The sequence below is a fragment of the Ochotona princeps genome, chromosome 16 (assembly GCF_030435755.1).
Source record: "Ochotona princeps isolate mOchPri1 chromosome 16, mOchPri1.hap1, whole genome shotgun sequence".
NCBI classification, from domain to species: Eukaryota; Metazoa; Chordata; class Mammalia; order Lagomorpha; family Ochotonidae; genus Ochotona; species Ochotona princeps.
The window spans coordinates 2,507,175-2,748,362 of record NC_080847.1 but is presented as its reverse complement, the minus strand read 5'-3'; the positions used below and the strand labels follow the sequence as shown (position 1 = coordinate 2,748,362).

Sequence of the window (241,188 nt, the reverse complement as noted above, 5' to 3'; positions counted from 1 at the left end):
ATGGACACTTCTCAGGAAGTGACTCAGAGAACCCTGGGGGCACTGAGGAACCAGGCTCAGGAGTCCCTTAAGGCCATGATAAACACCTGCAGTCGCAGACCACAATTTCCAGGTCCTTGGTGGCCGGCCTCCTCCTTCAGGCTGTAAACTGCCCGAGCAGTGTGAGAAGGTCTTCGGGAACTTCATGGAAAATACCTGTTATGATCATAGGGTTCATGAAGTCCAAAATTGTTTATACCAAAATTCATCCTGTAATTCCATGTTCCCATTAGGTTTTTGACGTGCCCTCCAACCAGTGGTTAGGACACATTCTACTGAGAGAATGGGTGCAGGCATGAATGCGAGCCAGGGAAACAGGGACAGGCTGGAAAACAAGCGCCCAAGGCTGTCCGCTCAGGCAGTAAGCAGGCGACCAGGACTCCCGGAGTGCCCGTACCAGGCGTGATCCCAGGACACGCCGCCCGGGCAGGGTCAGGCAAGAGGAGGAAGCTCAGAGGGGAGGCACCTGCACAGCGGAGGCCCGCGGATCCGGGCTTGCAGAGGCGCGTGTGCCGGCGGAGAAGACCAGAGGGAGTGGGAAGGTGACTTCAGACGGAGCCAGCTGTCAGGGAGCCAGGCGGCCACCGCCACCTGCCGCGACCTTCGGCCACAGCGGGCCCCTCGCCGCGCGCGGGCGCCGCCCCGTCGCTCCGCGCTCCCATTGGCCTCGGCGCTCCCTGTGCGCCCGCCCAGCCTGTGGTGCCCGCGCGCGCCGGAAGCCGGAAGCGGACGGCGGCGGCGCTGGCGACTTAGCCCCCGGGCAGCTGTCGCCGTTCGCCATGCGAGGCCTGGGCCCCGGCTTGACGGCCCGGCGGCTCCTCCCGCTGCTGCTCCCCCAGCGGCCGCCGCGGCCGCACGGGGCCCAGTTGTCCAGCGGGCCGGCGGCCGGCGCCCTCGAGCGGGCCATGGACGAATTGCTGCGCCGCGCCGTGCCGCCGATGCCGGCCTACGAGCTGCGCGAGAAGACGCCGGCGCCCGCCGAGGGCCAGTGCGCCGACTTCGTGAGCTTCTACGGCGGCCTGGCCGAGGTGGCGCAGCGCGCCGAGCTGCTGGGCCGCCTGGCGCAGGGCTTCGGCGTGGACCACGGCCAGGTGGCCGAGCAGAGCGCCGGCGTGCTGCAGCTGCGCCAGCAGCCCCGGGAGGCGGCCGTGCTGCTGCAGGCCGAGGACCGGCTCCGCTACGCGCTGGTGCCCCGCTACCGCGGCCTCTTCCACCACATCAGCAAGCTGGACGGCGGCGTGCGCTTCCTGGTGCAGCTGCGCGCGGACCTGCTGGAGGCGCAGGCCCTCAAGCTGGTGGAGGGGCCACACGTCCGGGTAAGGCCCCGCCCGGGCCGCCCCGACATCCCCCACTCAGGGCGCCCTGCCCGGAGCTGCGGCCCCCACACTCTGCCCCGGTCCAGGCGCACCTTGCAGCCCTTTCGTGGGTGCTGCCTCCTGAGTACCCCCCGCCTTCAAGGGGACTGTCCGGCCGCGTCCCTGATGGCTGCTCAGGGGAGCAGAAATGTTTGTTGTGGAACTGAGCGAACGCCTGGACCAAGTTCGCAGAACTTGACTGGGCGCCCCCGAGGGTCAGACGCTGTGGTAGACAGAGCCTGGGAAGCGCGCCCCCACGGGTGGATCTCAAGGTCGCCAGCGTCCACTGGCCTCTGCGGCACGCCTTGGGCCGGGCCCTGACCTCCCCTAGTGCAGCCCTGAAATGTGGCAATCCCGGCACTCGACGTAAGGCGGTGGTTGCCCGTCAGCTCTTTCGTCCTGCTGGTTTTGAGGACAGGGACCCGCCGTGGTGTGTGCAGCGGTGTAACAGGAAGACCTGGCGTCTGTGGGGGTTAGCATTTTCAGAAATCTGAGCAGCCCAGTGATTATCCTGACTCCCCGCTGGGGTCACATACCCCTCCATTCTCAGCCCCCACTGGGTGGCAGCCACGTGTGTTCCCTGCAAGTAACAGGCTGTGTGTTCACCCACCCAAGCCCAGGGTTCTGTCCCCTTCGTGCGGTTTGAGTTCAGCATGTATCAGAAGGTTTCATCTTGGCCCTGGGATACATCAAACTGGGGCGTAGTTCAAGACAGAACCAGTCAGGGACCCTGGGCATTCTTCTGACTTGTTGTCAGTGACCTCGTGTGTTACCCACACCCCTTTCTCAGTGCGATTCCTACACGGAGCCCTCGCAGTGGTTAGCCATGCACAGCATGGTCAGGCCTGCGTCTCCGTGCGTTAAGCTGAGCACATGGTCAGTGTGGGTTGGCGTGGAGTGGCCACCCCTTGGAGTTCCACTTGCCCCAGGTTTCTGAGGGTTATCTCCCCAGCTAGCTGGTTTCCTTGAGCACCAGAAACTTCCCAAAGTGATGGACTTCCGAGTGTCCCTGCTTGAGACCAGCCCTGGCACACTCCTCATTCCGTCTCCACTTGCTGGCCGCTGAGTCAGGCAGGAAGCCGAGCAGGTCATGCTGTCGGCTGCAGGGCCGCTCTCTCAGGGCCCTCCAGTTCTGAGTTCCCACTCTGTGAGATGACCCTAGCTGCGTGCTGTCAGTGGTCGTGTTGCTCTGAGTATAGAGGCTGCCGTGGCATCCCGGCCCTCGCTCCGGGGCGTGGGAGCCTTGGCAGCCAATCAGGCCGTTCGTACCTCTCTGTTGCTGCCCATGGCTATGTGGAAAACGTTTAATCCTCTATCACTTAGGTTACCTGAGATGGCTTGTTTCTCTGTCCAAGGAAATTGTCACCTTGAATCCAGTATTGTGTCCTGTCACACAACTGCTTAGTGCCCACAGTCCATTTTCTTAAATAGTTTATCTTTTAGAGCAGTGTCAAATTCACAGCAAAACCAAGTAGACGGTACAGATTGACCTGAAAGCCCCACCCTTGGCTCTGCGATAGCTCCCGCAGCAGCAGCGGGGCAGGGCCTTGGTCAGACAGAGGAACCCACAGAAATGAGCCGCTGCACGCGGCGTGCACGGCCCACGTTAGCTCACTCAGTGCTGGACGTCGCCTGGGTGCCCTGTGCGGTCCCCTGTCACTCGGATTCTTGGACTTCGTTCAGGATTTTGACAGCCGTGTTAAGGAGGCAGCAGGGCTCGAACTCTGTGCCTTAGCAAGTCTGTTAGACAGCACCTGGAGCATTAGCCTGGTATCCCCAGACCCCCAGGGGTTCGCCTTGATGCAGTGTGCTCAGAGGAATGGCCTCCACACACTCCTGCCATGTACCCTGCACCGCTTACACAGGTGCACTGCTTGCCCGGCCCCTGCTGGCTGGAGTGGCCACGCACTGTGAGCGGGGAGTGGCTGGGGGCTTGGTTTGCCCGCATGCACTCGGAAGAGGCTCGGCTGATGGTCGGCAAGCTCACAGAGAGTGCGCGGAGGGGAGGTTCAGAGCCTTGCTAAAACCTTGGTGCCTGGAGAGGGTGCCGTGTGCCGAGCCCCGGGTCTGACGCACAGTGTGGTGATTGCAGATGCAAGTCTCAAGTACAGTCCTCTGTGTTTGTGTGGCCGTGTGAAGGCTGCCCGTGGGGGTGGCCTCCCGACACTAGGGTGTCCCCAGAGGCGCTGTTGAAGTGCTGCCTCCCATAGCGATGGTCAGCCCGGGCAGCAGGGCCTGGCTGACCTGTGTTCCAGGAGCAGCGACGTAATGGCCATCCAGACACGGGAGCCAGGAAGTGAGAGGTGGTGTGTGGACTTCCTGGCAGCATGGGGACAGGGCTGGGAGAAGCTCTGTCACCCACAGGGGACACCACCACCCATGCGAGACCGTTTGTGCAGGCCCTTTGTGGAGCAGGGGCTTCTGATAACTTCGATGCTAGTTTTGCTGAACAAGAACCTGGGAAAGAATGCCCCCGACCCAGGCCTGGGCACCGCAGGGAGCGTGGGAGGACTAGTCCGCCCGTTTCTTTGCACTGTATCTGTGGTGTCCCCCTCACCCTGGCTCCAGCTCTCCTCCCCAGCCCGCGACTTCTGAACCTGTAAACCCCGCCCTGGAGGTCGGCAGGCCAGGCACAGTGCATCTGAACACGGGGCCGGAGGCAACTTTCTGCTGGCATGAACGCCTGGGGGTCTTCTCTCTGATGTTGCCCAAGATAAGTAGAATTAGCCATCAGGAAAACGTGAGGGCTGGCGCAGACCTTGGCGAGCTTGGCAGGGCCCGCACAGGCCACGTTGCCACAGGGGGACTGCGCGGGAAGGGGGTATTAATGCAATAGTGTGTGCTGCTCAGTGGCCTGGCTGCCCACATGCTCTGAGCCAGCCCCGACAGCTGCGGGCAGCATCAGCACCCAGCTGGTTGTCACCTTTCCCCTGGATTCCCACTTCTCTGCACCAGCGTCACACTTTGTAGCCGTCAACAGCCCAGAATAGAAGTGGGCGGCTGGAGAGGCGAGCTGTCACAGGACAAACCTTCCTGAATCTGGGTGTTGCCAGCGTCTCAGGCCTTGGCCGCTGGATGCTAACCTCCTGAGGAGCCGCAGGACACGGCGGCAGCCCACCTCGCCGCCCCCAGGAGCGCACCTGCGTGCCAGCCCCTCACCCGCAGCCTGTCCTCGTGACAGTTCTGAGTCCTGGCACATTTCACCCAGATTGAAACTGTGACACTGTTCTGTATCGGGAAAGTGGTCTGCGTGGGAGTTATCTCTCACGTTCTTGGTGAGAGTCAGCTCTGTGCCAGGCCGACGGGGGCTCACCCCCCTGAATGATTGCTGTCCAGGAGCTGCGACAGAGGCCCCGAGTCACAGTGGCTTGGGGGATGTTCACCCCGTGGAAGGGCTGGAACACCCTGCCTCTCCTGAGGCTCTCGGGCTGCGCCCTGGGAACCTGCCCTTCCACAGTCACCCCACACGCACGCTCCAGGCTGCAGCAGAAAGGACAAAGGGCGTGCCCTGCCATCCTAAAGGCTCCCAGGACTGCTGCAGGATACCCCTGCTCACACACACCTCCATGGCCAGGCCTTGGTCAGGTCACTGCCCGAAGCCACGGTGACGGCTGGATTCTGGCAGTGCTGGCCCCGGCTAGGAAACGAGGTGTCTGTTCATGTGGGAGAGAGGGGGACGAGTCAGGTCAGCCACTCTCAGGGTGCTCTCTGCTCTGGCAGCGGGCAGTGTGTCGCTGCCTGTGGGGGCTGTGACTGGTTGAGACTGTACCACGGTGAGCTGTGCTGCTGCAAGGCTTTGGACAAATGCATCATTTGGTTTTTGTTGTTTTAATTGGAAAGGCAGATATACAGAGAGAAAGATCTTCCATCTACTGCTTCACTCCCCAATTGGCTGCAATGACCAGAGCTAAGCCAATCCAAAGCCAAGGGCCAAAAGCTTCTTCCTGGCCTCCCAGGCAGGTGCAGGGTCCCAAGGCTTTGGGCCGTCCTCGATTGCTTTCCCAGGCCACAAGCAGGGAGCTGGATGGGAAGTGGAGCAGCTTGGACACAAACCAGTGCCCATATGCCTTAGGGGATCCCAGCATGTGCAAAGCTAGGATTTAGCCATCACACCAGGCCCACAAATGCATGATGGTAAAGTTGAGTCAAGTGATTCCTGAAAGCAGATAAGGCAGAAACTTTTGTTGCTGGAGTGATTCCACACCTCTACAGTGCTGGGTCGCCTGATACACCACAGTGTGTGTCCCGCGAGGTAGAGCATGCTGCCGGCTGAGCCGTACTTGTTGGAAGGGTGCGTGCTGGCTTCAGAGACAGCCGACTGTGAGCTGTGCATCTTCCAGTTGGTGAGGCAGGCACCTGGAGCAGGTGTAGGCTTTCTAAGGAAACAGGACTGCTGCTTTGGCGTGTCACAGGTGGTTTCCAAGAGATTGGGACCCGAGTGCTGTGCTGTCCCTGTCGCGTCTGTCACAGTTACACGGGCGTGGTGTTGAGTTAGTTTCCCAGGGTGGAACACATCTGATTTGGGCCACTAAGTTCAAGTGGCGTATGCCCATTGCTGTGTCCAGTGGACCGCAGGCGCTCAGCATGCACAGAGTGGCACTGCCGCCTGGTGTGTGCCCCATGTCCCCTTAGCGGAAGCTGTTGAGGGGATGGCCTCACAGGTCTCCGGCCGAGCAGGGGACATGCCCCTGTGAAACTGACGCTCCGTCTCCTCCCCAGGAGATGAACGGGGTCCTCAAAGGAATGCTCTCAGAGTGGTTTTCATCAGGGTTCCTGAACCTGGAGCGGGTCACCTGGCATTCGTCGTGTGACGTGCTTCAGAGAATCAGCGAGTAAGTCAGTCCCCGCTGCCACAGCCAAGCTGGCTTCCACGTGACCCCCAGGGAGAGCGCTGGGGGAGTGAGCCACTCTGTCCTTCCGAGGCCCTCAGCCAGTGCAGCCCCAGCTCAGGACCGCCGACTGGGATCCTAATCCAAGCCGCTCCATCTCATCTGGCTGGAATTTCTCCCTTCGCTGAAATCTCTGCATGAGCAATATTGTGTGTGATTGTGTGTCCCAGACACCGTGAAACACAGGCCTGCATGTGGTGCCATGGGTCTTCCCCAGCCCCTGCTGTCCCGCCAGCTTCCAGGACTGGGACTTTCACGGGTGTCGGGCGTCAGTGTTTCTTGAGCGCCCCCTAGCTACTCTTGACAGTGGAGCTGACATGAGATGTGGCTCCTCAGTCAGTGCTGGCCCACCTTAAAATTATTCTCTGAGTTTTCAGATGATCCCATTAGAGCTGTATATATATTTTTTTAAAAGATCTACTTTTGTTGTAAAGTCAGATTATTCACAGAGACAAGGAGATTTAAAGATCTTCCATCCACTGGTTCACTCCCCAAATGGTCACAGTGGCCAGGGCTGAACCAGTCCGAAGCCAGGAGCCTCTTCCGGGTCTCCCAGGCAGGTGCAGGGTCCCAAGGCTTTGGGTCGTCCTCCACTGCTTTCCCAGGCCACAGGCAGGGAGCTGGATGGGAAGTGGAGCAGCCAGGATGTGAACTGGTGCCCATGTGGGATGCCAACACTTGCAGGCTGAGGACTAGCCAGGTGAGCCATCGCGCGGCCTGTAGCACTGTGGTCTAAGGGCTGTGTGCAGTGAGTAGATGAGTGGGGGGCCGCAGCAGTGACTTCCCTACCCCTGGCTCTGCCGTCAGATCTGAGGCTGTGCACCCCGTGAAGAACTGGATGGACATGAAGCGACGCGTCGGGCCCTACAGGAGGTGTTTCTTCTTCTCTCACTGCTCCACGCCTGGGGAGCCGCTGGTCGTCCTGCACGTGGCGCTGACCAGTGACATCTCCAGCAACATCCAGGTACTGCGACCGCACGAGACAGACAGCCCAGAGACCCGTCTGCTTTTCCCTTTTATTTGGCTTTATCCTGTGAAAAATAATAAGTCTCTTTGAACTTGAGGACAGTTTAGCTGGCGAGCCAGACTCCCCAGATGCGCAGCCAGGCATGCAGGCATGGGCTGGTGGACAGCTGGGGCAGGGCAGCAGGGCTGACAGCTGAGACTGGCCCTGGAGGGCTGGGAGGAGACGTGTAGCTGTGCCCACCCAGGGGGTCTGTGGGCATCAGCCTGATGGCTCGGCTCCAGCAGGAGTTAGGCACGAATTTAGGAACCCGCAGGCAGACGCACTGGAGCAGTTCAGGGACCCGGAGTAGGAGAGGGGCTCTTGGGGGACAGACGTGGGGACGGATAGGGGAGGAGTTGAGCCTGGGGACTCGGGGTGGGTAGTGCAGGGACCCAGAGGAGGAGAGGGGCTCTCGAGGGACATGGGATGGGTGCAGGAGCAGCTGGGCTTGGGGACTCAGGGGTGCCATGACCTGCCAGGGAGCTGAGCGGGTGAGTCCACATCCCATATGAGTGTCCCTCGTGGAGACACTGGGGAAGCTGAGTAGGGCCTAAGGGGCAGGCGTTCCTGCTCCCAGCTGCTGGGTTGGCGGAGTTGGAGCTCTTACCCAGGGTGGGACTAAAGTCGCTGTGACCTGTCTCGGGCAGCTGGGGGCTGGTTGGAGAGAGGAGGTGTGCCTTGCTATGGGCTGAACAATGCTCAGAGGTGTGTACAGGCAGCTCCTCGGCGGTGGTGCAGGGCTCGGAGGCCCAGCGGTCTCCAGCCTCCCTCGGCCTGTGTGTGGTCCAGCCTGTCGTCCTGTGGCTGTGGTTGGAGAGCAGCGAGCCCGTTCGCAGCGCCGCTGTTTTCCAGGCCATAGTGAAGGAGCAGCCTCCGTCCGAGGCCGAGGACAAGGACAGGATTGCCTCTGCCATCTTCTACTCCATCAGCCTGACGCAGCAGGGGCTCCAGGGGGTGGAGCTGGGAACGTTCCTCATAAAGCGGGTCGTCAAAGAGCTGCAGGTAAGCCTGGTGCTCCAGCCTGGAGGTCCGCTGTGGCTCGGGAGCCGCTGCTGCTGCTGCTGGGTGACGGTGGGCGCCCCGGGAAGGGGAAGAAGCAGAGGGCCAGCCAGGCAGCCCCAAGCTGCAGCCGAGAAAGGTCAGGCCTTCAGACGCTGTCCCCTGGGGCCCCCGCCGTGCCGCAGTCACAGGTGTAGTGAGAGTTTGGCCGGCCGTTGGCTCTGCTCTGGTCTCCTCCCGCTCTGGCTGCCCCGCTTGTGGCTGCCACAGAAGCTCTGTTAAATGTCGAAAACAGAAATGGGTACTTCAAAACTTTGCTGGAAAAAGAAATTAGAAGAGGGGTTTATTTTGGTGCAAAACAAAAAAAAGCCAATCGTTAAATCCCCATGTACAAGGGGTCTTGAAAATAATCAGAGAAAATGTGTATTATGAGAAACTTGTACATGGATTTCAAAATCCAAAAGAAGTCACCTTTTTAATTCCATTTTCCAAGACCTTGTGGAGTACCCTCCCGTGACTCTGTCACCAGCACTCCGGCTTTAAGTCCCTGCGTGGAAATGCTCGCGCTGCCGGCTCAGGCCATGGGGAAGGTGGTTGGGCGGCAGCTGGCCCGTGGCCTCACTGCGACAGAGCTGTGTCGTCCAGCTGGACACCAGGCCCTCCACTTCATCGCGTTCTGTCACACGAGGCTGTGCGGGTGTCAGGCAGACACATCCGCTTCTGCACACACTCCCCTGCCCACGCTGTCCCCCACAGGCCCAGCTGGGAAGGCAGTGTCCTCTCGCCTGGCTTGGTAGTTCTGTGCTAAGCGTCAGCGTAGGCCCTGGGGCCACAGAGGCGCTGCAGGCAGAGCGGGTGTGGAGATGGGCCGGGGTCAGGCTCGGTGGGTGAGCCCCCTCTAGCATGGTTACTTGGAGTTTCAGCGGCACCTGTCACTGTCACCACCTCGCACCTCGCGGAGTGGTCCCTAGGGAGGTGGGCGGCGCTGCCTCCCCTGCTGAGTGTGTGTTTTCTCCGTCTCCCTGCAGAAAGAGTTTCCTCACCTGGGGGCCTTCTCGAGTCTGTCACCCATCCCTGGTTTCACCAAGTGGCTGCTGGGGCTCCTGAGCTCGCAGGCGAAGGAGCGAGGCCGGAGCGAGCTGTTCTCGGACTCTGAGTGCAGGGAGCTCGCTGAGCTCACCGGGGACCCTGTGCACGAGACCCTCAGGGGTCTCCTCAGCAGCAGCGAGTGGGCCAAGTCGGAGAAGCTGGTCCGGGCGCTGCAGGCACCCCTGATGAGGCTGTGCGCCTGGTACCTGTATGGAGAGAAGCACCGTGGCTATGCCCTCAACCCCGTGGCCAACTTCCACCTGCAGAACGGGGCCGTGCTGTGGCGGATCAACTGGATGGCCGACAGCAGCCTGCGCGGCCTCACGGGCTCCTGCGGCCTCATGGTCAACTACCGCTACTTCCTGGAGGAGACGGCGCCCAACAGCACCGCCTACCTCAGCTGTAAGACCATCAAGGCCTCCGAGCAGGTCCTTAGCCTGGTGGCCCAGTTCCAGAAGAACAGTAAACTCTGAGCCCTGGCCCGGCCAGGGAGAGGCTCCTGTCCCGGATACCGTGGCACAGGCGGCCAAAGGAGCTTCCAGGTCACGCCCTGACCGCCCCGTGCCAGGAAAGCCACACACCTGAACTGAGACAGTGCCCGGGGCTGCAGCTCCTCCAGGGCCTGCTTCCTGCCCAAGACCAGGGCCGTGGCTCCTCTGTCTTCACGAAGCGCTGCAGCCTTAGCCAGTTGTGGGCCCAGGGTGGCTCACTCAGCCCCCAAGGACGGGGGTTTTCTGTTGTGCTCGTGGGACAGCCTTTGGTGCTGGCTGCATCAGCCGTTTCTCCCCATGTCCCTCGAGGGGCCACAAGCAGGGCTGCTGGAGTTTCACCGGTTCCCCATAAAGGTTAGGACTGCACCAAGTAGAGTACTTTATATCCTCCTTCACCAGCATGTCGCTGCTTGAGGCGCTCGTGGGCTGCAGGCCTTAGACGGCCAGGGACCCGGGGTCCTAGTGGACATAACGGCAAGGGGCAAGCTGCCTGGGGCATTAAGCCTGCTGCCTTGGTATTTCCTGGTGGCTGTCTTCAGGTAAGGCCGGCGCTACTCTGAACCGTAAGCTGTGCCACTGGCCCCCAGCTAGCCCACTGGGCTGCTCAAGGCTCCTGAAGTGTGCAGTGAGAACAGGGAGGCTGTGATGCGCGTGTGCGCGTGTGCAGTGAGAACGGGAAACTGTGATGGGGGTGTGCGCGTGTGCAGTGAGAACGGGAAGCTGTGATGGGATGTGCGCGTGTGCAGGTCTCTGATCTCGCCGCTCGTGGTGGGCAGACATCATGCCTGCCGTGCTGTCCCTCCTGCAGCAGTGGAGTGTGGTCACTGGGATTGGAGCTTGAGCCTCCTGCCCCTGCGTGGTTGGTGCTGTGTCCAAGGCCCCGGAGCGCTGGCACTGCTCTCAGGCTGACCGTCTCCAACCCCTCTGGGGGCAGGATTCCCTGTGGCCGGCGCTGCAGACCCCCCCTCCCGCGGGGCCTTCCTCCTCTTCCTTAGTTTCTGGCTTGGATCCCCAAGGCCACCACCAGTCTTCTGGGTTGTGTGCCCCGCCCCTAGAATGCCATGAAAAAGTGACACTTCCGGAACTGCTCGGGACAGGGTCTCGAGGCCCGCAGGCCCACCCCAGCTGCCCTGCCACCCTGTGGGAGGGCACATGGCTTCCGTGGGCATTTGGAGGCTGGGTGAATGCTGTGACCATGGAGAGCCTTGACACGCCACCTCAGGGTGTCTTCAGACTATGCCCAGAGCAGCTTTGAGACAATTCAGGCCCCTTTGGCCCCTGCCTCCTGGTCATTTGCCAACAAGGCAGTTTTTCCTCACCCTGCTGAGTTGTTGATTGCTGAAATTCCTGTGGGAGCAGTGGGCCACACCCCAGGAACACCTTGGGGAATCCCCATCTGTGCCGTTTAAGGGGAGAGTGGACCTCAGCTGGCCTGACCTGCCGAAATGCCTTGGGAACCACGTCTCCTCCCCCAGCTGTCCTGGAGCCCTCAGAAGGACAGGTGGCCGCTGGCTCCCTTCCGAGGAGCAGCCGGCTGCCTGGGTTTGCCCGTTTTATGTTGCACAGCATAAGCAGGAATGATAAGTGGGCAGTGGCCGGGCGCAGGGGCCACGGGGGCTGCTGGCTGAATCCTGGTGCTGTGAAGTTGTCCCCTGTGAGGGGACACAGTGGCCAGAGGCTCCTGGGCCTGGCACTGGCCTGTGGCACAGACTGCCAGGACCCAGACTTGAGGCGTGCTGGTGGACTCAGGGAAGGGGCTACCTGCTCCCACCTGCTTCTAAAGGACCTGCCTTGTCTGGGCCTGCGTTTCCTCGTCGCTGAGGAAGAGGCCCAGGAGATGACGCGCACGTCCGTGCCGTTCATGCGGCCCTGGGATCTGCTGTCGCCCTGTTGGCGTGTTAGGGTGCTGTAGGGGGTTTCTGGCTGCAAGATGGCTTTGTGAACTCTGGTTCCCTGTCTCTGCACACTGCACCCATGGGTGCTTGTCAGAGCCTCGTGACCCTGGGCTAGCCACTGCCTTGTCCCTGTCGGGGCCCGAGGTGGTGCTGCAGCAGCGCCCCCGCCAGCCTGCTGTGCCCTCTGCGGGCGTGCCAAGACGCACCTGCTGGCCCTGACCGCGCCCTCTCGCCCCATAGTGGCTCCTGGCCAGGGCCACATGGCAGTCCCTGGACGACCCCCCGCCGTGGCTTCTTCGTGTGTCGCTGCCAGTTTGTCTTCTGGCATGAGAAGTTACCAGAGAACAAAGATACCCTAAAAACTAAGCTATGTGGGTTTTATTGAATTGGTTTCTCTTTTCCTTAAAGTGTGGGGGAGAGAAGGAGAGAGAGAGAGTGTGGCCAGGGAAGTGCTGGGAGATGCTGCTTTGTCCCCAGATGGCCCTGCGCCTCACGTGAGGGCCTGAGACCCTGGCCCTGCCAAGCTCCCAGAAGCCCCCACTGCCCCTGTCTCCAGGCCTTGCTTGCCAGCACGGCACCCTGCTCCAAAGGCCACCCAAGTTCCTGAGACATTGTCCAATCCTACTCTCTGGGGACAGGCGTCCAGACCCCTCCTGGAGGATAAGGCCCAGCTCACCACCGTGCTGGCACCTCCTCGCCCATCCCAGCACAGCCAGCCGGCAGAGCCGGGGCGCACCTCCCCTGCTCAGGACCCAGGTACAGGTCCTGCTCCCTCGGCACCACACACAGCCACCTGGCCACCCCTAAAACATGTATCCAGTGTCACTTGTAAAACTCACGGGAGCCAGGCTTTTGCTTTTTTTAGTTTAAAATGTCTGTGTCTGTGTTCCAAGTAAGGATTTTGTTCGTCAGAAGCCACTATGCTGCAAGGCAGGCATGGGGGCACTTCCCGGCTTCGGGGAGCTTCCATCCTGTGCCCTCCCCTCATGGCTCCTGCTCCTAGGCTGCCCCTTCTGCGGCTCTGCCCATCCATCCTGGGCCGCCTGGCCTGGATGCTCCCTTGAGAGGGTGCGGGTGGCAGGTGTTCTAGCTGTAGTTAAGGGGGTCGGGGACTGGACCCTGGCCAGTGAGCCTCTGCCCAGTGCTGGCCCCCCAGTGCAGTGAGGGGTCTCCAGCCATAGGGTCGGTCCCACCCGGAGCTTCCCACAGCCCCCTGCCATCAGAGGGAGCATCCAGGTCTGTGTGGCCCAGGAAGGGGCCTGGTCACACTAAGGAGCCAACTCATGACCCTATGGACAAAGCACTCCATTCAGCCAGTGTTTGCCGAGCCACCTGCCAGGTACAGGGCCTGGAGCTGGCCCCCACTCCCAGAGCTCGCAGGGTCTCCAGCGAGTGCCAGGAGGCAGCTGCAGCCCTCACAGCCCCCTCTTGGGCTTTCGGGGCCACTGAGGTGCCCAGGCGCTGCCTGCCTGAAGACATGGGGTCCTACGGGAAGAAGGCCGCCTTAGCTCAGGACCCCAGCTCGAGCACTCCATCTGGTCGCCTGCAGGCTCCCACAGCTGCCTTCACTCCTCCTGTCTGCTTCCCTCTGGCTCTGCCTCCTCGCTCATACCCGAGGTGCACGAGTGCTGTCCGGGGCTTAACAGGCCACAGGTGGTGCTGCTGGGCTGCCCAGGAAGGCCTCTCGCTAGCTCACCTGGGCCACTTGCTGCCTTCCCTGTTTTTTGGGTGCCGTAGCTGCTGTGTCTGCCAGAGCCCCAGCAGAAAAGGGGACGACCTGGGCTTCCCCAGTGGCCCCAGGCAGGACTTTGTGATGCGACAGACAGGCCAGCCTGAGCTCCTGTCCCCTGGCCTCCCTGTCACCACGTCCTGGGGGGTGTCCCCCGGGAGAGGGCCAGCTCCACTGTGCGTGCTGCTCCTCCCAGGCCCCCGGGTGTCCCTGCCACCTCTGCGCACAGCTTGCTTATTGCCAGGTAAGCGGGTCCATGGCAGGGGAGCTGTGGGGTCTGCCTCTGGGCCTGGGGGACTGAGGGGTGGTGGCCGGGCCCCTGGCCCAGGGCATGTGAGCGTGGAGGGCCACAGCCTTCGGGGGGACTTATCACTGGCCTTAGGAAATGACTGGGCGGTGAAATGGGCCCTTCTGGTCCCTCCTGCTCAGGGGGCCTGGAGGGAGAAGTGGTGCTTGCATGGAAGCCCCCCACACCCCATGTGAAGAACACATCAGCCATTTTCCACTGAAGAACTGACCGCTGCTTACGCCCCCCTACCCCACACCTCCCCCAGTCCCTTTGCCCCAGTAGGGAGGCAGCCACACCCTGGTCTGTCCACCTGTGAGGCCTGATGGTTCCATACCTGCTCAGTGTCAGGGACCCCCGGGAGGACTGTGGGTCAGGGAGGGCCGAGGCCCATACCAGCCTCTCCTACCTGCTCCAGACAGCAGTCCCTGGGCCCCCACTGGGCGGTCACAGCCATACCTCCTATGTCCAGCTCACCCGAATTCAGCCTCCCACAGGCACTGCTGCCCTGCCCCATCACATACCTCGGGTCTCTCGACCATTCCCTGGTCCCTGGCAGCCGTGAGTCCCATGGGGGGAGGGATCTGAATGTCTCAGAGACCCAGCCAGTGCAGCCAGAAGAGGCATCCAGAACCCACAGCACCCGTGGCCCTGTACCCAGCCCTGCCCCTCCCCTAATGCCCCACTCCTGTGCCCCAACCCCTGGGTTGCTGCCTTGCCCAGGGACCCCACTGAGCCCTTGTGAAGCTGGGAACAGCTGCTCATGTTGATGGGGTCCTGTGCAGCAGCCAGCGTGTACACGCCATGGGTGCCCATCAGGCAGGTGGCGAGCGCCTGGCTCTGCAGCGCGCTTCCGGCCCTCTGTGCTGGGTGCTGTTGCCCTCTTCCGGTTGCCGAGGAGGCGTGGCGGAGATTACGGGCCACACGGAAAAGCCATCCCTCCTGTCTGGCTGTGTTGGGGACACGCACATGCACCCTGAGATAGCCGCCTCTGACTCCCTTGTTCACTCTTGGGTGGGATTGAGTCACCCCAGTCTTGGGGTGCCCACACCCGGTTTCTGTGATGTCAGGCCTAGCTTCTGTTCCCGCCAGCACTTTGCCCTCTCCCCAGGACCACAGTCTTGGTTTTGAAACTTGGCTTGATGTGGCCCAGAAGTGACTCCTAAACTTTCCCTTGTCCTTCCTGCCAGTGGCCGTTCCCTTCTTGGGGACTCCCATGTGCATTTGAGCTCTGGGTTTGACAGCTGTACTCTCCCAGGGTAAGGAATGTTGGAAAAACCACCACCTTGCTTGAGCCAGCTGCGGGCAGGACTGGACGCTCCATCTACCCTCGGCATGCCGACACTTAACTGATGCTCATGTCTGTCGTTGTAAACATCCACATGGCTCTTGGAGAAAAACTCCCCAGCGCTGCAGGAGACAGGGGTCCCGACGACACCCAGGACGTGGGTGGAGGCTCTCTGGGTCCTGGGAGCAGTTGGAAGCCAGAATCGGACTCTGGACTTGGCCCTCAGCCCCGCCCATTGCGGCAGGATGCTCTTTAAAAGGTGACTGCCTGGGCCGCCTCTGCGCTGGAGCTCCCAGGGGCAGCTCTAGGCCTGGGTGCTGAGTCACACGGTGACAGGACAGGCAGCGCGGGGCCATCTGAGGGCAACCCGGCTACTGCACAGTCCCCTCCCACAACTATCCCCCCCAGAGGCCTGGCCACATGTGGCCACCACCTCAGCTCCGGGTCACAGCTAGCCCCCCACATCTCTTTGCTCCTGGGTCCTCTCATCCCCAGAGCAGGGTGCCAGCTCAGGAGGGCCACGCCCATGTGCCTTTATTCCCTGGATGCACCACCTAGGCCTGGCCCACAGCTGGGCGGGACTGCCTGGACCCCCCCCCCCCCACACCGCCCACTGTAGTTAATCCCTGAGAGACCTGTGGCACAGCCCAAGCCGGCTGCTTAAAGCGACAGAAACTTCCATTCTCATGGGAGCCAGAGGCCTGGGGAGTGGGGGTGGCTCTGTCAGCTCCTGGTGGCCGCAGGCGCCTGACTCATTCCGTTCCTGGTGTCTCCCTGAGTCTCTCACGAGGACACACTTGTCTTAGGGGTCAGACCAGACCAAGGCCGTTCACCTATGATACCTGCAAAGGCCTTCCCAATAAAGCCCGCTCTGTCCCTGGTGCCCGGGGTTAAGACATGTCTGGGTTCAACCATGAGTCAGCTAGCCCAGGCCACGGCTTCCTGGGTCTGTCTCCTCTTGGATGAGCTTAGGGCCCCTGCACAGGGGACTGAATCGCCAAGCCTCTCACTGCTTAGATGGGGAAAAAATAAGCATCTAGAATATTCTAGATGATGTTGAAAGTACCTCCCACCCCACCCCTGGACAGCCCTGGAATAGAATGAAGAGCAGGAGACACAGGCAGTGGCATATGCCGGGCGCTCCCAAGCCTGCGGGCTCTTGGGGGCCCCAGCACCCCAGGGTCTCTGAGCTGCCTCAGCCTTGCTACCACTAGCCTTGCCCTCCTCCACACAGCCATGGGGAGTCTCCAGGAGTGCTCACAGGAGCTCACCCCTGCTCTCCCTGCCCCAGCCCTATATGTCTGTGGCTGGTGGCTATGTGATCCTTGCCGCCTTGTGGGGTCCCACCCTCCCACGCCTCTGCCTCCCCTGCTCCCCTGGCCAGGGGCACCCCCAGCCTTGTCCCTGGACTCAGGCTCACTAGCTGCCCCTTCCCCCACCCTCGGACCCCATGTTCCAGGCAGTGGGGCACAGAGGACGCGTTTGAGGGTCAGAGGTACCCGACACCGTTCCAAGGTCGATAAACAAGCCCAGCCGGGGTCACCTGTCTTCTAACCTCGGACTCTCCCTGGCCTCCCACAGGGGAAACTGCTGGCCACCCCTGGGGAGTCAAGGGCAGTCCTCATGCTGTTTCCTAGGGAGCAGAAGGTTAGGGAAGAGAGGGCGCCCAGGAGGCCATGGCTTTGGCTGTCTCTTGTGTAAGGAGAGATGGCAGGCTGCATCCAGAGCCACTCCTATTCGCCTGCCATCCTGTGTGGCTGCCTGGGGCAAGAATGTTTTGGGGAACAACAAGTGCAAAGACCTTGAGGCAGGAGTGAATCTGGAGCAGGGAGCAGCCCAGGAGGCCGCAAGTGGAGACCATCAGAGGGCTCTCTGATGAGACTGTCCCAGCGCTATAGGGGTCCCTACCCCTTAGGGAGCTCAGCAGCCATCAGTCCCACACAGAATACACTCACAGGTGGAACTGAAGGGTGGGGGTGAGTGAGGAGCAGCCGGGGGGGGGGGAATGCCTCAGGAGGAGCAGCCACTGGCACCCAGGTGGGAGCACCAGGCCCCATGCCTGGAGGTGAGGCAGCCACTGGCGCCCAGCCCCGTGCCCGGAGGTGTGGCACCCAGCTGCAGCTTCCTCTGCCCGTTGCTGCCTGCCTCAAGCCAGCAGGTGGGGCAGGACTTGAGCCCCACCAGGGCCGAGCTCTACCTGCTGAGTGCCAGGGCTGGCAGGCTCCAGGCTTCTCAGACTGCCTGCCACTTGCCACCCTCGTATGGGGCCAGGTTGGCCTGCCAGCAGGCACAGTCAAGTCCAGGCAGGCACCGGAGGCTTGCATGAGTGAGACCTGGCTGCAGGAGGGGCCGCCTGGCATCTGGGGTTGGAGGGAGGGACTGCAGGCCACCTGCTCCCGCCCCTCCCCCCAGAAGCGGGGATGCCTGCAGGGTGAAACTCAAGGGGCTAAGGACAGAACAGCAGCAGGCTGAGCCTGTCTGCCCTCTTGCTCCTGGGAGCCCTCGCCCTCCGTGTGATCAGGGCAGGTCCGTTGCAGCCCAGACTCTTCCTTCAGGGCGGTGGGGGCAGGGCAGGGGACGGGCACCCCCACACAAGACGCTGTCCCGTGAGCAGACACCTCACTAGCTTGGAGCAGAAGCTGCGGGCCAGCCAGGGGAAGCAGTGTGGCCGGGAAGTGGCTTGAGATTTCCGGGGGAGAGGCTTATCACTGCCTCACCCTCCACTCACCCCATCAGGAAGGGAAGATGGGGGTCTCAAAGTTCAGTGGGCGGAGCTTCGAGCTGGGTTAAGGTCCCAGGGCGTGGAGCCTGGCTCACGCCCCAAGGAAAGCCGCCTCCCTTCACCCGCCTCCCTTGACCCGCCATGACCCCTCTGTTGCCGGAAAGGCACTGTGGTTTTCTCCTCTGGTACTGGAAACAGGTGATATGCCCTTGCCCTCCAGCCTTGACCTTCAACTCTGCAGGCAGCGCTGGGCCAAAGTGCACTCCACGTTACATGTCTTTGGCTCTGACTGTGGCACCCTCTCTGGGCACCTCGTGGGGAGAAGGACTGCCGTGTCCGGGCAGGATCTGGGTCCCAGTGCGTGTCTTCTCCGACACTACCGTAACTACACCCCGGTTCTCACCCCGCCCCCTCCCCCGAGTGGCCACACGTACGTGGAGGCCCACGGCCCTCACACAGCCGTGTGTGTGGTCATAGCACCTCCACCCCTCCCCTTCCCAGGCCAGGGCCAGCACACAAGCAGCTGCTCTGAGCCCCACGTGCCCGCAGGGGGTAGGGGTCTCATCCATGCAGCAGCAGGCAGCCCCCATCCCAACGGTCCTCCACCTCCCTCACCTCGTACCTCATGTCTGCCGCTGGGCTGCCCTAACCACGATTGTGCTCGGTCCCTATGAAGAACTTGTACCTGAGGTGAGGCACGTGGGTAAGGAAGATGGTCGGGATAATGGTGAGAGGAGGAGGAGGGAGATGTGACGAAGGTAGCTGGTAGCAATGGGTGTGAAGACAGCAGTGGTGGGGATGAAGACGCTGGTGACGTCATGGGTACCATTCTTAGGGAGGACTCTGCCCCTGCAGGAAGGAGGTGAGAAGAGGGCAGAAGCCCAGGCCACAGATGGGCCTCTTTCTGCACGCTCACTCCCTGGAGGCGACTGGGCAGGGAGAAGGCCGCACATTGAGCCCCAGCCCGCTCATGGCCAGCACGGGAGCTGTCCCCACTCAGGCCTCTGGGGCTTCCAAGGGAAGCCCCTCACTGAAAGTGCCACCTCTCAGCATGTGCTCTGCTGTGCCACAGCCTCATCCACTTGACCCACACTTGGTTTAGACTAGACGCCGCCATTTGACTGGGCTGGCCCTTCTCCTGGGCAGGGGCCTCAGAGGCTAGCCCTTGGGGGAAGCCAAGCACCCAGTAGGCCTACAGGCTCCCAAGGGCATCCTCGCTGATCTGAAGGGCAGACAGACTCTGCGCAGGGAGGGAAGCAGTGCAGGGCCTCCCAGCGGTGCAGGTGACCACCGGCTGGGAGCCTCCCCGCTCCGAGGCAGGTGGGGTGCCAAGCTGTAGCCCTGGGGGACAGTCAGGAGGCAGGGCAGGGTGTGGCTAGCAGTGTGCCAGGCTCTGGTGGTGCGTGAGGTTCCGTGGCCCAGGACCCCTCCTGCTTCCCACATGCCCAGGGGCCTCGTAGCTGCTCTGGCCCAGTGCCCTCCCCTGCAAGGGTGTGGAGGCTCAGCAGACAGCCAGGCAGGTCATTGACCCACCTGTCCCAGGAGGCGGGCCCAGAGTGTGTAAACCAGATAAGGACAGCAAACAGGGCTTTGTTTTGAGGAGCAGAGTTAAAGGAAGACAGCCACAGCCCCCAGCTGCCCGGGCCCATCTACCCAGCGACCTTGGACTAGAACCGGTTGCTCATGGGTCCAGGGAGGGCCTGTGCACTCAGGTGTGGGCCTGGCCAGGGAACCTGGAGTCCACATGCCTTCTTAGGCTGCTGAGCGACCTCAGGTCCCCGTGCTCACTCACCCTCAGAGCCACTGCAGCAACTGAGGAATGGCCGGGGACTGGCAGTGCCCTCGGGGGCAGTGCCAAGCAAGTGGGGCAGCAGTGGGGGCGGGTAGCCCCAGAGACTGCTAGCCCTGCTGCGGCCAGCACAGGGTCGCCCGACGGCACTGTGTGCTGCCTTGCCCAGGGCTGACCAGGAGACTGGGGCTCCCAAGGAGCGAAAGCAGAGGGCTGCACCCACCTCAAACCATCCCACAGTGGCCCAGGAACACACTTTCCTGCTGAATTTCCAGGTGCTGTGTGAACCATGGGCCCACAAGGTCGCACTTGGAGAACCTGCCTGTGGGGCTATGTGGAGAACCAAAGGCCACAGCCGCCATGATTGGCCCAGCCGCCTCCTCCCCGTGCCCACCTCTTCCCGCTGCTACTGTGTCAGTCCCACGGCTACCTCCCTCCAACTATCTGCTCCACTCAGAGCTCGAGCTGGCACTGGCCACAGGATGGTGAGCCGTGGGCCCAGGGGTCTCACCACTGCCCATGCTGATGCGGGTCTGACACCATGGACATCACATACTGGATGGCAGCCGGCCCTGCTGTTGGCTTTCGCCTTGGGACGCCACTGGGGGCTTAGCGTGGCCTTGCCTAGAGAAGTGAGCCGGAAGGCCATGGGCTGGGCAGTGTGTACCATTGCAAGCCCATGCAAGCTCCATGCAAGCCCAACACCAACTGGGCCTGGCGCCCACTGCTTCCTATGGAGTCCCCTGCTGGGTCACCTACTGGCCTCTTAAAGACATTTGCCTTTTAAAATTTTTTATCTTTTAATGACGCAGCTATGTATCTGAAAGAGTTACAGAGACAGGGAGAGAGAGGAGCTCTTCCACTCCCCCAGGCACTCCCCAGAAGGCCGCAGCTGGGCCCCAGCTCGGCCAGGAGCGCTTGGGCCTGCATCTGTTGCTTTCCAAGGCACTTTAGCAGGGAGCTGGATCGAAGTTGAGCAGCCGGGACTTGAACCAGCATTCAGATGGGCTGCCAGTGTCCAGGCGGCAGCTTAACCCTCTGCACCACAGCACTGGCCCCAAGATACCTCCCTTTGGAGTTGGTGACTGGGGGAGACAGGCTGGTAGGGTAGTTGTACAAGTGCACTCGATTCCAAGGGAGACTGTCTGAAGTGGGTGCCTGGGAGCCCGTGTATTTGAAAATCTCCCCGGGGGTGGCAATGTGCTGCGGGGATGAAAGGCGCTGCTGGACGCCAGCTGTCTTCCTCCTACCTGACAAAGCTCAGAGAGGTTAAGTCACCTGCTCCAAGGCACAACACAGCCAAGAGTGGTGGAGCCTGAATCCTAACATGTGTGAGCCTGCACAGGGGACAGCACTGATACACACAGGCTGGGCTCTGGGGCTCCGCACATACTCTGCCCTCACCACTTCCCAAGAGGGGCTGGTGTGGTGGTACAGCGAGCTAGGCCTCCACCTGCAGTGCTGGCATCCCAGCTCAGTGCCAGTTTGAGTCCCAGCTGCTCCACTTCCTGTCCGGCTCCCTGCTTACGGATCGGGGAGGGAGTGGAGGACGGGAGTGCCTGGGAGACCTGGATAAAGTTCCCGGCTCCTAGCTGTTGCAATCATTTGGGAAGTGAACCAGGAGAACAAAGAACATCTTTCCCTTTTTCTGTGTGTAGTTCTGCACTTCAAATAAATAAACATTAACATTTTTGCAAGAGAGGGAATAATTAGGGAAGCATGGGGGCCTCCTGACCTCCCCTACCTCCCTGTGTGGTGATCCCAGGGCTCCCGGCTGGGGTCACAGGGCCTGGGCCACACCTACAGTGAGGGTCTGCCTGCTGTAAGCCCTGCCGGCCCCCAGAGTTGTGTAAACAGGAACTGTTGACGTGGCCTGCCCACCCCAGGGCTGCTGGCAGAATCGATGAGCCAGCTTGGTGTGGGCGAGCTGGCTCATATGCAGTGTGACCCCCTGGGCAAATATTAGTCCTTGTGTTGTGTGTGAGATGGGCCTGGGCTCTTCCTAGGCAGGCTGGGTCAAGGCCTAGGCTGTCACCTTCCTTAGCCTGAGACAGGCCCCTCCGGGAGGCAGGGGCCAAACCCCCTGGCAGGTACCTTTGGAGAAGAACAGTGAGGGTTCTCGCCAGTCAGGGGGCTCCCCTCCGGCCTCCAGTTCCACAGCAGCCAGCAGGGGTGCCCAGGAGGCCAGGAAAGGGGAACCAGGCACACGAGGCTGCTGGTTTGAGCTCCAGTGCCAGCGCAGCCCCCTTCCCTCAGTCCAGCCCACTCCAGACTAGCAGCACGGTGTACACATGAGGAAACTGAGGCATGGAGGAAGCGATGTGACTGCTGGCCTGACGGGCCTTCTGGAACATGCAGGGGCTTCTGGCATGGACCCGGGGGCGGGGGAATTGCAGCAGCTAAGGCCAGGGCTGCTTGGCACAGGGGAGCTGAGGTGAGAGCCATGTGCCGAGCAGTGTGCTGGGAGCTTGGTTCCTGGCATGCTGACATGTGGAAATGACCTGGGATTGTTCATGCCAGCCTTGTGCCGCCTCTCCACACCCTGGGGTGCGTGCTGTCAGAGGGCTGGGGCTGCCCACGCTGGGAGCACGAGGGTCACGTCAATGGTGACCACTTAGCCAAGGAAGTCTACATGGCTGCCCACTCTGCTTGTCAGCAGCCAGAGAGGGGGTCAGGGCCATGGCTGGGTGGCATGGGCAGGCATGGCAGGAAGCGCAACCCCTTCACCTTGTCCTCCAGCCTGTGAGCTGACCCTGCCTGGCCCTCTGCCTCAGTTTACCCATCCAAATCCCTGGGAAGCTACAGACCTGGAGCCCAGGGATGAGGAAGTGGAGAGGGCAAGCCCCCTCTCTCCCTGACTCCCAGCTTCCAGCTCCAGGAGGGAGGGTGCCTCCCAGGCCACAGGTGTGACTCCCACCACCCACGCCAGGCCTGATGTGGCCGAGACCGCAGGGAGGCCTCCAGCCTGGGGTCACAGCACACACCTCCTGCAGGCTGGCGGAGGAGCAGAGACCCAGACCAGGAGCAGGGCACTTCCCGCTCACCCTCCACTGTGTGTGGAGTCACCCCATCATCCCCATGGGCACTGCTGCGAGGACCCCAGGAACACGAAACCAGAAAAATGAGTGCTCCTTTCTGGGCCCTGAGGGTCAAGGGCTCTAAGAATGATGAGACAGCAAAACATTAGACCAAGCCCGGGCCCTTCCGGCGAGCAGCGCCGAGCCTGGACCCCAGCAGAGGCAGGGTTGCAAGCGGGAGCCCTCCTCACATCTCCCAAAGCCTAGGGTTCTCCCCCTCCGAGCCAGCAGCCCACGCACACTGTCACCTGGGCCTGTGAACATGCTGGCTGGGCTGTTCCCCCCCTCTTCCCCAGGGCCGCGCCACCCTGAGCCACGCAGGGCCAGAACCCCCTGGCACCAGGGGCAAGACCAGGGTGGGGAGATAGGATGAAGCCACTGCAAGGTCCTTCGAGGGTCCAGGCACTGGCTTGTCCTTGTGCCATTAAGCATGCAGAATTCTCGGGCGTTAGAGTGACCACCAGCAAGCCGGGTGTGCAGCACAGGCCTCAGCTGGGAGACAGCAAGTTGCCGTGGGGGGTCTTTAAGATTTTAACCTTTTGTTTTTCCTAGATTTTTGTCCTTTTGGTTCCTTTGCATTCATCTTGATTTAAAAAGCAAGTTTACTAGATACTGTTTTTTGACCGCTGAGCAGTATGTGTGTTGGGGGGGAGTCCCCTTTAAAGGCCCTGGTGCAGGTTGCCCAGAGGCAACAGTGTGGAGGATGGGTGTGGACGCCGACCCCAGCCTCCCTCCTTCCCTCTTGGCACAGACGGAGCACCCACTGTGTGCCGTCACTCCTCCAGGCTCCGGCCATACAACAGCAAGGGCCAATCCCGTGACCTGGCAGGGGCCTGTCACTCAGCCCCCGCCTCACTCCCCACCCCTTGCAGGAAGCTGTGGCCCAGCTGGCTTTGGGGCCAGGACATGCTGGTGCCCAAGTGGCAGGGTGTCAAGTGAGGTCCAGCTGGAACGAGGGAACAGGGATGTTTCCTTTACCTTAAAGGGCCCCCACCCCATAGCACCTGCCGCCTCCCCTAGAGAAAAGCCAGGTAGGCTCTCTCGACGGATTCCAGATCCTCCTCAAGGACTGGGCCCCGGTGACTAAGTCCTGGAGGAGGGAGCTAGCAGCCTGAGGGGAGGCCACCCACCAGCCCCTGGCCAGCTGCCCCAAAGGGGCCCTTTAAGGCTGGCCCTGGGGCACTTCACGCACCCCAGTCCCTGCTGACTCACGCTTATGAAAGTGATTTTCCTGGCCCCGCCCACCGCCCGCCCTCAGGCCGCCTCCTGTGAAATACCCTCTTCCCGCCCAGGCCGCGCTCACAAATTCCCACAACTTCCCAGGTGCCCCGACTCCCTGGCCCCCGCAGGGCCCGACCAGGCCAGGCTCGCCCGTCCCTCCACGCGCCGGCCCAGCAGGTGAGTGACCTGGGCAAGGCCGTGGGGGTGGGAGGCGATGGCAGGCCGGGGGCAGGAGTGGCCAGCCCAGCCCAGCCTACCCAGTAGAGGGTCTGCGGGTCCCAGAGCCCTGCAGGAATCCCATGGCCCCAGAGTGCCCCGCCACGATTCTCTCACTCTGTTCTGGCCAGTCATGCCCCCATCCAGGTGCCTGAGCACCCCAGGTCTCCACAGCTGCTGGCCACTGTCACCCCAGCACAGCCTGGCGCGCGTGACCATTGCTCCAGGCAGGAAAGGGGAGGTGTGGCCACTGGGCTTGCTGCCCAAAGTCCCAAGGCCACTGGGCCCAGAGCCAGGGTAGCTGCTTCCTCCGGGGTGCTTGGATGAGCTGAGATGGAGGACGGACTGCCCAGGAACTCCGGGGCTCACAGAGATGGGCAGAGGGTGGAGGGCCCAGGCTGGCCAGTGCAGGCCCCTCCTCATCCCACCCTCCATCCCTGGGGCCTCACGCTCTGTCTCTGTCTCTGTCTCGTGTCACTGTTACTTGCTGTCCTGCCCAGCAGCGAGCTGCCCCCTCATCCTTCCTCTGTCCCTGGGGATGAGAAAATCCACCTGTCCGGGCATCCCTGGATGGCACAGCGCCCCATCCCTTTCGTGACTGGCTGCCGTGAAATCTAACTTGGCAACTTCTCTGAGTTCAGAGTTCTCAGAGACTTCAGCCCATGGTGGTGGTGATAGCCGGTCAGCTGGCGCCCGGCGCAGCCACAGGCCCAGCCTGGGAGGACCCAGGCTGAAGTGCTGGGGCTCTGGGGTAGCCTCGTGCACAGGAAGTGACCGCTCTGGTCCGGCCCCTGGGTGGTGAACTCACTGGTACAGCATCTGGAAGGTCCCTTCCTGCAGGGTACACAGGACTGGCAGCTGCGCCCCAGCTTCCCACAGTCACATTGTGTTTATCCAGACCCAGGCACTCTGTGGAAGGAGCCGCTGCACTGGGCCGTGGGGCACAGAGCAGACAGCAAAGCTGAGGCAGACACCCCAGCAGACAAAAAGGGCCCTGAGAAGCTCTCTGGGCCTCAGTTGTTCCCATCTGCAATATGGTCATGATCAGCAGGGACTCGGAATGGCCCCAGTGCCCCAGTCTGAAGCGAGCCTGGTGCCTGGCCCACCCCACAGGGGCGCTGGGCTCTCAGCCGTGGGTGGCCACTGTCCCGTCCACCGTCACCATCGCAGGTGGGCCCTCAGCTCCGCCCAGCTAGACAGCAGTAGGCTCTGCAAGAACTGGGCTTAGCAGGCTGTCAGGGAGAAGCAGAGATCTCAGATGCTGGGAGCCCCACAGCCTGCCTCCCTGCTCCCCGGAGGCATCCCCTGCTCGGCTGGCTCCCTGGCCACCCACTCGCCGTGTCTGCATGAGGCCATGCCCCCACCAGTGCACACAGCAGAGAGGGCACAGCTGGCCTAGGAGGCTTTGTCGGGGTGGGTGGGTCAGTCTCTCACTTTCCCAAATCCAAGCATTCACAGACAAATCCTGCATCTGGGTCTGGAATCCCAGGCCCAGCCACTCGGTCGTGCAGGTCCTGTGTTCCTACAAGCCTCTGGTCTCCTCTGGGCTATAGACCAAGCCTGGGCACAGATTAGCCTCTGGCCTGGCACCTCTGAAATGGGTGTGAGGGAGACATGAGAAAACCCAGGGCATAGGCATTGAGCACGTAGTAAGCGCCAGCTTCCCCTGCCCACCCATCTCGCAGGCACCATGGGCACTGCTTGGGGCCCTGGGACCACCAAGTTGCTCCAGGCCACCAAGGGTGTGTGGGAGTCCATTGGGTCCCTGTGGGCGATTTGGGCCTGTGACCACCAGAGGGCGCCAGTACACCAGAGACGGCAGGGACAACCTGTGTGACGGCCAGTCCTAGCCAGTCACCAGCTTCCAAAGTTTGTCCAAGTCCGCCAGGGGCAGGGGAGCCAGGGGTGGCCACACAGGACCTGGGAGATGACCTGACCAGGCCCCGTCTCCCCTCTGCCCCCCCAGGTCAGCAGCCAGTGGCAAGTCTGTCACCAGCTGCAGCCATGAGCTCCTCTGTGCAGGACCGCCTCAGAAGCAGCAGTGCCGAGCCCCTCCCAGTGGTCATCATCGGTGAGTGTCCCCCGAGCCCCTCGCATCTCGCGACCCCGGGCCTGGGTCAGCCGCCTGGCATTGGTCGCCTTGGTTACTACCCGGCCAGTGCCGTGGCCATTGCTGAATACCCTGGGGTGGGGGTGTGGCACAGACACATCAATGCCTGGGGTCCTGTCCCAGCTCCCCTTCCACGTCCTCTTCCTGTGTACACACAGCCTAGCAGGCAGAGGTCCAAGGACTTCAGCCGTCCTCCATTGCTTTCCCGGGCCATAGGCAGGAGCTGGATCAGAAGTAAAGCAGCCAGGACTAGAACCAGTGCCCACATGGGGTGCAGGCTATACTATGGCACTAGTCCCTTAAATGTTACTTTCTAGAAATGAAATTTCTAGAAGCAGAAACAGAATTGTGCCGGGGTGGTCCAGGGAGGAGGGCTGTCCTAAGCCTGTGCCAGGAACCCTGGCTGTGGCCCATAGTCCCCTCCCAGGTCTGTAGGGATGGGGACAGATGCCCCTGGCACGCAGGTGGCGTGTCCTCTTCACCCTTCATGGTGCAGTTGAGGCGGCCGTCCCCTGTGGCGCTCTCGGCCCAGGGCCACAGCTGTCAGCCCAGGGGGGTGACAGCAGCTGAGCTGGCGTGGTTTTTGCCTGGTGCTGGGTTTGAGCCTTGCTCTCTTCACAGGCAATGGCCCCTCGGGCATCTGCCTGTCCTACCTGCTCTCGGGCCACACGCCCTACGTGAGGCCGGACGCTGTGCACCCACACCCACTGCTGCAGAGGAAGCTCGCAGAGGCGCCAGAGGTCTCCATCCTGGACCAGGTTGTTGGGGACACGCCTCTTCTGTGGTCTCATGGTGGGGGGCGGCTGCTAGACCCAGGGCTCAGCCAGGGCTGCCGGGCGCATGCACAGGATCTCCCTGGACACCTCAGCCCCACCCCACCCCAGGGCCTGTGAAGCCCCTGCACCCCCTCACCTGCCTTGCTCCCCGTGGGCACCCCTCCAGGCAGTGCCCCGTCTCTCCTGAGCTGGGCCTGGGCCGCCCACACCAGTGTTTTCTGGACACCTGCTAGGGAGCAGCGGCTCCTCCGTGGACCATGCAAGGGAAACCTACTCCCACTCCTCCCACGTGAAAGACCGCCGCACAGCTCCTGGCTGCTGCACGCCCCTCTCCCGGGGTCCTAGAGAGACCCCAGCCCCAAGGCGAGGTCCCCGCAGCCCCGCTCACCTGCATACGTAACCCCCCCAGGACCTGGACTACTTGTCTGAGGGCCTGGAAGGCCGCTGCGAGAGCCCCGTGGCCCTGCTCTTCGACGCCCTCCTGCGCCCAGATACCGACATTGGGGGCAACATGGAGTCCGTGCTCACCTGGAAGCGGGAGAAGCAGCGGGCTGTGCCCCACCTGGTCCTGGGCCGCAACCTCCCAGGTGGCGCCTGGCACGTGAGTGGTGGGCCAGGGGTGGGCCGAGGCTGTCATGCTCTTGCCCCCCCTTCTGACTCCTGCACATCCTCATCCTCCCTCACCCACTTCGGGGCCTGCTCCTTCCCACTTCGCACCCTGCGGCCCCCGAGGGAGGGGGTGGACTTGGGTCGGAGAGCTCAAGGCCAATGACGCCCTTTTGTGTGCAGTCCATCGAGGGTTCCATGGTGACCCTGAGCCAGGGCCAGTGGATGGGGCTCCCAGACCTGCAGGTGAAGCACTGGATGCAGAAGAAGCGCAGGTGAGCCTGGACGCCAGGGCTGGGCGGGCTGAGTGCAAGGAGTTAGGTGCAAGGGGCTGGGCGAGCTGGACACAAGGGGCTGAGCGCAAGGGGCTGGGCACAAGGGGCTGGGCACAAGGGGCTGGGGCTGGGCACAGGGGCTGGGGCTGGGCGCAGGGGCCTTTGCCTCCTTCCCTCTCCAGAGCTGAGAACGAGGCTCCGGTGGGGGCGGACTGGCCAGAGAGCATGCATGAGCAGAGCTAGTCCCGCCACCTCCCTGAGCCCCTGACCATGGTCCCTGTCGCACCCTGGCCTCTGAGGAGGGCGTGACACCACACCCTGTTCTCTCCCCCCCCCCACTGCCAGCTTCCCTGTACGTGGCTCCCCTCTGCCACTGTCCCTACTGCCCTGGGGCTGAGCGAGCGGGTATGGTAGAGCTGCACGTCCTCTGACAAAACACTCTGAAGGCTTCTGTTTGAAAACCGGAATCACAGCACCTGAGAGTCAACATGGAGAAAGTGAAGGCTGGGCCCCAGCCCCGGCCAGAGAGGAGCCCCGAGGGCCCAGAGAGGAGCCCGGCCAGTGAGGAGCCCCGAGGGCCCAGAGAGGAGCCCAGCCAGAGAGGAGCCCCGAGGGCCCAGGGAGGAGCCCGGCCAGAGAGGAGCCCTGCCAGAGAGGAGCCCCGAGGGCCCAGGGAGGAGCCCGGCCAGAGAGGAGCCCCGAGGGCCCAGAGAGGAGCCCGACCAGAGAGGAGCCCCCAGGGCCCAGAGAGGAGCCCCAAGGGCCCAGAGAGGAGCCCCAAGGGCTCAGGGCCTGCCCAGTCCCCTCCATGTGCCACAGTTCTTTGTAACAGGGTTTCCAAAACCCAAGGAGAGGGAGACCTGAGAAAGAAATATCCCAGAGTCCCCTGGAAAGAATGACAGGATGATGGGGGCGGGAGGATGACCATGTGGTCCCCACCATGGGCGCGTGGGCTTGAAGGCCACAAGTCCTTCTGGGGGATACTTGGCGTTGTCTCTAGTGTTTGAACAGGAGTGAGATTCGGTGCTTGCCCCTATCAACTCCCACATCCCTGCAGCAGCCAGGGCCAGGGCAAAGTCAGGAGCCCACAGGCCATGCTCTGTGGTGCCAGAGACAGCAACCTGGCAAGGCCCCACCCTGCCACCTGGGCATTCCAGGGCCTGGCCTGCCACAGTGCACCGGCACGCATGCCCCACATGTAGGGCACTCTAGAGAAGTGTGCAGCTCACCAGGTGTGCAGGGCGGGGGCTCAGTGTGGGCACACCCAGCCAGGAGCCCCGACACCCTCCCCACCGCGGGCCTCACCTCCCCACAGGGCCAGGCCCTCTCCCCTCTAACTGCACGTCAGGCTTCCCTCTGCCGGAACCGTGAGCATCCAGGCCTGTGCCTGAGGCCAGCCCCCAACTCCTGCCATGGGGGGGCTGCGGCCCTGGGTTTTCTCAGTGGTCACTCAGGTCAGGAGCTGACCTCAGCCCTGGAGGCAGAGCTGCCATGCAGCCCCAGGACCTGCGCCTGCCCTGGTCACCCCTCCAACACCAGCCCTTCTCGGTTGCCACTCACAGGGGCCTTCGCAACAGCCGGGCCACGGCTGGGGACATCGCCCACTACTACAAGGACTATGTGACCAAGAAAGGGCTCAGCCGCAGCTTCGTGTCAGGTGCTGTGGTGACAGCGGTGCAGTGGGGCGTGGCTGAGCCAGGAAGCTCTGGGCTCCCGGACTGTGAGCCCCTCTTCCGGGTGAGCGGCTTCCTCACCTCCCAGGACCAGAGCCAGCGGCCCTTCTCCCTGTGCGCCCGCAATGTGGTGCTGGCCACAGGCACCTTTGACAGCCCCGCCCGTCTCGGCATCCCTGGGGAGGCCCTACCCTTCGTGCACCACGAGCTGTCGGCCCTGGAGGCAGCTGTGCGGACTGGCGCCGTGGGCCCGGGCTCGGACCCGGTGCTCATCGTGGGAGCAGGGCTGTCGGCAGCTGACGCCGTGCTGTTGGCCCGCCACTACAACATCCCGGTGCTGCACGCCTTCCGGCGGCCAGTGGACGACCCCGGCCTGGTGTTCAATCAGCTGCCTAAAATGCTGTACCCCGAATACCACAAGGTGCACCAGATGATGCGGGAGCAGGCGGCGCTGGCGCCCAGCCCCTACGCTGGCTACTGCAGCCTGCCCGAGCACCAGCTGTTGCTCTTCAAGGCCGGCGGCCAGGCGGTGCTCCAGGACCCACAGGGAGGCCAGGCCGTGTTCGGTGTCTCGCTGGCACTCGTACTCATCGGCTCACACCCAGACCTCTCCTTCCTTCCGGGTGCCGGCGCCACCCTGGCCATGGACCCTGAGCAGCCGCTGAGTGCCAGGAGGAACCCCATCGAGGTGGACCCCTTCACCTATCAGAGCACGCAGCAGGAAGGCCTGTATGCTCTGGGGCCGCTGGCTGGTGACAACTTCGTGAGGTTCGTGCAGGGCGGAGCCCTGGCTGCCGCCAGCTCCCTCATCAAGAAGGAGAGTGGCCGGCCACCCTAGCACCAAGCCCCGCAGCCGGCGCCACCGCCGGCCTGGCAGCCAGGCCCTGAAGACAGGGCGCTCAGCACAGCCCTGCTGCCTGCGGGGCCGTCCCCATGGGCCGGAGAGGCGAGCCGGCCTCCTGGGCCTCCTGGGCAGGACTCAGGAAGGAGCGGGAGCCCAGGCTGGCCGCAGCACAGACCAGCGCCTGTGTTGGAAGCAATGCCACAAGCTGGGCCTCGACCTGGGATGTGGTGGGGGGTGGATGCTGCCAGCAAGGGGGAGGGACATCGGGGCCAGCCTGGCACCCAGCTGGGAGGACTCCAGGCCCCCAATAAAACCCTCCAGCCCTGAGCCTGAGGACTCTGCCTGGGGAGCGGCTGGGAGAGGAGGGGCAGGGCTGGGACTGCCTGGCCCAGGGGGGATTCCTGGAAGGCTGGGCTCGAGGGACTGGCAGGGGAGCCAGTGTGTGGGCGCGGGTCCCCGGAGCCGCCGTCGGCAGAGGGCGCTCCCGGCCCGCTGGTCACCCGCGCTCTGGCCCCTGCAGCGGCGCCACGCGTGGGAGGAGGGACTTCGGGGGCCAGCGGGAGACTTTGAGGAAGCCCCCGACGAAGCCCCCCGCCCCCCAAACCCAACCCCACGCTCACGGGCAGACGCCCCTCCGTCCACGGCAGGGGCTCGGTGTGGTCACCAGGCCCCGCCCCCGCGGGCAGCCCCCCTTGGCCGCGCCCGGCTGGCGGGGGGGGGCGGCGGAGCCGGGCACGTGGCTCGGGTCCGGACCCCCCCACGCCGCGCGCGGCCGCGGGGACAGAGGGGCGGGGCGCGCGGGGAGGGGGTCGCGCGGAGGCGGTGGCCGGCCAGCCGGCGGGCGGGGGTCGGCGGGCTTCCGGGCGGCGGCGGCGGGCGCGATGTGCGAGCGGGCGGCGCGCCTGTGCAGGGCCGGCGCGCACAGGCTGCTCCGGGAGCCGCCGCCGCAGGGCCGGGCGCTGGGCGGGCTGCTGCGCTGGGTGGGCGCCAGGATGGGCGAGCCCCGGGCGCCGCTGGTCCCCGACGCCCCCGCCGGCCCCGCCGCGGACCCCGGCCCCGCCGCGCTGCGCGGGGGCACCGCCGTCATCCTGGACGTGAGTACGGAGCCCCGGCGCCCGGCTCCCCTCCTCCCCGGCCCGTCCTTCCCCCCACTCCCAGCGGGGCAGGACCCTGACCCACCGCGACCCTCTGCGCCCCGGGGCGCGAGCCCCCGGCCCCTCCCTCTCCTCCTCAGGACCTGCAGTTTCCCAGAGTGGGGACCCCGAGCCCCTGAGACTCGAACACCGTCGCCTGCGCTGTCCCTGCCGGGCCCTTGCCGCGGTTCCCCGGGACGGTGGACGGGAGACCCCGGTGCGGGGGGGGGGGGGGGGGGAGGTTCCCTGGGGTCCCGCCCGTCCAGGTCCCCGCCCCGGGCATTACTTTAGAAAGCCCCAGCCCTCCCGCCCCACTGGACACCTGGCCTCCAGCCACCCATTGGGAAGTGAAGCCCCCCGCCCCAGCTCCCGTGCTTGCCCCCCCTTCCTCAGACCCCTGACACTGCCACCTGCCTGCCCTCCCCTGCCTGGACCTCAGGGGTCTTCCACGGATCCCTAGACTCGCCTTTCACCCACCCCACGCCCACCACGGAGGCCCCCTCCCCACCTCTACAAGCAGGCTCCTTCAAGGGGCAGGCTGGCGCCCCGTGGATGAGCAGCGGGTTTCAGGGAGGGGCCTGTGGGGGTGGAGGGGCGTGGGTGTTTCCTGCGTGGGCGAGTGAACACCTGCGGGGACCATGAGTAGGGACGTGGGCTGGGTCTCCCCTGTCCCAGTGCCAGGAACTATAGCGGGGAGGCGGTGGTGGGCAGGACAGGGGGAGCCCCAGACTGGCAAGCACACTGGGCAGCGCTGCGCCCCATCCCACCCCAAGGTCCGCAGCGCTGATGTGCTGGGCTGGGCCCCGCTGTCCCCACTGCTCCAGCTGTGGCCAGGCAGGGAGCCCCCCACCCCCGCCAGCCAACTGGGGGCCTCCCTTCCCTCAGCTGCCAGGATGGAAGGGGAAGGTGAGGGGGTGGGGTGCCCAGTGGAGGCTGGGACTGCCCGCTGTCTGCCGCGGCTGTAGCAGGATCCAGGAGTGGCCAGGTCAGGGCTCCTGCATGGGCAGGCAGGAGCAGGGGTGCTGGAAGGCCTGGGTGGGCAGAAGAGCCAGCCTGCCTGCCCCGCATTGCCCGGGCACAGGGTCCAAGCAGGGAGGAGGATGTTGGGGCAGCTTTCCCTGATCTCGCTTCCATATAAATCCACACAGGTGCCCCCGGCCCGCCAAGCACGGCTCTGCCTACTGCTGGGGGCAGTGTTGGGGTATCCCGGGTGGGTGGGGGTGCTGCCAACTGCAGAGCAACTGACCTGGGTCAAGGCCAACTCCCCCTTGTCTGGGGGTGTGTGGCACAGGGGAGGAGGGGAGCCTTGCTGAACCAACCCCACCTGGGCTCAGCTTCCTGCTTGCTAAAAGAAGCCGGCTGGATTGGGTGGGGGCTGCCCTGGGTCCCTTCTTGGAAGTCTGCATGCTGGTGACCTGGTGCCCGGGGCTCTGGCTGAAGTGCAGGGGCTGACCTGGGTTGGGGGGGTGGGGTGTGCAGTTCTGACAGGCTCCCAGGGGAGCCCTGTGGTGCAGGACGCCCCCTGCCCCCAAGAGAGCACGGTCTACACGGTCAACGGCAGGTGTCTGCGTTTGCCTTCCCTGGGAGGCTGCAAAATGCCCACACCTGTGCCTGGCCAGAGTGGCTTGGCGCTCCCGGAAGCCGGAAGGGGAGGGCCGCTGGTGTTAGAGCTGCACCTGGTCTCCGGCCCCGCATGCTGGTCCAGGGCTTTGCCTCAGAGGTGCCTGGGGTGCTGCTGGGAGTGGATTAGCAGGTGTTACTCCAATTGAGACTAGGGGTCCGAGCTGCCCCCGGCTCGTCTCTGTAGTTGCTTCCCTGGGCAGAAGGAGGCCTGCAGCCGTGCTTGGAGTGAGAGCACCCGTGGGCACACGGGAGCAAGTGTGGCCAAGGGTGGGCTGGCGCCACAGAAGTCAGCGGGGAGCAGCTGCCTCTGCCCGGAGCCCCCCGGGGCTGGCCGGCCCTCCCTCCAGGGGAATTGGCTGGAGGACCAGGACCTCCACACCTGGGTGGAAGCCTCTGGAAGGCGCCTGCTTGGCCAGCCCGGCCCAGGCTGACTCCACTTCTTTCCTCTACAGATCTTCCGCCGCGCGGACAAAAACGGTGAGTTGCCCTTCGGGACTGCGGCAAGGAGCAGGGACTGGCCCCAAGGGTGGGAGGCTCAGGCAGCCTTGAACCAGGAACACAGGGCACCGAAGTCGCTGAGCCCTGATGCTGGCACAGCTGTGTGCCTTGGTTTGCTGGCTTGAGAAATGGGTCCTGGTGGTTCCGCCTTAGCGGGATGCTGAGCGGCTTGCGCAGGCTTGTGTCCATGCTTGGGGGGAGGGTACCTTGGGGGGAGGGTACCTTGGGGGGAGGGTACCTTGTCTGTGCTAAGCACTTGCAGCTGTTCCGCAGCCCTCACGTGGCCGGGCTGGGCTGGGGGAGGGGGACAGAGACCACTCTTGCTGGCCCCAGATGTCAGGGCACTCGTCCCCGCACGGGCCAGTGGCGTGAAGGAGGCCCTGGCTCACCGGCCGTTGACTCCTGGCCCTTGAACCCTGATTCCCGGGGCTCCTCAGCTGAGGCGAGCTGCACATCCCAGGGGCCCACGTGAGCTCCCAATCAGAGAAAGTGAACAGCCCTGAGTCTGTCCACAGCCCCGGCTACAAACAACCACGGTCGCCGTTATTGGGCTGCAGTGCCATGGCCTCTGTTTGCTCCTCGGTGACATGGGTGGCCCCCTCCTCCTGGGTGTATCGGGGACCTGGGCAGGTGGTATGAGAAGCAGATGTCTGTAAGGGAACTCAGGGCGCCCTGGAGATGGGGGAGGCCTCTGATGTGCAGTAGTGACCTCGAGAGGCAGGTGCCAGGCGTCGGTACCAGACTGTCACTGCTCCTGGCACTGAGGGCCCCTCCTAGGCCTGGGGCTGAGGCCCGTTAGTGGTCCCGGGGGAACTGAAGAGGAAGGGTGTCAGGTGGGGAGAGGCTGTGGCCTCGCAGTGGAAGAAGCAGAAGGGGCAGGTGGGGGCCCTTGCAGGAGCAGGTGGGGCCGCAGGTCCCTGGCATCCACTAGCTGGACTGCAGGCCTCTGCGGTGGGGCCTGGTCTTGCCCTGTAACCCTCAGCAGGCCCTCAGGAGAGATGCGGTTGCAAGGGTGTGGCTGGGTGCCCTGGCACTGTTTGGGGTCTGGACAGCTGTGCGTTCCATGCCCACTGCTCAGGTGCCATGGCCTTGGGTGGCACGGATGGGCATTGTCCTTAGCGTTGCCCCCTGCCCAGCCCTTCACAGGGTGTGCTACACCCCCAGAGCTTAAGGCCGCAGGCCACGCCCCTCCTCCTGGGGCACCTGCCTTGCCTGCCTGCCTGGGAGTAGGGTAGGCGTTTCACGGGGACACGGGAGGAGTTGCTTGAGGAGCACCTGTCGGCTCAGGGCACGTGGGGGAGGTCACCCGAGCTTCCTCCTCCACCATGCGTGGAGCTGCGTGCACTGCCTGGCACCCTGCCCCACTCAGCCGCCCACAGAGTTCAGAGAGCAGGCACAGGGGGACGGCCCCAGCCCACACCCCCGGGGGAAGCAGGTGTGACCCTGTGTTCCTGGGGTGGTTCCCCCCACCCCCCGCTGTCCTCTGATGTCCCCACCCCCTCATCCTGACGCCAGAAGCCATGCTGGCAGGGGCCTGAGCGCAGCACACAGCAGCGTGGGCTGGAAGGAGCTGTGTGGGGGCACGGACAGGGCTGACTCAGGTTGGCCCGGAGGGCTGTGGGAGCTATTTTTCTGTTTGTTTTAAAGATTTGTTTATTGATGTGAAGGAGTTAAAGGGAGAGACGGGTATAGCGTCTGTTGGTTCACAGTTGGTGCAATGACCAGGGCTGGGCCTGTTGAAAGTTTCTTCCGGGTCTCCCACGCAGTGCAGGGGCCCAAGACCTAGGCCCTCCTCCACTGCTTTCCCAGGCCACAAGCAGGGAGCTGGACCAGAACCGGAGGAGCAGGGACTCAAACTGGCACCGCCACACCCCAGTGCTGCCCCAGCAGGAAGGGTCTAGCGTGATGATGTTGCAGGGGAACAGGAGTGACGGACCCAGGCTGCCAGTGGGAGGGGGTCTGACCTGACAGGCTCAAAGAACAGGGTTTCAGGGGCTAGCCTGGCATGGAGACTGCTGTGACGCACTCCTGCTTGGCCGGGGTGGGCCCTGGTCCCCAGGGAGGGCCAGAGTGTGGGCCCCGCCTGGCCGTGGCTCAGTGGCAGGTAGCAGTTTCCTCCAACAGGTTGTTGGCTTTGCGGAGGCGCCACCACAGGCTGAGAGGATGCTTGTTAACAGGGACACTTGTAAAAGGCCACTCCAGGGCATTGGACTTGTCTCATTGGACGGAGGCCTGGGTGGGTGGTGGGGCCTCGCCTTCCAGCCAGATGTCAACCATGTAACAGGCAGCTTGGGTGCGAGGACCCTAAGGAGCCTGGACAGGCAGGAGATGGAAGCTGTGCCAGCACCCCCAGGTGTAAACTGGCCCTGGGTGGCATTGGGTACAGGAACCACATGGCTTATGCTGAGGTCAGCGCCTGGCCTCAGTGTGCCTCAGCTTACCCCTCTGTAGAATGGGAGTGGTAGTATCATGTGGGACCTGTGTAAGGGAAACCCAGGAGTGAACCCTTGGAGTGAGCCTGTGTGCACTGGGCCATGCCTCCAGCTGCAGGCCCACCCCTACCCTTGTCTACACTGCTCACAGCCACGCCTTGGAGGTCTTGGATATCACAACTGGGTTTTTTTGTGTGTGTGTGGTTGTTGTTGTTTTAGATTTATTTATTTTTATTGGAAAGGCAGATTTGTAGAGAGGAGAGCAAGTGAGATCTTCCATCCGCTGGTTCACTCCCCGAATGGCCACGACAGCCAGAGCTGAGCCAGTCAGAACAGGGTCCTCTTCTGGATCTCCCACATGAGTGCAGGGTCCCAAGGCTTTGGACCATCCTATGCTGCTTTCCCAGGCCACGACCAGAGAGCTGGAAGGCTAGTGGAGCATCTGGGACATGAACTGGTGCCCATATGGATGCTGGTGCCTATGGAGGATTAGCCAGTTGAGCCATAACGACTGGGTTCTGTGGATTGTCCATGGTGGGTTCTGTGGATTGTCCATGGTGGGTTCTGTGGAGTGTCCGTGGTGGGTTCTGTGGCTTGTTCGTGGTGGGTTGTATAGATTGTCCATGGTGGGTTCTGTGGATTGTCCGTGGTGGGTTCTGTGGATTTTCTGTGGTGTGTTCTGTGGATTGTCCATGGTGGGTTCTGTGGATTGTCCATGATGGGTTCTGTGGAGTGTCCGTGGTGGGTTGTGTGGATTTGCCGTGGTAGGTTCTGTGGATTTTCTTTTCTTTTTTTTTTTTAAAGATTTATTTATTTTATTACAGTCAGATATACACAGAGGAGGAGAGACAGAGAGGAAGATCTTCCGTCCTATGATTCACTCCCCAAGTGAGCCGCAACGGGCCGGTGCTGTGCCGATCCGAAGCCGGAAACCAGGAACCTCTTCCGGGTCTCCCATGCAGGTGCAGGGTCCCAAAGCATTGGGCCGTCCTCAACTGCTTTCCCAGGCCACAAGCAGGGAGCTGGATGGGAAGTGGAGCTGCCGGGATTAGAACCGGCGCCCATATGGGATCCCGGGGCGCTCAAGGCGAGGACTTTAGCCGCTAGGCCATGCCACCAGGCCCGGTTCTGTGGACTTTCCATGGTGGGTTCTGTGGAGTGTCCGTGGTGGGTTGTGTGGATTTTCCGTGTTAGGTTCTGTGGATTTTCCATGGTGGGTTCTGTGGATTTTCCATGGTGAGTTCTGTGGATTTTCCATGGTGAGTTTGGCGTCTGTTGTGTGGGGTTATTTTGGATTGTCTGATCTTGGAAGGTGTAGATCCTGCCTCCTATGAGCTTGGAAGTTGAGCTGGAGTCACACAGGGTGGTGTGAGACCCCCCAGGCACACATGCTTCCCAGTCTCTCCCTCTAGGCCCTTACTTAGGACTTTGTGCTTTTTGGGGCAGAGGGATAGCAGGTGCAGTGACAGCGAATCAAGTATGTGGGTTGAGCCGGGACAGGGCTCTGGAGCAGGGACAGCCACACGGCCATGTCTGAGAACGACCCCTGCTCTGACCTGCACAGGTCAGCCATGTGTGCTTGCCCAGGCTGTGCCGTGCAGAAGGGCACCCACCTGAGGGGATGGAGACTCTCACATGCAAGTTGCCTGTGCTCTGAGGCTGGGCCCCTCCCTTCTCTCACACCCCTGTCTGAGCCACACCAGGGCATCAGGATCCTTGTCTGGGTGCTTGTCCAGATGGCGGGCCCCCCGGGGGCAGTGGAGGGGTCTGTGTGTATGGGTTCCTCCCTTCTCCTGGAACCTGTGGCCCCTAGCAGCCAGACGCCCCAAGGTGGGACAGGTGAGCCTTCAGGTCCCTCAGGAGCGGCGCTGGGCACAGGACAGAACAGGGTGCTCGGGCCATCAGCGGGCTCTTCTAGAGTCCTGATCTGCCTGAACCACCTGTTGTGGGGACCTAAGGTGACCTGTAGTGTCCCTGGCAGGTGCTGTGCCTGAAACAGCAGCATGAGGCTCAGGGAGTGGAGATCAGGACAGGATGCAGGCTTCTCCTGGCCCCCAAGCCCCGGCTCCAGTCCAGGACTGGCTACAGTGGCCCAGCCTGGCCCAATACCCCTTCCTTTGAGGGCTGGCTCCCCGACAGCTGCAAGCAGGTGGCTCATGCCAAGTGGTGCCAAGACCACTGGAGACTCTTGGAACCCAGACTTAGGGTGGGGTTGGCGGACAGGCAGGGCGAGCGTCTTGGCATGTGGCTGTGTGCTGTTCTGATCTACCTGCTGCTGGTGCCAGGAGCTTGGGATGAGTCGAGTGATGGGCAGTGGCCAGGCAGGGCAGTGGGTCAAGGCTCAAACCCCGTGTCAGCTGTGGGCATGGATCAGCGTTGTTCCATGGCTCGGGTGTGAGCTAACTGAGTGGGGGATGGACTGGAGTTGACCGGCTCACTGCCAGCCTGGACCAGGCTTCCCTGGGTCAGCCCCTCTCACATCTGCGGGCTGCCCTCCTGCCCACAGATGATGGGAAGCTGTCGCTGGAGGAGTTTCAGCTGTTCTTCGCGGACGGCGTCCTCAATGAACAGGAGCTGGAGTCGCTGTTCCACACCATCGACGCCGACAGCACCAAGTGAGTGAGCAGGCAACTCTCTGGGTCCCAGGCGCGCTGGCCTGGCCAGGGCAGTGTGTGGGCTAGGGGCATACACCCTGAGTTCCATTCTGTCCCTCTTCCCTGACTGCCTGTGATGTAGCCTGGGCTGATGGGAACCCTGTTTGAAAACAGGCTGTGTGGCACTTCCTTAGCCCTAACCTTGGCAGCCACAGCCAACCTCTGACCTGCTCTCAGCCCTCCCCTCCATCTCAGGGCCCACCACGGGCTCCTGCTAGATGAAGTACAAACTGCCTCTGCACACATATTCCAGCCCCCACACTGCTCTGAGCCTTTTCCTTGGGGACCCGCTGGTACCTGTGCCGCCTCACCTGTTTTGTGACAGAACCAGGGCCCATAGGCCCACTCAGGTGGGGAGCACCAGAGCTCCTGGGGGGCTGCCTGGAGCAGGTCTGATCATCTGGGGTCCCCTGTGGCTAGAGAGTTTCTGAACCAGCAGCAGCCTCCAGGCTGTTTGCAAGGGTCCCAGCATGCAGGACTGGGAGGCAGGTCCATGTCAGGCAATGGACTCTACAGGCTCCGAGGGTCCCTGGGCCTTGTAGGGCTTGGCAGGTGCAGGTGCTGCCCTGGGGTTTGTTCTTGTCTTGGTGCTTGAGCGAGCAGGGTGGGGAGCAGGATGGGGCAGGGAAGTGTTGCTTGTTGAGCCCTGCCAGGGGCGCAGGCTGGCCGCATCTCACACCTGGTCTGAGCAAAGACCTTGGTGCCAGTGTTCGGCCAAGTGTGAGTCATGGATACTAGCTGCTTCGGGGCACTAACCAGGCGCTGTGCCCAGAGCGTTTCACAGGAATCAGGGCAACACATGGCACGCTCACTGGCGCTAAACTAGAGGGCTGCATCCCACAGGACCCGCCAGAGCCCTGTGTCCATCCGTGTGCTCTGGCCCCTGCTCTCTGACATGGGAGGGGAAGCCTGCACCCCCACCTCCAGCCCTGGTGTATCCTTGTCCCACGCTGTTGGAGTGGAAGGCCCAGGGGCTGAGGAATGGGGACCTGGGGGACCCAAGGGCTGAGCAAGGAAGAGCTGGGGGGCCCAGGGGCTGAGGAGGGGGAGCCAGGGGCTGAGCAAGGGGGAGCTGGGTTGTGTGAAGTCATCCAGCACCCAGGACCCTGCCGCCTGCGCCAAGGGAGCTGTATCAATGGCCTGTGCCTGCTTTCCCCTCTCCACCCCAAGTCCCAGCCCCTCCCTGGTGCCTCGTGTTTCTGATATGATCAGAAACCTTCAGGAGGGAAAACAGGGTGGAGAGCGGGTGTGGGACCCCTGCTGGGTTCTTGGGGCATCCTCTTCCTGCCACGCTCACTTGTCCAGGGCAGCATTGGGGTGGGCACTAGAGGCCAAGCACTGCGCAGGCACCTGCTCAGGGCCAGGCCACACTGACGCTGACCCCACCCCTCTCTCCCTGCAGCCACGTGGACACCAAGGAGCTGTGCGGTAGGTGCCTGGCTGTGTGCAGGCAGGGGTGGGCTGGGCTGCATGGGAAGGGCGGATGCCCTGTGACCCCTGTCCTTTGCTCCCCCTCCCCAGATTACTTTGTGGACCACATGGGGGACTATGAGGATGTGCTGGCCTCCTTGGAAACGCTGAATCACTCGGTGCTGAAGGCCATGGGCTACACCAAGAAGGTCAGTGGGTATGGCTGGGCTCATGATGTCACAGGTGGGCAGGGCTGGGGGCGAGGTCCTCCCGGTGAGGGTCGGGTTGGGAATCCTTGGTCCCTCTCCCTGGGGTGACACCCCCTGTGTCCTCCAGGGTGCACACGCAGGTGCCAAACCCTCTCAGCTCCTGCCACCTACAGGGTGCCAGGCTGGAGAAGGTGCTGGAGCTGCTGGCTGAAGAGAGCCAGAGGAGAAATTGAGGCAGGAGCCACAGGAGGGCTGGACGGAGGCCAGGGCCGCCCCTGGATGGACAGGAGGCGCGCACTCACTGAGGCCCACAGGTCCAGGCCACTTAGTGAGGGTACCAGGAGAGGGAGGGCCCACATGGGTGGAGGCAGCTGAGCCGGCGGAGCAGGGACCCGAGTGCGTGGGGAAGCAGTGTGCAGGACTGGAAAGACCTGAGGAAGAAAGAAGCTCTGGGATGTTTCACAAAGCAATGCTTAGAGCTGCCCTGCGCCCACGTGAGGTCATGCTCCCAGGGGCTTGGGCATGTGCAGGTGGCAGGGACCTGAAATCCAGGCATCCTAGGCCCTGAGGTACAGCCATTGGCCCCCACAAGTGGGCCAGGAGCAAGACACGGCAGAGGTGCACATTCCGGCCTGGCCCTGCCCCGCACCTGGCTGCTTCCGTCCACCTCCCCATGGAGCCTGGCTCTCCATCGTTCAGGGTACCCGCGAGTGCTTGGGTGGACGGTGGGTTCCCCAGGGTGCAGGGCAGGTGCCCGCACAGCCCCCTGCAGCATCAGCTCCCGCCTGCGTCCTGGGCTTGCTGTGTGGAGGCTCCCGCTGTGGCGCCTGCAGCAGCCGTGGCACATCCTCAGGGCATGTTAAGTGGCTTTTGTCAGTGAAACTGCAACTGCTGGCTATGATTTTAAGTGCCCCCCCGTGCCCACACGCTAACTCCTGCTCACAGTGGTCTGGCGCCACACGTGTGCTGTCAGCTACACATGGGGCCTGTGCAGATGTGCACCTGCTCTGTGGCTGAGCTCCCATCCCCTCCCTGGTTAAGAGTCCTCCTCGGCACCGCCCGTGCTCAGGAGGCAGCGGTGGGAGTCTGCAGGTACCTATCACATCATTGTGAACTGACGGCAGAATTTCTGCCAGGGCCTCGCCCAGCTTGTGGATTCTGCCCTCAGATCTGCGCCCGGTGCCCACGCTCAAGCCTGAGGGGAACTTTGCTGCCCGTCGGGGTGGCCAGTGCTCACCTGTCCCAACGGGGTGGAGGTTGGGGGCTGAGGTGGGAGGGGCCTGGGTTCTGGGTATGGCTCACCTTGGTAAAAAGTGGGGTCCTTTTCCATCTAGAATGAGTGCAGCCAGAACTCTGGGTCGGGGTGTCGGGTAGACCGGCCCTGGGGTCCATTTTCTGCTTTTGAGCTCTTTCTGCTGTATTTATACTGTATCCTGGCTAATTTAGTGCTGATTACAGAGCATGGTTCATGATTGGTTTGTCTTAGAAAACTGAAACACTGCTTGTCAGGGAAGGGCTGAGCTACGGGGTGATATCCTACAGCTCCCCTACAGCCAGGGCATTGCCTGGCTTGGGATTGGTCCCATTTCCTGATGTCTTGCAACCTTAGTTGGACAGTCGCCTGCTCCGTTAACCAACCTCAGCAACGTGTGAAGTGCTTCCTGACATGTCTACGGCTCCCGTTCTGGTTGTCCCCTCCTGCCCTGTCCCCTGGGTGAGCCGCCTGACTGGGGGAAGTGAGCGTGCGATTGTCTCTTGGCTGTCTGCAGTTGGAACAGTTTGCTGTTGGGCATGTCCCTCACTGCCAGGGACCCTAACGGGAGTGTGGTGCCTTTGCTGAAAGGCCTGGGTATCCTCACTCACGTCTTGTTGCATTGCTCTGTGGTGACACCGAGTGACCTGAGGAACTACCGGGACATCTTCATCACACCACGTGTTGTCTTTAGAGCCATCCCTAAAAGGACCATCTTCTAAAGGGCTGGCATTGTGACCGTGGGATAAGCTGCACTTGCTGCTGTCCCATGTGGGCGCCGGTGAAGTCCTGGCTGCTCCATTCTGATCTGGCTCTCTGGTAATGTGCCCGGGAGAGCAGCAGGGGATGACCCGAGGGCCCCTGCCACCCGTGTTGGGGGACCCGGATGGAGCTGGCTTTCGCCTGGCCTAGCCCTGGCATTTGGGGAGTATACCAGCAAGTAGAAAAGCTCTCCTCATCTCCCTCTGTCACCTCCCCTTTCTGACGGATAGATGGATCTTCTATAAGCAGTTAGGTTCTTCCTACAAGGCAGTGCAGGTGCGACCTCCCAGGCCAGGCCTGCGTGCATTTCTGAGTGGGCTGCGTCTCACACTTCCCCATCTCACACAGCATCTTTTTTTTTTTTTAAAGATTTATTTTTTATTACAAAGTCAGATATACAGAGAGGAGGAGAGACAGAGAGGACGATTCTCCGTCCTATGATTCACTCCCCAAGTGAACCGCAACGGGCCGGTGCTGCGCCGATCCGATGCCGGGAACTAGGAACCTCTTCCGGGTCTCCCACATGGGTGCAGGGTCCCAATGCATTGGGCCGTCCTCGACTGCCCTCCCAGGCCACAAGCAGGGAGCTGGATGGGAAGTGGAGCTGCCGGGATTAGAACCGGTGCCCACATGGGATCCCGGGGGGCTCAAGGCGAGAACCCTAGCCGCTAGGCCACGCCGCCGGGCCCCTCACACAGCATCTTAAGGTCACTGCGGTACCAGGCAGGCCCTCGGGGGTCCAGGTGGGACCAGTAACCCAGCCGTGTTTCTTGCCCATTTCGGATTCACGAGGAATTCTTCCTAACCACGCTCTTCATGTCCTGTTTGTCCTGTCTTGCCTGGTTAACTGCCTTCCTTGACATGTCTGGCTCGTTTCTCCCACTGCGTTGGGTCAGCATTGATCCACCCGGCGCTCCCATCACTGCTGCAGCAGGCAGTCGGGTGTGTGTGGACTTTGTGGTGATACAAGTGGAACATTGTGAATGAATCCAAGCTATGGAGTGTGGAGCTTGGAGTACCACCAAGGTCTGGTTGAGGGCATCTTCAGCTGCTGCTCAGCTAGTAATGTCTGGGTGACTACCCCATCCCCCCGACACCCCCCTGCCCAGCAGGCTTGGCAGGTGAGATGCGGGGAGAAGCAGAAGGAAGTAGATTGTTACCCTCTCTCCCGAGAGCGGCTCCTGCGGCGCGGGGCCTCCCGCCTCTTCCTTGTTTTAGTGTTGCCAGCATCCCTCTGTGAGCAGAGAGTGACTTTCCACTTTGTTTTAACCAAACATCCTAACACGCTTCCCATGCGACGAAAGCCTTCCAAAGGCTCTATGGTGTTACTGGCATGGCCTCTGTCCATGGTCAGGCACGCTAGGCTATTTCCAAGGAATACTAACCACTAGGCCGCTTCCCCACATTTGGGGGTGTTTCTTCTTAAAACGTTCATAGTTATCTGGGTTTGGAAGGTGGAGGGACACAGAACTTCATCTGCTGGGACACAGCGCAGGTGAGGACTCAGTCAGGGCCAGGCAGCAGCTGGGACCCAGGAGCTCAACCCAGCTTTTCTGCCTGGGTATAGGGACCCACCTTCCCACCACTGTCCGCTGCTGCCTCCCTGGATGCGCAGTAGCAAGAGGCTGAACCCGGAAGCAACTTAGGGCTCAAATCCAGGTACCCAAACGGGATGCGATGTCCTGGGTGTGATCCTGCCTGCCTGCCTGCTGGCGAGATGGGATTTCATTGATCCCAGCTTGGGCTATCCCGGACCTGGGCCCGTGCCCTCACCATGATGGTGCTGCCCTGCCCGGGCCGTCCAATTGACCTGGGTCTGTGCCCTCACCATGACGGTGTGGCCTGGCCTGGCTACTAGCAGGTCCGCCGTGCTTGCCTCATCCCTCGTCTGCTGGCCTTCAGCTGCCGGCTGCACGTCACCTGTGAGGGTCCAGAGGAGAGGGTGAGAATCCTATGTTGCAGTTCAGTAGTGACTCCTCAAATGGGTTACTGTTGATGTGCCTAGGTGCTGTCACCCGCTGCTCGTGTGGAGTCCTGGCCCCCGCCTGGGTTTGTTGCACCGTCTGGGGAATGAACCAGTGAACAGATTGCTCCTTTCCGCACCCACACGTGCTGTGCCTTTCAAAAAAATAAACGTCCACATGTTTAACTTATTTCCGTTTTGTTTGAAAGGCAGGGAGATGGGCAGAGATCTTCCTGTGGTTCACTCCCCAGAGGCCTGCATCAGCTGAGGCTGGGCCAAGCAGGAGTTCACTTTGGCTTGGGCCCCAGGGCTTTGAGCCGTCATCTGCCGTCTCCTGGGGTGCTTGGCAGGAGACTGGATCAGAAGTAGGGGAGTCAGAACTTAGACCAGGCTCTCCCATCGGACATGTTGTCCACTTGGGAGGATGCCACCCATGGATCCTGTGTCTAGACTTGGCTAACGCAAAGCACTTTCTGTTCCCTGGGGGAACAGGACTGTTTGGGATTGGGGCCGCTGTTTCTCTCGCATGCTCACCGAGTGCTGTATAGGTGAGAATTACTGAGGCTGGCTCCTACCCCTGTGACCTCACTGCCTAGTTGCTGGGCTCCCCATCCCTCCTCTTGACCCCTTCCAACTTGGAGAATGTTGCTCTCCAGGCCTGGGAGACAGTGCCATCAGGAGCCTCTGAGGTCTCCCTGGGGCCTGCACAGGCATTGACTTGTCCCCTGTGTGCACAGGTTGGAGTCTTGAAGACTTATTTTACTTATTTGAAAGGCAGACACAGAGAAATGTTCCACCTGCTGGTACACCTCCCAGATGGCCGCAGCAGTCAGGCTGGGCCTGGAATTGCATACATGGTGGCAGGGGTCCAAAGCAGTTGGCCATCTGCTGCTGCTTTCCTAGGTGCAGCAGGAGGGAGCGGGATGGGGGGTGGAGCAGCTGGGACACGAACCTGCACTCCTTTGGGTAGCAGGTGTGCTGCCCCAGGCTTTGGGTTCTAGGTCTGTTCCTTGGTGGGGTCTGTAGAACTGTCCTCAGTGTAACTGGCCTTGTGGGACCCCTGCCTGGGAGCACCAGCTGGCCAGTGGCCAGCGCTGCAGTGTTCACTTTTTGCGAACCATGAGGTGTCTGGGAGCCTTTTTGTCTGGATGAGTGAGGTGAGCTTGTCTGCCGTCTGGGTAGGAAGGGGAGGGCTCGTGCCATGCCAGGCTGCAGTTACCGTGCTCACAGCCACAGCCCTCTGCAGGACCCTCTGCGTCCCGCACAGGTGGTCAGGGCATCTGGTCCTGCCTCACGTGGCTTCCCTGCCCCAGCCTCTGCCCTGCTAATTCATTCCAATCAGTCATGCATGGCTTCGTTTGCTTTCCTGTGCAGCTCTGTGCTCCTGGCTCTGCCCGGAGCTCCCAGGTGTCAGGGCCCCTGGCCGAGGCAGAGGAAGGGCAGCATAAACTCTGGGGCACCTGGAGCCCAGCCACGTGGATGTCCTCTACTTGCGGGCTCTGGGTGAGCCTGACTGTCCCTGACCTGCTGTCCTGCAGGAAGATGCTGACCCCAGGTGTGAAGGGCCACCTGCAGGTGTGTCTTCAATGTGCCCCCTCTGCCTTCCACAGGTATACGAGGGCGGGAGCAACGTGGACCAGTTCGTGACCCGCTTCCTCCTGAAGGAGACAGCCAGTCAGATCCAGTCACTGCTGAGCTCTGTGGAGAGCGCCGTGGAGGCCATTGAGGAGCAGACCAGCCAGATCCGGTGCGGGAGGTGGGCTGGCCTCCGGCGCCTGCCTGCCTGCCTTGCAGCTGTTTCTGTAGCTGCTGCTGCATGCATCTCCCTGCGCCTCTAGTGGCCGGCTGGGTCCTGGGGCAGTTGAACCCCTCGCCCAGTAGTTCCCAGTAAGACTGCTGAGGATGTAGAATGCACACATCCGTGCAGTGAAGCCCTACACACACAATGTTCTCCTGGTACTCCAAGAATGCATGGTCCACGTAACGCTGGCATTGTGTGCAGGGAGAGGTATATGGGCACCATGTGCCAGACAGGAAGTACCTAAAGCATCATACCTCCTGCTGCCCATGGTGGTTGGTGTCCCGGGCCGGCTGCTGCCTCGCCGGACAGGGGCTGGTGTCCCGGGCCGGCTGCCGCCTCGCCGGACAGGGGCTGGAGTCCCAGGTCGGCTGCCTCCTCGCCGGACAGGGGCTGGGGTCCCGGGCCGGCTGACCCAGCAGTGACTGCACTGTCTGCTCAGTGGTGTGATCCCCAGATGTGCCTGCTGGGGTACCTGCTTCCTAGTCACCTAGGATCTCCAGCTGCAATGCCTGCTCCCTGAGGGTGTGCCAGCTGATGCCATGCTGGGTCACAGCCCAGAGCACCACCTCGTTAGTCTGGTGCAGAGCTGGGGGCCCTGTCTTACCTGGGCAGGCACCACCTCGTTAGTCTGGTGCAGAGCTGGGGGCCCTGTCTTACCTGGGCAGGCACCACCTCGTTAGTCTGGTGCAGAGCTGGGGGCCCTGTCTTACCTGGGCAGGCACCACCTCGTTAGTCTGGTGCAGAGCTGGGGGCCCTGTCTTACCTGGGCAGGCACCACCTCGTTAGTCTGGTGCAGAGCTGGGGGCCCTGTCTTACCTGGGCAGGCACCACCTCGTTAGTCTGGTGCAGAGCTGGGGGCCCTGTCTTACCTGGGCAGGCACCACCTCGTTAGTCTGGTGCAGAGCTGGGGGCCCTGTCTTACCTGGGCAGGCACCACCTCGTTAGTCTGGTGCAGAGCTGGGGGCCCTGTCTTACCTGGGCAGGCACCACCTCGTTAGTCTGGTGCAGAGCTGGGGGCCCTGTCTTACCTGGGCAGGCACCACCTCGTTAGTCTGGTGCAGAGCTGGGGGCCCTGTCTTACCTGGGCAGGCACCACCTCGTTAGTCTGGTGCAGAGCTGGGGGCCCTGTCTTACCTGGGCAGGCACCACCTCGTTAGTCTGGTGCAGAGCTGGGGGCCCTGTCTTACCTGGGCAGGCACCACCTTGTTAGTCTGGTGCAGAGCTGGGGGCCCTGTCTTACCTGGGCAGGCAGTTCTGCGGCATGGTGTCACATCTGATTCCTTGTTGGCAGCTCAGGCAGGCACTGAAGGGATCCTAAGTGTGGGCTATGGGTAGAGGGGGTGGCATGTGCTCCCCATGCCTCCCCACCTTGAGCCAGCCCAGCTCTTGGTTCCAGCTGCGGGTACAGATGTCATGCCTGGCATGCACAGCCCCCGGCCTCCCCTTCGTCGGCTATGGCCTGGCACTGTGGAGGCTCGGCTGGCCTTCCTGCTGTGGGGAACGGGGTATTCTCCCGCAGGCGAGAACCTTGCTCAGCCTTTCAGTTTATGCAAGACGAATTCTAGAACACGTTGAGGCAGCAGGGACAGGGCAGGGGTCTGTCTATACACATGTATGTCTGCAGAGGCCCATGCCCCATTGCATGAGACACCGGGGGCGGGCCGGGCCCTACTGCAGGGCTGCATGACTCTCACCATCCTGTCATTGTCTTCATTCTTGGTGATTTATAGACTTGCCTTTATTGGGGGGGTGGAGGTATTCCCAAGGCACCAAACAGGCGATAGGCAGGGAGAAGGTGAACTGGGGTGGGGGCTGCTTCGGAGGGAGCCAACCAAGCCCTGGGCCATGCGCAGAGCCCACCCACGGCACCCCACCCCTATGGGGCAGGCATAGTGGTCAGGCCAAGGCCCTGTGCTGGCTGGGCCAGAGCTCCGGTTTGAATCTGGCTCCATTCTAGAAGCTCTGAGCACTGCCACCAACATCCTCCCTCCCCATCGCCCCTGCAGACAGAACCACAGCCAGTCCAGCCGCGGTACAGGAGAGACCTGGTACCGAAGCCCCTCTCCGCCTTATGCCCCCAACCACAAGCTTGTGGCTGCGGACCCAGCCAGGAGCCTCCCCTCTGGTGAGAGGGGCAGCGGCCAGGGTTGGGCCAGCAGGGGTTCTGAGGAGTGGTGGGCTGGGCCAAGTGCACCTGCACATCAGCAGCACCTGGCTCTTTCCTAGCCCCCCAGGACCTCAAGGAGCAGGGCCTGCAGGCCCAGGTCACCCGGTTGGCAGAACTGATCGGGAGGTTGGAAAGCAAGGTAAGCCTGGGCCAGGTCCCCGGAGGGGTGTGCAGGGGGGCGGGAGCCTCGGACACCTCACCCAGATGGGCGGTGGTGCTAGAATACAGCACTAAGGCTGGATCCACGGCCCCTGCAGGGGCAGGTCTGGGAGCAGCGATCCACTGGCAGGAGGGATGGCAAGCAGGGCACCCAACAGCACCAGGGTACCAAGTGAGACCGGGCAGGACCAGGTGCAGCCATGGGTGACAGGGCGTGAAGTGGCCAGGCATGGAGGCCAGCCCAGAGCCTAAGCTCCTGACCGGAGAGCCAGCTGGGACCCAGTGAAGTGACATCTTAGTGGTACAGGGGCCACTTAATGTGGAGCCGTTCTGACACCCCCTGGTAGGGAAGCTGCCCCCACATGCCCCACCCTGCACAGGCGACAGGCCAAGTCCCCGCTGGCTGAGGCCTGGGCTTGGAGAGGGTTTTTTCTTACATCTGCCTGGGTTTGGTAGTTACCAAGCCAGGAGTGAGCTGCCTGGGTGGGAGAAGCTGGCTGGACCCTGGGCCTGGTTGTCATGGCAGCGTGGCAGGCGCCTCTGCGGGGAGGTGCTTTGAAGCTTATTTTTAGCACCGCCCAGGTCGCCCTAACAACCAGGCTCATGCTAGCTGCTAACCAGGGAGTAACCTGGGTGTCTTAGAGCTGCAGCGGGCCCGCCTCTGGCCTCTGATTGGCCCAGGTCGGTCCAGACCCTGGCACCCTGAGGTGCTGCCTGGGCAGGGAGGATGCAGGCAGCATTGGTGTCCAGGGCAGGGCGATGGCGCCCCTTTTCCCTGTGGCCTGCTGGGTGGCAGGAAGCAAGGGGACCATGCATCGCAGCCCACACTCAGGTTGGCAAGGCTGGGAACCTGTGAGGTCTGGGTGGCCACACCCAGGACAGAGCCCTGGAGTCCCTGTGGCCCCTTGGAACTGTCCGGGCAGCTTCCTGGTCTCCCACTGCAGGTCACGGGGTCACGGGGTCCAGAGGGCTTGCTGGCAGGCCGGGGGTGGCCCCGAGTGCTGCCGTGGCCACGGGGTCCAGAGGGCTTGCTGGCAGGCCGGGGGTGGCCCCGAGTGCTGCCGTGGCCACGGGGTCCAGAGGGCTTGCTGGCAGGCCGGGGGTGGCCCCGAGTGCTGCCGTGGCCACGGGGTCCAGAGGGCTTGCTGGCAGGCCGGGGGTGGCCCCGAGTGCTGCCGTGGCCACGGGGTCCAGAGGGCTTGCTGGCAGGCCGGGGGTGGCCCCGAGTGCTGCCGTGTCACCAGGGCCACGTTGGGCTCGTTTCAGACGCTGTGGTTCGACCTGCAGCAGCGCCTCTCGGATGACGAAGGCACCAACATGGTGAGGCCCCTTTCCTGATCAGGTTGGCCGGGACCACCCCTTGCTTGGGTGGCTCTGGGCTCCACCAGGACGTGGGGGCTGCTGGTAGCTTTTGGTGGAGGGGGGACTTTCTCTACCGGCCCCAGTGACCGGGCCCCACTCTGGCCCCGCAGCACCTGCAGCTGGTCCGGCAGGAGATGGCTGTGTGCCCAGAGCAGCTGAGCGACTTCATGGATGCCCTGCGCCAGTACCTGCGGGGCACGGCGGGAGCGCAGAACTGCTTCCAGTGCGTATGGCGGGGACACACAGACACCAGGGCTTAGGCTGCTGCTTGGCATGGCTGAGCATGGCAGCCAAGTCCGGGGAGGCCTGTGTGCTCGGCCCCTGGGGTTCTCACCAGATCTCACCTCCCTGCATTCACTCTGCTCTGACTGTCCCCCCTCCTCACTCTCCCTCAGGGGTCTTCCTCGCTGCTCTCTCTAGCTGTGGTTTCTGGAAGTCACTGTTCCAATGCCGGTCCTGAAGGCATGAGAGCCCGGGTGTGGAGTTAGAGTGAGCAGGGACAGAGCGGGGGACGCTCCTCTGTGTTCCCTGGCATGCTCAAGTCTTTCCCTCCCTGTTCAGTCCCCGCTCGCTCTGTCTCCCTCCCTCCCTCTCCTGTCTCCCTCACAGGTATGGCAACCTGCTCTCACCTTTTCCTGCCGGTCCAGCTCCTGTTCTCTGCCTCTCGCTGGCCCCGCCGTGCCTAGCCTCCTGCTCTCCCTGCTCTTCAGAGAGTAGAGGGGGTAGACAGGGAGAGATGAGAGTAGTGACCCAACAGGGAACTGCACCAGCGAGAGAGGACGGAGAAAAAAATAGCAACCCAATGAGACGAGCGAGCAGTGCCAGTTAGAGACCAGGGAGCTAGACTTGTGGGACAGAGAGAGGAGTGAGACAGACCACTTCCCATCCAGCTCCCTGCGTGTGGCCTGGGACCCTGCACCACGTGGGAGGCCTGGAAGGAGCTCCTGGCTTCAGATTGGCTCAGCTCCGGCTACTGCGGCCACTTGGGGGATAAACCAGTGGATGGAAGATAGTTCTGTCTCTCCTTGTCTCTGTGAATCTGACTTCCAATAAAAGTAAATAAAATCTCAAAAGAACAGAGAAAGGGAAAACAGAATCTTGGAAATAAGCAACTGTGACCAGTGAGGGAGAATAAGAGGCCAACCAGGGAGTTAGAAACCTGAGGGTGAACGAGAGACTAGTGACAGAAGAGGGGGACAGAGACCCGTTAGAGGGAGAGAGCAGTGAGGTCAGAGGACAGTGTGAACCCAGAAAATCATGAGCGCGAGCAGACAGGAGACAGTGAGAGGGAGCACAGCAAGACAGAGCAGCAAGAGCGCCCAGAGAAAGATGGAACGGGGGACAGATCAGAGACCAGTGAGGGAGACCAGTGCCCAGCCCAGCTGGCCTGGGGGAGCAGGTCTATCTAGTTGGGTGAAGGGCTAAGGCAGCCAGGGACCAGGAGCAGCCAGAGCTGCTGGGTGCGTGGGGCGGGGAGCACGTGCCCACGGCACTAGCCCGGCCCCGGGCTGGAGCCCCTGGCAGAGGACCTGGGTTGGAGCTGGCTCCACTTCTGTCTCTGCCCTGGGGCAGGCTGGACAGAGCTGCTCTCCTGAGTGCCCACCACTGGGAGGGTCTGCCCTCTATGCAGAGGCTCTGGCTCTGTGTGTCTCAGGCGACTCTGGGTGGCCAGGCCCAGCCCAGCCGCCCCAGCATTGCTCTGGGCAGAGCAGCAGAGGCCTGGGCCCGAGGGTGAGTGCAGCAGGCTTCCTCTGGACCAGGCCTGCCCTTGTCCCCCAGAGACTCTTGGGTTGCCCTAGAGCAGGCGCGAGGGGGAAGTGAGGCCCCGTTAATCACTCCTTCTTGCCACTGTCGCTCAGCATTGCTGCCGTGAGGCTGTCGGATGGTGTCACCTTTGTTATCTACGAGTTCTGGGAGACGGAGGAGAAGTGGAAGAGGTAGGCATGGAGGTCCCGGACAGCCCTCCGTCCAGTCCCCTGTGCCCTGCTGCCCACTGAGAGCACCATCCCCCCTGTGGCTCCCCGAGTCCTTGGGCATAGGAAGTGAACCCCCGGTGGCCTCAGCATCATTGCCCAAGGTAGGCGAGGGACCCCGGGGGACGGGAGTCCGTATGGCCCATAAACGATGGCTGCGGGAGGATGCTGGCTCTGTGCCCCTGCCCCCCATCTTCCCGAGACCCAGTACCCACTGGTGAGCTTGGGGCTGCACTTCTCCTCCCAGGCATAGCACGGTGGCCTGGCCTTGCACCCTCCTTCCCACGGGTGCCCTCACCTCCCACCCTGGGTTACAGGCACCTGCAGAGCCCTGAGTGCAAGGCGTTCCGGCATGTTAAGGTAGACACGCTGAGCCAGCCCGAGGCCCTCTCCAGGATCGCTGTGCCAGGTACCAAGCCCTGCCTTGGGGCAGCTCTCAGGGCATTGCCCGCTCCCGAGGAGGGGCCACAATCTCCTCTCCCTGTCCCGTGGGGTGGCATGGAGGCCACGGGTGGGACTCCCACAACCAGGGTACCAACATGCTGGGGAGAGTGGCTCCCTGCACCTACCCCTTACACTCTGTGCAGAGCTGGCACAAGATGAAGGGGACATGGCCCTGTGGGATGGGCTCTCCTGCTAGGCAGCAGGTGGAGCAACAGATGCTGGCCACGGGTGGTCACCTGGGACAGCGGGGCCCAGCCGCTCCCCTGTGCCCACCCTCTCCGCATCCCTCTGCTGCCCTTTCCAGCTGCCTGGTGTAGCGTGGGCCGGGACTGACCCTCCGAGGCCTGCAGTTGAGGAGCCTGCGGTCCAGCCCCCTGTTCGACAAACTCTGGTCTGTCTCTGCAGTGTTTGCCACCAGAACACCCTCTCCCGGCTCTCCGAAGTGAAAGAGGGCCCCGCTGCTCCCCGATGGCCTGGGAGTAGGGCCGTGGGCAGCCACTGTGGCCTTCCCCTCGGCTCCCTGGGAGGGGTGCAGCTGCCTCTGCCCCGCCGCCACTTTCTCCTTCCTGGTAGGAGCTGTGACCCCGTAGTGCCCACCCTGGGCTCAGGCCTTAGAGCTCACATAGCCAGTGCCACGCAGCAGGCCACCACCGTGCACCCAGGCACCCAATAAACACCGCTTGGGAACGGCCGCACATTGTCCATTCTCTGGAAGAGACACACATGGGCGTCAGTTGGCATGGGGCAGCTGTGCTCCTACCCATGAGCTGTGGGTGGGCAGCACCCCCATGCAGAGGTGGTGTTGTCAATGACCGGGCTTGGGCGGGGCACACAGGGCGGAGACCCCCGGAGCACGCTTGGGGTCTGTGACTCACAGGCGTGAGGGTGGACACGGAGGGTGAGGCCCACTGTATGGACTGAGCGTGACCCGCCAGGTTCTCCCCGACCCTGACACTTGGCACTGCTTCCCTCAGCCAGTGAAGGCACAGTGTGTGCGCAAGCCATGCCCAGGCCACTGCAACAGGACAAGAACACAACACTCTGAGCTGAAGGTGCTGGGGTCTGCAGGACCACCCTGCCTTCAGGCTCAGGCCTGGTCAGCAGCACAGACTCCCACACTGAGGCTCAGCGCGGCGGAGCGTGGGCAGGGAGGACAGCGTGGGGCCCTCGGCTCCCCCTACACTAACAGGAGTAGCCCCGCACAGGAAACCCACAGTGCTGGCCCAGAGCAGCGTGGGTCAGGCCCACGTGGGCACCAAGACATGCTCCCCTGCCCGCGTGGGCCTGGACGTGCCAGCCCCTCAGAATCCCTCGGGCTCCTGCCTGCACTGCTGCCTGGAGCCCCCGACCCCGGGCTGCCACTGGGCATGGCCGCAAGCACAGGGTAGGAGTGGTGGGCGTGGTGAGGTGAGATGGTGACAGGCCCCCTAGGCGTCCTGTCCAGCCTCCACTTTCCCCTCTGTAAAGCAGGCAGTGGCCTGGCTGGTGAGAACAGGGGCCGAGCACCTGCTGGCAGCACTAGCAGGTCCCCACCACAGGCTAAGGCTGTTGGAGGTGCTCATGAGGAACCTGTCACTGAGTGCAGTGTGCCATGGCTCCCCTCTCTCCTGCCGCTGGCCCATGCTCTGCCCGCGTGCCCTCGGGGGTCAAGTTGGAGAGGGTGCCTTTGGGTTCACTTCCTGCCCAGGAGGCAACAGAGTGCCCTTGGTCACACCTCGGTATGTGGTCCTCTTTTGCTCCCCTCCCCGCTGCCCTGGACAGGCAGTGAAGTCCACACAGCAAACCACTGGTTCAGGCAAGACCCAGAGCCAGTTGGCAAACTGCCAGGCCCCCACTGATGTGGGGGAGTGACTGTGAGTTCATTCAGTGCGGCCTGGGTCCTGCACAGCTGTGTACCGCTCCCCTGCCCTCCAGGGTGTGGGCCAACCCCAGGACAGAGGCAGAGATAGACACAGCCCGGGCACGCGCTCCAGCAGGCAGCACCGGGAAGCACCGCCAAGTGAGACACGGAGGCACACGTCCCACGCAGCCACTCCACTTACATGAAGTGTGCACACAGGCGGATCCCGGAGTTAGGGCAGGGACAGCCAGGGCCAGGGGTGATGGGAGTGAGTGAGTGAGGCACCACAGTGCAGCACCCCGAGGTGCTCCCCAGCCACTCACCAGTATGGGCTGGCTGCTTCAGTTCCACCTGGCCCCGCATCCAGACCGTGCCTGCAGGGCAACGCCCGCCCCAGGGCTGGGCCTTCCTCAGCCAGTGCCCGCCTGCTTTCTCGGGCGCCTGCAGCTCTCAGATCAGGAGGCAGTTGCTAGGCCATGGCACAAGTAGTGTCCTACAGGTCGCGATGCTCCAGCATGGCGGTCGGGATGGCGAGCCAGGCCACGTGCCTGGGGCCTTGCAGTGCCCGGCAGGGGCAGCTGTCCTTAGCTTCCCTGTGGAGGGCACCGAGAGGCTGTGAGGAGGAGAAGCAAGGAGCATGCGGACACGGGAGGAGCTGCACCTGGCACTGGCAGCCGGGCTTTACCAGGGCCATTTAGCTGGCTACCTGCAGAATTGACCTGGAGGTCCCGCGGGACACCAGGTCCCCCAGCCAGCACCGGCTGCAGTCAGAACCTGGTGCGCAGTCCTTGGATCACTCTGTCATCTCAAGTCACAGCCACGCCATCCTACACGAGGCTAGATCCTCACAACTCCTGTCTGCTGGTCACAGGACTGAGCTGGAATCAGTCACCCGTGAGATGCCCCGCTCCCGCCTCTTACGACTCAGCACTAGTCCCCAGTCCACTTTGCTCATGAAGCTTTGAGCCTCTCTGGTGAGGCTCTTATATCCTAGTTCCCCTTTCTCCTTGGCTACCAGGAGGCTCCCTGATCCCCTGGCAAACTTCACCCAAGTCTTCTGGGGTGCCCACTGTGGCTCGGGCTGTATCAACCCCTTGGCCCTCACGGTGAGCCACAAGGGTCGTGGTAAGCCTCCGCTTGGTTGGTGGGGAAACACCCCTGGAAAGGCTCATGCATTTCCTGGACTTGGACTTACGCCCTTGGCTGTCTCCGACTCCAAAGTCAGGGCTTGCCCGGCTGCGTGCGTGGGCCGACCACGTAGTACTACATGCTTGCATGCAGTAACATGTGGTTACTGCAGGACCCTGCAGACGGGTCTGTGCCAGCCCCGCCTCACTGTCCAGCACTGGAAGCAGGCAGGGCAAGAGAAACAGCTTAGTGAGAGCCACCCTCTTGGCTCATGCCCAGGAGACCAACGCCTGGAGAAAGCCATCCTACCGTCACCAGGGGGACGGTGTGCCAGGTCACAGGGTCAGTGGGTGAAGAGGTGGAGCAGAGCTCCACATACCCCACACAGGGTCAGGGGCAACCCTGCGGCCACAGCCCCCCGCGGGCCCTGGAGTGCATGACAGCACTGACGCCAAACAGCTCTGATCCTAGCTCTGCACAGAAGCCTTCGGGGCCTCAGCTGTAAAATGGGCGTGTCTGACAGCACCGTGCCAGGGAAGCAATGGGGTAGGAGGGCAGGGACCCCACACTGTGCTGTGTTCCAGGCAGGGTCCCGCCAGGCGGTGCACGGAGACCAGTGGGGCGTGAGTGGGGAGGCACGCAGTGCAAGGCAGATTTGCTGGGTGACAGAAATACTCCAGCACAGCTGTGGGAAGAGACCAGAAGTCACCGAGTTGTAGCCCTAACAGGAGCCAGGTCTGCAGCACAGGAACTACAGTGCAGGTTCTTACATGCACATGTGGCCACAGGCTGGCAGCACTGACCTCTGTCGACCTCAGCCAGCAGGCCCTGCGGGACACAGGGTGACATGAGCGGGGTCTGTCCCCATCCTATCCCACAGTGGTAGCCCTGCTCCTCCTGGCGCTGGCCAGAGGAGGAGCCTGGCTCGGCCCCACGCAGGGTCAGTGCTGGGCTCTCACAGGCCCAGGAGCAGCCAGGCCCGTCCTCCCCTCTCTGCGCCCCCTCTCACCCAGGCTGGGTGCATCTTTGCCCCCGACCCCTCTGTAGCAGGTGTGATTCCTGTCCTAGGACCAAGCAGGAAAGATAAGCTCCATGGAGCCAGCTGTCCACCTGGCTTCCAGGCTTCTATACCCTGCTAGGTGCAAAGGAGGTGTTCCTTGGGGATCACACCCCCACAGGGCACAGGCCAGCAGCCCACCTGTGCCAGCCATGGGCACATCTCTGCTTCGACACCTCCCAGTCTGGGCAGCACGTAGGCATTTCCTGGGCCTGGGCCAGGGACCTGGCTCAAGTCCATTGCCAACCTCAGCAGGTGTCATGGGACACTTCCTGGGCGCTCACCCCCCATCTCCAACCCTGGCAACACAAAGCAAGCTTCCAGAACTTCGGCCTGAGCTTCCCCACGAGGGGCTGAGTCTTCCAGGAAGAAAAACCCAAGCTCTAAGCCCTGAGCCTGTGCTCGGCCTAACGGTGCAGGGATCGTGGCCCAGCCCAGAGAGGCAGCCAAGACATGATCAAGTGCATGGGACGGTCATGACACAGGCGCAGTGCGGCTGTGGTCATGCAAGGACAGAAGCAGACACAGAGGGGTCAACAACCAAGTGGAAGCTAGGGGAGGGGTAGGGAACAAGGCCTGACTAGGCCTTGAACTTGGACCCATGGGGTGGCATCTGCTCACCCTCATAGTCGGAAACCCGGAGAGTGAGCAGAACCCCATTGAGAGGCTGGGAACCAGGAGGCATGGATGGCTTCCGCATCTTTATGATGGACATAAATCATTCGGCTGTCATGCCAGGCGCGGGTGGCCCCATGTCACACCCTCAGGACAGCTCCAGGACAGCGGCCAGCGTGCTCTGCCCGAAGATGAAGGTGCCGATCAGCACAGAGACCACGCCCCACACCACCAGGAAGCACCTGCCAATCAAAGGCTCCAGTCAGCTCAGCTGCCCCAGGCGTGCACACCCAGGAGCCGCGCACAGAGCAGCATGTGGCAGGAAGACCGGGGAGCCAGGAATAGGACATGGGCAGGGCGCTGGCCTCAGCCCACAGGGTGGTGATCAAGATGACAGGCATTGAAGCACTAACATTTTACAACAGGTGCCGCCTTCTCACTCCATCTGCTGTTCCACAACCTTGCTGCTCGCCGGCATTTTATCAACCAGTGGGAAGGGGAGACGCTAGTCCCCACTTGCATCCTTTCTACTGCTTAGCATCTGCTCAACTGCCCCGCGTGTGAGGGAGGGGACAAAGCTCCAAGTCACACAGGATGCTGACAGCAGTGGCTGGGGGCCAGTGCCAGGGGAGGTGGAGGCCAGGCAGGCAGCCCACATAGAGACTGTGGCCCTGGCCCCAGAGCGGGCACTGCAGCAGATCACCCGCGGGGCAACAAGCACACGGCCCTGACTGCAGTGTGCTCAGAGCAGCTCGCACAGCCCGGCACTTCCATGCAAGCTGCCGAGAGCTGGGTCCCGGGCCAGCCAAGGCCTCAGACGGCTGCAGGGTTGCACCACAGTAGCCAGACAGTCAGGCACAGGTTCCAAGCCCAGGGCAGGCCAGAGACCACCAGGAGGCAGTCAAGCCACCCATTTCTTGGGAAAAACCAAGTTTAGGCTTGATGGAGGCTGGATGGGCAGCGACGAGGTGGGTGTCTGCCACTGGACCCCCCCTCTGGCTGTGGGCTGGCCAGCAACCTTCAAGTTCATGTTCACTTGCAAACTGTGTGACTTTGCTGGAAACATAGCCTTTGCAGAGGGAATAGAGGGAATGAAGCAAAAGAAGCTCACAGGCCGGCCCCAGGGGAAGACTTGGATGAGTGTGTGCCCAGCAAAGGAGAACCTCCTGGCCTCCTGAACAACTGAGGGAGCAGGTGGGGACCTGTGGGCTCTTTCGGCTGCAGCCTCAGCTGCTGGTCACCCTGAGGCACGGAAGATGAGGGCGAGGGCCTGGCAGGCAGGGTCACAGAGCTTGTTCCCAGGGACAGACATGACGCCCTGGGGTTAGGCTGGCAGCCAGCCTCCTGTCTGGGGACCATTCTGCATCCTGCTCCTGCACTGTGTGAGAGGGGTGTGTCTCACAGGCCCCCGGCCAGAGATCCAGCCCCTATGACACTCTGCTGCAGACACTCAGCGAGGGCCTGCCGAGCCTCCGCCGTCCACCCTCCATGCCCCTGGCACAGGTGACTGGCTAACCGTGGTGGGGGCACTCACTTGGCTCGTGGTCTGATGGGCTCCACGTCCATGGCACAGATGAGGCACAGACCTGCCAAGCAGACACAGAATCACCGCTGTGGGTCACTACAGGTGGGCCAGACTAAAGCCAGGAGCTTCTTCCGGCTCTCCTACATGGACATGGGGCCTAGGCATTTGGGCCGTGTAGCATTAGCAGGCAGGTGGATTGAAAGTGGGCCAACTGACACTTGACTCAGTGCCCACACAGGCTGCCAGCACTGCAGGTGAATTAACCCATGGAAGCAAGGCGCTGGTCCCAGGGGAACTTTAAGAACTTGCTTGTGTCCCTTGTTACCCACCGACACAGAGGGTGGGCTGGGGCACGCAGCACACCTGGCGAGGGGCATCCTTACCCCATGTCTGCCTGACGTGGCCCCTCGGGTGGCAGCTCGCATGGCTCTCACACGGGCCGAGTACCAAGGACCAATGGAAAGTTGCCGCAGCAAGAGCCCTAACCCTCACGCCCCACAGACCTGGGTCTCGGAGCTCCTGCCTGCCTTCCCAAGGCCCCTGTTCCTCGGGGGGTGTCCTTGCAGCCTGGCAGGTGTAGCCCATCTGGGGAACTCCAGTTGTTCAACTTTAACGTTTCACCTCTGCTGGCGCATGAGAGGCTCCGTGGAAAGACAGCCATGCCAGGGCTGCCTTCTGCCCCTCCAGTCAGGTGCCCCTCCCCCTCTGTTCCATTTCTAAGAAAACATGATCTATCAAAACAGCCTGGTACTGGCACAAAGATAGAAAGGAAGATCAATGCAGCAGAATAGAAACACCAGAAGGGAACCCACACAGATACAGCCAAATAATGTTTGACAAAAAGACAAACGACAATCCAGGCAAATGGGAAGGTCTGTTCAATAAATGCTGCTGGGACAACTGGTTAATAGCCTGCAGAAACAAAAAGATAGACCCACATCTCTCACCATACACCAAGATCAGATCTAAATGGATAACAGATCTAAACCTACATCCAGAAACCTTCAAACTTTTGGAAGAAAATGTTGGAAATACTCTACAAGATCTAGGGGTAGGTCCTGACTTCCTAAAAAGGACACCAAAGGCAACAGCAATCAAGACCAGAATAAACAAATGGGACCTCATCAAACTAAGAAGCTTCTGCACAGCAAGGGAAATAATCAACAAAGTAAAAAAGCAACCCACAGAATGGGAGAAGATCTTCGCGCGCTACGTAGGTGATAGAGGGCTAACCTCCAGAATATACAAAGAGCTACAAAACAACCAAAATGCCAAAACTAACAAGCCACTCAAGAAATGGGCACGGGAAATGGGCAGACACTTCACAAAGGAACAAACCCAAATGGCAAATAAACATATGAAAAAATGCACAAGTTCCCTGGCAATAAGGGAAATCCAAATTAAAACATCAATGAGGTACCACCTAACGCCAGTAAGACTGGCCCACGTGAATAAAAACACCAACAACACTTGCTGGCGAGGTTGCGGGGAAAAGGGAACCCTACTCCACTGCTGGTGGGGCTGCAGGCTGGTACAGCCTCTATGGAAATCAGTATGGAGAACACTCAAACAACTCAAAATCAACATACCGTATGATCCAGCAATAGCACTCCTAGGAATATATCCAGAACACTTGTTTTATGAGAAACCAACATGCACTCCTATGCTCATAGCAGCACAATCAGTAATTGCAAAAACATGGAAGCAGCCAAAATGCCCATCAGCAGAGGATTGGATAAGAAAGCTATGGTTCATCTACTCCATGGAATACTACTCAGCTATTAAAAAAAAATAAAATGCAGTTCTTTGTGGCCAAATGGGCCAAGCTGGAAACCATAATGCTAAGGGAAATGAGCCAATCCCAAAAGGTTAGATACCACATGTTTGCCTTAATTTAAGATGATATGATGTTATGTATAACATATTATATATGTTATATGTTGTGTATAAACTAAAATTGAAATGTCAATGAGGTGGTCACAGAAGGTGGTTAAGAACTCGCATTTACTTTTACCATATTGGTTACTCATTGCTATGTCAATTAATTCCATAATGATGTAAATTTTTGCTGATGGTATGTTGGAGCTTTTAATTGATCGGGATGATACTGTGCTGGCTCTGTCATCAGACCAGAGAGGGTATACCTAAGTAGTCGTTGAACTTGACTGGACAATAAAATGCTGGACTCTATGTTTGGTATATGCTTGCAATGAGGAAACCACAACTGAACTTGAACTGTGGTTATGCAACAAGGTGGAGGAATCCACCATGGGGGGAGGGTTTGGGGAGGGGTGGGAAGAATCTAAGTACCTATGAAACTGTGTCACATAATACAATTTAATTAATGAATAAATTAAAAAAAAAAAAGAAAACATGATCCTGGGCCCGGCGCAGTGGCCTAGCGGCTAAAGTCCTCGCCTTGAACGACCCGGGATCCCATATGGGCGCCGGTTCTAATCCCGGCAGCTCCACTTCCCATCCAGCTCCCTGCTTGTGGCCTGGGAAAGCAGTCGAGGACGGCCCAAAGATTTGGGACCCTGCACCCGTGTGGGAGACCCAGAAGAGGTTCCTGGTTCCCAGCTTCGGATCAGCGCAGCACCGGCCATTGCGGCTCACTTGGGGAGTGAATCATCGGACGGAAGATCTTCCTCTGTCTCTCCTCTCTGTATATCTGACTTTGTAATAAAAATAAATAAACCTGGGCCCGGCGGCGTGGCCTAGCGGCTAAAGTCCTCGCCTTGAACGCCCCGGGATCCCATATGGGCGCCGGTTCTAATCCCGGCAGCTCCACTTCCCATCCAGCTCCCTGCTTGTGGCCTGGGAAAGCAGTTGAGGACGGCCCAATGCATTGGGACCCTGCACCCGCGTGGGAGACCCGGAAGAGGTTCCTGGTTCCCGGCTTCGGATTGGCTCGCATCGGCCCGTTGCGGCTCACTTGGGGAGTGAATCATCGGACGGAAGATCTTCCTCTCTGTCTCTCCTCTGTATATATCTGGCTGTAATAAAATGAATAAATCTTTAAAAAAAAAAAATAAATAAAAAAAAAATAAACCTTAAAAAAACAAAAAGAAAGCAAACATGATCCTGCAGCAGGAGGCAGCAGGGCAGCTATGGGAGGGCCTCTCAGCCCTGTTGCATAGCAACTGTGCTGCCTGGGGCGGATTCGGGCCTCAGTTTTCCCGTCTGTGGCCTGGGAACACAGAGGTGCAGGTGGCCACCAGGAGCTGCCTAGCTATTTAACAGAGGAGGGACCAAGAGTCTTAGCCTGGAATCCGGCTCAGCACCTTCCAGAACCTCCATCTCCGGCACAGGGACCCCAGAGCCAGGCCTGCCGGCAGGCACCACACAACCTAAAAAGTAGCGACTCACCTGGGAAGATGAAGATGAAGAAGGAGCTGAGGCCGCCGATGATGCCAATCACCTCACTGAGATTGGGCAGGGCCAACGCCATGGCAAGTGTCGCGGTAACCCACAGAACCGTCAGTGGGATGCGGACCCACGGCCCGGAGGGGTCAGCCAGCACCCGGAAGTCCCATGTCCCCCAGCAGCTCCTCATCCAGAAATCCTGCATCACCGACCTGGAGGCCGCAGGGCAGCCAACACACGGATTCAGCCCAGCTCCTGAACCCCGGGGTCCTCCCGAGCCCCTGTTCCCAAGGGCCTCTGTCAGTGCACCATGGGGAGTGGCAGCCCCGGGCCAGGACTCACCTGCCCAGGAAGAGCACAATGGGGTAGACAGTCACCACCGAGACTGCGAAGAGGACACGGGCCACCACGATGGCCATGTCGTTGCCCGGGTAGGACATCAAGATGTCGGCAGAAACTTGTGTCCCGAAGGTCAGGAAGCCGTAAGCACCTGGCGGGAGCACGGGAGCGGGGACAGCTGACGAGCAATACGTGCCTTCCCTGCCACCCACCTCCCCAACACACATTTTCCTAGGAGATTCCTGCTGGAAGGTTCTGGAAGGGCTCCTGTCCTGGTCTTTCCTACAGTATCCAGCCCAAAGATGCCATGTTACTATCCCAGGCCAACCCTCCCAAAGTCAAACCTGTTGCTCACCCACACACACTGAATGCTCAGGCAGCACCCCTAGAAACGGCACCACCCACCCTGCCCCTCACTCACACAACAGCTCAGCCAAGCAGCTGGCCGCAAACCCAGACACCTATGTCAACCATCGGCCAGGCAGGCCCAGCCCCCCAGGTGACCTCACCGCAGCAAAGCGCTGCCTCCTGCTCCTATCCTGAGATGCCCACCTCTGGCCTGAAGCCATGGCCCTGCCAGGTTCACTCAGCACTGTGGCCCTACCTGGTCACTGCCCTTGCAGTGGCCAGTTTCCTAGGTACTTCCAGTGGGTCCCAGGCTGCCTGCAAGCTCACTGAGGCCCAGAGGCCCTGAGCATGGACGGTGGTCAGCCCTGAGTCAGCCCATGCCCAAGGTCAGCATCTGGGCCAGGGACATGCTGTATGGCTTCAGTCACGTCCCAGACCCTCCGAGCCATTCTCTCATTGTCCTAGAAGAGCCCACACGTGGGGCACAGTGGCCCATGCTCCAGGGGTGGCCTTGGAACCACTGCTACTCTGGGCGCTCCAAAGCGGGAGCAGGGTCACAGAGTAAGAGCAGGTACCTTGGAGCCATCCAGGCTGGGGCTTGGGTTTCAGCTGAGACACCCTGGACAGGCCCTGGAGACCCCAAAGCCTCTGTTGCCCCATCTGTGAAGTGGAAGGGCACTGAGGCCCACGTGGGGGAAGGCCCTGAGACTGCTCGGCACGCAGGGGCTCCAGCCTCCCTGCCCCAACCCCGGACAGCCTACCTGTCAGTGAGTAGATGAGGCAGCAGGCCAGCAAGGACAGCACAGAGACCAAGGCCCAGCGTGACAGGCTCTGCTCACGCATGCTGCAGTACACAGAAATGGCCGCCTCATGACACTGGAAGACAAGAGGCAGGTGACCACAGAGGGAAAAGGTGGAATGCAGGGTGCATATGAGATGGCACGACTCTGAAGGAGGGCCAGTGCCACATGCTCCCATACCAGCACCCTTGCAGGTGTGCGTTTGACAGAAGTCAGATACAAGAGTTACAAGACCAATGCTCCAGCTCTGCCATGGAGTTAGGGGGCAAGGATGGCAGGTCTGTATTGATAAAGGCCTTCCACTCCCCTGCAGGACCTCTCCCTCCACCCCATGCAACCTCCTCCTCTACTGAGCTCCTCCACCCCAGACCCCCGCGCCCCTGTGTCCATCACGCTGACTCCAGCCTGAGCCACCACCCACACCAAGGAAATGTCATTCCTCCCAGCTCCACGCCATGGCATCCGTGTCCCTGGAAACTGTGGTTGCCAGGAGACACGGATGAGCACAACGAGGCCAGGGTGGAGGGGCAGGCACCCCTGGCAAGTGCTTGGCTGGTGAGTCTGCAGCAACACGTGGTGCTGGGCTGTGGAAGTGGGTGCAGTGCAGAGAGATGGCCCAGCAGCTCCACGGACCTTCCAAAACACTGGGATGAGAAAGGCACCACTCGAGTCTGGGATGTAAGACAAGGCCCTCCCTTAGGGAAGAGAGATGGAAATGGCCCAGGGTTTGTTTGCTAAAATCGTTCTCAAAATGCAAGATGAAGAGCAGCTACAGAGCTGGCCAAAGGATGTGGGAGGGAGGGAGTGGCCTCAGCCGCCCTGGGGTCGCAGACAAGCCCCACGTGAACTTGAGCCTGCCTCAGGGTGGCTTTGCCAGGCAGGCTTTGAAGTGGCAGAGGAGATATTCCCACAGACAAACCTTGAGGGCAGATGCCAGCCAGCACCTGCCAGGAAACCCAGGAGAGCCCCAGGGAGCCAGGAGCTGAGCCAGGTCTTCCCCTACCTCTAGCACTTGCCAACCAAGCCCTCAGCAGCTCTCCCAGAGTGCCAGGTCCCTGTGCTGGCCCTTCTACCTGGACAGTCCTCCAAGCCCCTGGACGCCTCCTGCATATCCGAGTCAGCGTGCCCCTCTGCTGACTCCACACATGCCCTGCCCTCACGCTGCCCATTCTCTTACACACTCTGCCCCGCCCCCGCCCCTTGGCCGCCCAGCCCAGAGGAGCAGCTTCCCCTCCGAGGGCCCTGGAGCAGCAGGGGCCCGGGCACAGCTGTGGGGCTCCAGTGAAGGCAGCCCCAGACTCCACATTGTGTCCCATTCACAAGTTCAATGCTCACTCAGGCTTGCCTGTGCCAGACACCCCACACCCCCACTTGCAGTCTCTAGCTGACAACTGACAGCTGAGAACCCCCTCATCCCGCAGCGAGTCCTCCAACATGTCCCTAACAGGCCGGCGAGCTCCTCCCACGGCTCAGGCGCCCCTGGGAAAGCCACACGCTCCAACAACTGCTGGAATTACCTGAAAGCCGAAGCAGATGGTAGGGAAGACGCTGAACACGGAGGTCCAGGAGGAAGGGCTATGGACAGAGAAGGAGTGTGGACTCATTAGGGAGTGTGGCTCAACAACCTCACACCCAAGGGGTGAACCCGGAGAAATGAAGGCAGTGCTGCTGCCATTCCGGGCTGCCCTGGCCGACTGTCGGGCGCCAGCCTGATGCTCCCGTGTGGCCGTCGGGCGGGGGAGGGGGCTGGGTTTCTGGCTATGGCTGCAAACAAACACGTCCACCACGGTACACTGTCCCTCCTGCTGCTGAGCCAGGTCACCCAGACAGGCACGTGTATGACGAGCGGACCTTGCTGCTCCCCATCAGCACAGGACTGTCACACCCAGCCCCCAGCTGTCACCCTGGCTCCAACTCAAAACTGGAGCTCACACAGCCGCTTCCTCCACCAGCACCAGGACCAAATCCAGTGTGCAGGCTCAGTCCCCCACCACCCCGAGCAGCGTCCGGCAGCTGCCCACTGCGAGCTTCTGCACGGTTTGGTGGCTGAAGTCGGAGCCTTGCTGTCCAGTGTCCTCCCTGCGGTCCACCAGGACCTCCCAAGGCAGCGTTCTTTGGAGAGCAGGGCCTTTTGTGCAGAGGCACGAGCTTGTGTAGGATGAGGATGGCCATGTGGAAAAACAGGCAGGGGCATAAGGGCCGAGTTGCAGCTGCCCACGCCAGGAGCCGAGAGGCAGGAAGGGCCCTCTTGGAGCCCCAGAAGATGCGTGGCACCCCCGCATGCCTCGGGCTTGAGCTCCTCTCCTCCAGAACTGAGGGCGATGGCTGGGTTTCACATCAACCAGTGTGTGTCCCAGACACCCCTCTCCAGGCTGCCAGCCCCCACCAGAGCCATGTGTCCTGAGGCAGAGGACAGTTCTTGGCAGCTTAGGGCCACCACCTGCCTTTCTTCCTCTGGCCGGGTCACTCCCCCTGTACCGCAGACACAGGGACACTGAGGCTGACTGGGCATCCTGGAGATGCCCCACACCCTGGGGACCACCTGGTCCTAGGCCTTGGAGCTGGGTAGGTGCTTCTCCCTGCCGCCCCATTCCTGCCTGCTGTGGGTACTCCCAGGACAGGTTAGAAGGCACCTTGAGGTGCTCAAACTGCTGTGGCTCCCTGGCCCCACCTCTCTGCCCTTGCTTGGACCACCCTCAATGCTCCCCCTGCCCGGGTACCAGCTTCTGCCTGGACAAGGTGCTCTGCTGCCCTGTGGCCAGCACTGGATCAACCCAAGGAAGGCTCATGTGGTGCTGAAGGAGGAAACGGGACTCGTCTGGATTCACCCCATCCAAGACTTGAGGGCACCGGGGGTTGAGGAGTCACAGATGCAGCGTCCTTCTCCTGGGCTCCCCCAGACTCACCTCAGTGGAGCACGGGGCTCGTGGACAAGGCCCTGGGGCTGGAGGTAGTACTGCACCGTGATGACCAGGGCCAGGTAGCAAGCGGCCAGGGTGCCCAGGATGCTGACAGAGGAGAGAACACAGGCGCTCATCACGCACAGGTACAGCGGGGATCCAACCCCCGCTCTGGCCCTTCCCCAGCCTCAGCAAGGCTTTGCTCTTAGTCTCATTTCCTTATCTGTGTAATGGGGGGGTGGGGGTGTCACTTGGGGTACAGCTCTTCTCAAGTCCTGCAGTGCCGGACATCACTTCCTTCCCCTCAAGGCCAGTGGCCACCGAGTCGACAGCCAGCCAGCCCAGCAGCAGCTCAGCCGCGTCAGAGGGGACTCGGGCTTCTGTGTTCTGTCCCCAAGGTAAATGCCTACTGGCCCTGTGGAGGCAGCAAGGCACCTGGGCACCTGCATGGGGGTGGCTGCTAGCCCAGGCTCTGACAGGAGCCCAGGTAAAGCCTCTGGCAACACAAAGCAGGAGGCAAGGGGTGTGTGTGTGTCACTGCCCGTGTCTGCACAACTGTGTGTGTGGCCACTGCCTCTGTGTGTGTGTGTGTGTCACTGCCCGTGTCTGCACAACTGTGTGTGGTCACTGCCTCTGTGTGTGTGTGTGTGTGTGTCACTGCCCGTGTCTGCACAACTGTGTGTGGTCACTGCCTGCGTGTGTCACTGTTCCCCGTGTCTGCACAGCTCTGTGGGCACCTGTGTGAGGGACACTGCCTGTGTGTGTCACTGCCCGTGTCTGCAGTTGTGGGACTACATGTGCATCTATGTGCCATGTGTGTGCCTCTCACTGCTCCTGTTCTGTATGTGTATGTGTGCATGACAGCCGTGTGTATATCTCACTGCTTGACTTTGTCGGCATCTGTCTCACTGCCAGTGCGGGGTCTCCATGCATCAGTCTGTGAGCTTCAATATATGCATTTCCTTACATGTGTGCCTGTGTGTCCCAGCCTGCGCGTCTGTGTGCCTGTGTGTCCCAGCCTGCGTGTCTGTGTGCCTGTGTGTGTCCCAGCCTGTGTGTCTGTGTGTCACACCTGTGTACCTGTGTGTTATACCTGTGTGTCCATGTGTTGAGTCTGTAGTAACTGAACAATCAGCAGCAATGTTTCAGGCCTCCTTATTTTGCTTCTTTATAGTCAGCCTCCAGCTGCGTGGGCTCCTTTTCCCAGAACCCTGCCAGCTGTGGACAGAGCCTCATGGGGCTGCTCGTGGACCCTGTACTGTTTGGCCTGCCTGGTTGCGTCTGTATTGGGCACGTGCAAGCTTTTTTATCATTTCCCAAGAGTTCCAATTTAACGCACACATTAGTAGCTGCACATGTGACTGCAGTATTTCCATGTTTCACACTACTATACTGCTTTCCCCTTCTTCCAGGGGAAGACCAAGCCCACATCCCCTCAGCGCAGCACAGCGCTCACCAAGGTTGGGCCCAAGGGACGCCCTGGCTTTCCTACCTGGTATACTTCTGGAAGGCGATCTCCCGTGGGGAGGACAGTGGCAGGATGACCAATGCGGAGAGCAGGGGCAGTGTGAAGCGCTGGTCGACGTACCAGGGCTGAGTGGCCAGCAGGGTGCCAGGCAGGAGTGAGTCGCACACTAGCAGAGACAGGGCAAGGGGCTAAGCAGGACACACCAAGGTCATGCCCTGGGGGCTCAGAGGCATGGGCTGGCCCTCCCGCCTGGTTCTCAGACTGGGGAGAAGTCCACCATCAGCACTTGGTAGGCCCCAGGGGCCCAGGGATGGGCTGGAAGATGCGGGCCAGTCTTGTGCCTCGAGCCCACCACGTTCAGCCACCTTTCACTGAGCTTCCATGTGCCGGGCACGGGGGTAAGTGCTGGGTCTACCATGGGCATGCTGGCAAATGATCAGGCTGAAGTCCCTTTCTGTTTTACACAGAAACTCAAAGGTTTCTGGGGGCGGTCTGGGGCCACAGGGAGCACTGAGCTGCTGGGTTCGTCATGGCTTAAGCAGCCTCACTCACTACACATCACAAACTGCAAGGAAGAATCTGGGCAGGGCTCAATCCTACACCAGGTAGGACGGCCCAGGGCCCTGGGGATCATCAGGCTGACCTTGGGGCTCGTCTGTAAGGCCCATGCGGACTCCAGCCCACACCGGAGCCCCTCCTGCCATCTCAGGCTCTCCCACAGACCACGGGTGAGTTCATTCTTTTAGAGTCCAGGCTCCATCACTGTCCTGTTCACCATACAAAGCTGTCTCACAGCCCGTGTCACTCGAGAGCAGGGGACACAGCTGGCACCGACGGCTCAACAGAAGGCTTCTAGGAAACTCCTTAGGGTCCTCATTAATGACGCGCTCACTGGCACCAACGCTCTCCTGATCGGCCCACAGAACGGCATATACCCCAGCACCCCGCCAGAAGGACACAGGCAACGCTCTCTCTGCCCAGGGCCGCGTGCACTCACTAAGCAGTCTCAGAATCCTTCTCAGCACAGCTACACCCCCAGCTGACTGCAGCAGGGGAGAGAGGAGCTCTACCTGTCACTGGCAGGCAGGGTGTCCAACATGCTGACCCTGGTACTTCACGGGGTAGCACAGCCCTTTCAAGCACACACAGAGGCCTTGACCTTAATGGCCACGGCCACAAGCCTTTGACTCAAATCAAGAGAACACACACAGTGAAACACTGTGGTACACTGAGTGAAGCTGTCACCTACAACGTGAACATTCACGTGGGATGCCTGCTCAGGTCTCGGCTGCCCGGCTTCTAGTCCGTCCCCACCTCACACACCTAGGAAGGCAGTGGGAGAGAGCCCAAGCACACAGGTCCCTGTATGGCAACCAGGAAGGAGTTCCTGGCTCCTGGTTGTGGCCTGACCCAGTCCTGGCTGCTGCAGCCATTTGGGGAACCAACCAACACATGGGAAATCCTTCTCTTCCTGTTACCCTATCTTTGAAATAAAAAGGTGTTTGGTTTTTTTTTTTTTTTATGGCAAGGTGGCAGACTTATATCAACCCTCCTGAAAAACCCATTCCAACTAAGCCTAAATATTCCTATTAAAAATCAGAGATCCTCAGGATGATTTAATCTTGAGTCACCTGTGAAACACACGTCACCATCCCAACCCTCAGCACAGCATCAAAGAATGGGCAGCGAGCTGCTCCGCAGGCCCGCATCCTGAGCAAGCTGGGACTGACCGTAACAGTACAGCGGCTGATCCTACACCACAGGCTGCGGGGTTTAGGAAAGGGAGGTGCCTCGTTACCGAGCTCTAAACAACAGGAACAACGGCCAGTCTGTGGTCACAGCGGGAGGTTTTAACGTCCAGCCCCCTTGAAACAGGCAGAGTTAAACGACAAGGAAATCAGCAAGCTGCTTGGGAGATGTGAACAAAGCTACAGGCCAGCACAACCTGGCGGGCATTCCTGGCACCCCACTCCTGTAACCGCATCCCCAGCTTTGAGAGCACACGGACACTGAGCATGCCTCACCACTGAGCCACGGGCCCAGCCTCAACAGATCACAGAGCACCAAGATCCATGTGGATCTCATTCCTGGCCAGCAGGCAACAAACAGAAAAGCAAGACGGGATCTGGCAAACGTTGCCTAGTCGAGAATTCAAGCACCTGACTCTGCCCACCCTGGCATCAGACGGCAGCATGGCCGTCTGGAATGGAAATGTAGGCAGAGCACACAACCATAGGTAAGACACAACTAAGGCGGCCTCAGGGGAAAGACTTCACAAGGGGCAGGGTCCTAGCACCCCAAGATTAAAGGTGTCACTGGGCACTTCTCAACAAGTCTCTTGCAGTTGGCTACACCTCCCCAGCTGTGAAACGGCTCGTCCCCACCACTAGCTGTGCCACCACTCTCATCGCGCTGGCAACACTGACGCCCGTCGCCCCACCACGCCCCGCCAGGAGCTCCGGTGTGTTCTTGGCCTATGCTGCCACCTAGGGCTGCACCCACACCTCCCTTTCTTCCTGTGCAAAGGTACTCACGCTTTCCCAGCTGGTCCCCGATCACCCGGAGAAAGGCCACGGAGATCATGAGCAGGTTGGCGATGAAGCAGGCCTCACACAGCTTTCCCATGGTGGGCCCGCACAGGCCCCGCACCACGCCCTGGTACGTGGTCTGACCGCTGCTGGCAGCCGCATAGCCCAGGATGACCAAGCCAGTGATCAGGAAGACCAAGGACACCTGCGGGACAGGATCACGGGCCCGGGAGGCACCGGCCACCCCTCCCAGACATCTCACCCTGGGACACCCCGCGCTGGAAGTCAGAGCCGCGGAGCAAGCAGGTAGGTCCTGACACCCCCGGGGGCCCCACATCTGTCCATCTGGACTTCGGACAGCTCTGTGCTGTCCCGGCCACAATCCCCAATCACCTGGTGTGGGTAGGGTGGCATCCCAGGACACAGCAGGCAGGCATGCTGCTCCCCTGCCATGCGGCACAAGGCCGACTCCCCGTGTGTGAGGACAGCACCATCCCTGCCTGGAGCTGCAGTGCCCCCAGGAGCATGTGGCATGGGAGGCGCTGGACCAAGGTGGGCGCGCCCTATGCTCCCCAGTGTTTCCATGCATCCGCTTCAGGCTCTTCCTCGACATTTGTCATGAACAATTTCACACCAGACAGGAGCCTGGATGGCCATCGACCAGTCTCAGCACTGGGATGCACTGGGAAGCAATATGCAAGTTTCAGCTGTGCCTCCCAGGCTCTCAAACCCTCTGGCATGCCCCCCTGTTCACGGGGCTCGCTCTGTCCCTCCCTGTCGTGCACTGACATTCACACCTAGAGTCCTCACTGGCCCCAGCTCGCCTTTGGGACAGGTGCCCGGCCAGCGCTGCACAGCTGCAGCAGCACAGCCCTGTGCGGCGCTTAGCCACTGCCCCTGTTGTCCCCTCCCAATCAGCAAGCTGTTCTGAGACACAGGGCCATAATGGCAGCTTTTGCTTTGTTTTTTGTCTGTTTATTGGAAAGGCTGAGTTACAGAGGGTGGGGGAAGAGAATCCTCCATCCACTGGCCAGAGCCAGCAGTTTTTTCCAGGTCTCCCACACGGCTGCAGGGGCCCAAGCACTTGGACCACCTTCTGCTCTCCCAGGCACAGTACCAGTAAGCTGAAAGGGAAGTAGAGCAGCCAGGATCTGAACTGGTACCCATGAGATGATGGTGCTGCGGGTAGCACCTTAACTCACTTGGTTACAGCACTGGGCCGTCCCGTTTCTGCTAAATCATAGACAAACTGGTTTCTCCCACATCCCAATTCCCTGAACCTGTGAGTATGACCCACTGGCAGCCATTTCCACACGAGTCGGTAATGCAGGCGTGACGAAAGGAGATCTTTGCTGATGTGATTAGGGTCTTGAATGGACTTGCCTTGGTCACCAGGTGGGTCCTAACTCCAATGGCAAATGTTCTTGTAAGGGACGGAGAGACAAAGAGGCCCTGGCAACAGCTGGTGAGGCAGACTCTTGGCCCCAGCACTGTGCAGGAACGAGGTCTGCTGTCCAGAGCCCCGACCTGGGGGATCTCAACTACCCCGGCTGGAGGAGCCTGTGGCCCCCAGAGGCACCTGCACCTCTGGCAGCAGACAGCCCTGCCCCTCCCCAGATCTCCACCCGCCTACACCCCGCCTGGCCCACTGTCTGCAGCTCCCAAGAGGGCCAGGGTTCATCAGACATGGTGAACCCTCCAACCTGAAGGGGGCAGCAGAGTTCCTGCCCCACTGACTACCCAACAGGAGCCCAGTGCAGGCAGGACATGTGGGGACAGGCAGAAGTCTCACTCAAACCTGTCGTCCTTCAGGCCAACTTCATCCCCAGCCCCAGCCCATGCCGAGGCAGGAGAAAGGTCCTGGGGGGAGGGGCAGGTCTTCTCCCTCAAGGGGTGCCCTCACCTTTTCTTGTTTGGGGTCTGCTAAAGGTTGGGATCTTGAGCTCAGCCTACACAAGGCAGCTGTGTCTGAAACCCAGCCTCAGAGTCACCATGAAGGATTGATACAGCTGAGCCAGAGTGAGCAGCGCGGGGAGCCCGCAGCCCTGGGCCGTGGGATCACTCCTGCTGCCTGGCCGGCCCAGCCCCCAGTCCCACCTGCTGCTTCCCCCTGTCTTGGCCTGGCAGCCTCACTGACACTCTCCTCCAGCGCAGGTGGGCATCCAGGACTCCTTTCTTGCCGTGTCTCCTGGACTCTGCTCAAATATCACCTCAGCTGGCTCCTCAGAGCAGCCTTGGCTCACCTCTCTGTGCCATCACCTGGCTCCGTGGCACGAGTGCCAACAGCAGCCCTTCCCACCCTCGGGCTCCACCTGTATTGCAGGAATATCTTTGCAGCTCCAGCTGTGTTGAGGACACTCCTTCTTTCTCGTCACTGTTCCCTAAGCAGTGCCACCATGCCTGGCTACGCTGCATCATACAGGAGAAGGGGTCATGAGATGACAGAATCCAAGGGAAGCCACACAGCTGTAGCCAGGGCCATGCCATCTTCTACATGGGGCCTGGGCACCTGAGCACCTGGCTTCTGGCCGGGAGCCTGGCGCCACTCCCTCAAGCAAAGCTCCATGACACAGGGCACAGGCAAGTGCTTGGCCAACATGGGCTGGGATGGGTCACACTGGACGCGACAGAGCAGGAACTGTCATCTGTGGAGGGACATGAGGGGCTCTGTGGCCCACATCAGCTGGCTCTGTGACACACCCACATGCTAAGCCCACCACAGAGCTCCCCACCCAAGTGCCGCTCAGAGCAAGTACCATGGTATAGTGGGGACACCTCCAGCACTCCCTGACAGAGCGCTGGTTCAAGTCCTGGCGGCTCCGTTTCCCATCCAGCTCGCTGCTAATGTGCCTGGGAAGGCAGTGCAAGATGGGCTAAGGATTTGGGCCCCTGCCACTCACACGGGAGACCCAGGTGGAGTTCCCAGCCTCTGGTGTGACACAGCCATTTGGGAAGTAAACCAGTGGATGAAGATCTCTTACGTCACACTGCCTTTTACATACATATATATACCTTAAAATACACCACGAACACACACACACGGTTCCTGTCAGCCTGGAAGAGCTGCTTAGAAAATGAGATGAGGGCCCAGCGCCATTGCCTAGTGGCTAAAGTTCTCGCTTTGAACACGCCGGGATCCCACATGGGCACCGGTTCTAATCCCAGCAGCCCCACTTCCCATCCAGCTCCCTGCTTGTGGCCTGGGAAAGCAGTTGAGGACGGCCCAAAGCCTTGGGACCCTGGACCCGCATAGGAGACCCAGATGAGGATCTGGGCTCCTGCCTTCGAATCGGCGCAGCACTGGCCACTGTGGTCACTTGGGGAGTGAATCATCGGATGGATATTTCTTTGTCTCTCCTCTTTGTACATATCTGACTTTGCAATAAAAATAAATAAAGCCTAAAAAAAAAAAAAAAGAAAGAAAATGAGGTGAAGCTGCACTTCTGCTTCCCGAGGGTGCTCAGATTCCGAACTTCCTGCCAGGGGCCACAGCCCCGGCCCAGCTCTGGGTCGCATGGGCACATGGGAATCTGGCTTCTGTACTGAGCTGAGACTAGCAGGCAGGACATAGCAGCTGGCTAGGCAGGCTGCTAAGAAATGGCTCCTCCCGGCTGCAAAGCCGAACGCGCAGACTGGGCACCACACCTGTGCCTTGGCCTGTCAGTCTGCTGTGGGTCAGCTCTCACCAGCCTCGGCAGAGCACGCTGCCGGCCCAGAGCCACAGTGGGACTCTCAGGCCCAGCCAGCGAGCAAATCCCAGGGTCAGAGTCCACAGGCCAGCCAGCTCAGCAGCAGCCAGGCTCCGGGGCCCAGCCTTGCCCGAGACCCCGAAATGCTGCTCGGACTTACCAGCTCCACCAGCAGGGCAGGGAGCACACCTCCCGCCCTGTGGAAGGCCCAGGGGAAGCTGAGCAGGCCAGCGCCCAGGGCAGACTTGAGGAGAATGAAGGCAGCACCCAGCGAGGACAAACTGGGTGCAGTGGCAGCCAGGAGGGGCTTTTCTGAAGGGCGTTTGCCTTCAGGCGTCTGAGGTGGCATGGCTGGAGAAGGAGCAGATGAATGCAGCTTCACCCTCTCTTCCAGTTCAAGGCAGCACCTGGGGCCTGGCAGGCCTCTCTCCCAGCGCGGGGAGCCCACCTCTCCTCGGCCTCTGTGCCCCTCCCAGAGCAGGACCCCTCGGGCCTCCCGGACTTCTGCTCCTCCCCTCCAACTTGCCCCCTGCTGGACCCTCCAGGGTCTGCCCTCTCAACCGCTGGGGGAACCCGAGGCTTCCACCCATCCCCCTCACTGCCCGACCCTGTCCTTACCACCAAGTCCACGTACACAGCCTGCCCACCCACTGCCAAGGCTCCCTCCAGGTGATTCCTCCAGGTGAACGAGTGAGTCCTTCATTCATTGGGCCCTAGAAGACGTGTGCTGGGGACAAAGGCTAGGGGTCAGAGGCGCCAGTCCCAAGAACCAGCAGCTTCTGAGCGTTCAGACACAATCAGGGCTTTTGAAGATGCCCCCTCCTGCCCGCCCTCGTGCAGGCCCCTCCCCAGGGCGGGGTTTCCCAGCTGCCCTGCCGGCTTTGAGGGCATTCAGCTGGGGTGACTGAGCCAGGCACCCACCCTGAGCTCATTGCAGCACCCTGGGAGGCCTCTACACTCTAGGGGCAGTGGGCGGCAGCAGACACAGGGCTCACAACCCGCCACTCGGGGGCAGAGCCAGTGCCCTGTCCCATCTGCTGCGGCACGTGCTGCCTCCCTCCTGCCCCAATCCCAGCTGGCTCTGCTCACACCCACTGGGGGCCTTGTTAGAAAGCAAACTCCGACTCCTTCCACCTTGGGCAGCATCCCACATTCCCACCAAGCTCCCGGGCAGGCTGCCACAGCTGGCGCTCACCACACTTGAGGCCAAGATCTCCAAACTGGGGCCCTCCGGCTATGGTGGTTGGAAAAGCCGCGAAGAGCCTAGTCCTGTTCCGCAAAACTCAGGCATGTGGAGGTGCAGACTGGAGTCTGCCCTGTGTGCTTCCAGAACCCGCTTTCCTTCCTGTGGTCATTCAAGCACGGAGGGCCAGGCCCCGGCCCCAGGGGGAGCTCGTTCAGGGGACCGAGAGTCTGTGTGTGTGAGCAGCTAGTCAGAGGTCTTTAATGCCAGAGCCTGCCCCCTACAATCAACTCTCACCTGTCTGCTACCATACTGCCTACGAGAGGCCCCTACTTCTCAGTCCCTCCACCACCCATCCAGTGGGCAGTCTCATGCCCACCTCCGCGGGCCACCATCCTGCTCTCCTCACAGACTACCACAGGCTCCCACAGCCTCGGGGGGAGCTCAGGGCTGCCATGGACACTGCTGCTGAGGAGCAGGGCTGTCACAGGAGTCCACACCAGATTCCAAGGCCCCCAAGTTCCCCTGCGCTCGGAGTAGGAGCTAGGCCCAGGCAGGCCAAGCAGGTGGCTTGCAGGAACCAGGACCAGACCCCTTCAAAGGCTGCAATACCGTGCCCTCCTTGCCCCATGCTGAGTGACATGGCCCAGGGCAGGCAGTGTGGGAGGGGGTGGGAAGAGGGGGCAGTTGGAAGACGGGACTGGATGAACAGACCCCAGAAAGGAGCCTGTCTAGCAAAAGAGGCTGTGTGGTGGCTCTCTTAGGTGGAGCTATTATGGTCACTGTCACACAGGCCTACACCAGGAATTCACCCCATTCCGTTCTGGAGGCCACAGCTCCAAGGCCAAGGCGTGGGCAAGAACGCGCTCCTCTGGAAGGACTGGAGCGGGCCTCCGGCTTCTCCAGGGCCGGGGCTTCTGGCGTCCTTGCCGATGGCCGCACTGCTGCCTCTGTGTCTTCTGAGGCCCCTCGTCACTGGATCTGGGATCTGCCTGGACAATCCAGGATAATCTCATCATGAGGTCCTTAATGACATTGGCAAAGACCCCTTTTCTAAATAAACCCCTGCTCCCAGGCTCCAGGGCATGGCAGGGGCCAACTAGGGAGGCTGCCAGCCCACCACAGCCTACCACAGCCTGGGCACCTGGGATACAGTCACAGTACACTAGTGTATCAGTCACTCAGCAACAAAGCAAGCACCGATGGGCTGGGGCGCCTATGCAGAGCACAGAGCGGACATTCTGGCAAGCAGGGGCTCCCCAGGCCAGTCCCAGCCACGAGCGAGAGCCCTATGGCCAGCAAGGCCCACCTGGGCGTGGGGCCCTGGCCTGAAGGCCAGGTCACGGCTGAGCTGGGACCGGCTTTAAAACACGATCCTCTCACTGAGGGAAGGCCCGGGGCAGGCAGGGCTGGGGGTGGGAAAGCCCATGCTGCTTTCACATGGTTCCAGGCCTTCCAACCTGCCAAAGTAACTCTTGCTCTCCTGAGACCAGCGCACAGCCTTTCCTCGGGTCTTTGTTCTCCTTAATCTGGCTCCAGGCTGGGGGCTTCCCTGTCCCTGCCGTGGGTCCCTCATTAGCTGCCCATTAATGTGCATGACTTAGAAATTGGCCACTGGGCTGTGAAATTCCAGGCAATAACGAAAAACCTCTTAATTCTGAGGGGCTTTGATATTTGCCCTCAGCAGCACCCCTGGGCAGGTGACCTTTCCCGCTGCGGAGGGCGCCCTGCGGGGCCCCATCTGCAGCACTAGGGGGCGGCCACCTCCTCCTCTCCACCCCTCCCCCACACTGCAACCTCCAGCCCAGCCCAGCCCGCCAAGCCTGGCAGAAAACCCTGGACACACCAAGGTGCCCCTGTGGGCCCTGACAGAGGGTTCAGCAAGGTTCAGCAGAGCACCCAGCTCATGGCCCCCAGGGACCGATGCTGCCCTCCAGGCAGGTCCCCACCCATCCTGGGGCTCTGAGGACCCTCCTGAGACCTCCCTGGAGATGGTGGCAAGACAGGCTAGGGGCTCCATGCAGAAGGTCCTGGAACTCCAAGGTACCCTTTGTGTTCCAACTGCCAGAGACCATGCAGGTCAGCAGACAGCAGGACTCGGGACCCAGCTGGCTGGTGGGGATGGCCACGAGTCTATGGGTTCAGTGCCCACAGAAGGGGCAGGACATATGTGTCAGCTGTCAGCATTGACATGGGAACGCGTGCCTGAGTCCCTCACCTGTGTTTGACCTTCCTGGCTCTTCTGGGACACTGCTCCAAACCTTGGCCATTCCACAATCACCCCAGGAATTCCTCAAGTTGCCAAAGCCAGCCCCGCTCCTGGCTTTCTTGGATGCTGGTCTGGGGTGGGGGCTGGAGGAATGCTTCATTTTCTGCAACGTTCCCTCCTTTTAAGAACTGGCCATGCTGTGAGCACAACCAGGCAGCCACCCTTCTGAGTGGGCAGACTCCTCTGTGCCCTGTCTCAGACAAGGGAGCATCACACCTCCTGGGGCACCCCCAGCAGTAGCAGTTTACCTGGGACCCCACTGGATGCCTGACAAGGGCCCCAGGTGTTTCCACAACACTTCACACTGCCTGCGAGCTGAGCGGAGGACACCAAGGTAGGCAGTGACCTGAATCACCCAGGGCAGCCTACCTGTCATGGTGTCCTTATCACAGGGCCAAGAGGGGTTCCAGGTCAGACAGCAGCAGACTGGAGCGTCGCTGCAAGGCAGAGGCAGGGGCCACATGCTGGGGCAGTGGGTGGCTTCTAGAAGCTGGAAAAGGAAGCACAGTGCCCCCGGGCTCCCTGAGGGAGTGAGCCCCGCTGATGCCCCGACTTCAGCCCGGGGAGATGGACTCCACTCTTCCAAACTCCAGACCCGTGTTTCTGTGTTTGGGTTTCTGGAAGCCCCCATGTGTAGTGCCCTTGCTACAGCAGCAGCAGAGGTGAACGCACCAACCCCCTGACCCAGCTCCCCCGGGCTCCACAGCCAGCCTGGGCCTGCTGTGACAGCCCTAAGGCACAAGCCTCGCCGAGCACCCCATCCCCTCCCTCTTACACAGGGCTGCTTCTCCAGTGTTACGATCACGAGACCCAGTGTGCGTCAAGAAAGGTAGGTCTCAGGCAGGAGTGAGAGGAGCATTCTTGACCAGCTCCAGGCCTACCTGCTCTTGCCACCGTGGGCAGAGGGGGCACTGGGCAGGGTCACCGGGGCCCTGACCCCTCGGGTCCATGCTCACACTAGACCATCTCGAGGCAGAGCGCCTGGGGATGGGTGCACCTGTGAGCACGGGGGGCGGGCACAGCCATTTGTCACTGTCTGACCCAACGCTTTTTACACATATTCCCAGTGCCTTGTAACATCACAATGTTCTAGAGCATTCTCATCGCTCCTCAGGAAGAACCCTTTCCCCTGGCAACCACTAACCTTCTGCGTTAAATACCCATTTTGGACATTTTCTGCTAAGGGGAGCACCAAGAGGTGTTGTTCTGCACAGGGTTGCATGGCACCATGAACTGAAGTCCACTCCTCTTCCACAGCGTCTCTGCCCGCACAGGCCACTCACCCTCCGCCACACCCGTCATTCCACAAACAGTGCAGCTATGAACCGGCAGGGACAGCCTTCTGCCCGAACCCTGCGGGTGTTTGCTTGTGGGTGGAATGCTGGGATGCACAGTAAGGCGAGGGGGCTTTTAAAACAGATTTTCAGGCCCTTCCCAAATGGTTTAGGAAAATCTGGAGTCCCCAGTTGAACTATCGGACTCAGAACCCCAACCACAGAGAGAAGTGCAGGTTCCATGGTCTGCCATGGAGTGCAAGCGTCAGAGCTGGGCCTCCTCAGAGGCTCAGACGGAGCAGTGGACAGCGTGTCCAGGTGCACAGGGAGGATATGGCAGTCCATCGGAACCTGCAGAGGACACCTGGTACCACAACAGAGGACAGAAGACAGAACAAATCAATCAACTACCCCAGCCAGGTGTTGGCAGTGAAAATCCGGGCAAATGGAGACTCTAAGGTGGACCACGTCAGCCAATGGATTCTGGAGAGATCTCACCGTGCTTGGAATGGTGAGACTGGCAGCAATGCAGAACTGCTGAATTCTCAAAACCACTCGAGCAGGACCCTCAGAGCATGCCCCACATCGGGGATCCTGGGATGGGTGGGAGTCTGGGTCAGGCTTCTCCCTTTATCTCCCCCTTTATCCCAGACACAGAAAATAATAACAATAATAACAATAATAATAATGTGGAAACAATAGTCTTACCCACTTTCCTGTAGCCCTTGACCCTTTGTGCCCTAAACAACTATGTAAAGATTGTCAAAATAAAGTAATTAAAAAAAAAAAAAAAAAGACAACCTGAGCTGAGGACCATGACTATATTTCTAAGCTACTCAACTGCAGTACCCTCCTTCCCAAAGCAAACAAAACCATATCCTGTTATCGTCTGCTTACGTATCAAAAGCATCATGATTTTCCAACACTGCACAGAAAGGAAAACCTTCTGGGAATCTTCGCCTCTTGGCTGTGTCCAGGAAATCAAACCCTAAGTAAAATCCATTACTTTCCAGCTAAGGGGCATCCTTCAGCTACAGGTGGTGGGCAAGGGCTGCAGAGCCAAGGCCAGGCCAGACCTGGGTGCTTGGGCTCTGCTGGGTGTGATGCCTGGAACATCACCAGAGCCAGGGCACCACAGGGAGCCTGCTTCCAAAGGATGGTTCTCTCAGAGCCACTCTGCGTGGGACATGCTTCAGGACAGAGCAGCAGAGAAAGTAGCCGATAGGTGAGCCCTGGACACAGGACAAGGCATGCCTGGCGTCTCACCTGCACACAACAGCCAGCAGTGCCCTCAGTGGTGGCCATCTGCACACACAGGTGCCTTCACTGCCAGCTGTTCTGCCCCGTCCTCTTTTCTGCAAGGCCTAGACACTGTCTTCCGTCCCCATAGCCATGTGACTGCCACCCATGAGCACGACAGTGGCCCCACTGCTCACTCCAGGACTTGAGCACAAAATCTCCAAGGGGCGTGCTCGCTCTGGGTACACATCTGGGTGTACATCAGGTGCTTGGCACAGGACCAGGACAGAGCTGGTGCTGAAGGCACACACTGCATAGGCACAACAACCTTAAGAGCCCACCAGAATCCACAGGAAAGGCACCTCTCTTCCTGGTCCCAATGCCATTTTGGGGGATGAGGCTCCAAGTCCCCAAGGAAACAAGCAGACACAAGGCCACACAGCCAGCCTGAACACTAAATTCCCCCAGGCCAGTGCTCCCTCGTCCAGGACTTCGTTACACACACACACACACACACACACACACACACACACACCAGCCAGGATCATGTTTCAGTGGAAATCAAAATACCATCTGCTTCCCACAAAATAGGTCTTTCATTCAATCACTTGGCAACATTAAAACTCTAGAGATTTTACATAACCTAGATTTCAGACTTAAATTAAAGTTTTGCTGCTCAAGACAGGGCCGAGGGTGTCCCAGTGGGTCTCAGCCCACCACCCCTGCTGCTGCCTCACCTGCAGTCCTCATTCCTATAACCTACCTGGCCCCAGGATGCATCAGCGAACCTGGCTCTTACAGCTCTGAGGAGTGGATAGCAGCTCAGGCAGCCCCTGGCTGGCAGACAAGGGGCACCCTGAGTGATGACGGCTCTTCACCCGGCCTGGACGAGAAGCCACGCTCAGACCTTGGCCACCTTCTGAGGTTGTGCAGGCCACCTAGCGTACGCCAAACACTGACAGCCTCAGGCCACTTGTGTCGAGCCAGGCAGTGAGCACTTCAGGGGTTCACGGCGCACAAGGACAGACACAGGGAGCTTCAGCAGCAACTGGGCTGCAGTTCAAGCTGCAAGGCGCTCACGAGACCTGCCAGGGACACACCACCACAAAGGAGAGGCGGGAGCCTCAGCGGCTCCTCCTCTGCCCTTGGCTGAGGTCATTTTCTGGCCATGGCCTCCTCAGCACCCCTGGTTGGCACCCAATCTGCTTCTGGGTGGTTCTCCTCCCCTGTGAGCAGCAGCTGCGTGGCCAGGACACAGCACACACCCAGGCTGGGCAGGCAGTGAGCGGTGAGGCAGACGCTACTTGGGAACCACAGTCAGCAGTCAGGGAGAGAGTCAATCTGAGCTTCGTTGAGGTGAGAACATCTTGATGCCTCTGAGGACGCCACAAGGAAGCTGAGAACACAACGCACCGAGGTCATGTCATGTATCTGACAAGGGACTGGTGTCTGGAATACACAGCTCTTACAATTCAACCATCAAGACACAGAACACACTCCTAAACGGGCAAAGGCTCCAACAACAGGCAGAGGACCCCGGAGTAGAGGAGGCAATGGCCAGTACCAACACTGCTGGTAGCCAGGCAAGTCCAAACCACAGTGAGTGCACCCTCCCCCATCACTGCTGGGGAGGCGAGCAGCAGAGACGGACGGCTCCAGCGTCGGTGTGGATGTGCAGACCAACTCCCATGCAGCGCTGGCAAAAGGCAAAGATGCAGCTGCTCTGGGAAAACCTTTGGCAACTCTTCACCAAATCAAACACAAATGGGCATCCTTTCATTCATAGGTCTAAGAGGGCATTTCTCCAATTAACTGAAAATGTATATCAGGTTTTAATTTCCTTTTCCCATAAACTTTCTGAAGCACCTTCACACACTCAGCAGAAACAAAAAACACGTTCACACAAATCCTTGTACGCAAAGCCTCGTTAGCGGCACTCTACACAATGACTCCCACGCTCACCAGCCGAGAACGAGCCCCTCCAGGGTCTGCCCCCATGGGCAGCGTCCACCAGCCAGGCCACACCTAGGAGACCTGGGGGGTGCAAAGGACCACGTGGTCCAGAAAAAGCTGCTGCAGACAGCGAGCAGGGACAGCAGGGCAGAGAGAGGCACGCACTGCGAGTTTCTGTGGGAAACGATGCAAACCCACCAGCAGAGAGCCAGCAGTGATGACACGGAACCCAGAACACAGAGAAAGAACGACTTAGCCGTATGCTTTCAAACAGGTAATTTTATGGTATGTGAATTTTATCTCAATAAAAAAGGGACAGGCTGGTTCAGAACTCATTCCAGAGAAAAAGGACAGGTAGGAAAAGACCCCTAACACAGGCTCGTCAGCTTCATACACGTGATGTGTATTACTGAAAACTGTCTTCACCAACAGCGGTGAGATGAAGATTCCTAATTACAAAATATGATGGCAGTTGATATAAAAATAAAGCAAAGATCTCTGTTTCACAGATTTGTGCAGGTTTCTCTCAAATATTAGTCTGTCCTTTCACCAAAAAAGGAGATCATGGAATCTGTGTTCTTCCTCAATGATGTAATAGTAAAAAAATTGCATTCCACTGACCAAAAAAAAAAGCTTTGCTTCCAAATAGCACAAGTCTTTAAAGTGACTTTTTCCCAACAATAAATATAGAAAACAGCCGTTCACAAACGCACGGCAGCTCGGGCCTGTTGCCGCTCTCCCAGCGTATGGCCCCACGTGGCCTCGCAGGGCTGCTCGTCTTTGGTGCTCACAGCTGCCTGGAGTGACGTCACTGAGGCTGGGCCCGGCCATGAGGTGTTTCCAGGTGCACAGCGGGCCTGTTTCCCCCAGGCCGGGAGGCTCATTCAGCGTGGAGACCCACAGCCTCACAGCGGCATCCTGGAGGCCTGTGCAGAGGCAGCCCCCCAGAGGCCCTCCCGGTCGGCCAGTCTGCACTCACACTGACGGGGTCCTGGGTGGGTGAACCTGCTGCATGAGCTGTGGGCGCTTCACCCGGGGCTTCCTCCGTTTCGGCCTGCTCTTGGCCTTGTTGATCTGGACCACAAAGAAGGCTAGGACCACCATGGCTCCCAGGAAGGCGAAGACGGGAATGGTCTGACCAACCTCCTGGTTGTAGCGGCCAGGCATGATCCCTGCAAGAGGACAGCAGTGAACAACCAGGATAACACCCCGGAGCTCAGAGCTTGGCTGCAGCTTCTACTGGGCCAGCGGACATGCAGCAGCAACTACACCCCAGCGAGTCTCATGGGCTGGGCTTGCAGGCACACCCCAACTTTACACCTTGGCAACAAATGCACAGAGTGGGGGAGTGGGCAGGGTCTGCTTCTCCACTGGCCTCTGCCCTGCTCAGGTTCACCCCAGACAGACACAGACCCCAAAGCTCTGCTCTGCCAGACAAGGGTCAAGAGAAATTCCAAGGGCTTCCTGTGAGCTGCAGAGGTGGGCCCAGCCTCAGAATGTGCTGGGGTTCCACGGTGCAAGGCAGGTGACACACGGCAGATAAGCAGCACACTTCGCAAGTGGCTGGAAACCCGAAGTGGCACTGAAGGACTAGAAGTTAGAACGGCAGTACAAATGCGACCGAGCCCCACCGAGGGTTCCAGAATTCATAATCATCGGTTCTGACTCAGTCCCTAGTCAATTCCTAGAATCTGGAGAAGTCCCAGTCAGGGTGGCAAGCCTCTAAAGGGCAAAGGGCTGCTCATGTTCTACAGGAGTGATCTGAACCAACTGTCCCAGGCAGTCCCACCCACGTAGTGAATTCGGCCCCAGGCACTGCGGAGCAAAAGGCATTACACCCTAAGGAGCACTCACTCCTCTTCCGACCCCTCCCCCCACTAGCTCAGCCAAGCCCATCCCGGCAGCAGGAGACTGTGGGAGCAATGGTGGACCAGCAGCCGCGGTGCCTGGGGTGCCCGGGGTGCCCGGGGTACAAGCAGAACATGTTTGCACAACTGCCATAGCACCTGGTCACAGTAAAAAGAAGTTCAAGTTTGAGAAATTGTGTAGACATTTCTAAGCAAAACAATGAAGTCTTCATTTCATGTTGATTTGACCCACAAGAAGGGCTAAGACCACTACAGTTCCCAGGAAGGCAGTCTCCCAGGGAAGTGAAGGAGACTACTGAGAACAACATCCAGCCCGGCTCAGCCTCACAGCAGACCAGGAACTCACCTCCGGGCATGTCCCAGGCACCGCTTTCTCCAGGAGACAAGGGCCGCACTTGCGGGCGATTTGATCGGAAGTTGGGTAACACCACTTTGTCCAGGTCGATGGAGAGCAACTTTTGATGTTTCCAAAGATTACTTCAGAAAAATGTAGTAAAACAAACATAAGCAGTTGTAAGAGCCTGGGAGGCTCTCCTGACCCAGAAGCCTGAAACCAGAAAGCCTCCAAAATCAGATTTTCTGCCTACCAACATGGCACCACCACAGGGAAATGCCACAGTGACCTCGTGGAACCCAGGAGCACTGAAAGCACTGTACAACAAGACTCTGGCACAGCACGTTCCCAGTGCTGTGTGCCAGCACAGGACTTCACGTGAGACTGGAATCCTGTCCCCAAGCTGTCTCAGTATAGGATATACAAATATTCTAAAATCTAAAGATCTTTAAAACCTAAAACACTCTTGGTCCCGAGAGAAAGTAATCCAGAAAAAGCTCCGAGACGGTCACCAGTCGGCATCTCCTGGAGTCCACTGTGACAGCAGCTGGGCTGACACTCCCGGGACAGGGAAACGCCCCAGTGTAGTCCCCGCTCATGAGCCTGTCACAGCTCGGCTGGGTTCTGACTCTGCTCCCACCTGTGCCCAGAGCTAGAAATGTCACCATGCAGCCTGAGAGACCCTCTGGGACAGGCTCTGGAAGGAGGTGGCACATGGGCAGACTAGGAACCTTTATGAGGCAGCGCCACGGCAGGTAACACCTGCTGACAAACATGAGGCAAGGCAGCCAGTGGACTGGGGCACACACCAAGCTGGTGAGCAAGCAGCGCCAAGGGCGTGGGAGGTGCACGGAACCGCCAACTTCAGACCAACATACCAGAAATGAACACCATGGAGGGCGGACAGACACCTTTAGCAGCACAAAGATGCAAATGGAAAATCTGAACTGTCGTGGCTGGCAAACAAGGGAAAGTATGATGTTTGCAAACGTCGACCTCCCTACCGTCCTGCTGCTCACCCACCGGGACGCTGCTGGCCCACGCTGCCCCTAGCTGGGTGAAGGCAAAGGCGCCGAGCCTGCCTGCTCTCCAATGACAGTCCACAGGGAGCCGAGGCCCAGCCAGGCCTGAGAGGGGCTTTCTAGGCACCACAGCACCCAGATACAGGAGGCATGGGAAATGCCAATGAGGACCAGAGCCTGTTGCATTTTACACAGCTGGGCTAAACTCTGCATTCCTGGTGTATCAGCCTGAAAATGAAACCCATGCCATTAGGCTACACTCAGTGACATTTAGGGTCCATGACTTTGTAGCAGAACCTACATGGTTCTATTTTTATTCTCACAGTGACAACCTGTGCTGTGGTGCTAATCATTTCGTGAGAGCACTTTCGAGACAAGCAGTCATGGCAACAGTACACTGCACTCACGACCCACCGGGCGGGGGTCTTCCCAGGCTGTGCAGCTGGCTGCAGCCATGCCAGGAGTCAGGTGCCCACTGCAGGGTGTGTGGGGCCGTCAGTCACCGATCCCAGGCTCTTCTGAAGATTTGGGACTGTCTGGGGACCAAGCAGTGTTCTCAGCAAGATGTGAAATGTGAGATAAAGTGAGAGCCAGCAGCGTGTTAAGGAAAAGGAATTACTGATAGGAACTCTGAAAATCCAATTCCAGGAGCTGAACGTTATCACCTGATAGCACAGTCCAGTACTGGATTATCTGACGTGGACAGGTGGCCAGAGGACACTCATCTCTTTCTGCGAGACCTGACAACACTGTGACCACCAGCTGCCCTCCTGCAACTTTAGCAAACACTGTTCACAGCTGGAATATAATCTGGGCTGAATGCTCAAATAATAATGGGTTATAAATAAGCAGGATGTAAAAATGGAAACTTATCAGAAATTTTAAAATGACGGGATGTTAATGGGAATGGAAAAGTACTCATTAATTAGAAGTTCAGGAAGAAAACTGCTGACGAGACAATAAGGAGCTGATTCTGTCACCCCGGCCCTGGAGTGCCAATGACAGTGGGCAAAGCAGAGAAGCTTCCGGAGCCTTCCCAGTCACACCAGCGAGAGCAGCCCTTGGGCCACACCACAGCTGCTCACCCAGCATGATGGGCAGCCTGAAGACTGGGAGGAAAATTCTCACAGCTGTCCCTGGGACACCTAGTCTGTGCTTCCACACAGCAGGCCCCAGCACCCCATCCAGGCACTTAGGAGGCGCCCCTATTCTCTCTGCAGTGGCTCACGCAGGCAGGGCTGCCACAGAGACAGAAATGGAGGAGGTGCCCTCCAGAAGGACTGAACTGGCTCGTGAAGGGGTGCCCAAACAAAGGCTCCAGCAAAGGAACGGCAAGCAGCATGCAGAGCGCACTGCTGGGTGCCAGGACAAGCAGATGGGGGCCCGTGCCACCATCCCCCAGCGGTGGCCAGGCTCCCTCAGCACAGCCAATGTACTCATGTACTCACAGCAATCTGGCACAAGGCATGACAGAGGAAGTGCCCAACAGCATCTCACCCAGGGGGCTCAGTGGCACACAAACTAAGGAGCCAGAGCTTTGTCATGTGACTTGGTGGTAGGATCATGGCTTTTCAACAAGATTTAAACCACAGTTGACTTCCATCAGAAAGCACTCTTCCACATAGAACGTTTCTAAAGGTCAGCATGGAGCTCAGCATTTAGTTAACCTCCAAGAAACAGCCGACTCAAAGATCTAATTACTTCATAATGATACCAGGAAAATGCAACTCTCTCCTTAATAAAACAAAAACAAAACCAAAAAAAGGACGCATGACTCACAGGCCTGCCACAGAGAGGGAGTGCAAGCACTCACTGACCTGGGTGCCGTTTCATTCAAAGGCTGTGGCTTGGCCCAAGACAAGTGTGGACAGGCCGGCAGAGGACGAGGCTTCGGGTCTCCCAGATGGGCCTCTAGAACCTTGGAGTACCGGTGCAGATGGTTTCCTGTGGTGGGGCGACAGCAACAACATGGGGAGGCCTCAGCACCAAGCCACACACAGGGTGCTGTCAACATGGGAGGCCTCAGCACCAAGCCACGCACAGGGTGCTGTCAACATGGGGAGGCCTGAGCACCGTGCCACGCACAGGGTGCTGTCAACATGGGGAGGCCTCAGCACCATGCCACGCACAGGGTGCTGTCAATAGTGTTTCTCTGCAGCCTGCTGAGCTGGCAGCCGGATCTGTGCAGCTGGGGCCGTGGCCGCCTGGCTCCTCTCACCCAACATGCCCTCACTGCCAGAGCTGAGCCAAGTGTCAGGACTCCCCAGGAAGAGCCACGCACTGTGCACACCCCAGGCTACCCCCAAGGAAGCTGACCCTCAGACAGGCTTACGTAAACAAATCCGCCCCCACCCCAAAGTATTTAATTCCCTGGCCAAAAACAAAACAAACTCCTGCATTTTCTAAATTCCTTGTATTTCTGAGATTTGTATCACCAAACATGGTCACACGTTACTGAGCCACTGAAAGGGGATCAAGTACTTAAATAAATTGTTTTGATGCCCTGGGATAAAGTGTGTTATTAAATTGGATTTCACCTGTGGTTCACCCTCAGTTTTCTGTGGGCAGTGCTTTGCAGTGCACACATCTGGAACTCGTGGCTCTACCCCAGGAGATACCCTATAAGCCCATGTCAAGCTCCAGGCTCCACCACAGGCCTGTCTGGGTGACCAGGGCAGTAACTGCACTTCCCTCAGCTCTGGGCCTTCATCGTCAAGCTGGAAATCACACAGACTCTCACAGGATCACCCAGCCTGGAGCCTGGTACCTGTACCTGCTCTCAGCACCTGGTGGTTCTCCCTCAACTCTGACCTGCGGTCTGGGGTGACCACAGGAAAGCAACTGCACATGGGGCCCTCCGACACTGTCCATGCTGGCACTATGAGGACAACCCTCTGCAGGCGGAGACCCTGCTCGCTTGTCCACTGTGTGTCAGCAAACACAAGCAGTGGTCAGCACTAAGAGGCTCCATCACTGGCCAGAGCAACCACACAGCAGCATCACTTCAGCTCGATCCAGTCACCCCACTGAGACGTCACACGGCCCACTCACCTTCCATCCTCTCTGGAGGGGCAGAGCCTGCTCCGCTGGGAGGACGCTGCCGGTTCCCAGAGTGACTGAGGCTGGGAGGGGTCACCCCATAGGATGTGTACTGAAGGAGCGCATCCAGGAGCCAAAAGCAGTCTGCAGAATCAATAAGCATATCGCTTAGGAATTCTTTTTTCCAAAAAGGAAACCACACAAACAAAAAAAATCCAGCTAGCCTCCAGAAGGAAGGGCAAGATAGGAGTTCCCAAGTCAGAAGAGCAGGTCAAAGCAAATCCAACCCATCCTGGTGCCCCGTTGTCATATAGATGCAATCCCTGATCAGGGCTCCATCCACTCAGCTCAGCACAAAGGGCACGGCCCAATAGTGGGCTCCATTCCAAAGGCCCAGCGCAGCACACAAGTCAACACTACATTATGCTGGGCTGCACTAACAGCCCGGGCCCCTCAAGGACAGAACAGAATGGAACCTGAATAGGAAAGAACGGTCTCAGGACTGGGGACACAGGCCAACAGGCAGACAGGACCTGGAAACCACTGACGCCCCCGGAGAGGCACTGCACAGCACCATGGGAGACTTCGAGTTGTGGGCTGCCTGATCACTCCCACGGACAGAGAGAGGTCTTCCATCTCGCCACACCAGCCAGGGCTGAGCTGATCCAAAGCCGGGGGCTTCCTCTGGGTCTCCCATGTGAATGCAGACGCCCAAGGACTTAGGTCATAAGCAGGGAGCGGGAGCAGGACCAGGAGTGGAGCAGCAACGACTAGAACTGGCACCCACATGGGATGCAGGTACTGCAAGATAGAGAATTAGCCTGAGCCATTGTGCTGGCCCCAGGAATGTGAAATTTTCATAAAGACTCATATCAGGAAGGCTCAGGTCTTAGATTCTCTCTGGAATAAGTCATTAATCTTTCAACAATGACTTGAATGCTCACTTTTAATATTTGAAAAAAATCAGCCACATCCCAAAGATTTACATAAATGCCTAGAATTCAATCAACATCAACTCAAACTTCAAAAGAGGCACACAGATGACTCCTGGGCCTGTGTGTTGGCTGCCAACACAAGGGTGAGACCTGGGCTCCCAGAGGCCATGTCTCATCCCAATAAAATGTGCAACACTCCCACCCTCACTCCTGGCTTTAAGCCCCTAACCCGGAGGGAGCAGAGAGGGTGGAGGCGGGGCGGCAGTGCCTGCTGTACCCTTCCCTCTCCAAGACGGCAACAACACCCCTCCCTGAGGAAGGCTGTGGGCTGTACAAGTGGGAGAGGTGCTTGGGCCACAGGGGAAAGGGCCTGTCCATGAAACAGAGAGGGTGAACACCACCTGCCTAGGGACAATGAAGATGGAGATGGGGAGAACTAGGGCTTTTGCTTCGGACACCTACTGGCATATTCCAAGTATCCGAAGCTCCCGCTAGCTCCTGGGAGTAGGTGCCCATCCACTGACCAGAGAGGACGGACCCTGAGCCCATGCGCTGGCTCTCACCCTTTTGTCGGTGACTGTCATCCAGGCAGTTGGAGTCTCCATACAGCACGATGCGGCCTCCACCCTCAGCTGGAATTTGATACAGTCCCAAAATGGGGACATTTTCAACAGTTGTTGTTTCTTGCTTTAAAACTTCCAATCCTGAATCAACACAACAACAAAACCAGGGATGAAATTTGTCCAATTATTTTCCAGTTAGAGATTTAATTCAAACAACAACAAAACCTGTAAAATCTAATATTTAATCAACGTGGAAACTTTCAGGGCAGGAAAGCCCTGTCTTGGACATCACCAACCAGTCTGGGTTGAGCAAAGTCCACTTAAGTGAATAGTTCTACACACACCTGCTCTGCCGCCTGAGACTGTGCAAGGTCACATTTACAACCTTCCAATTGCTTCCCCTTTTCACCCAGCCACACAGCATCAACTCCTGTCCCACTTTCACACTTTCTAGATAAAAGAAAGCCAGTCTGCAAAGAGTTGTGTATACTGACAGCTGGGTTTGCATTTTATTATTTCCCATTCAGTGGTTCATTTCCCAAAATGCCTGCAACATCTTCAGGCTAGGCACCAAGGTCAAGAGCTAGGAACTCAATCTAAGCTTCCCACACAGGTGCCAGGAACCCAATAACTTGCGCCATTAGCACCTGCTGTGTCCCAGAGATCACATTAGCAGGAAGTTGCAGCCGGATATCAAACCCAGGCACTCCAATCTGAAACAGTGCCATCACCATGATCTTAACTGCTAAGCTCATCGCCTCTGCCATGCCCTGCGTCTGTGACTGTAGCCTTAAGACGCCTGCTATATTAATTTCACAAAAAAGAGTTTCAACACTAGAATCTTCTTATCCATGACAAACCATGTAACAAGCTAAAATACTTCCTCAAAAGCCACCGTCAGCGGCCCCTGCACAGCACTGTGTCCCGTTCTCTCCTCAGCACCAGGAAGAGGCACGCATCTTAATCGGGAGCAGTGTGTTCCACTCTGCTCATGTCCAATGTGCCTGTAGCTGAACAAACACAACACTGCCTGCTCTCTGTAATTACCCTGGGAGCTGAGGAGAAAAAGGACGCTGTCCTACGCAGGCAGGAGGGGAGAGACAAGATCAAACAGGGAAACGTGCGTGCCAGTGCCGTCCACGGGGTGCCAGGCTGACAGTTCTGACAACAAGGTCTTTTCTGATGCAGCAAAACATAGAGTTTCAAATTCCTGTTTTGCATCAAAAGCATTAATCGACCTAAAGCCTTTATAAAAAGCCCTTTATAAAGGACCTCAAGGTAACTGGCTTTTATTTCAGATTGCACCCGAACACATGGAGGCACTCATCCTTCAATCTACTTCCGGTTTATCTCCCTGTTTCAGGGGAGCCAGCCAGCCAGCAGGCCTCTGCTCCAGCCCTGTCCACCTCTCCAAGCGAAGCGACAGTGTCAGGCAACTGCTTCTAGGTAAGTCACCACATCATGGAAAACTGTCAAATGACCAGGAAGACATGGTCACTGCACGCTGAACATCAACACAGACCTGTGAGATGCGTCTATTCACTGACTGATCCTTTTCTGATGAAATAAAGAATTCCTGTCCCAGTAATAAAACACAATTCTACACTGCAGTTGCTACTAGATTAATAAATCCTACATTTTCAACTAGCAGAATTGTCCCTAACAGCCAATTACAGGAAGACCGCAATCTTCCCACACAGTGAACTCGACCTTGCAGGACACGGGGCCACCTGCCGAGCATGCAGGCTGTCTGCAGGGAAAAGCGGAGACCAAGGAGCGATGGGCCCAGGAAGGGAGCGACGGGCCCAGGAAGGGCGTCCTGTGGCTCCTGCTCGCAGCTCCCTCCCACCCCATGCTCCTAACTTTGGGAAGCAAAGGTAGAACAATTCACTCCTGCTCCTTCCTGGCTCACCCAGCAACAGATCTGGGGGAAGCGGACTGGAGCCTTCTGCAGCAAGGCCCACACAAGGCTGAGGGAGACCTGGAAAGGCACTGCCCTAACAAGCTTTAGCAAGCATTTTAAAATCTTCACACAGCAAGAAGACAGAAAGGGGAAAGCCCAAGGCCCGTTACCTTGGTCCTTCAGAGTCTGTGTTATCACTATGCCCTCTTCTGGAAATCTGGCGATGCTGCAGCCCGAGGCGTAGTACACTAGAAAACAGCAGCTCTGGGTTACAGGGCCTGGGACACCCCAGAACAGCTCCCCAACAGCGCCTCAGGAACCCACATGCACCCTTCAAACACCATATAGGTGGTACCTAAACTGCAGGGGATCAACTTTAAGCAAGGAGGAAAAGCAGGACTAACAAAGTTACTGGGCGGACCTGAGAGAGAAGTGACGCCCCTGGAGCCAGGGCTTGCAACCCCCATCGGAAGAAAACTGAGCCGTCGGCCAGCACTGCCACTGGGCCCTGTTGGCACGTCGGCTGGAACCTGGGGCCCCCTGCGGCACACAAACCCCAAGCCTTACTGTCATGGTTTGCCAAGGTGAACTCCCCTTCATACAGGCCATCGCTGAACCCCATATCCCACACAGACAGCAGCTCATTCAGGGCTGGGATGTTGGCTCCTCCAGTGTCTGGCATCCACCACTGCCTGTAAAGGTGACGGCAGATACAGCAGCTGCAACACCCCATGTGCACTGCCTGCCCAGGACAACACTGGGTTTCTCCCGCCACCATCCAGCCCACTCTCAACTGAGGCCGAGCATCGGGGCACGGGGACACGGCAACAGACGGAGCCTGAATGCACCCATGAAGCAAAGATGGCGCCCCCCCGACCTGCGCCACTCGTACCTGTCATCTACACCTGGCCGAAGCAGGAAATGATGAGAAAAAAGCTTATCAAAGTTTAAGTCACACTGGGAATCCTCAATCATAATTCATTTATTGTGAACTATTCTGAGGAAAGATGACGAATCATTTCCACCAGGACTTTAGTCAGCTCTCAGGCTGCCAAGCAGACGACTCCCCAGAGCTCTCCTCCAGGGAGACCCTCGTCAGCGAAGGGGGGTTTCTACTAAACACAAAGATCAGCCCTTTAAGACACCGGGCTCCCCAAGGCTCGTAGAAAATGAAACTCAAGTTGGGCCCAGCGTGGTAGCCTAGCGGCTAACTTGCCCTTCATGCACCAGGATCCCATATGGGCGCCGGCTCTAACTCTTGTGGCCCCGCTTCCCATCCAGCTCCCTGCCGGTGGCCTGGGGAGGCAGCAGAGGACGGCCCAGGGCCTTGGGACCCTGCACCCATGTGGGAGCCCAGGAAGAGGCTCTGGGCTCCTGGCTTCAGTTCAGTTCAGCTCAGCTCTGGCCATTGCGGTCACTTATGGAGTGAACCAGTGGCCTGAAGATCTTCTTCTGTCTCTCCTCCTCTGTATATCTTACTTTCCAATAAAAATAAAATGTTAAAAAAAAAAAATCAAGTCACATTTCTCATTCAAATACCAACTCTTTTCAGTACCTTGTGTTTTCATCATAAAATTTGACTTTCCTCATCACTGAGGTGTTGTACCAGTCACTGAAGACGATAAGCGACAGGCCGTTGTCCACATCCCTCCTCAGCTTGGCAATCTCTTCAGGGAAGTACTCCTCTTCACTGTCCACCATCAGCAGAGTGCCTAGCAGACAGGGGGCCATGGCTTAACAACAGTGACCTGGGTACACAGTGTCACACACACACACACACACACACACACACACGGCTTCACAGAACTGTCGCTCAGACCGCCTCCTCCCGTCTGCTGGGTGAACGGCATCCTGCACGAGGGGAAATTAAGGACCAGAGCGCAGCACAGCAAGGCCGGAGCACGGGCTTAGTTCTCATCTGTGCTGCCTAACACGAAGCAGTAAACCAGAACTTCTACATAAAATGCCGTGCCCTTCGGTCTGAGAGCTTGGCATTCGGGAAGCGTCAAGCCCCCGCACGCTGTCCTGTCAGCCTCGTTCCACCCCCCACGAGGACACGCAGATGCAAACGCTCCCTTCCCACACGTCTCACAGCCACCCAATGTCAGTGACAAGAGCCCCGGGCCAGCCCCCCGCGGCTGCTCACCATATTGACTGGCATCAAAACACGTGAAGGGGGAGCCAAGGACTTCCACAAAGTAGCCCATGCTTCTCAGATGCTGGTACATGTCCCTGAAGTTAGTGTGGACGTGGTCACCATTCCTGAAAAGCAGTAAGCCACAGCACCAACGTGACCACTTCTGACCTACAAGAGGCCCATCTGAACACAGGTTCCAGCTTGTGGAGTCCGGCTGCACCCAGAAAAATGCAGCAGAGTGACCCGTGGGGAAGGCTGGGGATGGCAGCCCTGGGCCAGAGACCTGCCTCTCCATGCCTGTACTCTCTGGGCTGCCCAGAGAAATCTGTGGACACAGCACACAAGGAAAAGACAAGGCAAAGATGGCACACACCTATTTTTGAAGTGCACTGAAGCATCACGTCGGCAGTGGCATTCATGTACACCGCCAGCAGCCATCCGCACCTGACAGATCAGCTTAGCACACAGCCGAGGGACTGCACACACCTGACAGATCAGCTTAGCACACAGCCGTGGGACTGCACACACCTGACAGATCAGCTCAGCACACAGCCGTGGGACTGCACACACCTGACAGATCAGCTCAGCACACAGCCGAGGGACTGCACACACCTGACAGATCAGCTTGGCACACAGCCGTGGGACTGCACACACCTGACAGATCAGCTTAGCACACAGCCGTGGGACTGCAGACACCTGACAGATCAGCTTAGCACACAGCCGTGGGACTGCAGACACGCTGGGACGGGCCCAGGAGCAAGCACCAGGATGACAACACAGTAGAAATCATTGCCGCTCCTCTCTGGAATGTGCTCGCCCTCCCAGGGACGCCCAGGGAGCACCTCCCTGCCTCACAGGGCTCCGGGGCCCGTCCACGGTGCCACGTGCTGTCCTGTATCCTGCGGATTTCTGCCAACTGCCTCAGCTTCTTGTCCACCTGCCTCTGAGCACAGCTTCCTCAATCTCTTCTCCAGAGACAGCTTACTTCATAAAAGGCAAATCTGACCCTTTAAGTGTTCTGGTCAGGTCTTCCAAGCCCCTCTTACCTCATTTTCAGTATGGACCAAGAGCTGGTCCAAGGCCACAAGCCAAGCAATGTCCCCTCCCCAAGGGCAGCACAAGAGTGGAGCCCACTCCCCCACGGGCGGGCTGTGGAGTGCAAGAGCGCTGCGTCTGGCGGCTGCTCACCAGTCCAAAGGGTCGTTCTTCATCCGTAAGTTGTCCCTGGGGAAGTAGCCAGGGGGGTAGCGGAGGTTGTGGTACTGGTCCCAGAGCACCCTCTTACTGCGAGGGGGAGTCGGGATTATCTTCACCTTCATTGGGAGCTTCACCGTTGAAGTCTGCTCTGCGCCATTTTGTGACTTTAAAAAACAAACGAATAACGATGACAACAACAACAACAGAAAGAAAGAAACTTGAAATGTTGCCCTTTCCCAGAAAAATCTTCCAGGTTTCTAGGTTTTAAAGGATCAATTTCATTTGCCAATCTAACATAAACAATTTGAACACAAGAATTTCCAGTCACAGGAAATCTCAATGACTTCCACTTGAATTCTTTTAAAGGAGGCTAAGACCTAAAACTTCAGATTCTTTGTGCTCTAACCCCAAGTGGAAGCGGCGGGAGTAGTTCTACATTTCCTTGAGGTAGGTTGCTTTTGAGATTACAATCTGTTTCCAAGTCCTCCGGGGCCGGCCCAGGGGTAAGTTCCTGTTACAGTGCCAGCATCCAGTGGCAGTTCCAGCTGCTCCGTTACTACGCCTAGAAAAGCAGAAGACTGCCCAAGGACTTGGGCCCTGCCACTCACACGGGAGGACAGGCTTCGTGCCGGCCCGTCTCAGCAGGGCAGCTATTCAGTAGATGGCAACTCGCTCTCGGATACTGTCCCATCGCCTGGGAAGGCAGCAGGAAGCACCGCCACTCACTCACCGGCTTGCGTTTAACCCTGCTGGCGGCTCTGGAGGACCCAGGACCGTCCATCACAGTCAGCAAGGCCAGGCCAACCTATCAGCTGCACCTTACCCTGAGACCTGCGGCACGCTGGCAAGCGACAATGAAAAAGCAAGAGCCACTTTGTGGTACCTCCTTACCTCCACCTCAGCGGGAGAAGCAATGGTGACCATGACGTGGCCCTGGGCAATGCCTTCCCAGGAGGCTGCTTTCTTGGTCACAGAAATGGAGATGGCCAAGTACCCTGACCAAGGCCATAACACCGAGGAGTAAGAGAAGGCAACTTCAATGTTGTCCCCATTCTGGGGCAGATAGGGCTGCCAGTCAGGCTGTAGGGTTAAAAAAAAAAAAGAGCAAAGATTGAAGTTAAGTTCTCTAACAGAAATATGTGGAAATCAGATAAACCTATTTCTAAACTACCTAAATCAGTTTCTAAAAAAGCATTCATTTTATTTCTTTAAAAGTTAACAGGGCAGGAGAGAAGGGAGAAAGAGGGGAGAGAGAAATCTTTTGTCTACTGGTCAGGGCTAGGCCAGGCTGGGGCCAGGTGCCCAGAAGCCTATCTATTAAATACACCAACATGCAACAAACCCCGGGGCTGGTGCCGTGAGGCAGTGGGCTGAGTCTCACTGGCACTGCCAGCTTCCCACACCAGAGTGCTAGTGTGAGTCCTGGCCGCTCTGCCTCTGACCCAACTCCTGGGAACTTACCTAGGAAGGCACTGGATGACAGTCACGTGCTTGGGCATTTACCAACCACGCGGGAGACCAGAACGAAGGTCCTGGTGCCTGGGTTCGGTGTAATCCGGCCCTGGTCACTGTGGTCATTTGGGGAACAAGCCAGTGGACAGATCTGTCCCTTCTCTGACACTCTGCCTTTCAAATAACTAAACACATCTTCAAAGAAATACAGACATGGAGTGACCTATAACCAGAGTCCCCTACGACCTTTTAGGAACAGGCCCCTGGAGAGGCCAGGACCGCTGCTCCTGACAGCTGTCACAGGTGCCCCCCACTGTCAGAGGGAAGTGTGCAAGGCCACTGAGCAGAGACCAGGCCACTGTCAGGGGTGAGGGCAGACCCCGGCGAGGTGTAAGACAAGAGGACCGCATTCACAGGAAGGAACACGACGGCTCCAAGGCAGCGGCAGGCAGGCAGGAGGGCAGGCAGGTGGGCGGGCAGGTGGGCGGGCAGGAGGGCGGGCAGAAGGGAGGGAGGGCAGGAGGGCGGGCGGGCGGCTGGGCCTGCCGGCCCTCCTGCCTGGAAGAAGGCACCAAGGCAGGACATGGGAGAAAGGACCATCTGGAAGAAACACACATTCGCTCTTATATCCAACTTGTACCGTACTTCACACTAATATAAATGACTCATTTCCCTCATTAGCCACACAATGAGAACATTCTCCAAGTGAGTCAGCACATCAAAAACACAAATCTAGAAAACAAAAATATCTGTGGAGCACAGCAGCACAACGCAGGATGATGCTCCTGGGACTACCGGCTAGAAACCGAGACCCAGCCACCGTCTATACATTCCTTATACCATGTATCCAATCAACACAAATGGAAAAACTCCACCTTCAGCCATTACACAGAAGCAAATCAGTAAGCACACACACAGTGAGGTTTTACTGTGTTTCAAGAGAGTTAAGTTTCAAATCTTGGAAATCACGAAAGAAATAATTAAAAATTAAAACTGAATGTGAATTTTACAAGAGAATCTGCTGTCCCAGCCACGACTGGGGGACTTGAAGGAAACCCTGGCCCAGGAGCAAAGGGCCCAGGAAAGCAGCGAATGCACACTGGCAACAAGGGAGCCGGGCGGACTCTATGCATGGTACATGCTTGCAGTGAAGGAATCATGACTGGGTTTGAACTGCAATACTGCAACAGGTGGAAGAACCCACCATGAGGGCAGGGCTTGGGGAGGGCTTGGGGGAATCCCAGAGCCTATGAAACTGCGTCATAAAATGAAATAATAATAAAAAAAAATAATAATAAGGGAGACAGGCGCAGAGGCCTCACGGCTGAGTGAAGAGCACGCTACCAAGACGCCCGCTTCATCCCTCCTAGTGGGAGAGTGCGTCCCGGCGAGCCTGGCACATAGCGGACAGGTCACCTGGAGGTCCACTGCTGTGGACACATGAGGGAGTCAATGTTTATGTGATACCTATCTCTTTCAAATATTAACCTAAAAAGTAATAAATAAATAAATAACCCACTCTATGGCTGCTTTACAAACAAAATGCCTTGAGCATCCAACCCCTGCTCCCCCAAAGAACCATCTGGGAAAGCCAAACGCTGCCCAATGGACACACAAATAAACACAAACGGACGAGGCAGAACACTGAGCTCACGGGAAAGCCAGTCACAAAGGGAGACCCCACTGCACGATCCCGCTGCCAGGAACACACAGACAAGACAAACCCACGCGAGCCAGGGCTGCCGGCATTCGGAGGGACGGGGAAACAGAGCGACTGCCAGCAAGTAGGAAGTCTACGGTGGAAGACGTTGGCACAATGTGGTGAACACACACAAAAAAACCACTGAATCACCTAAGTTAACAGGGTGAATCCTGTTTATATCATACTGACTTTAAAAAACAAACAAACAACCTCATGGAATCAAAAGCTAACGAGCCAGGGTAGGCACGGTGGAGGCATCTGCCCCGAACGTCCCTGGCGAAGCAACCCTCTGGGGAACCGACCAACATTCACGCCCAGTCGCAGGATCCAGGCGGCAGACAGACAGCAAAGAGCCGTGTGTGCAAGAGAGTCTGTGACATGCTTGCAGCTGAAAACCACCTGTCTCGGCAAGCGGAGACAGGAAGCAAACAGCAGCAAGCCGGCTCTGCAGGCCACGCCCACCGCCTCCAGGGCCCAGGCGCCCTGCAGCTCGCAGGGTCCCTCATGCTTACTGCGAACAGAGACTGCACAACTCTGCCCGCCACGCAAGGACAAAAAACAGGCATTTCCCCAGATAAGGACCACGCCAGAGAGTTTTCAGACAGTGGCTGCGTAGTCTGCTGGGCTGGAAGTGCCCTGTCTGTTCCAGCTTCCTATCTTGCTGTTGTCATATCTATGAAGCATTTAAGAAATCATAAAATCCAAAATCAAAAGACCACATCTTCCAAACACAGAGGTTCACTCACTCAAATCAGGAATAAAATGTATGCTTCTGCCTTTGATGACAGGTGGCAAAGTGTACAGATGAAAAGGCCATACCCAGGGTCACGGCACAAAGGCAAAGTCGGTTGCATTAACTTACAGCCTTACTCCACAGAGACTGAAGGTGTGTGACACGAACACTTGCAAGGGCCCCAGGGTCCAAGTTCACTACCAAGTCAGAGAGCAAGTCAGGGAGAAGTTTCACCTTATCTACAATTCTTCCTGTGACTCCCATGCCGTTGAGGATGGTAACATTAACAACTGTCGGCATTCCTCCATAGTAGATGGGCTGGGAGCAGTAAGGCCACATGTAGGGACACTCAGTCAGATCTACGTAGCTGGGGCTCAAGCTGAAACAGAGAATAGAGTAGACCATGTTAAAAAAAAAAAAAAGAAAAAAAATTGCAAAGAAGCAACACAAGTGTGCAGTAAAGTGCACAGCAGACCAGTGCTTGGGAAGCGGGCACCCGCAGGATGCCCTCAGCTTGCACGTGGGCACTCGGCTTTGGAATGCTCCTGTACCGATGAGGGTTCCATGCCAGCCTGCCGGGGCATTTGCATACACACAGCATCATGGGTGGGGAACACCTCCTTCCTCCTTCCATCTAGCTGTAGTCCTATGAGACTCTGCAGGTGGGAGGGAGGGTGGATTGAGGAGCTGACTCCTGGGACTGTCCTGTCTTCCCACCTGAGGTATCTTTCCTATAAGAACCACAGCTAGCACACAACCCTACACTCACTCTGGCAGAGTTCTGTGAGGCCCTCTTGCCAAATGCCAAGTCCGAATGTGGTTCTCCTACAGTGGTTTGCTTGACAGTCTCCTTGCACCTGAAATGGATGTGTGTGCTGGGTTAACATCATTTCTGATGCAAACCCGGTGAATACACAGGCAGGACGCAAGAGCTGCAGTCGGGCCGCGCCCCAAGATGGCCTCACCAGAGCATCAGGTGTAAATGAGCTGTGTCCATCAAGCTGCCCTGGTTCAGCGAGCAAGAGACCACACTGCTGCTACTTTGCATGAAGAATAGCCCAGTTCAGGTTAGCAACCACACAGGGACGACCTTCTGCTAGGCCACTGGGTCTGGGCCGACTCAATTTCCAAATAAAAAAAAAGAAAAAATCTTATGGACATTGTGACTTGCACGGGCAGTTATCATTAGCATGCAATCCAGTCATCCAGGACAGATACCACCTGGCCTGAGATGGTGAGTGGGGAAGCCCTGTGGTCCCCATGGGTGGGTCAGCAAAGGTGACACCTGTGCACTGTCCACCAGAGAAGTCAGTGTCCTAGTGAGAAAATAATGCACTATGACCAAGAATCGATTTTCAAAAAGTAGGGTTGGTTCAATATTAGTAAACTAACATAACATTAACAAGCCTGCAAGCACTTAAAAACATGAAATTCACTGCATAGTTTTGATGAAAACCAGGCAAAACGCACATGTGATAGATAGCCTCGTAAGATGTTAAACTTCCCGCACCTCAGTCGCAAAGCCAGCGCCCCCCAGTGGGGAGCAGAGGAGTGCACACACCTCCCTTACCCACTGCTGCCCAGCGCTGGGCCGGAGGTACCAGCTTGCAACCCAACAGAGAAATCAACAGACTCAAGAACAGGCAAGGAAGGGGCAGAACTTCTGCTCACACAGGATGTCCATTTCCCCTGAAAATCCAGAGAAACAGTAATACAACTAACTCAGTCAAGTAGCAAGACATAAAAAAGTCAACCACTTAATGGGTATAACAGAAAACTCCAGCTACAACAGTGCGCGAACCTACAGAAAGACAACAGTGACACCTCCTGGAAGACCAGCCTCTGCTCTCTCGGAGCAACTCCAAGCTCACTGACAATCGGATGCAAGCCCAACACACATTCCAACAAACATCTACGCACTTATACCAAGGCCAAACTCAGACCCAACTACACATGAAAATCCCACAGCTGCTGAAGACACACAGCATCTCAAATCACCAGAGCGGATTGACTTCTTAACAAAGGGGGCTACAAGAAATGAGTGGCCATGTAACAAAAGAGCAACATAGAGCCACCCCTCACACCCTATCCAAGAATAAACTCCTGATGGCTCAGGGACTATCAAGTAAATGCAAGAAATCAAACAAAGGTTAGAAATAAACATAGGTCAATCTCTTTTCCTTCACTTACTGCAGTAAAAATCTTTCTAGGACTCAAAACCCAAAGGCAGTAACAACAACAGGGCAACAACATTTGACTGCCATTTAAAAAGTCAACTACCTGGTCAAAACCACCACGACGTAAAAAAATGGTCAACAAGCTGAAGACAGACGCAGAGTACACGTCACTGACAAAGGCTCACTAACCCAGACGCTCAGGGAACAGTAAGGAAACACTCCAAAAAAAAAAACAGGAAAAAGAAATGAACAGATCATTTCTAAGGAAGATTTTTTAAATGACCCTTAAAGACCAAGTCTTTAAACGCACCAGAATGCAAGGGAAACCACCCTGAAACGACACGCACCTTTCAGGGTTGCGTGCGGGTGAGGCCGTGGGGAGAAGGGCACAGCAGGCCCCTCTGGCAGAGGGTGGCAGGCATCTTCTCCGCCCTCCTGCAAGGGAACACAGCAATCCCTAGGCACTGCCACTTCCAAGAATCCACCCAACAAGATTCAGAGTGATTCACTGCTGCAGACTCCAGCCACACAAGGTTGGGAACAATTTAAAACACTCATTCATGTGCAGGGGCAGGCACTTGGCAGCAGTTAAGGCACTGGTTAGGACACACAAGTCCCCTCACAGAGGGCCTGGGGTCCAGTCCAGCTCCATTCTCAATCCTGGCTTCCTGCTGTGAGCACCCTGGGGGCAGCAGCCTGCTGGTCAAATCCCCAGAGTCTCTGCCACCCTAGTGGGAAACCTGAATTGGTCTCTTGCTCCAAGACATTTTGGGAATCAACCAGCAGATGGAAGACTCTGATCTCCATCTTTCAAATAAAATGAAAATCAATACAAATCTATTTTTAAAAAAAGCCCTTACATGTAATCAGTGGGAGGGATAAACCCCAGAGCATTCAGAGGACGCAGCACGGGAGACGAGAGCGGCCGCGTGAGGGAAGGGGTGATGGCCAGGACACTTCCCCAGGAGACAACACTGTGAGAAGCCTCTGCTCCAGATGTCTCCCAGCACACAGAAAGGAAGTCGAGTGCCAACCAAAAACGCGTGTTAACGCAGAGGCTGCCTGGAAGCACGGGCGAACTGGAGGGCGCACCTTTGTGGAGTTCTGTCCACAACCAGTCAGGAGTTACCAAGTCAGACGGGAGCAAACAATAACAAATGAGCCAATCAGCACTAAAAATCAAATAAAATAATTACCTGAGGAACATTCAAAAACAGATTCTATTCAGTAATGCCAAGGACACAAAACACCTTACAGAAATACCATTCTCTAGCTAGTCAATCCGCTCTCCGCCAGGGGATGGGTTGGTAATTCTAGAAGTGATGGATGGTATACACTACACCAGGACCAAGAAATTATGAAAATACATTGCAATGGTGAGTGCCAGCTTTCTCAGCAGTGGGGAGCTACAGACAAGCAGAGGGAGGGCTAAAGTGAACACCGATGTTAACAGCAGGAATTCATGATTCCACTACATACACAGAGGGACCGATACAGAAACAGGGACACACACACCCCAGTTCTGCCTGCTGGAAGGCCTCCAGGCAGCTACAAGCCCACCTAGCAAACCTAAACACCATCCTGCAGTGAAAGGGAGAGGGCTGTCTGGACAAAGCCCGACACAGGACTGGAGTATGTAAACCCGGGAGGGCAAATCCCAAGCTGCCAAAGTGGTCAGAAAAAGGCAGGACACACTGGGAAGACAGGCAAATGAGCCAAATCTGGGCCGATTTAAGCAACAAATTAAATGACACAAATGGATTAGAATCCTCACGGTCAAACAAGCATCCATGAGTCAATTCCAACATCAACAACCAAGTAGGCAAATGGGAAGAGAATTTCCTCTTAGTCCCAATTACTACGTTCAGAGGAGTGGGGGACACAGCGTCATCCGACTCCTCAGCAGTGAGCACACAGGCAGGAACCAGCAGCGGGTCCAGAGCGGTGAGCAGCAGCTAAGAAGCCGGACCTTCTCCAAGTATACTTTCACAGGCCACAGAGCAGCCAGCGAGGGCAGACGGCAGCTGCAGAGGGCACCCGGGCCACAGCAAACCGAGCTGCACTTGCTGCTGCTAACACAGAAACTACTTCCCTCCAGATCCACACCTCCGGCTGGCCAGCCTCTCAGGCTGCTGGGCCTTGGCCTTGGGGACCCACTCCTGGAGGTCACCGCCCTCCCCGGCCAGCTGTCCACACCCTCTCAGCACCGCAGCACCTCTCCCCCTCCTCTCCCTGCTCCCTTCCTTCACCCTCACCAGGCTGTCTTCCCCCGGTCAGTCTCCTGCATGGCCACACTAGTGCTGGCCCAGACTGACACAACTCTACTCAAACAACAGAAATGAACACCACTGAAGACGGTGACTGAGGAACAAATCCAAGCAAATGGGAAACTGAACTCAGCCTCAGATCTTGGCTCAGTTCCCAAGCAATGCTCTGACTGGGACAAGGCGTCAGATCTGAACCAAGCCTGTGACTGGTCCCAGCGTTGTATCACATTTTGAGGCTTGTTCTGTAGTTACACATGTTAACATCAGGGAAAGCTGCACTGTAAGGGTGCTCGGCTCGTTACTATTTATCAAATTCCGCTGTAACTCGAACCATCTCAAAACAAGTGTTCATTTTCAAAAACGCAGATGTAAAATCATCATGAGAAAAGACCAGATAAACCCACATCAAAGGACGGTTTACAAACAAGCAAGCAGCAGGCTCCAAAGAACAAGCTGAACAGGAACAAAGGTAGGTGCCAAAGGTTAGAGGCAAGCAAGGTGACCCCCCAAAAACCATGCTGTGGGAGCCCAAATCCTGTGCAGGACAAAGACCAACAGGAGGAGACTGGGAGGAAGGAGTGACGTGTGGCTTCCTAAGGACACACGATCAGCGTGAACTCATTCCAACAGCCAGCTGCACCAGGGGAAGCCAGCTGGAGGGCACTGGAGAACTACCTCAGTAACCCTGAGATCACTTTCCAGTCTTTCTAGAAAGCAGGCAATTATTTGTGACTCCATACATGAAACATGTGAAGCAGTGACGAGCATGGCCAGCCAGCACCGGCGGAGCGGTGAGACACACACTGTGCACTGGGGCCCTGCTCAGTGACGGCTGGGGTTCCAAGGACGGGCTCCTGTGCAGAGCGAACACCTCACCGACAAGCCAGCACACTGACCTTGCCTGTGGCTTGTAGCTGTTGAGGATCTGGTAGGCCCTGAGGAGATCCAGCTTGCCATGGCCTTGCTCAAACATATTGACGCCAGGAAGTCTGCGGGCCGACGCAATCAGGGCCTGCTTCATGCTGGCAGGGTTCACCAGCTCCCGCCTCCGCACTGTGCTGAGGGAGAAATCAGGCATGTGCTCATTTGCTCTGAATAAAAGAACATCAGACCCCAGCCTGCCAACACGAGGCCTCCAGCCTTGTTCCCATCTGCTGGGCCTTTGCAGCACATACCCCTCAGACCACACGGCTTCTGTGCACTAGTGCTTTGTGTTCAATGTACTGGTAACACATAGTTTTCTAGTAATTCAATTACCTGACCACACAGGTTATAGGAGGCAAGAACAGGTAAGGGCACAGGTTTCCAAGCAGGGGGAACCTGCTGGTGAGGGAGAAGGGACACACAGATGGAGCTGGGAGCGAGCACGTGAGGCAGCAGTGTCAGGGACACCAGGCCTGACGCCGAGGGAGCCTGGGCTTTTCCACTGTGGATCTGAGGGGCGGAAGGGATGGCTCGCCCTGGCAGAGAACACCCAGGAGCAGGGTGCAGAGCTGAGCCCACCTCCAGAGCCTTGGCAGGCTGCGTCGGAACCAACTTGAAGAGCCAAAGCTGGCATTAATTATCCATTCCTGTAAAGCCACAGTAATAAATACAAATACATTTTAATCCCTAAATTGAGGGGAGAGACAGCAGACAAAGGAAACCTTCCTCTCCTAAGTCTCATCCATTTCTGCAGATGGTGTTTGCTTTTTAAATGGGAAGCATGACACAGAAGAGGAGCAGATAAAGGTGCATTAATTCTTAATGGCAGGATAAAAGCGCTGCTGAAGCTATAGGTCAACAGTCTTCCCCTCTTCCAGCCTATAAAGCAAAATCAAAGGTTAGGTTCCACTTCCTTGTTGCCTGGCCTCCACTGTGAGCTATTGTCAAGCCTGCCAGGCGCTTCTCAACAATCGCAGTGGCATTTTATCTGCTGCAGATGAGAGGGGTGAAGGCTTCCTTGATGCTGAAAATATCTGTACTCAGCGACGGGACACGGCCTCCCCCCACACTCACTGTGCAGCTCCACTGGGACGGGCCCAGTGGTGGGTCTGGACCTTCCCTTCCTGCCAACACGCAAGGCGGGGGAGAGCCATGAGCCCCGCATTTTTGGTTTCTATGACCAATCAGGCTAGAAACAGCAGACCTTGCTGAATTCCTTCTACCTGGCAAATAAAAAGGCCTGAGAGCCAAACTACACCCGATCCACCTCTCCTCGCCCCTTTTCCCACGTTTCCTAATCAGGGAGACTGTATCCCAAACAAGTGTATGGTCACTCTCCAAAGATGACTCCGGCCAATGTCAACATTCTCAAAAGTTTGCCTTTGACGTGGAAGGGAAGGATGTGAAAGGGACCAGCTATCTACAGTGGGACCCAAAACTCCCAACACTCAAGTAATGCTAAAAAGAATTTTAAATATAATTTCACTTTTAAATTAGCATAGAATATAAATTTCAAATATGCAGAGCTTTATGTGTTGTGACAGCTCATCTAAGACCTCACCTAGATAGACGAGGGGGAAATAGGGACAAAATAAGTGCTAGCTTCAAAGACAAACCTTGTCAGAACCAAGAACGAGGACCAGAACCACATGACTGTGGGAGTTCCTGTCCCCCAGGCACACCGCGACCCCACCTTCTCCCGGACGGGTGGCCAGGGCCTGGCTCTGGCAGGACAGTAAAACCAAACAGGTCACCACGGGAGGTACTACTCGGCTTCACCACAGTAACTATCTATTTCTGTTCCTCATACCCTCATGCCAGAAACCACACTCTTCATGGAGAAAAAGGCAACGGGGCATGAAGAAAAATCAGCAGAGTGAGTTAAGCCATGGCCTGTGACACTGGCACCCCATAGGAGAGCCAGTTCAAGCCCTGGCTGTACGACTTCTGATTCAGCTCCCTGCTGATGCACCGGGGCCAACGGGGGAGACCCGCAGGGCGCCCCGGACTCCAGCTCCGGCCTAGTCCAACCCCTGTTCCTGCGGTCATTTAGGGAGTAAGCCAGCAGACAGAGGATCTAACTTTGCCTTTCAAATAAATACAGTAACACTTTTCTAAAACAATGGGCCTGTAAGGGATGGGAGGGAGGCAGAGGAACAGTCTACTTTTGTTCCCGGCTGTACCCACACATTATGTGGCTAGAAAGCACAGCTCCAGCACACACAAATGACAAACACACAGCAACAGAACACAAGAGAAAGGTCATCCTGCCTCCGCCCTGGGCCCGTGGCTCCTCTGCTTTACACAGGCGTGCACACATACCAGCTGGCCACCCCGCAGTGAGGCCGTGAGCAAACAGCACCAGCTAGCCACCAAGCCCAGTCCTCTCCGCCCTGCAGGCCCCAGCACACCTGCTGGGCGGCTGAGCAGCACTCACCTCACCAACAAGGTGACAGCGCCGGCCACCACCGGAGAGGCGACGCTGGTCCCGGAGAGGGCGCGGCAGCCCTCTTTCACGCCAGAACCCCGCACTCCAGCGCCAAAGGTGACGATGTCCGGTTTCACGCGCCCGTAACCTCCAGGCAGCTCCTATGAACAAAGGAGCTCGGTTTCGACACGGCACACATTGGCTGCCTGTTACTCAGAGGACAAGTATGAGTGACTTAAATACAGTATCACCTTGGCGAGATGCTGGGGTCACCTCAAAATGCACTGCAAACTAGAAGCAAGTTTAGACAATACAAATAACTATTGCTGGCATGTTTTATGATAGCCAGCACAAGAGCAAGGCTATAAAACTAAAACTAAAATTCAATTTTGCTAAGTTCAAAGACTAGAAAATTGCCCACTGGCTTATCATTAATACTAGATACTGGAAACTGCTTTATTTCTAGATAAATTAACAACCAAAAATACATTAGAAAATTCAGAATTAAATAAACAGGAAAGGGCCCGGCGGCGTGGCCTAGCGGCTAAAGTCCTCGCCTTGAAAGCCCCAGGGATCCCATATGGGCGCCGGTTCTAATCCCAGCAGCTCCACTTCCCATCCAGCTCCCTGCTTGTGGCCTGGGAAAGCAGTTGAGGACGGCCCAATGCATTGGGACCCTGCACCGGCATGGGAGACCCGGAAGAGGTTCCAGGTTCCTGGCTTCGGATCGGCGCGCATCGGCCCGTTGCGGCTCACTTGGGGAGTGAATCATCGGACGGAAGATCTTCCTCTCTGTCTCTCCTCCTCTGTGTATATCTGGCTGTAATAAAAAATGAATAAATCTTTAAAAAAAAAATAAATAAACAGGAAAAAACCCAAAGATGCTTCTTTACAACAGAAGTCGGACCTTGGGCACCCACGGCCGTGGCGTGACTGGGCGCTCTGAGAGGATAACCGGGCCAGGGCCCCTCAGGGCAGGACACAGGATCTCCCGCTGTCACAGCAAGTCCCCCGACTCCAGGTGGAAAGCCTTTGCTGGCAGACACACGCTCTACAGAGGCCCTTAAAAAGCTAGTCCCAGGGCTGGCACAGTAGCCTAGTGGCTAAATCAAAGTCCTCGCCTCGCATGCAGCGGGACACTGACATCCCACACGGGCACCAGTTCAAGTCCCGGCCGCTTCACCTTGAATCCAGCTCCCTGCTAACACACCTGAGAAAGCAGCAGAAGACGGCCCAGGCTCTTGGACCCTTGCACACATGTGAGAGACCCAGCAGAAGAGACGAGCTTCGGGCTTTGGCCTTGCCCAGCTCCAGTCACTGTGGCCATCCAGAGAGCACCTCAGTGAGTGGAAGACCTCCCTCTGTGTGTGTGTGTCCCTCCTAACTTTGCATTTCAAATAAATAAAAAATAAATCTTTAAAAACAAAAACCCAAGCCAGTGGTGAAGGCCAAGGACAGAACAGAGCCCAGGGCAAGCACTCTGCTATGCGCCAGACCAAGGACGCACAGCACAGTGTGGGGCTGGCTGTCGCACAGATGAGCTGCACTCCTCATCTCAGGGGTCACGGCCAGGGGCAGGGTATCTGAGGCCAGGAGCCAAGAGCCGCCCTGAGTGTAACACCCAACTGGAAGGCTACCCCACAAAGTCCTGTGGGTGTACGCAAGTCCCACTGTATTCCGAACATCATGAATCTTTCCAGAGACTCACCTGAGACCCTGCACTGGGCACATGCCAGGTTAGGGCACCAAGAGACTACCTGATGCAGAACACTAGTGAGGTGCCACCCGAGCACTGCTTGGAGGGAGCACGTGACTTTGAACCAAGCTTTACTTTGATGGGTAAAGACTCTAGACAGGTGAATTACGACCTTGTTGGAATGACTGTGTCCTACCCAGTTAGACACAACTACCTGCATGTCAGCAGACTAGATAATAAATAGGAGAAGCACTGGCTTCTCCTATTTCTCAAGGCCAAACACAACAAACAAGAAGCATCTCAGAGGAGGGCCGCCTCTGCCTCCAGCTGCCAGGAGCATGACTCCACTCACCAGAGAGTGAGTCAGTCACAAACAACCTACAAGCAAGAGCCTGGAGTCAGCCCTTGGACAGCCACCGCCCAGTGCGGCAGCTCTGGGATTCCCAGAGCGAGGCTGCGCAAGGGCTTGGTCTCTGGCCATTCGGTTTGCAAGTGAGGCCAGTCTACCTCACAAGACTGACACCAGGGACTCTGGGAGCCCCAAGAAACCAACCCAGCAGGGCATACCCAGGTGGTCATTCCTCGGGAGGAGAAGCGGGCAATGTTGTCTTCAAAATCAATGCCACCTACTCCAATCACATCCATCTGGTCGGCAGGGTTGTTTAGGGTGCTGAGTGGAGACAAAAAACAAGGGAGGAAGATCATTTGAAGTAACTCCCACAAGGTCACATGCTCCCACAGAAGTCTGAGGCTTCCAATTTCTCTGGCAAGCCGTGCACGCCTGCGGCCGAGCTCTGCTCCTCACAGGGTCCCGGGGCAGGCCGGGCCTCGCCTCCTTCAGAAGCCCTCTCACCTGGAAAGCTCCTCCTTCCACCGTCTCCTCCCTGTGCAGTCATCACTCAGACCCAGCTTCAGGCTCACTTCTCCCCACACCACTGCAGGCTTTCAGGAGTCTCTTGTCTCGAACCTCACAGGACTTAACATGACCTCACGCAGCACCTAACCTCACAGGACTTAACATGACCTCACGCCAACACCTAACCTCACAGGACTTAACATGACCTCACGCCAGCACCTAACCTCACAGGACTTAACATGACCTCACGCCAGCACCTAACTGCACAAGCCACACCACTCTCACATCATTCCCACAATTGCTCTTCTTCCCCAACTAAATGAGGCATTTCTGTGGAAAGAAACCACACCCACGGGCAGGTAAAGCCATTACCTACAATGCTGGCATCCTAAATGGGCACCGGTCATGTCCCAGCTGCTCCACCCCTACTCAGCCCCTGCCTGGCAAAGCAGCAGAGGACGGCCCGGCCTTCTGGAGCATGGCTCAGGAGACCTGCTGCTCCTCCGCCACCCAGTGCTCCTTAGAGGAAAGACTCAAGATGGCAACAAAACCACAAGTGCACTCCACGTGCAAACAAATTACAGTGAGATAAATAAAGACACAAACACAACTATAACATCAAAATGAAGCTAAAATAATTAAAAGTATGCAGCGGTTACAAAGCTGCATCTGAAAGCTTGACGAAGGAACACTGAGCCCAGGTGACTTGGAGCTCCTGCCAGCGCGCCGGAGCAGCACGCCACTGCCCCACCTAGCGTTCCTGAGCGGAACAGACGCAGCGCACTGAAGGAGTCCCTGACAGAGCCTCCCACAGGAACCAATGAAAACGCTCCTTTCCCTCCAGCTGCCAATCACTGCAATACCAGGTGTGCTTCCCCCCTGGAAACACCAGGGAAAGCATGCAGAGTGCTGGGCTGGGAAACAGCAGGGCTGAGGCACAGAGTCAAGGGCGAGGGGCCCAGAGAGATTCCAGCAGGAAGTTCTGAGTGGACACAGCCCTGGCCCGGACACACTGACAGCAACATGTCACTGCCCCCCAACTACAGCTAGGGACAGTCCTACAGATGCCTGAATAGTAACACTGGGCTGTTGTGACCACGCACCAGTTCCCACTGCCCCAAGAGACAGGCACAGACACCCAGGCGTGGGTGGGGTAGACGCGGCCTTCCTCCCCACATTTCTCTCCTATAACATGCTGTGAATTCATGCTTCAACTAGCAGCTACCAAGACCAACTGTCACACACACCTCAGGGTTCCTGAAGGGCAGCACAACACGCAGGCTGGCCATCTGACAGCACCCTCACAGTCCTAGGCACCCAGTGAGCAGTGTGAGAATTCCTCACCTACACAGGTGTGCCAGCACAAGTCCACACGGTCTGCCGACAGGTCAAATCACAGCTGCAGCGGACAGCAGGCTGGCACATGTCTGCCCTCAAGCGCGTTGCCATGCCTGCCAGAGCCTCATCCCACACTCCTGAGTGCACTGCCAAAAGCCTGGCACAAAGGCGCCCTTCTGCAAAGCTGCTCGATGCCCTCTCCCTAACTCCTGAAGCACCAGCTTACCCACAGGACCCTGAGCACCTGTTTCCCTGGCAGCCATGCCCTGCTGTCCACACCTGCTCCCTCACAGGAAGGTGGGCATCTCATGTATCGCCCCCACAGCCCTGCACTTGGTACCCGCAGGGTCAACAAATACTGAAGAACCCACACATTTCTAACAGATTCATTCTTACTGGAGGAAAAAAATAGTTGGAATAATACCTTGAAGCCTGCAAATTACTGCTTACAACAAAGATCTTTGAAAAATTCAACAGAAAGCAGCCAACCTTGGGCTGACAACTGTGGAAGCCAGTGGAGAGTATCAGGGCATTCCTCACACAGGTTCAACTTTTTTAAAGCAAGAAATGCCCACAATGGTGAGTCAGATAGGCAGGAATAGGCACCCGCTGGCAGAAAGACAGCTCTGTAGTTCCTGCAGGGAGAAGCCACCCAGGAAGCTGTCGCTGCAGCAGCTACTTACCCATAGAGAGGCCCGTCGTTGCCAATGGCAGAAACCATGATCACGTTGTTAGCCGTTAACTCCCACACCTGCCAGATGAGCAACGGTTCAGTTGTTTAACGAAAATCTAACACTTAAAACAAACAACTACTGTCCAAAAAACTCATCAACTTCTAACCACAGTCCTACAAAACAGCAGCAGTGCCCCCATACGCAGCGGCCAGCACAGGGGCGAAGGACACACCTGGACCACAGCAGTGTGCGCTGCGCAGAGCAGCTGACTCCCCGGCCACAGGTTTAGGTAAGAACCCACCCAATGCAGGACATGCAGGACACCGAGCGCAGCCCCCATCTGTCCTCCCAGCATGGCCGTCGGGGGAGCCACGCCATGGCAGCAGGTGGGCTGAGAGGAGCCCCAACCAACCTTGTCCACAAAGGGGTGATCCATGAAGTCAGGGCCGCCAATGCTCAGGTTCAGCACGTCAATCTTCTTCAAGATGGCGTAGTTGAACGCGTCCAAAAACCACGACGTGTAGGAGACCTAGTTACAGCAAAACGATCTCTTCAGGCTTGTAGGCAACATTTTAAAATGCTGCGACAGTGTCTATTTCTAAGGACAAAATCAGATTCTTCAATGCATGAAGTATGTCTCGTCGTGGTTTAGATTAAGTCAGAATTGACTGCCCAGTGCGTCTGGCAAGTCAAGTGCCACACGCCCAGACCTGAGTCGTGGGGCCAACCCAGCCCAGCGCCGGCCCTAAGACACTGCCGCCGGCCTAGTGCAGCTGTCCACTGCTCCCGCTTCCCGGAGCTGCAGGAGAAACAGCAGCAGCAGCAGCACACAGCCTCACTTCTCTACAGTGTAACTTCTCTTACTGTACTTGTGGAGGTCAAGTTACTTGTGAATCACCACGTCGCTCTCCTACAGACTAAGTTCACAGCAGGAAGAGAGGCAATGTGGTGATTAAGATTGGTTTTTTACAGGCTTTTAAAACTAAGCCTATACTGGGCACGGCGGTGTGGCCTAGCAGCTTAAGTCCTCGCCTTGAACGCCCCGGGATCCCATATGGGTGCCGGTTCTAATCCCGGCAGCTCCACTTCCCATCCAGCTCCCTGCTTGTGGCCTGGGAAAGCAGTCGAGGATAGCCCAAAGCCTTGGGACCCTGCACCAGCGTGGTAGACCCAGAAGAGGTTCCTGGTTCCCGGCATCGGATCGGCACAGCACCGGCCGTTGCGGCTCACTTGGGGAGTGAAACATCAGATGGAAGCTCTTCCTCTCTGTCTCTCCTCCTCTCTGTATATCTGGCTTTCCAATAACAATAAATCTTTAAAAAAAAAAAACTAAGCCTATATGTTTATATTTGCTTATACAAACAAAAGAAATCCTACTATGAGGCGTAATAAGTTAAGGAAAATACACTTGACAGACACGGAGTGAGGTAGTAACCTGGGTGGGAACAGGTTGACTTTTGATGTCTCTGAGCCACATACGAGGCAATCAGAGATAAAACAAAAAGCAGACAGGTCAGAGTGTCCTCTCTCTTCCCGGAGTCCCCAAATGACGTGAGTGACCCTACCAGGCGCTGGGCAGAGGTCAGCAGCCCAGTCCCGACCTCCAAGCCAGGAACCCAATCAGTACACAGACTGCCAGCACGACAGGGTCAGACGGGACCTGAGGGAGAAGGCGCCATCAAGCTGTCCCTGTGCACAGTGGCCTCAGGTCAGCATCTGAGAGTCAAGTAAGGCAGAGAGGTGACAGGCAAAGAGCAGGCCCCAGGAAAGGCCAGGAACAGTGAAGGAGAGTGGGGCATGCAGGCGTGTAGGGCGCGGGGGCAGCTCAGCGTCACCGACAGGCGTGGCTGTGCACTGGGCGTGGGTAGTGCAGGGGTGCTAAGGGTCAAGCACTGGCTCTGTTGCAGGCAGAGCTGCTGCCTATGACACCAGCATCCCATATGGTGCTAGTTTGCATCCCGGCTGCTCCACTTACAAATTGGCTGCCTGCTAATAGCCTGGGAAAAGCAGAGGAAGGACCAAGGACTGGGCCCTGCCACTCAAATGGGAGATTCAAATCAAACTTCCAGCCCCTGGCTTCAGCCTGGCCCAGACCCAGTCACTGAAGCCATCCGGGGAACGAACTAACAGAAGGGACATATTCTTTCTCTCTCTTTCCTTCTTCTCCGTCCTTCTTTCAAACAGATAAATGCACCTTTTTTTTTTTAAAGGTATTTGAAAAGCAGAGTGTCAGAGAGCTACTGTGGCCTCAAATGGCCACAGTAGCTGGCGCTGTAGCCAGAAGCCAGGATACTCCTCCTGGTCTCCCGTAAGGGAGGAAGGAACTCAAGTATTTAAACCACCAACTGCTACTTCCAGGCACGTTTGCAGGGAAATGGATCAGAAGCATCTGAGACTCAAATCAGGGCCCATCCCAAGCAGCAGCTTAACCCACTGTGTCGCGACACCTGCCCCTTACACAGTACTTTCACTCACTTCCAACGACTCGGAGGTTCTCAAACACCTACCTGATTATTAGTAAAGACCCTGAAAATATGAAGTTCTGCATCTGGGGCAAATCCTTGGCACTCCCGCATACTGGCTATCACACCTGCCACGAACGTGCCATGGCCCAACCCTGTTACCACAGAGGGAAAAGTTAAGCAACAACAGCTCATGGGGGACGGCTGAGAGCACACAGAGCAGTACAGCAGCCCAGCCCACCCACCCCGCAGGGGCCGTGTCCCCGGCCCTCTCCTGCGCTCCTCCGGGGCCTGGCCACTCTGTTCTCGTCCAGACCAGGCCCTCCCTCCTCTGACTCCCCATGTCCTCAGAGACATCTCCAGGGCATGTAACAATGGGAGTCTGCCCAAGCACCTGCTGCTGGCAGCCGGCGGGCCCAGGAAGCAGAGGACAGAGTGCTACCCTGCAGCCCCCACTCTCCCCCCACTGTGCTGGGACTCACCATCATCCAGCGTTCGCTCATTGGTCCAGTTGGTTCTCTCCTTCACATTTTTAAAGTGGGGATGCTTCTCGCTTAGCCCAGTGTCAAAAACAGCCACTCTTACATTAGCACCTTATTCCAAAAAAAATCGAGAATAATCAGATTCAGAAAAATCACCTTTTCAATTTTGGTCTACAAAATATATTACCAGGGCAGGCCTTTAGCTCAGTGTTACAAGGCCTGAATCCCACACCAGAATACCAGCTCTGGTTCCTGACTTTGGCCTCCTGCTAACACAGACCCAGGAGGCAGCAGCGGTGACCCAAGTAACTGGAGCCCTATCATCTGTGTGGGAAACCTAAACGGAACTCCCGGCTCCTAGCCACAGCCCAGGTGTGATCTGGCCACTGCAGACATGAGGGGAGTGAACCAGAGAGGAGCTCACTCTGTGCCTCGTTAAAAACATCTCCCCTCATTCCCTAGGATCCAGAGAACATAACAAACCATGGAAGATATCCAAAGGCTCCAGAGGCCCACAAGGCTGAGCCCAGCCAGGGAACAAGAGACCAGACAAAACCGGAAATCGCTCGGACTCTCCTCTCATATGGCAACGCACAGAAAAGGAGCCCCAATGCCCTGCAGGGGCTCCCCGAGGCTGATGGGCAGGTGTTCATGGCCGTCACCTCAGGAGTCTCCCCCACACAGGCTGCAGCAAAAAGAGTGGAGGAAACTTTCCCTGTTCCTGGCAAGGAGGGCAGCTTCCATTACACTCTCAGGATAACACTCGAGGGAAGAGGGACAGAAATGACAGGCAGGGCTCAGCAGCTGAAAGAAAATCACATTTCTAACAGGAGGAGGCATTTTAGATACTGGCCAAAAGCCAGCTGTGACAACGTCACCTACCACCAGCCTCTTGGAACAATTCTGGAGTGGCCGCCGTGTGGCACAGTGACGCCAGCATCCATATGCTCCTCCTCTCATTCAGTCTCCTTACACACCTGGGAACACAGCAGCAGACGGCCTGGGGGGCCAAGAGGCTGCCAGGACCTGGGCCGGAAGGAGCTTCCGGTTCCTGGCTTTGATCTGGACAGACCTGGCTGCTGGCAGCAATTCGGGCAGTGAGCCAGCTGACAGAAGCTTTCTGTCTCTTCCTTTCTCTCTCTGTGCTGCTATGCCTTCCAAATGAATACATAAATCTTTACACTTGCCTTAACAGTTAGCTAACGTAATCAGTGCAACGTCTTATGGCGTCAAAGTAACACATCACCACTGTATTCAGTTATAAACTGCACTGACAGCTACAATACCTGCCACTTTTTTTTTTTTAAGATTTACTTATTTTTTATTGGAAAGGCAGATATACAGAGAGGAAGATCTTCCGTCCGACGGTTCACTCCCCAAGTGGCCACGATGGCTGGAGCTGAGCTGATCTGAAACCAGGAGCCAGGAGTCTCTTCCGGGTCTCCCACGAGGATGCAGGGTCCCAAGGCTTTGGGCCGTCCTCCACTGCTTTCCCAGGCCATAGGAAGGGAGTGAATCACTGGATGGAAGATCTTCCTCTCTGCCTCTCCTCCTCTCTGAATACGTGCCTTTCCAATTAACAACAGCAACAAAAAAAACACTGTACCCATGGAACTGGAAATTCTTTAGTTTCAGGGGAACAGAAATGCTTTTTGGTGATTACGGAATTTGTTTTTGCGAAAGAGTTCTTACTCTAAAAAGATAACTTCAGTAGGGGACAACCTTTTTAGTAAACTATCAATCCAAATCCAACAAGTGTTAAAAGCTTTCAAGCATCTCAGATCTTCTGAAGGGCAGGGTTAAGGGAACCAAAGGAGAGGTGGGAAATCTAGGAGATCTGGCAAAGACCCGTCAACCGGCTGACATCTGAAGGCCAGGACAGATGTTTTATGGGGACACAAACGGGAGTGACCAATCTGTAAGAGGGAACCTCCCTGGCTCTGAATTTTATTTGTGTCCTACCATACGGTCATTACTATTTCCTGTTCCTGAAACAAAACCATCAGCAAGTGCAATAATCAAAGGCTTAGGCATTCTGCATACGGCGAGCCCAACTCCAGTGATGAACCAGTTTCCGCAGAACTGCCCCGAGCCAGGCACCCAGGCCTGATGTGGACCTCCTTCTCCGAAACACCACAGACATTCACAGGCCACAGCGCTTCCTGGGTCAAGTCCACACAGCGCTTCCTGGGTCAAGTCCACACACCTGTGTAGCCCATCTGCCACAGCACGTCCGCCTGCAGCGTCTGCGCCACCTGTCGCGGGATGGCTCTCAGTAGCCGCCTACTTGAATGCCTTCCGGTGGCATGCCAGAACCCAGAACCCAGAGAGAGACTGGCTCTTCGCAGGGGCCGTGAGGACTGCCACTTCTGGCTCCACCGAGTTTCATTGCAGGGCGCTGTGGGGTCAGCTAGAGCCAAGGAGAAAGACGACATCAGCAGAGGACAAACACCACCCCAGAACACAGCAACAACAGGTCTGAGCGGCCTCCTCCTGGCCTGGCAGAACTGGGTCAACTATGGAGTCATCACATTATTCCCCAAACAGTTCTTAAAATTTTCCAACCAGAGTAAGGCAGATAAAACTGACAAAATAGGGCCAGGTGCAGTACCCTAACAGCTAGAGTCCTCGCCTTGCACATGCCAGGATCCCATGAGTGCCGGACCGTGTCCTGGTGCCTCGCTTCCCATCCAGCTCCCTGTTTGTGTCTCTCCTCCTCTCTGTATATCTGACTTTCCAATAAAAATAAATGTTTAAAAAAAAACTGACAAAACAATATCTTTAAAGCAACTGTGATACTGAAACTGAAGAAAATCTTTAGTTGAGGGAGCGTGGAAGAAGCTGACAGCTGTGGGGAAGCACTTGGTCTGCTGGTGCACCTGCCGTCCTGGCAGCTGGCTGGGACCACTCACCTGGGAAGCAGAAGAGGGAAAACTACTGGAGAAAAGGCCACTAGCCGATCCTGGAGGCCGACAGCACCAGCGCTCTGGAGGGCTGGGAGCCAGCACATGTGTGAGGGTGCTGGGGCCACTCTGTGATTCTGACTTTGTGAGTGGATCTCTGTATACTTTTGCCAAAGTTTGTCAAGCTAAACTCTTAAAAGAATGCACTTTACTATCTGTAAATCCATTTTCAAGGGGAAAAGAAAAACCACAAGATTTTTCCTTTTCTCTTTCAAAGTCCATGTTATAATGAGGACAAATCCTATTTCAGACTGGTTTTAAGAGTTCCGAGAACTGCAGCTCTGTTTGTAAAGCCAATCACCATTACTGTTATTGCAGCTTTACTGGGCCCCACCCATGCAAGTATCAGGACTGTCCAGTAACTGTTTGCACAGGCCAACCGAAATTGCTCTGCCCTCAGACCCCCACGCTGGCTCCGGCTTTAAGTCATCAGCAGAGTTACTGATTAAGAGCAACATCAAGACCAAGGACAGGCCTGTCCCATCTGCATTCACTCTGGGCTTCACACCATAAGAACAGCTTAACCATATTTGAGAAAACCATTAAAATCACTACAGGGCTTGAACGCATGTCATACAAGTAACCATGGGAAGCCACGGGGTGCACGCGCTGGGAGAGCAGGAACGCCCCAAAGGGCCAGCGTGGGCTCCTCCAGCACCAGAACAACAGCTCTCTAACCTCTGTCTGGTGGAAACAGCTGAGTTCTGTCTCAGCTGGTGGGACAAGACCAAGTGGATGCGACCTAAAACGAGACAGGTTATTTAGATGACAAGAAAGCAAAGCATTCTACCGATAAAACCTGAGAAGGAATTCCCATTCAGCACTGTGAGCACTTGATTTCCCAGGCGAGTGGTCTCAGGCAGCTGCCAGGACCGAGCGCTTCCTGCAGGTATCGGGTGGGGCTGGTTATGACCCTGTACTACAATCAGCTTCTTCCAGGCTCCCTGAGACAGTCCAAGCTCTCCAAAGCCAGCACACGTATCCATGCAACCACAGCAAGTGTGATTTGCACTCATCCTCCCGGATCATTTCAAGGAGTAAAATGGCCACACATCCTGATGAGCACCCTCAGGCAGAGCTGACTCGGGGACAGGCAGGTGGGCCCCCAGACCATGAGCCTCCCGAGTGTGTGTTCTCGGCAGCCCTCGGACCCAGCACACTGCAAAAAGCAACATTTCCTTTTCCTTCCAATGACAGAAAAGACATTAACATCAGAAACAATCTGTCAGCCTGGCTTACAACAAATGGTTAAAAAAAGAAAAATCTTTCCTTCGGTAACACCAATAGCTTTGGAAAACACCACCACTTGTTATCTGTGAATGAGCACAATCCTAGCAAGTCCATGACGCGGAACAGGAAAGGCCAAGCCCTGAGCCGCGCCACCCTCCCACCTGGCCAGCATGACATCTCACCCTCCGACCGGGCAGAAGGCATTTCTACAAGAGTGCCACGTCAAAGCACGTACTCCGAGAAGCAGAACCCAAGCAAGGACACAAGGGCACGTTCTCCTCGGGGGGAGTGAAGGCTCCCAGCGACGTGCCCTCTGGGAAGCCCCTCCGCCCACCTCACCAGCCACCCTGGGCACCGCCCCCACCCCCGTCCTGCAAGCCCTCAGCATGGAGCTTCTTTCAACAATAAAATAAGAAATTCCCATCAAGAAAATCTCCACAGCGGACCTGGAGGGCGGCCATTCTGAGGGCTCCGAGGCGGGAGTGAGGCCAGCCCGGGCACCACGGTACTCACGCTCTGTATACTTCAGGGAGCGAAAGACTTTGCGCTGGGGGGTCACCCGTTTGATATTGGGGTGGTCTTCAAGTGTCAGCAGCCCCACTTTCTGTTTTTCTTTTATCTGAATCACCTCAAAATCGCTTGGGTAGTCACTGGACGGGTTGTTTCGAGGTATAATTCTCCAGTTGTCTACCTCACTGCTCTTCAGGGCACTTGAAATAAATGAATTTCTAGCTTTGGCTGTAAAGTATCCATTGAAAGCCACAATATATTCTGAAATCAATAATCACAGATAAAAATAAGAAGTTATATACATATAATTTACATTATACATACTCTAAAATGTCACTGGTAAGAGAATATGTATGTATCCGAAGGGACACAGTAGAAAAGAACAGAAAACAAACAGACTAGCTCAAATTTAACTGCAGGGCCTGGTGCTGTAGCTTAGCGGCTAAAGTCCTTGTCTTGAATGCACCAGGGTCCCATATGGACGCCGGTTCTAATCCCAGCAGCTCCACCTTCCCATCCAGCTCCCTGCTCATGGCCTAGGAAAGCAGTGGAGGACGGCCCAAAGCCTTAGGACCCTGCACACGTGTGGGAGACCCGGAAGAGGCTCCTGGCTCCTGGTTGCAGCCACTTGGGGAGTGAATCAGCAGACGAAGGATCTTCCTCTGTCTCTCCTCCTCTCTGTAGATCTCATTTCCAATTAAAAAATCAAATCTTAAAAATTCTAAAAAATAATTTTTTAAGACAACTGCAGAAGTTTGAGTTTACGGCAAAAGCTAAGTTTTTTAAACAAAAAAAAATTCAGAACTGAATGTTCAGCTAGCTTGACCAGAAACATCAAAATTCCAGCGTGGGATTTTAAAAAATATTTATATAATTATTTGCAAGACAACATTACAGAAAGGGAGCAACAGAAAACGAAAGGAAGTTTGCAGCGACTGCTTCACTCCCCAGATGGCGGCAATGGCCGGGCTGGGCCAAGCGGCAGCCAGGAGCTCTGTCCAGCCTCCCGTGCGGTCACAGCAGCCCGGGAACTCGGGCCTACTGCCTTCCCAGGCACGGGACCACGTGCTGCCCTGAGCCCAGCTGTGAGTAACTGAGTACAAAGACCACTGCCCTTAGCTCACACTAGCAACCCACACCGGGAAACAAACGCAGGCGATGCTCACACCCGGCCGGGCGGGCGGCCCTCCCACCTGCAGACCAGGGGACCCTCCCCGGCAGCTCGCTAATTCTCAAACAACAGCGGGCTGGCGGGCCTAGCAGGGACAGTCCTCACCGGACTCCACGACCGCAGAGGAGAACTCCACCTTCAGAGTCAGGTGGGGGCAGTCAGGACACGGCACTCTCTCCGCAGACTTCTTCTCCAGTCGGTCACCCAGATGCTTCTTCCCACAAAGTAAGAACGCCAGCAGAGGCAGCCAGATGCTGACAAGCTTCATGGTCCTAAGTGAATACGGTCCTAAAATCGCATAAATCCACTGTACTGCTCTGCTCCCGGGTCAGGAGCGCAGGGGCGCCTCAGGCGAGCGCTGCAGCATCGGGCCGAGCCGGCTCCCAGTCCTGGCTCCCAGTCCTGCCCGCCCGGGCAGCAGGCACATCCCGGGCCGCTGCGCCACGAGACTGGCTCTCACTTCTTTCTCCGCTTCTTCTCCATGTTGGGCGCAGGGCTGCCCTCACTGGGGCCACGGCCAGCGAGTCCTCCGCCCCATGGGCACCACTGAACCAGGCGACAGAGCTGAGCGCAGTGGGTCTGCAAGGGCACTGTGACGCGCAGGGGAGGACTCACACGCCCGACGAGGGACCACGCGGCCTGACACACACTGCTTGCTGCTAACCTGCGTGGGACAACAGTTGTAAGGTCACATTAAACAGGGAAAAGGGTAAAACAAATGAGAGCAGGGAGCAAACAAAGCACACTGGGCCTACACGTGCGCCCGGCCACTGGGCACCCGGAGCCCGGGGCTGACGGGCCTCAACCAGGTCTGTGTCCCATCCTACCACTAACAACTCACCCACAGGGCACATCCCCAACCATCACCCTAACTCCCCTCCAGTGTCACTGACTTCTGGAAGAGGCCTGGGGCACGCCCTCCACTCCAACAGAAAACAAGCCTCAACAGCGGGTTCATTCCTCCTCCAGTTCTATTCAGCGCCTCCTTTTCTAAGGCACTGTTTTAAAATTACATTCTCAAACTTCCTGTCAATTCTATGAGATCACTGAAGAATTTTCTTAGTGATTAAATTTATCTTACTTGCAGCCTCAAACTTTTTTTGTTTAAGATTTATTCATTTTCACTGGAAAGTCAGATATACAGAGAGGAGAGACAGAGAGGAAGATCTTCTGTCTGAGGATTCACTCCCCAAGTGGCCGTAATGGCCAGAGCTGCGCCGATCTGAAGCCAGGAGCCAGGAGCCTCTTTCAGGTCTCACACACAGGTGCAGGGTCCCAAGGCTTTAGGCCATCCTTGACTGCTTTCCCAGGGCACAAGCAGGGAGCTGGATGGGAAGCGGGGACACTGGGAATTAGAACCAGTGCCCATATGGGACCCTGGTGCATACAAGCAAGGACTTTAGCAGCTAGGCTACCACGCCGGGCCCTCCAGCCTCAAACTTAAAGAAATGTAACTGCTAACGCAGTGAGACACAGACTATCCATCTCATTACTGAAGTAATTCCTGGAATGAGGACACTTCAGGAGGCGGGCTCAGGCTCCAGAACGTCAGTGAGGGCCAGCACGCTGGCAGGTTGATCTTGTCTGCAGCACCAATATCCCATAAGAGCGCCAGTTCATGTCCAAGCTGCTCCACTTCCCAACCAGCTCCCTGCTTGTGGCCTTGGAAAGCAGTCAAGGACGGCCCAAGTCCTTGGGCCCCTGCACCCGCATAAGAGACCTGGATAAAGTTCCTGGCATCAGATCAGCTCAGCTCGTCACTCTAGTCACTGCAGCCACCCGGGGAGTGAACCAGCAGATGGAAGACCTTTCTGTCTCTCCTTCTCTTTGTAAAATATTCCTTTCAAATAAAAATAAATGTTTAAACATTTTTCATTTATTTGAAAGAGTTAAAGAGACAGGGAGAGACTGTCCACTGGCTACCAAGATGGCCACAGGATCAGGGCTGCGCCTGCCCTGAGCCAGGAGCATCATTCAGATTCCACACAGGAGGCCGCGCCGAGACCCTGGGCCAGCTGTGCTGCTTCCCCAGGCTGTGAGCAGCCAGCGGGAGAGCAGGTAGAGCAGACAGGACAGGAACTGGCAAACACTGACTAGAGGGCCAAGTTGCTGTTTCTTAATTCACATGCCGGTCAGGGATTTGGTAAGTCCTTGGTCCATCCTTGGCTCTCGACTCACTTCCTACCAGCATGGAAGCCGAGAGGCAGCAGCTGGTGATGTGGGGAGCTGGGTCCCCTGGCTGAGCCCCCAGCTCCAGCCCTGGCCCTGTCCGAACCCCAAGCCAGTGGGAGCATCTGGGAAGTGGCCAGTGAATGGGAATTTTCTGTCTCCCAAATACAACTGAAATGCTTGCCTTAAGCTGAGGACTCAGTGACACCCGTGAGCTACAGATTTCACAACTGGTGAGCAATCCTGGTGAGAGAATCTCAGAACCAAGCAGACTGCATCAACCTCAACTAAACCCGTCCCACCTAACTCACAATCAAGTTACATTACAACACCTTACAACATAGACAGAGCCTAACTTTGAACAAAAAACACAAAAAGTTTTTTTTTTTGAGGCAGAAAGACTGGGGGAGACTGGCACAGAGACAGAGCCCCCACCTTCCAGTCACTCCTTAACATCTACAATGCTGGCACTGGACCAGGCAGAAGCTGGAAGCCGACCAGGCCTCCCAGGGTGTGCACCAGCAGGAAACTGGAATTGGGCAGGGATCCAGAACCTGAATCCGGACATCGCAACAGGGGACGTAGACATCTTAGCTGCCAGCCACAGTTCCCCAGGTTTGGGAAATCTTAAAGAGAAAATACCCTTCGGTGCCATCAGTATGGAGCTCTTTCACAGAACAAGCGTGTCGGGTATCCGGAGAGCAGGACGGCATCACCAGGCATTCTATGTTCTCCTACTGTGTGCAATGCTTCCTAAGCGTGTCAGGGACACAGCGCTGTGGCTGTGGCGTGAAGTGGCAAAGGCTGGGCACAGCAGAGGAGAATGCCACAGGATGGCGGCCACACAGCAGCAGGGAGCCGTCAGTGAGCTCCCTGTGGATGGCGAGTCCCTGGGCCGGGTGGGCCAGCAGAGCAGCAGTGGGATCCCAGGCACACAGGTACTTCAAGCACAACGGCAGACCTGTGCAGACAGGCTGAGTGCCAAGGGATGGGCCAAGCCCTCAAGCAGCTACTACAAGGAACAAAGAGAAAACCGACATCTCCACACAGAGCTCTGGATGACACTGCAGAGCAGTGACCACAAGCCAGGCAGCGTCTCAAGCAGCACACAGTGCTGAAGAAAACACGATGGAAAACTCCGACCTGTGCAGTGGGCCTTCCCGTGTGGGAGACAGGTGCCAACCAGGTCAGTGCAAAGTTCAGAACTGAGCTGGTGAGGGGCACCGACCCAGAGGAACAGGAGCATTCAGTTCAGGAAGGGCCTTTGGACTAAGACCTGCAGGAAGCAGGAAGTGGGCCTCACCATCTAGGGACAGGTATGCAGAAGCCCTGGGGCAAGGAAGGTGCCAGGGTGTGGCTGGAGCACAGTGCAGAGAGCCAGACCAGGCACTGCCCTGGAAGAAAGGACTGCAACTTTCACCCACACAGCCAGGAGACACGGGCACGCCGGACAAGAGGCTCCTGTGCAGAAATGCCCAGGGCAGAGGAGGCGGGAGAGTGCAGAACACCGGCCACGCTTCCAACATGAAGCTGGAGCTGGCAGAGTGCCAGGAATGGCCGGGGTCAAGGACAACAGCAAGGCCTCTTGCCCACCTAGCCCAAAGGAGCCTGCCCCTGGCTGCCCGAGGAGACAGCAGGGAGGCTCGCCGGGCTGGGGAAGGCTGGCAGAGCTCTGTCACTTTTGTTTTTTCAGATCTCTCTATTTTCATTAGGAAGGCAGATCTACACAGAGCAGAGACAAAGATGGTTCCTCCGCAAGTTCACTCCCCAAATGGCCACAACGGCCAGAGCTCAGCGATGCAGAAGCCAGGAGCCTCCTCCGGGTTGCCCACACAGGTGCAGGGTTCCATGGCATGGAGCTGGATGGGAAATGGAGCAGCTGAAACATTCTGGTGCCCTCACAGAATCCTAGCACTTATAAGGGGAGGATTCTCCACTGAGCCCTTGTGCAGGGCCCAGAGTGAACAGGGGGGCTGAGAGCAGGGTTCAGGGTACGATGCCAGGCATTCCAAGACCTTTTCTTTCAGAGGAGACAATTGGCAGAGGTGACAGGAAGGTCAAAAGAAAATCAAAATAAGCAGGAAAGATTTTTTTTAATTGTAAAGTCAGATATACAGAGAGGAAGATCTTTGTCTGCTGATTCACTCCCCAAGTGACCACAACAGCCGGTGCTGCGCCGATCCAAAGCCGGGAACCAGGAACTTCTTCCAGGTCTCCCACACAGGTGCAGGGTCCCAAAGCTTTGGGCCGTCCTCAACTGCCTTCCCAGGCCACAAGCAGGGAGCTGGATGGGAAGTGGAGCTGCTGGGATTAGAACCGGCACCCACTTGGGATCCTGGCATGTTCAAGGTGAGAACTTTAGCCACTAGGCCACCGCACTGGGCCCAGAAGGAAAGATTTAGCAGGAGGAAGTGTGTATGGGTAAGAGACCACTGGTTTAGAAATTCCAAGGTAACTGACTTCTTCCAGAAAAAAAAGGTGCACTCATCAACAAGCGAGCCTTGCCACCTGACTGTACTTTACCGACCTACCATCTGGCACATGCCTTGTCGTGTAGAATGCATCACCTTGTGGTGCAGTGACTGACTCCCCTTGCAGTGTCACACAGCGTCCCCCCAGGCAGTGACTGATCTTTCCTGGTTCTCAGGGGATAATGCAATCCCAGAAAGACACCCCAAGACAGGTTCAGCAACTGATGGAAGCAGGAAGAATGGCCGAGGTTAAACAGACGGCACCTGCACAGAAGGGCACACAACCAGAAAACAGCTTGGAAGAGGCTTTTTCTCTCCTCCTCTTTCTTATTAATTCTGCCGAGCACAAGAGGGAACCACGGTGGCCTTCTAGGAAATTCTGGGTCTGAGCACCGTGAGGCAGGTGGAGTGAACTCAGAGCCTGAGTGCGTGAGGACAGGACAGTGGAGTAAAAACCTTGAAGGCAAAATTGAGAGTCCAGGGTGATGGCTCAGTGGCTAAATCCTCACCTTGTAGGCGCCGGGATCATACGGGCACCGGTTCATGTCCCAGATGCTCCCCTTCCCATCCAGCTCCCTGCTTGTGACCTGGAAAGCAGTAGAGGATGGCCCAAAGCCCTGGGACCCTGCACCCACATAGGAGACCCACAAGAAGCTCCTGGCTCCTGGCTTCAGACTGGCTCAGCTCCAGCCGTTTTTGTTACTTGGGGAGTGAACCAATGGATGGAAAAGCTTTCTGTCTCTCCTTCTCTCCGTAAATCTGATCTGACTTTCCAATAAAAATATGTTTTTTTAAAAAAAAGACAAAATTGATTTGATCCAATAATAAGTACTTTTCAGATACCAGGAGGCAGCTTCCTCTTAAGGAATGTGTGTGAGAAGGGAAAAGCTGACTGTCTAGCATCAGCGTAAGTGTGAAGCGCAGGAATGGACTCCAGACTGTCAACAGACAGAGATAAATCCAAGTCGGTGTATAAACACTCGTCCACACATACGCACACTCTGCCTAACCACCCAAAGGACACGGCCACAGTGACACCCCAACAGCAAGGGGTCTGCTGAGGGGCCCTTCCTCGTGAGACAGGCTCCCTGGACAAAGAGCTGACTCCATACTTGGCAGGGCATGGACAAGATGGGTAGGGAACATCTGCCCGTGCCCTGTGGTGACGAAGTGGCACACGACAGGAACACGTCACGGCAGCACAGCAGGTGGAGAAGCCCTCACTGGCAAGCCAGGGCAATCAAGGTTGTGCCAGCAAAGGAAGCGCGCCTAACCCACTCAGTCAGAGGAAACAGGAGCCCCAACGACACTTCTAAGCAAGCATCAAAGAAAGGAGTGGGTATCCTGGTATCACAGGCTAAGCCACTGCTTGGGATGCCAGCACCTCGCAGTGAGGGCCAGGGACTGGGATGCCAGCACCCCGCAGTGAGGGCCAGGGACTGGGATGCCAGCACCACGCAGTGAGGGCCAGGGACTGGGGTGCCAGCACCCCACAGTGAGGGCCAGGGACTGGGGTGCCAGCACCCCGCAGTGAGGGCCAGGGACTGGGGTGCCAGCACCCCGCAGTGAGGGCCAGGGACTGGGATGCCAGCACCCCGCAGTGAGGGCCAGGGACTGGGGCCACCTCTGCTCAACCCAACCCCGTGCTGAGGCACCCCTGGGACACAGCAGCCGGCAGCCCGGGGGCTTGCGTTCCTCACACCTACAAGAGATGGAGGCGGAGTGCCCAGCTCCAGCCTGCCCAGCCTCAACTGTCGTGCCACTTGGGGTGTGAACCAGTGGACAGAAGATCTCTCTCTCTGCCTTTCCTCTGCCATTCTACTTTTCAGATAGAGTTTTGTAAAAAAGAAAACAACTGCCAAAGAAGAATGAGATATTTACATAGCCTCAAAATGCCTCTAGATAAAATTTGCATTTAGAGGAGAAAACAGCAACTTGACAGGGATCACCAAGCTGGCAGCTGCAGGACCGGAGCGGGCCCAGCTGGGGACAGGAGCGGGCCCAGCTGGCAGAGCAGACGCCCTACCAAATGTGAACAGCTTGAATCAAGTCCTAAGGTGGTCTAAATCAAGGTGGGGCCAGCCTACACAGTAACTTCACACTCAGCAGCTGTTACAAGTACCAAAGAGGTGGGCAAGCTCCTGGTGAGTGGAGAGGCACCCCTCAGGGGACCCCTTCCAAGCCTCATCACCCCCCCAAAGCTCAAGTCCATTGTACCTGGTGCGGTATCTGCACATGACCTAGGCACACCCTCCTGCATGCCGCACATCAGGCATGGGGAAGCTTTTTCCTGGATATGCATAACATCACTGGCGGACCATACAAAGTTATCAACTTAAAACTAGCTTGCTATGGGGGACTGGATTTCATCCGTCTGTGGCTGCCTTGGCCGACCAGACCAAATGACTGCAGGTTTCCTATGCCACCCCGGCCGTCAATCATGGCCACCTTATAATATCAAACATAATCAAAATGTTATGTAAATACTTACCATGCTATACTGCTTGGGGAATATTGGCAAGACAAGAAAGTCCGCACACGTCTTTCAAAATGTTGGATCTCCAAGGGGACAAAACACAGATCCAGAGGCTCACCAACATCTCACAGAATTTTTTTTTTTTAACTTTGAAAAGCAGATTTGAGGGAGGGAAAGCGGAAGAAAAAAATCTTCCATTTCCTAGTTCACTTCCCAATGGCTGCCTGCACCAGGTCAAAGTCAAGAGCCTGGAGCTCAACTCCAGTGCCCAACCTGGGTACCAGGGAACCGCCTACAGGTGTGTCAGCGGAAAGCTGGATGGAAAGCGGACCAGCCAGGACTAGAACCAGCGCCCACGTGGGTCCCCGGTGGCAGAGGTGGCAGCTTAACCCACCCAGTCACCGTATCGGCCCCTGAAACATTTCTTGAAAAGATTCACTGTAAATTTCTGCTAGACATTACCTGTTTTCTATCATTTATATCATAAAAACTACCAACATTTTGACAGAAAAAAAAAAATTGAAAACCTAATATAGAATGCAAATCATGTTTAAGAATTCAACAAATCGGGCCCAGTAGCATGGCCTAGCGGCTGAAGTCCTCGCCTTGAACGCCCCGGGATCCCATATGGGCGCCAGTTCTAATCCCAGCAGCTCCACTTCCCATCCAGCTCCCTGCTTGTGGCCTGGGAAAGCAGTCAAGGACGGCCCAAAGCTTTGGGATCCTGCACCCGTGTGGGAGACCTGGAGGAAGTTCCTGGCTCCTGGCTTTGGATCAGATCACTGCAGTGCCGGCTGTTGCGCTCACTTGGGGAGTGAATCATCGGATGGAAGATCTTCCTCTCTGTCTCTCCTCCTCTCTGTATATCTGACTTTGTAAAAAAAAAAAAAAAAAAAAAATTCAACAAATCTAGTAAACTAAGTATTCCCACAAGTCACAGGTCAGTACTTTTTAAAGCTCCTACAATCGTGTAAACTGGCAATCTGCCGATCTGTACCAGAACTGCTGAAAATGGACGCGGGAGCTGTCGTGCTACAGGTAGTTAAGCTGCCCCACTTCCCACCCAGCTGCCTAACACGCCTGGGAAAGTGGTGGAGGATGGCCACGTCCTCAGGCCCCTGCGCCACGTGGGAGACCACCACTGGCCAGGACAACCATTTGGGGAATGAGCTAGCAGACAGAAGATCTCTTACTCCTGTCACGCCACCCTTCAAAAGAATTAATCATTTTCAGATGGAGACTCTAAAGTGAACCATAGCAGCCAGTGGACTCTGGAGAGATCTCTGCGATTGGAGTGGTGGGACTGACAGCAATTCAGGACTGCTGAGCTATCAAAACCTCTTGAGAACTTCATGGCATTACAAATTTCTATTTTTCTTCCTGTTGTTGATTTTGTATTGTGGCTTTTGATTTAAGGGATGTGCAGTAACTGTGTAATAGGGACTATCATATCCAGATGTGAGGATACAATGCAGTATGCATCTCTAGTTCCAGACCAAAGATGGACTCCCAATGAAACTACTATATCTTTTTCTTAATTAATTATTTTGCATTATATGACAGTTTCATAGACTCTGGGAATCCCCCCACCCCTCCCCCCTGGTGGATTCCTCCACCTTGATGCAGTATTACAGTTCAAATTCAATCAAGATTCTTTCCTTACAAACGTATACCAAGCATAGAGTCCAGCTACTTATTGTCCAGATGGGTTGAACAGTTTCTTGGGGAGACCATTTCTGGTCCGAAGTTAGAGCTGGTAGAATATCATCTCAGTCAATTAAGAGTCCCAATATAACATCAACAGCAATTTGCAACATCATGGAAATTGACATGGTTTTGAGAAACCAGTATGTTAAAAAAAAAAAAAGTCTACTATATCTTGACAATAGGATGCTGGACTCTCTGCCATTGTCCATGCCTGCAATGATGGACATATGACTGTGTATGAACTATACTACAGTAATGATAGAGGGGAACTCAGTGGTGGGGGGGACTAGGAGCGGGGCCAAGGGAAATCCCAAGGCTTATGGAACTGTATCATAAAATAATTTAAGAAATCATAAACAAAAAAATTAATCCTTTTTCAAAAGGTTGAACTCTTTAAAATGAACATTTTAAAAAATGGGCCTAATAAATTCAGGAACTCCTTCGGTGTTAGTTTTGGGCAGACATGCTTCTAAAGTCATTTGCAAGTATCAACTCATTGAATCCTCATAATAATCTGCTCTCATCTTCAGAGGAGAAAATGCAGCCTAGGAGCTAAGCCCACACATTCGGAGGACGGTCAGCCAGAGGCAGCTGCCTGGCCCGGGGGCCATGTGCCTCAGGCCGTAGGATCCTGCCCTCTGAAGCCTCCCTCGGAACCTCAGGGTGATGGACACCCCAGGAGTGTCCTGCAGGCGCATAACAGAGAAACTGGACAACTAAGGTGCAGAACAGCAGACCGACCAGGAACCATAACACATCCCACAAGAGAATGCCACGGGGCCAAGGCAAAGGAGGCTCCTCCAGAGGCCAGAGACGTCCCGGTCCTCACGTCCAGAACCGAGGCTCCTCCAGAGGCCAGAGACGTCCCGGTCATCACGCCCAGAACCAACACAGGGCGCCTGACAAGGTCCCAGGCGTTCTGGGCTGTGGCTAACTGCGGATCTGAGCCTAGGGGAGCCTCCATTGCCATCCAGAGGGTCAGGGCCACAGGGTGGCCAGACGTGAGCAGGAAAGCAGGAGGCCGAGTCTGGCCATGCAGGTGGCCTCCGGCAGCTGAGAACGGACGGAAGCAGGTCTCCCAGGAGCCAGCCCTGCCAGCACTGCCACGGGGCCCAGCAGAACCCAGCTTGGACCTCTGACCTCTGACCCCAGAACGGTAAAGCAAGAACTACATGTTGTCTTCTGCCTCTCTCTGTGGCGACCTCTTACAGCAACAACCCAAATGTGGGAAAATAATGATGAGAAGCTGAGTGGAACAGTTTACACACAGGACTCAGGTCCGGATTTTTAAAAATATATACAGGAAAAAGTCACACTGAAAGACATCAAATAGTACTGAACAGTGGCTCCACCCTTCACTGGTGTGCTTACAGAACATTATTTTCTGCTTCAGCCTAATTTGTTTATATTTTTACAAACAGAAATGTTATTTTATAGTTGGACAAAACGTATACAAGCATTTTAATAAATCTTCTAAAAAGACACTGAAAGATTAAAAAGTCACTTTTCCGACATGTTGGCCTTAATTTTATTCCGACACGTGATGGAGTCTGAAGGGCCCGGCCTCTGCAGGGCAGTCCAGAGGCCCGGCTGTGCACTCTGAGGGGCATACTGTGTGCTCTGGGGCACCCAGAGCCCTGCTGATCTTCTCATACAAAGGCACGCCCTGAAAGACAGACGGATTCTCTGCAAACACGGTTACAGCCTGAACACACGTGCGATCAGTTCCGATGACACGCGGTGACCGGCGTGGATAAGAGGGAGACGAGCAGAGGAAGGCTCTCCTGGGGCAGCCGGAAGCGGGTCCGCCGACAGCCCCACACTGCCTGCACCCCTGATGGACCATGGAGATTATACTTAAGGGTATACAACATATTTGAAATAATTTTTCAAAAGTAATTAAAGAACCTAAGATGAAAGGAAATGACTTGTATCACCCAATAATCATCTAATTATGTAGTTCTGCCTTGCTTTTTAATAAACCAAGTTCCCAAAATAACTCCAAACACTGAATTGCGTTTAGAGCTCGATTCAAAGCCGGCTGGAAACTACCACCCCCAAACTAACTGCAGACTTGGCTGGGTCACCACTGCTTAATAGGCTAACAATTAAGCAATGCCAGGACACATCATCTTAAAATAAAGGTGTATTCTTAAACCTAACCGAACCGTTTCTTCTGGCACATTCTGCCTGCCCATCAGGCATCCAGCCCAATGTGTCAACAGTGAGAACCTTCACCTACGCGTCTGTCACCGCCTGCGGCTTCACCTTTTGTTCTCGGCCATTTTGGGCTTCTCACTGTGGCGCTGGCGGGCCGGGCGTGGGGCCCTTACAACTTCCCACTGTCGTCATTCACTGAAGTCCATCTCCTTCAGCAGAAGGACACGGTCTAGGTGAAGAACGAGTCAGCTGCTGGTTCTCCACAGCACCTGAAAACCTCGCGGGCAGGGAGGCGCCGCAGCCCATCTCCAGGACCACCTTACTCAGCCACAGGCCAAACACTACAAGCAGCCGCGGGGTCTTCAGTCCTCGCCCACATACCAGATACCACATCAGGCCGCCTCTTCTCCGCAGTCACGTCAGCAGAGGCTGAAGCTGTCCGGTCTTCCAATGAACACAATCAGCATCTCGCCAATATGCTAAACACACCAACCGGAGCGCGCCACTTCAAGTCCTGGCTGCTCGGTCCCATCCAGCCCCCCATCCAGCCCCCTGCTGACACACCTGGGAGAGCAGCAGGCGATGGCCCAAGGCTCGGGCCCTTGCACCCACACGGGAGACTCAGATGAAGTTTCTGGCTTCCACCTGGCCCGGTCTTGGCTACTGCAGCCATTTGGGGAAGGAACCAGTGGCTGCACGCTCTGGCGCCCTCTCTCTCTGCCTTTCCCTCTCCAACATTACTTGCAAATACAAATTTAAAAATTGCTTTTAAATAAAAACGCAGCAAGGAAAGCACCACCTGGCTCACAGCACGGGCAGGACCCCTGCTTCCTCCTGAGTGCACACCAGGACCTCACTCAGATGGGGAGGGGCGCCTGGGGACAACAGAGGCCCGGCGGGCAGGGGCCAGCGCCCACTCCCAACAAACAGCCCTTCTTGCGCCAATCTCACACCGCACAGCACCAGACGCTCTCTGCAAAGCGTCCTAAAGCATGGTATATCCAGAGCACGCACACTGCCTACAGGAGGAGACTCACGCCACGATGTGGGTGAGCGTTGGAAAAACAGAGCCTGCAGGGCCACTTCGGGAAAGACAACCCGCACACCAGTCTGTACGTGCCTGCAACCGGGGTTGCAGACCCCACTGGGGCCTTCCCGGGGCCACAAACGTTCAGGGACTTGGTGGTCATGACTGCCCAACACGTGAGAAACTGGTAGACACTTCACTTAAAACACGCACACCATGCGAGTGTGTAAATTCACCTTCACCAATTATGTATTTTTAAAAACCGGGAAAAGTGTGGGAGTCTGCAAATAAAGAAAAAAAACTGGGGGTGGGGGAGATGCTGCTCCTGTTTAAGCCCCTGCTTTGGCTGCACACTTCAAGCAAGACCCAGCCCCACGCCCCTCGGCGTCCCTTAACTGGGGTTCTTAGGGGTCTCCCCGAAATAAAGCGAAGCGCCACGTTCTCCCAGATTCCAGCCCTGGGCTCCCGCCTTGCACACCCCACCGAGCACCCACGGACGACAGCTGCACTGCTGGCCTGGTGGCGGTGGCAGCGGGCATCTGGGGGAGGCACGCGGCGGCTGGGACCGCCCTGTCACTCTCTCAAATAATTTAATAATAATAATAATAATAATAACAATAATAATAGGGATGGGACTCGGCACTGCGGGCGAGCTCCCTCGGGTCGACAGCGCTCTGGTTCGGACAGCCACCCCGAGGGGTCCCACCTGCGCGGCCTGCCACAGGCCCCATTATGGTTATCATTATTATTTTAAGCAGACCAGCTGCGCGGGCAGCTCAGGCTGCGGTCCGCCCCAGGCTGACGCAGACCCGTGCGGGAGGCCCAGGCCCGCGCGGCTCCCCACCCTGCACGGCGACCCGAAGGGGCCGCGGGGCGCCGGCCTCGTCCGCCGCCGGCCCCGGTCGGAGGGGCCTGGGGCGCGACCCGGCCGAGCGCGCGGACCCCAACGTACCTGCGGCCGCCTCAAGCGCGGGGACACGGCGCTGCCGCGGCCAACACGCCTCGGCGCTCCATCAGGGGCTGTTTACCTCCAACTCTCGCGACACCGCGCGCCCGAGCCCCGCCGGCCCGGCGTGCCCTGCGCGCCCGGGGCCTGCGTGCGCGCTCCGGTCGCCGCGAGGGCCGCGAGCCGGGGCCGGAAGGACGGCCGAGGTCTCGCGACATTTGCGGCCTTGGGCGGGGAACGCGCGGGGCGACGGGCCGCGGAGGGCAGAGGGGGCCGAGGGTCGTGGGGGGCGGCGGGCCGTGGCCTCTGGGACCCCTACCCGGGGCTCTAGTCGGAGCTGCCCGGTCCCATTTGCGTGTCGGGGGCCCGGAGCGCTCAGTGCGGACCCTTTCCGAAGAAACGGATCCGAGTTGAGAAGCGGTCCCGGGGCGGGATGAGAACTCGCCCCGTCTGCTCTGTGACTTTGAGACAGCTGTTGAGCCGCTGTATCTCAGCTTTGACACCCCACGGTTAGGGATACTAACAGCTATCTTAGTTACTTGTATAATTCCTTAAATGAAGTCCCTCCCAAAACTTGGGTCTCCGTGAATTTGAGCTTTGTAATTTTCTTTTTTTTTTTTTTAAGATTTTATTCAATTTTATTACAGCCAGATATACACAGAGGAGGAGAGACAGAGAGGAAGATCTTCCGTCCGATGTTTCACTCCCCAAGTGAGCCACAAACGGGCCGATGCGCGCCGATCCGAAGCCGGGAACCTGGAACCTCTTCCAGGTCTCCCACGCGGGTGCAGGGTCCCAATGCATTGGGCCGTCCTCAACTGCTTTCCCAGGCCACAAGCAGGGAGCTGGATGGGAAGTAGAGCTGCCAGGATTAGAACCGGCGCCCATATGGGATCCCGGGGCTTTCAAGATGAGGACTTTAGCCGCTAGGCCACGCCGCCGGGCCCGAGCTTTGTAATTTTCAAATAACTATTTTGTAACTTAAGGGTAAGTTAATCACGCTAAACACAGCAGATGACCAGCGAATTGCGAACATTCTCGTCCCAAGACAGGCAGGAGGGTACCGAGAGCTGGGCACGGTGGAAGGGGTCAGCTGCAGGCTAACCAAGTCAGGCTCACCCGGCACTCCCGCCCAGCACTCCAGGTTCTAAACTTACTCTGCTCATGCTTTGCATAGAATCTCAATCCTATGCGAGGGAAAAACATTCAAACCAAATGTTATTTTAAATAATGCCAACACCCCCGGCACCGTTAGTGTGCCACAGGCGGATACAAGAGGCTGACATGACACACAGAGCCACAGTGGGCTGGTGCAAGAGGCCCTTGGGACCCACGCAGGGTCTTTTTAAAAAATTACTAAAACTAAAAATCTTAAACTGAGGGTCAGACAGGGGCATACATTGCGCAGCAGTGGGTTAGGCCTCCGCCTGCCTTTCCCACCGCAGCATCACTTGGACTGCTGGCTGCTCCTCCTCCCGATCCAGCTCCCTAATGCACCTGGGAAAGCAGTGGAGGATGGCCCAAAGACCCAGACAGTTTGTGGCTTCACCATGGCCCAGACTTGGCTGCAGGAGAACCAGCTGGTGGGAGTAAAACTCTGCCTTTCAGATAAATAAGTCCTAGAAACAAACCAAGAGGTCAGAGCGTCAACAGCCACAGCCGCGTCAGTGCCATGCACCAGCAGCTAGCAGCAGTGAAAGCTGAGGCAAGAGGAGGCTCGCACCCTGCCCAGACCCTGCTCTCGGGCAGCTGGTGGGCAAGTCTGGCCTTGTTACCAGCTAGCGTGGCAGTACCACATGGGTGCTGTGCAGGCGCTGACAGCCTCCCTGTGCCACACAGAACAGGGCAGCACCCTGAGTTCTCGACTTTATCTGCATGCCTGGTTCTGCACCTGCAAGGCAGTAACGGCTCCTGTAGGTCTTCTTCCAGGCACATCCCAAGCTCAGCCCGTGTCCGCCATTAGCCGCAGTGTGACCTGCACCTCCTCCAAGAATGGCTGCTGCAACAGCTGGGCCGGCTCCCAGACTCCCCCACCTTGCTGGGCCAGCCACAGAGCTGAGTCCAGCCTTTGCCTCTGCTGGACCTCCTCCTGCCAGCGCCTGGGGCTGGCCCTGCACCCAAGAGCTGCATTGGCACTTTTTGTATGTATCCCTAGCCCTGGGGCAGGCAGAGGGCATCTTCATCCTGGCAGGGGAAGGGTGTATTCTGTTTCATTTACATATGCTTTCCTCTCAACCCCACCATAGGAACTGCATGGAATACTTCTCTTGTATTCAGGACTATCTTTTGCTTGACTTTCTAAACATTAAACAAGTGCAAATTTTTAAGAAATGAGAAGAAAGCCTAACTTCAAGCCCCAGCAGATGCTCCCGGACAGACTGTGCAGTTACTACCTGTGTGTGGGGACTTTTCCTTGTGACGCACGAGCCACCCTAACCCACCTGGCAGGTGCTCAGAGCCCACCCGGTGCCTCCAGGGGGGCAGCTCGTCACTTGGGGCCTCTGTGTCTTCGGCCTCATCCAGCTGCAGGCTGAAAATACTCGGCAGAAACCCCACCTATACCGAACAGGAAGTACAGTCTTTCTTTCCCCTTGTCATTATTCTCTAAGCAACAGAAAATAATAGTGATTTACAGAATCCTTACATTGTGTAAGCTATTACAAGTAATATGGAAAGGATGTGAAAGTTATAGAGGTGCTGGCTGGCGTAGTAGCATATCAGACTAATCCTCTCCCTGCAAACACTGGCATTGCATGTAGGCAACAGTTTGTGTCCCAGCTGCTCCACTTCCCATCCAGCTCCCTGCTTGTGGCCTGGGAAAGCAGCAGAGGATGGCTCAAGTCCTTGGGACCCTGCACCCAGGTGGGAGGCCCAAAGGAAGCTCCTGGCTGTGGACTGGCTCAGCTCCAGATGCTGCAGCTGAATGGAAGCGCTCTCTGCTCTCTTTGTAAAATCTGCCTTTCAAATAAAAATGAAAATCTTAAAAAAAAAAAAAAAAAGTCTGCAGGTGCATGTGCCTAAGTTATAAGCAAATCCCCCAGCATTTTATAGGAAAGCCGTCAGGCGCCAAGGTGGAGATGTGTCCTAGAGCCGATCCGCTGCAGACACACTCATGCCCTGGGTGAGGGTTCTACTGAACACTCTTAGCCTGGGAACAAGAAAGGTAAAACCTCCGTGTACAATTTCTGTCAAGCGTGTTTTCACACCACTGCAAAGCCGCACAGTTCCTAACTGAAACACTCAGAGTCAGGGACTGTGTGCAGCTGGGCTTAGAGGACACAGCAGCTAACCCTCTGGTTCCCAACCGTGATCTATGTCCTCACAGGAAGTCAAAGAGATTCTTATAAACATTGCTAGTCTCTCCTCCCACTCTTTCTAGAATCCCCTTCAACCCAGTTTTCTGCTCCCCTCCCCTCTCAATTAAATGGCTCACAGCAAAATCAACAGTCTTCACACAGTAAATGCAGTGATCCAAGAAGTGCTCATTTTACTGAATCTACGGGGAATGACACCAAGACATCAACTTAGTTGCTTCCACAGGTTTACAAGCACACCGTGACATACAATACTGTGGTGGAAACATCAGCTTTCAATGATACGGATCCCATGTGCTCACAGGTTAAATGTTTGTGAGCATTTCTACAAGGGGAAAAATGAAACTCACATCTGGACCAAAGTCTCTTCCAGAGACAGAAGCAACTGTTTTTAGTATTAAACTTTAAATTCAAAGATTAAGTTTCAGAGCGTCTTACTTCCTACATTTTATTAAGCAACTCCACCCACAGTGGTCCAATCAGCTCTCAAAGCAGCTGGGAGGAGAGGTATTTTATGAAAACTGAGAACCCTGTGGAAACTCCTGCTCCTGATCCTTCACTAAGGCGCCGGCAGCTTTCCGCCAGCATGACACTCAGCATACTCGCCCAGGCCCTGAAGGAGAGGGTGACGCATTGCTGCCGAGCGGGGCGACCTGGTGTCATCACACAGCAGTGAGCCCTTACCTAAGTGTCAGACGCAACCGTACACGTGACAATCTGACAATGCTTTCCCATAAGTTGCTGCTATTTATTACACATCAACTGAAGCTCAGATGAACATGACACGAAATTAAGAGGATTCCAAACTAACCACAAAACCTTTGGATTTATGTAATATCCCCAGTGTGTAGTTTTGCACATCTTAGGTTTTGAAGTCAGGATCTCCGAATAGAAGAACTGTGGAACTTAACCAATCTCAGCTGGAATAGCACAGGCGATGTCACAGGCAGGACTGTGTGCTCAACAACCAAGTGTGCCTCTCAGAGCGGGCCTGTCGCAACGGGCCGTCACCGCACGGGAGACAGTTCCACACAAGTCCGCCCCGGAGCCCATGCAGTAGTGCTTCGCCCACGTCATACTCCTGGGCTCTGGATTCTAATTACACACAGTCCGATCGATACAGTGACTTACAGATTTTAAAGCACGAGGCATGTGGTCCTCCAGAACAGCTGCATTTGTAGGAGCAGAATTAAAGACATTTCACAGTAGGCTTCAGTGCCAACCCAAGCCAATAAACACACACCACGGCACAGAAGCTCATTACATGAATCAAGAATGAGCTGCTAACTTAGTTCAACAGCTACACATCACACACATAATTTGTCCATATCTTAACTACCATTCCACAAATACCAGATGTTTATATCAGTAATCCTGCTGGAGCAGACTAATATTACATAAAGAGCTCTAAAGATCTAAATTTCACTTATACAGTGGCTCACAGGCTGAGGAACCACTGCTTCACCATAATTATCTTCCAAATCCAAAGATGGCTGAGGGTCACCCATCACATAGCTACATCTAGAAATGAATTTATTCCACACATTAGAAAACACAAAAGCACAGTACAGGAAGTGGTACACACGGCAGACCCAAGGCCCAGAGCTGGGCAGCCTCATTTACTAGAGTGGTCCAGTTCTGTAACACCACATAAGGCTCCAGGTTCGGCATCCTCACAGGCACCTCTGTGGAGTGACAAGCACAACCCGAGTCCCTCAGACAACACACACATCCACACAGGGTTCCCTGCCGAAGCCTCTGTGGAAGAGCTGTGCTGTCACATACAGGACAACAGCTGTGGCTACACAGCAGCACACATACAGACTTCCACTGCTAACACCAGCAATTTCAGTCACAAAACACTTCTCAATTGTTTTTCCTGATGAATATTTGAAACCCAATACATAAGCCGTCTGGAAAGGGACAGTAGGCTGTTTCCCTTAACAGCCAGCATGAAGAATTTTAACAGCTGACACATCATGTAACATTCCAGTCTCTGACTGCCACAGCTCCTGGAGCAGCCCGGAAGTGCAGGTGTCCTGTGTTGGTGCTGAGACCCCAGAAGCCCAAGGCCACAGCACCCCGGAGGCGCTGTCACAGCGCTCGGCAGCATTATGTCTGCTTTGCAAATGGCGACTCTCCTACACTAGACAATCAGCAATCAAAGAAAGCACGCAGCATAAATGAAGTGTCGTGTTCCCAATGGCGGAAGACTGCAGGCTACCCTCAATCAGCTACGCTCTTGAGGCTGACCCGGTTCAGGCTCTGCACGATAAGGCCTCCTTGCGCAACGAGCGGTTGAGAAGGTTTGCTCCCCACACCCACAGCCATTCAGGCATGTACTGTGCAAAAAGAAACTAGAAACAAAGAGAAAGACAGCACAGTTAGAAGCTCAAATCACCGACCCAGAAGGAGCAGGTTCACAAACCAGTGGACCTCAACCCTGTGAAGGGGTTACTGGGGGCTACGGCCCCACACATGTCTATCCTGGAGGCCCTGGAAAACAGAAACACAATCCCCACTCCTCCACCCCCTTTTTTAAAGAGGCTGGATAGACCTGCACCAAGTAACACGATTCCATCTTAATGTGACATGAACAGTATGTGCACTGTTCGAGAACCACAAATCCACTTGAGCAACAAAGGCAGGTGGGATGCAGAGATGTACACACACTAAGTCCTGTGTGAGAACAACAGGGTTTGAGGGCCACATGGAGCAGTTCAGAGAATCCAACACTAGGATCTTGGAAATGTCTTGGGTTGCGATGAGGGGCTCGGGGAACCAGGAAGGGGATTCTGCTGATGTTGCTCTGTGCCCTGGTTCCAGGGGTCTCTACCAGGACATAAGGCAACATCCAGAAACACACCTGGCTGCCTCGCTGGGGGTGAGTGCACGGGTATCCGTGATGAGTGGAGGCTGGGGCTGCTCCACCCAGTGCAACACATGGCACATGCCCACAGCAGGAAGCAGCCACTCCAGGGATGGACTGGGCTGAAGGGGAGAAACCCTGCCCTCCCCGGCAGATCTCCTGACCCCGCACACAGCACAGTGGTCTTATGTGTTGAGGAAGACCGTGGGCAGACTCCTGCTAAGCAGAGTCTGACCACGCAGGGCACCTCACACAGTAACGAAATTCTCTGACCGGGTTTCTCAGACTTATCGCAGGCAATCCGTGCCGGCCCTGGGCAGACAGTGCTAACAGAGGTCGCTGAACTGTCTTCTCAGGAAAGGGACTCGGGAGGCCACTCAGGACTCCGTGCCTGACCACAGCCCCGGAGAAGCCCCAGCTCAGTCCCTCAGACACAAGTCAGCCTTGGGCTGCAGCAAGGGCAACATTTTGGGGAAAGGAACAATTGTCTCTCTGGACTTCCTGAAGGCAAGATACTTTGCAGGGAAGTATCTGACACCCCTTCCCGAGGCCTGTGCCTTAAGGCACAGTGCCCTACTCCCAAGCAGTCAGGCTGCGTGTGAGGTCTCCATAGGAGAAGCCTCCTGCTTGGGCCACACTGAGACAGCAGCAGCCAAGACAGACCATCACAGCCTGCCTCACCAGGACTGTCGGTCTGCGTGGCCAGGAGGGCTCAGCAGCTACCCAGCTGTTCTGTGCACTCACTGTGGTCCGTTTCTGGTACAGCATCAAGGCCCACTCTGTGAGCGCCCTCAGCAGCTGCACAGGGAGACTGGACTGGCAGACCCGGCTCACTCCACTGAGGTTCCAGCACCCCGGAAGGGTGGGCAGAAGGGCTTGGCAGAGAGAGCTAATGGAAGAGGAGAGAGGAAGCGAGTCCTCCAGGACTGGATAAATAAGCCCAAGGGACTGCCTCCTCAATCCCTTCAGCTAACAGCAGTGACCGGAAAGGAAGGCCAAGTCCCTGGCCACCAGGAGCTGCAGCAGAGAGTACCCACACTTGAGCCTGTGGGGGGCTCCGCTTAGGGTACAGAGGGAGAGCAGACGGGGGAGGTGAGCAAACGAACGTCTGTCTTTTCTCCTGCTAGACTGACTTGTCAAACTTCTTCATACCGTCACCAAAATTATAAAGTAAACTTTACCATGTTCATCTTTGCACTTCAGGCTTTGGCCACATGTCCCTGTATCATGGACAAGGGTCAGAGTGCATGACCTATTTAAGAGAACTGGAAGCACACTGCTACCTGAACGGAATGGGACCAGTATCCCGTGGTCCTTTTGGAAATTCCAAGGGTAGAGACAGCATGATGTGCGTACACTTTTGGCGAAGGCACCAACCATGGGCACTTGTGCAGAAAGCTGCTGGGTGCAGCCATGTTGGTGGCTACAGAGAACGGGATGAGGCTCTGCACAAAGATGCCTTTGGAAGCGTATTCATACTGCAGCGCTCTGCTCAAGTGGTCGAGGTATGCCTGTTAGAACAGAGTGGAGGAAAAGGCTCTTCATTTAAGAAAACTTGAAATTCAGAAGACAGACAGACACACTTACAACCAATTCATGCTGTGACCAGGGGCTTCGTGCTCCGACCCAACACAGGCTGGGCCAACACGTGCTGTGACCAGGGGCTTCGTGCTCCGACCCAACACAGGCTGGGCCAACACGTACTGTGACCAGGGGCTCTGTGACTTTGACCCAACACAGGCTGGGCCAACACGTGCTGTGACCAGGGGCTTCGTGCTCCGACCCAACACAGGCTGGGCCAACACATGCTGTGACCAGGGGCTTCGTGCTCCGACCCAACACAGGCTGGGCCAACAGGTGCTGTGACCAGGGGCTTCGTGCTCCGACCCAACACAGGCTGGGCCAACACGTACTGTGACCAGGGGCTCTGTGACTTTGACCCAACACAGGCTGGGCCAACACGTGCTGTGACCAGGGGCTCTGTGACTTTGACCCAACACAGGCTGGGCCAACACGTGCTGTGACCAGGGGCTTCGTGCTCCGACCCAACACAGGCTGGGCCAACACATGCTGTGACCAGGGGCTCTGTGACTTTGACCCAACACAGGCTGGGCCAACACGTGCTGTGACCAGGGGCCCCGTGCTCTGACCCAAAGGTGGTAACAGACGCCCTGCTGGCTGAGTGTTCATTTTGGGGGATACCTGACCTTTGAAGCAGAATACGCAGCCAGCTGGGGAGTGGGTTTGCAGCAGGAGCCAGACGAGATGGTGACAATGGCGCCTTTCTTCCTCTCCACCATCCCCGGCAGCACTATGCGGACCATCAAGCTCGCGGCAGCAATGTTCACGTTTATGATGTCCCAGAGCTTGTCCTCTGAGACCTGCGTGAAATACTGGGGGTAGGGATAGGACACACCCACATTGTTTACCAAAATGCCAATATCTTTGTCTTTTAGGGCTTCACGAATGGGCGCATAGATCTCTCGGCCGCTGCTGAAGTCGGCGACTATCACATCGGTCTCCACCTTGTAGGTGTCGGCTATGTCTTTAGCCACAGCCTGCAGCTTCTCCTCGCAGCGGCTAATGAGGATGATGTTGAGTCCGCGGCTCGCCAGCTCTTCGGCATAGGCTTTCCCAATGCCGTCTGTTGCACCTGCAAGGCCAGCCAGGAAAGGGAGCGCATTGGTCCCACAGGGTCACCTCTACATGGAACCGTAAGTACCTGCTGTCAGGTTTACAAGACACTCCTTGCGGGGCTCCGTCAGGGGCACTCAAACAGTGAACAACACACAAGGTCGGGGGGTCATTTTCCAGTGACCAAATTGATTATGAGACACAACAAGAAGGTGTCTTCAAACACCTATCTGGCTTCAATGAGTGCCAAGAGGTGCTTTTTTGAAGAAGAAGAATAAATTAAAATGAAGTTCAAGGGCAGTGCAAAAGTTCAAATGGCTGATCTTTCACCTGCAACCACCAGCTCCCGTACAGGCACCAGTTTGTGTCCTGGCTACTCCACTTCCTTTCCAGCTCCCTGCTTCTGGCCTGGGAAAGCAGCAGAGGATGGCCCAAAGCTCTGGAACCCTGCAGCCACAACAAAGATGTGAGAAGAGGCTCCTGACTTCTGGCTTTGGATTGGCTCAGCTCTGGCGACTGTAGCCATTTGGGGAGTGAACCAGTGGATGGAAGATCATTCTCTCTGTTTCTCCTTCTCTCTGCCTGTCCAAGAAAAATAAATAAATCCTTTTTTAAAAAAAGGTGAGGCATTTCTGAACATGGTGACAGTTTCTAAGAATAATTTTGGAAAAGGCCAGGAAGGGGGTAGGAAAGCAGCTGGAGTGTCCTGGGATCAGCAGCAGCTGGAGTCAGGATAGACAGCAGCAGGTGGGTGCTTCCTCAGCAGAGGGTAGCAAGGCTTACGGACACCACCTCCAACAGCACGCTTCAGGAAGCACCACCCGACTAAATCCACCAGCTCCTTGGACAGGGCACTCAACTGAAAACACCACTTCAAGAGAAAGATCATTCTGATTTTAAATTACATTACCGCTGACGACAGCCCATCTTCCATACTGCTTGATGAGGTCTGCTCTGCTCCCCAGTCGGGGGATGAAATGCAGCCGGATCAGGCTGTAGAAGTCACAGATGACGGTGATGCTCTTCCTGGCCGTGTACCAGGCTCCAACCAGGGCTAGGGCTTCCATATAGCAGTTACAAGACCTGGCAATTTCCCTGTACAGGAGGTAGAAGCTGTCAACGGCCGCCATGGCAACCTACAGGGAGGAAGAAGACAGAGAGGTTCTTTGCTTCATACTTCATGTGAGTAAAGAAAGACCTCGGAGGACGTGGAATGTTAGCCCCTTGGCACTCAAGAGTGACTTCAAAAGCAAGCAGCTCATAAATTCACCATCAATTCACCATCTCATTGTTTAGCATATCAAGTTAACAGTTATTGTCCTCCAAGGAGGACAAGTTTCCCCTGAAATCCAGACACCGCACAGAGGGAAACAGCATGTGCTCTGCGCCCCAGAAATGCTGCCACGTAACAAGGGGCACTGCCAAGAGGCACACGGGTCTCTGCTTCATCCACAATCAGCAAATACACAGGACTATTACCCACCGAGAAGCCACAGACACCAGAGAGAGCGCGAACGAGCAAGGCTTGGCCTCAAGGCGCTCACAATTCACTTGAGACCAAAGTCAGCTTTCACAACCGTTAGCAGAGAAGAGAGAATTCCCAAACCAGAAGAAATGGCGTTCCTACATGCAACAGGCTGAGTTCTCCTCTGTGTCACTACCTTGACTCAGACACCTGCATTCCTGCCTCACCCCCCCAGGTCTGACAACCTCTGAGAACTCGCCAAGCACTGCCTCTGGCTCTCAGCACTCCCTGCGACACAGGCTAAGGTGTCCGGGTGAGGCAGATGCACGTGTGCCTGCAGTGAGAAAGAGCCCCTCAGAGGCAGACGCGGGGCAGGCCCGGGCCGAGGACACGCTCCAGGGCGCTGCACTCCACACTGGCTCAGACAGGGCCACCACACAGGGAGCCGCAGTGCTGACCCCAACGGGAGCTGACAGGGGAGGGCGCACCAGCAGACGGGCCTAAATTCCATGGAGTTGCGCTGTTCAGACACAGGGACACAGTGCACGCATGAGGAAGCTGGGGCAAGCCAATCAAGAGAAATACAAACCTTCTGGGCAGTGGCCCGTCTTCAAACCCATGAGCAATGGGGGGGGGGGCATCCCCAAAACTAAGAAAACACCTAACAATAGCAGCAAACTAAGGAGTGGGTTCCTTCCCACTCACTCCCCTGGAATGTAATATGAGCTAAAGCAAGTTTTATAGAACAAAGTGAAACTAAGCCATAGGAAATGGCACACACCCCAACTGCGCTACTGTGTGAAAAGGCCCATGAAATAAGGAAAACACTGTTGAATCAACATTTGAATGTGTTGTCCAGATTATAAGCCAGCCACACACACAACAGAAACACAGCAGAAAACGGAAGAAATCACCGGCGGAGTGGCTGCTGCATGCCCAGGGTGAGGCCACACACTGTCCAAGCCACAGGGCTCCGGAGCTGCCCGACAGTGATCACACTGATGTAGCACAGAGTCGGAACATCTCCCGCCAGTGAAAAGTGAGGAGGTGGGTGTACACCTGATCCTGTAACACGAGGCAGCTGGAGCACACCCTGGCTGAGTCCCCACGGCCTCCGACAGCTGGCTCCGGCCCCCACCCACGCCCCCTCCTCACCTGTCACCGTGGACAAGTGGGAGTGACCAGCAGATGTGATCTGTCTCACTGATGCAGATTTGATTTCCTACGGGTAAAATGCCGTTTCCTGGGGCATGCAGCTGGGACAGCAATTAGGATGCCCCTTTGGAGGCTGGCACATCCAATCCAACTCCCTAACGCACCTGAAAAAGCAGGGCAGGATGGCCCAAGTGCCTGGGCCCCTGACATCCACATAGGAGACCCCATAGTACCCAGGCTCCTGGCTTCTGCCTGGACTTGTCTAGGCTGTTGTGGCCATTTCAACCAGTGGATAGGAAATCTTTGTCTCTTTCAAATAAATCAATCTTTACAAATAACCAGGACATGGCACTTGGGTTGCCTGACCACCGCGGAGCGTCAGGCTCTAAGTCCTGGCTGAACCTGGATGCCAGCTTCCTGCTGATGCGCACCAGGGCAGGCGGTGGTAAGCACTCAGGGGTTGGGTCCCCACCAACCATGTTCCTGACTGCCAACTGTGGCCTGGCCCAACCCTAGCGGCTCTTGGGCATCTGGGACATGAAGCAGTGGGTAGAGGGCTCTGTCTCCACACTCCAGATAAATAAAACAGGCGTCAGCACCACGGCTCAACGGGCTAATCCCCCACCCTGTGGCGCCAGCATCTCATATGGACAGTTTTGTGCCCTAGCTGCTCCACTTCCAGTCTAGCTCCTTACTTGTGGCCTGGGAAAGCAGTGAAGGATGGCCCAGTCCTTGGGACCGTGCACCCACAGGGAAGGCCCGGAAGAAGCTCCTGGCTTCGGATCAGATCAGCTCCAGCCACTGTAGCCACTTGGTGAGTAAACCAGTGGACAGAAGATTTCTCTCTCTGTTTCCCCTCTCTGTAAATCTGCCTTTCCATAAAAATAAATAAATACATATTTTTAAAAATAAGTAAAATAAAATATCAGATGGCTTTTGTCATAACTAATCAGACCCCACACCATGAGGAAAATAAAAGCAAAGAATAATCATTACTATACAGTACAACCTTCTCAAACTAAATGTGATGAGAAATTACAAAACTGAAGGCAGAAAATGCAGCCAGACACCTGGGACAGGAAATCCACGCCACTCTAACAGGTCAGCAGCCCCCGGGCCTGGCACAGCACCTCATCCTGCAGGCAGAACCAAACGCCCCAAGGGCCTGCCTGTAGGAGCTGGGGGGCCCTGTGGCCCGGGGCTGTGCACAAATGCCGCTCTGCTCCAGCCAGCTGTTTGCGGCCTGCATGGGCCAGTCTCTAGGGCAGGGGCAGGTGGCCAAGCCTTCCGCCACAGGCAAGCAGGAGGAGACAACGTGAAGAGAGGGGTGTGGTGGCCACCTCAGGTTCTTTCACAATGTGCAGGTACCAAGCTACTTCAGAAAGCTGGCGGAGAATGGAATTTTAAAAATGAGTTTATTTTGGCACAAAAACAGGTTTGAAATCCAAGCACAGCTTTTTCAGAATACATGTTTTTCACATACCATGGAAAAAGTTTTGCTCCAAAATAAAGTCATACTTTCAATTTTATTTTTTCTGTTAATTTTGTAAGATACCTGAATGTGCCAATTCACTGTACTGTACACCACACTGTATACAATTTTGTTAATGATACCTCAAAAAAATAGAAGGCGAACAAAACAAAATCAGAACTTTCTCCAAGCTAGGGAGAAAAGCAACTCCCCTCTGTCTTGGAGGCATTTTTACTTTCACAGGGCAACAGGCGTCAGAACCAAGGGCAAGGCCAGCCCTTCCCCGAGCCCCTGCTGGTGCCTATCCTGCCAGGCAGGCCCACAGCTCAGCCTACTCCAGCTAGCAGCATGAAGGACAAAACCCAAAAGGCAGTCACCACACAAACCCTCATCAATCGGGAAACATGTGGCTGAACAGACGCAATCAAGCCACACAGAAGCACGACAGCAGGTTGGCAGGTCAGAGGGCAGGGGCACAGTGGCCACAGTGTTTTCCAGCAGCAAGGAGGACACCGGGCCGGGGCGAGCAGACACCCACAACCGACCAGTGCAGAACCGCAGGCCTCACACCGCTGTCCGAGAGCCACTCCTGCAGAGGCCTGGTGTAGCATGGATCACAGCGGCTGGAGGGCGGAAGCACACATACTCAGAGCGCTCACCAGTCGCTCTTAAGACAATAGGGACAAGCTGAAAATCCAACAGTCTCAGCCATGTAAGTCCTGCCACCCTGGGGCCCACACAGTGGCACAGCACACCAAACCACCACTGTAATACCAGTACCCCATCCGAGTGCAGCTTGACCGCCAGCTGCTCCACTGCACAGCCAGCTCCCTGCTGGCACACCTGGGAAAGCAATGGAGGACGCTCCAAGTGTTTGCCCCCACCCACCCATGTGGGAGACCCAACAGAATTCCTGGCTCCTGGCTTCGGCATGGCCTAGCCTTGCTCAGCACAGCCATTTAAGGAGTAAGCAGCAGAGAGAAGATCCATCTGTCTCTCCATCTCTCCCTCTTTGTAATTTTGCCTTCAAATAAATCAATCCAGGGCCAGCATGGTAGCACAGCACACTATTCCTCCGTCAGCAGTGCCGGCATCCTCACAGGAGCACTGGTTCTAGTCTTAGCTGCTCTGCTTCCCATCCAATCCCCTGAGTGTGGCCCGAGATGGCAGTGGGTTACCGCCCAAACGCATGGAGCAGTGCACCTGTGTGGGAGACCCAGCAGCAGCTCAGATTAGCTCAGCTCCGGCCACTGCGGCCACCTGGGCAGTGAACCAGTAGATGGAGGATCTATGTCTCCATGTCTCCTTCTCTCTGTGGATCTGACTTTCCAATAAAAATAAATAAATAAAGTCTGAGCCTGTTGTGGAAAAAAAAAAACCCACCTTTGGTCTGATCCAGCCAAGGCAACCACAAGGCAGCACTTGAACTTCGATAAATCCATAACAGGCTTAGTTCTGTAGACTCAAGACTGATTTTACAATATCCAATGGGTTTGGCAGAAGGCCCCCGCACCCAGCCCGGACCCATCAGGCGTATTCCGGAGCCACTAAGTTTGCAGAGACTCCTGGGAGAGCAGGCCAGAGCTGAGGTCCCTCCCAGCCTGCCCCGTGTATCTCCCTGCACCGCTGCATCCCCCTCCCTCACCCACACGGCCTTAGTGTAAAGACTCACCTCATTTCTCCAGCTCTCCAATTAGAGCAGGTCTCCGGAGGGCGAGGGACCTAGCTAAACTAATTGCCCTGTGATTCAGAAAAACACAGAAGTTGTGTAAAACCTTCAAAAAACAAAACCTACCCACACTATGCCATTGGACTACTTCCCAAACAAATCCAGTGCCCTGAAGGCCCTGTGGCCTTGTCTGCTGGTCGCAGGTCCTCCTCGATCCCGTGGAGAACTCAAAGACTCCACGGCAGACGTCCCCACCTCTCTCCTTGCAGTTGGGCCCCACGCGTGCACTCCGAGATGCAGTACTGTGGAGTGCTCCCTGGGAAGGATCCGCGGGGGGGGGGGGGGTGCTGTCCAGAGCCTCCTGCCATCAATGCACACGGCCACCCTGTCGCTGACAGGCTGGTGGGGGTGGGGCTCTGGGCCCACAGATGCCAACGGCACTATGATGAACAGCTTTGTGCACGTCCCCTGAACGCCAGGCCAAGTCCTCAGCCACTTTGCAAGGTGGCAGGGCTGAGGTGCACACCCAGCAGCGGTGGGCGCATGTCCTCACGGCCACAACACCAGCGGCAGGACCAGCGGCCGCCCTCCTGCAGAGCGGTGTCATCGCACTTCCAGAACACCTGCAAGGCTGGCGTGCCCGTGACGGGTGACGCTGCTCAGGCTTTCCATTCTGACAAATGCCACTCCCATCACTGCCCTTTTTTCTGTTAAAATTTCTTTTCTCACAATTCTATGATTTTTTTTTTTAACAATCAAGAGCTGCTGCTTTTGACACCAGGCATCCCGTTTCTCATTTCCAAATGCCAGGATGAAGCCTCGGCTGCCCCGCCTCCCGTGCAGCGCCTGCGACACGGGGTGCAGTGCCCGGCTCCTGCTTCCAGCCTGGTCCGGCCCTCGGGAGCCATTCTGGGAGTGAACCAGATGATGGAAAATCTAACTTGCCCTTTAAAATAAATATTTTTAAAATTGTATTTATTTATTTTATATGCAGAGAGGAGAGATAGAGAAGAAAATCTTCCATGCATTGATTCACTCCCCAAACAGCCGCAATGGCTGGAGCTGTGCCAATCCAAAGCCAGGAGCCTGCAGCTCTTCCGGTTCTCCCACACGGGTGCAGGGTCCCAGGGCTTTGGGCCGTCCTCGACTGCTTTCCCAGGCCACAGGCAGGGAGCTGGATGGGAAGCGGGACTGCTGGGACCAGAACCAGCGCCCATGGGATCCTGGTGCATGCAAGGTGAGGACTTAAGCCGCTAGGCTACTGCACCGGGCCCAAATAACATTTTTTAACTTATTAAAATAAAAAGTATGAAAAAGTATTTCAGGGGCAGGGAGGGGCTAGGCCTCTCTCTGCTTGCAAAGTCAGCCTTTCACACTGGAGAGTCAGTTGGATTGCTGCTGCCCTGCTTCTGCTCCAGCTCCCTGCTAACGCGCCTGGGAAAAGCGGCGGAGGGCGGCCCCAGCGCCCATGTGGGAGACTCAGATGGAGCTCCTGGCTCCCTGTGGCCACTGGAAGAGTGAGCCAGCAGAAAGAAGGCCGCTCTCCCGTTCCTTCGCTCCCATCCACACAAGCTCCCACCCACGGATGCACTCCCCAGATGCCAGGCAGAATCAGGAGGCAGCAGCTCCAACCAGGCTCCCATGTGCATGGCAGGGATGCAAGCACGAGGCATCATCGCTGCTCCTCCCAGATCGCTGCCAGCACTCGGATACCAATCCACGCATCCTAACCTCCCCGACTGTGAGCACCTGCACAGAGCATCCTTCCACACATGTGGACACGTCCTCTGTACCTTTTACAGCTCTTTACAGCACACCTGAGGAAGCAAAGGGCATCATTTCCAAACTTCTCCACACTTCTCCCATTTCATGTTATACCAGGAACCCCCACCTTAGCCCCACACTATCTTCTGGGAGTGTCACAGGCTTGTCTTCCGGGTTTAAGTGAAATATCCCCCCGCAGATATGTGATGAAGTGAGGCTAAAATCTCTTACACCCTTAATATTCCTCCACAGAACCTGGCAAGCTCTGCGTACATGCTCCATTTAATAAACAGAATCAAATATTGCTTTGTCTCAAAGCTCAAATTTCACTCCTGAGGAGGAACAATTTAAGACGCCTCCCAAACCTCGTGTCAGCACTTGGGCAAAGCCACTTTGCATTCTCTTGCCTTCCGCTGTGGGCATGGCAAAGGCAACAACAAGGGAATCAGGAATCTGTATTCTCAACCAAATCCCAGGGTTCCTAATCTTCGTGTCTCCTGTATGCTGCAGGAATTAAAATAACAGCATGAGCCCCGTCCTAGGTATGTATCCAAGACTGCTGGAAACCTTGGCCATGAATGCTCACAGCAGCCTTATTCAGGGAGCCCAAAGCAGGCCAACACCCCCACGAGCACCAGTGAATACAGGAAGAAGCAGATGCAGTCCACCCACACCACGGGATACCACTCGGCCGGGAGAGGAGTGCAGGACACGAGCCACGCCACGGACGGACCTTGAGCACACGCCGCCAGAGGACAAACGAGACACAAGAGGAAGTGAGTCCCGAAACGGGAACTACACAGCGTGTCCAGGGTGGGTCAACCCTCCCAGGGAGATAGCAGATTGGGGGCCGGGAGGACCGTTCACCTAGCAGGGAGGGTGCTGACCAGGTAGTGCGCACCACACATCAGAGGACTCCTGCTTGTCCGTGGGTGCAGGAGAGGGCCCGAGTAACAGAGTTCCAGCAGCCCTCGGCCACTGGACAGCCAGGCTCCCAACTTCATCCCAGCCCAGGCCCGGAGAGTGAACCAGTGGCCACTGGGCAGCTGTCTTCCCAATCACTGAAGGGCACTGGGGGCAACAGAAAGTTACTGCTAATACAGCTGGGCTTTCCTTTGGGAGTGGCGTTCTGGGATTACAAAAGCACTAAACACTAGCAAGCCCGACACCTTTCAAACGACTCAAAGGACGAATGTCATGTGAATTCTATTCCAAGAAAAGCAAAAGTGACCCCACTTCCTTGAACCCTTGGCCCTCCCGCAGAATGGGGAGTGAGATGCGTCCTGGGTGGGGTCACACCTTCTTACATCAGCGACTCTGGGCACAACCCGCTCCCCATGGTCTCACCCGATGCTCTGTCCATTACCCCCACTTGCCAGATGGAGCAACTCAGGGCCCAGACGAGGCGTCGGTCGGTCGGTCTGTCTGTCTGTCTCTCCCTCTCTCTCTTTCTCCACCGCGCGCGATGGGAGGGGACCAACGGCCGCTGCCCAGGACGCGTGTGCCCTGCCCTCCCCGCCCCATCATTCAGAGATAAAGTCCTGCTCACACCGCACTGTGCAGACCCCAGAATAAAGCAGCGGAGACGTGCAGCCCACTGAGGGGTAGTGGGTGCAGGCCACAGCCCGACGGGATGCAGGGAAGCTGGGCTCGGGCTGGGACGAGGTGGGCTGAGGGAAATGGGGGACCCGGGAGAGCCAGGGGGCCCGGGGGCGTGGCCGGGGCCGCCGAGCACGGGGTCGGCCGGCAGCCAGCCGGGACTGAAGAGGACGAGACGGAAACCGGGCGAAGGGCCGCGAGGGCGGCGCGGGACGACGCGGGGAGACGCGGGCCCGGGCGCAGTACCTGCAGGCGGCGCAGTCTCCAGGCCGGGTCCCGCCGCAGCTGCAGACGGTCGGCGCCCCACGTGACGCGCGCACGCGCCGGGGGCGGTGCCCGCTCAGGCCCGGCCCTCAGCGCCCTCGAGAGCGCGTGCGCCGCGGTTACCGTGGCGACGTGGGAGGCGTTGGGCCGCCAACGACGCAGGCCGGAGTGGTCTGCCGGGAAGGAAAACCGGGCGTCTGAGAAAGGGATCCGGGATCGGCCGGCCGTAGCGACCCCGCGGAATACCGAGTGTTCTGTGTTACAAGAACAAACATGCACCCCGAGGCCTCGGAGCCAGCGGCCGACGGGACAGCGGAGCCGGACTGCGTGGAGGAATCCGCGGGTGACCACAGGGACAGGAGCCTTGGGGGCCGCAAGGAAGGTGCAGACCGTCGCCCCAGGGAGGACGAGGGGGGTTGGTGGGCCGCTGTGACTGGGCGCTGCAGCCTCCTCCCACACCCTGCTACCTACCTGCACAGCCAATAATCAGCAGCAGTAGCACTCAGCATCCGCTAGTGTGGGTGCCAAGCACCTGCAGCAGCTGGGCCAACCGCCAGCCCTCTGCAACAGACTGTCCTCTCTCCGTTTGGGCTGGGTGAGGAAACCAAGGCTTAAATAGGCTGTAACACTTGCTCCACATGGAGCGCCCACAACTGGTCGCAGACAGGACAGGGACCCAGGCTCACAGGTGACTCCGGAGCCCAGCCTCTTGTCCAACACACAGTTCTTCCCATTCTCAACTTGATGTCTTGAAGGGATCCCATTATTGCTCTCAGAGTGCAAAATGGAAGGCGCCTTTCCCCTTGAGCCTGCAGGACATACTGGTTGGATTAAGTGTCTGGTCCCACCAACAGGTGGTATAGACTGAGGGGTCGGTGGTGTTGGGGTCAGTGCCTGTCCTCTTAGCAAAGGTTTCCAGGAATGGGTTTGAAAGACAGACTTGCCCATTAGGCTTAGGCTCTAAGCGAAATCTTTTAATGACTAGTTAAAGAAGCCAGTTTGCATTTAAATATATACACACACACACACACACACATATATATATGTATGTATATATACATATATATATTTACTTATTTTACTTGAAAGAATTACAGGGAGAGAGGGAGGGAAAGAGAGATCTTCCATTTGCTGATTCACTCCCCAGAAGGCCACAGCAGCCAGAGGTGGGCCCACCTGAGCTTCCTGGTCTCCTATGTGGGTTTCCCAGATGGTAAGCAGAGAGAGGGCTGGGAAGTGGAGCAGCTGGGACACAAACCAGCGCTGATATGGGATGCCAGCACCATAGGCAAAGGATGAACCCCATATTTTTGTTCTTATTTGAAAAGTAGAGAGACAGGGCCCGGCTCAGAGGCCTAGCGGCTAAAGTCCTCACCTTGAATGCACCAGGATCCCATATGGCTGCCAGTTCTAATCCTGGCAGCCCCGCTTCCCATCCAGCTCTCTGCTTGTGGCCTGGGAACCGGCACCCATATGGGATCCCAGTGCGTTCAAGGTGAGGACTTTAACTGCTACACTATCATGCCAGGCCCAAATAAATAAGTCTTTAAAGAAAGAAAGAGAGAAAGAGAGAGAGAGAAAGAAAAGAAAGAAAGAAAGAAAGAAAGAAAGAAAGAAAGAAAGAAAGACAAAGACCTTCCATCCAAACACCTATAAAAACTGGGATTGGGCCAGGCTGAAGCCAGAAGCCAGGAACTCAGTGCAGTCTCCCACCTGGGTGGCACATACCCCGGTACCTGAACCGTGACCTGCTACCTCTGAGGGTGCACGCTGGCAGGGAGCACCAATCAGAAATGGGGTCAAGACTCAAGCTCAAATATCCCAAGCTGCATCTTAGCTGCCGTGTTGAACGCTGGACGGTGGCTGAGCCCAGTCAGCAACCCACCTAGAGCCCTGGCTGTGCAGGCCAGCCACGCAGGAGCTCTGGTGAGCAGTGCTGCCCGGTGGAGAGCCTCTGGCTGGGTTCCCGCTGCAGCAGCACTGCCGGCCGGCTTTCCGACTCTCAGTGTGGACAGCTTCGGCACGCAGCCTTTGTGTCCCTGTCCACGCAGGTTTGTGCAGTGATCACATCTGAAGTATGATGGACCTCTACTAGATATAGTCCTTGTTAATGTGGCCAGTCAGCTGCATGTACCTGGTTTTTGTTTGTTTCTTCTGTAATCATTCACTAGACATTGCATGCAGTGGGCAAACAGGGAATGCAAAATTCCAGTGTGGAGCTTTAGTCCTCTTCAACAGACCACACACAGGCAGCAGCTGACAGCCCACAGCACTAGATTTGAGTGGCTTAAAAAAATAACACATCTTTCTCTCTATCTCCCCTTCTCTGTAAATCTGATCTGCCTTTCCAATAAAAATAAATAAATCTTAAAAAAAAAAGGAGGGGGAGCTGGTACAGGGGTTCAATGGCTAAATCACCTTGCAAGCGCCAGGATTCCGTATGGGCGCCGGGTCACATCCAGGGTGTTGCTGTTCTCACACAGTCCCCTGCCTGTGGCCTGGGAAAGCAACAGAGGACAGGCCAAAGCCTTGGGACCCTGCACCCACATAGGAAACCTGGAAGAAGCTGCTGGCTCCTGGCTTTGGATTGGCTCAGCTCCGGCCATTGCAGCCATTTTAGGGAGTGAACCAGTGGATGGAAGATCTTTCTGTCTTTCCTCTCCATAAATATGATTTACTTTTCCAAAAAAAATCTTTAAAAAATAAAAACTCAATGCACTTAAATGTGCTCCTTTCCTTCTTACCAAAGACATTCCCCTTATTCTATGTGTTTTCACATGTTTCCTTTTAAGAAAATTTATTTACAAACTAAAGAACAGAAAACATAACAAATACCTGTACACTGCCACCAAGAACTGAAAAATGTGTTCCACATCGTGCTCTCACGTGCAAGATAGCTTTCGAGAGGAGCTCTCTGGATGGGAAATGTCTGTGGCTTGCCCACCTTTGCGCCTGGCTGCGCATTGGAGCAGCACTGGCGTGTAGCATGCTGAAAGCGGACACGTATGAATCAGGTCCGCACATGTGCTGATCTCTCTAGACCCCCATCTCTTTTGTTTTACAGAAATTGGTGATGCTAAGGAAGCCTGTGTCACTCCTTTTGACCCCTCCTACCAAAACCAGCCAAAGCAGGGCGGCGACAGCAGGCCAGATGGCCACTTGGCACCCCCGTGGGATGATGACAGGGAAGATCGGGGCCCCAGGTGCGTGGACGTGCTGTGCGAAGGATGGACTTGGCCTCTCGTACAAGCTCGTGGAGGTGGGATTGTCTGGCCAGTGTCTGAGATGTGTGGAGTGGATAAGCCAGGATGGTGCAGCCCTCGGGACACTCCCTCATTAAACTTTCATGCCTGGCCTGAAGAAAGCAAGCGCTCTTCCTGACACTGCTAATGGTATTTGTATTTGAACACACATGGCAATTTTTCAGAATGCTGAAGGGGACAGTATTGGCTGAGGCCCTGGAAGTGGAACAACGAGGAGAACTTGGCATTAGCACAGAGGGTTAGGGCACCATCAGGGATGCCTGCATCGCTTCTCAGGGTGCGTGGCTCAAGTGCCAGCACGTCCCCTTCCAGTCCAGCGCTCCACTGATAGCGCCTGATCCCCGGAGTGTGTGGGCCCCTGCTCCCCACATGGGAGGTCTGGAGGAGGATCCAGGCTCCTGGTCCAGTCTGGCTTGGCCCTGGAAATTGTAGGCATTCAGGGAGTGGACCAGAGATAGCTACTCTGTGTGTGTGTGTGTGCGGTTTTGCCTTTCAAGTAAATCAGGCACATCCAGGGGAATTTACAAAAGATTGTAGAGAGATGGACTGACAAATTTGGTCCAAAAAGTGTTGAAATCCACGCACAGTTTCATCATAGCACACCTTTTCCGAGCATTTTGGGGCTGCTCTCTCAGGATGGAATATGGTAAGAAAATTGGGAAAGGATGAAATATATATACATATACATATATATATGAATGTATTTAAAGATTTATTTAATTTGAAAGGCAGATTTACAGAGAGAAAGAAGTCTTCCATCCACTGGTTCATCCCCCAAATGGCCGCAATGGCCAGATCTGAAGCTGGGATCCTGGGCTCCTCCAGGTCTCCGTGTGAGTGCAGGGCTCCAAGGCTTTGGGCCATTCTGTGCTGATTTCCCAGGCCACAAGCCGGGAGCTGGATGGAAGTGGAGCCTCCAGGACACAAATCAGTGTCCATATGGGATACCAGTGCCACAGGGCTGGGAATTAGCCTGCTGTGCCACTGTGCTGACCCCTGAAATACAGTTCTCATTGACGTTTTCCACTTTGACAGAATGACTAAATGTTTCCTGCAGAAACTCTGCAAGCAACACAAGCTTTATGTCACCCCAGCGTTGAATGACACACTGTATTTGCACTTTAAAGGTGAGCACCTGGCAGGGCAGCTGCCTCCAGCGGGAGTGGGTCACCTTACTCCCCAGCCCTGCTCCCCAGCTCCCCAGCCCTGCTCCCCAGCTCCCCAGCCCTGCTCCCCAGCTCATGCTGATAAGTAGACGATGCAGTCTTCGAGATTTGTGGAAAAGGAATCGTGTTTATTCCGAGGAAACGTCTTGCCTGGCAGTATGAATATATAGATACCAAAGCAGCACACTGATATATTTTAATTTATGTTTTCTAAGGACATAGAATTTTTCTTAAATTAAAAAAATATCACCTTCATTGTATTCCAGAGATAGAGAGATCTGGACCCCACCCAGGTCCCAGTGCGAACGCAGGAACCCAGGTCCCAGTGTGAGCGCAGGAACCCAGGTCCTGGGGCCATCATCTGGTGCCTCCCAGGGCGCACAGCAGCAGGAACCTGGATCAGACGCAGAGTGGCGGGGACTCGATCCACCCAGGCATTCCAGGATAGGGTGGAGACGTCCCAAGTGGTGATTTCAGTGTCTCACATGCCTGTCCCGACTCAGAATTGTTCACCCTGGGGTCTGGTTTGTTGGGGTGGGTAGGCATGGGATGTATTGTGAAGGACTGAAAACTGGTATGGAGAACAAGCAAAGAAGGTCTCTGGGGATTCTCACACTTGAGCGGGGTGAACAGGCACCCCCTGGAGCTCCAGATAGACATCTCAAGCTCAGGTCCACGGGCAGGGCCATTCCTGGCAGTGGTATTGAAGAGCTGAGGTTGGGGCAGCCAGCTGCTTCTCCTGCCATTTGTTGATGCATAGAGTCATTCGGTGCTTATTTTCTGAGAGCCTTCCTCTGCCTGGCCTTGAGTCCAGAGCTAGAAAAATGGAGGGGTAGGGTCAGGATGGCCTTGGGTGAGTTCCGGGGCTGTGGGGTGGTCTCCCGGGGGTGCACTGGGCCTCCCATGGCACAAGTGGCTGGTGGGACAGTAGCGGGGCCGTGCTGGGTGCCTCTACTCCACTTGAAACACCCCTGAAGTCTCCAGCCAGCAGCCTGCACGTGGGCAGTGGCGATAGCAGGGCAGGCTGGGGCACAGCACATGACAGGAGGGAAGAGGAATCCACATGTTAGACTAAGAAGAATGATTCAAAGAGCCAGGAGAGCTGCAGGGAGAGATCCCGTGTCACCTGTCACTGCGTGAAAATCTTTCTCCCTGAGGAGCCACACCTCAGCGCCAGGCCTCGGAGTCCTCACTGGCCATGACCCAGGGGAGTCTCACTGGGATGTCCTGCAACGCAAGTTACCCAGGACAGGGAGACCCAGGAGGGAGCCTTGTCCCCGGGACAGGGAGACCCAGGAGGGAGCCTCGTCCCCGGGACAGGGAGACCCAGGAGGGAGCCTTGTCCCCGGGACAGGGAGACCCAGGAGGGAGCCTTGGTCCCTGCCAGTGGCCCGTCACCCCTGCTCCTGTGTTGTCTGATCCCAGGATGGGCCCCCATCGTACTGCACCTGAAACACGAGTGAGCACAAAATGAGTGCCCAACCTAGGGTTCCTCCCAGAGAAATCCAGAAGAAGGAGAGCAGGCCCTCTGGGTAGGGGACCTTGTCATAGGCAGGACAACAACAGTGACAGCAAGGGGACAGAGCCAAGGGATGTCTCCTGCAGACAGTGTTTAGGCCTGACTCACAATCTGCTTCACAGGAAACACTCTGAGCACCGACGCGTGCCCGGGGAGCGGCCGCTTGGTGCCATCTAGGGACACATGTGGCTTAGCTGTCACACTTGTGATCATCCTTAAGGAAAAAAGGCAGGCAGGCAGGCAGGCAGCATGGGAAATTCTTATGTTGTAAGCATTCTTATTTAAAAGGATTTTAAAGAAAATCTCAAAACAAAATCTTACCTGTGCTGCATCTATAATTAAATGTAGCTGAGACCACGTGATAGGTGTACAGCAAGTTTGGAAAAGACAAAGGTATCAAGAACAATGAAGACAGATTCATTGTCTTGATGACAGAATCCCAAACGAGTAAGGCTGCCCATCATGGCTCTTGCTGTTGGGGAGAAGCCAGGGTGGCTGTGACCCCTAGGCCTGAGAGACCCCCACCCCATCCTGGCCAGGCTTTGATCGCATCGAGAACCTGGAGGAGTACACGGGCCTGCGCTGTCTTTGGCTGGAGTGCAACGGAATCCAGAAAATCGAGAACCTGGAGGCCCAGACGGAACTGCGCTGCCTCTTCCTGCAAGTGAACTTGCTGCACAGAATTGAGAACCTGGAGCCCCTGCAGAAGCTGGACGCCCTGAACGTCAGCAACAACTACATCAAGACCATCGAGAATCTTGGTGAGTGGCCGTGGGGGCGCCCCAGCAGCGGCGTGCGTGCCGACTGCCCACTCCCTGCTGCCCTCTGCCTGCAGCCTGCCTGCCCGTCCTAAACACGCTACAGATGGCGCACAACCACCTGGAGACAGTGGAAGACATTGAGCATCTACAGGAGTGCCGGAAGCTCTGCGTCTTGGACCTGTCCCACAACAGGCTGAGCGACCCGGAGATCCTGCGCGTGCTGGAGCGCATGCCCAATCTGGTACGTCGCCACTGAGTCTCGGGGTGTCTGTGTGTCTGCACAGTCACGCCACTGCCACAACAAGGATTATACCAGAATGAGTGCATTTAACACCCAATCTACCCAATCTACACGCAGCAATCTCTTTAATTAATCAATTTTAAAATATATGTGTGTATTTATTTATTTCAGTTACAGAGAGGGAGACACAAACAGGTCTTCCCCGCTGCTGGTTCCCTCACCAGACAGCCTGGCCAGGCCAAAGCCAGGAGCCAGGAACCTGACGTGTGTCTTCTACCCGTGTAGCAGGGGTCTGAACACTTGGGCCACCCACTGTGGGCATTGCCAGGCCAGCAGCAACCAGCTAGGTCAGAAGTAGAGCAGGAACCGGCTGCTGAAGGGGGTGCGGCCCCTCTCCCATCTAAAGACATGTTTGGGCGACTGGGTTATTCAAACTCAAGGCGTCTGCAGATGTTTCACTGGGATTGCTTTGTTTTAGGGCCCTGTTCTCTTCCTGTTGTCCACCACCTTCCTGATGTGATGGGGAGATGGGGTCCCACACCATGCACTGGGCTGCTGGACTCCTCCCACTTGCCTAACCTTCACTGTGACGTAGCTGGGGGGCGGAGGCTTGATATGTCATCTCACTTTGAGGTGTTGCCTTATGTTAGGGGGCTGGTGGTGGTGTTTGCCAGCCTGTCTCTTCTCTATGGGGCTCCGGTCAATGAGTGGGTTCTGGTGGGATCAGCTGACCCAGCGGAGACTCCTGTGTGCCCGTAGCACTGACAAGCCTGAGGGCATTCGATGCTCCATAGCAGGCACACCAGTTCTCCTCTTCCTGTGCTTATCAGCAGGCTTTGACCACCACCCACTACTGCCTGCCACAGAGGCCAGCACTTCCTGTCCTCTCAACCACTACTGATCTTCTGTCAGGGAAATAAGTGGAGGCCCTGGTGGCACGCATGCGTGTTGGGATGTGCGTCAGGAAAATTATCCAGACGAGCACACAAATGCTGAGGGCATGGATGATTCAAGGGAAAATGGACTCAGGTGAAGGAGGGGCAGCAAGTGAACCGTGGTATGGCCACACTCTGCAGAGTGGGCGACAAGGAGGGACAAACGCCTGTGCACAATGATGCCATCAAGCTGGGCTGGCTGGCAGCTACCGCCTCCTCCCCGTGTCTGCCCTCGCACGCCTGCTGGGTCCTGACATGGGTCACATCACCTTCAGGCCCTCCCTTGACGCCTCCGTAATGACTCAGTGCCATTCTGGGGGCTGAGGCCCTCAGGGAGGTCACAGTCCAGCGGGGCTTTCGCATGCCGCATCCCAGTGCGCTTCTCCCTGGCCTGCCCGTGCAGCGGGCACTCCCGCCACCCCACTCCTGCAGCAAGGACAGCAAGAACAGCGTGGGGCGTGGCATGGGAAGGGTTCCATACGTCTCTCTTCCCCGGCGATGAAATCCACTTTGGTAGACATGAACAGTGTTCCCTTGCTTCTGGCAAACAGATGGTTCACCCGCACAGGACCCTAACCTTGCACTTCCTGTGGAAAACTCAGGGCAGGAGGGCAGGTGGCAGTGTATAACAGGGAATGGTGGCGTGCAGGCGTTGCTGACTCCTCATCACCCTGGTCCCCTGCAGGAGACAGGCCCTGCATCTGTCGGTGAGAACCAAGAGCCTTCGCTCTCAACAGGTCCTGGCTGGGAAGGGAGGAGCACAATCAATTAGATCAAGTTTCATTTCAGGAACGGAGAAGGGACAGCAAAGCAAACACGCTCACTGGCCCTGGACAGGCAGCACAGTGCAAGGGCAGCGCTCACCACCTCCCCGTGTCTCTGATCCAGGCCGTGGCTTGCTTTTCCCCCAACTCCCCAGCCCACGCCCAGATGAGACTTTTGTACTTTTTTGTACTTTTAGCATCATACAAAGTGACTTAACCGCATGGGCTTTTGCAGCCAGCTGACTGGGTTCTTGTTTGCGCACAGCGAGTACTCAACCTGACGGGCAACCCCGTCATCAAGCACATTCCTAGCTACAGGAGGACCGTCACCGTCCGACTGGAACACCTGACGTACCTGGATGACAGACCCATCTTTCCAAAGGACAGGTGAGACGAGGGACGCCTTTTCCTGCCATCGTAATGCTGAGTAGTTGAGCCTGCTTAACAACCTTTTTGGCATAGCTGAGCTTTGGGCATTTTTACACCTGGCTAAGGATCCAACGGATGCAGACTTCATGGCTATAGAATTGCCCGTGACAGCAGCACAGATGGGTGTTTCCAGTCCTTTGACCCCGGGTGTGTTTCTGACCTCCGGCCGAGGACTCCCCAAGGTGGTCCAGAAGAAAGAACGTGGCCTGGAGCTTTGGGAACACTCCTGCTGAGCGCCACTGACTTTCCAGCCTGTAACAGTGTGGGAAAAAGTGGCCCGTGCCAGGCTAACTGGTGTTCAGTGTGGATCCCAGCCCCCAGATGGCACCTGGCCTGTGGCAGAGGTGCCCACCTTGAAATCCAGGGCTCTGAGGTCATCTCACTGACCAGAAGGCAGAAGTAGTGCGTTCTCCAAGGCTGCCCATGCCTGGGTAGCTTGTAGTCTTCCACTAGGCCTCGGGAGATAGATGGTTTACAAAAAAATCTTCCCATATTCCACAGCCTGTCTTTTTACTTTATTAATGGTATATTTTACATTATAGAAGCTTCAATGTTGATGGAATCTGGTTACTATTTTGCTTCTTGTCAGCTAAGCTTGTGGTGCCCTAACTAAGAAAGTGCACCCAGGCCTTAGACATGAAACACTAAACTGTACGTCTAGGGGCGAGCATCGTGGCAGTCGCGTGCTGCAGCGGGCTGAAGCACCACTCGCGATGCCAGCATTGCATTTTGGAATGCCGGTGTTCTGAGCCAGCTCCCTGCTGATTCACCTGGGAAGGTGGCAGAAGATGGCACAACTCTGGGCTCCTGCGCCACGTGGGAGAGCAGGATGGAATTCCTGGCTCCTGGCTTCAGTGTGGCCAGGCCCTGGCTGCACCGCCATCCAGGGAGTGAAGCAGTTGGCCAATCTCTCTCTGTTACTCTGCCTTCCAGATAAATCCATCTCAACCCTCTCTTCTGTTTCTGTGCTTCTGACAGAGCTTGTGCCGAGGCCTGGGCCAGGGGAGGGTACGCGGCCGAGAAGGAGGAGAGGCAGCGGTGGGAGAGCAGGGAGCAGAAAAAGATCACGGACAGCATCGAGGCCTTGGCCATGATCAAGCGGCGCGCGGAGGAGAGGAGGAGACAGAAAGAGAGCCAGGAGACGGGTAGGCGCTGCAGCCCACATCCCAGCCCCAAGGGAAGCGGGGTTCTCCCGGCTCACTGTCTTGGAGGATCGCGGGCAGGCAAGCCCCTTGGGATGAGCATGCTGTGAGGCCAGAGGGTGGCAGCGGTGGAGAGGAGCAACCCCAGCGCAGATCCCAGAGCCTTACCCCAACTCCCATTTGGGACAGGTCCTCCCATCAGGCCCAGCTCCGACATGGGAAGTGGGAGCCATCAGCATATGACCCGAGAGGGTGCGCGTCTGCCCCTGCCAGGTTTAGGAGCCATAGCCACAGCACTCCGAGAACCCCTGGGCAGATCAGGAGGGTCTGGGTCCCTGAACTCTCCACGGATCCAGCTGTAGGCGACCTCACCCACCTAAGAGACAGGCCCAGGCTGAAGGTGCAGCCTCACATGACTGCCCCAACTTCACATACTGATTCCAAGTCCCAGGTGGTCCCCGCCCTTGGAGCGCAGCAGCGTGCTGTGCTGTGGTGGCTCACAGGAGGCATGGGGTTTTGCGGTTGCTTGTGCTGGGAAAGGTGTGATAAAGACTACAGGTGAGCTGCAGTGAAGATGCAGGGGCAGGGCTGTGGCTTCCCCTTGCCCTGAGCCAGCCACCCGCCAGGCTCCTGCGCAAGTCCCACCTCCGGAAGCTCTGACCCCATGGCTCGGTGATCTTTATGGAGATGTCCCCGCGTGCACAGGAGAGACTGGCTTCATTTCCAGCCCCGTACTCAGTCTGGCGACTGCAGTGGGTGACACAGAAAGTCTCAGGTTTCTGAAAGTGGCTTAGTCTTCCTGGTAACCAGCCCCATGCGGGAACCCAGCAAGAAGCACCTCATTAGAACAAAAGCTGTCCCTGTCAGCAACAAAAGATGCCCCAAACCAGCCTCAGAGACCAAATGTTAGAAGTAAAGACCATCTGGGCTGGGTGCCGTGGTGTGACATGTACCAACACCTCCACCTCCTGGGCAGCAGCTCCCATCCCAGCTGCTCCACTTCCCGTCCCAGCTGCTCCACTTCCTGTCCCAGCTGCTCCACTTCCCGTCCAGCTCCCTTCCAAGAGCCTGCGAAAGCGGCAGAGGACCGCCCAAGTGGGAGAGCTGGAGGAAGCCCCCGGTACCCAGGTTCAACCTGTCTAGCTCCCTTGGCCTCAGAAGCTCTTTCAAGTAAATCTTTAAAGCTAAATAAAAAGTAAAGATTCTCATAGCATGCCCTACTACTAGGATTTTAGGAGCTCTAAGTGATTTCAGGAGTTTCTAAGTGTTTTAGAAACTAGTGGTAAAAGTCCTCGCCTTGCACGTGACCAGGACCCCATATGAGCACTGGTTCTGGTCCCAGCGCACTGCTTCCCATCCAGCTCCCTGCTTGTGGCCTGGGAAGGCAGTTGAGGACGGCCCAAAGCCTTGGGACCCTGCACTCATGTGGGAGACCTGGAGGAAGTTCCTGGCTCCTGGTTTTGGATTGGAGCAGCTCTGGCTGTTGTGCTTACTTGGGGAATGAACCAGCAGATAGAAGATCTTCCTCTCTGTCTCTGCTCCTCTCTATCTGACTTTCCAATAAAAATAAAATAAATCTTAAAAAGGAAAGAAAACATGTTTGCTATGAATGAAATCACAGAAAAGCCAAAGGCTACTTGATATTTTTGTATCTCTTTTCTATAATGGCATATTGATGTTACTTTCTGCCTACTGTTTCTTTTTAAAGATTTATTTATTTTTTTTATTTTTTTATCAGCTGAGCTTGTAATGCCCTAAGAAAGTACACCCCCCCCCAAAAAAAAAGAAAGTATACTCAACCCCTAGACAGCCTTAGACAGACAGAGATCTGTTTTTCATCTACCTGCTCGCTCCTCAAATGCCTGTACTGGCCAGACCAAGGCCCGGCTGTCACCAGGAGCCTGGAGCTCCATCCGCCTTCCGCAGGGGTGGGAGGGGCCCAGGTACCTGGACCACCACCTGCAGCCTTCCCTGGTGTGTTAACCGGATCGGCAGCAGAGTCAGCTGGGACTGGAACCGGCACTCCAGTGGGGGATGCTGGTGTGTCCGGTGGCCTTGCTCTTGGCACCTGCACCTCTCTCCTGGTCTTTGGTGTTCATTCTCTCTCTCTCTCTCTGTCTCAAACACACACACACACACACACATACACTGTGCTTTTCTCCTGAGCCACTGGAACGGGGAGGCCGGCAGCTCTTAAGCCTCAGATGCCAGCACTTGCATCCCCTAGGCCTTCTGACTTGCTCTCTTGACAACCGTGCCAGCCACACGGAGCAGCCGTCCTCCCTCCTTCCCACCTAGCACCCCTGCATGGGCTCCCCGACGGTGCTGTGATGAGCCCTCTTGAGGTTCCAGGCTCCGCTCTCAGAAAGCATGGATGTCCAGGTCTGCCAGGCGTGGCCAGGCTCACCTGCGCCTTTGCCTTGTTCAGGGGAAACGTCTCCGCCCAGTGGTGGTGAGAGCAGGCGTGCCAGCGCGGAACGTGCAGACGAGCCACCAGAGGACGGAGAAAAGCACCGGAAGATGGAGCTGTTTATTGAGGAAAGTTTTGAGGCCAAAAATGAGCTGTTCCCGGAGAAGGCCCACGGAGAGGAGGAGCTGCCAGCCCAGGCTGTCGGGGGCACCGACCATCAGGAACCCGGGAAGGCTCTGCTGGCTGAACTCCCAAGCCCGCCAGCCCTCAGGGCTGCCAAGGAAGGTAAGGCAGGCTCAGAGGCACCCATATGGGCGGGGCTGCACGGGTGATGCCAGGTCACTTCTCGCACGGGGGTCCTGTAGGTTGGCCCAGTGTCTGCAGCAGGGCTGCCCGGCAGGCATCCTGGAGGCACTTCTGGAGTGGAAGAAGACAGTTTGCATGCCAAAAGTACAAAATCCACACACAGTGGTTTTTCCCGTGGGTTTTCTGAAGACCCTTCCATCAAGTCTAGGTTTCAAAAAATTTTTGAACCCAGGTAAATTTATGTCTGAAATGTGTTTTTAGAAAAAAGTGGGTCAAACTTTAAACCTAGTCACCTCACCAGGGACTCGGTGTGAGAACTCTCACTGTGGCTTTCCACACCACTCCAACTGTTGCTCTGTGGCTTCTGCCCCCACCGGACTTCCAGGCCCCTGAGGAGGGCCTGTCACTGCTCCTGGGACCCACTTTTCCCCTAGGGCTTGTTGTTTCAGCCACTGAGTCACTGGCGTTGTTCCTTAGAAGCAGCTCCCAGGCCGGCGGCCGATGCGAGTGCCCTGCTCACTGGAACAGGCCGAGCTGGAGCTGAAGACATGGGGACCACAGACATGAACGCGGAGGAGAGGCCACTCTTGATCAGCGTACGTGGGGAGCTAACCCTTGAAACACGTCTCAGCCCCACAACCGGGAAGCCAGGCAGTCACGCACACCTCCACCCTGCGCGGCTGAGGCCTCACTGCTGTGCACGGCGGGCTCCTCTTGCAGGGCACGTGCCAGGCTCCTGAGGTGTCTCTGTCCAGTTTGCCTTGGTCCTCCTGGGGCTCTGCCCAGCAAGCACACTGCAACACAGCTGTCCAGCACACTGTGCCCTGGGCCAGTCAGCCCCGCATACCTTCCTCCCACGTTGCTGCCAGTCTTTAGCACCGTTTGAGGAAGCATTCCTGCGGTCAGGAACCCATGCATTGGTGACAGCTCCCCTTGCCAAGGGAGAGATGGTTCCTGACCTCAGCCCTCCAATTCCACCCAGTCGGCAGCTGATGCTCATGGCCAGCCTGCCCCCACCCTCTTCCCTGCTCAAGCTCACACTGTGGCTCAGTGTTCCCCAGGTTTGAGAATGTCACAGGACTCACCCAGAGTCGAGTTGGTCATGGCTGGCACCTTTAGGTGTGAAGGGAGGTCAGGTTGGTCTCCCCTGTCTGAGAGTTGACACTGTCCAGAATGTCTGTGCCGTTGCCAGCCTGCGCTGCACTGGTGTTCTGGGTGGAACCCGTTACTGCTCATGTGGTCCCGCCGGTTACTCCAAGATGTCTGGGCTGCCGTCAGCCTAGCTTCACAGAAGGGTGGCTGGAGGGCAGAAAGGTGACATGCCTTGTCCAAAGCCACACAGCTGGGAAACTGGCGTGTGGCCACTCCACATACCACGCTAGCTCCCCACACGTGTGCCAGTTGCTACAGAGGATGCCAAACAAAAGTCCACAGCACAGTAACTGGAAAGTGGTACAAGTCTGGGGGAAGTGCCAGATGAGTTTGTGCCACACAGAGTCCTCAGACGCTCCCACATTTACCTGGGGTCCCTTTGTCTCTCCTGCACCGAGGAGGGCCTGGAGATCCCCCAGCCACAGCACACCTCAGACATCCTCCCTCTCTTGGCCCGATGCTTGGCATGATGGTGGTGATGGGGTGCCCAGGGTGGCTTCTCCGGCAGCGGGCAGGGCCGCCTGAGCGGTTCAGGCCATTGCTCGCTGCTCTCCTGCACTGGGCAAGGGAGCCTCCTCCGGTCTCTCCGGGCCTGGGGTGCGTGTACTCCCTGTGACATGCTGCTCTTTTAGGACCTCCCCGACTTGGAAGACATCGATGGCGCAGGAGAATCTGGGCAAGACCAGGTCAGGTTATTGGGGTGCGCGTTCCCCACAGTCCACTCAATCTCACTTTCATTCTTGTCATTCACAAAGTAGAAAAGGGCTTCACAAAGCACATGGAAAACAGAATTGAAGGACGAGTTTGTTTTGGCGCCCAAAGCTTTGAAAGCCTCAGTGTTTTCATACCACGCATTTTCTATGAACTTGGAAGATCCGTTAGGCGTCTCCCTCACTTGGAAGTAACACGCTCCTTGGGGGAATGCAGGGCTGCCCGCCGACTTAGGCCCGATGGAGGAGCAGCTGCTTGTTCCTGCTCATTTAGGGTTTTCCCGTCCACCACTTGGGCTCTCCAGCTGAGCTGCAGGACTGTGTGTGTGCAGGTCCAGCAGGGGGCATGTTGCATCTGGACGCCCCATCTTTGTGCACATCTCAGGGAGTGTGTCCAAGTGGAGTGGCCCAGGCAGGTGGCAAAGGGCAAAGAGCAGGGGTGCTGGAAGCTAACAGGAACTCCTCTGCCAGCACCCCCAGAGCCCACAGTGCCATGCCATGCCCAAGGGGAAAGATGCCCAGGATGGCATTTCCACATCAGGCCTTGGTCCTCACTGTAGTGAGGTGAACAAAGCTGGGCTCAGGGACGTGGGAAGGACAGAGGATTGGGGCACGGGGCCCAAAGGCCCAGAAGCTTGGAGAGCTGCAGAGGGAGCAATCCCCTGGTCCCTCCCTGAACGTTGCCAGTGTTACCAAGTGTGATTGGAATGTCTTGTTTAGTGAGACTGTACTGTGAGAAGGGCGTGGTTCCAACACAGCTCTCCTGTTTCCAATAGGAAACGTGCACCCCAAGGATCGAGGCCGTCTCCAACCTGAGCGACGACAGTGAGCCTGACCTGGACTGCCCGCCCCTCTCAGTGCTGGGACAGCCACCCACAGACACCCTTTCAAACATATTTGCCGTCTCCAAGGATGTATCTGTGAAGGCCACGTTGCCTTTTGCAGACGTACTCAAGGAGGCCAAGAGGACCCCAGCTCATGACGCAGGGCCTCCCCGACCGCTGATAGAGGAGCTCAGTGACTCCGAGCTGCCACACTGCCTCCTGACGCCCCCCAGCAGCAGGGATGGGGACAGTGGCCTCCATGCAGCCTCTCCACCAGGTAATGCAGCCACCGCTCCTGCCTGGCTGGGACCCGCTGCTGACCATCCACTGGGCTCTGCACTCGGGAGGGCCACTGGACAGCAGGTCACCTTCCCAGGCGCAGGGCCCCACAGCCACAGTGCATGTGTGTGTGTGAGCAGGCAAGCAGTGTGCAGGCCCCTGCACGGATCCCAGCTCTCCTGGCTCAGGTCTGGGGGCAGCATTTCCAGCCACCTCCTCCTCGTCCCTCACCAGTACAGACCAGACTGTGAAGGAGGGAGCGGCCGTGGATGCTGTGGCTGGCAAGGGGGAGCAAAGACAGGGTGCCAGCACAGGGCTGCTTTCTAGGGTGTTCCCTGAGGCTGGGATGACAGGCAGAGGTCTGGTGTGCCACGCAGGGCCTGCATCCAGAGGCCTGACACAGCAGGCGGGTGCTGGTACTGAGGACACAGTGTGGGACAAGCAGCCCAGGGTGTGCCTGGGTCAGCAGCTGTCGCTGGGCAGTTCTGCAGACTGCTGGCCAGGCCTGGTGGGTGTCGGTCCTGTGGAGGCAGCACCACGGCAGGTCCTAGACCTGCACGCAGGAATGCCCAGTGGCCTTCTCCTTGAACCCTGTAGGGAACTTCATGGCTGGGTACGAGGCGCCGTCTGCAGTGGAGCACAAGCATGGAACAGGGACAGGCCACGAGGACATCGAATTTGGCCTGGACTGACCATGGCATGGCCTGCCCAGGACTGAACAGGTGCAGCCTGCCTCCCTTGGCCCCCTCCTGCGAAGTGCTGCTGGGGCCTCGGACCCCACCTGCACCCCGGTCTCCTCACACCTCCTGCCCCCAGCCCTGGCAGAGGGGGAGATACTGTGCAACTTGTACCCAAAACACCAGTCTCCCATATTTGTAGCATCAACTGTACACTTGCAAATGCTTTATTTAAGCATTTTCACATCCACGTGTGTGTCATTAACACTGCTGTGAGCCACACAATCTATTTTGCCCATTACCCTGAGAAGACCCTCTCTCAATCTGATCAGACCCTGGGGCCTGTAAGGTTTCCTGTGAGAGCTATCTCCATGGGAGAACAGACTTGTATAGCACAAGAGAAACAAGGCCTCCCGCACCTGGTGCCAAGAGCCCAGTCTAGGAGAGTGGTTCATTTTATTTGCCCTGAGCTGGCAGCCAGTGCATCTCTCTACTCACACCCACAGCAGCCGTGCACCACGCTGCACTGTTCCCGAGTGGCACTGCCAGGTAGCGCAGAGCCCAAGGGGCTGGCACTGCCCACCTGGTTCACCTGAGAACCTGCCTCCTGGCACCACCAACAGGGCCAGACTGCCGGCACCTTGCAATTGCCTTATGCAATTACCAGCAGGCAAACAGGCCAAGTACCCTCAGACTTGAGCAAGCCACACTGGGATCCCTCAGCCCAGGGCAGGCTGGAGGCTGCTATGTCCTGTGGAAGGCACAAGGCACCCCGCCTTCCCTGCACCCTCAGAAGCCCATGCGAGGCCTCTTGCGCTGGGGCTGAGAGCTGGGGAGGACAGGGGTGCGTTGCTGGGAAGGGGTGGCCCGGAGGCCAGAGACCTGAGAGGGGGGTGTGGCGGCACAGTCTGGGGTGTCCTTCTGCAGGGGTAGCTCAGCCCCGTAGCTCCGGAGGCTCTGCCGCCGCTCCGAGGGGACACCCTGAGCCCTGGACTCCTGGGAAGTTGAGGTAACTGGGGAACATGGTCCGGCCTCCAGGCACGTCCGGTCCAGGCTGGGAGGTGGGCTGTTGGCACTGGAGAGGTCCAACTGGCTGCTGAGCGAGAAGGTGCTGGACAGCTGTGTCCGCCGCTTGGCCCGCCTGAGCTGTCTGCGGGGCTCCATTGGCCCGCCCTGCCGCCGCTCCCACCAGGCCGCCCCGCGGCCTTCCCAGGCCTCCCCGAGGCGCTCACTGAGCTCGTCCTCGGGGGCCAACTCCGGTGCGGGGGGTGGCTCAGCTGCAGGCAGCGAGCCCAGGTCCTTGGGCTGCAGGAGCCGCCCCTCAGCCATGGCCGTCCGGAGGACTTCTGGCACCTTCCCTCCAACATGCTGGGCATCCAGTCGAGGGAGCAGTCGTCGGTGGGAAAAGGTGGGCGCAGCCCAAACTGGGGGGGTCGGGGGCACTTCCAGCAAGGCATCCAGCCACCGGCCGCAGCAGGCAGTGGCCTGGGGTGTCCAGGAAGTGGGGCATGTGGGTGGCTTGTTCAGGGAGGGTTCTGCTGACTGGGAGGTCTGGCAGTCAGGCCCAGGCTTGTCCTGGCGGGGGCTGGAGTTGGCCTGGAGGTGGAGATATTGGTAGAAGATGTCTCCTGCCGACGAGAGCTGGAAGACCGACAGTGCTGGTGTCGGGGCCATGGGGACAAAGGCAGCAGCCAGACCTGCGGATGGGATGACGATGACCCTGAAGCCTGTGAGGGTGCCCCCCAACTCAGCTCGTCCCAACACACCTATGGCTGGTGCTCCCAGGTGCTCCTCCCCGCCAGCCCAGCTTACCTATGGCTGGTGCTGCCAGGCGCTCCTGCAGCTGCCAGTGGCTCCTGGGCTCCAGCAAGGGGAAGGCAGCGAGGGAGTCGGTCCTGGACGGGAGTGACTGGGGCGGTCCTGCCAGCCTGGGTGTGGAGCTCACGTCTCCTGCAGGATGCACAGATGCATGAGGCTCTGCTCAGGGCTGGCTGGTCCACCCACCTCCACCCACCCTGGTGGCTTCTCACCTGTGAGCTGAAGTAGCTGCAGCTGCCCGCCATGAGCGCCCAGGAGCAGGGGCTGTGGGTAGCCAGGCTGAGGTGGGGGCAGCAGCTGGGCCAGCAGGGGTGGGGAGGGGAGGCCATGGTCCCACTTGAGCATTGGCACCAGGGGACAGCGCTCGTCCACCAGGTAGAGCGAGAACTGGGGACGAGAAGGCGGTGGGCTCAGGGGTTGGGTAAGGCCTGGCGAGCAGCACTCTAGACCCAGGCCTGGCCCAGGTGGAGCTGCAGGGTCTCAGCGGCCATGTCCACATCTGGCTGACCCTGATGTGGGCTTGAGGCATGCCCACTGACATCCTGGCTTTGCATGGTGGTGGTGGTGGTGGTCACCCTCAGCTGCTCCTCCTATGGACTACTCTACCTGCCACCCGTGGTCCCACCGCAGAGCCCCCTCCCCGCTGGCCTGCCCACCAGGCACATGGCCTTGCATCAGCCTAGAAGCAGGCTGTGGCGATCCTGAGGCCAAGCAGGGGACCAGACTGGGGGCACTCACCTGGGTACAGATGAGATGCATCGTAGGAGGGAGTGCCCCAGGGCTGGGCAGCCCCAGGTACTGGGTGAGCAGCACACGTTCCCCCTTCTGGCAGGAAGCCTCTGCCCCAGCACGGAAAAGCAGCAGACCACAGCCGGGAGGGCCCTGGGGAGATGTGGGGTCAGCTCAGTTGGCCCCACTCCTCCTGCACTTAGGAGGCCTCAGCCCCAGCCCCATACCTGAGTGTCCACCAGCTTGACGCCGGTGCGGTCACCCACGGTCAGCACCCGGGGATGGGCAGTGAAGTCCGCCCAGCGCCAGGGTGATGGGTCGCGGAACACGAGAGTCTCGGGGTCCTTGTACACTTGCCGCAGCCTTGGGAAGAGAGGCGAGTCGGGGGGTGGTGGTGAGGCAAGGAGTGGCTGTGGCTGGATGGGTGGGAGGGGAGGAAGCCAGGGGAAGGGGCATTACCCATCCTCGGGGGTCCACAGACAGATGGTTCCAGAGTGGCTGCTGACCGCCAGCTCCCCTGGCAGGTGAGGGCTGGAGCACAGGGACACAGGTCAGTGGGCTATCCCCTGGTCCAGACCCTGCCCTGCTGCCCAGCCACACCTGCCCCTCACCTGAGGCTGATGCCCGCAGCACCCTTCCTGACCTGCAGCACCTGCAGAGGGGTCGGCGGCCCCTGCTTCCCCACCTTCCACACGGCACAGTGATAGTTGGAGCGCACGGCTAGCAGGGCTGAGAGGGAGCATGGAGAAGGTTGGGGCTCAGGGCTCAGTGCTCACACCCAGACAACAGGTCAGCGAGGGAGGGACGGATGGGGGTGCGCAAGGGCCTTACCCTCTCCTTGCACGGTGCAGGTCACCACCTGCCGGACAGGTCCCCGGAGCTGGATGCGTCCAGGGGTCCCAAGAACGCGCGGCCTGCCCCCGGAGGCCAGGCTGACTTCTTGGAAGTCTGGACTCCTTGCTAAGGATCCGTGCTCAGTGCTCACACCACCCTCCACCTCTCCCAGCTCCAAGGCCTGCGCCTGCGCCAGGCCAGAGGGAACCCAGAGGGACCTGAGCAAAGGATACGGAGGGTGTCCAGGGCGCCCCCAGCAGGGTAGACCAGCTGTCCGACTCGGGGCGTCCTGCCAGGGAGCCAGGCCAAGGCGCCCCCAGTGAAGGCCTCGTCCAGCAGGAGCTGCTCCCAGCGCAGGGCCAGCTCCTCGTGCAGCAGTTCCCCCAGCACGCTGGCCACCGACCTGCCCAGCACTGAGCCTCCCAGGAAGGAGAAACGGCGCTGCCGGTGGCTGAGGGAAGCCCAGGGACACCTGTAGACGGGACGGCCAGAGTGGGCGACAGGGAGGACAGTGGCTTCTTCCCTCAATCCTGAAACACCTCACCGCCACTGGAAAGCTGTCTAAGAACTTGGCCAGGCAGAGGAAGCGGATGAGAGAGAGCGAGCGAGCAGACATCCCGAAAACTGTGTCCCCAGCCCCTGTCCTCTCCGTCAGCTGCAAGGCCCCTTTCCCCTTGGCCGGTGGGAGTTTTGCGCAAGGTCTGCAGCCACGGCCCAGCCCCGGGCCCACCCCCTTGGCGGCCAAGCCTGTCCGTCGGCCCTCTCTCCTGAGCCACTTGCCCCCACGGCTGGTATCCTCCGAGGTCCTCCAGCAGCTTCTTCACAATCACCACCGTGCTCTTCTTCGTGCGTTTCTGTAGGGGAGGGCCTCGTTAGTCACGCACACCCGAAGGCTGCCCCCACAGTCCACTGGGCAGGCACCTCACCAGCCAGGTCCTGAGAGCGACTGTTCACTCACCGGGTCTCCGTCCAGTTCAAAATTCTCCAGCATCAGCTTCCCCAGGGGTGCAAAGGCAATGTCCCCATGATCCCACAGAAAGCGGCTGAGCTGGGGGAACAGAGGGGCTGGTCACCAGGCACAGCCTCCTGCCAGTGGGTGCCGAGCTGGGGGAGCAGAGGGGCCGGTCACCAGGCACAGCTGCCACCGGTGGGCACTGACCGCCTGCTCATGTCCCCATGACCCCACACAAACCGGCTGAGCTGCGGAAGCAGGAGCCCGGCACAGCCTCCCCCCGACCGCTGGTTACGCCAACCCCACGGGGCCACCAACCTGCTCGGTGACATCCAGCACGACGCGTGGTCGCCGGCGGTACAGGTAACCTGTGCGGAACAGGAGGTCCTGCGCAGTCACACCGGGGTCCCAAGGATCTGCAGGAAGGAGCAGGAGGTGTCAGAGGAGCAGTCGGAAGTGATGGTGGGGCAGCCCGGTGACCCCTCAGCTAGGTGCTCCTTACCCGGGCCAGGAGGCAGCAGGGGGAGGGGCCCTGGCGTGGCCGGCTCCCACAGCAGGTCCTTGGCCAGGGGCGGCAGCCTGTTCTGGAGGGGACACAATCATGGTGACGACGTGATGATGGGGCACGCCTGGCCAGGCCCTGTGCGCAACACTGCTCAGTTTGCAGCTCGCTCCATCCTCACAGCCGCTGTGTAGTGTCATCGCAAGCGCCACCCAGGGGACTGAGGCAAGGGAGGTCGTCCATTCCCAGGGGGACAGTGGCGGAGCAAGAGGAGGTGCGCTGTGTGAGCCAGGCCGCCAGTCCCCCCACCCCCACGGCCCCCACGGGTCAGTGCGCACTTCCCTTCTCCCTTCCTCTCAGGAGACCACACAGTCACCTGCCCCGAGACACCCAGGGCGAGTCCTGAGGCCCCACGGAGCCTATCTGATGGGAGCCCTGGCACTTCCAGGCCACGCTGCCCTAGCCCAGCTCCATTGGCCCCTTGATCCCTCTGTTTGCCCCTCCCAGGCCAGGCAGCTCAGGAGACCAAGGCCGCAGCCGGGGTCTCTCCTGCCGCCTCCTCACCTTGGGCGGCTGGGGCTCAGGCAGGGTGAGGGCATCTCTCCAGCTGCACATGAAGGACAGGTCAGGGCTGTCGCTCAGGCCCAGGGGGCCACTCATGAATAACGAGGGGCGGAGGCAGTCGGGGAAGTCCATGCTGGCCCACGGGCGCCTGGAAAACATCACACTGGCATTCCCAACAGACTCGGGCTTGCCACCGGCCTGTGGGCAGGCCCCCGGGGAGGCCCGTGGCTTCCCGGAGAGCCAGGCACGGTCAGAGAGCCAATGCTGAGTGGAGGACTCAGGGTCTACCCTACGTAGCCTCCTGCCCGCACAGAGCCAAGCAAACCTCCCGATAAGCTGTCTGGGCACACCTGAGCCTGTGGGGAGGGGAGAACACGCTGCCACCAAGGGGGCTCCAGGCGGAAGGGCCAGCGCGTGACGAGTCCGGGGCAGCCACAGGTAGGTGGTCAGCTCCTGGGAGCTCTTGGCCTCATGGGCTTATGCCTGCCCAGTCCTGTGCCTCGAGACCAGGAACAAATCCCCATCACTTGCTCCCGAACCTCCAAGTCAGCCCCAGTACCGCCCTGGAAATGTACTGCGCGTTGACCAAGCACACTCACGGCAGAGGGCACTGTGAAACCCAAGGTCCTCTGAGAGTGAGCAGCTACACAGCACAGCAGCAGCACCACCACCCCTTTTTAAGTTAACAACAGAGAACCCGGTGCGATAGCGTAGTGGTTCAAGTCCTCACCTTGAACACGCCGGGATCCCACATGAGTGCTGCTTCTAATCCCGGCAGCCCCACTTCCCATCCAGCTCCCTGCCTGTGGCCTGGGAAAGCAGTCAAGGACGGCCCAAAGCCTTGGGACCCTGCACCTGTGTGCAAGACGAGACCTGGAAGAAGCTCCTGGCTCCTGGCTTCGGATTGGCTCAGCTCCAGCTGTTGCGGCCACTTGAGGAGTGAACCATCAGAAGATCTTCCTCTCTGTCTCTCCTCCTCTCTGTATATCTGCCTTTCCAATAAAAATAAAATCTTTAAAAAAGTTAACAGAACAGCATCGCCCCAAACAATAGCATCGCTTGCTCACCAAGGGCCAGCGCCCGCCAAATGTGGGCCTGGTGCTTTCCCTGTCTGCGGCTCGCGCCCGGAACAGCCAGTTGCCCGGGTCCACCTGACGGCCAGTTGGAACCCGAGCAAGGCCAGTCCAGGCCAGGTGGCGGGGCAGCCCCCTCCCGATCCGCGCACCCCCAGCATCACGCCCACTGCCCGCCACACCCCGACTTCACGTCCCCCTTGCCCTCAGCTCTCCCGGGACTGTGTGCGCCCCACAGGCAGGCGCTGGATCAGCTGCCCACCTCCGGTACCCACTGCTGCGGCTGCAGCCGCCTCCGCTGGCAGCAACGAGGGGAGATCGGGGGGAGACCCTGGCTTTGTAGGACGGTCTGCTCCCCACTGCAGTCTCAGCTCCCAGGCCCTTGGGGAGCGGGGAGGAGGGGCTGCATCTCCGACGGGAGATGCATCTGCATCCTGGGGCGACCAGATCCTCACCCACGGCCGAGCGCAGGGAACCTTCAGGTCCGCCGCCCTGCCCGGCCCTCGGGTCGGTCCAGCACCGGGACAGGCCCACAGCATCGTCCGCAGGAGCGAGGCGCGTGATGGAGAGGACGGAGCGGGCGGCGCCCAGGACCCCCACGCCCGCCCCGTCACACGGACGGAGCGCTCACCTACGTGGCTGGATGTCCGCGTAATGCTCGCCGGGTCTTCGTGCCGTGGGCCGCCCGCAGCGCTCACCCCACTAACCGCCAACACGCCGGGAGCCACCACACAACCCTAAGCGGCGGTCTTCCGGGTCTGGGCGGAAGCGTGCCTTCCACGACAGGAAGGCCCGCCTCCCCGTCCCGCCTCCCCGGCGCCTGGAGTGCCCCCTCCCGGGCGGAGGGAGGACGAGCACGGAGGCGGCGTTGGCGGGAAGTACAGCTGGCGCGATTCGAAACCCACCTGTTTCATCCACTTAGAGTCACTAAGAGAGAAAGATCAGCTGGGTCACTCATCAGGTAGCTGCAATGGTCCGGGCTGAGTCAGACCGAATCCAGGAGACAAGGAGCTTCTGTCAAGTCTTGGATGTGGATAGTAGGGGCTCATCCTGCTGCTTTCCCAGACCTTTAGGAGGGAGCCTGCTTACCTGGCTCTTCCCCGTTCTCCTCTATCTTGTCCCTTCCCCTGCCCTGGCAGCCCCCATCCTGCCACCATGGCAGGAGATGTGTGCCTTCCAGTTTAACCCCCTCCACCCCTGCTCCCGTTCCTACCCTGCTGGAATAAAGGACCTACTAAGCACCTTGTTGCATCTGGGATTTGGGCTTGCGGTAAACATGGTGAATAGAGGACTTGGCAGGGGAATTAGCTGCGTGTGACAACATGAGAAGGGTAAGAACTTTAAGTGCCTTGAAGACCTAACAGGGCAGGCGGCTCCAGGCAGCGGTTCCCACACCCCCTGCGGTGCAGCACCTGGAAGCCGTGGCTGGGTCAGTTCACTGGCCCTTCCAGGCTGTAGGTGCGCAGGACCCTGCTTGCTCCTGGGCGGTGCTTTCAGAATCACTGTCCAACCACAGATCTCGTGCCGCTGTTGGCCCAGGCCTTGAGCTGCGTGGGAATCAAGCCCTTAGCGGGCTTGCTGGCTCACTGGGCTGCAGAGTGCATGGAGCTGGGATGGCTCACAGCCTGCATTCCTGCTAACAGATCCCCACGCGATCACATTGATGACATGGATTCTGAGTGTGCTTTAAATAGCCATTTCCAGGTTCCCTCAAGAAGTGCTTGGTCAGTGTCTTAGTTCTACGTCCACAGACCCTTGAAAGCCTTGTGGGCTTCTGTCCGGGCTGCCCTAGCACTGGAGGCAGGAGGGGGTGGGGACTGGAAGCCCAACCCCTAGATCCAGAGACAGGAAGGGCGGACAGTCTCCTGCTGTCACAGGTGCAGACTCTGAAGCTCTTCCGCACCTCCCGCTGAGCTGCCTCACCTCACCTGGATGTCCCGCTGAGGGCTTTCTTAGCCTCAGAAACCGCTCAAAAGCCGCCCACCAGGACCAGGACCAGGGCTCTTCCGTGTTGGCCCCTGCTGCCGCGCAGGATGCTGGCAGGGTAGATGCTTGATAAATATTGCATCAATGAAAGAGGAAATGAAATGATGGCTATTCTGGGAACGCATCAACGCCTTTACGTACATGAAAGAAATGAAATCGGGCAGTTCCCCAGAGGAAGGAGGGCTGATTCAGTTGGTGGCTTTGGCTAGTCCATCATCAGGAATGCGCTTGTCATGGTAAGATGACCTCAGGCATCCTCTCCTGGGAACTGAGGAGAATACATTCAGGAGGATGACTAATATACCACAAATCTGAAGTGCCTGCTGTGCTTATTTAAATGTGTGATTAATAATCAGGGCCATATAGTTTGTACAAATGCATCTTAGGAGTTATGTATGCAAAAATATGGATGGCGCTAACTTTGGCTTTGTGTGTGTGAACGCGAACACGGGGGCAACTATGGAGGCCAGAAGTTCAAGGTGGGTCAGCAGGCTGTGCTCCCTCCCGGCAGCCCCAGGGGGACGGCCACGTCCTGCCCGATCGGTGGCCAGTCCTGAGTCCAGCCGTTCTCTCTCTTAACCTTTCCAGAAAGCTCTGCGATGACATGAAAGCCAGCCAGGAAAGCGTCCCTGTTTTAAAGCCAGCTGGTGTGCACTTTAATTCCACCCTCGACCCCCTCGCCAAACAGCAGAGCAGGGTGTCGTCCCTGGTCCCTGAGGCCTGGGACCCACATGTCTCCAGGGGCCTGGCAGCCCCACCTCACTGCACCACGGAGCTCACCAAGCTTTCGCACATGTGTAAATACACCTGACCGGGTCTCATATCAAGTTGCAGAACTTGGTCATTCTAGAACATTCTCTGTTGTTTTCTACCCAAGAACCCCTTTAAGAGATAAGCTGTTGTCTAAGCACCACAGCTTGGCTTTGCCTGTTCAAGGTCTGTCCAGACATGCAGACGCCATACCTGGCAGGCAGACACCCATGTTGTACACATAACAGCTTGTTTCCTTGCTGAATGACTGGGTCGTCATCCACCGTGCCACTGGATCACCACCCGTACCTGCAGGGTCCTCTGGGTCCTGTCCGTGTTTGCGAGTCTGTGGATAACTCCAGTGCTAGACCTCCGCCTTAAAGATCTGTGGTTTCGTGGTATTTTTATGTTAATACAAAATCCTTTTTTGGGGGGAGGGTTCAGAGGAACAGGGGGGTACAGAACAGGTAGCCTTTGGCCAGTAAGTTTTTTTTTTTTTTTTAAAGATTTATTCATTTTATTACAGCCAGATATATACAGAGGAGAAGAGACAGAGAGGAAGATCTTCCATCCGATGATTCACTCTCCAAGTGAGCCGCAACAGGCCGGTAAGCACGCCGATCCGAAGCCGGGAACCTGGAACCTCTTCCGGGTCTCCCACGCGGGTGCAGTGTCCCAATGCATTGGGCCATCCTCAACTGCTTTCCCAGGCCACAAGCAGGGAGCTGGATGGGAAGTGGAGCTGCCGGGATTAGAACTGGCGCCCATATGGGACCCTGGGGCTTTCAAGGCGAGGACTTTAGCCACTAGGCCACGGCGCCGTGCCCCCAGTAAGGTTTTAAAACACAAATTCTGGGATTAGTTCAATTAGCTAATCCTTCACCTCCAACTGCCAGGAACTGATATGGGAGCTGGTTCATGTCCCAGATGCTCCACTTCCCATCCAGCTCCCTGCTTGTGGCCTGGGAAAGCAGTAAAGGATAGCCCAAAGCCTTGGGACCCTGCACCCGTGTGGCAGAGCCAGAAAAAGCTCCAGGCTCCTGGCTTCGGATCGGCCCAGCTCTGGCTGTTGTGGCCATTTGGGGAGTAAACCGGCAGATGGTGCAACTTTGTCCTCTCTGTAATTCTGACTTTCCGATTAAAAAAAAAAATCTTTTTTTTTTTAAAGATTTTCATTTTATTACAGTCAGATATACAGAGGAGGAGAGACAGAGAGGAAGATCTTCCATCCGATGATTCACTCCCCAAGTGAGCCGCAACGGGCCGATGCGCGCCGATCCGAAGCCGGGAACCTGGAACCTCTTCCGGGTCTCCCACGCGGGTGCAGGGTCCCAATGCATTGGGCCGTCCTCAACTGCTTTCCCAGGCCACAAGCAGGGAGCTGGATGGGAAGTGGCGCTGCCGGGTTAGAACCGGCGCCCATATGGGATCCCGGGGCTTTCAAGGCGAGGACTTTAGCCGCTAGGCCACGCCGCCGGGCCCCCCCAAAAAAAATCTTAAAAAATACATAAAACGTGGATTCTGCCTAACCCAGGGGTGTTGATTAGACACGGGACCCAGGCTGGGGTTAAGGGCTCTGATGGGATGTGTGTTTGTTGGAGCCTGAGCTGCACTCAAAACTCCAAACCCCGTGGCAAGGTCTTGGGTTTCCCCAGGAACACCCAAAGTTAGAGACAAGGCTGGTAGGAGGGAGCCGTCCTCCTAGCTAAGCCTTCCGAGCCTCACTCGGGCAGGGCGGTGCCTCCCACCCACTTCCCAGCTGGGCACCTGGCCTTCCCTCCCAAGTGGACCAGTCGCCTGCGCTCCCCCTGCCTCCCAGCCCCCACCACCCAGCTCTGCGGCCTCATTGGGCAGCAGCGAGGCTGGAGGCTGGCGGGTGGAGCTCGCAGAGGGAGGTTCACGTGCTGCCCACGTGGGACGTCCAAGGGCGCGTGCGAAAGGGTGCGGCCAGCGCCAGAACGGACGTAGGCGCATCGTGGGATACTCCAGGCCAGCCATGGATTCGCTGGCCAGCTCAGTCCAGGCCACCGATGATGGTGCCCGCAGGAAGCCCCGCCTGGCCGCCTCGTTGCAGATCAACCCCGGGCCCAAACCCTGGCGCCCCTCGGCCAGCCTGAACCGGAACGCCTGGGAGCGTGCGTCTACTCCCAGCGTGGAGGAAGACCTGGAGGGGTCTGAGCAGGCCCTGGTCTCAGTGGTGGTGGACGGTGGCCCTGGGGCAGGGGCCGAAGTTGAGGAAGTAGGGACAGCCCGGGCTGCGGAAGATGTAGGGGCACAGCTGGGGAAGGCCCCGAGAGGCTCGGGCCCCCTAGCAGGGCCCGCTGGAGACTTCCAGGGGGTCTCCAGACAGATGAGCCTGCCACTCAAAGACCCAGCCCCTAGCCAGGCTGTGTCCTTGCTGGCCCAGTATGCGGCAGGCCTGGGCATCTCGCTTGTCTTCAGAGAGGACCACAGGGCAGGTGAGTCAGGAGCGCTGCCCGCAAGAACACCCGGTTGTGGTGGGGAGAGGTTTGGTGGGACAGCCCCAGGTGCAGGCCAGAGGAACCACAAGCTGGGCTGGAGCTGGGCTGGGCTGGGCTGCCGCAGCATCAGCTCCACAGGCCGCACCTGCCCCGTGGCCCTGAGGAGACCTGAACCCCCGCTTCTGCCCTTCCAATCTAAACTGTGCTTTAAAGGGTCCATTGCAGACAGTTATGGTTGCCATGGGAACCCTGGGTGAGGGCTACTCCCCCACTTGGTAGAAGCAATATTGTATCCACTGTCCAGAGGTCAAGAAGTAGCAACTGGATACTCTGTTCTTTGGGGTCTGACACTTCAGTGTGTGTTTAAGAACAGGAGACCCTTCACAGGAAATCCTATTCAGTTACTGTGATACCACTGTCAGCCACTTGCATTAACGGTGAGCTGGGTGAGCTGGATGCAGCGGTCATGCTCTTGTGGCCTTCTGGGCCATCTCTGCCTGGCACACACACGCTCAGTTGCCCAGCCATGGTCAGAAGCAGTTGATCAACCTGCCTGTGTCTGTCTGGCGGGTCTAAAGACCAAGGGCTGCTTGTAGTAGTGCGGATTGTCCTCATGCAAAAAGTTGGTCTTGGGCCCGGCGTGGTGGCCTAGCGGCTAAAGTCCTCACCTTGAACATGCCGGCATCCCATATGGGTCCCGGTTCTAGTCCCGGCAGCTCCACTTCCCTGCTTGTGGCCTGGGAAAGCAGTGGAGGATGTCCCAAAGCCTTGGGACCCTGCACCCGCGTGGGAAACCTGGAGGAAGTTCCTGGCTCTTGGCTCCGGATCAGCACAGCACCAGCCGTTGCAGTCACTTGGGGAGTCAATCATTGGACGGAAGCTCTTGCTCTCTGTCTCTCCTCCTCTCTGTATATCTGATTTTGTAATAAAAATAAATGAATCTTAAAGATAAGTTGGTCCTGCTAGGAACCACGTGACCCTGGCCTGTCCCGCAAGCCAACACGGGTTGACCTGGGGCAGCCTGATGAAGGTGCCGCCCCAGCAGGCACCTTGTGCCGCTGTGTCCCCAGGACACTACGCCCCTTCCCCCCATGGTGCTGGCATTGGTGGGAGGCCCTGGCAGGGGCTGGGGGCCACTGTGACGCCCCTCTTGCCAGGCTGAGGCCTGCTCCCTGCCCCCCTTCCGCAGGCGCATGCTTGCCTTTCTCGGCACAAGTGGAGCTGGATGGCGTGGTATGCCCGGCAGGCACTGCCAGTAACAAAATGGAGGCCAAGCAGCAGGCAGCGCTGTCTGCCCTCCGCTACATCCGGAGTCAGCTGGAGAGCCCAGGTCAGAGCGGCCCCGGGCGGTTCAGTGCAGGGCTAGGGGGAGTGTCTGCTGTCCTACCTCTGGGGAGGTCGGTGGTTGTGGCGTGTGTACCTGCATGCACAGTGCGTGTTGACAGAAACGGTTAGGTTGTGCAAGGTCCGAGAGCGGACCTGCAGGGGGCCGTGTGCCCGCTCCATGCGAAGTCCTTTGAGCCTGCACCCACTCTGGGGGCAAACCGAGCAGCTCTCCATGTCCACAAGGTGAAAACTGGGCCTCCTCTCCTCCCTGGCTACTTGAAGTCTGGGAGGGAGCCCCAGCTGCCCCCTTCCCCAGGGCAGCAGGGGAGTCTCTCGTCTCTTCTAGATCCCATGCAGACGCCCAGCAGGCCAGCCTTCACTTCTGTGAGTGTAGGTAGGTGGCCGGGGCTGGCCGGGGCTGGCCGGGGCTGGCCGGGGCCCATGTCAGGGATGGGGAGGTTGGCCTGGGTTCCCACCGCCACTTCATCCCCCTGCGCAGAGCACATCCTGACCCACGAGCAGCGCTGTGCGGCTGCCGTCAGTGCCGGCTTTGACCGCCTGCTGGACGAAAACTCGCCGTACCAGGCCTGCAAGGGGACTGTGGCTGCAGTCATCTTGGAAAGAGGTAGGGGTGCCCAGCCATGTCCCCCCTCTTTTTGGAAGGACCTCCTTGGGCGCCTCCAGTGGACGGTCGAGCCCTGTTCGCTGTTTCTACAGAGATCCCGGATGCCAAGGGCTACACCAAGGAGATCTACCAGCTGGTGGCGCTGGGCACAGGCAGCAGCAGCTGTGGTGGCCGGCTGGAGTTCTCAGGCCGCCAGCTACATGACTGCCACGGCCTGGTTGTGGCCCGCAGGGCCCTGCTGAGGTGAGAGCAGGCAGGGCCAGCACTTGGCCCAGCCCGGCCCAGCCAGGATGCCGTCCCAGCTGTCTGCCTGCCTCATGCTTGCAGGTTCCTCTTCCGACAGCTCCTACTGGCCACGCTGGGAGGCCCCAAGGGCCAGGAGCGCTCCGTGCTAGCCCCTCAGTTGGGCCCCGGGCCCCCCTTTGCCCTCAAGCCCCGGATCTTCCTGCATCTCTATGTCAGCAACACGCCCAAAGGAGCGGCCCATGACGTCTAGTGCGTGCGGTTCCCCTTGGGTGGGAACCCTGGGATTGACGGTGGGGTGCAGGGGCTGCCAGAGGAAGGCCCCTGACGCTTGGCCCCTGTGCCCTTCCCCCGGCTCCCTGCAGCCTCCCGCTGACCTTGGAAGCAGGCCTCCTGCACAGCCCCGCCTTCTGCCTGCAGGCCCATGTGCAGGGGCAGCTAAAGCCTGTGGGCTACCTGGCCCCCTCACTCCGTGACACCCACATGGGCTGCCTGTCTGCCAGTGACAAGTTGGCACGCTGGGCTGTGCTGGGGCTGGGCGGTGCGCTGCTGAGCCACTTCCTGCCGCCGTTCTATGCCACCAGCCTCGTCTTGGGTGAGGGGATGGGGCGGCCGGGTTCTGTGGGTGCTGTGTGGGAGGCACCCATAGTAGGGGTGGCTCAAACCTGGCCCCTTGCCCCCCTGCCCTCAGCGGACCCCTGCCACCACCTGCCCACTGTGAACAGAGCCGTGCATACACGGCCCAGCCTGGACAGCACCCTCGGGCCATGCCTGCCGCCACCCTATGGCCGCAACACCCTGCACCTGTTTTCAGGGCCCTCTGTGGCCCCTGCCAACTCTGTCTCCAACACCTGCCACAACCTGAGCCTCAATTGGAGCCTGGGGGACCCTGACGTGGAGGTGGTGGATGTCACCACAGGGCGTGTGAAGGCCGAGTAAGCGAGTGCTGGGTCATCACGGGATGGTCCTGGGGTGGGCCTCTCCTCTTCCCTCCCCTCCTCTTAACTCCTACCACCTTCTCCCCGCTCAGCGGCAGCCTCGGGCCTCCATCTCGCCTCTGCAAGGCAGCCTTTCTCCGGGCCTTCCGCCAGGCCGCCCGTGCGTTGCGCAAGAGCCACCTGCTGGCCCTGAAGACCTACGAGGCAGCCAAGGTCAGTTCTTGCCCTCTCGGTCCCTTCCCCTGCCCCCGTACCCTCCCACCTCTCTCATGGCCCCTGTGTCTCCTGCCCTAGGCTGGGCCCTACCAGGAGGCTCGCCAGCAGCTCTCTGCCCTCCTAGACCAGCAGGGCCTGGGGGCCTGGCCCTCGAAACCGCTCATGGGCAAATTCAGGAACTGAGACAGATGTTTGGACTGAGGCCCTGTCACCGTGGGACAGCGCCTTGCTGGAGGAGGGCACCATGGTGCTGGGGGTGGGGGGTAAGGCAAAGGGAGGAGGGGCAGGGCGGGGGGAGAAGGGGTCCACATGGCTGAGGAGGCGGTAGCACCTGGACTTGAATAAAGATGCTGTTGCTGGGCTCCACGTGTCACTAGCTGTTTGTATGGGCATCCGGCTGCCAGCCCGTCCTCTGGGGTTCATACATCTTCCTGTACCCATTGCTGAGTTTATGCCCCAGCTCCTGCCTACAAAAGTGGGAATGCTTTGGGGAAGAGAGGCTGTCCCATGCTGCTGCCCACATTGGAGGGGTTAGAGGAGGTGGGAGGGTGTACCCCAGCTGGGGCTGGGGTGTGCTGCTTCCTGTGATGGTTGCAGGGGCCCCAGAACCCCCCTTCCCATCCCTCCTCCCCAGGGCCCAGAACCAGCAGGTGACATGGTATTTGGAGGTGTAGGCAGAGCTTGTCTTGGTGCCCCCGGGCTGAGTAACCTTTGTTGAGGGAAAGCCCTCGGCAGGTTCCAGCCTGTGATCCTGCTGGGTCCCGTTTGCTCCAGCATGGGAGGGGCCTGTGCCCTGCCTGGTGGCAGGCTCTGTGCTTCATTCCCTTCTTCTGGGGGGTTACTGGGTGAACCAGCAGGCTGAGTGGGGTGCTCTATAGGTCTGTCCCAGGCTCCCGCCTGCAGCCTGGCTGCTTGGGCACTGGGCTGGGGAGCAGGAGGCCAGAAGTGCTTGGAGCCAAGGGTGTGATGGGCTCCAGCCAGCCTGCACACCCCTCACCACACCAAAGCTCCCTGTGTCTCAGCAGTGTCAGGTTGTTGTCCCTAAAGGCAGCCGGTGATCAAGGGGTCAATTTTCCAAGGAATGCCCAGTGAGTCAGTATAACCTTGGGCCTGAGGGTGTTTCACGGGGTCTCAGGGAGGAGGACTCGGGCAAGGGCAACCGAGTGAAAATCAGCCTCCCTGCTGTGGGCATGCACAGAGTGAAACAGGAGGTGGCTGCAGCAGGGACACAGCCTTCTCCTGGGCTGTGTCTCCTGGCCCTGGCATCCCATTGCCTGTCCCTCCTGTCCACGTGTTTCTGTGTGTGTGCCATGGCCTGTTCTCTGCAGAGTCCTGGTGCTGTCCGGGGCGGTCAGCAGGGCCCAACCTGTTACGGAAGCCCCGACAGCTAGCCCGACCCGCCTGTCACTGTGCCTCTCTGAGCCTGGGGTGGCTCTGCCCACTGTGCAGTGCTCGCCGGGCTGCCCAGCTGGGGTCTGGGTGCTCTCCCTTTCGGGAACCAGTGTCAGCACGGAGAATCCAAGGGCTTGTGGGTGATGGCAGCGGCCAGGCGTGGAGGCACAGGACTCCACCACACAGGCAGGGGCACTGGCAGCCCACGGCAGCAGGAGCCTCCAGAACGTATGTGACCAGTCTGTCTCCAACCAACCTCTTCATCCACCGTCACCTCCCAGGTTGGCTGCTGGGACCCCTAGCATGGCACTGGGGGAAACACCCCGCACTCAGAGACCCGATTTGCTTGTCAGACACAGATGGGGAGGGGCTGCGAGCCACGTGGGGTTGAGGGTGGCTGATGGGAGGGAAGTGTGGGCTAGCTGGAAGGCTGTCACCGCCCTCTGACTTCCGGGTGCCTGAGAAGACCATGGGGGTGTTTACCTTTAAGCCTTGTCCTTATAAACAGTTAAGGCCATGTTTGACATATTTATTCCTCAATTTTTTTTTAAGACACGGGGAGGGTTTTAGAGCCAACAGCCTGTTCTTCAGCCTCCTTAGTGCCTGCATTGCCCACTACTTGCCTGGAGAGATGTGTGCGTTGCAGTCCAGGGTGCAGTGGGTGGTGCACATGGCAGCCTGGTGTGGTGAGTGATGGCTGCCCACGTGACTACTGGGCCGACATGCCCTCGTAGCAGATGCTGACCTAACCTGGTCCTGCCAGCTCTGTGCCGTGTGTGCCCATGTGGCTTTGTCTTGACTATGATTTCCTCCCCAAAACCCTCAGAGTGTGAACCCCAAATCCATCCCTGACAACTGGGCGTCCCTGGGACAACGACCTCGCCTGCCCATTCACTGCTTCTTCATCTGTCAGTGAGGCCCGTGGCAGTACCTTCCCCACAGTGGGATGGACCTGACGTGTCGCCTGGAGACTGAAGCTGGGATGAATGGTCACCCCGGGCCTTGCCCGCTTTGCTCTCTGGACCCTCGTTTCCCTCTAGGGCACTTCACACTCCCCACTTGCCTACGCGGGTCTGTGGGATCTGGGCTGCCATCTGCTGTGGGCGGAACTTCTGTCCACAGGAGCTAACCTGAGGGACCACTGCAGTTGGGTCAAGAAGTGTTAGTAACTCTGTCATAGTCATCAAGACCCGAGCTTGGAATTCTGGGAGAGGGGGTTTCTCAGCAGGTGTGTTGGGTTGAGAGTGGAGCAGCCTTTTTGGGGGCATGAACGGATCCCGGGGGGCAAAGTCGATACCCTCCTACGGAGGAAGCAGGAAGGTGCAAAGCATCCAAGCTTGTTTGTTTTCATGTTGATGGAACCACTAGATTAAATCGTGTCTGAACTCCATGTGGATTTTCAGTTATAGAAATCAGTGACTCTTGTCTTATTGGCTCCTCCATTTGTTTCATGAAGTCTAATCCGAACAGTTTCCTGTTCTAGGACATAAATCATCATCCAAATGTATTCTAGAAGGTATTTAGGCCATTGACGGGCAAGTCTGGTATGAGAATGAAGCTTGCTTTTGTGCAGCAAACCCCTGGCCTCTCCCTGGTCTACACCATCTCCCAGCGGCCTGAGCTCTGGCTGCCTGCTTGGGTAACACACCTCCCCACCCACCTCTTCTACTGGTGCTTGTTGGCATCTGTGCAACAACAGGAAGTCTCGAAGGCCAAGGTTTTCTGAAGCGAGAGAAGGTGAGAGGGCTGTGCTTGCATCTGTGGGAGGTGTAACACGGGATGTTCTGGCAGGATTGGCCAGAACCCGTCAGCCGGATGAGGCCCACAAACCCACCCATCGATCTTGCCTGGCCAATGAACTGCTTTGGAAAACCCCCCTTGTGGAAGCACCCTCAGGGCTGCTCAGCCTCAGTGTACCTCAAAGGCAACCCCATTTGCTTTTCCCTGCCCTTTGAGCTCTGCGTGGGACCCTCTTTGCATCTGCAGTCCTGGCAGGGACTTCTGGAGAAACCCAGGGGCCTGGTGGGACACAGGGCCCAAGTGTGCCTCAGGGGAGCCTACCCTGATTCAGTCCCTGGCTGCATGCACACGCACGCACATTCGAATGGCCTCTGCTCCACCACTCCGTTCCCATCTCCCTCCCCCCGGCCAGGACTTCCTGCAAGCCCAGCTGACCTTACTGCTTTCTCAACTCCTTTCAGACTTGCTTTCTCACCTCTCCACCTGCCACCTGGGTCTCTGCCGGGCTTTGCCTGCGGGAAACACTGCCCCATAAACCAGCCATGGCCCACCCCGGTGCTCCCCATCCTGCCACCCCCCTCCACCTCTCCGCCACTTCCCACATCCCAGCCTCAGGACTAGCCATGCCCCAGGACACCAGGGAAGCCACAGCAACAGCTTTTGGTGTCATTTAATGCTTCTCTGGGTGCTGCCCAGGGAAGTTGGGGAGGTTAGGAAGAGGTGAGCTGAAGCTGCTGAGCTGAGCATATGGAGTAGGAGTGGGGTGGGGCATCCAGGTTGGTCATCGGCCAAGTGCAGCAGAAGCTTTTGGAAGTGGCAGGATGGGCTAATAATAGGCCAGGGTGCCCAGATTTGTTCCCGAGTTGCGTGTCACACGGAGTCCAGTGTTCACCCTACTGCGAAGGTGAGTTACGAAAGCCACACGCAGCCAAGCACCTGACTCCCCGGCTCCGCGTACTGTCTGGAGGAGGCTGCGGCAGTGCCAGGCTGGGCCAGGCTTGCCCGCCGAGAAGGCCACCTTTGGGGACAGGAGCTTCCCTTTGTCTCCTTTTCCATGATACTGCGCTCAGGGCTGGATGGCAAAGGCTGCATACGGGTGCAGGACATGGTGCTGCTTTCTAGCTCAGCGGGAGCACTGGGCTGAGAGTCCAGAGCTTGGGCTTCTGATTCCAGGCTTGCTGCCTCCCATGCCTTCATGAGAAATGGGAAGGTTGGTGTGAGCTGGGTAGGGTTGGGGAAGAACAGTGGGAGATCAGCTCTTTGTCATCAGTGGAAAGAAATGACCTCCGAGCCTCAGGAACCGGCTCATGTTCAGGATGGACTAGGCTGCTGGCAGCTTGCACGCAGTGTGCAAGGATGCAGCCTCCGTGTGAGCACAGATCTCAAACACAGAGTGGGTGAGGGTGCTGTAGTCACCCAGACATCAAGGTCATCTGAGCCTCACTAGAAGCTGTGGCGAGGGCACTGGAAGCTAAGGGGCGGGACGAGTGAATGCAAGAAGTGAACCCCAGACAGGCCCTGGCCTGGGCAAGAGACTGTGGAGGGCATTGGAAGGGCAACGGACAAAACCGGAGCGGACGGTGGGCGCTGCAGTCGTGCGTGCAGAGCTGGTAGCTGGGCTGGGTGGTACAAGGGAGAGCTCTCTTAGTTCCTGGGCTCTGTGTGCCCAGGAGGTGGTGTCTCCACCCCGAGGGGGCAGCTGGGCCACTTCCCGGGTCCCATCCTTTGGGGAGGGGGTCTGGACACTTTGCAAGGTGTTTCCCTTCCAGAAGCCCTGGGCCCTCCCAGCGAGGACATTTCTTGCTGGGTCTGATGGAGCCACTGGATGCTTTGAAATGTGCACTGGCCCACCTTGGGGCCTTCCAGCACACACACGACACCCCACCAAGTCCTCTGATGATGGGACTTCCAGCTGATACCTGCTGTCATTCTGAAAGTCACCAAAAGAGTGTCAGTGGTGATTTTTGTCCAAGAGTAGTCATTAAAAAAAGATGAGTTTTAGAGTGGGCATGTGGCATAGCAAGTGAGGTCTCTGCTTGGGACACTCGAGTCCAGGCTACTCAGGGTGTCCGCCCGTGCTCCCGGGGAGCAGCAGGCAGAGGCTCACGTGCGTGGGCTCCTGCCTCCCCGTGTGAGACCTGGATGGCCTGCCTGCTGTGGGCATTCAGGGATGGACCCTGCACGTGAAAGAGCACTCCCCTGTCTCAATCTATGACGTTGCCTCTTAAACAAATTCTTACAAAAAAAATCATCTGAAGCTAAAGATCCACAGCTTTTGTTCAAAGGGCCCCCAGGACACGGGGCTGCACATGGATGTTTACGAACTTCTGCTGGTCACTTCCTGGAACCAAGAGTCACAGTGGCACAGCCAGGGTTGGGGACCTCCCTCGTGTGCCAGTACGCGGAAGGGCATATGTGGTGGGAAGGACTGCCAAGTGCCCTGCAGACTTTCGGTGCCCGCATCTGCAGGCAGGGCACCTGGAGGATTCGAGGAAGTGAGCCCTACCCACCAGAAGCTGGTCACTGGCAGGGACCACGCTGCCACCTGATGTGCAGCTGGGGAAGGCCTGGGCCGCTTGTGCCAAGGACAGGGGCCTTACGATGGGAACAGCTGCCAACTTCTCTCTCAAATGATATTGGATCACAGGTCGCTCCAACCCACTTGGCTGCCACTTGTCTGTCTCCGTGGACTGCTGGCAGGGGACCTCCAGGTCAGAGAGCAGCTGTGCAAAGTTGAGTTGCTCCCCTCCAAACCCCACGTGTGCTTCTGGGAAGGCGTTTTGGGAGCCAGTGGCTCAGAGCCCACAGTACTTTGCTCTTCGGTCTTGGGGGACACTGCTTTACCTCTAGATATCCGACCACCCCTCCCCCTCTTCCGCTCATCTTCGCCTCCACTGCTGCTGCCAGGTGCAAGGTGCTGCCTCTGCTGACAGGTGGACAGGTGAATGGAGCTGTGTGTGGCCCTGAGGCTGGGTCCTGGAGCCTTAGCTGCAGGTGGAAAGCCCTGGTCTCTTCCGATGAAAACAACAGCTTCAGGGGTGACTGTCTCCAGGGAGCATGCAGGGCCATCAGAGTCAGGGCTATACAATTGTTCCCACCAAGAGTTGAGTCAGCCAAGGAGACCTTGCTGAGCAGGCTGGTGGCATGTCACAGGGAGGGATGACCGCTTGCAGCCTCTTGGTCCCAATGTGGGAGTTACAGCAGGGAAGACAGCTGGAGGGGAGGTGGCTGTGTTGGGGAAACGATGTGTCTGCAAAGTGGATCCAGGTAGCCGTGCAAAGGCTGCAGGGAGATCTGAGATCTGAGCCGAGGGCTTGCAGGGCGTGGTTCCTCTGTGGCTGGCAGTGAGACAGTCCAGGGCAGAGGGTCTTCGTGGAGGGACAGAATCCGCAGTCATGACACCTGGTGTTCAGGGCGACCTGTTCTGGGGGTGTCTGCAACCATGACTCAGCACTAGAGACTTCATGGGTAGGGGAAGAGGACGGTACAGTCCAGAGAGGCCTCCTGCCTAGCAGATAGGCAGAGGAGAGAAGGAAGGGCCCTGAGGCCCAAAGACAGACAGGAAGTGATTTTTTTTTTTTTTGGAGGATTACCCGGAGCTCCTGAAATGCACCACCAGGGGAACAAGGATGCTTGTTCTAGCCTAGGTGCTCTCACATGTAGGCGCCAGGCGAGGCTGGGCCCTCAGGGATGTGGTCGTCCGTGTCCTGCAGCAGCTGGCGCTCGCTGGCTGCGCTGGCGCTGTGTAGGCGGCGGAGGCGGGCCTGGCGCCGTTCCTGCTCCTGCTTAAGCTCCAGGTAGGAGTGGGAGAAGGTGTGGAAGATGGACGTGGCCGGGAAGGCCATGATGAGGATGCCGCTGAGGATGCTGCTCAACGCCACCATCTGGCCCGGCACGCTGCGCGGCACCATGTCCCCGTAGCCCACCGTGGTCATGGAGATGATGGCCCACCAATAGGAGGCGGGGATGCTGGTGAACTCCAGCACACGGCCAGACTCGTTCTCGGCCACGTACACGAGGGGCGCGAAGAGGGTGACGGCCACACCCAGGAAGAGGAGAAGCAGGCCAAATTCACGTGCGCAGCGGCGCACGGTGAGGCCGAGTGTCTGCAGCCCCAGCGAGTGGCGGGCCAGGCGCATCACGTAGAGGATGCGCAGTGCCCGCAGCACGCGCAGCACTAGCCCCACCTTCTCCAGGTAGGAGCCGCTGCTGGGCCGCTCACCGCCACCCTCCCCGGGCTCCTCCGACACGGCCAGCGACACGTAGTACGGGGAGATGGCCAGCATGTCGATGATGTTCAGGGGTCCCTGGAAGAACTGGCACTTGTCCCGGGCCTGGACGAAGCGCAGGCAGAACTCCAGGGAGAACCAGGCCACACAGACGGTCTCCACCACGAAGATGGAGTAGCACTTGGGAGAACATTCACCCTGTACAAGAGCAAAACAGAGGGCAGAGTGGCCCTGGAGGTGGGGTTCGGGGGGTTCCGCCCCAAGGCAAGTCTAGCAAGCCTGCGGTGTCAACGGGGCAGAGGCTGGGGGGCTGGCTCCAGGACCCTGTGCGGGCACTGGATCCTGGGAACTGTTAAGGTCCCGTCCATCCAACAGCATAGCATTTACTCCTGACTTGGCCCACCCCTGGCACCGGGAGCTCTGCATCATCCTTCATGAGATGTAAAAGCCCCTGTCAGGCATTATCTAGGGAATACCAACGCCAAACATGCCTGCCGCTGATGGGTACAGTGCAGCTCTTCCCTGCTGCTTCCACTGGGGATCGGAGCCCAAGAGTGCAGAGTGACTGTGCGTGGACTGTGGTCCCTGCTGCAGCCATGGTCGTACGCCACAGCCTTCTTTCATGTGGCTCTTAAGTCTTGGTTGAGTGCATGGAGGGTCAGCTAGACAGCAGCCCGCCCCATGCCCAGCTTCCCTTGGAGCTAGACCTGGCCCAGGGACCACGTCCTTACCTACAGACTGGAAGCAGAAATGACACAAATCAGCCCCAGCTGCCCCACCTGCCTTCCCCTCTGTCCTCCCATGAGCCAGGACTGGACCCAAGAGCAGGTGACTGGACCAAAGCCCAGGCAGGCCTCCGGGTGAGAGCTCAACTATTGCCCGAGAGAGTAACACCATCTTGAGGGAAGCTGGGTGGTCTTGGGGCCTCACACACAGCGGCCGGCCATCTCCCTAGCTTCTTGAGTCCCCTTCAACCCCCGCCAGGTGTGTGCTGTCACCAGAGCCACACAGCAACCCTGCAACTGGGGCCGAGTCACGGTACTGGGACCCCTTGCCTGAGCTCCCAGGTGCAGCAGGTGGCAGAGTCCCAGCACCCCTAGGTCTCAGCCACTGCACAGCCTTTGGCAACGTGTTCGTCCACTGGCCCCATTCATGTCCCCACAGACTCGTGCCAGGAGTTGTCCTAAGCTCTGCTGAGAGGCAGCTTCAGGAGTGGACGCTGGGCATCAATACCTGGAGACACACACACACAGAGAGACACATAGACACACGCAAACACATAGGCACACCCAGACATAGACAGACAGACACACAGACACATAGGCACACACATGCACACAGAAAGACACACCCAGACACACACAGAGACGCAGACGCACACACACACACCCTCGGCAGCTGCGTGAGTAATGGGAGGCACAGCCTGTATGAAAAGCAGGACGTTGACAACCACAGTTTGCTTTGGATGAGAACTCTCTCAAGTGGAAAAAAAAGAAATTATTTCCAGTGCCTGAGCCACAGGAATCTTGATTTGCGATGTTCTTTATGTTTGATCCCTGGAGAAGCAGAAACGTACAAGCCAGTACAGCATCAGGCAACTGCCTCCTTTGCCATGCATCTGATGTACTGCGGGGTGCTGAGGTGTGGGGAGGCAGGAGGTGGGGTGGGGTGGTGGAGGAGGGTTTGCAGCTCGGGGTTCAGCTCCCAGCTCTAGCAGGCACTTGGCAAAGCCATTTGTCCTCAGGGCTCTCTGCTGTGCACACCCTGGGGGCTACTGGAGCCCGCAGGAAGGCACAGTACTGCAGTGGGCTGGGGCGGGGCTGCCCCCCGCACTGTCCCGTAGCCACCCTTACTACCAGCGTGAGCCTGCCTGGTCTCTGTGAGGGCAGCAATGCCCTCTTCCCACTGCAGGGCAGTCTGGGCCTGCTCCAGAGTCCTAGTGGGCTTGAGCAGTTTTGGGGTCCTGATCCCCCCTGCCCAGTGCTGCCACAAGCTTGCTGTGTGACCTCACGGATCACAGGGGTCCCTCCTCCTCTCCAGGCTTCGGCTGCCCAGAACAGCCAGTCTTATTCAAGGCCAATTCAGACCCTCCCCCTCTCCACCCGAGTCTCCCAAAAGGTGTGCTACAAATGCTGATTTCCTGGGGCCCCTCCATCACAAAATCGAAACTCGGGCCTTGGACTCAGGAGTGTGCATTTCAGCAAGCTCCCCTCAAGCCTGGGCACAGTGGCTCAGAGAGAGGACGCCGCAGAGGCCCTGGGCCTGGGCCTCCACCTTCCCCCGGGGCTCTTTGGACATTCAGACCACGCGCCGTCCCTCCCCCGTCTGGCATGTGGCTGGGGCCATCTGCCCGCACTGCAGCAGGCCAGGCTCTGCCGAGTCACTGCAGCCCCACGCCGGAGGGCACGACTGCACCTGGCCCTGGCCTTGTGTTCCTGCTGAGCTCCCAGCTCCCCCTTCCCTTGCAGCTGCTGTTTGGAGATGATGGGAAACGCCAAGAGAGGAAAGTCACTCTATCTCCCTGAGGAAGTCCCTGTCTGCGCCCTACAGGGAAGCTGAGTGGGGGTCAGGCCCAGCAGGGCCCATGCTCTGTCCCGAAGCCAGCCTGCCGGGCCAACCGTGATGTCTGGCCACCCTCACTGTGGGCCGTGCCCCTGCCAAGACTGGGCTGTACGCCGACTCTTGGATGCCAGGGAAGCAGCCAGGAGCCAGCTCTGGGCGGATCTCATTGCTAAGACCTGGAGCAAAGTGGCCCGAGACACCCAGTGTGTTGCCCCTGCTAGGGCACAGGAGTGGGCAAAGTCTGTCTGCTACGCACAGCTAGGGCCCTGGGTGGGGTGGGGGTTGGCTGGGACAGGCCCCATGGGAGCCTGAGGCAGTGGGATGCCCTGTTGGCTAAGAGTTAGGCTTCAGTGCAGGTGAACTTGACCTGCCAGCTGGCCAGATAGCAATTACAGTGACCAGGGGGCGGGGGAGAGCAGCAAGAACACAGGGTTTGAGGTGGTAGGTACTGGGGGGCATGGGGCTCCAGTGTTCTGTGTCCTTTGAAAACATTGGGAATGTTCCATCATGATTTTTTAAAAAAAATATTCTCACAGAGAGAAACCTCTTCACACACACTCACGTAGGGCAAAATAACAGCCTGTGTCAGGGAGGGTGAGGAGAGCCCAGAGCCTCAGGCAGCACCGTGGGAACCAGCATGGCCTTTCCTGGCAAGGTGAACTCCAGAGCAGGTGCTGTGGAGCCGTGGGTCAGGCCACTGCCTGTGATGGCCACATCCCGTGTGGGCACCAGTTCAATTCCTGGCTGTTCCGCTTCCAATTCAGATTCTTTGTGGTGTACCTGGGAAAGCAGTGGAGGCTAGCCTAAGTCCTTGGGGGCCACTGCACACATGTGGGAGACCTGGCTTTGGCCCCGGCCGGTCGTTGTGGCCATCTGGGGAGTGAAGCCAGCACATGGACGATTTGCTACCTCCTTCTGTCACTCTGTCTTTCAAAGGAATGATCCTTTTAAAAGGGTTAGTCACAGAAGTAGCACTTGACCCCCACTAGCAGGTACACGCCAAACAGAAGTCAACACCGAGGGCTACACACAAGCTGGCACGGGCACGGGCATTACCTAGACATCTATCAAGAGTGAAGACACAACGTGACCATTCATACAACGGACTATCCATCAGCCTCACTGATACATAGAACATGTCAGCGTGAACCAAGGGCTCATCTCAGGTAAGCCTATTTCTATGAAATACAGGCTGACCTACCGCCCAGCAGAGGGGGAGGGGAACGGGAAGGGACTTTTCTCTTTGGGGTGATGAAATGGAACGCAGCAAGATCCTGGCATTGTGAACTGCCACATGCGGAGTGCATCTCAGCAGGGTGAGCGTGATGCCGTGTGAATTACATCTCTATTTATCTGACAGGCAGAGCGACAGAGGCAGCCCCCGTGGTAAACAGATGCGTCTACAGCAGGCCGTGGGAGCGTAATCCAAGGCTCTGTGCGCCGGTGGCAGCTCAGTGACATGAGCCATCACGGCTGCTCTCACGAAGCTGGGTTCGAGCTGTGGCCGGACAGCACACTCAGGCACTCTGACGCGGGGTGCTTATCTGAGTGCCAAGGCAGGCCTGGGGGAGGTGGCGGCAAGGGGGACCCTCAGTGCAGGGACAGAGCTGCTGTGGGCCGATGCCAGGGCAGGGGATGGGTTGTGCTTGCTGAGGGCACAGCCACTGCTCCGGGGCGGTGGAGGATGGAGCACTGGCATAGGATGCCAGGCACCGCTGCAGGAAGCTCCATCGGGGAGGGCCTGGTTCCCCAACATTTGCAGCCCCCTCCCTGTCTCTCCCAGCAACCTCTTCTGCCTCTCCTTCCACATCTGCAGTGGCAGCCAGCAGCTCCCGCTCCCTGGGTGAAGTCCTGGCGGCACCTCTGGCCCTGGCCCAGGCCTCGCTCCCCCACAGCCCAGGGGCGTCGCTGACTCATTCTTCCCCGTGGCTGCTCCCTCTGCCAGGGCCGCCCTCCCTCTGCCCAGGCCTCCCCTGCTGGAGGGCCTCTCCTCCACCCACCCCTACTCTAGGTGCCCTTGCTCCTCCCCCGTTTCTAACCTAGGGTTCTGAGAACTGATGGAGCCCACTAGCCCGCGGTGGTGGGCTGGAATTGGGCACAAGCTGGCCTTTCTTTTCTGAAGGGGTCTCCCATTCTTTCTGCAGCTAAGACCCCCATCTATGGGGCTGCAGGCATCCAGACTGGGGGCAGCCCCAGACCATGCTACAGGGGCCAGGGTTGGTCCTGATGGACGGACAGGTAGGCAGGCTGCACTTGTGTCCATCACACCCTCATCTCAATAGGTACAGACTATGTGGTTTCCCAGGACCTCCGGGACAGTCTGGCGGCCTCAACAGCAGACAGGCACCCAGGGCAGGGGTTAAGGACAGAGGCAGTATAAACCAGTGATGAGTGAAAGTGCCTGGGTTTGAGTCCCGGTCCTGTTCTAGATTCCAGCTTCCTGTTCACTTGTGTCCTGGGAGGCAACAGGGGATAGCTCCGGTCCTTGGGTGCCACCCACGTGGGAGACCCGGACAGCCCCTGGCTTCAGCTTGGCCCTGCCCAGCAGTTGTAGGCAAGTGGGGACTGCACTGGCAGGTGAGCTGTGTCTGCCTCCCCCGGCTCTTTTTCCACATCAGGACATAAATATTTATAAGAAGAAAGTGGCAACACTTCCCTATGCCTCAGTTTCCCCACCTGGAGGATGGGAGTAGCACCAGCATACACCACCCTGAGAATGAAGGAAGTCTGGTGTCACAGGCCAGCCCCCTGAGGGTCACTTGATCTCCTACCAGGGAGGCCCAGGGCACACTGGAGGGGTACAGACCACAGGCCTGGCTCTTCCCATCTTCACAAAGCCCCTCCTCCAGACCTTGGATCCTGACTGCCAAGTTCACTGCCAGGGACTTAGTCAACAGGAGAGGAGAAACACAAATTGCTTTCTTGGCATGTGCTCTCCTCCTCCCCCCAGCACAAGCCCTCTCCCCACTCCTGACAGAGGTGTGCCACGCTGGCAAGGAGACCCCTGAGCAGCGGCCATCACGCCCCCCTCCCCTGGCCCTGGGCACCGGGGCATGAGCAGCCAGCTCAGTGAGTGGGGACTGCAGCTCATTAGGCGAATGTGAGGACACTGCAGTCTCCCAGCCTCTGCATTGTGCTCGCAACAGCAAAGCAGACGCCCGGCTGCTGACAGACTGTCCCAGGCAGCGTGCTCTGGCTCCGGTCCCTCCTCTGCGGGAGGAGGCCAGCCTGTGGCTTGCAGGCTGGTGCTGCCTCTGGCCTGAGCCTCTGCTTTGCTGTGCAGCCAGGGCTGGGCCACTGTCTCGGTGACTGCTGAAGCTTCAAGCTTTGCCAAGACCTTGGCCTGCTCTCTGCTGCCTCTGGAACAGGCTTGAGAGGACCAGGAGTCTGGGCCCGAGGCACGCCTTGAGGAGGGGTCCCCCAGGCTGCTTGCTCCGTCCTGCTCTGGAGCCACATTCACATCCTTGTGAATCAGAGGGTACCGAGCTCACAGCTGTGCTAACGTGAAAACATGCCTGCAGCTGCAGCCAAGTCCAGCCTCCCAGGGAAGCGAGCTGCGGGAAGCTCAAAGATTTTGACTGCTCTTAGGACAAGATGTTCCCAAGTTGGACAGGATACCTTTTGTTTTTGGAACACAAATTTTTGTTTTTGAAGTCTCAAGTTTTTCTTGTCTTGGGGCTGACGCTGTAGTGTAGCAGGTTAAGCTATGATGCTGGTCTGAGGCCCGCTAACCCATTTCCGATCCAGCCTCCTGCTAACGCAATGGGAGAGCAGTGGGGGATGGCTTGGGAGACCCGGAAGAAGCTCCTGACTCCTGGCTTCAGCCCAGCCCAGCCTGGCCATTGCGGCCATTTGGGGAGTGAATCAGTAGATGGAAGATCTCTCTGTGAATTCTGTGATTCAAATGAAAAACTAAATCTGGATTTGAAAACTGATGTTCTTGCCTTCACAGAGAAGCAGGCAGTGAGGTTCAGCAATGGATCCTGGGGCTTGCCCCGGTTGGGAACGGCGCATCTCTCGCGGCTGTGCCCATCACCGGAGACTCAGGCTGTCTCCAGGGTGACCAAAAACAGACTCAGGACCATGGGGATGTCAGGGGGACCTCGCCTGTGCGTAATAGCATTGCACCATAACTGTTCTGTGCCCGTTCCTTCAGCTGAAGGTGGAGCTGGGACGCCCATGGGATGGGTGTGCCAGGAAGCAGGGGGTCTGGGAGCCCAGTGTTGAGGCTCAGTGATTTCAGCAGCTGTTTGTGTGCGGGTTTGAGGCCTGGCTGTTCCACTTTCAATCCAGCTCTCTGCTAATGTGCCTGGGAAAGCAGCAAGGACAGCCTAGTTAGGGGCCAGGATGGAGCGGTGAGTTTCTAGCACTGACCTGGCTGTGTGACCATTTAAGGAGTGAACCAGTGGATGGAGGATGCCTTTCTGTCTCTGTCCTTCTGCCAATCAAATAAACACATTAAGCTTTGGGTGGGTGTGGGGAAGAAAGCTAGCAGGGACTTTTGGCCTAGCCTAGTTCTCGCAACAAAGTAGTTGCTCAATAAACACAAGTTGAGTTTGTTGAGAAGGGCGAGCCATGCCATTCTCTCCTCCTGGGCGGGCTGCCTTCCTCCACACTAAGATCACGCTACCCAACAGCATCATTTACAAATGAATGTACTTCTACTGGATATCACCCACTGGGGTGTGGGGAAGGAATGTCTGCTTTCAGCTGCTGAAGACATTTCACACCCCTCCTACCTCCTCCACCATTGGAAAATACCCGCGGTGCTCAGCCACTTACCTTGTCCTCCTCAGCCCTGAGGTCAGGCATGGTGCTGACACACAGGCTGACGGCTGTGGTGGCCACGAAGAGGACGGACAGGCATGCGAAGACCTTGCCCGGCAGCCCGGAGCGCGGGTTCTCCACCATCTCGCGCAGCGGGTCCATGAGGCGACCCCAGCGCGAGGCGGCGGCGTGCGCGGCGGGGAGGGCGGCCTCAGCCCTGTGCAGGGCCTCCTCCCGCCGCTGCTCGGCCCGCTCCTCCAGCCTCCGCAGCAGCTGGCGCAGGCAGCAGGGCTCCAGGCCGGCCTCGTCAATGCCCCAGTAGCTGAGCTCCTCGCGGAAGGACAGCGCGCACATCTCCCGCAGCAGCACCAGCTTCCCGGCCGCCAGGAAGCTGGCGATGGCCCCGAAGGCGCTGGGGCTGCGGTCGAAGAAGAACTCCTGGCTGCTCTCGTCGTAGTCATCACAGAGTTGCGTGATCTCGGCATAGCTGCGGCACAGCTTGAGCTTGCCCAGGCGGCTCCGCGGGAATGCGTCCACTGTGCTCCAGGGCAGGACGTACCTGCGGCCCCCCACGTTCACCAGCATCCCTCTGTTCAGGTCCGCCGCCGGTGAGCCGGTCTGGGCGCCCACGCGGCGCGCCCTTTGGTAGTAGAGGCCCTTGGACGGCGGCGTCTCCATGGGCCCGGACAGGCGCTGGCTCACTGGGCTGCAGGAGGATTGGTGGCAAGGGAGGTCCCTGTGTGCAGTCAGCAGGGGCATCCTAGAAGACCACTTGGCCAGGCAGCGGTGGGTTCACGTGGCTGACACCGGCAAAGAGAGAAAGAGAGCAAGACAACGGGGCGGGGTGAACCTGGGTGGTGTCCTGGTGACACAGCACCCAGGCCCGGCCTTGCATCTGGGGTGCTCACTGTGTTTCCAGGAAGGGTCATCGGGCAATACCTGCCGGCCAGCGCAACCTGTGCTTGCTGGGAAGACTCTCCCAGGAACTGGAGCTTCAGGGCCTGGGCTGCTGGCTTCCACACTCAGACCAGCCCTGCAGGGGGCACTGGGTGAGCATGGGCTCCTGGGGGCTCTAGCTGCAGGAAGCGCCCATGCAGGTGGCCCGTGGAGTCTGAGCCCTTTACCACGTCTGTGCGCCTGGGGCAGGGCACGTGCCCTTCACAAAGACAGCTACTTGCTGGGGCATACATGCCCCGTAGTCACAGCCAGTGACGTCATGAGGTACACATCCCCGCTTAGGAAACCGAGGCACAGGAGGTCTGAGTATCCAGCCTGTGGGTCTGCTATGCCTGACAGCTGCCAAGGCTTAGGTCCCAGGCCACAGGGGTGTCTGAGCACCTGGCGCAGAGTACGTCTCCCAGAGCTGCTCCCACCTCTGTGGCATCCTTGGGGAGGAGGTTACCAGCCCACCGGGTGCTCACCTAGCCATTCCTGCTGTGTGACCTTGAGCCAGCGACTCCCTCTCTCCACCTCGTACAAGGAAGAGGCTCTTAGTGCGGCTTCTACTTCAGACGCTGGGGCTCCCGTCTCAGGCTAAGCCTTTTCAACCCAGTGGCTTGATATGTTTCAAACACCAACTGTAAATGCTTCCCCCTCCTGGGGTCCCACAAGCGTGCCTTCCACTCTGGTCACAGGCACCTGAGACCTGCAGGAATGCTTTGGTTGGGGCACAGCCCTTAGGAGGGCAGCTGCTGGGAGGGCAGGGTGCTCTCAGTCTCGGGCCCAGCTGGAGTTTGCCCAGTGCACACTGAGGAGCAGGCGGGCAGCAGTGTCCACACATTCACACTCCCCCACCCCGTCCACTGAGTTCTGCCACCCTGCCCACTTTGCTCTGCTCATAGCACCCGGCCAGAGGAAGCTGAGCAGCCTGCAGAGGGAAGTGGAGTCGGAAATGCAGGGCGCCCCTCAAGGTTCCTGGTTTCCCAAAAGCAAAATCCAGGACCCAGAGAGGTGAAGTGACTTTTCTGAGGTAACACAGCAAAATCCAAGCCCAGCCCTGGGACTTTTTCCAGAATCCCCATACCTGTCTTTCTACATCCACCGGACAAACCCGATTCTGCCCTCTGCTGCCACCCTCCCCCTCACTTCCTCCCTTCCCTCCCCACACTGCCAGCAAGACCAGCTCCCTTCAGGGCTAGGGAAGCTGCTCGCTCTGGAAGGCACCTTGGCCAGAACGCTGTACAGGACAGGCGACCCTGCAAACCCCGGCCCTGCAGCGCTCAGCAACTTCTTCCCTTGAACTTGAACTCACCGTCTTGTCTCCAGAAGCCTGTCTCCAGCCAGTTCTTTGCTGGGCAAGGGGACCCCATGTCTCAGCGCCCAGGGAAGGGCCAGGTTTGTGGGGGAGAGGGGGGAGAAGACCCGTCCAACAGCAGTTCCTGACAGTTAGTTTGCCGTCTTTCCTCCCTTGCTTCCTCCGGGAGCCAGAAGTTCATTCACTCCGCATCTCTCTCTCTCTCTCTCTCTCTTCCCAGCAGCTGCAGACGAACCCTGGGGAAGAGGGCTGGGGCTTGTGCAAGCATCGAGGAGCCGAGGAGCTGCCGTCCTCGCCAGAGGGGAGGGTTTGGGGTGCAGGCTGGAGGAAGCTGGGCCAGCTGTCCTGCTCCAGTGACGGACTCTGCGCTCCACATCCCAGGGGATGGCCAGCATGGTCCTGCAAGGGGTGGGGGGAGGGAATGGGAAGGGCTTAGAAATAATCTCTCCATCAGCCAGGCGCAGGCAGGAGCAGCAGCGCTAGGCTCTGCCAAGCGCCTGGAAGGCACCGACTGTTGTCCTCCCTCCCTGCCGGGGGACTGCATCCTCAGGAGGACAGAGGGCCACTTGGGGCTGGGGATGCCACAGCCACCTGTCCCAGGCACCCTGCAGCCTCCAGGACGGCAGACACTGAGCTAGGGACTGTGGAAAGAGCTGGGTGCTGCCTGGAGCCATACCGGGCCTGGGATTAGCTCTGGCAGCTCCCGAGCCCCGACTGGGCATCAAGGAGCCTGTATCGCACAGTAAGAGTGGGAGGTGGGCGAGCTTTCCAGTGAAGGGCTGAGTGACCTTGGGTGGCTTGTCAGTGCCTCTACCCTCAGCCTTTTGGTTCACACAGGAAAGAAGCAGGGGCTCCTCGAGGGTCAAACAAGAATCTTAGGAGCCAGCTCCTGTGTGGCACAGGCGGGCACAGCTCAGGCCGGAGCTTCAGTTCTGCCCTGCCTTTGCTGTGTGTCCTTGGTGAGTCACCTGACCTCTCTGAGCTGGGGATTTCTCACAGGTCAAGTGAGGACAAGGCAGTGATGGCTAACATTGCCAAGGTCTCTTCCGAGTTACGTGCTTACTGAACATGTGTTCTTATCTTTCTTACGAGGTTTTGATGTCCAGGCCCTTGGCTGCTGAAGATGCTGTTGTGACTCCATTTTATAGTGGAGGTCCCAGAGGCCCTTGGTCAAGGTCACGTCACTTGTGGGAATCCTTGCTCAGTAGAGACCAAAGGTGTGGGAGGGCAGACCCCAGGCCTGCCCAGGCACGGGGGTTGCTGGTCTCCAAGGGCCTCCCCATGCCCCAGGGCAGGGGCACAAGGCACAAAGCTGCATGAAAGCAGGGGCAGACCACGGCCAGAGCCTCTAAGGACAGCAAACATGAGGCTCTGTGTGCTGGGGAGATGACAGAGGGGACCCCACGGGAGCAGGTGACACAGGAGGGTGAGAGGAGGGGACCTGGATGGCACCTGCTGCCTCCACCTCGGCCACTCTTCTATAGGGACACCATGAGGATCCCAAGGCAGGCCATGGCCCTGTGTGCCCAGGCAGGCTCTGCACCCGCCCATGCCAGGACACCCCAGTTCCTGATGGTGAAGGAGAGGCTCCTCCCTAACCTTCCATTCTCTTGGGGACACTCTTGGGGACCCCAGAAACCGGAATTTAAACTCACCTCCCCAGCTCTTCTTGCAGCTGCCCTGCCTCCTCCAGCCCCTGCTCTCCACTGCATCTCTTGCCTTGGCCTCTTTGGCCACATGCCCCCCAGGGCGGCCCCTGCCTCTCAGCTCTCTCTCTGGACCGGAGGATGTGGGTTCAAATGAGGAACAGATTGCCTTCCCGCTGGGAGAGTGCAAGCCCGCTCTTTAACCTCTCTGGGCCGCAAGGTCCCCCCTTGAATATCATGCGAGGGCCACAGCGCCACCAAGAAGTTTTTGTGGACCCTGAACAAAGAACCACTTGGGAGGCTCTGCAAGATGCGCCCAGCATGTGACCTGGCCTGGGGAGGCGCTGGCTGGGCTCAGCCCGAAGGTCAGGCAGGATGTGAACAGGGAGCCAGTGCTACATGTGTGTGTTGAAGAAGCTGGTCTGCTGGCCTGGCACTAGGCTGTCGCTGCCCACAGAGGAGCCAAGAGCTGGGGTGGGGAGCAAGCTGAGGGCCGGCAGCTTCTTACCCCACCCCCACCTTGCCCCAGAGCCTGCATCAAATCCTTCAGAGCTTAGGACAGTCCCACTGTGTGTGCACTTGAACTCAGCTACCCAGGGAGGGACGCTGGACACATGTGGCCACGGGGGATGAGGGAGGCACACTAACGGGTCTGGGATTGCTGTGGCTGCCATGGACGCACAGGGACTCAAAACCCAAACATGACACCTCGCAGGCCTGAGGCCTGAGGTCCAGTGGGCCTTAGGGGATGCACTCAAGGCTCCAGCAATGCCCAGGGCCCACTTCCATGCCCAGGTTTAGGCCTGCCCCTTCCTGCGCATCAGAGAAGAGTAGGCACCTGTGGTGGGGAGGGCCTCACCTGTGGTGGGCGGGACCTTCCCAAGGCTGCAGAGGGCCAGGTGGGACCACCGGGCCCATAGGGTCCTCATTGTGCTGAGGGCCTGCAAGGCAGGAAGACATGGTGGGGGAGCCTCACTGGGCTGACCTTGATGGCAGGGGCTGTGGTCTGGGAACTGTGGGCTGCAAGGGGCAGCTCTGCCCTGGAGCCCCCAGCCCCATTAGACCATGTCGGACTGTGGCCTCCAAGCCATGGACACCTCTGTGTTCTTGACGTCACCACATAGGGATGGGTTGGCAGGGGGTAAGGGGGGCAGGCTTTGTTACAGCAGCTGCAGTACTGGGGGGGGAGGGGCCAACAACAGGGGGCCAGCTTCCCTCACCTGCTGCCCAAGGTCGGGGTCTCCACAGTGATTCACTCTCCCTGCAGCTCACGGCTGTGTGACTGCGGCCCCAGGACAGCAGGGCTGCAATAGTTCCTAGCCCCAGTGTTAGCCACTACTGTCTTATTTAAAAAAAACAAAACAAAACATTTTTCCATTTATTTGAAATGCAAAACTACTCAGAGAGAGGGAGAGACAGGAAGAACCAACTGCTGGTTTGCTCTCCGAATGACCGGAACTGCCAGGCCGGAAGCTTCTTCCAGCTCTCCCACGTGCTTGCAGGGCCCTGAACAGTTGCGCTGCTTTTTGCCCTTTCCAACGTACGTAAGCAGGGAGCTGGACCGGAAGTGGAGCAGCCAAGATTTGGGCCTGCACGCAGCTCCTACTTACTTCATTGCAATCAACATTGTTGATCATCTCAGGAGCTCAAGGTTTTGTGCTAGCAGGGCAAGGCGGGGCAAGCTTCTGATAGGTGCCTCTGGCAGTCCATCACTGTGGTCCATGCACCAGTAGTTTGGAGCTAACATCACGTCGTTGAGGCCAGAGCTGGGACCAGGTGTGCAAGGCTAGCTTCCCAGGAAGTGAGGTTCTCGAAGGTGGGAACCTCAGCCGACCATTCACAGGTGGGTGGCAGCTCTTGGGGTGGAAAGGGAGGGCTGTGGGTGTGGGTGGAGAGTGGACTGGGACGCCTGAGATGCGGGGTCTACAGCAAGCATGCCCGGAAGGAGGCGGAGAGGCAGGTGGGACTTGTAGGCTGGTAGCCATCTGGTCTCACCCAGGTAGGCAGGTCACTGGCGGGTTTCCATCCATAGTTCTCTCCTTGGGGGCATTTCACAGGTGTATGGGAAGCCCCTAAAGAATCTTCTGGGGCTCACATTCAGGGCCTGTGGCTCAGGACCCCGCCTGGTGGCTCTGAGTCTCCCATGTGCCTCCTGCCTGCCGCCAGGCCTGAGAGCCGGCACCCACAAGCCCAGGTGCTTTTTCCTGAGCTCACTTCTTCTCACAGAGATGTAAATTGGCTGTGGCCCTTTTAAGAGCCAGTCGGGGTTGCGTTGAGCTAAATCATAAGCACGTTGCAGCCTCTGGCATTCCGTTGCCAGCCAGGCACGGGGCCTGTAGCCAGACACACACACGCTTGTGAAGAGGTCGGCCTCGATGTTGTTTGTGTTGGCTGCCGGCAGCAAATGGCTGCCATAGCCCTGGTTATGCAGAGGAAGGCCGGGAAGGCCAGATCGAGCACTCCGCGGCAGCTGAGAGCAGCCAGGATTGTGCCTGTGCTGTGGGGAGAAGCAGCAGGTGTGAGTATGTGCGAGGTACAGAGCGGGTGTGCGTGGCCACCTGGAGTTTCCGTCTCCGAAACAGTAGTTGTGCGTGCATGAGGGCAACACGGGCACGTTCAGTGCCTGCATTCAGAGTGTCCCGATGAAGGCTGGGCAGCCTCACAGACGGCATTCCCCTCTCTGTTCTCACTGCTCAGCTTCACCCATAGTCCTCCTGGTAGCCCTTAGGGGAAGGGGCGCCACTCCAGGCTGGGCTCCATAATGAGAGAGTAAGGGCGTGTCCGCGGGGCTGAGGGCAGGTGCATGCTGCAGGCAGGAGGAGGCAGCATCGCTGGGCCCCTCTCTCCCTTCTCCACCCCGCCCAATGGCAGCGCTCTCAGCCCCGGGAGCCTCTTTCACACCCCAGAAGCGCTTTGCTCTGCAGCAGTGGGCCTGCATTTGTTATCTTCCTTGAGCAAAGAGGAGCTCATTCAGTTTGTGATTGGCACAGGCTCTGCGGTAGCAGACGCCGTACCTGCTCTGCGAGGCTGCTTCCAGACAAGAAAGAAAACTGACACCTTGCTTCTCCACATGATGAAATGCTTCCGAGAGGGAGCTGGCTGGGGCTAGACACTGAACGCCGGGATCCCTGTCAACAGCAGCCTCGCTCTTCTCGTGATCTGGAGGGGTTTGTTGTGGGTCCCCAGTAGCTTGAGGGTCCTGACAGGGCCTGGGAGTGGGGAGGCCTGGGGCCTTGGAGGCCAGGATGCGGTGGGGTGGGGAAGGCAGGAAGCGCAGTGGAGCTGGCATCCATGCTCAGGGTGTTGGAAGGGCAGCAGCTGGGCAGCAGGTGCCAGGGTCTTGCATAAGTCGGGTGTGTGTGGCCTTGTGTTGCCAGGACCCTTGATAGGCACTGTGGGAGGAGACCTGGGCTGCAGCTGCTGCTCCCGCCCTGGAGCCTGGGCTCGCAGACTGGCTGCTGAGTAATGTATGCTTTGTTCAGGACACAGGACCCTGTTCCTAAAGGCAATGTGCTGTCCTGCCTACTGCAGGTCTGATGGAGATGGCATGGAGTATGTGGGTCACAGGAGGACAACGCAGAGTAGCCAGGACACCCTGCGTGTGGTTCCAACCCTCACCATCAGCCTCAGGTTCAAGCCCTGGTCAGAGCCTCTGAACGCACCATCTTCCAGGGTCTCAGGGAAGCCCCCCAGCCTCCCAGGCCCTCGCCTAGGAGTAGAGAAATTTCTGGTGTATGCATATTCGACACTGGTTCCAGAGGCCGACTTTTCGATTGCTAGAAAAGCAGTGGTGGGAGGAGGCTCCTGAGGCACCAGGGGGAGTTTCCGGGCCCCGGTGTGCAGGCAGTGGTAGCCATCCCTGAGGAGTACTCCACGTCTGTGGTGCTTGGATCCAAGGTCCAGTGCTGTACTTGGTGGCGTTTAAGCATGGTGGTGTGACCGGGTGAAAAAATTGGGGTTCTGTGGGCCAGCAGCCTCAGCCAGAAGTTATGGGGTTGGAACCACTCAGACTTCTGAGGCAGGGGCCACAGGAGCCACTTCTAAGGCCCCCCCTTCATCTGTGTCAGCTGGGACGTGAGCAAAAGCAGGTGGACACGTCCTCCCAGGGCTGATGGATGGGAAGAACAGGGTCGAGTGGATACAAACTCTTAGCATAGCATTGGGGAGTGGATACAAACTCTTAGCATAGCATTGGGGAGTGGATACAAACTCTTAGCATAGCATTGGGAGTGAAGGACTCAGCCAAGGTCAATTGTAACTCCCCGGGGGATTGGTAACAATTTTAAAAAAGAGATACACATATTTTTGGTGTTCCCAGCATGTTGAGGATGGTGCCCCAGGCAGGGTCTCCACTGAGTGAGAATGAGAAGCTGAAGGCGGGAGAATCACTGGCTGGTTTTTTGTTTTGTTTTGTTTTTAATTGAATGCAAAAGCTTTGGTCTTTGCTGGAACAAAGAAATATTTGTCATCCTAAAAGAAAATATTTTGTTTGATTGGTTTCTCTGTCAGCAGAAATTTGGGCTTGTATACTGTCCTCACTCAGCAATGGGAAGGGCAGACGGGACCACTGCGGGGTGCTTAGTCCTGATCTTGAATGAAAGGTGGTGTTGAAGGAGGGAGGGGTCGGGGTAGCCATTAAGATAAAGAGGATGAGGCGCCGGGGCGGCCCTGTTTGGAGGGAGCTGGGCTGGCCAGCCTCTGGGCAGCCATGCTCAGATGGAGCCTTGCTGAAGTGAGGTGGAGCCAGAGCTGGGAGTCTGTGAATTGTGTGTCCAGCTAAGAGCTGGCATGAACGGGCACACTGCCAACAGGGGAGGGATGGTGGACAGATGGGTGTGTGGGTGAGTAGACAATTGATGGATTGAGGGACACAAGGGTGATAGGTGGCTGAGGACAGCCCCATGTTGGCTAAGCTGCTTTGAGCCTTGGGCCACCCTGTGAGCTGTCCATGGCCAGCTCAGCAGTTAACTGCTGGCTGGGACCCATCAATTATGAGAGACAACTTGGAGTCACAGGAGGTGACGTGAACATGGTCTGGGTGTGAGATGAGGTGGCATCCTCTGGCTGGGGAAGGTTTTGTCGAATGAAAGCAGCGTGCTGGAGCAGGGCGTGTGGGCTTGCTCGGGCTGAGAGACAGCCATAGGAACGCAGAGGCTGTCTGCCCCTAATGGCACCCAAGCCGGCCCCTTACTTTACTGCCCCTGCCCCTGCCGCTGTGTGGCTCCCGGTCTCCTCCTTCCTCCCCTTCTCTCCCCCTCCTCCCAGGGCACAGCTCCAATCTCCCTGGCTTGCAGGCTGCACAGCCCACGCCCTGAGTGGCTTCCAGCACCTGCTACGAAGTTGGGGCTGTTTGGGAGTGCTCGTCTCTTAGCAGTCTCCTCCTGGTGTCTGTGGGCACTTGGAATGGCCTGCTAGGTTGACGGTGTAAAAAGAACCAGCGAGGGTTGCTTTCTCCCGCTGTCCCTAGGCCCTGGCACGTCTGGCGGCTAGGCTGGTGAAGGGGACGCTTGCTGATTAGGTTCAGCGCTGGCTGAGAGAGGAGGCAGCTTGGTGAGCAGTGATGAGGGCGTTCAGTTCCGGTACTGACCGTTACCCTGTTGCAAGCCCCTCTGCTCGGTGCAGAACTCAAAACCTCTGAGCTACCTCCACCTGTGTCCTTTCGGGTGCCTCTTCCGGCTGCACCTGCACCCCTGCGATACCACAGCATGATGCTGCAGCCACAGCTTCTCCGGTGGCCTGGCAGAAAGGCCTTCGTGTGGACTGAGCCCCGGGGCTGCGCTGGCAGCCGTCTCAGCCTCACGGCACCCCTGCATGCCTGGCCCACGGTGAGGCCACGAGTGTGCCGAGGTGCAGCGCTGGACTTGGCTGCTGCAGCCCTCTAGGTCATGCGGCGCTCCCTTCCTGAGTGGCAGCAATTGCTTGACCCCCTCCTCCATTCCTGGATTCTATTTTTAAAGCCCCCATCTCGCCCTGGGAGGAATTTAATTGCTTTCCACTGTACCACTTTACTAAGGCTTCAGGCATCAAGGACTTTGAAGATTAAAGTGTGGAGAAAAATTAATTATTAAGGAAATGCATTTGAACTTGAGACAGACTGAACCCAGATTAAAAACCAGGCAGTCCAAATTGTCAAATACCACTGGTGGGCTCTTCCAGGTGGACGAAGGGTGGGGGGAATCTGACACCTGCATCCTGCAGTGCTGATGGACTCGCTCGATGCGCCTGCGTCCGACTTGGTTTGGAAGAGTTCTGATAATGGCTCTATCACTCCCATCCCCCACACAAAGATGCAAGGCACAGAGAGGTGGAGTGCCCGTCCCTGGGTCACACAGCATCAAAAGACTTCAGCAGGGATTCAATACAAGTCTATGGCTCTTTTTAGAAAAAGATTCATTTTTTTTTCTATCTGAATTCAGAGTTAGAGAGGGGGGAGAGAGAGAGAGAGAGAGAGAGAGAGAGAGAGAGATATCTTCTATCTGCTGATTCATTCCCCGAATGGCTCAATGGCCTGAGGTTGGGCCAGGACAATTTGGGAGTGCCATCTAGGTCTTCCACATTGGGCCATATTCTTCTGTCTTCCTGTGCACATTCGCTGGGAACAGGATCAGAAGTGAGCAGCCGGGACTTGAACCGGTATCCATGTGGGCTGCTGGAGTTATAGGCGGTGACTTAACCTGTTGTGCCACAGCACTAACTTTCTCCCTCCTTTTAAGATTTATTTATTTATTTGAAAGACAGAGTTGGAGAGAGTGAGAAAGAATGGCTAGGACTGAGCCATGCCAACCGAAGCCAGGAGCCCAAAATCCCACCTGGGCCTCCCACATGGTTGACAACGCCCCAAGTATCAGGGCATCGTCCCTTTTCACAGGGAGTTGGATCAGCACTGCAGTGACCAGCACTGAGCTAGCACCCCTAGGAGTTGCTGGCATTGCAGGCGGCAGTTGAACCCACCGTGCCGCAGCACCACCCCGCCCCCGCATGGTTTTAAGCCCGTTGTTTGTTCCTTGGCACCTGTTGAGAGATTGGTAGAAGGCTTGCCGGGAACAGCACCTGAGGCTTCTGTGTGGCTCCGACTGTTCGTCTTTGTGCTGCATTGGTCTGTGGTTGAGAAATAAGCGTTTGCGGGTGGTCAGAAAGAAAAATGTGCCTCCCACTGTCAGCAGGAAGGCTCGGACTGTCAGGAAGTACACGTGAAACTCAGTCTGGCTCTGGGCAGGACAGGTGCTGTGGGGCTGGCAGCGGCGGATGGCACAGGCCTACAACGGGACAGCCGAGCCGGCCCCTCCATTTCACTCTGCTCTTGATGCACATGGGCAAGCTCCATTTCCTTGGCGCTCCACGTCCTCAGGCCGACCGTTTCCCAGCTCGGTATTATTAACTGCTTGGGCTTGATGGGAATTTCTGATGGGATCTGGGCTTAATGGGGTAGATGCTGCAATTGTGGTTAAGCACTGAGTAATTGCACAGCCCCGTGGGAGACTGTGCATCCTCCTCCTGGCAGGCCTGCCCCAGGCAGGCAGGCGTTGCATCCTCCAGCTTGGCGTCTCCTTCTCACTCATGCCTGGGGCAGCCTGCGACCACCAGGCCTCCCTCGGGTGGGGGTGGCTTGCCTGTGCCTCCTGGGTTCATGGCTGGTGATCCATGAATATTCACCGCTGTTGCCCCAGAGGTGTCCCCCAGAACACACGTCTGCCTGGGGCCTTGGAACATGAGCTGGCAGAGCCTACCCTATGGTATGTGCCCAAAGGCAGCGAAAATACACCTCTCCCCAGGTGCTTGCTCTGTGCCCCTCACTCAGCCCTCGTGTTTGGCTGATGCGAAGGGTCCATGCATGCTGGGGTGCCCCCGCCGCCTTCACAGGGTCTGCTGACTCACTCATGGGTCTGTCCAGAGACTCCCGCCAAGACATGCCCTGGTGATGCCTCAAGTGATGTCTAGGCAGCCCCTGGCCCAGGCAAGGTGACCAGGAAATGAGCAGCTGAACTCTAGGGAACGCCACACGGGTGTGGGGAGTCTCAGGGGAGACACTGCAGCCGCACTAGACACAGCCACACAGTCTCCGTGTCAGCATTCCCTGCACTGTTTGCATTATTTCTGGTGTTTCAGGAATGCGGAAGAGACTGGGTTGCAGGAGCGAGCGCCGGAGTTCACAGGGTTGTCTTGTGGAAGGGCCTCAGGCCCGTGGGTTTGGGCATCCCCAGGAGCCCTGAGAAACCCCTGCAGGTGCCCAGGAGGCTTGGCCGCCCTTCCAGGCATGTTACCTTCTTTCCGTGCTTGCGGCTGGGGCTGGGGCCGCGGGCAAGGGGCGCCTGGGGCCGGCAGGGTGCCGCGGGCAGGAGGTGCAAGGAGCTGCCAGGGCGCCGTGGGCAGGGGGCGCAGGGGTCCAGCAGGGCCCCGCGGGCAGGGGGCGCAGGGGGCCGGCAGGGCACTGTGGGCAGGGCGCGCAGGGGTCTGGCAGGGCGCCGCGGGCAGGGGGCGCAGCAGGCAGGGCGCCAGCCCCACAGTTTGAAGACGAGCAGCTCACGCCTTTCCCTCCTGTGCCCTCTGCTCCCGTTTTGCATCTGGCAGTTTATTAGATGCAGTGGACCAGATGCTGCAGGGATTATATCACGTTCACATCCTGCAGCTCTCGTGGCCCGTGGCTTTAATCCGCTTTCTGATGCGGCAGGCCTAGGCAAGCCCACGAGCTCTGTCTCCACAGCTCTGTTCTACAGCCGCATAGCGTTAGCGGGTATCCGCTTCCTTGCAGCTTGGTGTGACCAGGTGACTAAGTCCTGGCCGGTGGGCTGTCAGTGGAAGATCAACATGCCATATCTGGGGATCTACTTGGCCGGGAGGCAGGTTCCCCGTTGCTCTGTCTTGTCCTCTGCAGCTGCCACCTCTGATCCTGAGGTTAAGGTTGTTGTTAGAGCTGGAGGAGTGAAGAGAATGAACTAGACTACTGCCTGAGTTAAGTCGCTGGTGTTTGGGTCGGTGTCGCCTGCATGGAAACCCAGTCCTGTGAGCCAGGCGATGCCGTGACGAGCTGTCACTGGCTGCCTCCATGAACTTGTGACCCCCTAGAACAAGCCTGTGAGGTGCAGTTCTTACCCAGGGCTGGAGTGTTGCGCTTCCCCCTGAGGAATTTTGGGCTAAGCGGGAAGCTGCGTTTGACTGTCCTGACTCTGGGGGCAGTGTGCTGCTGTCACCTGGAGGGCAGAAGCCAAGGATGCGGCTGCTGACATCCGGCCACACATGGGCATAGCAGGTGTAGCTCCCGGAGTGTGGCACTGACCCATCAGGGTGGGCCTGGCCTCTGGTGTCCCAGTGACCCCTGCCATCCGCGGTGGAGAGTTGGCGGGCAGTCAGTGACGCACGTGTCTCTAACACGTGTTTTCTGAGTGTCTGGACGCCTCCTACATCCAGGATTTGTAGATGCCCTTGGCTTTTCATCTCCTCCCTGAGCTTCATGGAGGAGTCATGCGTTAACTGGTGTGGCCTACATGGCTAGCCTGGATGCCCCATGGAGTGGAGATGTGGGAGCTGCCAAGGGTACTGTGGAAACCAGCCCTGCCTGGAAGAGGTGGTCTCCTCTAACTTTTGACTCCTCTGCCTCATTTTGGAGCTAAGGAAATGCAAACATGGCCCCAGTGAAGAAAGGAGGTGCCTCCTGCTGCCTGCGTGCTGCCGGTGGGTGGTGGGTCACCGTTGGCCCCAAACCTCCAGGATGGGGAAACTGAGGTAGCCCTCCCAGGATTCTGCACTGGGAGTTTGTTGACGTGAGCGCCCTTTCAGAAGGCAGGTGCCTGAAATCATTGCAGATTTGCACAGAGGGGGCCTTGCGTGCACAGGGAGAAGGAGACAGCAGGTAGGGTGGGGCAGGTATCCCGGTGGCTTCAAGACCAGGGTACATGCGGTGCACCTTCCTCACCTTGGCACCAGCCTCTGGCCCTGCCACACTCCCCCCAGTTGGACCGGATTGAGCCCCCTGGGTGGCAGAGGCGCTGCCGGCCTGTGATCTCAGGGGGGACTCAGCTGGTCCTCAGCCAGCAGGACACATGTCCTCCCTCCCTGTCTCTGCCGCCGCGTTAATTACACTAAATCCTCATCAGATGCCACTGCAGAGAGCAAATTTAAACCAAAAGAACAAGCAAGAACTGGAAACAGGCTGGGGGCCTTGGCTGGACCATTTGCAATGCGGTGGTGTGACCCTGTTTGGGCCCTCAGCTCTCACCGGGCTGTCAGCAAGTGTCCCCCGAGACCTCTAGAAATGAGTGGTGAGGCTCATGATAACAAGGCTGCTGGAGGTTTGATTTGCTCAGCGCTCACAGACCCAGGGTTTTATGGGCCGTTTCACTGTTCATTTCCCTTCTTCAGCCATTCCCCCAGCAAAAATGGTGCCCTGGGAGACTGGCTAACAGACGTATGGCCATCACCCAGCGTCCCACAGAACCACACGGAGACAAGGGAGGGGTGACCCGGTGCTTGTCCAGTGGGGCTGCTTTATCATTCAATGTTCGTCATTATTAGTAATAGTGACTTGCTAAGCACTTCTGCTGGTCTGGGGGGGTGGGGGCAGGCCCTGGTGGGCTCAGCAGTGAGAGGCCGGACCACAACTGCCGTCAAAGGGGGCATCGAGCCGAGCCTGGGAGTGCTGGCTGCTGGGCTGTGGCCACCCAGAGGCGCTTCCTTTGGGAGAGTTTATGGGCCCCGATCTGGGCGTTATCTTCAACAAGGACCTGTTAGCAGGCCATCCTGGAGTTACACACTCCCACCGACTGATCTGGGAGGGGGAGAAGACTCTCCCATCCAGTGCTTCAACTCCCTGCCCCCAGTGCCCACAACAATCAGCACCGAGTCAAGGACAAAGCCAGGAGCCAGGAACTGGATCCCATTGCCGAAACTCCAGCCACTGGAGCCATCGCCACTCCACCCAGGGCCTGCAATAACAGGGACCCGGAGTCAGCAACAGAACCGGGCATTGGTAGGGCCTTGGGCAGCCTGACCACGAGGCCAATGACTGTGAGTTGTATACTCTTGATGTGTGCCCGTTGGTCCTACCTCAGCTAACTCACTTGTCGCAAAAGCCATGCTGCACCTGGCGGGTGTCACAGTGAGTCCCTGGTCCCACCCTCTGTCTTACTCTCGCCAGCCCCTCCCACCTCCCAGGCCCACTTCCCATCTTTGCTACCCAGGAGCTTGCCTGGGCCCAGTCATCGATCCATCAAGCAGTCCCTCAGAGGAGCCTGGTAGCCAGGTGCTGCTGGGTTGGGGCTGGAGGGGTGGTCCTGCAGGGCTCTCTTGCGCTCTGCAGTGACCACACATCGGGATGGAGTTGTTGCTGTAGAGCCTCCCGGGATTTTTGGTGGAGACAGCCTTCCATGTGGGATCTGTGCAGCGTTCTTCCATGTGGGATCAGACATGGGGCTGGGTGGGAGCCCAGGGGCCGGGGAACCCACCTTGCCTGTGAGAGAACGGGGGAGGGGTAGAAGAGGAAGAAGGCAGGACAGGCCTGTCAGGTCGGGGGGCCTCGGGAGCTGCCTGGCACGGCCTAGGTTCCAGCTCCGGGTGCAGCTGCTGAGCGTCCAGGCCGGCGCACGAGGTCTCTGCCTGTGTTGGCTCATCTGCAGAAGGGGAGTAACAGGGGGTCCTAGTGCTGGCGCTGGAGAGGAGGAGGCGTGCTACCCAGGCCAGGAGGGGTGGGGGGAGGAGCCCATTGCTCAGGAGGGACAGGGAGGAGGCCCCCGGAGCAGAAGGGTCCCAGGCACTGGAGGTGCCCCTGGGGATACCAAGTGGGCCTTGGCGGAAGGGTGGCAGAGGCCTGCTGGGGCTGCGTGCTGCTGCACAGCTGGCTGAGGTGGTGACTGCGAGAACACAGACGGAGCAGGGCAGCAGTGCGAGTTGGGGTGGCGGCTGGGACTTGCTGGCGGTGACGCAGTAGGAGGCCTGGGACCCTGCTATAGGAGTGCAGCTGCTGACCCCTGGCATTGATGGCGCGTGAAGGCTGGCCTGGAGTTCTCCTGGGGTCAGGGTGGATCCTTGTAAAGCATGGCAGGGGAGCCCTGAGCAGGAGACGCTGGTGGCTCTGGTTGTGAGGGTGTGTTTGAGGGGTTGGAGGCCGTTCTCTGCCGGGGTGAGTGAGCCAGACGGGACAGTGCTGGAAGGGCAACAGCATCGACAGGAGCTTGGAGGGTTGGGGGACAGGATCTGCTCTCAGAGCAGCGGGTGGCTCTGGATCATGGCAGCACGCGGAGTGAGGCGAGCAGGGCCTGGGAGAGGTGAGCCGGTGAGCTGGCCTTGGCAGGACATGAGGGACTCTGGGGGCCCTGGCATCTGCCCCCAGCCTGTGAGCCACAGGTGCTCAGGCGGATCTTCAGCTGGGTGGGGAGGGGGACGGGGCAGGGCCCTCCCTGGCACAGGGAGCCCCTTTCATGGGGGGAGGGGTTAATGCTAACGCTTTGAACTGGGATTACCAAGCCCTTGTGACAAAGCGGCTGAGGCAGCAGCTGTGCGTGGGAAGCTGGCCCCGGGAAGGGAGCTCATTAACTGTGGATGTTTGCTCATGAGGATAGGCAGTGGTGGCCAACTGGTGCAGAGTACAGCAGGTGCAGAGTGTGTTAACTCCATCACTTGGCAAGTGTGTCCCAACACCATGGGGCAGCCAGACCTCTCCAAAGAGCCAGGAAGTGCTTTGCAGCAGCAGTGTGTAACCACTCTGTCCGGAAGCTGCAGCTCGGGGATTTCACTTCCCCTCCTTGCGCCCGCCTTCTGACCTCCATGCACCCATTTGTTCTGCTTGCGCACCCCCTTGTCTTCCTCCATCATCCTTTTACTACCAGTGTTCTCTCCCATCGACCCATCCCTCCATTACTCCACTCATCGTCATCCTTCCATCCACACCCAGACTTCCCGTCACCGTCCATGTAATCCCCCGCGATTCTCTCTAGCTTGCCATCATCCCGTTACGTCATCTCTGTTTCCTTCCCTCAGTCTGTTCTTCCATTGTCCCACCAAGCATTCCACCCACTCGGCTTCTCCTTCATCCTTCCTCCTAATTCATTCATTCCACCTGCCTACACTATTCTTCTGTCTCTCAGGTTCCACCCACCCATCCATCCTTCAGCAACGCACGCTTGCCTCTTGCCTTCCATTTCTACTTCCTTCCCTCCATGCATCTTTCTGCCCACCCATCCTGGCATCTTTGCTCCTACCCTGGCACCTACCCATCCAGCTGCTGTTGGACTGTGTGCTGGATTCTATGTCAGTTCTAGCTGCTGGGGAGTCAGCAGGACTCACGGTGGGCGAGGTGTCCACTCTCAGGCCACTGGCCTTCAGCAGAAGACAGGGAACAAGACAGGGTCAACAGCCAGATCCCAGCATGCTCATTCTACAGAGGGAACTGGGGTAGGACATTGCGAGAGGCTGGGTGGGAGCTCTAGCTCAGGGGGCTGCAGGGCCTCTCTGAGGAGGCCATGTTTTGGCAGAGGCCTGCATCATGAGACGATAGACACCATGCGTGTGGGAGAGAAGGTGCCAAGTAGAGCAGCCCCTTCACCCAGCATGAGACAGCCCCCAACTCAGGAAGGAGTTCGTTGTCTTTGGGAACCTGCAAGGCCACTGCAGCTGGGACAGGGGCCAGCATGGAGGAGGAGGCTGGGATCCATCCTGGAGGCACATCGGCCGCCTTCCTGGAAAACGCCATCACCTCTGGCTTCCCTCCCTTTCCAGGGCGTCCCCTGGCTGCAGGAGCTGCCCCAGGTCCTCAGTTCCCACCTGAGCACTAGCTGCCCTGCCCCCTGGCTTCACCTGCTGGGGGCTCTGCGCTCTGAGAAGCCACTCCAGTCCCTGTACCAGATGCCCCTGCTGTGCGTGGGTTGTTTGTAAGCAAAGTCACTCAGAGAGAAACGGGGACACCCAGGGGAGCCAAGGAGGGGACGCACCGTGATGCGCCCTGAGACGAACCTCATGGGTGTCTTCCTTGACTCTTTTATGCTCCCACCTGCTGCAAAGTGCTCCTGCCTAACCCGGGATGGAGATAGCCTGAGAATAGTGCATCCTGTCCCCCTGGGCCTGTGTAAGGCTCCATTGTACATTGGGAGTGTCTTCCTAAGTTGATAGCTGACATGCATACTTGTGAGGGCATAGACTTCAGGGTCCAAGTTCGAGTAATTCACGTAGCAGGTTCTTCAACGAGACCTTCCCTTCCCATCCCAGGTTGGCCAAGGAGAAGCCACGGGCGCCAGTCACCCCTGAGCGGGCATCTTTTCCTGTCATGCCCTCGGCCTTTATTCCCAGAACCAGCCAGGTACAGACGACAGGTACAAGTCTGACAGCTGAAATCATCCCAGCTCTAGAAGAAAGGAACCCGCCACGTGTGGTTTCTGGAGTAGTGTCTGGCTGCTGCCAGCAGGGGGTGTCTTGAGCCAGGCCGCAATACCAAGGTCGGAGGTGTATTCCAGTGCCTACCGGCTGCAGACCCGGACCCCCCACCCCAGCTTCTCAGTGCATGCCCACAACTCCAGCCAGCTCTCCCCTCCCCTGTCTCTGTCCGTTAATCCAGCCACAACGGCTGTTGAAGGCGGCTCTGAGGGTTTGGCGGCGGTCCGAGATCATGAGTGTGGAGTTTTGTGGTGTGCACCTGCTGTGCTGTGAGTTACTGCAGGACACCTTGTTCCTGACAAGGAGCTCAGTGCTGGCACGCAGGCATTGCATAATGGGGTTGGAGGCGCCCCTCTCGCTCTCGTCTGGCTCTTCTTAGCCTCCTGCCAAGCTGATGTGTTCTGCAAAAGCCCCTGCTGGGAACAGGTCCTGCTGGCCCTGGGGGCCCTTCCTTGGGTCGTTGACTGCGGGCAGCAGCGATGAAGAAGGGTGGGCTGGGAGAGAACATGGAGACCCTGCCCTCGAAGGAAATGCTGCCAAGTTCCTAGCCTCCTGGGGAGGGCTCCTGGCCAGAGCAGGCCTGCGCTGCTGAGCTGTCAGCCACTGAGAAAGCTGGCTTCCCTCAGGGCAGGGCTGGAGCAGCTGCGTCTGTTCTCCGGGGAGCAGCCACCCAGGGGCACTGCAGGCCTGGGTTTGTGTCTGACAGGTGTCTGACAGATGGCCGCAGCCACCTCCGTGGGCTAGTCAGAGGTGGCTGAGGCACCAGCAGGCAGTGTGTGGCTCAGGTTGTGTGGCATGTGGCCGGTTTTGGGGAACTTCTCTCTGCCTCCCCAGCTGCTGCCCATCAGCCGGGCTGGCAACAACCCGGAGAGTATCGGTCAGCACAGACCTGGCAAACAGGGACCAAAAGCTCACCACAGCTGCCTGGCCCCAAAGAAGAGGAACATGTCCCTGGTGACCACAAGTCCCGAGGCAGTCTCGCTACAGCATGGATAAAATTCAGCCACCTGGCATTGCCCCTAAGGGGCCAGTTTCTACTGCCCGCCCGCCCCCTCCATCTTAGCCCTGACTTCCTGCTCGGGCTAGCTCTTCTCATGAGCATAGAGTGGCTGCCGTGGGTCCTGGCCTTGCACCTTGACTGGGTAAAGTAGGCACACAAAGGAGCCTGCTTCCCTGCACCTCTCACATGTAAGGGCCAGAAGCCCCTGCCCTCACCTCGTCCCTCATGGGCCCAAATCAGATGGTGGACAGTTCCTGAGCCAATCCCCACAGAGAGAAGCTGCTGAAGCCTGACTCCCCTGAGCCCCTTCACGGCTTCTTCTCAGTCCAGCAGGGGTGAGCTGGGAACTGTGGGTTGAGTCACCCCAAAGGCCACCCCTCCCACTGTCCATCTCAGCATTGGTCTCTGTTCCTGTGATCTGGTCTCCGTGTCCCCCCACTCTCGGTTGGAGGTCCCCTTTCTGGTCAGATCCCAGTGTCCCAGGCCCCTGCCCCAGGCAGCCCTGGCCTGCCCTGGGCCTCCTGGGAACACACAGGCAGACGGAATGTGGGAAAGAGTGGTTTTCCTGGAAAGCAGCCTGGGAGGGCGGCAGCGTGGGCCAGCTGTGTCTCAGCGGAGCGGAATGTTCTGGTGCCTGCCCCGTCTGGAGACCAGTGGGGCTGCTGGCCGGCCCTTGGCAGGGGCACCTGGGGCTGGGCCTGGGGGGGCAGGCACAGTAGACTGCGGGGCATCCACACCCCATTTCCCAGTGTTGTCTGACTCCCAGACCCCAGAGAGGCCGTGGGCGCTCCGCCATGCACCCCATCACCACCATAGGCAGCAGCAGCTGGGAGAAGGGTCACATATGGGTCACTCAGGCTGCTGGCTGCTCCCCACTCCTGTCCTGCCGGGGTTGGGGGGGTCATGTTGGGGATTTTCTCCTGTTTTATTTCTGCTGAAATGAAACATGTAAGTTTATCATTTGGAAGCATGAAATTCCACGGTGTTTGCATACTCAGGACCAGGCAACTTCCATGAGTTCTAGAACAGTCCAGCTCCCAAAGGGAAACTTGGAAGAGTTCTTTACTGTAAGGGGGCTGCAAAGTCTGCAAAGTTTCCCCCACCTCTCTGGTTTGTTTGTTTGTTTGTTTGTTTTTAAAGCAGAGTAACAGGAGAGGAGAGGAGAGAGAGAGAGAGAGAGAGAGAAAGAGAGAGAAAGAGGTGTCAGGCATCCTTTGGCTCACTCCCCAAGACGCCCACAGCAGCCAGGTCTGGACCAGAAAGAAACCCAGAGCCAGGAACTCCATCTGGGTAGATGGTGTGGGCCCACTGCTGGGGCTGTCACCTGCTACTCACAGGCAGTCGGGGAGGGCTTGAGCCCAGGCCCCCCACGTCACAGCACCACAACACATGGCCCACCCTGAGTGTTTCTTTTGCTTCGATTTTCTCAGGGGCATTTTGGAGTCACCTTCTCAGCTTCTCTCATTATTTTCCTGCCTCTTATTTCCAGGTCATTCAAAGTGACAGAGCTGTGTGTATGCACCTGTGCCAGGCTGACCGTGACATTGCTTTCCATGCTGACTCCAGATCCAGCTCCATGGACACAGCTTCCATGTGCAGGACAGTCCCCAGCCAAGAGAGTCCCAACCAGGGCACCGGCAATGCCAGGAGACAGAGCACCACAGTGTACATGCAGGTGGAGAGGGCACACCCGCCCCCCCACCCCATCTGCAGCACCAGACGCCAGCACAAGGGGCAGCTCTGAGAGCATCTGGGTCTCAGGGGTGGGCACTGGGATCCAAGCAGCCAGGTCACGGGTGTCTGGCAAGAAGCAGCTGAGGCAGGAGCCCTGAGTAGGCTGTGGGGTCCCCATGTACCCACTAAGTGAGTGTGCCCAAATGCCCACTGTGCATGTTCTGGGTGCACAGAGAGGGGAGAGGAAATGCAAGTGGCATTCTGCCTGGGGCTGGCTGCCCCTTGTGGTCACCGGGCACTCTGGCTGACCAGTCCTGGGCTGAGGGAGGTGGGTTCTGGAGCGCTGGGCTTGGGACACACCTGTGTGTGTGGCTCCCACCTCCCTCCCAGAGCCTGGAACAGGGAGAGCAAGGCCTGGGGGCTCTCCTTGCGTCCCAAGAGGGCCATGCCCACGGAGAGGTGACACGAACCCTACTAAATGACCGAGCCACAGGCCCTGCTTGGGGGATAGTGGGTCTGGGGGCTGAACCTGGGGCCCAGGGATCACATGCTCCCTGCAGAGACCAAGTCTGTGGGGGCTTCGTGTGAGGCGCTGGGGGGCAGAGCCAGGTAGACACTCAGTTCCAGAGGTGCCCCCACTTGAAAGGGGCTCTCGGGCTGAATGAAGCGTCAGGTTCATGCTAGCTGGAGTCCAGGGTCAGCACGTGAGTGGTCTGAGCTTGGACACTTCAATCTGGGGGCTGAGAGCAAGCTGGGAGTTCCCTAAGCCTGGGGCCAGGGCAGGACGTAGGGCGAGGTCAGTGCTGGGACATGGGGTGGGGAGGAGGGCTGCCTGTGGGCCACATCTGGCACTTCAGGAGCAGGAATTGTCCTGGGGTCACCCTCCTGGCACAGGGCTGGGTGTGCGGGGCTTGAAGGGCTGGGCGGAGTGAGGGCCACTTCCACAGGACACAGTGGGGAGGCAGAAGGTTCGGCAGCTCACCAACCTACAAGGTGTGGCCTGATTGTGCGCCCAAGAGCACAGCCCACTACACTGGTTCGGCCTGGGCTCAGGCTGCAGGACTCATGGGAGCCTGGAACGCCAAGTTCAGAGGCCCTCCAGGAGGCCGGCAAGGGACGCTAGCCACAACAACGCTGCAGGCTGGCCAGGCTTTGGCTGGCATCCCTAGCACTGTGGGGTGTGTCCAGCTTGGCCATGTCACCGTGAGAGCGAAGTAGAGTTGCCTGGGTTCGTTTGTCCTGTTTCTGCTTCCTCCTGGGGCCTCTTCCCACTGATAATCCACAGCCCTGACCTCCCGTATCCCTAGGGTTGGAGGTCATTTTGTGACTTAAGACTTGCGGGGGCGTGACCGAGGGTCCTGGTCCCAGCTGGACACTGGTCCCTGTGGCATGGGTGGGGCTGCGGAGTGCATTCCTGGGACAGCAGGTGAAGGGAGAGCCTGGGGGTGTAGTCCTTCGTTGAGGTTTGGCAGGTGCACCTGACTTTGGGACCCACCCCTGTCCACCTGTCTGTGGGCTGTGCTGACCCAGCACCTGCTGGATCAGCACCTGCTAGGGGCTGACACCTGCTGGGCACAGGAACCCCTGACCTTGCAGAGCCTCTGTCCTGCATGGGGGTGCCTGGCCTGCCTTTGGCACTGTCACAAATGCTTACAGAATTGCCAGCTTCAAACACTGCTCTCTTGCCCGCTGGGCTGGAGCCTGGAAGCCTGAACCCAACAGGGGTCTCCCTTGGCTGAGCTTGGGGACATCCCATTGAGGGCTCCAGGGAGTCTGTTTCTTTGTTGTTTCCGGCACCCAGAACCCAGAGCAGTAGCAGTTTCTGGAAGGGCTGCTGGCAGGAGGATGAGTGATGCTGAGAGGAGGCGTGTTCTGCGTTCTGAGCCCTAATGCTTACACAAGCTCAGCTGGTCCTCACAGTGGGTGTAGAGGTTGCGGCTTGTTCAAACTCCCATTTCACAGACGAGGAGACCGAGGCCCAGAGAGGGGTGAGCTGACCTCCAGGTCCAGGGTCCACTGTTCTGTGGATGGCTCCTGACCGCTGCATGAGTAACTTGGCCTGAGCAAATGGGGGAGCTGGGATCACATCCCCAAAGTGTGGAAGTCTGAGGGAGTGACAGATCCCAGGCTGGGCCCCAGAGGCACTCAGCAGATAAATTCACAATAAAGGAATATTCTAGAATCTAAGCTAAGGTAGCAACGAGCACTGGGGCTAAGAGGAGCCAGGGAGGCTCCCAGGAACTAAAGACACATGCAGGCAATCCTGATGGGCGAGACTGCAGCTTCCCAGACGTGGCGGTCACGGATGATACCTGGCTGTGGGGCCAAGAGGAGACCCCAGGGCAGACCCCGAGACGTACCGCTGTGTCATCCACCAGCAGGCCAGGAGCCACCGAGAGCAGATGGGAGAAGTCGACCTCTTTTTTTTTTTTTTTAAGATTTATTTGTTTTTATTACAAAGTCAGATATACAGAGAGGAGGAGAGACAGAGAGGAAGATCTTCCGTCCGGCGATTCACTCCCCAAGTGAGTGCAACGGCCGATGCTGTGCCGATCTGGAGCCAGGAGCCAGGAACTTCCTCCAGGTCTCCCACACAGGTGCAGGGTCCCAAAGCATTGGGCGGTCCTTGACTGCTTTCCTAGGTCACAAGCAGGGAGCTGGATGGGAAGTGGAGCTGCCGGGATTAGAACCGGTGCCCATATGGGATCCCGGCGCGTTCAAGGCAAGGACTTTAGCCGCTAGGCCACGCTGCCAGGCCCAAGAAGTTGACCTCTTTAAGAACACAGACTGCGGGGAGGGGAGGAGGTGGTCTCATGCACCCATTTCACAGATGGCAGCTCCAAGGAGGAGGTTCACTGACACACAGAAACTGAGCAGGGCTTGGCACAGGAGTGACTGTATCTGGTGTGTGGGTCCTTGCACTCCCCGGGGGAGACCAGCCTGGACTCTAGGTTGCAACCATGCCATGCCAGGTGAGGGTGGCACCTCTGCACTCCCATCTGTGCAACTGCGCTGTCTGAGGCACAATGCCCAGCGTCCTGGTACCAACACCCCCTCCCTGCCTGCGCGCCCCTTGTTCCCAGCAAACTGAGGCTGCTGGAGCACACCTCACATGTGTGAGGTCACTCCCTACAAGAGAGACCCCAAGGTGAGGAGCAAAGGAGGGCGTGAGGTCAGGGGTCTCCCCATGGCTGGGTGACCCCAGGAGTGTTCCTCAGCATCCCTCTATTCCCCCCTCCCCTACGCCCCTCTGGCCCCAGGCTACAAGGAAATGCCCGTTAGGGGGAGTGGAGGGTGGCAGGGCCACTCCCACCCATGGCCCTGGGCAGGCCCAGTGCCCCCTCCTCCCGCGGCTGCTCCGCCCTGGTTGCAGTCCCTGCCAGATGTTGTAGGGCAAGCTAAAAATATCTGGCGGCAGGAGGGGGCATGTGCCGGCGCGGACACACGATCCCAGGGACCCCGCCGGGTGGAAGTTACCAAGTCCGGCTGCAGCTGCCCTGCACCGCACACGCTAGCGGGAGCCCGCCGGCTACAGGGGTCCCGGCTCCTCGTGCCTGTTGGGTCACGCCCCGCCCCAGCTGCGCGATGGGCAGCCACAGTGGGAGGAAGGGCCTCTGGGCTCTCTGCTTCCTCCTCCTCCTCCATGACGCTTCTGCCAAGACTTTGTGGAAGCGGGCACTGCTTGCAAGGCTGGCCCCCAAGTCCCGCGTGAGTGCTGGGCCCCCGGCGGTGGGAGGCGGCTTGGGAGAGGGGCCTGAGGTGCAGGGAGGACAGGCAGGCTTTCTGAGTGGGTCAAGACGTGTGGAGGGCTGCTAGGCTCGCAGACGCACTTGCTCCTCCTGGGGATACAGGCTCCAAGGACTAAACAGGGAGCCCCCCACACCTCCAGGACGACCAACCAGGAGCTGTGCGATGGGTGTGGGTCCCCACCAACCTGTGGTGGAACCCACTCTAGGGAAGCCACCCCCTAGGGTCCTGCAGGTCCACAATCAAGGCGATGTCAGGCCCCCCATGCCAGGGAGAGAGGGAGGCGGTGGAGTGACAACCTGGCTGTCCCCAGGGAAGGCGAGAAGCGGGCACCTGGAGCCAGGTGTGTGGTGGGTACCGTAGGCTCCGCTCCTGGCTGCTCGGTGGCGTTAGGGACCTTACCTGAAGTCTCGGTGACCCACAAATCCCTTCTTGTCTGTTAAGAACCGTTTCTGAAATTTTGACCCAGATCACATTTTCTATTATACCTCTTTCACTTTTTTTGGCAGATTTATTTATTACTTTATAAGTCAGAGTTACAGAGGAGAAAGGGAGAAAAAGAGAGAGAGATCTTCCATCTGCTGGTTCACTCCCCAAATGTCCACAATGGCCAGAGTTGGACCAGGCCTAGGGCAGGAGCCAGGAGCTTCCTCCGGCCCCACGCGGGAAGCCTAGGCTGTGTTCTGCAGGTTTCCGCAGGCCATTAGCAGTGAGCTGGGTCGGGAGTGGAGTAGCGGGACTTGAACCAGCGCCCCTGTGGAATGCCAGTGTCTGCCACAGCACAGCCCTGGGCGTATTCCTCTCAACCCACACGCTTTGACCACCAGACACTGCCAGAGGCTTTGGGGACACAGACATCAGATCCTGGCTGGGGAAGTTGACAGCAAAAGGGAGGAGAGGGAGACAGATTGTGTTTGAGTGCTGCGGAGAGAGGAAGGAAGCAGAGAGGGGCTGTGGGGATGGCAGAGGGTGACAGGTTCCTCCAGCATCAGGACATTCGGCCCCTCAGAGGCGGGGTTGCCCAGAGGGGTGGTCAGGACCTTTAGGCCACAGTAGAATCCAGGAGACGTGAGAAGCACCGAGGGCTCAGGGTGCATACTGCTCTGGGCACACATGCATTGTCTGTGCCTCTTGGCGGCTTTTATCAGGGAGCTGTGAGCTTTGTTGACACCAGGCTCCTAACAGAGCATCCTGGTGCCCTGCCGGAAACTGTGTGAAGTCGGCTCCCGGCGCGTCCTGGCGGGTGGGGGTGACCACACGCAGTGTGAACATGGCAGAATGCATGGTGGGTGCAGCTTGGCCCCAGGGCAGCATCTCCCTGGAGGGTGAGGGGTGTTCGCTCTGAGCTTGGGCAGATGGACAGGACTCTGCCAGGTGGCTGGGAGGGAGGGGCTGACAGTGAGGGCCCCCTGGGGGCAGGCTCCTGTGCCAGGCTAACCTCCTGATCTCTGGAGGGGTAGGTGCTCCTGGGAGGAGGCAGGGGGCCATGGTGGAGTGGGAAGTGCTGGTCAGGGATGGGAGGTGGAAGAGAGAGCTCCCCTGAGATGCTATAATCCCTGGAGGCTTCCTGGAGGAGGTGGGGCCCTCTAGTGCAGGGCTGAGACCCAGAGGGAGAAGCATGAAGGCTGGGAATCCCTGAGCAGGACCCAGTACTGGCCACAGGGGCAGGTCCTGCTTAGGGTTCCCATCTGTGGTCCTTGCTGGTGCCACTGCTGGCCAGGAGGCAAGTGGTTGAGCTTGCACCTGTTACCCTGTGTTCTGGCCCCTCCCCTGGACACGGGAGGGGTCTGTGTGGACAGGCGTGCCTCAGAGGAGCACGTGCCAGGCCTGGCAGGCCACAGGCGCAATCTCTGGCAAGCTGTACTGCCGGGGCCACTCCTTGCCTCCCTGCTGGACCCCAGGACATGGCCAGGAAGTGTGGGTAAGGGCCTTCCAGGGCTCTTGCTGACTGATTCTGTAACAGATGTCTGACAGGGAACTTGGGGTTCATGGGAGCAGCACCATGACTTCTGGTATGCCCCCAACGTGAGTCTGCAGAGTTGAGGGCTGGGGGGCTTGTCAGGGTGAGAAGGGTAGCACGTCCAGTGCTGGGCCAGAGCCAACTGTCCGCTGCAGAGTGAACGGATACAACACAGCCTTGTTCCCGACAAGATCCTACAACCTTGTGGTTCAGCTGTGGCCTGTGTGTTCTCCCCATCCCCTGGCTCGTCCCTGTGGGGTGGGGAGGTGCAACCCCAGCCAGCTCCAGCTCTTCACTCAGGGCCTCGCCATGGTGGCCTGGAATCACTATGCCAGCTGATGGCGGATGTGGGTGAGGCTGCAGGTGCAGGGCAGAGCTGCCTGCTCCCACCCAGCCTCCTCTACGGACAGTGGCTTTGTTCAGGGGCTGGCTCCCTAGGTCAGAGCACAGCTGGCTGAGTGCCTGGGGTGTAAGCTCCCGGGGGCCAGTACCAGGGAGGAGGTCCCTCTGGAGCTTCCCCCCAGCAACCCCAGGTCTGCTGCCTCCCAGCTCCGTGACCTTAGGCTGCTTCCTCCTCTCGGGGCCTCCGTGGGTCTGCTCTCTTGATGCGCTGAGGGAAAGACCTTGCTGCCTTGGGTCACATCCTGCCCCAACACTGTAGGTACAGCAGACCACAGCCTTGCTTCCTGAGGCACTAGGAAAGGCAGAGAGCTTCGGGGCGAGCCCTTTGGGCTCTCTTTCCTGGCAGTTGAGGACACTTGTGAGAACCGTGACTTACACCTGCTGGGCCAGGCCCAAGGTCTGTCCCAACCACGTGACAGGTGGTCCCCCTTCCTGTAGGAGTCCTTCTTCGGGGTCACTAAGGTGTAGGGGCTGCAGGTGCCCATGCCAAGCCCCCAGCATTCCTGTGTCCGCCTGGGTGCTGCATGAAGGGGACACAGCACATCAAGTGAAGTCACTGCCTGTGGGCTGGGCCACACTTCGTTGGGTGTGCTCACTGTGGGATGGCTAGGCAAACGGCTGCAGCTGCACCATGGACTAGAATATTACTCGACATCACCAAGGAAGACACACACGCCTGTGTGGGATTCTGTAAAGGGAGCAGAGCGGGTAACACCGTGTTGGCATCTCACAGGTGCCTGCAGTGGCTGCAGCTCTGGGTCACACATCTTTGCTTTGTGTCGCCCCTTCGGCTTTGCCTCACACATCAGCTCCGTCATCGGCATCGAGGGCTTGGTCACTCACTGTCCTGCAGATGACCAAGAAGAACAGCGAGTGTACGAGCGAGCTTCCAACAATGTTGGCACAGGGCCGGTGCTCATCTTGCAACCGAGTCCTGTGAGGACAAGGCCAATGTCTCCGAAGGCATCTTGGGGCTTCCCACAGCGGGCCTGAGATGGCGAATTTAGGAGTCAGTGAATAAATTGTGAATACCTTCCGGAACTGCAGAGAAGGGATGGAAAGTTCCGGAAGGCTTTCGGGTGCACTGGTTGATGCCAGCATTGCAGGAAGGGGTTGGTGACGTCCGTGTTCTCTTGAGACCATGTTCTCATGGGTCCTTGTGCTCCTGTGTCGAGGTCCCGGGGCGGGGGAGGCAGGAAACGGCATTCGTCATTGCGGGGTGAACTCCGCACCCTGTGTTCCAGGGAGAGGCATATTTTTAGACCTTTGAGCAAATTCCAGAGGAAGAGCAAGGCGTGCTTAGAGGGAAGCCGGTTCTTCCTCCACCCGGCGAACGGCCCTGGGTGCATTGTTCTTGGCGGGGCCACCAAGTCCCAGACTGTTCCAAGGAGGGGCACAGCTCCGGACTGAAGGAGGGCGTGGTGGCGCAAAGCTGCATTCTTTGCCCGTAAGAGGGAGCTGTGGTGGCTTGGTGCTGGTTACTACAACTGCGGTGTTTGGGGACCACGCAGTTAGCTAGAAACCAATGAAAATCGCCTAAGTGCTAGCGGGATGTGTGTCCTGGAGGCCCATCCGGGCCCCCATCCGGAGGGTGTACTTCTAGACTTTTCCACGAGGCGGCTGTGGACAGCATAATCTTCCTGGTGGTATTCTTTTCCTATCGTGATGAAGACCCTCTGTCAGAAAGGAACTGTTTTAAAATGACCAGCCTAGCGACACATGGCTGTTTCTCAGTGTTGGGCAGTCCCTACCTGCAAGCAGACCACCACCCCAAAAAGGAGCCCCAGCCCTAAGCAGCAGTCCCCTCTCCCCATCTGTGTCTCCCCCTCCCATGCCCTCCCCACCCATCGTCCCCTGCGGAGCTGCCTAGATCTGGGCTCACACACTGTATGCGGTCCCTCACACAGGTTGGCAGCGTGTTCTGGCTTCATCGTATATGGCAAGTGTGTTAACGGAAGACCTGAGCCGTCTCTTTCATGCACCGGTGTGCCTCGAAGTGTGTGCCTGGTCCATCTCTGGCGGGTCAGCCAGGCTGTTTGCTTTGAGCCAGTCCGGATTTGACCTTGGACCTGCAGGCTTGGGCTTAAGTTGGCCTTTCCGGAAGCAGTTTCCTGAGGATGTAGGTTATGAATTGGCTTTGCAAGCCCACAGAGTTCTGCTGAGGACCAGCCGGGGGGTCGTAGGGCAGGGGGAGGCCACTGTGCTGGGGCGCTCCCTCTGCAGTTCCGCCGGGGCCCAGGGCTGCTCTCTGCACCCCGGAATACGCGGCCACCCAGAGTGAGCTGCACCTAAGGGATGAAGCTGCATGATTCTGCCTGAGAACAAGCAGGAAAGACAGCAGGAGGCCAGAGGGACAGGGAGGCCTGGAGGAGCCGCGTCTGAAGGACACGGGGAACCCAGCTCTCCAGGCAAGAAAGCACCCAAGGAGGCAGACAGCTCCACTCCTATATCTTGCCCACTACTCTGGAGCTGATGAGCTGGGCAGAGAGTACTCATCTCCCTGCACCTCAATCTTCTCATCAGAAAAATGGGTTGACGGCAGCCACGGCCTCCAAGGGCCATATGGAAGACCCAGGCCAGCGCTAGCACACAGCGGCTGTCCTGGGTGCTGTCCTTGTGAGACACACAACCCAGATGCTGCACCTCTCCTGGATGGTGGGAGATGGCAGCAGGACCTGCCCATGAGGGATGGTGGCCACTCAGGGCAAGCCCAGGGAGCTGGGCTGTGGGTGGCAGTCCTGCTCCATATGCCACCCCCGGTCCTAGAAGCTTGCCAGCTGCTGGTCCTGACACTACACCCAAGCACAGAGCCTGTCATGGTCGCATGTGGCGCCTAAGCGTGAACATCAGCCCCAGAGCATTGTTCTAAGGCCGTGGAGTTGCTGGCTGCTTGGTTAGTCACCTTTCTAGATGTGATTGGAGGGAGGGACACAGGGGGACAGGAAACAAGGCTGGGAGACAGGAGGGCAGATCCTGGGAGTGGGACTCTGCGGGGAGGATCCTGGATGGGCAGCTTCTCAGGCTGCCGAGAAAGTGTTGCTAACAGGGTAACATTAACGCAAGTTCGGCAGGTGCTCCTCCCCACAGCCCATGTGCACACAGCAAGCGCCAGCTTTGGGTCCGTTTTGCACAGGAGGTCACCGGAGGGTCTGTCGGTGACTTTCCTGTGATTACACAACTCCAGAGGTCGAACCCAGGCTTGCAGGAGTTCCTAAACAGCAGCCCGGCAGCCCTCAGCGTGAGTCCCAGACGTTCCGAGTCCACAGCCCTGAGCTCCTGCACCAGGACACAGGTGTCCTCTACTGTGCAGAGCGGGGATGAGCTCCACACACAAGGAATACATGTGGGAGGCTCTGAGACCAGGAGGAAAGCAGAGTGGCAGCGAGATGGCTGCTTCTGGAGCTCCAAGCCCCAGGGTCTTCCCATGTCGCCTGTGGGACGCTCAAGGGACATGTCTCCCACAACACACACTCACAGTCAACTGAAGTGATTCTGCAGAGCAGGGATGCAGTGTCACACCCTACGCAGGGTGTGCCTGTTGGGGCAGGCCACCTGGTCCACTGGGCCCTGCAGAAACCGACCCTTCCTCCAAAGGCAGGTGGCCAGCACGCCACCAGCACTGCCGTCAGCACTGCCCTCATTGGGCCACCAAGCACCTGCTATTCTGAGAAGCCAGTATGGCTGAGACCCAAATCATGCCTGTACCATGGGGGGTACTGTTGGTGGGTGTGCACATACTGCCCAGGGCTGGCAAGGGGCTGGGTGCTCTGTGAGCCAGGGGCCAGGAGCCAGGGCCAGCAAGGGAGTGCCAGAGCCATGCTCGGTGGGGTGGTGGGACAGCCTACTGGGTAGCTCAAAGGTGGCCTGGGGTTTCATGTTCTGGGCCCTCAGCCCCTGGCAGCCAGGGTGGGTGTGCAAGACAGGGGTCATAGAAGCACAAGGGGTCTGACCTGGAGGCCAAGGTTTTAGAATCCCGCCCCTTTAGCCTGGTGCGGGTGGGGGCTCTGCAGAGCCATCGGATGGTGCCAATGCTGGCTGAGCACCCATCCATGATTTCTCAGGACCCAGGAAGCAGCGTGGGGGTCCTGCCCGAGCCTCCCCTGCAGGGCGGGTGGGGCTGTGTGGAACATCCACCACCTTCCCGGACCGTGGAGCCGGTTATCATCCCTGCCGTCCGTGGCTTTTACTTCCAAGGTGCTTATCTCTGTAGTTCCCGCCAGATTCTGAGGGAGGGAGTTTGAACTGTCCTCGACACACACTGAAGATCTAACATGATCTCCCCAGCCCACCCTCCCTGGCGTCTGGGCGGGGCCGGCGTGGGCTCCAACTCCCATTAAGTTTGCTAGATGAGCACAGTGTGAGAACAGAGCCCTTCCCTGGCTACACGGCGTGCTCTTAATCACCCTCTGGGGAGGCCTGGCAGCTGTCGCCTCGGATTTGGGTTAGAAACGGTGGGCCCTGACCTGGGTCCCATTTAGGGAATTCCAGAGGAGGCCAGCGCCAAGCACGTGGCCTGGCTGTGCACTCCTGCTCTAAGCTCCAAAGCTGAGGAATGCGGGGCGCTGGGTAAGGAAGGGGGTGACTGAGGGCCGTCGCAGGTTAGGAGACGTGAACCCTAGGCCTCCTGCACCTGCCTCTCCCCGTGCCGGGCACCTGGTGTGTCTGTTCTTCCTCTGATGTTGTGACTGACACGCCAGACAGGAAAGACAGGTTTTCTGGGTGACACAGGCATAGGAGAGGGGCCCACTCTCCCCGGGTGCTCCTCTCCCTGGGCAGCAGCCGCGGGGCTCTAATGTCCTCACCCCACCTGAGACACTCCTGATCTGAAATTCGCTGGTTGCCTGGCACCCCCTATTGGGCTTGGGCAGCAGCACAACACGGGGCACAGGGTGCTGGGCATCTGGACGTCCCTCCATCCTCAGGAGAGCCTGTGGAAGGTGGTGCTATGCACTGTCCCCTCATTACAGAAGAGGGGAAAGTGATGCTGCCGAGGTACCTTGGCATGCAGGTGGCTGGTCTGGGCTCTGGGCTCTGCTGGCCAGAAGCAGCTCCCAGGAGGTTGCCCCTTAGCCATGGCAGCCAGCAGAGTTCAGCTGTGAGCCACATTGGGGTAGAGGTGCAATCAGGGAGTGCTTCATGGAGGAGGCGAGGTCTGGGCTGAGCAATGAGGTGGGAAGGAGCAGTCCACGGCAAGCTGAGGAGGGAGTGTGTCCCCAGGGATGGTGGTGGCCTCGAGGGGCGTGGCCAAGGAGAGGGCAGTGTGACAGCATGCCATGACAAGGGTGTCGGGGAGCTGAGAGGTGGGGCCTTGAATGTCAAAGAGGAAGCCAGGGCAGGCTTTGTACCAGGTTGTTAGAAGCCCAGGAGTCTTGAAGTACGGACATGACCTGATCCATGGCTGCCTTCAAGCACACACGTGTACACCCCGTGTGCACACATGTGTATACCCTGCAAGGACACACAGGTGTGTATGCCCCGCGAGCACATGCACAGAGGTGTACACCCAGCGAGCACATACATGCACACACGTGTAGAGACAGTGGTATCTCCCACCCTGAGTGCACACCTTCTCCCCTGGGCATATCACCCAAGTTCAGAGTGCACAGCCTTGGGCTCGCTCTGCCCAGTTCAGGGGTGGGCCCTGGAGCGTGTCCCTGATACCACCTCTCCCCTCTACCCCCAGGCTGAGGAGGTGGGCACTGGCGGCCTCAGGCAGCCCCGTGCTGACCGCTGCCCACCACCCCCACGAACGCTGCCTCCTGGTGCCTGCCAGGTGGCACGCTGCCAGGCCGACTCCGAGTGCCCGCGGCACCGACGCTGCTGCTACAATGGCTGTGCCTACGCCTGCCTGGAGGCAGTGCCACCCCCGCCGGGTAAGTGGCAGCTCCCAGGGAAGTGGGGGAGGGACCCCCAGTGCCTGCCTCCTGGTTGCTCCTTGGGTGGGCATCCTACTGGGGCAGCCACACCATCTACAGTCCCTGAGACATGCACTCCAGGGGCAACACTGGGGAGGGGGCGACACATCCCTGGATCCCCCAAAAGCCTCTCCACTCAGTGCAGGGGGTACAGCCATCCCAGGACCACCCCAAGGCCTCTCCACTCAGTGCAGGGGGTACGGCAAGGAGCTCCTCTACAAGTGTGGGGGGCTGGCAGCTGAGTGCCCCTTACCCTCAGCCCTGCAGGTGCTGATTCAGGCATGCCAGCCTGTTTGGGTGGTGGTCTCACCCTGTGGAAGGCTGAGGCCTTAACCCTGGAGGGCTCCCCGCAAGAGGTGGCCTCCACCTGTCCCATGGTTCAGAGAAGAGTTGAAGGACTCATGAGACGCTCCGGGTCAGGTCGTTCCTCCCCATCCCCTGCCAGCCATGACAATGAGAGGCAATGAGAGCCCTTGGGCTGGATGAGCTGACACAGGCAGACCCCATCAGACTGGGCCAGACGGCTCCCTGCTTTGGCCGGTGGCCCAGGGTGGGGTTCTCCCAGGCCCAGGCACTGCACACCCATGCAAGCCTTCCGGGCTGTTTGGTTCAGGGTCTCGGTTTCATGCAGTTTGCAGTTGGAGACACACGAACTCCTAGAAATCACGCGGTAGGCACAGTGGTTAGGTGGTCCTGCTGTCTGCGGACAAGTGTGTGTGGCTTTAAGCGCCCCTCCTGGGCTCCTCACTGCTGGGAACACCCCTTCCATCCCTCAGAGGCACCGGGGGCTCACTTCCTGCCTCTGCCCCTTTCTGGCTGCTTCTCCAGCTGTGTCCCAGCACACCAAGAGAGAGGGAGCGGCCAACGGGGGCGCTGTCCAGCTGTTAGTGCTGAGCTCCAGCCTTCTTCATGAGCCCTGCACGGTGGCCCTGGCCATGAGAGGGTGAGGAGGGGATCCCACTGAGCTGAGGTGCAGGTGAGGCCTTCAGGGACCCACAAGGAGAGGCAAGCAATGCCCAAGGACCTGGGTGTGACCGTGCCCTCTCTCAGTCGTAGACTGGCTGGTGCAGCCGAAGCCACGGTGGCTTGGTGGCAACGGCTGGCTCCTGGACGGCCCTGAGGAGGTGCTGCAAGGTGAGGACTTCGCATGGAGGTTTCTGGAACAACTGGGGCGCAGGGTTGCGCAGGGGTATGTGCGCCGCCATGCGTGCCTGAGTCCGTCAGAGTGTGTGGCAGCTGAGTTCGCATCCACTGAGGCTGCGTGTGTCAGCACTATGTGAGTCTGTGTGTGTGGCTGCAGGCACATCTGTGTGTTCCCAGGGGTGCCTGTGCACCTGCATGCTGTTGGAGTGTGTTTCCTGCGCCCTGGAGCCACCCTCTGAGACCACCCCCATGCATCACCTCCCCACAGCAGAGGCCTGCAGCACCACGGAGGATGGCGCCGAGCCGCTGCTCTGTCCCTCGGGCTACGAGTGCCACATCCTGAGCCCAGGAGATGCGGCCAAGGGCATCCCCAACCGTGGGCAGTGTGTCAAGCAGCGCCGGCCAGCAGGTGAGCGCAGGTGCCTGGAGCACTGGGCCTAGCCCCACCCTCCCAGTCGCCCACACCTCACCCCAGGAGCATCCTCGCTCCTCCCTGGGGTGCCTGGAGCTGGCAGACAGGCTGCAGACCCCAGCTCTGAACCTTCTAGCAGGGCAGATTTGGGGTCATTGGTGTCTGGGCCTTGGTGTTCCTCTCTGGAAGATGGAGCTACTCTGCATGTCTATGGGGGACCCATCAAGGTCACATGTGTCCAGCCCTGAGAGCAGGGCAGGCAGCAGGAAGTGCTCAGCAGATGCTGGCCAGCTGACCTCCGTCTGCACAGCCACCTGCCAGAGCTGGACACACAGCCTCAGCTCCTGGGACCCCTGCCAGGACTGTTGGCCTGGACACCACCATGTCTGCCTGGCTTTGGAGACAAGCAGTCTGGGACTGGGGCGCTGACTTACATGGCTTTTCCAAGGATGGTGCAGACCAGCTGGGGCTCCTGGTGGCTGCTGAACCCGCCTGCCACGCCTGCTGAGGCAGAGGGTCGGGCTGACGGGAAGAGGAGCACTGAGACTTGGCACCTGGTATGGGACACCACCATCATGGGTAGTGTTAGAACCCGCTCTGCCATGCCAGTCCCGAGCCTCAGAGATTTCATTAGCTCTTGTCTCTGAAAGTCAAGGTTGGCTGCAGACACAAATTTGGATGCACCTTGAATTTCATTAACTTCTTCGATGGTGAAGATCTCAGAGGGGAGTGGTGGAGGGGTCTCTTGTTCCCAGAGCTACTAAGGAGGAAACCTGTCAAGTTCTTTACCTTATTATTATTTTAAAGGCAGAGAGAGGGAAACGAGAGGGGGCTGCAGCCTGCTGGCAGCCCCCCCCAACAAGTGCTTGCAGCATCTAGGCCTGAGCCAGGCCACAGCCAGGTGCCAGGAGTTCGAGACGGGTGCTCCCGAGGGTGGCAGGGAGTTAACCCCGGGAGCTGGGGTCGGGGCTGGGGACTGAACCAGACACTCCCCTGTGGGAAGCAGACCTCTCAGCCGCTGGCTGAGTGCAGCCCTGAAGGCTTGTGGCTTTCTTTAGCTTCAGACTTGAGCATGAACAGCGTTGAGTCTGACACCAGCCCCACCATGCTCGTGCCTGGCTGCCCACCACTGCCCTCGAGCCATCCCCACTCCGCAGGAGCCAGCAGGTGCATCTGCGTGGACAGTGCAAGAATCAGGCACAATTCCATTACCCACACCGAAGGCACAGGCTCCAGGGCAGAGACCCCTGGGGGTGCTGACGGTCACCGGGCTTTTGCTGTCCAGCAGCTGGTGGTAGGACATGTGAGGTCTGTAGCAAATCCAGCTCTTCAGAGAGTGGGGTCAAGGCCAAGCAGTGCCTTGGTCTGTTAGGGCCAAGGTTGCTCAGACATTGAGTCGACAGAAGTGAGATGGATCCAGCTTACCCGCGTGTCCAAGAAGCATATTTGATCAGTCATGTAAGTGTGATCTCACACTTGGCCACACGAGGGCGGCCTGGGCTCACTCATCCCTCTGTTTGTGGCTTTGGGGCTGAGGAAGGGTGAGCAGGAGTGAGAGTGCCAGCCTGGGAGGGTCTCCCATTCAGGGCTTGGAGTGCACCTTGCACAGACACTGTCAGTGCCATTCACACGACCTGGTAGTGTGGTGGGGAGGACGGTTATTGCCAGCAGGGAGAAGAGGGCACACGAAGGTCAGTCTGTATGCATGCTGCCGCCGCTGGGCTCCAACATCTTCCTGTTGGTGAGAGCCGGTCCGGGCAGCGGTAGGCAGCTCAGGCCACTCATCGCTTTTACCTATAAAAAGGGCCATGCCGGGATGGGGAGGGCCTTCCTAATGTTTGCATCCGGATGTGTCCGGTGAAGTTGTTTCTTCCCACCCTCAGTAACCTCACTGAGTACTCGCTGCAGACCCCTTCTCAGGTGCGTGACACAGAGCAGGACCCCCATCGTCGGTGACTCTGTCCTCGTAGTAAGGATGTGTTCTGACCTCGGTGTGATCATCTTTGGCGACGACCCTCACTTCATGCTGCGTTGAAACTTGCTCCCAGCTCCTCAGTGGAGGTGCCAGCTCCAAAAGCTTTTGGTCTCCGCGCACCCTGAGGTGTGCCCCGGAGCTCTCTGTTCTGAGGGCCTGGTTATGGGTGCCTCCGTGCCAGGGGCCACGTGCTGCCTGTACCTCTTGCCACTGCCCACAGGGAACACGTGCTTGGCCTCTGGCTCAGACTGGGCACGATGCCCACAGGGTCTGGGTCAATTCCTACCCCTGCCTCCTGACCCCACTTGTCTCCCACCCACGTGGGAGACCTGGTTGAGTTGCCAGCTGCTGACTCCGGCCGCAGCCCAGGCTTGGGTGTTGTGGGCATAGCTTTCTCTTTCATTCTGTTTTTCTGCCTCACAAATTAAACTTTAAACAGGCATAAAAAGCCTACCAGACATTAAACAGAAATAACTTATTTTTTCCTTTGGAAAAAAATCTATATTCTAAAACATAAAAGCACATGAGGCAAGCGGTGTGGACTTAGCTAGCCTCACAGTCCTGCCCAGGGTGTCAGTCCAGGGTCGCTCCTGCGTGGCGGTCACGTGGCCGTGGGACACACTCCCATCCACCCACAGTAGGATTCCTCAGCAGGGTTAGGGCACCTGGGCTCGCAGTTCCTGAAACTAGTTTTCCTTCTCGCGTGTTTTTCAGATGGGCGATTCCTGCAACGCAAGTTTTACAACGAACACCCAGGTGAGGGGGAGCAGAGGCCCACTTTCCTGCGGAGGGCACGGCAAAGGGGAGTGAGTGTTTCGTGGGTGAGGAAGAATGAGTGCCGAGTGGACCACAAGAAGTGGCCGCAGAGGTCCTGGTGCGGGCGGCAGGGCTGAGCCAAACAGCGGCTCTTGGTAAACTTGGCCTCGTGGGAAGTGCCAGGGCGCGGGGCTGGACGTGTTTAAGTCCCTCCTGCTTTCAGAGAATTGGAAAATATGGCCAACACCCTCTGCCCGCCCCACCCCATCCACTCATCCACCCATCTGCCATCCACCCAGCCATTCACCTATCCATCCTTCTTCCTTCCACTCGCTCAGTCCAGCCATTGAACTCTTTCTTTCTCTTTTCTTCCCTCCCTCTCCTCCTTCCCTCTGCCGAGCCATCCACCCATGCTACCACCTGTCCTTTCCACAGACTTACAGTGCATACTGACCAAGTGTGACCCTGCATTCTCTGCTGGAGGCTGGGGCCACGTCTAGGACCATGACCATGACTGGCCCCGCCCTGCCACCATGCAGCTAACACTGACAGGAACATCAAACGCTAGCAAAGCCCAGTGGTTCTTTGCTGACACTTTGCAATCACATCACTCGTGGGGAACAGAAAGCTACTTTAGAAGGGCCAAGAGGACAGCTGCTTGGGGAGGAGGCACGGCAGCCTGGGACTGCGGGGCAAGAGGACAGGGAGGTGAGGTGTGAAAAGCCACTGCCACAGCGTGTGATGTGCAGGGCAAGGCGGGGCACGGAGAAAGCCTCCCTGGGGGGGGGGGGCTGGGCGTGGCCAGGCCAGCAGGCCAGGCTAGGCTACATGCTGGAATGTCGGGTGGCAGCAGCCAGTGAGCTGGACGTCTGAGCAGGAAGAGATGCCAGCTTGGACTGACTCATGTTTTCTTGTAGAAGGTGACTCTAAGAACGTGGCAGAGCTGGGGAAGGGTCCACTGAGGTCCTTCCAGTAAAGCGACCTCGGACAGGTAAGCCGGGATGCGGCCTGGGCAGTTCTCACCAGCAGAGGGCGAGAGTGAGGCGGCACCCTCCTAAGAAGCCAAGGATGAGACGGTGGTGTTGGAGCAGGGGCGGGGGTGCTGGGAGCAGGGAAGCCCCGGAGGGGGAGGGCAGAGACCACAGGAGGAGGTTAGAGCAGGCCCAGGTGCTGCCCTGGGTGGTCCCAAAGAGGAGATGCAGGTGGGCAGAGGGCTTGGGCCACAGCACCGGAGTAGTCTCGGCCCAGTCAGTCCCTGAGCCTGACAGCCTATCTGCCCCTGTGGAAGGGACCTGAGGCAGGTCCCTTCCTCGGGATGTTTCTGTTCTGGAATCTTCAGGACTGAGTCCGCCAGGTTCATCCAGACCCGTGGGGGTGGAGGGCAGTGTGTCGTTCCTCTGTCACCAACAGGCAGGACCTGACCTGGCGTGAGCTGGGGGAGCCCTCAGTGGGGGCATCTGGGACCAGGGGACAGGGCGGGACCCTGAAGGAAGTGCCAGTGCAGAGCCAGCCAGGCCTTGGGACCCCAAGGAAGTGCCAGTGCAGAGCCAGCCAGGCCTTGGGGACCCCAAGGAAGTGCCGGTGCAGAGCCAGCCAGGCCTTGGGGACCCCAAGGAAGTGCCGGTGCAGAGCCGGCCAGCCGGGACTCCAGTTCTGCCAGTGGGGGGCAGCTCCTGCTCACCCCTTCTCTGCTTCCCTTTCAGCCTGTCCCCCAGAGCACTCCTACTTTCTGCGAAGCCTCGGAAACGACCCCCGGAAGTCACCACCTCGCTGTGCCCCAGCTCAGCAGGGCATGTCCCCAGGGTCCCCGTGTCCCCAGGGTCCCTCCCCAGAGACAGGCTCCTGCTCCCTTCTCTAGTGGCAGTGCCTGGCAGCAGGGAAGCCACCACCCCTTCTCCTCCTCAGGCAGATGCTGGCACCAGGAGCAGTGTCCACACAGCGCTCCGAGACCAGTCCCCTTGGTGCTTGAACCAGACCCTTTCAGGTCGGCCTTGGGGAGCCCTGACCCCAGATGCCTTCCAAATAAACACAGAAGCCCTGTGGATGCTGGGGGACCCCAGTCACACGGATTAGCTTGACTCACCAAAGATGCCCTTGATTGACAGCTATCAGAGCTGTCGTTGGTTTGTCCTGGGAGGGGTGTGGCCTGTGAGAGCTCGGCCCCCGGAACCCAGAGCGCTGGGACTCATGCAGACGTTGCAGTGTGTGCGTGGAGCAGTGTCTGTGTGTGCGCGGGGCAGTGTGGGGGGCAGTGTGCGTGTTGGGGTGGGCTTGCTGGTGCCACTTCATTAGGAAGCTCCTGGTGGCGAGTGCAGAGTGGGGCTGAAACAGAGGTGGGCGATCGCAGCTCTTGGCAGCTCCAATGCTCCCAGCCCGGCCTTGGGCTCTCATCCTGTCCTCCTGGTCACACGGCATCTGCTGCTGTCCCCATCCAAGGCACGCTTGGACAAGGGCCCCACCCTGCAGATGGCCATATCATCCCGTGGGGTTCGACCCAGGGGGCTGGGCAAGTCCCCCTCCCTGCACACTGGCTTGGGTTAAGGGCCACCCTGAGGGCACGGTGGTCAGTTCCAGGGTAGCCCAGGCTCTGCAGGGGACACGGTGGCCTGAGGGAGCCTTGAAGGCCCAACAGTGTCTGCAGGTTTGCTAGGCTTGTGGGGGCAGTTGATGGAGCCACCACTGGTTGCAATCTGCCTTCTTAAATCCCACATGGCCCAAGTGGAGATGGTGCCGGGTGCTCACAATCTCCTGCCCCCGTGCCATGCCCCCCCACTCACACCTGTTCTCTTCCTCTCTGGCAGTCTGTCCCGGTGTAATAAATGCTCCAGGCTGATGGCTGTCCATCCCTGGGTTGGCTCTGAGCCCAGTGTACACACACTGAGTTGTCATCTTGGGTTCTGGGACATCACATTGATGTCAAAGGTGGCTTGTATGGCAAGTATGGCAGGAACCAAAGCACATACTGGGGAGGTAGCCCAGGTGCCAGAGTCCCTGACAAGGGATGCTAAACCCTGGCATGGGCGGGGGGGAGAAGCAGTCAGAGGAGGCTTCCTGGAGGTGGTGATGCGGATCTGCCCATGACTAATACCTGGCCAGTCCTGGAAACCTTTGCCTTGTAGCAAGATCGCAGGCCCTGCTTGATTTAAGCCAGGTTTCTCCAACAGCCCTGCTGGGGTTGGAGGCGGGGTCGCTCTGCACTGGCTGGAGGGACCACCCTGAGCTGTAGAGGATATCGACCAATAGCGCTGGCCCTTGTCCCAGGGGACCACCAGCAGCCCCTGACTGTTGCTAGAGCTCGTTTGGGCACTGTGGTCCCCAGAGACGTCCACGGCAAGCTTCCATCCTGCAGCTTCCCTAAGGTTCAAGGACTGCTGTTTTTGCCTTTGAACTTGGAGCCCGCCCAGCCCTCCTGGGGCCATGGTTGGTTTGGAGCCAGTGTCAGGACCTCATATCGGAGCAGGTGCTGGGGACTCCAGGGGCCCGGGGAGGGCTGTGGCCTGGGACTGAGGCCCCATAGCAGCCCTGCCACCCCTGGCTCTGTGGGCCAAGAACCCTGTGCTTCAGTGCCTGCCACTCTGAGAAGGAGGCAAGGCTGGCCAAGGCTTCCCCATGGTGCAGGGGCAGAGGCAAGGTGGACCTGGAGGGGCCCGGGCAGGCCAGAAGCCGCAGGACAGCAGGAGGCGTGGGCTGGGCTCCGGCACTGGGTCTGGGGATTTGTATCCTGGTTGCACAACAGCATGTGTATCTTACTTTGCCACAGTCAGGTTGCATTTCACGCCAAGGTCACCTACATGGGCTCTTTTTTTTTTTAATGATTCTTTAAAACTCCTGACTTTGAAAGAAGGACAAATTCCCAGGACACACAGGGATGTCCCTGTGCCCTCTAGCCCTCCCTGTGTGACAGCCGTGGTGTGCACGGCCATCTCACCAGAGCCCCGAAGTTGACATCGCATGGTGCCAGCTCAGTCTCCAGTTCCACGACAGTGGGGTATATTTGTGTGTCTGCGTTTGCATCTGTGTGTCTGTGTGGGCACACGTGTGGCACTACAGGATCCAACCCGCTCTGCCACCTCCAGCTTTTCCTGCCCTGATTTGCGGCGGAAGCAGTAGAAGCTCAAGGGAGGGGTGCAGCCTGGAACTGAACAGGCAGGATGCTGGGGCGCCTGAGCCACACCCCCACCCCCATTCTTCCAGGAACAGGAGGGACCCCACTTCCTGGTTCAGGCAGGTCTGATTTGTTTCCTCTCCCCATGCAAGGTGGGAAGAGCAGAGGTGCCCAGGCTGAGGGAACAGCACTGGCCGAGACCTGGAGATCCCAGCAGCTGCGCAGAGCCGAGCAAGTGGCTCTGGGTGTTGCAGGAGGTGGGAGGGAGATGACATGGGGGCTGGCCGTGACCCATGCTGAATTTGAACTTTGCCCAAAAAATTTCAAGGAGCCCCTCGAAGGGCTCCCCTTGGGCAACACCCCCTTGACTCTCCCCAAGCCTGGAGAGTGGGTCTCCCGTCACCACTCGCAGGCAGAGATGTGGAGGCTCTGAGAGCTGAGTTTGTTCCTGAGGGGACTCTTCAAAGACTGGCAGGGACAGGATTCTACTCCAGGCCCCAGCCGACTTCATAGAGGGTAGGGGTGGGATGCCCAAGGAGCAAGCTGGCCCAGGTGTCAGGCCTGTGCCCCATGTGAGATCAGTTGTCGAATGCTGGGCCAGGGAGACCCACCTGCTTGCTCCCAAAAAGCCACCTGAGCCCAGCTAGGTGAGTCACATGTCCCTCCCGAGAGAGTTCTCAACAACCCCGGCTCTGGCTTGGGCTCCCACTGACGGATCAAAAGGTGAAGCACCAACCCAGTACAAGGCAACCAAACACACCCTTTCCGGGAATGTCGGGCAAGCTCGAGGCACCGCGGGGCGTGGGGAAGTACCTGAATCAGGCTGCCAAGGAAGTCCTGCTGGCCTGCCCTTCCTATGCCACGACAGCCTGAGCAGGCCCGGCTAGAGCGAGCTCAGGGCCTCCCTGTGACTGCTAGCGGGAGCCTGCCCAGCCCCCTGCTCCCAGGCGGGCAGGCTGCTGGCACGGTCCATGCCTAGCACTGGGAACTCGCTGAGCAGGTGCCTTGTGGCCGGCCAGGCTGGCCTGGAGGATGTGGGGCCCAGGGGACGAGGGCGCTCATGGGCTCACCATGGGGCCAAGCGCCCTGTGGCTCACACCAACTGCCTCCATGGCAGCCAGGCTGGATAGACAAGTCCTGTCTGGTACTGGTGGCAAGAACTGACCTCGCTCCTGCAAGGGCCGAGCAGGAGCCGCAACCCGTTTTCTGCACGAAATAAGACTTAAGCTGCATAGTTTCAAACGTGACACCCGGGACGCAGCTGGGGGACAGCGTGAGTCCACTGACCCCTCACCATTGTCCCATCGGACCTTGGTTTTTGCTAAAGGCTCCTGGCTTCAGTCCTGGCTGCTGCCAGCACTTAGGGAGTAGACCAGTGAGAGGGAGGTGCTCTCTCCTGCCGAGAGCTCCATGGCCCCCTCTGTGGCCTTCCAGGACCCATGTCTGCTTTGTGAATGGCTGCAGCGGAGAAAGCCAGGAGGCACAGAGGCCACTCCGTCTGTCTCCTGTTGACCAAGCTCATGCTTTGCACAGGCCTGGCCCTCCCCAAAGGCTGCAGACAGGCTGCCTTGAGGGGCTAGACGGGTGCTGTGGGCCACGGCTGCCTGCCCAGGTGGCTCCAAGCACAGCGCAGGGGGCAAGGTGCCAGCAGCTGACGCCTGGGAGGAAGCTCCGAGGGCTCCTGGGGCACAGCCAGGGTCGTGCAAGGATTTGCAGAGCAGACTGGGCCCCAGCAAGTAGCCTCAACTCTACACCACCAGGGGATCCCCTGCGTGAGGTCACAGTGGATCCCAGGGGAGAGGTTGGGAGGGAGTGAGGTCACGTGGCGGTTGTCTCTGCAGCTTTGGAGTACAGGGCTAGGAGGGCGTCCCCAGAGACCCTGCAGGGAGTCGCCCTTGGGAAGGCTGCACTGCCTGCATGGCGATGAGCTCTGAGCTCCCAGTTGCCCTGGGTGACAGCTACCCCAGCTGTCCCCAAGGACCTGCTCCCAACGTCCTAGAGAGAGGCCAAGAGGGGGCTCAGGGCTTGGAGAGCTGCCATGTCTCCCCCTCCCAGGACTGGTGGGAAGGAGCCGGGGGGAGGCCGAGGGCCCACAGGTCAGGTGGCTGTGAGCAGGGCCCAGCGTCATGGTCGTCTCAGGCTGATTAGCTCTAGGTGAGGAAGGGACAATCCCAGCTGGGGAGTCCACAGGGATGGCCAGGCTGTCTGCCAGGTGGAGGTGTCCAGCAGAGTGACCCAGACCAGGAGTCTCTGAGGCAACAGAGGAGCGAACCCCAGATGTGGCCATAGTCTAGACCCAGGGCTCCACCACGTGAGAAAGTCACGGTTCTAACTGTGACCCTGGCAGCCAGCTCTGTGCCCAACCTCCACCCCTCCTCCCTTCCCTGTCCCCTGTGGGAGGTCATGGAACCAGAGGCTGGCAGGTGGGTGGGTGAGTGCTGGATGGGAGCTGGGAGGGTGTGAAAGGGTGGTTTCCTCCCAGACACCGCAGTGTGCAGGTGGGCAGCCCAGGTTCTGGCCTCTCCTCTCCCTTCTGCTGGGACCAGGGTCAGGTTACTCAGCCCTGTGCCAAGTGTGTCCCAGGCCGGGTTCCT

At 58.0% G+C, this 241,188-nt stretch overlaps 11 protein-coding genes across 16 annotated transcripts; 6 read left to right on the top strand and 5 right to left on the bottom strand.

Moving 5' to 3' along the window:
- Positions 1–762: 762 nt before the first annotated feature.
- Positions 763–9,972, top strand: MLYCD (malonyl-CoA decarboxylase). The gene is made up of 5 exons (XM_058674705.1): positions 763–1,355; positions 6,114–6,226; positions 7,091–7,247; positions 8,142–8,291; positions 9,317–9,972. The coding sequence occupies exons 1-5, from the start codon at positions 819–821 to the stop codon at positions 9,848–9,850; spliced, it is 1,491 nt and encodes a 496-aa protein (XP_058530688.1). The 5' UTR covers positions 763–818; the 3' UTR covers positions 9,851–9,972.
- Positions 9,973–23,929: 13,957 nt separating this feature from the next.
- Positions 23,930–30,702, top strand: OSGIN1 (oxidative stress induced growth inhibitor 1). Its single transcript, XM_004584057.2, has 6 exons — positions 23,930–24,052; positions 26,058–26,162; positions 26,823–26,959; positions 27,387–27,578; positions 27,767–27,858; positions 29,421–30,702. The coding sequence occupies exons 2-6, from the start codon at positions 26,096–26,098 to the stop codon at positions 30,367–30,369; spliced, it is 1,437 nt and encodes a 478-aa protein (XP_004584114.2). The 5' UTR covers positions 23,930–24,052; positions 26,058–26,095; the 3' UTR covers positions 30,370–30,702.
- A 250-nt stretch (positions 30,703–30,952) lies between these two features.
- Positions 30,953–52,586, top strand: NECAB2 (N-terminal EF-hand calcium binding protein 2). Of its 4 annotated transcripts, XM_058674321.1 has the most exons (13): positions 30,953–31,469; positions 33,584–33,608; positions 38,568–38,676; positions 40,118–40,143; positions 40,237–40,334; positions 45,922–46,058; positions 48,119–48,237; positions 48,339–48,418; positions 49,705–49,758; positions 49,911–50,023; positions 51,660–51,737; positions 52,091–52,182; positions 52,522–52,586. In XM_058674321.1, the coding sequence occupies exons 1-13, from the start codon at positions 31,257–31,259 to the stop codon at positions 52,548–52,550; spliced, it is 1,173 nt and encodes a 390-aa protein (XP_058530304.1). In that variant the 5' UTR covers positions 30,953–31,256; the 3' UTR covers positions 52,551–52,586. The 4 variants fall into 4 exon arrangements, with proteins under 4 accessions (XP_058530304.1, XP_058530303.1, XP_058530301.1 ...); XM_058674320.1 differs by lacking the exons at positions 30,953–31,469; positions 40,118–40,143 and having other exon boundaries at positions 33,482–33,608; positions 52,522–52,581; XM_058674318.1 differs by lacking the exons at positions 30,953–31,469; positions 40,118–40,143 and having other exon boundaries at positions 33,482–33,608; positions 45,922–46,067; positions 52,091–52,572.
- A 4,185-nt stretch (positions 52,587–56,771) lies between these two features.
- On the bottom strand, positions 56,772–74,169 carry SLC38A8 (solute carrier family 38 member 8). Its single transcript, XM_004584217.2, has 10 exons — positions 73,981–74,169; positions 70,138–70,336; positions 67,628–67,769; positions 66,142–66,243; positions 64,753–64,810; positions 63,197–63,311; positions 62,091–62,238; positions 61,752–61,960; positions 58,392–58,443; positions 56,772–57,099 (listed from the first exon to the last, which is right to left on the bottom strand). Exons 1-10 carry the CDS (start codon positions 74,167–74,169, stop codon positions 57,006–57,008), a joined length of 1,308 nt encoding a protein of 435 aa, XP_004584274.2. The 3' UTR covers positions 56,772–57,005.
- A 7,830-nt stretch (positions 74,170–81,999) lies between these two features.
- MBTPS1 (membrane bound transcription factor peptidase, site 1) lies at positions 82,000–132,899 on the bottom strand. The gene is made up of 23 exons (XM_058674075.1): positions 132,760–132,899; positions 119,907–120,460; positions 118,634–118,891; positions 116,134–116,337; positions 113,928–114,038; positions 113,491–113,600; positions 111,396–111,512; positions 110,993–111,060; positions 108,683–108,785; positions 106,429–106,580; positions 103,964–104,125; positions 98,858–99,002; positions 95,628–95,816; positions 94,728–94,900; positions 93,549–93,664; positions 92,958–93,114; positions 91,970–92,094; positions 91,573–91,650; positions 89,500–89,640; positions 88,014–88,145; positions 86,780–86,906; positions 83,953–84,083; positions 82,000–82,910 (listed from the first exon to the last, which is right to left on the bottom strand). The coding sequence occupies exons 2-23, from the start codon at positions 120,067–120,069 to the stop codon at positions 82,714–82,716; spliced, it is 3,159 nt and encodes a 1,052-aa protein (XP_058530058.1). The 5' UTR covers positions 120,070–120,460; positions 132,760–132,899; the 3' UTR covers positions 82,000–82,713.
- Positions 132,900–137,790: 4,891 nt separating this feature from the next.
- On the bottom strand, positions 137,791–151,036 carry HSDL1 (hydroxysteroid dehydrogenase like 1). The gene is made up of 5 exons (XM_004584058.2): positions 150,944–151,036; positions 142,485–142,710; positions 141,148–141,593; positions 140,224–140,451; positions 137,791–138,428 (listed from the first exon to the last, which is right to left on the bottom strand). Exons 2-5 carry the CDS (start codon positions 142,702–142,704, stop codon positions 138,330–138,332), a joined length of 993 nt encoding a protein of 330 aa, XP_004584115.1. The 5' UTR covers positions 142,705–142,710; positions 150,944–151,036; the 3' UTR covers positions 137,791–138,329.
- A 57-nt stretch (positions 151,037–151,093) lies between these two features.
- DNAAF1 (dynein axonemal assembly factor 1) lies at positions 151,094–167,603 on the top strand. Its single transcript, XM_004584219.2, has 12 exons — positions 151,094–151,343; positions 154,026–154,164; positions 155,260–155,351; positions 157,449–157,670; positions 157,745–157,911; positions 159,876–159,997; positions 161,018–161,184; positions 163,610–163,876; positions 164,375–164,493; positions 165,682–165,735; positions 166,536–166,860; positions 167,460–167,603. The coding sequence occupies exons 1-12, from the start codon at positions 151,235–151,237 to the stop codon at positions 167,552–167,554; spliced, it is 1,878 nt and encodes a 625-aa protein (XP_004584276.2). The 5' UTR covers positions 151,094–151,234; the 3' UTR covers positions 167,555–167,603.
- A 355-nt stretch (positions 167,604–167,958) lies between these two features.
- Positions 167,959–173,084, bottom strand: TAF1C (TATA-box binding protein associated factor, RNA polymerase I subunit C). Its single transcript, XM_004584059.2, has 14 exons — positions 172,939–173,084; positions 172,375–172,456; positions 172,191–172,288; positions 171,879–171,968; positions 171,701–171,774; positions 171,154–171,392; positions 170,918–171,034; positions 170,698–170,815; positions 170,546–170,617; positions 170,314–170,449; positions 170,096–170,239; positions 169,570–169,744; positions 169,352–169,489; positions 167,959–169,236 (listed from the first exon to the last, which is right to left on the bottom strand). The coding sequence occupies exons 1-14, from the start codon at positions 173,068–173,070 to the stop codon at positions 168,329–168,331; spliced, it is 2,523 nt and encodes an 840-aa protein (XP_004584116.2). The 5' UTR covers positions 173,071–173,084; the 3' UTR covers positions 167,959–168,328.
- Positions 173,085–178,705: 5,621 nt separating this feature from the next.
- Positions 178,706–182,800, top strand: ADAD2 (adenosine deaminase domain containing 2). Of its 2 annotated transcripts, XM_004584220.2 has the most exons (10): positions 178,706–179,206; positions 180,399–180,539; positions 180,882–180,929; positions 181,035–181,160; positions 181,253–181,403; positions 181,488–181,655; positions 181,769–181,998; positions 182,095–182,338; positions 182,434–182,554; positions 182,636–182,800. In XM_004584220.2, exons 1-10 carry the CDS (start codon positions 178,744–178,746, stop codon positions 182,738–182,740), a joined length of 1,797 nt encoding a protein of 598 aa, XP_004584277.2. In that variant the 5' UTR covers positions 178,706–178,743; the 3' UTR covers positions 182,741–182,800. The 2 variants fall into 2 exon arrangements, with proteins under 2 accessions (XP_004584277.2, XP_058530435.1); XM_058674452.1 differs by lacking the exon at positions 180,882–180,929 and having other exon boundaries at positions 182,636–182,798.
- Positions 182,801–189,271: 6,471 nt separating this feature from the next.
- Positions 189,272–199,770, bottom strand: KCNG4 (potassium voltage-gated channel modifier subfamily G member 4). Its single transcript, XM_004584060.2, has 3 exons — positions 199,499–199,770; positions 197,263–198,047; positions 189,272–190,116 (listed from the first exon to the last, which is right to left on the bottom strand). The coding sequence occupies exons 2-3, from the start codon at positions 198,004–198,006 to the stop codon at positions 189,343–189,345; spliced, it is 1,518 nt and encodes a 505-aa protein (XP_004584117.2). The 5' UTR covers positions 198,007–198,047; positions 199,499–199,770; the 3' UTR covers positions 189,272–189,342.
- Positions 199,771–221,585: 21,815 nt separating this feature from the next.
- Positions 221,586–236,281, top strand: WFDC1 (WAP four-disulfide core domain 1). Of its 2 annotated transcripts, none has more exons than XM_058674324.1 (7): positions 221,586–221,887; positions 229,972–230,161; positions 231,254–231,337; positions 231,618–231,755; positions 234,448–234,489; positions 235,407–235,480; positions 236,193–236,281. In XM_058674324.1, the coding sequence occupies exons 1-6, from the start codon at positions 221,606–221,608 to the stop codon at positions 235,463–235,465; spliced, it is 795 nt and encodes a 264-aa protein (XP_058530307.1). In that variant the 5' UTR covers positions 221,586–221,605; the 3' UTR covers positions 235,466–235,480; positions 236,193–236,281. The 2 variants fall into 2 exon arrangements, with proteins under 2 accessions (XP_058530307.1, XP_058530306.1); XM_058674323.1 differs by having other exon boundaries at positions 221,587–221,887; positions 231,615–231,755.
- Positions 236,282–241,188: the final 4,907 nt, after the last annotated feature.

Coding starts and splice junctions, on each gene's coding strand:
- MLYCD (XM_058674705.1), top strand. CDS start 819: ATGCGAGGCCTGGGCCCCGGCTTGACGGCCCGGCGGCTCCTCCCGCTG. Junction 1,356..6,113: donor TGGAGGGGCCACACGTCCGG/GTAAGGCCCCGC, acceptor TCTCCTCCCCAG/GAGATGAACGGGGTCCTCAA. Junction 7,248..8,141: donor ACATCTCCAGCAACATCCAG/GTACTGCGACCG, acceptor GCTGTTTTCCAG/GCCATAGTGAAGGAGCAGCC.
- OSGIN1 (XM_004584057.2), top strand. CDS start 26,096: ATGAGCTCCTCTGTGCAGGACCGCCTCAGAAGCAGCAGTGCCGAGCCC. Junction 26,163..26,822: donor CCTCCCAGTGGTCATCATCG/GTGAGTGTCCCC, acceptor CTCTCTTCACAG/GCAATGGCCCCTCGGGCATC. Junction 26,960..27,386: donor AGGTCTCCATCCTGGACCAG/GTTGTTGGGGAC, acceptor TAACCCCCCCAG/GACCTGGACTACTTGTCTGA.
- NECAB2 (XM_058674321.1), top strand. CDS start 31,257: ATGTGCGAGCGGGCGGCGCGCCTGTGCAGGGCCGGCGCGCACAGGCTG. Junction 33,609..38,567: donor CCGCCGCGCGGACAAAAACG/GTGAGTTGCCCT, acceptor TCCTGCCCACAG/ATGATGGGAAGCTGTCGCTG. Junction 48,238..48,338: donor AGCCAGGAGCCTCCCCTCTG/GTGAGAGGGGCA, acceptor GCTCTTTCCTAG/CCCCCCAGGACCTCAAGGAG.
- SLC38A8 (XM_004584217.2), bottom strand. CDS start 74,169: ATGCCACCTCAGACGCCTGAAGGCAAACGCCCTTCAGAAAAGCCCCTC. Junction 66,244..67,627: donor GCCTTCCAGAAGTATACCAG/GTAGGAAAGCCA, acceptor CTCCTCTGTCAG/CATCCTGGGCACCCTGGCCG. Junction 57,100..58,391: donor CCCATCAGACCACGAGCCAA/GTGAGTGCCCCC, acceptor TTTGATTGGCAG/GTGCTTCCTGGTGGTGTGGG.
- MBTPS1 (XM_058674075.1), bottom strand. CDS start 120,069: ATGAAGCTTGTCAGCATCTGGCTGCCTCTGCTGGCGTTCTTACTTTGT. Junction 111,513..113,490: donor GGGTCTTTACTAATAATCAG/GTAGGTGTTTGA, acceptor TGCTGTAACTAG/GTCTCCTACACGTCGTGGTT. Junction 86,907..88,013: donor CCCTCCAGAGAGGATGGAAG/GTGAGTGGGCCG, acceptor GCCCCACCACAG/GAAACCATCTGCACCGGTAC.
- HSDL1 (XM_004584058.2), bottom strand. CDS start 142,704: ATGGCGGCCGTTGACAGCTTCTACCTCCTGTACAGGGAAATTGCCAGG. Junction 140,452..141,147: donor CTGCGTATTCTGCTTCAAAG/GTCAGGTATCCC, acceptor CTGTTCTAACAG/GCATACCTCGACCACTTGAG. Junction 138,429..140,223: donor ACTGGTCCCATTCCGTTCAG/GTAGCAGTGTGC, acceptor CTTTGTTTCTAG/TTTCTTTTTGCACAGTACAT.
- DNAAF1 (XM_004584219.2), top strand. CDS start 151,235: ATGCACCCCGAGGCCTCGGAGCCAGCGGCCGACGGGACAGCGGAGCCG. Junction 163,877..164,374: donor CCTCAGGGCTGCCAAGGAAG/GTAAGGCAGGCT, acceptor GTTGTTCCTTAG/AAGCAGCTCCCAGGCCGGCG. Junction 164,494..165,681: donor AGAGGCCACTCTTGATCAGC/GTACGTGGGGAG, acceptor CTGCTCTTTTAG/GACCTCCCCGACTTGGAAGA.
- TAF1C (XM_004584059.2), bottom strand. CDS start 173,070: ATGGACTTCCCCGACTGCCTCCGCCCCTCGTTATTCATGAGTGGCCCC. Junction 171,035..171,153: donor GGGCGCCCTGGACACCCTCC/GTATCCTTTGCT, acceptor CAAGGAGTCCAG/ACTTCCAAGAAGTCAGCCTG. Junction 170,450..170,545: donor CTGTGGACCCCCGAGGATGG/GTAATGCCCCTT, acceptor TCTCTTCCCAAG/GCTGCGGCAAGTGTACAAGG.
- ADAD2 (XM_004584220.2), top strand. CDS start 178,744: ATGGATTCGCTGGCCAGCTCAGTCCAGGCCACCGATGATGGTGCCCGC. Junction 181,999..182,094: donor TGCCACCAGCCTCGTCTTGG/GTGAGGGGATGG, acceptor CCCTGCCCTCAG/CGGACCCCTGCCACCACCTG. Junction 182,339..182,433: donor ACAGGGCGTGTGAAGGCCGA/GTAAGCGAGTGC, acceptor CTCCCCGCTCAG/CGGCAGCCTCGGGCCTCCAT.
- KCNG4 (XM_004584060.2), bottom strand. CDS start 198,006: ATGCCCCTGCTGACTGCACACAGGGACCTCCCTTGCCACCAATCCTCC. Junction 190,117..197,262: donor TCAGGGCTGAGGAGGACAAG/GTAAGTGGCTGA, acceptor GCTCTTGTACAG/GGTGAATGTTCTCCCAAGTG.
- WFDC1 (XM_058674323.1), top strand. CDS start 221,606: ATGTGCCGGCGCGGACACACGATCCCAGGGACCCCGCCGGGTGGAAGT. Junction 231,756..234,447: donor CAAGCAGCGCCGGCCAGCAG/GTGAGCGCAGGT, acceptor CGTGTTTTTCAG/ATGGGCGATTCCTGCAACGC. Junction 234,490..235,406: donor GTTTTACAACGAACACCCAG/GTGAGGGGGAGC, acceptor GTTTTCTTGTAG/AAGGTGACTCTAAGAACGTG.